We start from the raw sequence: 269,786 nt of genomic DNA, 5'->3' as shown, positions 1-269,786 counted from the left end.
CTTTAATCCATAAATAGAAGCAGTGTATTGTGCTGTGCTCTGATTCAATGTCAATATTTATTTATTGCTTTGCAATTTAATAGACATTTTTAGAAATAGCTTGTACTCTGAATTACTTTTTGCTCTCTTTCTCATCTTTGTAAACATTGGTCTGTGGAGTAAACTTGCTACTTGATCTTAACTGACACCATTCCTGGCTGTCCTACCAGTCCTTCCTTATTACATGAATTGGCATGTTGGATTTTTTGTTTCAAGGAGGCAAGGCAGCCTCTGCAGAAGCATGTGAGCGGGTAACTGGGTGACATTTTATCTTCAAGGACACAAAAGCAGCTCTCACTTAGTCAATGGATGCTGAGGGCAGAATCTATTTCTTCTCTCTTGGCATAGTCATCCAGATTTTTTGGAGTCCTTCCTCTAGTTTGTCTTCATAATCTGTATTGTGTTTAATTACTTGGAAAACCAAGGAGAATGTATATTTCTGGATTCCATGAGTGTGTTAGAATTGCTCTTCATAATGTGTTGGTTTCATTACAAATTGGTCAGCTACATGATAGCACCAACTACTTTAAAAACATGTTTGAAAGATCCCAAATAAAGAAATGCTTGCCTGTTTAAAAATAAAGTTGCTATTTAAGTTACTTTCCTCATAGGGTGACAAATAGGAGCAATTGGTCAGTTATCTTTTTGTTGAGTAACTCTACATTTCCCATAAACAAAACTTGATTAATTTTGAAGCTGAGTTATCACTTGCTCTGGCAGAGTAACATAAAAAATGGGTTACACATTGCCTTAGGTGATAGGCATTACCTCACATTTCAGTAACATGCAGAGATAGTTTATCACTATTCCTGTTTCTCCTTTCATGAAATCTTAAAGGTTTGACTTTTGCAGCTCTGCATAAGAACTGGAAAGAATCTGAATAGTTTCTTAAAGTGTTCTATTGAGTTACTAAAATGGAAAGTTTTAACTTAAGACACAAGTCTCAGGGCTACTCCTGTTAGTCTGTAACTTTTAAAAATGAATAGTTAGCACTTTAGAGACTAACAAACACCGTGGCTACGTCTACACTGGCATGATCTTGTGCAAAAACTCTTTAGCGCAAGACTTCTTGCGTTAAAGTAGTTGTGCAAGCGAGCATCTACACTGGCATGTGCTTTTGCGCAAGAGCATCCATGCCAGTGTGGAAGCTTTCTTGTGCACGACAGCGCTGATGGCCATTTTAACCATAGGGCTTTCTTGTGCAAGAAATTCATGTTGCCTGTCAACACTGGCCTCTTGCGCAAGAACAGTTGCGCAAAAGAGCTTACTCCTGAGTGGGAGCATCATAGTTCTTGCACAAGAAGCCCTGACTTCATACAGTAGAACGTCAGTTTACTTGCGCAAGAACTCGTGGCCAGTGTAGATGTGCAAAAACTTGCTGCCTAAGAGCGGCTGCTTTGTTGCAAGATCGCGCCAGTGTAGACACAACCATATAGTATGAGCTTTCATGGGTAAAAGCTTTCGGATGAGCTGGAAGAAGTGGATTTTGCCTATGAAATATGTATAGGTGTGGCAGGACTGCTTGTTTTTAAAGACCCTAGAAACACAAGACTTAGCCCTGATTTACATCCAGAACATCTGTCAATCTAGCTACACCATTCAAGGTGTGAAAATTCATGCCCCTAATATGTGGTTAAGCCAACATAAGCCTGGTAGAGAGATCAGTAGGTCAACAGAAGAATTCTTCCTTCAATCTAGCTACCACCAAGAGTGGATTTACTACAGCAGTGGAAAATCTCTTCTGTCGCTAGAGTAAATGTTTTCACTATAGTGATGCAAGTGCAGTGCTGTACCAGTCATGACTGTAGAGTAGACATTCCAGGACTTGTACAGTGCTTCACAGACAGCCTCATATTCTATCACTGCATTGCCTTTTCTCTGTTACTAATTGTGTAGTAGTAGCAGCATTCTTGTTGCATTAACACATATGAAGAGAATATTTAGAGCGCAACATACTGTTACAAGCTGCGTGAAACCTTGTTATAGGTAAAATTAAAACCTTATTGAGACTGATAGTGTGAACTTACTCTTAAATTAACAATTGTTAAATACATTAATCATTTTTTTTCATAGTCGGGGCATATCTGAACTGTCAGCTTGCACTGAGTGGGCAGTGGGTTCAAGTGTGTGTGTGTGTGTGTGTGTGTGTAAAAACGTGAGGACACTCAACAGAACTGGCAGCAAGAAAGCCTGTAATCAGTGTGACCATTGGAAAAGCTGGAGAGCTTTCGAGTCTTGCTAAAGAAATTTGGGACTTACTGTTGATTTTGCAGAAGGAGCTAAGGACATTGGGAGAAGTAGAATTTTGTACAGTCCTTTGTATATAGACAATATCTCAAAGAAAATACCAGACTCCTACCTAGGGGTGTGAAAGGTTACTGGCAACTGGGAGTGGCCCAAATCCCAATTAGTTTGTTCAATATTAGGTTAACTGCTTAACTTAACATTTAATCAGTTAACTGACCAGGATTTTGCATCCCTGGAATATCCCCACTGCTGAAATTTTTGGCTAGTCATGTAGTCAAGAGGGCAACCCTGAGAGAAATAGGTTTGAATTTCCAAGCAGAGAGATGTAGTATTCCTGTTGAATCAAGATGAAACGAATAAATAGAGGTGTTGGCAGAAACCAAAAACAGGCAGCAGAGGTTTAAAATAGGAGCTGGAGACTTTGCAAAAAGAATTAAGATGACCTAAAGCAAGCCCAGAGATTTCCCAGAAAGAGCTCAGATGACTTGCAGGCTGACATGATATTCCTGTTGAAGTAGCAGCTAACAAAGTGACTTGGGAATGCAGCTGCATGACAACCAGGCTGGAATAGTAAAACATCTAGAAGTACCAACACTGATTTCCATAGACCAGAATATTTTCCACAACTAGTAGAGATGAAGTAACCTTTTGACAACTTAGGACTTGCCTATACCTGAGCTGCATCAAGGAGCTGAAAATTCAATTTCAGAAGGAAACCAAAGTATCACCATGGAAGGCAACCCCTTGGATGAGACAGTAAGCCAGTCAGAAGACTTGGGTAAGAGAAGACATTTACAACAGTTTTTTGTACCCTGTTTGTAGTCGAGAAGAGAGATTAAGCTAGTCCAGCCCAAATGGTATGACAACCACTAACTTTGGGAAGGAAACACTTAGGAAGCTTATTCAGCTCAATTCAACACTAGAGATCAAATGCAGCAAGGAGCTGAGGATTCTAGTCCTCCCTTTTTGCTATAACGAACTGGGTATAGTGAACAAATCGCTTGGATCCCCTGAGGCTTATTACAGTGAGGGTGTATTGTATTTAATTTGTACATTCAGACTTGAATAGACTCATCCAATCTCATGATACTTATAGGTTGCTAGGAGACATGATTGTTTACACAAACTTCCAAAGTTTAATCAAATAGCAAATCTGCAAAAGACTCAAAATGCAAAAATTAAATAAAATCAGTGTTTTAGATTGTACAAAACAGTATCCCAAGTAATTGCATGCTGATGGTGGAAAGTTGCAGTGTCATATTAGACGACGTGTCAAATATAGATGCACTTAAATTCTGATTCTCACCATAATGATAAATGCAAAGTGGAGACAGATCGGACATCAAAAGCAAAACATCAGACAATTGTCATGTTTGTTTAATGTCAGTACTGAGAGTTGTGATGCCCAAAATGTGCTGTATATTGAATTTGTCAAAACATTCTCAAAGTGCAAATAAACCAATGTAGAAACTGGATACCTATATAAACTGGATAAGGGAGAACATTCAGAAACTTAATTCCAAACATAGGTGCTCACTCTTTGCTAACATGCTTCACCAAAGATTACTTACCCAAATTGACATACAGAGAAAGGAGTTGAAAGAGCATATGAAAAAGCTAATTCTGTATGCGCACTGTTCAGTCAACAGTGGCTCAGAAAAGCTACAATCATTTCTTTTGGACAGTCCTTAAACTGGAAAATTATTAAACTTTGTCACAGACACCAAACTGCATAAGGAATTTGGATATGGACTTTGGTAAGGAGTCAGTATCAGACAATATGTTATAATGTACTTAAACATTTACTCAAGTTCAACAGAGACTACTTCTGAATTTGGTGTATACCATGTGCAATTGGACTAGCAGTCATCAGTGTGTTCATTTTTCCCCCCTGAAACCTATACATTCAGGCTACATCTACACTACATGCTGCTTGCGCAAGAAGCCTTTGTGTAAGAGTTTTTGCGCAAAAACTTCTTGCACAAGAGCATGCCCACACCTCAAAGCGATGTGCTTTTGCGCAAGAGAGCATCCACACTGCATGAATGCTCTTGCATGAGAAATCTCTGATGGCCATTCACAGAATGGCCATCAGAGCACCTGTGCTTTTTCCCATGGGGGTGTCTTGTGCAATAAACCTCTCTGGAGAGTCCACACTTGCCTTTTTGCGCAAGGACTCTTGCACAAAAGGGAGTATGCCTTATTTAAAAAAGGAGGTTTACCTATGGGGGAAAACCCTCTGTTCTGCCATGTTACTCTTGATTTCCTTGCGCAAAACTGCATTTGAGATGTAGATGCTCCATGGCTTTTTGCGTAAAAACAGCTGGTTTTATGCAAAAACCTTGCAGTGTAGATGTAGCCTCATTCCTGCAATCAAGGAAATGTTTAAACAGCACAGCATTTTAAGGTTTCTTTGCAGGAAAAAACCCTTAATCCTGATCAAACGCCTCTGTCTAGAACCAGTAGCGCCACGATGGAATTCATTCTTTACCACGCTGAAGATGTGACTACTGTGAGTTCACTAAAAGTGAAATGGAGATTTCACCTGATGCTGAAGGAATGGATAGACTGTGCCTTTAAATTACATGCCTTTAACACTTGACATAGATTTCATTGTTTGGAATGCCAGAACATTGAGGGAAAACCATTGAATCTTTTTTAAATGTTCTGTTTCTATCCATCAATCATACTATGCTATCAATCATACTAATGGATTTGAGATACTAGGAAGATTCCAAGGAAAAAGAATAGTACAGTGAAGATGCAATGCAGAATGCATTTTTACAGGGTGTATTCAAGACAATGGGGCTACGTCTACACTGGCGCGATCTTGCGCCAGAAGTATGCAAATGAGGCTAAGCGTGGCATATCGCCGAGCCTCATTTGCATATCTAATGAGCCACCATTTTTGCAGAAGAGGCTCTTGCACCAGAAGGAACTGTCTACACTGCCCCTTCTTGGGCAAGAAAAACCCTCTTGCGCAATGCCACTACCCTGATTATTTTCAGGAATAACAGCATTGCGCAAGAATGGGCAGTGTAGACAGCTCCTTCTGGTGTAAGAGCCTCTTCTGCAAAAATATTGGCTCATTAGATATGCAAATGAGGCTCAGTGATATTCCACACTTAGCCTCATTTGCATATTTCTGGCGCAAGATCGTGCCAGTGTAGACATAGCCTGGCAGAGGAGCTGAAAGAGTGTTGCCAGACCATCTTGACTGGAGCTGAGGTTCATACATCCTGGACAGTCACTATCAAAGCAGTTCATGTATTTTTGATGTGAAACAAGTGCATGTATTATCAGAGCAGGCACTCCCTCTGGAGGTAAACCCTATATTTGACCATCAAACTAAAGCACATCTTTTTTTTTTCAAGTTACAGTAAATTCATTTATCTTGGGAGGATTTTTTGGATGATTCTGCAGCGTTTTCCAGAGTTAGTGATCATCTGACTGTCTCTATCAGTCTTGCCTAATTTGGTGGGTGCCAAGCATTCACTGTGTTGGTATGGACAAGTCTTCACAAAGCAAGGACAGGGCGCTGGTACTGCACTAACATTCAGTGTCAGTGTAAAAAACTAAAGTGACTGAACTCTATTTCCACAGTGGTTAAGGCTTTTAGCCTTAATTTTGCATTGTACTGGTCACTTTGACAATAATATTGTTACAGCAAAATGTCTTGTCGTCTTCCCCTTCAAACCTCCCCCAACAGGCATAACCTAATACTTGAATGTGGTTTTGCAACAATATTGTTCTTAAAGAGGTCTACGCAGATTTCTGCAATTAAGGTCCATGATTACTTTTGCATTATTTTCTATGTCTCGTCTGCTACTTGGCCACAATTACTTGACAATCATTCTACAATTCAAGCAGAGCCTGAGGCCTATATTATCTTACACTTTGGCTACGTCTAGACCGGCATGATTTTCCGGAAATGCTTTTAACGGAAAAGTTTTCTGTTAAAAGCATTTTCGGAAAAGTGGGTCTAGACTGGCAGGACGCTTTTCCGCAAAAGCACTTTTTGTGGAAAAGTGTCCGTGGCCAATCTAGACATGCTTTTCCGCAAAAAAGCCCCGATTGCCATTTTCGCGATGGAGGCTTTTTTGTGGAAAACAAATCTCTGCTGTTTACACTGGCCCTTTTGCGCAAAAGTTTTTCGGAAAAAGACTTTTGCCCGAACGGGAGCAGCATAGTATTTCCGCAAAAACACTGACAATCTTATATGAGATCGTCAGTGCTTTTGCGGAAATTCAAGCGGCCAGTGTAGACAGCTGGCAAGTTTTTCCGGAAAAGCGGCCAGTCTAGACACAGCCTTTAATTATATCAAGTTGTCTTAATGCTAATTGATTGCTGGAGTGTTTCTACAGCTGGGAAAGCTCTTCTGGTGGATTGGACTGAACTGAAGGACATAGCTTAGTCCTAACCTCCAGTAAAGCACTGAATCATCTCTGAATTTCACTGGTGCGCAGGGTATTAATCCATTAGTAATGTATTAGAAAATTATCCACTTCTCACCTGTAACCAGGAAAGAAATTAAATTACACTGAAGCTGTTCAGGCTGCTTTTGTCTGAACACATGTCTGAAGTTTCACTGAATTAGCATTAAATTGGAGGCATATTCTCTTGCCAACAATTAAATCTTACCAGAATCAGTTCCTTGCTGGAACCAAAGGCGTGCAGGTGGCGCTTCTGTCTGGCTAAAGGGAACTGCAGCACTATGGACAGCTCAATGCTCACAGGAATAGGGGAGCCAGGAAGAGCTCCTGGCTGGCTGCTGGGCCTGAACATAGCCCTGAAGTATGGGCGAAGTTTGGGTGAAGACTGGGACCACGGGGAAGTAGCTGATGGAACTCACAGCAGTTTCATTAAAGGGATGTGGTGGTGTATGGCTGTTATTCTTATGATCCCTGGGTTGGGACCCAAAGTTGTGGATGAGTCTAAGATTTCCCTGGGCAAAGTGGCCTACAATTGGACAGTGATAAACCCCCAGAAAGAGATTGGAACTTTGTAGTGGCTGGAGAGCTTGGGCCAGAAAGGGCAAAACCATTGCCTCTAGGGAGGAAATCCTTGTGTGATGGCCCAATATCAGCACTGGGACTGCTTAAAGATTGCAGCTATACAACCAGAAGGGGCATTCATGAGAGATAAGGGCCACACCATTACATTTAGTACCTGAAGTAAAAGTTCTTTTGGACCAACCTCTGATCAACAAGGGACATGATGCCCCTACAAGAGGCAATTCACTTTTTGGTGGCAGGCCAGCAGCTGATGCAGCAGCCATAGACACAAGCCCTCCTGATACTATTAACTGAGAACATACAGAAACGGAGGTCCAGTTTATGGTGCAACAGTGGTAGGAGATCCACTCCAACCAGCAGTAGTGGATACACAAGTGGTTGGGTCACACCACACCTGGGAACCCAGTTTGTGATGGAATGTCAGATTGGCTCCAGGCCTGGCAAAGTTCAGACTGGATTATGACCAGAGGCCTTCCTCTGGACCTTTGAGTGGGCAGCTGAGGCCAAAGGAGAAGAATGGCTCCAGCAGTGGGGATTCACCAGAGGGGAAAAGAAACTGGGGGTTCTAGACTCAGAGAATGCCCTGCAACAGCAAGAGGGTGGGGGAACTCTGTAGCCTATGGGAAGTACCAGTGGGGAGGAGGGTTTACTATACGTGTGGCCAGCCCAGGCATATTTAAAAGGAACTTCCCAGTAATGGAGTGTGACCACTTAAACTGTTAGGGTGCGTCTAGACTGGCAAGATTTTGCACAAAAGTGGCTGCTTTTGCACAAAAACTTGCCAGCTGTCTACATTGGCCACTTGAATTTGCACAAGAGCACTGTCTCTGTAATGTACAAAATCAGTGCTTCTTGCGCAAATACTTTCATGCTCCCGCTCGGGAAAAAGCCCTCTTGCGCAAGAATACTTGCTCAAGAGGGCCAATGTAGACAGGGAAGAACTGTTTTGCGCAAAAAAGCCCCGATGGTTAAAATGGCGATCGGAGCTTTCTTGCACAAAATCACATCTAGACTGGCCACGGATTCTTTTGCGCAAAAGCATCCGTGCCAATCTAGACGCGCTTTTGCGGAAATACTTTTAATGGAAAAACTTTTCAGTTAAAAGTATTTCCAGAAAATCATGCCAGTCTAGACGCAGCCTTATAATAGAACAAATTGTGGGGGCTAGTCCAAAGATCAGGGTGGCCCCACTGTGGGTAGCGATAAATTGGGAGGAATTATTATTATGGGTATGATCAGGACTCGACAAACTATAGAATCTATTCTCCCACAGTGAGTAGATTTCAGCCGCGCACCTCATTTACCGGTGGCACGCACATGCACAATGCGGCTCTTGCGCATGTGCAGTGTGGGGCTGGCGAGCGGCTTTCGCCGCCGTTTGTCAAGTCCTGCGTATGATAATCTCAGGGGGTGTAGTACACGTTAGTGTGGGAAGACGAAGAGAGGGCAACTTCATAACATCTGTGTATCGGTGGAGGCCTATGCCTATCTGATGGCAGAAGCTGGTGTGGAGGTAAAAGGCTGGAGAACTTGGCTCTGTGCTGATGTGGTCAAGGACCTGCTCTGGCCCATAATTTTGGGAAGAAGCTGCCTGGATTACTCAGCCTTCATATGGGAAAGACCAGGGCTGCAACCCAGGAACAAGAGGATCTGGGCTCAGCTGGGGAAGAAAGCAGAGGATATAGGAACCACAATAAGAAGACTCCAGAAAAGGCCCCAGAGGTGAGACAAGAATGCCCCAGACATGGACCCACTGGGGAGGTGCCAGCCAATTGGATGAGGCCCACATCTCCCAAAAGGATGTCATTAGCAAGCTGGTCTAGATACAGCAGGAGTTGGCCCAAGTGGAGGTGAAGGGGCAGAGGGAATAAGCTTTGGTTTTGCAGGAAGCAATGGCCTAAGCCTAGAGTGAGAGAACTGTGAGGGGCTACAGCAGGGACCCACAGAGTCTTGCTCAAAGCAGGATACCATAGAAACCCAGACGGATTTCAGAGTTCAGCAGACTACTTAAGATCAGTAGCTAACACACTGTACTAACTAGCACAAGAGGTCCAAACAGAATTGCCCCAGCAGCGAGAGGCGAAAGACTAGAGGTAGGATAGGAACAGGACCCAAGAATAGGGAAAGGAGCGGCACAGAGAGGATGACCTGGATTCAGCAGAAAAGTACCTGGAAGATCTCCAGTTCAAGTAAAAAATAGCTGTCCAAACATTTCCGAGATGGAAAAACAAGGCACTTTCTCCACATGGGATATGATTAGAAGATGCAGCTAGAGGCTTGATGTACAAATACCCTGAAATCCAGGGAAAGAAAACGAGTCAAAAGACCATGGAGTTAAGGAAGACCCAGGAGAACAGACTGTGAGGAAACCAGGGCAAGACCAGGCTCTCCAGTCAGAGAGGTTTTGGAAGGAGAAGAGTTGCCAAAGTAGGGCAAAAGCTGGGGGTAATAAGAGATTACCTTCTATAGAGCTACCATCCCTATCTGTGGGGTTGGAGAGGGGGATGACAGGATGGACAAACCTGGAGGCCTCTGTGTACTACCACACTCATCACAAAAAAAGAGCAGTGCAGCTAAGTCCTCCAAGTGGTCTAGACTGTGCACAGAAAGCAACCAGTCAGGAAAGGAGGCTGCCAAGGGCTAGCCAATCAGAGGGTTGTAGGCTAGTATAAAAGGAGTTGCCGTGCTTCTCCATAGAGACAAGATGGAGCTTTTAAATGGACAGTTAAGTGGTAGGGATGTGAAGCAGTCCTTCCATCTCTGCAATATCATTCCTGCTACTCATGGGTAGCTGTGGAGGTGGAGTCCGGAACTCATGTCCTCTATGTGTTTCATATTGCACTACTTGTAGGCTCCAGGTGAAATTTTCAGAGGGCTTACCTAAGGAAATTTTCCTAAGGAAGTTTAGTTGCCCAAGTCTTAATGCATTTCCCTCCATTCTCCCATCACAAAATACTGTGTGCCCTTTTTTAAGACATTTGGCAGTAGAAATGTCAAGTTTTGAATCTTTGAATGTGATATTAATGTTCTCAACTGGTTTGATTTAACAAAGAGGTGATGATTTGAAAGCTGTATACTGAACATGGACAGATAAATATTTGTGTTTGGTTGGTAGCTACACACTTGACACGAATTAGGATAAGCACCTGAAGGCTTCAATTTATCTTCTGAAAATATTTTAAAAATGTATTTTGTTGGTATAATTAGTTTTTATAATTTCCACTGGTAGATTTTAAAGCAGTTTACAGAAAGGTGGATAAAGTATCACTTTTCCCATTTTAGGGAAATTGAAGCTCAGCTGTTATACCCAAGGCAATATATTGAATCCGTGGCAGAGAGCTTGTCTACACTTAAAATGCATAGCTGTGCCACTGCAGCTGAGCCACTGTAGGATTTTAAGTGTAGACACATTCTATGCCAATGGGAAAGGTTCTCCACCTTCCAGAGAGGCAGTACCTGGATCAGTGGAAGAATTCTGTCTACACTGGTTGGGGGTTCGTTTATCTTAACTAAGTCGCTGACCAACATAATTAATCCAACCTAATTTTCTAGCATAGACCAGGCCAGAGACAAGAATAAACTCCAGTTCTCTGTCTGCTAGGCAGCACTACCCATTCTTAACCATTATACTACACACAGGGCAAACACATATTAATCCTTACAACACCTCAGTAAAACAGGAATTATTATTGACTTATCCAAGCTCACAAAGCAAATCCAATGAAAAAGCCAAGAATAGACCCTCCAAGAGCCCTGTTTCCAGTTGAGTCCCCTGCTCTAATTACAGAAGAGCAACTCATCCCTATGCGGAGAGTCCACATAAGGCCCCATGAAAGCTCATCACCTAATAAACTATCTTGTTAGTCTTTAAGGTGCTACATGACTGCTTTTTTTGTTTTACCTAGATCAGACTAAAACAGCTACCTCTCTGTTACTATTCAAGTCCTATTCTGAGGCTTTAAGTGGTGCATCACTTCCTTCTTTGCACAAAAGTGAATTTAATCTAGTGGCAATTAATTATTGTTTGCTGCTGTGGACTTTGATGCAAAAGCTATATTCCGTTTTAACCTATAGGTCCAGCTACACTACTAATAAGAGACGATGGGTGTCATGGGGCTCCCATGCTTTATGAAAATTGGCTTTTGATATGAATATGTATAACTTGAAGATGCTTTATGCATAGGGTTGCCAGATGGTTTCAACAAAAATACAGGACACACTTGACAATACATCACAATCTACATTACATCTTATTTAGAAAATACTTGACATTTATATTTTCTCATTTATATTTTCTAGATTTGTTTCCCGAACAGAAAGCTCAAATGCTGGACTGTCCGGTTCAAAACTGGACACCTGGCAACCCTATTTATGAAAAACAGTTTGTGTAATCTATCATTCAAGATCCTGTGATCTTCTGAATTTGTATATCCTATTTGTGTGCATATATCTTGTATGTGAAGTTAGAAATATTAAGTGGAAATCTGTTTTTATTAGTCCATGTAGTCTAGTGATACTGTAATCCATTAGTGATTCTTTAGGAACTTCATGTCTCAGTGATCATGTTAAGGGCCTGTGAATGGTTTTATTTTTCCTGTAAGCCCAAACTTTGGTTAGTCATACAAAGACATGTATCTAGGCCACCTGATGCTGGACCCTATTTTGGTTCTGGTACTTTTCCTTTCAAGGTGAGAAAAATTTCAACTGAGCACAAAGAATTTCTGCCTTGGACAAAGAGATATAAGGGGGAAACCAAACAATTGGGAAGTTGCCAGATGTTAGATCTACTTACCACCTAGAAGCCTAATGGAAACAGCTAAGACTGAACAGGAAGAAGGAGAGTGCCCAAGTTAGGACACTGCTTAGCATGTGAAAGAGATGATTAGAACAGCTGTTTGGGGTAAGAATTTGTATGTAACATGTTTTATAGTGGATCAGAATTAGCTGATGTGTTCTGTTTATTTTGGCTTGGTAACTTACTTTGATTTGACTTGCAATCACTTCAATCCTGCTTTAATACTTAATAAAACCACTTTTGTTTATTATCAAGCCAAGTGTAAATAATTATCATCAGTGGGCGAGAGGGAAAAGAATCCACAGCTGTGCATATCTCTTTCATTGACAAAGAGGAAGAATTTGTAAGCTTTCTCTGTGTAAAACTTTTACTGAGTAAGACTAATTTATTTGGAGTTTTGGTCCCTTTTTGGGGGGTTGCATTCCTGAGTGCTAACAGCCTAATAGCTGAGCTGGTTCAGCGTCTGTGTTGCTATAGTGGGGAGTGTTTGTCCCGCCTCTGTGCCTTGGCTGGGGGAGACCAGAGCTTCTGGCCTAGCAGGAGTTGGGCTCAGTGGCTTAATCAGAACATTGGGTGACAATAGCAAGGGGACTTCTGTGATCCAACATGTCAAAATGGGTAAATAGGTAAAGGCACGTAAACTTCTTGCACTTAGTTCATTTATGAACACTCTGAAGAGCAAGAACACACAACTGTGGAGTGGGGGAAAGGAGGCAGGAGAATGGGGCAGGTTTTTTAGTATAGTTGGAACACTGAATAACTTTGTCAGTCTCCTTCCTTCCAATCACCTGGATAATTAGAAACTACCTTTTCTGACCCTGATTCCCTGGGCTGAATTCTATTTAGATGTTGGAGAAGGCAGTAGCTTATAAAGCAAGTTTCTGAACCCAGCTAAACTTTTTTCCTGGAACCTGTCTATTACTGGTTGCAAATATGTTTTATTCTTCAGACACCTTTTCTTGTGTTTGTCACTGAAGTAAACAAGCAATTTTTAGACTGGAATATGATTATTTAAACTTATGCAGTGTAACAGCTTTCCCCCATTTTGTGTAAATCTCTTCCTGAGTCTTTTTGTAAATTCCCTCTAATGCTCTCAAATGTATTGTAGTTGCTGCCTCCTGTTCTAGTCACTTAGCATTAGACACAGCACCCAAATGTGGATTCTGCTTAATAACATTATCTCAACCTTGTAACCTAATAGGTTAAACAGTCCTGTGGAATTCCCATAGATACAGGAGCATAATGAAGTGAAAGGTATAAGCTCAAATGCCATCTGAGGTTAACTCAGGCTGTCTAGACTGCAGGCTTCTTTCGGAAGAACCTTTTCTCGGAAGAGATCTTCCCAAAAAACTTCTTCCAAAAGACAGCGACCACACACAAAAGTGCATTGAAAAAGCGATCTGCTTTTTCAAAAGATAGCGTTCACACTGAATGGACGCTATCTCGCATTTAAGCTCTGATTACTATGGACGGAGTGGCCACCAGGGCACCTGTGCTTTTTCCTCTTTCCTCTTCTTTTGAAAGAACTCCTTCTTCCCTGTCCACACACACCTTTTTCTGAAAGAGCTCTTTTGTAGAAAAAGGATTACCAACACCAGAAAAATCCCTCTGTTCTTTCAATTTACTTTTGGAAAAATGCAATTGCAGTGTGGACATAACTCAGGTTTTGTCAGAAAAACAGCCATTTTTCCGACAAAGATCTGTAGTGTAGTTTTGTTTAGTGATAATTTTTGAATGTCTACTGATGGTAGGACAAGCGGTAAGTGGCTTAATCTGCAGCAAAGGAGGTTGAGGTTATTTGTTAGGGAAAACTCTGTCAAGCACTGGAATAAGTTTCCAAGGAGGCCGTCTCACCTGTTCTTAACCTCTAGTGAGGGAATTCCACAAACATCTGTCAGAGGCAATCTAGGTGTACTTTGTCCTGCTTCAGCATTGAGAGGTAGACTAGAGCTCTCAAGGTGCTTTCCAGCCCTACATTCAGGGTTGTAACTATGGTTGGGTGCGCCGGGCCCCTGTCCAGAGTGCTTGGGGCTGGGGCAGGGTAGGAGGGATCCCCACAGTTTGAAATCCTCTGTACGCAATAGAAGGCAGAAATGGGGTTTAAGATGGGGGGGATTGTGACCCTGCCTGCCTCTCCAAATGTTGCCTGTAGGGGGCACAAATATGCTTGCTTGCCTTGGGCACTAAAATGATTAGTTACATTTCTGACAGAACAGGGCAGAGCTTTGGGAAGACAGAACAGCTGCTAGGTTGAAGAAAAAAGGATGGGTGTGTGCGTGTACTGGGGTGAGCAGTGCACAACAGAGGGACCGCATATGTCGAATGGTTGGCTCCCCTTGAGGATTGCAGCTCTGACTTAACCCTCTCTTCAGATTTCCTTTTACAGCAATGTGGAATGCCCCTGGCAAACAGGCCTGGGTTCACCTAATTCTGAGTCTGGCACCATCTGCTGGATAAATTAAATAACATTCATCCTCAGCTGTTTACCTACTGTAGTGCTGTCGTTCACTTAAAGAGAAACATTTTTAAAGAAAGCACTGGGTTGCGCCCATTGTCTCTGTGGCCAAAAATAGCTTGAAAGGGTTTCAGCTCCCCCTACCCCCGCCCACTTAGGAAAGGAAGCCGATTCACACATACTCTTTTATTCCTCTAAACTTGAAAGCAGCTATTGCAGTAAGCCAGAGGATCCTTAAAGCTACTCTAAATTGCACTAGCTGGGTTTAGAGATTTGGGGATAAGTCCATATTACTCTCTGTGGAAGGTAGACATCTACCAGGAGACATCATTAGCAATTCCACGGCAAAAGGTTTTTTTTCACTTGATTCCATATTTTAGGTATTGATGTGGTCCTCACATGTGCATTATCTGAGCTTGAGCAGCTCTTTGATTTTCAGTGGAATGCAAGTTTTGTCACCAGTCTTGTATCATTTTCTCATGGATTACAGTAAAAATTCTGTAATCTATGCATGGGTGTATGCACAGAGATCTGTTGGTAAAAATGCTGAAATACTGTGGTATAAATACCAACTGAGGGGGATGAATGGGTCAGGCAACACCCATTATAGAAGCATTGAAGTTACAGATTTTGTTTTAATTTTCCTTTTTAAACAGTCCAGTAAAATCATTTTGAATTTCCAAAGCATTATTCCATCTTTAGTTAATCTTCACAGAACTGTAAGAGATAATAGTATGAACCTTAATCTACAACCAGGGAAACTGAAAATAAATGGAAAGTGACTTGCCTAAAACTTTTCATAAAGTTAGTGGCAGACCTGAGATTAGAAGTGTGGGGTTCTTAGCTTCCAATCCCATGTTCAGCCCTCTAAACTGAATTGCTTTATTTTTTTTTCTAGACTTGTTAGTATATATGCTTTGTATGCCTAGAATGGTTACATTTATACTGAAGATATTTGAACCTGCCATACATCTAAAATGGTGGGACAAACTGCATCAGCTATTTAACTGCTGGCCCACATCTATAGGAGGAACGTGATGCTCGTCCTCTTATTCACAATGTGGCTACTCTCAGACAGTGGTTTTTGAAGAAATTGAAAATACTGGTAGTACGGTGATTGTGGAAGAGCATTTTTCTTTTCTCCTCAAAGCTTTTTAAAACTATGGAATAGTCTGTATACAAATATAAATAAGGCTCCATGGTGGCTATAGAATGGTTCAAAGGGTTGTTTGAACAAATAAAGGTCGACGTCTGTTACTATATCAGCTCAGTAAGTCTGACCATTGAGTAATTCAGAGTGTATTTGATTTTCACTGGCACTGAGCCAGTGCCTGTTTGAAAGACAGTATCCCTTCCTCTCCATCTTTGACCATGACTGTTCTCTGCAACCCATCCGACTGCAACCTCTAATCTGCCTTCTGATACGCCTCATACAATGAAAAATGAATGGAGAGTATCTGCTACTCCTCCGAGTCCCTGTGTCCTGGTTGAGCCCCCAAACTATGGGAAGGCAACCATTTTGCTTGTGGGAATGGCTTCAATCTCTTTGGAAACAGTGAGCGGTGTGGCAGCCAGCTTTATTATAGATAGCCTCATTCCCACATGCAGAGAGGCTGTAGGGAAATGGTGACCATATTGATAGTTTCACCCCCATTGACTGTAACAAGAGATGGTGACCATTTTGAAATTGAATAAGGCAACGTTTGTGTTGGCAGCCCACCTTTCATCATGTTTTTATGAGACAGGTTAAAAAAAAAGCCCAGAACACAAACACCCCAAATGCTCTAGACATGAGCGAAAATCGTGAGTTGGCAACACTTATACAAATTCTGAGAGGGGTAATAATGCCTCTGCTCCCTGTTGATCTGATGAGAGCATCAGTTCTAAAGCGCAGTGATGATATTTTGATAATATTAACTATTTCAAGGCTGATTAGTTGCTGGAAAGGGGGAATTTGGTAAGTGAAACTCGAGCTCATGTAGACAAGCAAATGGAGAAGGAAGTGAAAACTCACAAAGGCATAGAGATAGGAGGATGTGGGAGGATGAAACATAAAAAGTAGAAGTTCACTCTGTTACCATCCATCACACATCACACATTTGGGCCCATTTGTATCTTCTTTCTGAGTAACGGATGCAATGACAGAGCCTAGCACAAATAATAGTCACTAAGGGTATGTCTACACTACAAAGTTAATTCGAACTAACAGACGTTAGTTCGAATTAACTTTGATAGGCGCTACACAGGCAAATTGCTAGTTCGAACTTAATTCAAACTAACGGAGCGCTTAATTCGAACGAGGTAAACCTCATTCTACGAGGACTAACGCCTAGTTCGAATTAAGGGCTGTGTAGCCACTTAATTCGAACTAGTGGGAGGCTAGCCCTCCCCAGCTTTCCCTGGTGGCCACTCTGGCCAACACCAGGAAAACTCGTCTGCCCCCCTCCCGGCTCCGGAGCCCTTAAAGGGGCACGGTCTGGCTACGGTGCCTGTGCCAGGTGCAAGCCTGCCAGTACCCAGCCAGCAGACCCTGCACCTGGCACGGCATGAACCAGCCACCCGTTGCCACCCAGCCCTCCGCCTCTTCCTGGGACCAGGCTGGCAGCTCCCGGGAGCCTGCCCAGGTCCGCAAGAGGCGGGCACCCACCTGGTCTAGTGCGGAGATCGTGACCTCATCCACGACCTCCGCACTAGGCACAGGAAAGTGGCCGCCTAGGACAGAATAGCTGCCAGTCTGTCCACCCAGGAGCAGGTTTGCATGAAAATCAGGGTGGTCCAGTGAGACCCTCGACCCTGAGCCTAGAATGGCCGTACTGGGTCAGACCAAAGGTCCATCTAGCCCAGTAGCCTGTCTGCCGACAGCGGCCAACACTAGGGACTCTGGAGGGGATGGACCGAAGACAATGACCAAGCCATTTGTCTCGTGCCATCCATCTCCAGCCTTCTACAAACAGAGGCCAGGGACACCATTTCTACCCCCTGGCTAATATCACTCCATGGACCCAACCTCCATGACTTGATCTAACTTCTCTTTAAACTCTGTTCTAGTTGTAGCCTGCACAGCCTCCTGCAGCAAGGAGTTCCACAGGTTGACTATTTGCTTTGTGAAGAACTTTCTGTTATTAGTTTGAAGCCTGCTACCCATTCATTTCATTTGGTGTCCTCTAGTCCTTCTATTATTGGAACTAATGAAGAACTTTTCTTTATGCACCCTCTCCACACCACTCGTGCTTTTATAGACCTCTATCATATCCCCTCTCAGTCTCCTCTTTTCTAAGCTGAAAAGTCCCAGTCTCTTTAGCCTCTCTTCATATGGGTCCTGATCCAAACCCCTGATCATTTTAGTTGCCCTCCCCTCTTCCACCCTCTCTCTTCCCCTCTCCCACCTCCTTTTCCCAGTCTCCCCCAGTTTTGTTCAATAAAGAGAGTTTCCATTTTTGAACACACATGTCCTTTATTTTGTACATCAGGAAGGGGGGGGGTTAGGGAGGGGTAAGTGGAAGGAGGTGAGGGAGGAATGGGGTACAAGCCCCCAATGGGGAGGACTGGGGTGGCTCTGCGGGCTTCTCGGGGTGGAAGCTCTCCTGCAGCCCCCCCAATTGACCGCCCCGCCCGGATGGCAGCCTGTGGCAAGTGCAGCCGAGCTGATGGCCGAGTGCTGTGATGTGCCGAGTGTGGGCACTCAGGGCACTCCAAGCCAGGACTGCTTTGCAAGCGGGGCACCCCTGAGAACTGTCTGTCCGGGGTGGGGGTCGGGTCCCTTTAAGCACAGCCCTCAGTTAGCCTGAGACAGCAGCTCCACGCTCTAAGTCCTAATCTGATGCCCTGCCAGCACTGCTTCCGGCCATCCTTAACCTCGGTTCAGGGTCCACTCAATGTGGACATGCTAGTTTGAATTAGCAAAATGCTAATTCGAACTAGTTTTTAGGTCTAGATGCACTAGTTCGAATTAGCTTAGTTCGAATTAACTAATTCGAATTAAGTTAGTTCGAATTAGTGCTGTAGTGTAGACATACCCTAAATGCTTAGTTCTTCTTTGAGTGGTTGCTCATGTCCATTCCACGTCGGTGTGCATGTGCCATGTGCACAGATTGTCGGAGCGTTTTCCCTTAGCAGTACCCATAGGGCCAGCAGGGCAGCCCCCTCAAGTGGCGCCGCTATAACGGCACATATATACCCCTGCTGGTCCCCCACCCCCTCAGTTCGTTGATGGTGCTCTTACCTTGCTTGCTTGCAAGCTTGATCCCAGAAGTATTTGCAGTTAGTTCGCACCAAGTTGAGTCCCGTTATTCTCCAACTTGCTTCCCCCAGTTAGTCTAAGTTGTTTTATCTTTATAGCTAGTTAGTGTGAGTGTTGCGTGGGGGGTTACATGTTGAGCCCCGTCCTGCCTCTGGGGTATGACAGGGCCTCATGGCTTTAAGCCTTGTGTGGACTGTGCTAAGCCTACGCCCTGTAGGGACCCGCACAATTCGTGCCTGAAGTGTCTGGGTGAAGCTCACGTTCTCGCAAACTGCAAGATTTGCCGTACTTTTAAGCCCTGGATCCAGCACAAGAGAGACTTGTGCCTGAAAATACTCCTGTTGGAGTTGGCGATCCGACTGGTCCTGGTTGCTGAAGCAGCATCGGAGTCCCGCAGTGCACCGGCCTCAGTGTGGGAGGCACCAAGTTCCTCCAGGGCCTCAACAGCATCAAGGCACCCTTCTACCTGGTATCGCTGGTGCCCCTTAAGAAGAAGAGGATGGAGAGGAGCAGATCGCCACCTCAGCACGCGCCCTCGGTGCACCCCCAGTCAGGGCATCCTGATGTGCCGGTGCCAGCCTCGAGGCCTGCTGCTCCTGGGCCTGCGTGTGGCCAGTTGAGTGCAGCCAGGGAGCGTAGCCCAGAGGAGAAGCTGGTGCTCATTGATCGGCCCTCCAAGCTGGAGAGGCAGTGCGAGAGCTGACAGACTTGACCTTGAGGCCTTCACTACCCTCAGTGCACTGTATTCAGTCCCATGCCTGCACTGAGATGTCGGCACCGGTCCTGGGCAGATGACCATTGAGATTGGCATCAGCTGCTTCTTCACCAAAGACCTCAGGCCCAGCAGCATGTGTGGTGTTTCTCTTGCTACTGCACACATTGGCGCCAGTACCAGCACCGGCTGTGGTGATGCTCACAGAGAGTGGTGACGCTCTCCCAGGAGTTGATGAAGCCCTTATCCCAGCAGGATAACCTGCAGCTCTGGAGCACCTGATGCCACTGCCACATATCCGGCACTAGGGCAAGCTGGTGGCAATGGTCTGTCACTCCTTCCGGCACCACTCTTCAGACTCTGACATGGAGTTGGTGCACTCCCAGGCTTCGGCCTCACACTCCCGGTGCTGGCACCAATCCTGGTCCAGATACCGGCACTATTCCAGGTCACAGCACTGTTCCAGCTTCCAGCAGTATTCATGCTACCGCAGTGGTTGGGCCAATCGGTGCGTCAGACCTGGCTGTCTCAGTGTCAACTCCTGGACCCGTGGCCCTTCTAGACCCCATGGGCCTATCATCAGGCACAGGGGAGTGCCCCATCCATTGTAGGTTCCTTGCACTCAGGGCCTCGGATGCCACCCTCAACCATGCTGCTCCACCAATCGCTGGCACCAGGCCAGGTGATGTCAACCCGGAAGGATTCTCTTAGGCCCTCATTGGAAGGGACTAGGTATCAGGGCCCTCCAAGTCACCCAGCACCATCCCAGGCCTTGGAGCAACCTCAGGAACATAATGACACAACGGTATGCGAATACTCGTCATCCTCCCCAGACGAGGCTCTGGAGTTGATTTCTCCATCGATGCCAATGATGGATTTTTGGGCTCACCAGGACCTTCTTAAGAGGTGGGCACAGAGTCTAGGGGTGCAGCTCGAGCGGGCATCGGAGGATTCCAACCCGACAGTGGACATCCTCAACTTGGAGGCCCTGTCTCGAGTGGCCCTACCCTTAAAAAAGATGGTGGGCAAAATTACAACGGCCCTGTGGCAAACATCTGTGTGATGTGCCCCACCCCTCCATGCTTTATGAAATGGACTTATGGACATGAATTTACGTAACTCAAAGGTGCTTTGAGCAATTATTTTTGTGTAACTCATCAATCTTCATGTCATGATCCGCTGGTTCTGTTTAGCTTACTTTGATGTATGTATCATTTGTGTAAAATTTGACATTTGGAGTGAGGAATACTTTGTGGGTTTCACATGTGTGAATGAGAGACATGGAGGGTTTTACTCCTCAAATTCTTGAGCAACTGTTAAACAATCTCTTTTGTCTTTAAGTCTGAGCAGTGGTTGGTAGGGAGTGGCCTCAATTCCTTAACAAAAAGAATAGGAAAGCAGAGGCCTTGGTCTTTCGGCTCAGCTGCACCTGAAAGAAGAAGCTGAAGGATGGGGTGGGGAGACAGCCCTGGCTTGGAGGGGCAGCTGGAAAAGAGATTTTAGGGTGAGTTTGAAAAGTTTGTACTGAGGTTTCAGTGTAGAATTAGCCAAGAGTTTTTGTTTCTTTTGATTTGTAACCTGCTTTGTTCTGCCTATTCTCACTTGTTATCACTTAAATCCTACTGCTTCTACTTAATAAAATCACTTTTATTTTCTATCAAACTCTGTGTAAATAATTATTATCTAGGGGAGCAATCAGTGTGTATATTCCCCCTTTCATTGTTAAAGGTGGCTTACCTAATTCTTTGCGGTTTGATCCCATTTGGGGGAGTGGTATTCCAGGAAGTTGGGCCCTAAACTGCATTCTCCTTGGCCCTGAAGTGGTTCAGTGTCCGTCGGGTGGTTGGGGGGGGGAGGGTTATCTCAGCTCGGTGCCTTGGCTGGGGGAGACTAGCAGAGCTGGCCCAGCAGGACTGGGAAGTGAGAAGCCTCAGGGAGCGGGAAGGCGAGTGGCAGCATCCTGGGAGGCACCCCAAGGGATCTTCTGTGATCATACCTGTCACAGCCTGCCTCCATACCCCCCATGAATAAGAGGGCCAAGCGGTGGTACTTTGTCCTGCAGGCAGGGCATGAACACCTGTTTTCTCACCGTAGCCAGGTTCGATTGTGGTGCAGGCCGCCAACCAGTACAAGCACCAGGGTCAATCCATGCCTAGCCTCAAGAATAGGGAGGCCAAGGGATTGGACCTCTTGGGTCGAAAGACCTATGCTTCTGGGGAGCTCCTACTCAGGATTGCCAACCAACAGGTGCCGTCAGCTCTTGGGCAGTGATGGACAAATTTTGGGAGCTACTGCTCCAGGACTCCAGGCAGGAGTACAAGGTCCTGTCGGAAGAGGGCAAGGTCGTGTCCCAAGCAGCACTCCAAGGCTGCCTTGGATGCTGCTGACGCAGCGGCCCATACTATGGCAACCAGCCTTGCCGTGTGAAGGGGTGCCTGGCTTCAAGTGTCTGGCATCCCACCAGAGGTCCAGAACACTATTCAGGACCTGCCATTTGAGGGGGCAGGCCTGTTTTCTGAGCACACTGACACCAGCCTCTACAGACTGAAAGACACTAGGGAAACTCTCAAGTCCCTTTGCATCCACACTCCAACCCCGTAGAGTGGCTCCCTCCCTAGATCCCCCTCCCATCCATTCCAACGGGGGAAAAGTTCAGACTTCTTCAGGCACAGGGGCCATAACAATAACAGAAATGGCAGGTGGCCATCCCGCTCCTTGTCTGATGGGAGAGAGGGTCCCTCAAACAAACCCCAGGGCCCCATGCTGAACCTATAAAGGTGCAAGCAGGGACAGAATACCAGCCACAGGTCAGCAGCCCTTTACCAACTACTTATCCCCTTTCCACCATGCCTGGTCTCGTATCATGACTGAGTGCTGAGGAAGTTGTGGACTTTCTATCACTGGAGATATTTAAGAGCAGATTAGACAGACATCTATCAGGGATGATCTAGATGGTGCTTGGTCCTGCCATGAGGGCAGGGGACTGGATTTGATGATCTCTCAAGGTCCCTTCCAGTTCTAGTATTCTGTGATTCTATATTTCTGCCGTTCTTCTTCGAGTAGTGTTCCCGTGGGTGCTCCACTATTGGTGTCGGGCTTATCCCAGTGCCGCAGATCAGAGATCTTTTAGCAGTCATCTGCTGGACTGCAAATGCACGTCGGCCATCTCGCGTTTTTTCGCACCGTTTATGGTCGTACGGTCCAGCTCCTGCCAGTTCCTCTTAACCGTCTTCGGGCACAGATGGAGAGAGCTCCCTCTCATGTTAATCCTATCAGGAATCGAGAGACAGAAAAATTGTATATAGTTAGCAGTTATCACCTAGTTTCTTAGTTAGTTGTTATATACACAGTTCAGCGCGTTCGCTTAAAAAACAAACAAACCCCCACCCCAAAAAACAAAGACTTTCTTCACAACGCCATCCTGGGATCACCAGGCTTCAAGAAGTGCGGCACATGCCGCAAGCCGATGCCCATGTCTGACGGGCACGCTTTGTGTATAAGGTGCTCGAGCGAGGTGCTCTTTGATAAAGCACTCCAGTCACAAATGGACTCCCCCGGCCCTTCACAATCACTCCCAACAGCCAAGCATCGACCTTCTCTGAAGGTGACTCATTCTAAAAGGAGAATCTCTCTCACTCCCTGCCAGCAATTTGCATGAGCACAGGAGACAAGCCAGGCACTTTGGACACAACTACAGCCTGCCAACCAGACAAACAGAAACAGGTCCACAGTGTGTCGGCACCAAGCCAGGCACAGACAGTACAGGTAGCACCAGCAATGGTCACACAGACCAGACCAGCACCGAGTCTGGCACTGGCACCCACACCAGCACCAGACCCTCACACGGCGCTGATGGCACCAAACATACCTGCACCGACTCATGCGGCACCGACTGCCTTGGCACCGACAAACCAGCTGGCACCGGAGCACCGCCCAACCGTGGGATCGGTCGACAAGGAAAGCCGTTGTTGACCGATCCTGTAAACCTTGTTTCACGAGACATAAGGGATCAGTCGACAATGGCTTTCCTTGTCGACTGATCCCCGTCTTGATTGCCGTTTTGTGCCGACAAACGGCTGAGCCGGCACAATGCGGTGGCCATTTTTATTCTAATGAAGCAGGGGATATTTAAATCCCTGCTTCATTGACTATGTCAGTATGTCTAATTTACATGACTCTGTCAGCAGATGCATGTAGTCTAGACATCCCTCTACATGGAATGGACATGAGCAAACACTAAAAGAAGAAAAAACGGTTACTTCCCTTTCGTAGCTGTTCTTCGTGATGTGTTGCTCACGTCCATTCTAAATCCCACCCTCCTCCCCTGCATCAGAGGATTCCAATAAGAAGGAACTGAGGGGGTGGAGGGCCAGCAAGGGTATATATATGCCACTATAGTGGAGCCACTCCAGGGGGCTCCCCTTCTGGCCCAACAGGTACCGCTAAAGGAAAACTCTCTGACAATCTTTGCACACGCACACCTATGTGGAATGGACATGAACAACACATCTCGAAGAACAAGAGTTATGAAAGGTAAGTAACTGTTTTTTACCCCCATAAAGCCTGTACAGGCAGTTCCTGACTTACGAATGGGTTACGTTCCGAACACCTGGTCATAACTCAATTTGGTCGTAAGTCGGAAATACCCTTAAACACGCTGCCCGCGCTGTTCAAAAAACTTGACGTACATGGTTCTCAACTCGAAAATATTATAATGGGGTTAATGGGAGGTTGGTCGTAAGTATGGATGGTCATAAGTCGGTGTGTTCGTAAGTCGGGGAGTGGCTGTATTCTCCCTTTGATATCTGTGCAAACCTTTCTTAATATCATTAGATGAACTGCTGTCTGGTTTGATTTGTATGGGGGAGAGACTATATGCTGAATTTATACAAACTCTGCCATGAACCATAATTAAGCATGGATGTAGGAACTGCAGTATGTTGCATCAAGAACAAATATCTCCCAATAAGTCTAACCTCCTTGTTTAGAGGGAGAGCTTACAGTCTCTCTTCTGGCAGATGCCCTCATTTTTTTGTGTCAGTGGATTAGGTTTACTGTACTTTCAGAGATGTAATGCAGCAATATGAAAAATAGACCAGCTGCTACAGTTGTCGGATCCTCTGAAACATGGTTTGTTTGTTTAATATAAAATGAATTACAATGAAAAAAGAGGAAATGGATGCAGGTTGACGTTTTGTTTTTAACACAATGTAGGCAAAATTACACCTCTCAGAAAGAAAAACTAGCGTGTACAATCCAGGTCTGGACTTAGGCAATGAGAACACTGTTCACACGCCATTGGAGCAGTGAGTAGTAAGAGTTGCTCTGTCACCTCTCTCAGCTAGGTACAGGCAGTAATATGTCCTCACACCCCAGAAATGACAGCAGGGATCTCCTCTCCTCTTTTAGAGGCAAGATGTGAGGTAGCCTCTGATACTTACTTACTCCCAGCAGATGGGGTGGATGGGTCTTTGCTATTGCATTCTTCTTGTCCAACTCACAGGCCTAATCTTTACTATAGAAAAAAAGTGTTTTTAGAATGTTTTATAGCCCTAGTTTAAACAGAGATATTTGTATTTTAATATGTGTTAGCTGGTCAGGGTTAACAGATGTTAAACACACAGCTTTCCCCCTTCCTCCATCCCACCCTGTAGAATAGCCATAGCCAGAGAATTCTCTGCTTATGATGGTGGGATGTGGGGCCTTGGAGCAGAGGGTCTGAGAGTTAATACCCCAGTGAGATCTATGGGGCAACCCTCATTTCTCAGAGCTGTTGTTTCAAGCTCTCTGCAGATTTTGGCAGACATGAATGCATTAGTCCCACATCAGTTTCATGCTTTTGTTTGTACCCAGGTGAACAACAAACTTACATTAGATTATCACCTTTTATTTAAAAAAAAAGAAAAAAAAAGAGATAATCCCATGACTTCAAGATGTGACTCTATGTCTGGGCCTATATTGTGTATTCCTCAGTAATCTGGCCAGGGAAATACTTTTCCCAGCTTCAGAAAATTATGTGCAAATTCTCTTTTGAAGACTGGTGAATATACAAAAAGATTCATCCTCTTGGTATAATTTTTGAACAGACATTTCAGTTGTCCTACAGTATTTTGTGATTAAATCCTCCCACCCCAACTTGCTTACTGGGGAGTAGTTCAACAATAACATACTTGTAACAGGGACAAAATTCATTACATGCAGAATCTTTTCTGCAGCTGGGTTATCAGGCATCTTTATTGTTAATATTTTCTCCCCTCTATCTTGTTTGATTTGTTTATGCTATAGTCTGAGTCCCCAGGAGTCTGTCCTCTCTCCATGATAACACTTTCCTGCTACATGGGACTAGTTCCATTAGTTCTGGGCAAACAAGTCTCTTAAAAGCCAGTGATTTCCTTTACATCTTGGAGTGTGACAGGATTTTCCCAGCTTTGGTGTACTGCATTGTACTTGGGCCTACGCAAAGCAGATCAACAATTCTAATAATACACAAGTGCACAGAGATGGGCATATTATAAACCATGTATTATTACAGTATCACCCAATCAGGGTCAGGAATTCCTTGTACTGGATGCTATACCAACAGCAAATAAAACCTAGTCCCTTCCCAAGGAGCTTACTTTGAAGGGAGTAGTTATGGAGCAACATAGCAACAAGATCAATAGAGAGTTGAACACCGTGAAGGTGATTGGGGAGGAAGAAGACAAAAGTGATAGTACTGGGACAATAACATTAAAAGGAAAAAAGCCTCTAAACTGCAGTTAAAGTGGACAGAAACTATCAGGCCCACTATGGGGGAAAGGGTGGGGGAGAAGAGGGCAGCTGTCCCTGGGCCAGGGGCTCTGGCTACTGCAGTGGAGGCGGCTGGAGCCCTGGACCTTTTAAATTGCCGCCGGAGTGCTATGCCGCATGCTCAGAGCTGCTCTGAGGACTTTTTTTTGGCAGGGAGGCGGGAAGGGAGGAGAGGGAAGATATGCCACGATCGGGGCAGCATTGAGGACTGACTACCTCAACCTCCTCCTGCCTGAGGCCCTGTCACTCCCAACAGCAAAGGGCTGCCCCACCCCCCCGCACTTTGCCCAGCGGCCCATGGAGACTGTTGCCCCCCCAGGCCCTCTTAATGAATCAAGCCCAGGTCCTTAAAGTTATTTAGATGGCATCTGTGTCTCCTTAGGTTCCTAAGTCTGACATTTAGGCACTACTCGCCTTTTCAAAACTCTTGCCTCACCCTTTAGGCACCTATGTTTCTTGTGGTTGGTATTTGTAGAGTCACCTACATGTTGATGCCACCCCATAGCTTTTAAGGCCTATCTCAAGCTGTAGCCCTGGAGAGACTGGAGCAGGATTCTCATGGGAAGTGTGGGAATGCCTGTCTTGCCAGTAGGGCATGATCCTGACCTGATGCCTGTCAAGCTACAGAAGAAGGGCTGTGTCGCGAGAATCACAGGTCCGATGATGAATACCCAAGGGGGGAAGGACAGAACCAGGTGGACAGTTTGATCAAATAAAAATTATTTATTTATGACAGTGGTGAATTTATAGTATTTGTTCTAAGATTTTTAATAGACCGTGTTAATAATGAATGTACAGTATTTATTATATTTATTCTATGGCTTTTAGTAAAACGTGTCAGAGATATAAGGATGGGAATGGCAAGGGGAATAGTCTCTAATCTTAAAATATCCAGCTACAGTAATTAAATAACAGTGATAACTACAAACTCTTATGGACTACCCAAAAACAACTACAACACTAAGCTTATACAACAGGAAAAAATCAAATCATACATACCAACTTACACAGCACACGGAACATTTCACAGATATCGGTTCGGTTGCGAAGGCCTTGGTTACGCCCAAGAGTCGGGGGAGGTGGCTGGTCGGTTGATCAGGCCGGCAGCGCTTTGAAGTATGCGAAAAGGCACACGTACGGTGGTACGTGTGTTGCGAAGACCTCCTAGAGCGAACTGTGCCGTGGGTATTTATCCCCAAATCTGCACATCGCTTTCCTGCGCTTGCATATTACCATATACGGCCCAATGGTCACCAAGTGGGGGGGGGTCAGTGTCCCAGGGGTTGGGCCGAAAGTGTGCAGGTTTCATGCGACCAGGTAAGCCCCGCAGTTCTCAAGCCAAGGTGACTGGGTGGGAGAGTCAGGCTATTTTCCCCTTTTCACACCTTCCCCTTTTCTAAAGGCAATGGTATGCAGGAAGGGTGCGGCCGGTTTCTCTCAAGGACTCAAGAGCGGCCTGGCCAAACTTTTTTACTGGGGGGCAGTTTCTTTTCTCTAACAGGCTGGACACCCTGGGTTAGGGACAGCATAACATGTGCAAAGAAGCTGGTACGATGGGGAAAATAGGGTTGCTAACTAAGATTGCTACCTCTCTAATGGCACAAAATGGAACACACTTGCCCTTTTCCTTCTGTGAGGCCCTGCCCCCAGTGGCTTCATCTCCCCTCCCCTCATTGTGCTGTCTCCTCCACCTTTTCTCCCCAGACCTGCTAATCTTTCCTATGGGGGCTCCAGCCTATAGCAGCCACAGAGTTGGTGCCTAGGGTGGGGTGAGAGATACAGGCTCTGGGAGGGAGTTTGGGTGCAGAAGGAGACTCTGGGCAGGGGCACAGGGTTGAAGTGTGGAAGCTATGGTGTTCCCTTGGTGCTTACTGTGGCTTCCAGGAAGCAACTGCCAGCTCCCTGCAGCCCCTAGGTGCAAGGAGGCTCTGTCCCCATGCCTATGTCCTGGAGTCTCCAGGAATTAAAGATTAAGCTTTAATCACTTAAAATGTGGTGACATTTCCAGGAATGTATCAGAGTGAGCATATGAGGCAAAGCATGCGAGAGAAGGAGACAAAGACTGTGTTTTTGGCTGTTAGGCCCTGAGCTACTGAAGCAGGTGATCTGGTTTAGATGCTTAACTCTAGGAAAGGGTTTCTAGTTGAAGCTTCCAAGCAGAGGGAGTTGCATCTCTTACTCACCAGTCAGGTGCACTGGCAGCTTGCTGGCTTTTGAGGAGCCCTTTCTTAGGCACCGAACAAGTTGCCAGCTTTCCCAACTGGAAAGATTGGATGCTATTGCCATGAATGCTGTCTGGTTAGGAATGTTGGAAACCCTAATAACTTGTCTCCTGCATTGTATATGGAGCAGAGGCGCCTAGCTTGGGGATGAGGCTTCTACTAGGCAGCAGACTGCATCAGAGGTAGGTGGTGTAATGCTGAGTAGAGCCACGCCTAAGTACTTTGAGGTTCTGGGCCTAATACTGCTATGAGCTCCATGCTGGCAGACTCCAACATTGACATCAGTGGGACTACACTCAGAGGCAGCATTTCACTCAGCTGTATGGAGCTCATTGGAGGTTTGGATTTTAAATTATTAATGATTTCCAGTTTAAGCCCAAATTTAAGTGTGTGCCCCATCAACTTGTGTGCAGCTGCTATCCAGCTATTTGGGTTTTACATTTCCAGTTTGATTAATCAAACTGTTGTCTTAAACAATAACTTTACATTATCCTCAAAATCTCAATTACAATTTTGTTTAGTTAAGGACCAAAGTTTTGCTAATCTGTTGGATGGTTGCGTGACGTAAGGTTTTATTGGGTTTACATCTGAAATGGTGACTCAGGAAACTGAAGTAATAGGGAATGAATTCATTATTTTAAGTTTCTCTTGTATCCCTTGTTTTGAAATTTTACCTCACACTGGGGGTTTGAGAGGAAGACAGGTACCATACAACAAAGCCCTTAAAGTGAAGCAGGATTATTCTGAATAGTGTTTTGTTTTATTCTAGTACTAATGTTGTGAACGATGCCTAATGGCTCTTGGCCATTTGTTTGTAAAAGATGGCACTGAGCCAACTTTCTTGAGAAATCAAGTGCTGCAGTAGACACATGACATTTCCCTTCTGGAGGTAGGATTTAATGTAATGATGAACAGCATTAACACATTCATGTAAGAGGATTTTAGCTGTCAGTACAGCTTTTAGATTAAATTGCTGCTTAGCAAATATATCCTCAGCCCTCAACATTAAGTTTTTAATAGCCTTATTTCTCTCAAGTGCCCTTCATCAAGTAATAATGGTATCCCTAGCTTGCTTGGAGAAATTGACAACTGCGAGTTTCATTGTGTTATGCGCCTAGTGCATATAGGTAAGTACAGTACCTTGAAAGCAGAGATGTGAATATTTGCAGAGTTGACTCAGCCTTCTGAGGCATATAGGAAAATGTGTAGTTATACAATCAAAATCTTTTGAGTAACCCTGTCCTTTGCAGAATGGAATTAGAACCTCTCAACTGTGTTATATGATGGGCTCTATACCGCTAACAGTTAATGAAAATCACATCTCTCCGGCTACGTCTAGGAAAAAGTTTTTCCGTTAAAAGCATTTGTGGAAAAGAGCGTCTAGATCGGCATGGTCGCTTTTGCGCAAAAGCACTTTTTGCGGAAAAGTTTCCGTGCCAATCTAGATGCGGTTTTGTGCAAGAAAGCCCCGATCGCCATTTTCGCCATCGGGGCTTTTTTGCGCAAAACGGTTATCAGCCGGTTAAAAGCATTTGCACAAGAGGGCTTTTTCCTGAATGGGAGAGTCATTGTATTTGCTGAAGAACACTGACAATCTTACATTAGATTGTCAGTGTTCTTGTGCAAATTCAAAGTGGCCAGTGTAGACAGCTGGCAAGTTTTTCCGCAAAAGCAACGCAGCCTCCCAGTTTAAGATACATAAATGTGTGTTTCAGAATCAAAATGAATGACACAAAAATTATTCATGCAGGAATATTAAAAAGTTGCATGTTTTGTTCTTTTATGCTGCAAGTAACTTTGCTATAACACCAATTTTATTATTTCTCCTGTAACTAAAAAGGGGGGGGGGACAACTTGTGGGGAAGGTAGGGAAATTTAGGACTAAATCTCTGAAAATGAAGTTCACAGAGCTGATAAGATTTCCCTTTAGCACAACTGGTAGGGGTCTTTTTGAAGCAGGAGGTTCTGTTCCTCTGAAAGGTACTGGGGCTGAAGTGTTGTACCACAATAACACCAATCAAGTCCAAGCTGGCCTGAGATTTTTTACGATGCTCCTTCAGCAAACATAATTTTCAGAATATATCAGGATTAGCTGTAATGCTTGGTAGGGATGTTAAATTTCAATTAATTAATTAATTAATCAAATAGTCAATGGGATTTCCATTGACTATTCGATTAGTTAAGGACTACTGCATTCCACCTTTAAAATGTACAAGAGCCCCAGCAGACATTCTTGTACATTTCAAATATTTAAATGCTGTGTGAAGCCTGGACTCCCCCAGGCTCCATGCAGTGCTTCTGCTTTGAAATATACAAGAGTCCCAATGGTGACTCTTGTACATTTCAAAATTGGCTGCTGCTGCTGCATCTCTGCCCCCTCCCACAGAGCTGCAGCGAACTGGCTTCCCCTGCACTCCACCTTCTTACCCCCCTTGCTCTCTCTTTGTGATAGAGGCAACGGGGCGGGGGAGGGGGGAAACGGGGACGGGATGGGACTGACTAGTCAAACAAAAGCTTATCGAAGAGTGGACATGCTAGTTATCTGATAGTTGACTAGTCGCTTACATCCCTAGTGCTTGCATGTAGAGATGAGGATCAAGGCACAAACTCAGAGGAAGACTTCGTCCCTGCCTGACAGGCAGGAGTTTTGGAAGGGCAACTGTGTTAGTCTGTTGTAGCAAAAACTAATAACAAAAAACAGTGCTATAGCACCTTAAAGACTAACACATTTATTTGGGCACAAGCTTTTGTTGGGCTGGAACTCATTTGACAAAGTAGGGTCCTGCTTATGGAAGCTTATGCCCAAATAAACTTGTCAGGGTTCAGTTGCCACAGCACTCCTTTTTGTTTTCCCAGGTACAAACGAATCCCACCAAAGCCAGCTCATCACTCCCATTTTGCTAATGTGGAAAGAGAGTTGGCTATGGCTGTAGAAGGAGCTAGTGCTAGAGCTGGGAGCTTTGCCCCAGGGGAGTCTGTGCCACGCCCTCTCCTGGTAGATGAGGAAAGGACTGTTGAAAAGCTGCAGGCTGGGCATGGGGCCTAGCCCTGAAAGCTGCCAACATCACTGGGGGGGGCTAGCAGCGCACACGTGCTGGGATAAGCCCCCTCCACCCATTATGAGCCTGTTGCCGTTGCCATGTGAGGCGGCTTTTCTGGTTAGACACCCTCTGCCTGAGAGACGCCGTGGCTCTTGCTTAATCTCCCCCGCCCGGCTGTTTACATGCTGGGCATCCCTTCACCCCTCGCCTCCCTGCATCGAAGTGGCGGTGGGCAGGGCGGTTGTGTCCTGCGGGCGGGCTCCCTGTGCCATTTCCTCGTGCCCGTTCAGGCGATCTGCGCGGACGCCTCCGGGTTGTGTCTGTGAGGCAGCGGCGGGGTCCTTCGCCTTCCACCTCCCGCAGTCCCGCCCCGCCCCGCGGTATAAAAGGCGTCGCCGCAGTCGGGCCCTAGCTGCTGTCGCTGGGGGGTCGGTCCGCGCCGAGGGACGCAGAGCCGGGCGCTGTGCCGCGGTGAGGGCCAGGGCTGAGGGCTCTTCCCCGAGCGGGGGCGCGGCGGGGCTGGCGGTCCCGGGAGCGGGGCTGGGGGGCCAGTGGCGGTGAAGGCCGCAGCGTCCGCCCTGGGGAAGCTAGGCCCGGCCCCGCGCGGAGGGAAGCGGGGAGGTGACAGCAGGTGGTTGCTAGGCGCTGCGGCCTGGGGATCCTCCCCTTACCTCAAGGCGGGCGGGTGGGGGAGCGCCTTACGGGCGGGGTCTCCGTACCGCTTGCGGGGCGGCGGCCCGCGGGTTTCCCCGGACGCAGGGCCGGCCTGGGCTGGGTGCAGTGCCTCGAGGGGGTGCTGCCCCGGTGGAAGGACCCCTCTGAGACCCTCGCAGGCGGACAAGCCCCGCTCTGCTCTCGGCTGCGTTGTGCGTTGCCCTGGGCCCCACCGGGCACTTCTTTAAGGTGGGTGGCGGCCTGTCAGACCCTGCGCCTGACCCCCTCCAAACAAGGGGCTGACACGCGACGTTTCACAATGGAGACTAACGCAGCTGCCAAAGTGGGCTCCAGCCCACGGAAGCTGGTGTCCAAATAAACGTGTTAGGGTTCAGGGTGCCACAGGGCCTCCTCGTTCTTCTTAATGGCGATCCCAGGGGTTCTGAGAAATGCAGAAGAGCCCCGGCTCTCTCCGCTTTGCAGGGCACAGAGTTGGCTAAAGATACCATAAGTGGTTGAGCTGAGCAGCGAGGGCCAATAAAAATGTGAGCGCAGTGCTGTAATTGAAGTACATCCCTTAATAAATAATAATAATAGTATAATGACTCTTTACCAGATTCAGCACTGTCACATTTGGGCTCTGCACCATTCTGCTTAGTCACTGTGTTGGCACCGGTTATCTGAGGCGAACTTGTTTTTTTTTTTTTCTAAGTTCTACACTGCAAGTACATCTATCTTTTTTTACTAACGAAGTACACTGATCTCCATTATTGTTTAAGTCTCCTCTCCATAATATGTGCTTTTTTTTTTAAAGTAAGACTTCTGACAATAAAGTCCTGTTTTTGAAATTGATACAATCATGTATTTGAAAGATGGACTGAAATTAATGTGAAACTGACCTTAATGCAAATAGCTGTGCATAAAGTGAATAAGCTAGAATCTATGCATCTATCCTATCATGCAGCATCATGATTTTAAGCTTCTACAACCTGTGTATCTAGACCATTAATTTTTATTTCATTTGTTGCACCTTAAAATGACTAAATTTTGGCTGACTAGATCCAAATAAGTATCATGTCAAGATGCCAGGATTAATTTTAAACAGTTGATTGTGTGATAATGTCTTGTGATGCTTAAAGTTGTGTAGCTAAATAGATCATACAAATAACTACTCAGTGTCATTGTAGTTGTGCATGTAGACTGAATAGACAAGAAAACTTGATACTGTCACCTTAACAAGCATAAACCTGATAATGTTCCTTTCCAGAAAACATTCTCATGTAGGGAAAAAGTGTAAATCTCAAATATGAAGCTAAAATCTAAAGAAAGTCTTGCATTTCCAGATTGCAATAAACAGTAACTTCTGTATGACACAATACAGTTAAAATTCTTAGCGGTAGCTGTGTTAGTCTGTAACTTTAAAAACAAGTAGTCCTATGGCACCTTAGACCTGGCTGTCCAACATGCTTGTTGCTAGCTATATGTGGCTATTTGGTTGGTTGAGTGTGGCTTGTGGCTATTTGGTTGGTTGAGTGTGGCTTGTTTGCTATAGCAAATAGCCACTATAGTGCCTACTGCTTCAGAACTGTTTGGATGCCACGGCCTTATGTAAGCTCATGAGCTTTCATGGTCTTTCATCAGATGAATAGTAGTTAAAATACTTAGATAGTAAAAATTGTCCCTACAGTGAATATTTCAGTATAGTTAGATTGAAAATCGGATATTTAAATTACTGCTGATTCAGTCTGCTTATGCAACAAGCAGTGCTGTGATGTAAATCCAAATTATAACACTTAGTAGAAATATGCCATATTGAGGCTAAACAATGTGCAACCGGTAACATAATTTCAAGGAAACTAATAAAATGCATTGCATGGTGTCAAGTATCAGAGGGGTAGCCGTGTTAGTCTGAATCTGCAAAAGCGATGAGGAGTCCTGTGGCACCTTATAGACTAACTGAAGTGTAGGAGCATAAGCTTTCGTGGGCCAAGACCCACTTCGTCAGATGCATGTAGTGGCCACTACATGCATCTGACGAAGTGGGTCTTGGCCCACGAAAGCTTATGCTCCTACACTTCAGTTAGTCTATAAGGTGCCACAGGACTCCTCATCGCTTTAATAAAATGCAGAAAACCTGAATAGTTGAATGTAGGCTTTTCCTATCTCATCATTGCTTTTTTTTTGGGTTCAGTAAAAGGGATTGCAGAGGTGACTGTTTTTAGATGAAGTAATTTTTATCTAGCAAGTAAGAGCCTTATTTGTATTGAAGCAGTTTTAACTTCTCATTATAAGACTGGTCTGCTTAATGCTACTGAGTAATGTAACTTTAATCAATATTCAGCACTCTAAAAAGAGAAACCATAGTTGTAACGTTGCAGCAACAAATTTCATATCCTACTTAAGTGAGAAATGCAGTGCTTGTTTGTCTGAGCCCATCCAAAAAAATCCCTACCACTTAAATTTTCACGTAGGATTGATTGTAACTCTGCCAAACATGAACTGATGAGATTGCACTCATCCTCTCAGATGAGGTTCTGTATTCAGCTTGCATTCTGCTTAATAACCTGCACTGGCTGAGCTCCATTGGCCTGGGTTTGTTGCAGTAGTCCGGATCAGCAGTATTGACATGCTAGAGTCTGCATTATGAAACAGATAAAACAATATAGCTGAAAGGGATGCAGCCAGTCAGCTGCTTTAATTGCAGTAGATCTTGGGTTTGTGAAGTATTAAGTCCCTCAAGGAAGTGTTATGCACAAATGTTAAGCTAGCATCAATTGGATAAATCAGTGAGAAGGGCTCTTCTTGTATCTTTTTTCCCCAGAAGCTTTTTTTCCAACTGGTTCTGAACTGGATTGTCTGGCTGTATCTAATGGTCCATGGATTAGCTCTCCTTTTCTCCACTAAAGGAACTCTAAACTAGGGATGTAAGTGACTAGCTGACTTCGGGTACTCAAGTCACTACTTGACTAGTCACTCTTTTCTCCCACCTCCCTAGGTGCCTTTGTATCAGCACCATATCTGTGTGTGTGGGGGGGGTGGGGGGGGGGGGAGGGGAGGCAGAGGTGCAGCAGAACTAGCTGTGACTCTGCTTTTTAAATGTTTAAAAAAAAAAAAATTCCGGCGGCTCTTACTACAAAGCTACTGTGGGGTTAGCTCCTGGAGATGGTGCAAGATGGGACTGCTTAGTCCCAGCTCATGCCGCCCTAGTGGGCTACCCCCACTGTGGCTCCCCTTTATTGACTAATTTAGAAGTTGATGGACATTTCACCGACTTCTCGATTAGTTGATGATCTGCGATTAACATCCCTATTCTAAACTATAATATCCTTCCGCAAAGTAAAATAAATAAGTAATAAATGACCAAAAAAGGCCTTGAGACATCACACATGAAAACTAATGACTTTACACAGGTTTTTCTCCAGATGTAACTTTTTTCCAAGACCTTTCCTGTTAAACTAAATCACTTTTACAGTTAGTAAATATAGAGCCAGTTAATCTAGACTAATTCTTTAACACTTCAGTAGAGAGGCAAGGTGGGAAATTTATGAACACAGTTTACATATTGTAATAAATTCAAGCTATTTTCTAAAATTTGAAGTGGCTTTATTTCAAAAGCACTCTTGAAGGCCTTGTATGGATGTGTGTGTGTATGCATATGTAAATATAGATGATAAAGCTGCCTCGCTACCTTAAAATATAATCTAATCATCTGCATAGCATTATAACCTCACTCATAACTTGCACAGTATTAGAGGTGTAGGAAGGTATTAGGAAGATAGGTTTTGTGAGTCTTGATAATCAGACTCTTAACAAAACATTTCAAATAAATTCTCACATGTGCTGCAAGAATTTGTCTTATTGTTTCTGAACTTGTTAAAGCACTTGCTGATTATGCTCTAAAAATCCATTTTTTTCTTCTAGCACTACTAAATGTGGTAGCAGGTGCAAAAAACATGATCAGTCTGTTTGGAAAGTTCTCCAGTATAGGGATGTTAAGTAGCGATTCATTTGCTACTCGAGTAGTTAATGGAATTTCCCTTGGCTAGTCAATAAGCACCTCCCTGTTCTGCTTTTGAAATGTACAAGAGCCCTGGTGGGAGCTCTTGGCATTTCAAAGTTGGACTGCCGCATGGAGCCCAGGGCCAGTGGGAAGTCCGGCTGGCTCTGGGCTCCTGGTGGGCACTTCTGCTTTGAAATACACAAGAGCCTCTGCTGGGGACTCCTGTACTTTTCAAAGTGGCAGTGCTGCAGAGCCCAGGGTAAGCAGGGGAGTCCCCAGCTGATCCTGGGCTCCACCTTGGCATTTCAAAGCAGCAGGAGTGCTGCTTTGAAATGCTGCGAGGAGCCTGATGCCGGGTTCCCCACAGCATTCAGTTGCAGTGCTGCACAGAGCAGCTGACCCTGGGGTTCTGTGTGGTGCTGCTGCCTTTAATTATCTCTTCCTCCCCCCCCCCCTCCCCCGTTGCCTCTGAAAGACAGCAAGGGGCGGGGAGAGTGACTAGTTGACTATTTGATAAGCATTTGCTTATCGCATAGTTGACTGGTCCTTTACATCCCTACTTCAATATGAATAATACATCAAACTTGTTTTATTTGAGAGAGACTTGTCCAGGAAACCAGAATTTTGAAAATGCTGTTAGATCAGACTTCACATTTTCCACTCATACTCTTGCTGCTTTATTCTAGAAGTAGTAAATTAAGACTCTTATCCAAGCAGACACTTTGTAAAGATATGTCTGTGGGAACAATATTTGCTCTTTCATATATACTGTTGTGTGTCCCAGCTTGATGTCATTTGTCTTGAAGAGGCAATATGAATGGTAAAGATGGCTTTTTATAACATTGTATTACACTAACTTTCTGCAAACTATTGTATGAAAATGACTGACTTTTTTCATGTTATAGATGCCGTCAATTAAACTGCAGAGTTCTGATGGAGAAATTTTTGAAGTTGATGTTGAAATTGCAAAGCAATCCGTAACTATCAAGACTATGTTGGAAGGTAAGAGAACAGGTTTGAGAGAAAAGCTTATCACAAACTAGTGTCCCATTGTTCAGATGAGACATTTTAAAAGCTGAGGTGCTTTATCAAAACTCGAATTTGGTGTTTCTTTGTAGCCCTGTCCTAGGTACATATCTAGCAGGAAGAGAAGGGATTAGAACAACCACAAATCAAAACTCATCTCAGTCTTACAACTACAGAATAACAACCCACAAAAACTTAGAAACTTTTTTTAATGTGCAACCTATTTGGATATTTAGGCCTCCATTACAGATACTGGTTTTGTAGTGGTAGGTAAGTAACGCAAACTGATCCTAGGCATGTGATCATGCTGAATAGCTGATCTGAACAAAACACTTCTATTATGGGTTGAATTTACTGGCTTTGAGTTATGTCTGCTAAGATACAACACATATAACTTAAACTAGGGATGTGAACGACTAGTTGACTATCCAATAAGCAAATGCTTATCGGATAGTCAACACACTAGGCGACTAGTTGCTGCCTCTGATGGGGGGGTGGGGGTGGAGGAGAGGAGAGGAAGCAAGGGGGCGGTGGGGAGAGAGGAGGGTATTCTTCAAAGTGGCAGTGTTGTGTGGAGCTGGGTTTTGACACTTTGAAATGCCATGTGCAGCCCAGGGCCAGCTGGGAGTTCCATCGACTATTGGATTAGCCAGTTAATCTAAATGTAACATCCCTAATTTAAAGATGGGAAAAACTAAGAGATGAAAGTAAAAAAAACAAACACAAAACATTGATAAGGATAGATATATTAGACTGGCCCTATTGTCTGAATATTTAACTGTTAACAGTTGTTACTTCTTAAAAACTGAAACAACCCAGAACGTCTCAAGGTCTCATTTACATTAACCTCCCATGGCTTGCAGTTTAGAACCAAGGACAGACTGTCAGTTCAAGTCTATTAGCAAAACGTCTGTGGACTAGTTTTCACATTAATTGGGAGATGCCTTTCTTTTGTTTGACTATTTATTGTAGAACTAGTAGCATCAGCATAGCCTCTGGAAAAAGCACTTGTCTGTGGTATGAACTTTTCTCTTAAACCTTCTCTATTGCTCTTGGGGGAGTTTTGCACCACTATGTACACATAGAATTCATATTCCCCTCCGATTCCTTTGTTTCTCAGTCAAAGCCATTTTTCTTTAGAAAAGCAAAGCAAAGAAAAGCTGCAGAGGTGCCAGAGTCTGTCCGTCCTCCCCCTGTTCTGCCGGGTCACTTCATAGGCACTTTCTCTGAAGTAGCACAGGTTGTACCTCCCTTACCTGGGATGCCCTAGTCTGGCAACATCTGTGGTCCGGTATGGACCATGGATGTTTATGGACCACAGAGCCCAGGAAGGAGGAGGTCTGGTGGTGGGGAAGGAGTGCTGTAAGGGGCACTGGCAACTCAGCTGAGAGGGGGGTGTGGGTGGGTGGGTGTGTGTGGACAGACAGACATGGCGGGAGCTCTGGCCCCAGCGATGGCCGGTAGAAGAGTTCCGGCTGTAGAGCCAGGCAGTGGGGAAGAGCCCGGGGGCCGAGGCCGCAGCAGGGGCAGGATGGAGCCCTACCCCAGCGGCAGCATGGCCATGAGGGGAGGGACCTTCTCTGGGAAGGGAAATCCCCTCATTCGGGACTAGTCAGGTCATGAGGGCGCTGGACCAGTGAGGACCAACCTGTAGTGCCAGTTTCAGTTTGTTTTCATGCCATCTTATCTTTTTCCTAATGTCAGAAAATATTTGTTTCTAAATGCAGCTATTTCCACATATTTGTCAATGTGAGAGTCATATTAAATACAGTCAAAAGTAAGAAATATAAACTCTTTATAGGCAACTGTTTTCATAGTTGAGCTGTTTTGGTCAGGGATAGTCTTGGCAAACTTACGTTCTTCAGCCTCATGCTGACTGTTTAGAATTCCTTTTAAGTTGCTAATTTGGACTTCTGCACAACTAATTTGTGGATATGCCTTGAAAAAGCCTCTTACTAAAATAAGTACAGCTTGGGGAATCATTTACTTGAGCAGTGATTACAGTATTGAGTGAATTAATTTTGATTTTACATTTATTCTTGGGCATGAGGTCTCTACTTCTGGTTCAAATGCCTGGGTTTATGAACACAGGCTGCTACTTGAACATTGAGGATCAGACAGTATTACTGTGGGGGTGTAGCATAAATGAGAGACGGGGCCCCGCTCTGACTTCTCTGTGCCCTCAGTGTTAGTGGGGAGATAGGATACATATTTAAAACTTAAGATGCTGCTTTCTCTAATGTACATACTAAACCTTAGATTATGCAAACCATTTTTGTTTCAGTTGAATTTTTCACGTTAATGTTGGCTTTTATTTTGGCAGCTTGTTTCATAGATTGCTTTCCTGCTTTCGTTCTTGAGGCCTGACACCTGACTTCCCTTTTTATGAGGTAGTTGGGGAGAGAACAGTAATACCTTTTGAGCAGCTGGCTGAGGCAGTCACTTGGACGTGCCATCCAGATATTGTCTGCAGCCAGTAGGAATGTAAGGAAAATTGGCATTCCCATAAAGAGTGGAAAGAACAGAATCAAAAGTTACAAATGTATTGATGTTATACTGACCCTTAACCATTTTAAAGGGTTTTTGTATTCCCTGAATATTTTAGTCTTGTGTAATATTTTAGTCTTGTGTAGTTCAATGCTTTCCTGGAAAGGAGCTTTATAAAAATGCAAACCATCTATTTTCATTTGCATGCAACTTAGTTCACTTTTAATGTGTTAAACCATAAGCAAATACTGCAAAAATGGACAGGTCAGGTGGCTTTGTCAGGACTCAGTACCAAATACAGTGGATAGGTGTCTCCTTTGTAGGTTGTAGCATTGTATGAGACTTCAAAAAAATCTCCAAGCATGAGAATTAAAGCAAAGACAATGTCACATGTTTGTGAAAGGATTTAAATTATTGAGGATAATGCTTAGCTCTGATCTCCCAGTGATGCAATTTGTAAATAAAAACATCTGTGGGGGGCCACCAGATGGTCTGGATGTACAGCAAACTCTGCCTAATCCTTCTCAATAGGGACTGTGTTCTTACCCCAAAAATCACAACTATTAGTGTCTTCTCTTCTGAAAATGACCCAGGTCTAGCTGAACAGATTGGATATGCTAAAGGAGAAATAGTTTTTAGCCATGAGACACAAAGTTAAAATACTCTAGACATTTACAGTTGTATCTTTTTACTCTATGTCCTTCATTCCTACCTTGTAACACCACCAAAGTCCCCTTAGTATGATGCTGCATGTCATGATCAGTACACAAAATTTGGAAAGCATGAGATGGAAGTTATAAAAGCTCTCTCAGCAGATGGCACAGAATGCAATTCCTTAGTGTGCCCATCCATAGAAATCAAATGCAGAGGATATGTGGGATCTGGGACAGAGGTTGGGTGCAGAAGGGAGCTTAGGGTAGGGAATCAGGATGGAGAGGTTGTGGGATCTGAGTTTGGATGAATGAAGGGGTTGTGATATGGGGCAGGAATTAGGTTGTGGGTTCCAAAAGGGGGTATAGGCGCAGGATAAAATTCTGACCTGGGGAAGGGTGCAGATGGTTTGGGGTGTGACCCAGGGCAGGGAATTGGGTGCAGCAGGGGATGCAAGGTCCAGGATAGGGTATGAGAGCAGGAGAGGATTCCTACCTGGGGGAGGAACCAAATCCCCAGCATCTCTATGGCTATAGTATTAACTGCTCCTGCAGAAAGAACTAAATATGGCTTGTAGTTCATCCAGTAACTCTTTTAGATTATACTTAATAGTAGATACAAATGGTATTTCTTTTTGGAACACTTACAACAAAAATGGGATCTGAATACTGGTGGTGGCTAAAGAGACCTCCTCCTAATTATCCAACACTAGTAATAGTAGGATTATGGTGAAATAGGGAGGAACAGAACAATTTAATGGCAATTTAATACAGTCTTGTGAATAAGCAAATATAAATGCATTGGCGCATATATAGATTTAATAGTTACTTGGATATGATGAGCATTTTGTTACATAGCATGTCAAAGTAACGCAGCTGTAAGATTGAGGCCGTGTCTAAGAATGCTTAACTTCTTTCTTTAGCAGTAGGAGAACCTTAATTTGAATACAAATTGAGTGGATTTGCAACATTCAGCATCAGAACTGTATATTGTACTTGGGTTTATCAATCCACTGAATTTCAGAAAAAATGACATGAATGGCAAGTTAAAACATCTATCTTCTTTCCATTCTTAGATCTGGGAATGGATGATGAAGGAGATGATGACCCAGTCCCTCTTCCAAATGTTAATGCAGCTATATTAAAAAAGGTAAGATGCAACCCAGGTGCAGTTATTGGTAGCTTTGAACTACAAAAATGTATAGACTGAGCCATTGTCTAATGAGAACTGGAAATACTCCATTTAAACACAAACTTTCTTGTGTGCTAGTTAACATGTTCTAAAAATGTAACTGTATAGTGATCAAAAGTAGGATTTGTTGAACTGCAGTTCTAATTTCCCGAGGCTTTCCTGTAAATCATAGAGATAAAACACATCTTTTCATATTAGTGCTTAGAGGGCCAGTAGCAGTGGTAATGTATAGCATGCCTGGCTGCTAAGTGCTGTGCACCAAACTCACCATCTATGCCCTCATTATTCTTGTCCTGGGGTTCTACAATTGTAGACTTCTTGTGACATTATCTGAGGACTCACTTGAGTACATCAAATTGAAATGAAAGATCTGGAGGCTTATGTTCAGCTATTAAAAGCCAGTGTATTTAATGGTCTGGAATCTATTGTTACTAGGTCAAATGGAAGAAGGAACAAATTTGCATGCCCCATCTCTTCAAGGGCCCTGTCTGCATTGTGTTGGAAAAGTTTGACTCAATTTAAATGTTTTTGAAATGAATTGATAGTTCTGTAATAAACTTTACCCAACCAGTGAGGCTACCGCAGTGTGTTTGTTTTTATATATATATATATATATATATATATATATATATATATATATATATATATATATATATATATATTATTTATTTCTAGCCAGAGTGCAACAGGAGACTGAGTTACGCAACCCTCTATTTATATATTGCTTAGTAATGCTACACTAGTCAAAATTCAGACTAAATACAAAAAACTTAATCATATTTGTAACTGTTTTTTCTCCCTGATATGCTGCACAAAGTTATGCTTTACCACGTAATTCCTGACACTGCTGTCTGTCTGGCAATAGGTGGCAAAAATAGAACTGACACAGCACACTGTACCCAAGTTCCGGGAGAAACTGTTCCTATAATCTGAAGTCTAAACAACTGATGAGAAAATTTAAGAAATTTTATATTGATTTGTCATGTCTTAATATTAGGTGATTCAGTGGTGCACCCACCATAAGGATGATCCACCGCCCCCTGAAGACGATGAAAACAAGGAAAAACGAACAGATGACATCCCTGTGTGGGATCAAGAATTCCTGAAAGTAGACCAAGGAACACTCTTTGAACTAATCCTGGTAGGGAGTCCATGTTCTGTTAGATGCTCTCTTTAGCACACAGCCACATTGTCTAGACTGCTGAACTTTATCTTGGTGGTGTAGATCAAAAAGGTGCTATTTGTTTGACTTCCTCACTTTATAGTAAAATGATTCAAGATAATGCGTGTTGTGGAGACCCTTCACATACTTACCTAATACTTACGCTGCTCAATCTACACTTGAGGACCAAAGTACAAATTTGATGTTTACTGAACTGTAGTGCAAAGCTAATCGGGCCTTCCACCTACTTGACACATTTATTGTAGATGTGATACCTTCCTTCATTTGAAATAGGGTTGTGTGCTAGCTGCAGTTCAGAAGGGTGAATCCTTTTCTATCTTCAGCTCATTCTTGATGTTTTAAGGCCCAGTTCCCTTACCCTAATGGCATGTAAGTTGGTGCTCACTTGTATGCAGGCAGTGTGTTGTATTTCTTGGATAGCCAACTGGCTGCACGCAACTTTATTGTTCATGGGCTTCTGTAAGCTTTTTCTAACAGGAATGTCTCAAATTTTCAGTTTGCTTAGAATTATTCTAAACTTTTCCATTAGGACTGTGCTAACTGATGTATTCAAATGCTTGCTCTTAATGAGCTACCTAAACACATTACTCTATCATAAAGTGAAGGTAGCCTATATTTGGTTTAAGTTGTACATCCATAGAGGCAGGGCATTGACTCTAAATCTGGCTAATCTTTTTTTGCAGGCTGCAAATTACTTAGACATTAAAGGTTTGCTCGATGTCACATGCAAGACTGTTGCAAATATGATTAAGGGGAAAACTCCAGAAGAAATTCGCAAGACCTTCAATATCAAGAATGACTTCACCGAAGAGGAAGAAGCACAGGTACTTCATAGTCTGGATCTGGATTGTTTAATATGCTGAAGCAGCCACATTAGTGTTATAGCTAATGTGTTTCAGCATGCAGTGTTCCAAGAGATTTTCAGTCTAAATGTTATAAAGTGTAAAACAACAATTGGTGCCTCAGCTAATTTACCACTTAGGGCCATGGTCACCAACCCGTCGATCGCGATTGACTGGCCGATCGCGAGGCCTCGACCAGTTGATCGCGAGGTGTTCGGGCAACTCCACCCCCCCCATTTTTCCCCCCACCCCCAAGAAGCCCCACTACCTACCTCTAGTGTAGTGCCAGCTTCCCGCGGGGTGGATGGAAGTCCTGTCTGAAGCCCGTGTCCCTGTTGGGGGTTCCGGAAGTGCGTAGGCTGCTCCCCTCCCACAGCTCTGTTGTGTGCTGGGGGAGGGGGCGTCGGCCCTGGAGGAGGAGGTAGCCCCACTACCAGAGTCCCTGTAAGCCTGTGTTAGCTGACTTGGGCCAGCTGTGGTGGTGGTCTCCTCTTATCCCTGTGTAAACATAGACTTACAGGTTAATGTTCTGTGTTCACTATTTCACAATGAATTAATACCACCATGTCAGACTTATTAAACATTTTTGGCTAAGATGGTATTTGTGCTTAATGTAGAATGACCAATATCACTTAGGAGTGAGGGGGTAAAAAAATAATTCCCTTCCCTAACCCTCCTGATGTAAAGTAGCTGTGATGACCTAATCCATGATATTAGCTGCAGCTAGGTCAGGGAAAGAATGTTTCCTTCATGATTATGGAGTTGGTAGGGTGATAGGAACCAACCCTTCCGATCACTGTAGTGAGTCTGCATTGTGGCAGTGGCACAGCTATGGTGCTGTAGTCTCCATACAGTGGACAAACCCTAAGTAAATCAATAATAGGACAATATTTCTCTTTCTGTAGGGCTGCCATAAATAGCCTTTTATTGCTGAGGCTTTGGAGAGGGCAACAAAGCTGTAAGTGCATTGAGGCATCCAGCTACAAAGATTAAAGTTGCGCAGAATTTCCCTCAAAGGCTTTTCAAAGAGTAAACATTAAAACAAATTGTGCATTATGGTGTATCTTAAATGATTAACCAGTTTAAGCAGAGTACAGGCAGTCCCCGACTTACGCGGATCTGACTTATGTCGGATCCGCAGTTATGAACGGGGCTTTTCTCGCCCCGGAGGACACGGACTGCGGGAGCTCATGGTCCCGCCGCCCGTGTACTCCGGGACGAGAAAAGCTGCTTCGCGTCTCCCCGGTCTGCAGACCAGGAAGACGCGGAGCAAAGCCGCGGAGCGGCTCGGGAGGCGCGCCTGGGCTGCCCGGCTGCCCGAGCCCCTCCGCGGCTTTGCTCCTCGTCTTCCTGGAGACCCCCCCCAGCAGACCAGGGAGACAAGGAGCAAAGCTGGGGAGGATGGGGGCGGGACCGTGGCGCATCTCCGCGGTCCCGCCGTCCGGGTTTCCCTGGTCTGCTGGGGGGGCGCAGCTACTGCGCCCCCCAGCAGACCAGGCTTTTCTCACCTGGGGTAGAGCAGCTGGGGCTGCTGGGTTGGTCCTGCAGCGCTGCTCCTTGGCGCTACAGGACCAACCGGGCAGCACCCCAGCTGCTCTTCCCCAGGTGTCCCCAAGTCAGCCGCTGCTTAAACTGATCAGCGGCTGACTACAGGAAGCCCGAGGCAGAGTTTGCTCTGCCCCGGGCTTCCTGGAATCAGCCGCTGATCAGTTTCAGCAGCGGCTGACTTGGGGACACCTGGGGCAGAGCAGCTGCGGTGCTGCCCGGTTGGTCCCCGCAGCGCCACCCCTGCGGGGACCTACCCGGCAGTGCCCCAGCTGCTCTGTCCTAGGCGTCCAGATTCAGCTGCTGTTGAAACTGATCAGCAGCTGATTCCAGGCAGCCCAGGGCAGAGCAACTCTGCCTCGGGCTTCCTGTAGTCAGCCGCTGGTCAGTTTCAGCAGCGGCTGAATCTGGAAGCCAGTTCCGACTTACATACAAATTCAGCTTAAGAACAAACCTACAGTCCCTATCTTGTACATAACCCGGGGACTGCTTGTATTCTAAAAGTTTCAAACATCATTGAACAAATTATAGCATTTCAGCTCTTCCTGAATCATGTATAGAAAGATGAGCAAGTAATTAGCTATTCATGAGTAGAACCTGTGGGTTATATTAGGAAGTGGTTGAAAGATACATGTGTTATCTTCAGTAACTTCTCAATCTGCACTGGTAAATATTTTACAAAAACTAGTTTCAACCGTGTTAAGTAGAGAGATGGAATGGCCCACATCTAACATTATTTTCCAGCATTTGATATGTGGTCAAGGACTGTACCTTTCTTTGGGGAGGGGTGTGTAGTCTGGGACAGATTGGGTGCAGAATGGGAGGCTCTGAGAGGGAGTTTGGTTGAAAGGGGGGGGTTATAACCTGATGCAGGGTGGGGAGGGAGGTATGGCTGCAAGAGAGGATTCTTGCTTGGGGGAGTGTTGTAGGAGGGGGCACAGTCTGGGAGGGGATTATGACTGGAGGCAGAGTTTGGTTGTGGTGCCACCAAATGCAGGCTAAGGTGGGAGGTGCATATCAAGGTGACTTCTAGCTGGTCTCCAGTGGGACCCTGCTTTAGCAAAGTAGTCTGACTGTTGGGGCCATGTCCCTCTAACCAGCCAATGGGCGCTGCAAGGACTGTTGGGGGTGGGGGCAATGAGCAAAGTTGATCCTTCCCTTCCCCCTCCCCCCACGGGGTACACAGTGCACAGAGGTATATGATCCTAGCAGCTGGGCTGCTTTGAGCGGCCTGAGGTTGCAGAGTCAGGGAGCCTGCCAGAGGGTCCTGGTGGGTCATGGGTTCTATCCAAATGCTTGGTGGGTTAGATTTGGCCCATGGACCATATTTTACCTGTCCCTGATCTAAGTGAAAATCCAGCATTTCTTTCAAGGTGTGTCTGTTTTTACAGGAAAGGAATGTAATCCAAGATGCCACTGGGGATGTTTCTATGTAACTAGTTTTTAAATGTTCATAGCATGTGTATAGCACTACATCTAATTAGAGTTTTATCTCAATGCAGGTACGCAAGGAGAACCAGTGGTGTGAAGAGAAGTGAAGTTTTGTGCCTGACACTCTTAACACTGTAAGGATCGTTCCAAATACTAGTTGCACTGCTCTGTTTATAATTGTTAATATTAGACAAATGCAGCAGCAAATGAAGTTGTATTAGCAGGATATTGTTCCCTTTGCATGTGTAGTGTTTTTTGAGTACAGATTTAAATCTTATGGTTGAGTTTTTACCAGTGTAATCAGATGTCTTTTTACTTTAATCTGCAATGAATAAAACTGAAGTAAGCGTGGATTCTGTATGGAAAGTAGCACTTCAGGCTAACCTTCTCATTACTCTAACTGTCCATGTCCAGTTAGTGTTAGTTTGAGATGTCAGAATTTAGATAAGCATTTAAAACTCTATCAGTATAAATTAAATCTCTTGCAAAAAATTTTCTGAAATAGAATTAACAAAGTATATTTTTAGTCAAAGAACTAAAGGGTTTCTTAAGAAACCAGTCTGAGTGGAGAATTGCTGAGTTGCCTCTAAGCATGAAGAATAATGACCCTTGGAGTGAGTTAGTGCTTGACACAGTTCATTGATCACAGGCAAATACTTTAGAAGCCACTCATGAGATTTTGTATTGCTACTTTCCAAACCTGTAACAGTTTTCCCCTTACAAGATTATCACTGGCACAAATGTGGGTTTGGTGAAAACTGGGCAAGCTAATGACAGTTAACCTGGAACTCTTCAATCATGTATGTTAAGGCCTGCCTCTTGCTGGTGCAATGCAAGATGCGCACTGTGGTAGGCACAGGAGTGCTGATCCTTGGACTTAAGTAGGAAAAATTAAATCCCAATTTGACCCAAATCATTACTGAGTTTACCAAAGTTAAACTTATTGATCCACCACATCCTTTAATAGCTGGCTTTAGGCAATCCTAAATCTGCTTGTGATGTAGCTTTTTAAAACATGGTTTCATGTATCTGCAAGAAATATTTCAGTGATGTACTGTACATGAAATCGCAGCTTGAAGACTCTTCATTTCATACACAACACAAATCTAATGCTGTATCTAGTGTGACTTCTCTTGGACAAAGCCACTTGCAACTAGTTAAACAATAACTGGTTATCTGACATTTACAATTCCCTTATAGGGAGTAGAGGGTGGTTTGTGTAGTAAACATTTGAGGTGTGATCTTAGCTTACTGCATTCCATTTTCTGTATAAACCTTAGACTAGAATTAACCCTAATAAATACGCTTCTCTTCATTTTAAAGATTATGGTGTTGCACTGAGTGGTGTTAACAGATTAATGAACTTTTTTTTTAGAAAAACCTAATTTAACAAAAGCAACTTGACCATCTCCAGTACACTCAGTGAATAGCATGTCTTGCAAAAGAACTAAAACTTGAAATTGCTGGTAAGCTTCTGTAGGGGCTGCTGCCTAAACAAAATCGACATCTGAGAAAATTTTGACATCTGACAGTTTGCAGTTAAGAGTCCTTCCAGCTACAGTCCATGGAACTGAGACACACATAATGGGGAGTTGGTCAACAATGTGAGAAGTTGAAGAGCCACTGCTCTAGGACCAAAAGACCCTTTCTCCCTCTCCCCACCTTAACTGGCTTCCTCTAGCACAGGGCTTTGCAACCTGTGGCTTATGAGCTAAATAAGACGCTTTAGGCAGCCAGATAGGGCTCTTGTAGAGCTCCAGCTTTCCCCTTCCCTTCCCCTCCCCTGCAGCAGGGCGCCAGTGCTCATGCTACAGCTCCCTGCAAGATTGGAACACCAGCATGGGGGTGTCCTGTCGTGGGGGGGGGGGGGGGAGAAAGCCCTGAGCCTCCCTGCTGGATCCAGCACATGGGGAATAAGCTCAGTCATTTTTGGCTCCATGTGCTGCCCTTTTCCTTTCCCTGGAGTGTGGGGAAACAAGCAAAACCAAGAATGGCTCTGGGTGCTGCCCTTTAACTTTCCCTGCACACACTTCCTGGAGCCTCCCTACTGCTGAATAGGAGCAGTGGGAAGCCATGTTACATGGTGCCTGGGCTGCAGCATGAAAACAAAGTGCTCTCTCTTCCTCTGCCTCCAACCTCTCATGCCCAGATCTTGCACCCCCATCCCCTCACATACTCACCACAGCCTCTCACACTGTCCCTTGATCTGACAGTTTGCCTCCCCCTTGCTCTTGCCCCTGGCTAGGCCTTGCATCCTGCCCAAATGCTTGGGAGATCCTGCACTCCCTTCACTAGCAGCCCTGTGTTGCACACTTAACCCCTCATTTTTGCCCCACCCCAGAGCCTGGGAAGGGACACAAAATCCACCAACTCTGAAACTGCAGAAGAGTAAATCTCACCTGAGGCCTTGAACCTCAGTCCTCCCTCCCCCATTCCCCCCAACCATAGGGTTGAAGCACCAAGGGAGTGAGAGGTTTCAGTTGGGGACAGCATCAATGAGGGTCTGGGGTTTTTTGGAACCCCCCCGACTTATGTCCTTAGGCCGCATTTACCACGGCACCTATCATAAATGTGGTTTCCCTAGGAACTGATTGTGTCACAAGTTAGGGGGCTGCCTGTAGTCTGGCTCTTTGGTGTGAAAAGGTTGCCGACCTTGCTCTAGCAAGCCAAAGCATCTCCAGAGGGACTACTGGAGAATGGGTCCTGCCTTGTTGGAACATCGTAATGCTATCAAAAGTAAATGCTCTTGGTGACACATGGGGCTACTTCTGTGCAAGTAGTCTTACAAATGTTAACACTAAAAAGCTTCTGTAGGAAACAGTACAATTCTTAGGAAAGAAAATGAGATCACTATGGTTAGTCTGGATTATGAAGATGAATATTGAGGTGATGGGTCCTCTTATGTTTAACTCCTTCCTTAACACACATCTCCAGATGAATTTGTTTTCAGTCGGCCACCCCTTAGTGATGGGATTATACCGTACTTCAAAAATATTTTTTTTTGGTGGGTGGAAGGGAAACCTTGGTCTTACACAAGAAGGGCAGTTCATCTTGCCTCTCATTAAATGTTCCTTCCCCTTATCTTCTAACACAGCCTTTTGACAAGAGGCAAACCTACATGCAACTCAGCTGTGCATAAGGTGAGGAATGTGGCAGGATTTAGGATGGGGAGGAGGCAGAAGTGTAATGTCATATGGTAGAATGGGAAAGTGAGTGGGGAAGGATAGATTAATAATATATATTTGTCCTAACTCTGTGTAATGCACCTGAGTAAAGATCTCTGATTTGAGAATTGCTGATCTTACTGGATGGTTTGAACATTCAAAATTTTCCTTCATTGTCCTGTCTCAATTTTAATGCTAATTTAGGTTTGCTTACAGATGCAGGATTCTTATCACTTCAGCATAACAAATGGTCTCAAATGCCACTTAGATATGCAAATAAGGCACAGTAATGAATATTGGTGCTCCTCATTTGCATAGCTAATGAGCTGCCACTTCTGTGCAAGGGGCTTTTGCGCAAGAAGCAGTGGTCTACACTGCTCCTTGCACAAAACCCCCTCTTGCCCAAGAGCCTTTCTACTGTTTATTTTCAGGCAGAACAGCTCTTGAGCAAGGAGCAGTGTAGACTGCTGCTTCTTCCGCAAAAGCCTCTTGTGCAAAATGGCGGCTCATTTGGTATGCAAATGAGGCATGGTGATATTCATCGCCATGCCTCATTTGCATATCTTCCTGTGCAAAAGTGCACAAAGTAGACATACCCTTAGAGTTGTGCTGTTCTCATGGTCAAACTAGTCTCAATTGTGTGTGGTTTAAAAAAAAAATCATAGCATAGTGCTCCAAGGCTGTGATAACGTCAGTACCTGCTGAGACAAGTGCATCATTATTTCTAATCCAAATAATGGTATTACCCAAGCTGTTCCACGCATTCAAGACTGCTTTTGTTGCTATTACCAAAGAATCTCCCAAGTTATAAGTAGATGTGGATCACCCCTGCTGACTACTACCAATGCCAAACTTTGAGAAAAGTGGTGTTTTCTCTAAGGCAGATCATACCCTCTTAAAATACCACTTGCTGCTTAAAGAGATTTCAAGCTGCCCTTGATTTTTTTTTGGTGGGGGGGGGAGATGACAGTCACTAGACACTGCTGTGCTAAGGACTACCCTGCTGGGGAGAAGATTAGACGAGGCAAAAATTTGTCCTTATGGCTCTGGGGTGTGTACAAAGGGAGAAGAAATGTGAGAACTGCTGTTTGTAGAACAGTCCAAGTTAGAGACTAAAGTATGAAGCATGCTTAATAGTGCTGCTTCCACTCACCCTGAAAACTACAGGTGTATGGGAGTGCCCCATTAAAATAGCTCATTATGCCAGATTGAGGAGCAACTCAGTATGATTTAGTTGGGGCCATAATCTACTGCTTAACTGACACTTGCGATGTATCTTAGTGAGTTCTTTGGATGAGCTGGAGAAAAGATCCCTTTCTTTCCACTGGGAGCACAAGTTGAGATAGGGCTCTGTATTTACTGGGAGATGTGTGTGGGCGGGGGGGGGGGGGGGGGGAGGAGAGAATGCATGAAGACCTTCCCCTGCCCCCCAACCCCTACCAGAGGGGAGTGCCTACTGGCCCAGTAGGAGGATGTGAGAGCATTGACCCCAAGATAAATTGAGTTTGAGGAACCCCCCCACATTCTAGGTTGAAATATTTTAATAGGCAGGTTTAAAACAAACAAAAGGAAATAATTTCTTCATGCAACTGTCAGCTTGTGGAACTACAGGATAGAGGATGTTGTGAAGATCAGGATTTTAGCAGGGTCAAAAAAGAATGGGATACATTCATGGAGGATAGATCTATCAATGATTATTAGCCGTGATGTGTAGGAACAGTGAGCCTAGCCTCTGTTTGTCAGAGGCTGGGAATGGGTGACAGAGGTGGGATCACTTGATAACATGTTCTGTTCATTCACTCTGGGGCACCTGGCATTAGCTGCTGGCAGAAGACAGGTTGGTGTGTTGGTTGGACCTTTAGTCCAACCTAGTATGGTCATTCTTATGGTCTAATTTGTATATTAGCCTGGGCTACTGTCCTCTGTATTCTACAAGTGATGTGCATTAAGAGGGCATCTTTTACCAGCACTACGTTCATTTCAAAATAGTTAAAAAGAAATGAAGCTGCATCTCTCCCTCCCCTCTCATTCTTTAAAGGCAACCTGTGCCCGTGACCATTTGTTTTGTTCTTTCCCACACCACTTGACATGTTTAATTACAGATACAGCCCTTATTGGTGGAGCCAGAGGAAAGGGTGACTGAATGAGGCCCTCATTCATGGAAAAGAGTGACTGTTTCAGCTGCTAGCATTCATCTCATTCATATAGTGACTGTTGGTTACAGTTAGTGCAAAAGCCCTTCTACGAGTAGAGAAGAAACAGGAATTTTCTTTTAAAATAGTAAGGGAGTTTGAGAGAAGTTTAGAGGATTATAACCTGCAGTGGCCCCTTTTGTGTATGGCCAGGCTGGCACAGTTCTTTATTTATAAAGCTATAAACATATTTTGAACATAAAAGCCAAAAAATACAAACCCAGTGAAGTAAAAAAAAATTACAGTATATGATGGACAGCTATTGGACAAATGAAAGTACAGTTGCGAAACACTTATCTGTGCTACATACATACAGTGGTTTTACTTGACTTAATGAAGTGGTATTTCTGTGACTTCTACATTCAAACAAATCAAATGGGCAACAAACTGAAATTGCTACATGAAAATTAAAACTTGCTGCAGTAAAAATTCATGGGCAAATATTCCTTTTTTTTTTAAAAAAGAGTAAAACTTCCTATACTTCTAAAGACTTTTTGGTATTTTATAAAATTAGGTTCTCTGTTTTGGCTTCTGTTACAACACTTCTATCAATCACATGTTTATAAAAGGTGATAACATTTACTCAACATTTTCCCTTTGAACGGGCAGCTTAAAGGTCTCTTTTTTTGCATGTTTCAAAAAAAAAATCAAATTTTCCTGTGTTATGCACACTGGTATAAACTGGAGTTACAGCCCTATAGCCAGAGGACTTACTGAATTTATACTGATATCTGAGAGCAGAGGATGGGGTCCTATAGCTAAACTTGTACAACTCCAGTAAGGCTTTTTTTTTGGTGCATAAAGTTAGAACAAGGCTAGAGGTTAATGGTCACATTTAGTGATAGTGGACATCAATCAGTCAGAACCTAGGTGTAGATTGCAAAGGGATGTAATCATCCTGGTTCTGTTGGTATGCAAATATCACTTGTCCATTTTGGATGGAAAAGCGGTAGCACAGAAAGGGCACATGGCTATAGTGTACCAGTGAGCAGCTCCTGCAGTAGTGGGCCATGAACAGCAACTAAGAGTAGAATGTGATATTAGATAGCCCTTCCCAATTCAGTGCAGCCCTAGACCATGTCAGACACTACTGTGCACATTTGGGATCCCAGTTAGTTTAATGCTAAGTGGGTGCAACTCCTACTGAATGCTGAAATCAATGGTAGTGGTGCCTGTTTACTTCAGAATTGTGTTTGGCATTTGATCAAGAGGTGCTGTTGACATACTGCAGGATTTCCCCCCTAGCATCCTGTGGCTTTGGCTAGCCCAATCTGTCCATGCATTTGCACCCTCCTGTGAGGTCTACTGAGGGAGCAGGTTACATTTGTTTTGCACAACCATAACCTATCAGGTAGGTGCAAGTTTCATTTGTCACACCCAGTTTTTTGACTAACATACCCAACCACTAACCCACACTACAGCTGAACACGAGCGTGTGGTTTTAATAGTATTAGTCACATCTACAGCACCTTACAGCTGAGAATCTACTTGGAAAAAAAGATGAGCATTCTCATTTTATAAATGGGGAAATGGAGGCACAGAGTGAAGACACTTTTCTAGGCTCACAGAGTCCTTGGCAAAACTGCAGCTATAATCACCTGCTTCAACTTTATCCACTTGTCTATGCTGTCTTCCAAGTTTGAAATCATTCAACTATTGATCCAGTGCTACATAACTAACCCTGTGGTGACTGTCAGCACATGCTTTTACATAGACATGTGGGTCAGGTCAGACAATGCCAGTGGTCTAAGGGTTGAATAGGCTCTTTTGGATTTATGCTTGTAACTTCCATTAGTGCTAGTGCAGGTTACATTGCATAGACAGGTGAGACTAATAAAGCAGTAGCTTTAGATTTTCTTGCAATTTTTTTTTCAGAAAAAATCTAAGGAACTTGAAGCAAAAGGAACTAAATGGAGTAGGGGAGACCCAATAACTATGGTGCTTTATTGTATAAGCAGCTTTCTAATCTTCAATCTCTGATATAGAAACCTATTAAAAAGTATGTTTATTCTAATGTAAAAAATTGCCTTAAGAAAAAAAATACAAAAATATTTTGTACATTATAGAGGTCCTTTTACATTTCTTGCAAGCCTATATAATACTTTGTTAGTTTAATAGGACTCTGCGCCCCCCCAATGGTTGATGGTAATTTACTTTTCAGTCCAGAATGTTTTTGTAAAGCAGGAAAACACCCACAAGTTTCTGGCGTCTGATCTTAGTTACAGTAGTGTAAAGCTAGAGTAAGGCTAAATGGTAGAGCCCTGTACGGATACAAAATTTTTATCTGTATCCGCATCCACATCTGCAAAAATGAGCCACAGATATCCACAGATTTGCAGGGCTCTATAGATTGGTGGAGTAACTCTGGATTTACATCAGTGGAATTGAGATCAGAATCTGGCCCCTAAAGTTTTTGTTTACCTGTCTTAAAATATAAATAAAATATCAGAACTTGGTAGATAAGTTTGAAGATGGAGAAACTGTATTAACATTTGACACTATTAGATAAAAATGGGAGTGGAGAGGAAATAATTTGCAGGATGCTTGTGCAAGAACTGTTTTGTGCAAGAGTTCTTGTGCAAAAACTCTTGCGCAAGAACGCATCCACGTTGCCATGTGCTTTTGTGCAAGAGATGCGCTTTTGCACAAGAGCGCCCATGGCAGTGTGGACATGCTCTTGTGCAAGAAAGCTGTGATGGCCATTTTAGCCATAGGGCTTTCTTGCACAAGAAACCCCTGTTGCCTGTCCACACTGCCTTCTTGTAGAAGAGCTCTTGCGCAAGAGGGCTTATTCCCCATTATTCCTGAAAATAATCAGCATAACGGCATTGTGCAAGAGGGTTTTTCTTGCGTAAGAAGGGGCAGTGTAGACAGCTCCTTCTGGTGCAAGAGCCTCTTCTGCAAAATGGTGGCTCATTAGGTATGCAAATGACACTTGGCACTATTCCACGCTTAGCTTCAGTTGCATATTTCTCGCGCAGGAAGCCGCAAGTGTAGACATAGCCCAGGTGTGTGAGTAAGGGAGGGAGTGCACTGGGGCTTGCAAGTTACATCAGCTCCATGCAGCAGGCCATGCTTTGCCCTTACATACAGCCTCTACTTAACAAGTGGGCTGATTAAGCTCACAGACTCTTTGCACAGATTGTGCAAAGACTTGTAAAAGTACTGGCTTAATAGCACAGGAGGTCTAATTTTGAGCCTTTGCAAGGTCCTTTCGTGAAGGAGTCAGACACTCCAGTGTTTACAGTGAGCAACCTGAGCAGCAAGGAGGACTCCGCACCTGATTTGATGTTACTATATTATTTTGGCTCTATAACAATGAAACATTGACTAGATAGACCTTCAAGCAGCCAGTCCAAACTTCCTTTTCTGTCTTGTGAGCACTCTCATCTTTTGTCTGACATTCTGTACACCAAGGAAACTTGACAGGTCTGGAAAGACCTGTTACTTGTAAACAGTATTTTCCTGTCCTTGAAGTTTAATAATATTCACTACCTTTGCCTATATTTCATTTTTCTTCTAAGCCAGCAGTGTGAAATCTAGCTGCCTGAGATTTAGCTCTCAGACAGATGGGCTTTTTAAAAAAAATGATCCTGTACCAGCTTTCCTAATTCCATAGTGAAATAGCTACAAGAGAGCTGTGACTAACTACAATTCAAAGCTGTTTGGGATGCAAGAAACAGAAACCAATGCTTAAGATTTATAGCATCTACCATCTACTGCAACAAGCCAGGGAGTTATCTTTCACTTTCAGCTACTTGCACAGGTGATGCAATAAAAGGAAGCTCAGGATGGGGATGAAAGATTCATTTACTGAGTGGCATTTTTAGTTTTGGTGAGTTCTCCTTTCAGCATTTCTATGGAGGGAGACACCGGTTTTCTATCTTTGCTCCAGATAAAAAAGTTGACAATTCCAGCATCTTCGAATCATTTTGGGGATCAGGACACAGCTGCCCCATGACTTTGAATATAGTTTTACAGCAGGGTGGGTAGTTTGGATGGGCCTCCAGTCTATTTCAATGGGCAGCAAAACCACTTGGTAAAAGCAAAGTGTCCAATGCATTGGTAAGTGTTGACTTGTACAGTGTGGCATTATGTTCCTGTTGATGGCACACTGTACTCTGAGGAGTTGCTGGATGCTACGGATACATGTGGCATGGATGAGCACCGAGTGGTCAGTCCAGAGGAGCATGGAGCACTTTTAGCATGAATAGAGGTGGGAAAAGGATTGCTTTGTTCTTTGTGTGTGAAATCAGCAGATGTAGCAAGCTTGTCTGAAGTAAAAGCAGAAGATATACTTTGGAGTGAATCCAGAGGAGAGGGAGGGGAGTCTATAGCACTTCCATCGGAAGAAATTGGGCTGGAACAGCGTCCTTCTCCTTGTAAGTACCGAATGCACTTCTTTTTCCTCCTAAGAACAGTGAAGAGAGTTATCTGTAAATAAAGGGTGAATTTACAGTGTCATATATTTAAAATGAAAACTAATATTACAGTATTCACTGTAAACAGAGGGCATACAGCAGAAATGAATGCCAAAGACAGAACATCAAATTACAAAATCAAATTTATTTCAATGCTCGGCCAACAGCTCCTGTCTTCCTGGACCTGTAACTATTGCTTTTTGCTACTCTTTGTCAGCAAAAGGCTCTCTCAACATACATTACAGAGTTGAACATCTCAGTTATCTAACAGTGTGCAGAACAGAAGTGGAGGGCCAAATTCAGCTGCAGCGTAACTTCAAGAGATCAATAGAAACCAGCCTAACTCAATAAAATTGAGTGTGTGCTTTAATTACATTCGATCTCCAACCCTTCTCACTAGGTGGCAGCATAACAGCAGCATTCAACCTTACTTTAAGATGATGGATAAAGCAGCAAAAGCCCTATCCAATGAGGTTTGTTCTTTTTTAGCAACAATATGATAGTTTGTTTTATAGGTCTTGTATGCAGCTCACCAAATAACCTGAAAGAGTCTAACCATTTCGATTTCTAATAAGAATGGACAATTAGACTAATCCAGAATGAACCAAGAAATAAGTCTTCAGCTGACCATTATTTTCAATGTCTCTAATGACCATTTATAGCTCCAAAAACAACTTTATGCGCATTTTCAGAAGTTGCCTTTGAGTTGCGGATCTATTGGGAGCCAGGCCAAATCCAGACCTGATGTAAATGGGTTGAAATCCCAAGAGGTCCAGTTTACCTGCACCCATTTTAGATGTAGGAGAGCTTGTGCCCCCCTCTTCTGGTGATTTAATAGGTGCACTCACTTACATCAAATCAGAATCTGACCCAAGTCTAGGGCCATGACTATACTTTCAACTAGTTCCAATACAGAAGTCCGACCCGAACTACAAGTATGGCAGCAACAGCTCAAAGCCCTGCAGACCCAGGGACTGCTGCAGATAGCACTCATCTAACTTATCCCTGCTTGACCTGTGGGGCAAACTGAGTTGGTGCAAATTGTGCCTTTCCTCGTCTAAAAATGGCATTTGGCACTCTTGCTGACTTCCTACAAATGAGACCCCAAACAAAGCCTGGATTTGTGGAATTTGTGCCATGACTTAGGCATGAATTGCTATGCTAAGTACAACTGTGAGGCTAGGTCCCCTCCCTCACGTCTAACCAAGGGAGTGTGTGAGGATTGCGATGGAAGTGTTGCCTTATGTATTAACTTGGAGAAAAGGGCTGATTCTCAAATCTATCCTCCATGTCTAGCCCAGGATTCCAGGAGGAATAAAGATGCTGGCCAATATTGTACTGAAAATAGTAAGTCTAAGGAGGGCTTTTGTTCCTATTGGGCCTGTGATGGGGTGTCTGCTCCACGCTGGCCCTTTAAGAGTAAAACCCAGCCCTGATAGTGCCCATTAGGACCCAGCTGTGGGCTGTATAAATAAGGGCTCTGGAAGGCAAGGGGAATGACTCTTTCTGGGGAACAGGAGGGACCTAGCTGCTAGGGAAGCTGGGGACTTTCTAGGACAGAGCAGTGCTGGAGAAGCTCTGGCTTGGCCTCAATCCCAGGCTGAGGGCCTGAAGTAAGGCCTCAGAGTGCTAGGGCTGCAGAGAGGTGGCCAGGATAGGCAAAGGCAGCAGGTCCATCCCCTTGCCAATCAGTGGCCATTTCAGACTGTGGTTTGCCCTTGTGGCAGTGGTAGATGAAGACTAGCAGTGGGTCACTAAGGCAAGGTGGATATAGGGAAACTGGGGGTTTCCTGACAGGAAAGGACCCCAGAGTATAAAGACTGATAAACAGCCGCCCCCGCCCCCCCCCCCTTCCCGGAGGGCAGTGTCCTGAAGAGGACGCCGCAGTCTGGGAGCGATGTGAGTCCAGAACAGACCCAGGGAGACACCAGCCAGAAGGAGGTGTTTGGTGAGCAGATATGAGCTATTTCCCAGTGCTACTAGCAGGAGGTGCCGTGGTGGTGAGTGACCGTCCTGTGACAGGGCCCAAAATCACTTCTGCGGAGATGGGCAGTGAAATGATAGCCATCATACAACAACCCAGGTAGGTGTACTTGGTGTCCAACAGTGCTGCATTTGTCCGAGAGAGCTGGCACTGGCTATGGCTGGGAAAGTCTCACACCCCCCCCCCCCCCAGAAGTAAGTCAATCTACGAGCGGGGGACAACAGGAAGCAGCAGCAGGGGTAAATCCCTTCAGTTAAGAGGGAGCTCAGCCTTGGTAACATAGTGATGAACAGAGGCACAGAAAGGGTTGCTATTATCTGGCTCAAACAGCAGGTCCTTGAGTCAGGGCCCTTGAGAGTGTGTAAGGCACACACTGGTACTGAGAGGGTTAGCAGGAGTCTGAAAGCTCAATTAGTGCAGCTGCTGGCACTAGAGAGGTGTCAAGTAGTTGAATTAGTAGGTTCACCTTCACCTGGAAATGAGTCATGTTTCCTCAAAAGGCTAGAGAAGACTCAGCTGGAGGAGACACTGCTGTCAGAAAATGGGCTGACCAGTGTCAGAAAGGAGAATAAGGAAAAGCAGGGGATAGTTCTTGTGATGGGTCTCAAACTAGGGACAAAGCTCCAGGGAGTCAGCCCTGATGTGCTGCTGAAGTCTTGTGGAAAAAACTCCAATTCAAAGCCACAAATGACAAAAGTTGTTGGTCTGAACTTTTCTTTGGGGATTTGGAAAATTCCAGGGGGAATCCTGCAAGCCAGGCACTACAGGAAGGGTGAAACCTGAGACCTCTGGCACTTTGGAAGGAAATTTAGGTCTTTGATGAGCCTAGGAAGGTGCTCTGGGGGAAGGGGTAGCGTACTGGCTGAGGTAGGAAGACATTTGAGGGAGCAGCAGGGAGGTTATTAAACAGACTTAGTTCTGCTTATTACAGGGTTCTTTGGCAGGAAGCCGCAAGTGCTATACCACAACCAGCCACCAGGGAGTGTGCCCAGTGGTGAGTCCTGCTCTACAGCACCCTTATTCCCACCCTTTCCAATTCTGTCAGTATAGTGAAGGCTTTGTTCTTGGGCACTCATGGAGAATGGGGGTTGCCGGTTAATTGAATGTGCCAGATATTTGCTCTGCTCCCACCTCCTACCCAGAGGAAACCACGATGACCAACTTTCCCCACCCTCACTTTGGAAACCCTTTCTCAGCAATGCTCCCATATGAATTTGGGGAGAGAGGAAAGGAGATTTACATCCCTCACACCAAAGGGTGCCTAGAAAGGTACAGAACTGAGGAAGTTTCAGATAGGAGTGCCCTCAGACAGCCCCTTTCATTTGCCTGGTGAGTCTGTCTTTTCTGTTTGGTTTTATGAGAGGCAAGCCCATTCTAGGCAAACCCATTTTCCTGGCACAGCCAAAGGGAGGGAGGTGGTAGGAGTCCTTGAGTGGACATGGGGATATGGCATTTGCCTGGGGAGCACAGGGTTGGGGGCTTGAGTCCTGGACAGCCAACAAAGGCTGCCCCAAGGATGGCACTGGCTACCGCATTAGGAAGGCAGGCTAAGAGGTGATTCAGATTTCTCTACCAGATCCTTCTTCCTGGTTCTGTCTCTTAGGCTGGGATAGCCTCAAGGACAGCAGATGACCACCAATGGCTCCCCAAAGAATCAGTCTATCCCTAGTGCCTTGCTAAACTGCTTCCAACACTTGCCCACCTAGATTCTTTCTGAAAGAGGTCCTTGATCCGACCTGGGCCTCCACAGGATCTCTAGATCCCCAAGTCTTTGCACTGGCTGTACAATACCTCCACTGAAGCACCAAGCACCAACCAGAGCCACAGCTAAGAGTGAAATGATGCCCATGGTTGAGCAGGAAGAGGGGCAAGCTTTTGGAGAAGAAAAACTGCAGGGTTAGGGAATTGGGTGGGTTGGCCAGAGGAGGAACGTGGTCAGAGGGTGCCAAATCCCTTCAATTTGAGACACTAATAAATCTAGGACCAGCAGAGGTACCTGGGCAAAGAGGAAAGTCACCAGTCAGGAATACATAGAATTGTCTGGGCTGTCAGCTCTTCCTTGAGTGCTTGTTCACATCTCTTCCAATCAGGTGTGCGCAGACGCTGCGTGCACGAACATCTGAAACTTTTTCCCAACAGCTCCCTTTGGGTTGGCTGTGGAGCCCCCTGGAATGGTGCCAAGCTGCTCTTGTAAACCACTGCTGACCTGAGCCTCCCCACCCTTCAATTCCTTCTTACTGTCCAAAGTGGCGCTGGAATTTGTCCTTCTGTCTTGTGTCAGCAAGCCTGTAGGCCCTAGCTAATTCTTCATTTGCTTATCTTCCACTCTTTGTTCTTTCAGCTGTAAAGCAGTAGTTGGAGTGGGCAGGCCCGCCCACATCTGTTGCTCTTCCCCAAATGCTGGGGCATGCTGAAAGCCCCGGGGTTTAAATCCTGCACTGTTTGCAAGAAATCCATGCCAAACCGTGACCTGTATGACTTGTGCCTGAGGTGCCTTTAGAAGAAAACCTGCAAGATTGGCAGGTGATTCAAGCCACATACAGATTGTACCTCCAGAATCCGGCACTCTCTGGTCCAGCAACATCCCTGGTCCAACAGGACCATGGATGCTCCTGGATCAGAGATTCTACCTTTAGGCTCCGGGCTATCAAGGTCAGTAGCCTGGCTGGGGGCAGCACGGGATGTGGCCGGAGCCCTGTAGCAGCCTTCAATAGCCCCTGGGAGTGTGGGGCTGAGGCAGGAGCCCTGCGGCAGTGTAGGGTCAGAGTCCCTGTGGCAACCCCCAGGAATGTGGGGCCAGAGCCCCACGGCTTCCCCAGGCTGCATGGGGCCAGGGCTGGAGCTATGTACGGCTGGGTTTGGAGCCCTGTGGTTCAAGCCCTGCAGCTGCTCCCAGTTGAATGGGACTAGAGCCCCGTGGCAGGAGCTGGAGTCTGTGCTGCCCAGGGAGCTAGCAGTAGCTGGGCAGGCAGTCCAGCCACATTGTGGAAAGGGTGAGGCAGGGTTGCCTGCTAGGGCAGCCAGTGATGGACTTGAGGGCTGGTGGCAGTAGACCTCCCTGATCCAGCAAATTCTCTCATTTGGGACCAATCTAGTCCCAACAATGTTGGCCCAAGGGAGGTCTAACCTGTACAGAAAGGAGCATGACTTCCTGGAGGGCAGAACTCATGTTTATGTTGGTGCCTGGGCTACTTATTGGTTTAATTAGCCCAGGAAAAGACAAGCTGCTGCCATGACAACTCCATTGCTCAAAAATTCAACCTTTTGGGTCAGGAAAGCTTACTAGGAATTTTTCCTATAAAGAAGTGGGTGAAGAGGGTGTGATTTAGAGAGAATTATTTGAATGAACTAACAAAACAATCAGGTCTACATCTTTTCTCAATGGACTGAGATTAAACAGAGCTGGTTAGAGGTTAAGGGGAAATATTCATTTTCAAATACAGACAATGGAAAAATGGACATTCACTAAAATATTCCACTAGCTTCACATCGTCCCAGTCTCATGCAGCAGATCCCTTTGTAGGACAAACGCTAACCACTCTGAACAGCAGACTTTCACATGGCTCCAGGCAGAAGAGAAGGCCCTGCTTAAGTCATGCACTCCACCCCATACATCATTGTAGAAGAGCATCTTCAGCGCCCCTTCATTCATATATAATGAGGATGGATGCTTCAAAAGTGCACTTATTAGTAATCATCCTCTCCATAATCTTACTTGGCGGTGAGTCACTGAGTGTTTATTCCATTGTCCAATTATTTGAAAATGCTAAGATTTAACTTAGGCTTGGTTAACTGTAAGCACGCAGGAGTCAAGACAGTCTCAACGTTACAGCAAGAAGGCTGTGACTAAAGTTATCACATTTCTGCTCTCCTCCCTCCGTTTACGTGGTCTCGAGGCTTTCTCTATTCCAATCTCTAATTTCTCTTCCAACAGTAAGACCTATTGTATAAGCCTTTTACACCACCTAACATTGGATACTCTCCACTTTCTCCCTAGTCATTGTTTAAAACGGTGCTCTTCCCCAGCCTGAGGGGGAACAACGTTCCCTGGAAGATACTGATTTTCAGTTTAGAATCCCAGCTAAGGGTCGAAAAGAACTATCTCCTACCTACTGTAGTCAGTCTAGTTCAACCCCCTGTTTAGATGTCCCACTTGAGCAGAGACTGAATAGAGTACTCTAGTTCAGGCACACACCTGTCTCTGAGCTTGCTAATGAAAAATTGCATTGTTAAAACATGTATTCTCTGTGTAGATAAGCACCACTGTACTTAAGAGTCAGTGTTGGGGTTAACTTTAAGGTGAACCAGCTGGCATGATATTAAACATGTCAGTCCTTGTGTAAACTGAATGTTCACTCTTGCTGTACGTTCACAAGAGTTCTAACAGGATAACTTTCCACTGTAGACAAGTCCACGGTGAAGTTGTTTCCCCTGGTCATGTCAGGCATTTTTGATGCTGTGCTACAGAGGTGGATGCAGGCAGGAAACACATTGCCATGTTTATACTCAATCAAAGATCTGTTGGGGGAGGGGAGGAAAAGTTTAATAAATGGAATGAATCTTTAAACACTAAAATTACAAACACTAAGGATGCCTGCCACGTCAGGTTAGATACATTAGCCTTTGTGGTGTAAAGTTTACATGCGTGCTATGCAACTTAAAGATAAACTGCTGCAATAAAATACACTTGATAACCCAAGTTGTAGAGTCTTTAATGATTGTTTAGACTAGGTTCACCAACTATTTAGACTCCATTATCTTTCCTCTAAATGTTGGGGATGGAGGAGGAGTCCATAAAAGAACCAAGCTTATCCCAGCAGAACCAGAGGAAGACACAACCTCTGAGGGGCCAACCTGTTTTTAATCTGTTAAAGATCTCCCATTTTGGAATGAATATTCGCTGGAGGTTTGTCAGAGGTGGATGTCAGAAATGAGGAAACATGCACAAGCACCCACTTCTGCAGCCTCCAGATTGGCTGTTGTGTATTAGTAGAAGGAATTTCAGAATAGCTGCTATTATACAATACATGAGATGTCAGGGTAAAACATAAGCAAGCATGCTAAGGTCTTAGGAGCACTCCAGCAATGTGTGTTAGTTGGTAAGCAACATCAGGCAAAGCAAAGTGTTAGCACTGTATGCTAATTAAAAGCACTCAGAAAAATGTGAAGATACAAAGATTGCCCCAACACTTAGTAATTATGCTCTTCATTGGTTGCATGGGAGACTGGGATTCAATACCTTGTCTTGGGCCATCAATTCCCTGACTGATACAGCTGCTAGGAAAGGCCTCTGTCACACAAATGGCTCTTGGATTGATTTTTAAGGTGCAGGATTCAGGGCTGCCAAGGGAATCCCACTCTTCCAAAGCCAGAAAAATGGTGATGGTGGTGGCATCATGAGTGTGTGTTATATTAAAAACTTAAGTGAGGAACTTTCAGGGCTATATGAAGAATTCCCCAGAGGAAAGATAAAATATAGTAGGGAGCAAGCTTGTGTAGGAAGAGAATACATGGGATTAACTAAGGGTACGTCTCGACTACATGCCTCTGGCGACAGAGGCATGTAGATTAGGCTACCAGACATAGTAAAATGAAGCGGCGATTTAAATAATCGCCGCTTCATTTAAATTTACATGACTGCCGCGCTGAGCCGACAAACAGCTAATCAGCTGTTTGTCGGCTCAGCGCGATAGTCTGGACGCGCGGGTGTCGACATCAAAGGTATTTGTCGACCACCCAGGTAAGCCTCCTGGGATGAGGTTTACCTGGGTGGTCGACAAATACCTTTGATGTCGCCACCCGCGCGGCCAGACTATCGCGCTGAACCGACAAACAGCTGATCAGCTGTTTGTCGGCTCAGCGCAGCAGCCATGTAAATTTAAATGAAGCGGCGATTATTTAAATCGCCGCTTCATTTTACTATGTCTGGTAGCCTAATCTACATGCCTCTGGCGACAGAGGCATGTAGTCTAGACGTACCCTATGATTCTTTTTGACCAGTGATAGACTAGTCCAATTGGTAGTATAAACTACAAGACTTGTATCAGGACACCACCAGTTACGTACACTGGGCTCTGAAGGATAGCCAGCATGCAACACTCTGGCTCAATCACAAGTGATTTTTTTTAAAGACCCAATTTGCAGTCAAGAATGTACCAGCATCGCAGGCTGTGATCAGCCAACATTTAGCCACTCATAACCCGAATCCCTGAAGGAATAGGCAGCTATTTATTTTTTAGCGTAAAGCAAAACATTTTCAGATTTTGCTAGACAGAAACCAAAAGATGGTACTAGAATGACCTTTGGCTCAGCAGATTGTACTGAGAACCGTACACACCTCTCCCGTGCTCAGGCTGCATTTACTCCTTACGTAGTTGTCCAGAAGCAGGTCATGGGCATTTCATACCTGGGCTTGTTTAATGATACTCTGACCTAGGTAATTCTCATTCTGTTCACTTGCCAAGTTATTTCCTCATTCTACTCCCACATTGACTCCTTGGATGCCTGAGTTGGTGCATTCCTTGCAGAATGTCTCATTGCTTGAGGCACTATCAGTTCTAATGGCAGCAGGGTTGCCAGATGGTTTAACAAAAAAATACTGAACACCACCCCCCCTGCCAAAAAAAAAAAAAAAAAAAAAAAAAAGCGCACCGGGAAAAAATTCTGTCAAGGGAAAAAAAGGGGGAGACAAAAAAAAAGGGGGGGGAGAGGGAGCCAAAGTTGTTAAGCAAAAGTTGCACCACTCCCTCCAGTTTGGGAGCACACACTAACCACCAATGCACTCACCCCTGCCTCAGACCCAGGCTCGCCTAGTATTCCCCCATCCCAATGCACTCACCCCTGCCTCAGAGCCAGGCTCCCCTAGTGCCCCCCATCCCAGTGCACTTCCCCCTCCCCCAGAGGCATGCACCCCCAGCATCGGGAACCCCCACTCCAATCAAATCTCCCTCCTTCTCCCCCCGCAGAGTCAGGCACAGAGGAACAATCTGACTTTTAAAGTGGCTGCTCCGGCTGCCTCGGCTCACATTGTAGAGAGAGGGAGACATCATGTGGCCAGCTCCCGGTTTCTGCTGGTCACGTGCGCCAGAGCAGTGTGCGCTCCACTCCCATCCCATCCCGGCACCCCCCTAGCGTGGCGGCCGGCAACTGCTCCCTCCTGCCTCCCCTTTGCTAGACTCTGCCGCGCTCCTCACTCCCCCGCCCCTGCCAGATTCGGCAGGGTAGAATAGTCCCCGCCGGGCATCCGTCCCAGGGAAACAGGAAATACCGGTCATTGCACATGTCCAGTATTTCCTGCTTTTTTAAACCAGACGGAGCCTGCAAATACCGGACTGTCCGGGTGAAAACCAGACACCTGGTAACCCTAAATGGCAGCGGGCTACTGCAATGTTCTTTCAGTCCTAAATGTAAAGGGAGAAAAGGAGCACTTTGAGTATGCTTGAGTGGTCCTCAAAGTGATGGTCATTGTGTGTGTGTGGTGGGGGGGCGGGAGGAGGGAAGACCCTGTATCAATCAAGTCTCTCCCTGGAAATAGGAAGACGAGGGAAAACAAGCATTTGTCTTCTCCATTCCCTGTGTGCACCAGTGCAGAGGTCTCGTGCCCTGTAGATCAGCCTCTTAATAACTGTGAAATAGGCATCTTAATAAAACATGTAAAATATTACTTGCCCTTTACCAACCTGCTATAAGAAAACATAGACCTAAATTTTGAGGTTTAACAACTGTGACAATGTACATCCCTTTACCTCTCTCTTTTCTTGGAAATTAAAAATTTGTGTGGAACCTTCAGAAATACCAGCCCACAGCAATGATAGCCAGGGAAAACCTTCCCTCTTTGGAAGCAATGCCAATAGTTTGTGTGTTAGGAGCCAAGGACGCTTTAGAAACATGCATGAAAAATACAAATCACACAAGGGGAAAAACAATGCGCTCAGGAAAAGGCACTAAAAGCAGAGTAGAGTTTCTCTGATACACACCTGCATGGGCCGCACCAGTCCGTTTGTTGGTTGAGGCCAAAGCGAGCTCTGCATTTCTTAGGAGAGGCGGGATCTGAACACAGAAGCATGCGTGGCGGAGAGTGGGCAAGACAGAGGCACAAAGAGAAGGAGCAGGAGGAAGAAAAGATGCAACATCATTTCAGCCACTTAAGATAAAACTAATAGACTAAAATCCAATTCTTCAGCAATGGAACTATTCAGACATCACTTTCCTGTAAAAAAGGGATCATTAGGCAAGTACCAGAGAGCTTATACCCAGTGTGTGTGTGGGATATTTGGGAAAGGGCCTCAAATTACAGATGTAGAAATTGTTCTCCCCCACCTGTGGCAGTCCCCTAGCTCAACCACTTTTCTGCAAAGCCAAGTTCAGGCAGTCAAAATTCAGTTACAGGAAACCTAAGAATTCACCTAGAAGTTTGTTGCTTCATATGCTGCAGTCAAATCAGACCGCCGCCTGTGTTGAAATCTGTACCTGCTGCCTAGTTAAATGGCTGGCCGTATATATTAAAACAGAAGAGAAAAATATTGCAGAAACAGACTGAAAACAAATCACACCAATGAGACCCTTATGGGGCAATTCCATTCTGCTTCCCCAAATTCTTGTGCTAACGGACAAACTACACCTTGCATGTACTGCCCTAAAGTCCTGTGAAGTGTTGCTGTGTGACCATAGCGGCTCATTGTGATAGGGCCCTATTTTCAGTTAGATGCATGTGAATATTTGCAGTGGTGTAAAATGAGACCTGAGCAGCACTTGTGTACCCCTGTATTACTCACTTTCACAATCATCAACTTCTCCTCCAATGCATTCTGTTAATCAGCAGCTGCCTTCCAGTCCAAAGAGGGCTGCATTTCAGTGGTGGGTGGAATTATTATTTTTACACCACTTTATAGTCTTACACTTGTTATTAGGGATGTGAACGACTAGTCGACTATCCGATAAACAAATGCTTATTGGATAGTCAACAGGCTAGTTGACTAGTCACTCCCGCCTTCCCCCCCTTGCTGCCTCTATCAAAGAGGCAGCAAGGGGAGGGGGGATAAGGAGGAAGGGATACTTCAAAGTGGTAGTGCTGTGTGGAGTTTGGGGCCAGACCCTGGGCTCTATGTGACATTGCCGCTTTGAAACACTGCATGCAGCCCAGGGCCAGCTGGGGTGTCCCCAGACTGCACGCGGCATTTCAAAGCGGCAGTGCCGTGTGGAGCCCAGGGTCAGCACCTAGTTGATTCCAGGCTCCATATAGTGCTGCCACTTTGAAATGCCACAAAGAGTCCGTCGCTGGGCTCCCCATGATGTTTCAAAATGGCAGCGCTGCATGGAGCCCAGGGTCAGCAAGGGAGTCCCTAGCTGACCCCGGGGCTCCAGGGCTGTTGCTACACTTCAAAGGCGGAGGTGTCCTATCGACGAATTGAATAAAATCGATGAAAAATGCATTGACTATTCGATTAGTCAGTTACTCAATATTTAACATCCCTACCTGTTATCCATCTAGGCACTAATTGAGATGAGAAGTTGACATGCTAGAAGAAATATGCTGTTGAAGCTTCAGGAGACATGCAAAGATGATGCTGTGACATGATCTTTTGATGTTATAAAGCAAAGGTCCATTAGTACAGATAAGTTAGAAGTGCTTCTAAATTTAGGGTGTGATTAACTTTGGATGGTGTGGGTGTGCACAGACATCTCTATATACACACAGTGAAATCTGCACTAGGGTCCACCTCCAATAAAGAGAACTCCGTAGCAAACAACCACATTAAAGTACCCCTATCATTTTCAGTGCAATTGTGTTTGACTTTTAGGCTACTTCTGCTACAAAAAGATTTGTGATGTGGTCCCTGGAGTCTGGGAAAAGAGAAAAGTTTTTGAGCTACACAGAGCTCTTCTTCAGGGCTGGAATCCCTCTTGCTTAGTTTTCATGAACCTCCCTCCCGTGTTCTAATCCACCTGTGTTTTTAAGAACAAGACACTTCTAGAAATAATTTCCCATGTCTTTAAAATATTCTAATTTTTAGCTTTAGAAAGCTGAGTGAATGAGCTAAATCATGGACAGCAAAATACAATACTCAGTGAAATGCTACAGAGTACCATGATAAATTCAGTACCAATTAGTTTACCTGAACTGGAGTCTTGCTGCTTTTCTCTAGCTCGTCTTTTCTTTTTCCCCTGGGATGTAAAAGGAAAATAATATTAGTTTCTCCCCTCAGAGGGCTAATGGAGGTTGTTTGGTATGATGAATACAAAAATTACAATGGACAGTCGGAGGGGGATAAGTAAAATTCATGAAGTTATAACAGCATCTGCAGTTGTCCACGAGGACTGAACCAAGCACCTTTGGAACTAAAAGCATGAGCCTCTCCTGCTTACGCTGAAAAAACAGGTCTTTTAGTTCAGAGGCAGCAGCAAACTCAGACCTCCCAATGTGACCGCACCAGGCTAATGTGTACATCTCCCTTTCATTGATCACAACTGATGCAATGAGTAGCCTTGTATAAAACCAGGCCTCTATCTCTTTCATTTGATTGGCCACTTGCCCATCAGTAATCCACACATTAGGAATGAAAGGGGCGTGTGGATGCACTTTTAAAACTATGGTTGATAACTTCAGCAAAAGGTTGCTGTTTAAGACTCTTAAGGAAAGGCTGGTTTTGAGATACATGTACAGCACTTCCCCTCTGTCATGGTTAAAGTACAGTTTATCAAGGAGTAGAGAACACCAGCCTGTGTGGTGTAAAAGGCATAAGGAGAAACCACTGCTTCATTTTCTGTCTGATTTAGCGCCACCTGGCTTCACAGATGCCACAGATTATCTGGTCTTTGACGTTCATTTTGAAGAACCTTGTTGAGAGTCAGGGACAGCAGACTTGACAAGGAAGTAACACCATGTTTTTAAATAAAAAGGAAGCAAGACCGAGAGTTAAGAATGACTGTTAGCACTTCTCTCACTGAATGGGAGAAAAAGTCTAAGGCAGCACAGCGTGGGCTTTCCTTGGCCAGCCATATTTCCAAATGCAAGCTCATGCCAAACCCAAATCATTTAGCCCACAAATCAGACTGAGCAACTTAAGGGTCTTTCAGAAGATAGCCCTCAGCTGGACCAATGGACTAGCTGAATGAAATGCTGCTTCTTTTATGCGTATAAATAAATGCCACCTCAACACAGATGGAGAGACAACGTGAACCCTCATGGAAAGAGAACATCCTGGTAACCCTTTCGGAGAAGTATTTCAGTGTATACAGGAAGTTACGGGATGCAACACCCCATTTTTCAGAATTCACCAAACAGCAAATCAGCATATTCCTCCGCACACGCAGTCATCTATACTGTGTGTAGACAGACAGGTTGGGGCCTATGGGGCCCCGAGGTGCCTTGATGGTTTCTGAAAGTGAGAAGGGAAGTGAAGGAAGCTGTAAGAAGACTCCTGCTTTTGGGCCCCCATGCAGCAGAGTCCCCATCATGGCTTGACCCTTTGACAGGGACGGGTCTGAAAAACCATAAAAGCCAGGGGCTCCTCTTGCACAGCAGGAAACTTGGAGATTAAATTTCTTCTTCCTGAAGCTCCTCTTAGAGGCATGTGCTTAAAAGCATGAGTAAACCAAAAGGGAAGGCCAGGCCCCCGGGCAAGCTGTGGGGGGTGACTGATCTGTACTCCCAAAAGGGGCAGGACTTCGGGTGCAAGGAGTGAAGCCAGGGCAGCTGGTTCTCCCTGATGCTCAGACCGCAATGCCCCCCACCTGCACCATCTGGCGCATGCTGTCTGGGGCTCTGCAGTGCACCACATGGAACTCTGAGAAGTCCTGTGCAGATTCAGACTAACAAGGCTGCTCCTCTGATACGTGTCCACATGGAATTGCAGTTGCTGCTGCGGCAGCCATGTCCAGGAGTTCTGGGCCCCTTTGAATTGCCAGGCCCCAGGGCAGTTGTCCTCTTTACCCCTCTCCCCCCCATCAGCAGGCCTGGGGAAGGCTATAACTAAATAGGTAACATTCTAAGAAGAGGCCAGAACTTCCTCAACTGGCATGAGGGAGCGACTAAAAATGAGACAGGATGAGCAGTTATGTCAGTGCTGAGGACGCTATTGACAGATAAGTAACTAGCTGTAACACTCTGAGCACCTGTCCCGGACCTGAGGAACAGCTCTGTGTAACCTCAGACGCTTGCCTCTCTCACCTCCAGACGCTGGTCCAATACAAGGTATCCCCTCACCGACCTTGTGTCTCTAGGTATTTCATAATCAAGTTCTTACAGAAGGAAAAGCCCCAGTGTGGTAGGTCACAGACTCTAGTCACAGGAGAATGCAATCCTCAGTCAGACTAGCAAAACACTTAAACAAAAAACAGAGAGGTGATGGTGGAATTTCTTCCATTCCAAGGCTTAGTGCTCAGTACATGGAATGGAAAATGACATGGCCAAATTATGTATTTATACAAATACTCCCTTTTTCCATCTGAACATTCCAGTCCCCTCGAGTAAAGCCACAGCACGTGTTTTTAAAATAACTAGGAAAAAATTTGCTCAGCTATCTATGGCCTGTCTTTTATGTTCCCCAAATCTACTATTTTCCAGAATATATTTTCCTGATTTTGCAATGTCCTGGAATGCAAGATCGTAAGCACTTTGATTATTCCATAACAGGCAGCCAAGATGGTGCATAAGATTTGCATCTCATTTAAGTTTAATAAAAGTGACTGAGTTTAGAGTCTGCACAATAGCTTTTACTGTGCTCAAACACCTTTATTATTAGCAAGGTGCTCACACTGCTTCCCTGATCATCAGGGCTCGAGAAACTATAGAATCTACTCGCCCATGGCGAGTAGATTTCAGCCACGCACCCCGTTTACCGGCAGCGCGCACATGCGCAATGTGGCTCTTGCGCATGCACAGTGCGGGGCTGGCGAGTGGCTTTCGCCATCATTTGTCAAGCCCAGCTGATCATTACAATACAAGTACAGTCAAACTACGTTATGTAATGCTAGCTTATGATCACATCTACATTACAAATTCAGCTGCACTGAAGGATCTGGTTCGAACACAGCGATAACGTCTCCTTTGGACTAAACTCCATCTGAGCAAAAAGGAATGCTGGCATTTTAAATCTGAGCCACTCCCTTCAGTGTCCGATGCCAGCTGCCATGGTGGCGCAGGCTTGACTTGTAGGTATAAATTGCTGGATTGTTCTGATTGCTCACCTTCAAGAACACTAGCTGGGAGCATTAGGAGTAAAGACACCAGCACTACTGGGCTGGTCCTAGACTTGACTTTTTCAATACCTCAATGGAAAAAACAAATTGTCCATTTGCTGCAATTTCTCCATGTCTGTTTGTTCTGTTACAGCATATCAGGTATGTCCAAATGACCTAATGGGCATTGACTTAAAAGCTACATTTAGTCCACACTGTATTCTGAAGCATGGTGAAAGGATTAAATAAATTCCACAGCCAGTGAGCGATTCCATGGCCATGGAAGTGTGAAAAGCTCAGGGCTCCTGGAATTCTGCAGCTAACCCTGGAGTGGGTGGGTACAGAGTGGCAGACAGCTATACGTTCTCACTGCTGCAGAGCCAAGTAACATTCGCTGCAGAATTCTCTTACCCTTGCCGCAGAAACTGGCCCTGAAGTGCCGCAGAATTCCAGGGGCCCTGAATATACCTGAGTGTGTTCACGGGCTGAAGAGCCTGAAGACTGAAGGAGCAGAGTATTAAAATAGTAACTGGCCTCTTTAAATACATCCAATACATACATAGAAGGTATACAGTGCTGTCAATGCCCCGGGCTTTACTGCAAGTCTCACCATAGTTGTTTTAAAAAGTCCCAGCTCACAGAATCATGGTGTTGTGAGAGAGTGTCTCAGCAGACAAAAATAACCCTCGTGGTTGCAAAGAGAAGCTTGAGATCATGAACCTTAAAAGTTCAAACCCTAAAAGGCAAATAAAAAGAATCCCAAGTGCATTATTTCCAAAATATCAAGAGTGGTGTATGGGTATGGGTGTGTATGTGGGGGCGGAGGGGATTACTCTGTTTAAGGCCTGACTCTTGAATGGTTGGGGCTGGCAAAGCTGGGTATAGGGGAGATCCGAAAAGGAAATTAAATCACTTTAAAAGACTGACAATTCAGTACGACAGGTTGAACTTCTCTCTAGTCCAGAACACTCTGGTCCAGAAACATCCATCATCTGGAATGATTTTAGTTAGCCAGATGTCCACTTTTCATGGGTGTGCCGTTTCCCACGGTCCCATAAAGTTTGTTTACAGCTACCAGTCCTGTGTCTCAGGCTACGTCTACAGTGCCCTCTGTTGCGCAAAAAATATGGAAATGAGGTAAAGCGTGGAATATTGCCACACCTCATTTGCATAATTAATGAGGCTCTGTTTTCGCGCAAGAGGCTTTTGCACAAAAAGGAGCAGTCTATATGGCTCCTTTTTTTGCAACCCCCCCCCCTCTTGCACAAGAGCCGTTCTTCCTGAAAAAAGTGGAAGAATGGCTCCTGTACAATAAGGGGTATTTGTGCAGAAAGGAGCTGTGTAGATGGCTCCTTTTTGCACAAAAATGGAGTCTAATTAATTATGCAAATGAGATGTGGTGATATTTATGCTTCGCCTCATTTGCAGTTTTTTGTGCAAGAGAGGGTAGATTTAGCCAATGGCTGCGTCTAGACTGGCATGATTTTGCAGAAACACTTTTAAAGGAAAAGTTTTTCCATTAAAAGTATTTCCACAAAAGAGCGTCTAGATTGGCACGGATATTTTTGCGCAAAAGCATCCATGCCCAGTATAGATGTGCTTTTGCGCAAGAAAGCTCCGATGGCCATTTTAGCCATCGGGATTTCTTGCGCAAAAAATTAAGGTGCCTGTCTACACTGGCCCTCTCGCGCAAGTATTCTTGCGCAAGAGGGCTTATCCCTGAGCAGGAGCGTCAAAGTATTTACGCAAGAAGCACTGAATTCTTACATTAGAACGTCAGTGCTCTTGTGCAAATTCAAGTGGCCAGTGTAGACAGCTGGCAAGTTTGTGTGTAAAAGCACCTGCTTTTGCGCAAAATCTTGCCCGTCTAGACACACCCTTAGTGTTTTATGCTGCTATTTAGCTCTAATTCACCCTTAAATGTCCTCAAACAGCCCAGTAATCAGTGGAAGTGTTGGTAATGCTGCTAGACAATATTGGCCCCCCATGATCCAGAAAATTCTCTGGTTTGGCACAGGGTGCCGGACTAGAGAGGTTTAACCTGTAGTCCCATCCTTATGAGTCACTAACGCTGAATCAGCAAATCCCTTCTGGTTGCGTGCCAAAACAGATTCTGCAAAATGGCAACCCTAAACTACCCTAAGAGGTATCTTCTTTCCTACAGTATGTAGACATTAGAGAACATGGTTAAGATAAATTCACATGCTGCCTGTGTCTCTAAACACAATAGACCATTACGGCATTATTTTAACTGAATCCTGACCTTCTCTTTTCCCCAAATTTTCAATGGAATTATTGTACATATGTATAGTTCTACTCACATTAGCATTGGATCTAAACTGCTGAACAATGTATTCCTTAGCGCCTTAGTGATTTACACCAGCAGCAGGTTTGGCTCATTATTTTTTAGTGAACACAGCAAAATGCGCCCATGCCCAGCTGAGGCGCTGTGCGATTTTATTAGCACAACTGGCCATTCCTCATAACTTCCCTTCCTATGGCTTGTCCCCTTACTGCATCACACAGAAAAGGAGACACAAATCTTTTGCCAAAGGGATTGTGCTTTTTTATATTTCTGTGCAGTGCTAAGCTCATTTTGGAAACCTAAGAAAAGTAGTGCATGCCAAAGGAAGTCTAGGTTAAGCTGAACAGAAGAGCTTCTGTCTGATTGGCAAAATTCTGTGCTGCTGATGTATCACTGCAGAGAAGAGGTTCTTACTATACAAGATTTGGTAACAACAGCAATGACCACAAATGGGGAAAGGATGAAGTATTGTTAAGGACATCTTGCTTTATTGACTCAAAATGCCTAACTCCCTTTGTGTCCCAAGGCGTTCTATTAACAAGCGCACCAAGAACAGCTGGAACAAATCTGTCTTGTGTGAAAGAGCTGCCAGCAGTGCTGGCTTTGACCTGTGACTTCTTATATGACTTCTTGTGGTTTGAGTGAAGGTGGAAAACTCCTAATCGCGGTGAGTTTTTCTTCAGCGTGGGAGTAACTGTATTTCCTATCTTGTATCAAGTCACGTGCCAGGGCGTTGACCTAGATTTCTCCTCCTCATTTGTGTTACAGAGCTTGGGAGACAGAAAAGCATTTGTTGAAGGTACAGTGTAGGAGGGGAAAAAACCCACCACAAAGTGTCCGTTTCCTGGCTTTGGACACATTATCCCAAAACAACCTTGGATGTGCCAATGAGCAGACTGCTTGGGTCTGGTTGGCTAGAAGAAGATATGAGGGTTACTGAAGATATGCAGGTAGGGTAAGAGAATGCTTCCAGAGCGCACACAGCAGCTTTCCTTTTGAGGAGAAAGGATTTCAGTGAGAGAAATGCAGAATGAGGTGGCTTTGTTAAAGGAAGCATTCCATCTTGGGGTGGAAAGAAAAGCAGCTTGCTGTATCTGAGGCTGCTGGTATTGCTCTGGCTCTCATAACGCTGCTGACTGCTGCTTCGGATACTGGTTTAGCTACTGTCCCCGAGAAATACATGCCACTGAGAATCCTGAAGAGCTATGAGCAAAATTCCCCCCCATCGTATGTTCCGTCAGGAGAGCCTTGGGCTGAGTTACTGCAGCACCACAGGAAACAGGTGCAGGCTTATGGAATGAGGAGCGAACAGCCTTTGTGGGGAGCAATAAACGGTGGTGTGATGATTTATCATCATCACTAGGAGAAGGCAGCAACTTTTTTTTTTTAAAAAGCAAGGTTTCTATTGACAGCAATGGGCTTTGGCTCAGGTCCCAAGCTAACTAGTGAGGCATTTCTATCTGGGATCAAGACAAAGACTAGAAAACAAAGTTGAATGTGGATGTTTATGTAGAATTCTTGTCCCTATAAAACTGCACTTCACGGGTTGCCTCTTAACTGATCATATACCTTACAGAAAATGGAGAGATTATTTATTTTTAGAATGGCTCTTCTCAAATGCACCATAGATTAGAAAGTAAAGGGGTAGGGGGGGGACAATGTTTCAGACAGATAAGCTCTACACCAGAGCTTGGCTACTGGAAGCTTGTATTCACCTGAATGTTAGTAGTCACAGAAACATTCCTGAATCATCAGGAGAAAAAAAAAATCAAATTGCGAACACTAAGAAAATGGTGCTAAAGGGAAATCAGGATTCATGTGTCTGTTTTAAAATACTTTAACATTACAACAAGCCTTTGTGTTTCAAAATTCTCCCTTACTTGATTCCAACAGCTTCAGCTTCTCCATATCTGCATGGCCTAGCTCTGCTCCCACTGAAGTTGATGGTGAAAGTTCCCTTGATTTCAATGAGAGCAGAGTTTAGGCCGATAGGGAGCATTTCTGAGAATCCCATCCTCTATAAATAAAACAACCTATTCAGATTTCTAGACAGAACAAAACAAGTAATATCATGGATGTCTAGTGAATTAATTCCGAATCACTAGTGAGGCTGGATCTTAGTATTCTAGATATCTAATCAAGTGGAGAGCAAACATGCAGCTTCTAACTGCTTATCAGTTCTAGCTTATCAGGTAGCAGAGCTATCCAGAGGTAGGTTAACATAAGAACAGCCATACTGGGCCTGACCGAAGGTTCATCTAGCCCAGTATCTTGTCTTCCAACAGTGGCCAATGCCAGATGCCCCTGAGGGAGTGAACAGAACAGGGAAGCCAAATGTGATCTCTCCCCCATCACCCATTCCCAGCTTCTGGCAAACAGAGCCTAGGGACACCATTTCTACCCATCCTGGCTAATAGCCATTGATGGGCCTAACCACCATGCATTTATCTAGTTCTTTTTTGAACCCTGTTAAAGTTGTGGTCTTCACAACATCCTCTGGCAAGGAGTTCCACCAGTTGACTTTACAGGTTGATAGGTTCTGAGACTCTGGCTTTGTCTACACTGATAGTAATAGCATGTAGGGTATGCATAGCTACAGGCTATATCCATATTGCATAGTGTAGCTACACCCATTGGGGAAAGGCTCCACTGGGCAGCAGATCTACCGACAGGAGAGGGGCAGGAGGAGAGGGAGCAAGGAGGGCATTTGCCCCAGGGCCCGGTGATTCAAAAGGGTCTGGGGCTCCCAGCTGCCACTTCCACTACCATGGCAGCTGGAACCCTGGCGCCTTTAAATCGCTGCAAGAGCTTTTTGGGCTGGGGATGAAAGGGTGCACTCCAGGTAATACTGAGGGTTGGCTGCTCCTTCCAGGAGCACAGAGCCACCCCAACCACACCTTGCCAAGGGCCTGGGAAGGCTGCTGGTCCCTCGGATGGGGAAGCAACAGGACAAGGCTCCAGCATCTGGGAGGCAGCAGGATGCTGTATTGCTATGGGAGCATGGCTTGGGTGTGTAGAAAGTCACGTGTGGTACATACAACAGAACCATGGGGTATTTTGACTCTCCTAAGCAATGCTTTTCTAGCTGTACTGCTATTTATACCCGCGCTAGGCAGCCATGTCGTGTATGTACTCTACATGTCACCCCATGTGTAGACACAGCCTATTCAGTGTGCTTCACGCCCCTCCCCACTGGTTACGGCAGAATATGCTTCACTTTCCCAACAAGCAATGGGAAAAGCTGCTCTGTGTGGAATCCAGCAGTCACAGCGGAGATGTTCACAGCGTATTTCTAGCTGTTCTATTCAGCAACCTTATTCTGGACACTCGTTTGAAATGGTCATTTAAAATAAAAACACCTGCCTGTGGTATCCCTGTCCTGACAGGAGCATCACAGCAGAGTTAGGCTTAGTCCACAGACTGTCCTTCCAGAGATCACATCTGGATGCTCCTGTTTTAGTTGAACACTTTGAAGATAACATGTTTGGGACCCCTTTAGAATCCTAGGACAGGGTAAAGGTCTAACAGACCAGTAAATCTATCACCTTGCAAGTGCAGCGTACAATCTCTCATTAGACATTGTCCATATGTTGCTGTAGTTCATACCTTTACTTATGACAGCAGCCTCATGAATGGATTGAAAGTTAACCCAGACAAGCTGCTATAAGGCCAGGACTATAATCTGTACAATGACTATCATTATCTCCACTGTTGTGGAATTCTCTCCTAATGAATGGCAATCCAAACCATGTTGGAACAAGTCTAAAGGTCACCAGCTCAGCTGGGAATGAAGGTGCCATAAGAAAATCCAGGAGAGGATAACATCATGGTAAACGGAATAAGAGTGAAGAAACAATAAGGATCCTATTTGAAATTCCCCAAAGCTCATTAAAGTTAAAAAACTTTCACTTGTTACAGTATCTTTATAGCTAATTAACCATACTGGTTAATAGTTATATATGTGTGGGAAATACAACAATCAGCTTGTGAATTCTATTTTGCGGTCTGTATAAATTTAGGAAATAAAAATATTTTGTGTTTCTGACATTATACAGAGACCGATATTTCCAGTAACCTCAGAGCAGGGACTGATGCTCACTCAGCACTAGACCTGCGTCTGTACATTAGACCAGTGTGAACTTATAAAAGGACTTTGTCTTGTTTCAAAATGGCATGAATCAGGACTAACTCTTGTGACATCAGTGGAGTTACTCAGGAGTAAGACAGGCTTAAATGAGAGAAGAATCCAACCCCAGAGCAAAACTATACTGATGTTACATGTCACGTCATTCAGTAGGAATATGTCTAATTTGGTTAAATAAACAGTATAAGGACAGAGGAGAGAATGCTTATTAGCCAGTACGGGAGTTCATCTACAAAGCCTGAATGCTCTCCACAGTTAAGGCACTCTTGAAGACCTACTGCCACCTACAGTAAATCTCCTGACAAGCACAATAAAACGGAAAGTAAAAAAACGTTACCCCTAACGTCTCCCTACTTGTCTGCTGGTCTGTAAACTCCTGAGAGCAAAGACTATTCCATCTTACCAGCAAGTACGTGCTACTATAAAAAATAAAAATAAAAAAAGGAAGTATTTAAATCATAACATCCTCACATGGGAGGCAGCCCATATTAAGGGAGAAGGGGATAACCAAGTGAAAATCCAAGTCATAAAGCTGATCCCTAAGGAATTTGGGAAAAGGGCCCAACAAGCACTACAGGAGACCTTCACCATTCGCAGTGGATGTGTTCCTGGCACCACCATGCATGGTGACATTTGCAAATATTGGTAAGCGCCCCATGGCTCCCAAACTCGTCACAGGGCTCGGGAGCTAGAGGGTCCTCACCATGGGGAATAGGAGCCAAGGGGGTTCTCCCAGCCACCACAATCCCCCCCCTTCCCGCAGGGACAGGAGACATCGGCAAATATATGGAACTCTGAATAGCGATGTTGCGAATCGGGAGGGTTCCCTGTATAGTGAGTATTGTGAAGGTCATTGCAATTCTCTCTCTATGAATTTCTTAGGCTAAAACAAGGGTTCCCAAAGTGGGGGGAATACCCCCCTGGGGGGGGGCATGAAGAAATTCCAGGGGGGTGCGAGGCAACCCAGCCACACACGCACCAGTCAATCCCACTCTAACTTTTGCTGCTATTTTTTTGGGAGTGGGGGCGTGAGGGTTTCTCAAAAATCAAAAAGGGGGCGTGATGCCAAAAAGTTTGGGAACCACTGGGCTAGAAGTTCTCTAGAACTTTCATTCAGAGGCTGAGATTCCCTCCTTTCCTAACCTTCACCCCAGCTTAGTAAATGGATCTCAAAATGTTCCATTCTGCAGACCACCAGGAAATGCTCCTCGCTTGGCCATGGACCATAGATGGAAAACCACTGCATAAGGCCACCAGTGGAGCATATTCCCACAGGACAAATATTGCCAAAGACCACTCACGTCATTTAATGATAATTTTGATTTCTGCTTAGTTGTAATATGAACCAGGTTATTTTTATAAGAGCTTCTACCTAAGACTGTAAGTTGGCAAACCACCTAACTTGTTAAAAACCCATCATTTAGCTGTTGGGAAACATGACATTCTTGCCAAAAATACCCATTAATCCAAAGCCAAAAACGTTAGGTACATATTCCAATGCCTATGGGAATATAAACGTCCTCCTCTTTATTACCTATCTGCACCAGAGCCATGGGGCACACCAGCATTATCAGGACACATGCTCTCAGGGACAGGAGCTAAGCAACGCAGGCAACATTCAAGCTCAGCTGCAGGTTTTGAAACATGCGGTCAGGTTGGGGCTTTTACTCTATAGCTGCATTAAGCACTCACATAGTTGTCTCTAGCAGACCAGCCTGGGTAGAGCTGCATGTGAAGCTGCCGTTCCTTTCGGGCTAGTTCATAGTACTTGGCCTGCTCCTCCCGTGATAGTGCGTGCCACTGCAATAACAACAACAAAAACAATCAATCAGTTGTGAGATCCCTCAGTGTATTTCATCACTATCACTCTGCTAATCCGAATGAGAGGAGGGCTAGATGGGGTCTCCTTCCAATATCCCTTGTGTAACACCCTTCCTGTCAGATGTATGTTGAAGGCTGGGTATTCACAGTGGCATAAAGATAATGTACACACCTTAAAATGTGAGTAGCATGCTACCTGCTTAAGCAAAACACTGCTGTGGGATGCAAGGTAGGGATGTTAAAAATCAGTTAATTAAATAGTTTAGTAACCTCATGAATTCTTATCAGTTAGTCGACTAGTCTATAGTTCTCAGGGGCGGGGCTGGCAGCCAGTGCACTCCGGCTTCATTCCTGAGGAGCCCTCTGCCACTCCGCGCTGCTGCCTCCAACACAGAGGCAGCAGTGTGGGGTGCCAGGCAGAAGCTGGTCCACGAGGGGAGACCGTTTAAAAACCAACTCCCCTCGCGGACTGGCTGCCTGTCACCCTGTGTTGCTGCCTCTGATAAAGAGGCAGCAGTGCAGGGTGGCAGCAGCCCCTGTCTAAGGGCGTCTTAACTCCTGGACCCATTGCAAGCCAGGACTGAGGTGGGCTGCTGGCCAGCCTGCTAAAAAAATTATTGGGGGAGGGGTGGAAGGGAGAGAAAGAGGGAAATACATGTAGTCTATAGCATTAACTTATAAGCTTTTGCTTATCAGTTAAGCATCTACACTATTACATCCCTTATGCGAGGCTGACCCTTAGTGTGACTAACTGGCTTCCCCAGATTCCGAAGGGTGTGAAGATTCTCTATGTAGTAGTGGCGCATGCAGCGCACACTACCCTAGCCTTTTCCCCCCGTTGTATTTTATAGTACCCGAATGGACCCATAGGAGGTCACTCCTCCCCCCACTGGGGACCAATAATCATAATACCCCTTCAGTTAGGGCCTTGTGTCAGAGTGGTTCATTACCACTAGATCCCTGATGTGCTTCCACTCCTCTGCCCTCATATAGCAAAAGGGCGTTTGTAACCATTCATTTCAGTCACAGTACTTAAAGGCACCTACCCAGGTAGTTTTTAAATGTTATTTAAAGAGCACTTAATAAGAGAGAGACCTTCCCATGGTTTTCATCTCTCTAACGAACACCCCAATCACTCCCACTGTTTGCTCATCTAAACATTTTATTCTGTGGAGTGGCTAGTACCCAGACCACGTTTTAAAAACACTGATTTGCCCAAAGCTCCATTGATAGTAGCTTTGTTAAGTAGCACTTTAGTTGTCTCTTTCTATGGGATTATGAAGAAGCTCTGCTTAGGACAGTGGTGGGTAACCTGTGGCCCCCATGTGGCCCATCGGGGTTCCATGTGTGGCCATGAGACATTTTGTTTACCATTCCCCACACATAGGCGTGGCAGATCACGCTCATCTCCATCAGTGTAATTTTTCCCCAACCAGTAGTGACAGACATGTAAAGCAAGGGCATGTGCAGTGAGGTGCACGCTGATTGCACACATCACTGACTCAGAGCTGTGCGTTCCCCCTATATCCAAAGTGCCGCTGCGGTTCACTCGGCACACCCTGTAAATTCTAGGTGCACAAGCACAGTTAGCAAAACTGCCCTATCCTGGGAGATCATCTTCGTTATGACAATCTTGCAACCCACTGAGATGAGACTCCTGTGGCCCACTCACTAGCCTAGGGTGCGTCTACACAGCAGCATTATTTTGGAGTAACGGCCGTTATTCTGCAATAACAGTGTAAGTGTCTACACAGCAATTCCATTATTTTGAAATAAATTCAAAATAACGGACGGCTTATTCCGACGTCTGTAAACCTCATTCCACGAGGAATAACGCCAATTCCAAAATAGCTATTTCGAAATAGCTGTAGTGTGGATGCTCCACTGCTGCTATTTTGAAATAGCTCCTCCCCAGGGCCATTCAAACTAATTACTCCTCAGTGCCTCCTGGGGCACTAACTAAATTTTGAGACTTCCCTGTAGTGTAGACGTGTGTGACGGGGCGCGCCGCCCCCGCACTCCACCCGGCGGCCCGCCCCGCACTCAGCCCGCAATCGCGCTGTCCCTCCTGGGCGCCACCCAGGGAGCGCGGCGGCACTGCGGGGCCTGCTCCCTTGCTGCGGCCCGGATAACGGGCGGCGCGGCGGAGGCGGGGCTACGCCCGGACAGTGACGCGCGGCGGGGGCGGAGCCTCGGCGGCGTGGCGTCTGACGTCACCGGGCACAGGCGCACGGCGGGGGCGGAGCCTGGTGACGTGGCGCACTGCGTCACCCGGGCCGGACGCCGGCGGGGAATTCAAAAGGGGGAGGGAGCGGAAGAAGAGGGGGAGAGCACGGAGGAGCAAGGAGGGGAGGAGGGAGACGGAGAGCAAGCGGAGGAGGAAGGAGCGGAGAAGGAGGAGAGAGCGGAGGCGGAAGAAAGAGCGGAGGAGGAGAGGAGAGGAGAACAGAGGAGGAAGGAGGCACAGGGCACTGGAGGAGAGGCACGCAGCACGAGGAGGAGGGAAGCGGAGGAGCACAAGTGGTGAGGGGGACGGTAAAAAGGGGGCAAGCAGACGCACGGCGGGGAGCAGGACGGGCTCCCGCGTTACAACGTGTTATTTTGAAATAAGCTATTTCTGAGTATTTCTTCTGGAATAGCTTATTTCAAAATAAGCATGCGGTGTAGACATACCCGTACGTTGCCCATTGCTGACTTAGAAGCATGCAATATATTCTGTGCTCTTACCCTCCTTCCTAAAATCTGATTGATAGCGGCACTTTCTTTCAGGGTGCACTCGGCAATCACTTTTGCCCGCATTTCTTTCATATACAACATGAAAGCATTCAGGGGCTTCTTGATAGTTGGCTTCTTGGCTTCCTTCTCTCTCTTTGGTTCTGGTTGGGGTTTCCTTGCAAGAAACAAAACAACAGTCAGTAACAATCATGATCTTCCATCTCAGCCATTGTAACCGAACAGTAACCAGAAGAAATTGATTCCCCATGAATATATTAAATACTAAAACACTTGACCTCAAACCTCGATTAATGTGTATTTTATGCAATTAGGGCATGGATTCTTTAACAATCATGCCCATCATTTCTCTGGCACCTTTCGGTTGCTAGGGCAACTGCATAGCACCACCAGGCTACTTATCAAATCGACAGAGTTACCAATGTTCCATGCCTGGCTTCCACAGAGTTGTACCACCCAAAGTGTCAGATAAACAGAGGAATAATTGAGACTAGGACTAAATAGTTAAGGAGACCATTTTGACGGCCCCACCTTTGTCTCAAGATGTGTTGACTTACATGCTCCGGTCGTAATGATCCATGTCTTGTTTCCCAGAGTGGGGTACGATGGCCGGATGAGGGATTCCAGTAGTATGCATTCCAGAGCTCAGCATCAGGGGATGTGTAAACCTGCAAGAGTGGGGGCGTGTCAGTGATCACTGGAACTTCCCATTTAGTACAACCCTCCCACGACAGATGGATTCAGCTCTTAAAGGAGAATTCAGATGTGAGATTCAGCTGGCTACTACCCTTTCTATCCGTACTCCTGCCAGGCAGATGGAGAACACACCTTGGTTCACTAGATGGCGATCTTTGAGTGGTTTTTAAGTCACAGGAACATGCTACGCAGAAGTAAACAAAGCAAATCACTGAGATATCAGATCTCAAATGTCATAAGGAAATCATTTGTCTCGAAATAACAGTAAGGGACCATGTAGGGTTGCAAAGGTGCTGTAGCTCTGCAAAGCCTAATCCAGAACTTTGCCATCACTGCTGCTGCCCTAAAGTTTCTGAATCAATGAAAACGAAGGGGAAGCGTGCACACTTTGCTTTGGGTCTTTGATGCTTTTCCATGGCTTCCTCCATCAGCGCATCCTTGCTGAGTAATCCTCTGTCATGATGACAGTGGATGAGCGGATAACAGAGTAGCCAAATTGATTGTAGAAAAGATTTGGAACGGCAATCAGAATCCAGGAGGTTTTTATAAAAATTAATCTGCAATGTAATCTAGCTTTACAGAGATCAACAGCTTTTTTTTTTTTTTTTTTTTAAAGGGGCATTTTCAGATCTCAGTTGTCACAGTATTTTTGTTAGTTTAAAATAAATGGGCGGTCCTGGGATACCTTAGAGACTAACCAAAATATATGGTATCATGAGTTTTCGTGGGCAAAAGCCGCTTCATCAGATCAATTGGAGTCTTAGGGTTGGTTTTGCCCATGAAAACTCACGATTCCATATATTTTGTTAGTCTGTAAGGTGCCACAGGACCACTTGTTTTTAATGGTACAGACGACTCTAAACAACTACCCTGCTGACATTTTTATTAGTGTTACAATAAAAACCTAAGCCACACCAACATTTGGATTTCAGTTAGGATACCCATATATGAGAACAATTTTTTTTAATAGAAAAAGCATGAGAACAATTAAATCTGAAACCTTTGGAGGTGCACCCAAGACCCAGCCCTAGCAACCTTATCCACCAACAATGAGAAATGAGATCATAAGCGGTCTTACTAGCTTACAAGCTTCATTAGCTCAGTGTACATTCTTGAGGTTATAACCAGCACAGCTTTGCCAAGCTTGCCATTTTATGGCTGGAGATTGAGACAGCAAGTATCGCCCCAGGAAATAAACAGTTCATGAGATACATTGTCACAAAACAAAAGAAGATGTGTGATTTGATCCACTGGCCAAAGTGTGAAGTTTGATCCTTATCCAACAAGGTGTTCTTTCTTGTCTGCAGTATTGCAAAACTTTTCCCACTCTAGAGCATAAGTGGAAATGCCAACACCAAGCAAGAAGAGGCTTTTGGGCAACTAAGGAGGCCTGTAAACTCATCTTTATTATTTTATATTCAGATGCTCAGAGAGGAGAAGAGGCCTCTGGCAGCATGGTGGAAAACTAAAGTAATGTGGTTGACTATTTTCCTGCCACAGTTCCAGGGATAAATCCCCGGGGAATGCCTTCCACAACCCTTTTGAATATTATCCCCTACATATCATGACAACACAAAGCAGAAGCAAAAGCTGGAGATGCGAACAAATGTTGCTTCAACATAAACTTCCATGGGGCTTAACCTATTCTAGCTGAAGCGATCTACAAGAGCATAGGGGCTTGCTGTTGGCCAAAGGAAGAATGCAAGCGCTTATAACAAACTCTTCACTATTCTGTCCAAACATGTTTGTGAGTGCGCTAGTGCTATGTAATTGGGCCAAATCCACACTTCAGGGGCAAACTGTGTACATAGGCATGTTTGTGCAATGTAGTGCACTCAATGGGAACTGTACACATGTATAGGAAGGGGAGTTAGGCCCAGCATGCTCATAAATCTGCCAAGGACACTGCAGTACTCAAATGTCCTAGGCTTGTGTCACAGAACGCAACTTGCTCTGTATATAAGATTGATTATGTTCTAGCGGCTAGAACTTCAGCTACTCTAAGCTGGCAGAGGTGAACTGAGGTCAATGGAACTACACTGTTCTATATGCACTGAGTATCTGACCCTAGATTTTTAAGTTTTGTGGGGAGGCTCTAAAGGTGAGCAAGGAGATAGTCTGGCAACTCCTCCTCCTCATCCTACGGGAATGCAAGGAAGTGCAGCAGGAGATAAATGGAACTTAAAAGGCTCAAGATGTTTAACCTTTGTAGTCATGGGGACAAATAAAAATCACTGGTTGTGATCATGCTCCCCACCCGCTTTACAACAGTACTGAGAACCAGTAAAATATGTCAGTCTCTGCATAACCCCGTCCATTACACTGAGGAAAGGAACATTTCCATCGCTAGGAAAGGTTACAGTTAAAAGTATATAAAAACTGGCTCTCATTCAATCTGTATAATATCAACAGGGGGGATTTTTTTTATATTTAATTTTTTTACCTACCAAATCTTTCTGTGGCTTTTCTTTGGAGAAAAGTGTTTTTATGATTTTTAGAGACACTCGACTAAAAGCAAAATTCTTTCCCTGCTCCTGCCACTTGGAAGCTTGATAGCCCCTCCCTGGCTGTTGGCAGTCTGCTGTAAGCTTGCATGGCACAAACTGCAAGCTGCGAGACCAGCAGAGCTGCTGTCTTGCCTCACACAGCTCATACTTACCTGGAGAAAGTAGCCCCAGCAGAGAGCGCTGACGAATACGGCTGTCTAAATCCACATGACGGGAGCGGATAGACAGACTGGCTCTGCCTGGGATCAGGAAGAAAGAGTCTATAAAGTATCTACATCTGTGTGGTTTTTCCTAAAAATATCCTCTATAGTTGGACTCATTGCTACTCATGGAGGTGAAAAGCCTTTAGTTGCTCCGGCTGCAAGTAAATGCTCGTGACATACATTCTTTTCCAACCTAAGGGCAGATGGACCGGACTGCAATGTAATGCAGATGGACAGGACTGCAAAGTTCTGATCTGAATGTGGATCCCAGCTTCCCCAAATGTTGAAAACTACTAAAGCATTATGTGAGCGATGCAAGTATCAAGGTGACAAGTATCAAGATTATTACTGTAGGGACAAACTGTTTAGCAATGCATACCTTGACTGAAAAGGTGTTTACAAGGCATAGAAAGTTGCTGTGCAATACCAATGAACTGCCAAGTTCAAAAATCAGCCTCAAACCCATGCTGGTGATTAGGGGAATGGTCTACCAATCATAGACTCGGAGGCTACGTCTACACTGGCATGAATTTCCGGAACTGCTTAAAACGGAATACTATTCCGTTTTCAGTTTTTCTGGAAAAGGAGCGTCTACATTGGCAGGCTGCTTTTCCGGAAAAGCCCTTTTTCCGGAAAAGCATCTGTGGCCAATGTAGACACGCTTTTCCGGAAAAGAGCCCCGATCGCCATTTTCGCGATCGGGGCTTTTTTCCGGAAAAGACTACTGGGCTGTCTACACTGGCCCTTTTCCGGAACAGTGTTCCGGAATAAGGACTTATGCCCGAGCGGGAGCAGAATAGTTTTTCCGGAATACCAGCTGATTTTGTACAGTAGAGCATCGTTGCTTTTCCGGAAATTCAAGGGCCAGTGCAGACAGCTCGCAGCTTATTCCGGAAAAGCGGCTGATTTTCCGGAATAAGTGGCCCAGTGTAGACACAGCCATAGACTTTAAGGTCAGAAGGGACCATTATGATCATCTAGTCTGACCCCCTGCACAGTGCAGGCCACAAAATCAAATATCTGCACCTGGGATCACTAGAGTAGCATGCTTTGGTAGACTTTTTAACTGGGCAAGGAAAACAACACACTGTGCATTATATATTGTTCTAAAATTATCTGATTTCAAAAGTAGGCAACAAATGCTCAAGTAGTGTAAATTGGTGTCACTTCCCAGAACTGAACTGAAAATTCTTACTTCAACAAAGCTATGCTGATTTGCACAAGCTTCGGGTTGGGCTATAGATTCCTTCAAATAAAGTAATGCTTAAATCCCAGGCGTAGGACTGCATATGTGCCAGGTTTGGCATCTGTAGCTATTGGTGTTACTAAAATGCAAGTATCAGAGTAGTCTTCTCCATAAAATGAAAAACTGTTTTCCCCCATGCTCAGACAGATTAAAATGCACCCTTCAGAATGGATTTTCTACACACTTCCTAAAAAACTATTTCACCTCTGGCTTAAAGCTGGGTATGAAGTTTCAAACCCAAGAAACTGAAAATCAGAGGTTTTTAAGCACAAGAAAACTGAGACATCTGTTCTAAATTTCAGTTATCATTATTAGTATCACTGAAGATGATTTACAGAGGTGCTCTGCATTAACAGCTTCAATTGTTTTCCCAACCTTCTGAAAACATGGACCATTAATTACAATCATCATCATCATCATCATCACCACCACCACCACCACCACCACCACCGAAGCATCCAGAAGTCCCAAAAAGGACTTGAATTGCCTTGTGCCTGGAGTTATTCAGAGCCCCTGCCCTGAAGAGCTGTAACTGGAGAATCACAGAACTTAGCTCCTAAACCTGATAGAACAAGGTTTCTGTTTATGCCACTCAGTGAATTACTATGTCTGAACTTGATGAAACCTAAAAAGCTCTGTATTAAAGTTAGTGCACGTGGTTGAAAACTGGCCTGCTCTGTTTACAATTTGCCAGACAGAAATCCTTCTCAGCACTGCTTAGAAGTTGATAGAGTATAAACATTGTCAACAAATAGTCAAGCGCTACAATGTATCAGGAAACGTAAACAATGTTTGAAGTTTAACATTTCCCCTCTTGCCCCAGTGAGAAAACATTCAAAGTTAATCCAGAAGTGACATTCATTACTCCAGAGGCCAAGATATCCGAATACAGAAGGATCATGGCACTCAAGCCTTTATCCAAAGTGATTTTGACATGCAAATTAATTCAATTGCAAAACCAATCCATGATCGCTGGGAATGTACAATTAAAGATTGTATCACCCCATGATGAGAGGACAGCTCTTTGTCTTTAAAGAGGGTGAGGGGGAAAGGAGACACCAGCAAGCTTCCTTCATAGTTCAGTGGGCGAGCTGTACAAATGACACAGTTTACAAGGAAGGTGTGTTGTCAGGCTCCAGCGATCAAACTCACTGGACTGGACTATAATTCATTTTTATTCGAAGTTCCTGACTGTCATCCCAGCTAATTAAAGAGAGAGTTATTGCAGCTCCTCTTCTCAACATGCTCGGCAGGAACAAAGACCATTTCTGCTGAACTCTTGTTACACTGCTTGCTAAGGAAAAGCTGCTTCCTGTAGTAAGACCGCTTTGCGTTTGAAGTCAGCTTCATTCCAGAACAGTGAACCTTCAGAACTGTCCACATACCACAGCGCTAGTTATTGGCACAAGGAGTCTCTGCAGCATTTCTTTTCCTACACAATTAGCTTCCACACTGTTTAAGCACCAAACCTCTGTAAAAGCCTAAACAGGTGACCTATCTCTTTGATGAAGCATTTGTCATCTGAAGAAGTGGGTTGTACCCACGAAAGTACATGATACCATCTATATATTTTGTTAGTCTGTAACAGGAAAAATTTAAACAACACGTAGTCTGGTAGCACTTTAAAGACTAACTCGGCTACCCCTCTGAAGCTTCTGAAAATATCAGTCACGCTTCCCTGAAGTGCCTGGAGAGTGCTGATAACGTGTGGGCGGCTCTGGAGATGTAAAACATTTGGATTGTAAACACATGATGAAGGTCTTAGTGGACATAGCTGAGAACCATCGTTGCTTCTAAGCACTTCTCTAATACAGAGTATAATTTACATAATTCAGAGGAAGTTCTGATTGGAAACTCCCTTTGGGGGATCCATCATTCCTCTGGGGGAAGCCAAGCTTGACACTTGCTGCAGCTTTATCATGTTTCTGTTCACAAGAGATTTTGAAAAATAAGCATCAAACTAAAATTTAGGACTAGGAACCTTGAAACAGTTTGATGGAATTTTGTAAATTTCAGCAGACAGCTATTTTAAGAAAGAAAAGAGTCATATTTTGCTATTTGAAAGGTTTGCTGTCTGATCCACGGGGCCATTTTTCTATTTGTCATTTTACCATCTCGGTTTCATTAGTCATTAATGAACTTGTCTGACTCGCTTGGTTAAAAAGTGCCAAATCCTGCCAGATGCTGTAGTGTCTGTCAGCAGAATGAAACTTCCTGTCTTACCAACAAACAAACAAACAAACTCTTTGAGAAATAGATTTTTTCCCATGTAACTAGGCTGCCTTTAATAGCTTCCCATTCTCTGGCCAGGCTGTGCATTTGGCATCATAGCTGCTTTTTCTCCAGCATTTTTTTCTCCTAAAGTCTCTATTCGTCTGTCCTGATAAGCAATAACCTTGTTTGAGGAGTGAAACCTATTTGTTTTTGCCTGATGGTTTAGGATAAAAAGCAAAATTTAAATCTCCTCATAACCAAACATGAGTCTAAGGTTGGCCTCAGTCTCTGTTTCCTTGTGGTTAAATATTTAAATCACTAAATAAGAAAAATCCAGTTAACACTTTATATTGTCCTTTAATTGTTTCACCTCTCTCGTTTTAAGATATTTATTTGTCTACAGTAACATGAGGGTTCTGCAAAAGCAACAGGTAGATAATTGTTATTTGCATACTGTTGTTCATTGATTGTTTCATCTTAAAATTTCTCAAAGCCAATAGTCCGTGACATATGTTCCCAAGCTCACCCTACAGCTGAAAATCTTGCCTCAAGCCTCTACAATTCCAGTACATTATCAGGAACTGGTGATAGAATTAACTGAAAAGGCTGATCTAATCTGAAGAGAGATCATGCAAAAATGTTATCTCCCGACTCACCAGATCTGGTTCCTATGTGTATTCAAAGACACTCAGTTTTAATGACAAAAATAAGATTAATTAAAAACTAAGGAATTTAAATGTAATACTAAGCATGCCTCAGGGCTGCCCAGAAGGCAAGATTCCAAGAGATCATGGGTGTGAATAATATCAGGATGCACAGAAGAAAAGCCATATTGGGCCAGACCAAAGGTCCTTCTAGTCCTGTATCCTGTCTTCAGACAGTGACCAAAGCCAGGTGCCCCAGAGGGAATGAACAGAACAGGAAATCATCAAGTGATCCCTCCCCTGTCACCCATTCCCAGCTTCTGACAAACAGAGACTAGGAACACCATTCTTGCCCATCCTGGCTAATATCCACGGATGGACCTATCCTCCAGGAATTTTACTAGTTCTTTTTTGAACCCTTGTTATAGTTTTCGACTTCTCAACATCACACATCCTGCTGTTGGGTGAGTAATCATTGTTTGTACTCTGTCGAGCCAGTTCTCTGCCATACTATTCCCCACCCACCCCGTCGCCTTACACTGTCTGAAAGGCAGCTTCTGGTGGACTGAACACAGAAATGGATCACAAAACTCTGGCAGGGTCAAAAATAGCAGTCCATGGGTACATTCAGAGTAGAACTGAACTAGTAGCCCATGCAAAATGAGAGGCCATGGTTACATCTAATGGACGGGCAATGGACTGCTGACCCAAGTAGCTCTGTGTATTTTTTTAAAATCCCTCTATAATGTCAAATACTGTGGGGAAAGGCATCTGAGAAGATAGAGAGATTGCTAGCTAGTGGTCCCAAATCCTAATTCCAGCTCTAACACTGAGTCACCTGGGGCAAATCCCTTAGTTTCTCTGTGTCTCAGGGCTTGTCTCCACTATGCCAGGGATCGACGCTGCAACGATTGATCCACTGGCTATTGTCTAAGCAGACACGATATATTGATCTCCAAACGCTATCCCGTCAGTGCCAGTACTTCAACAGCCCTCACCGACCTTACCATATTCAAGACACGGGGGTAAATACATCAACTTCAGCTATGCTATATGCACAGCTGAAGTGAAGATTAGATTGATGATGGGGTGGGATGGGGGGGGGGGGTTAGCATAGACAAGGCCTATGCGTTCCATTTGCAAAATGGAGACAATTCTGCTTCTCAGCCTCAAAGGGAACAGGAAAAATTAGGTATTGTGAAGCAGGGGTGTGACCATTGTGAAGATTAAAGGCCTCTACTTAGAATGCGGCTTAGAATGCAGGAGTAACAGCAAACAGAGGCCCGGGATAAACTATCAACACTTACCATCCCATAGAAGGTGTTATCTGTCCAACCCCACCAGGAGGCAGGGAGTAGAAACTAGAGATATCCGATGTTTGGGAAGGACGGTGGACACCTAAGAAGAGGATCAAGACTTTAGTAAGAGAAGGAAATTTGGGAAGAGCAGGCACTAGCATTTCCATGTTTATGGTAGTCAATAGGTTTTCAATTCCTTTATTTACTTCCATTTAGTTGAAGGACAGCATTGGTGACTTGTGAGAAACATGTGTAACAACCATTTTCTTCTATGCACAAGAGTTCCTTTTTAGTGGTTTGGTTGTACCATTAAGGACGTGTTTACACGGCATCGGGGAGTGAGTGTCTCAAGTTGGGACCACAGTTTGTGTTGGCTGGGCTCACTAAATAGACACTATGGCTCGCTCTACAGGTTGGGTGTAAGGGGACTCTTGAGAGTCCAAGCTACAGGCTGACTGCTGCTTTGACCTTGGCGTTTAGCCAGTTATTTTCAGAGGGCTAGGATGAGCCCTGCTACTAACACCATGGACCCAGGCAGGGGAGCGGGGCCTCATTCCCAGACAATGCCCTTCAGGGTAGCCTTTTGCTGGCAGCAGGGCAGAGCGAGGTCCTTCAAATATCACTGCAGAAAAAGGATGATGCTTCTGCTCATGCTTGGGAAATGCACAAGTCACACCACTCACCTGCCCATCAATGCTTTGCACTTCTGTTCCATCCCAGAAGTTTTAAATCCCCATCTCTCTCACCCTCCCTCTCTCCCATCACAGATAAGCTCTTCCAATTGCATCATTTAGGAGTAAGAATCCCTTCTCTGTGGATTCTTGTCATTTTGTTGTGTACTCTTGGCTTTTGCCATTAGCTTTCTTCAGGGATGTTCCAGCACGGCTGTTTCCCCAGCAGTACCTTGCTTGTGTACTCCATTTCAGAGAGGTCTGGATTTTAAGGGTCTGATTTTCTGTTTCCCCACAGCCTGTGTGTGCTGCTCCATTGCTGTCAAGGGGCCATAAACTTGTTTCAGCTGGGAATTCCGCTTTGGTAATCGGATTTCCTGAGTGCTCTCACTGCTGGCATGGTGAGAGGAAAGGGTGCGTGGCCCGTGTCTTTATACACTGGTTATTTTCCTTGCTTTCACACCAGCCTCTCTTGGAGCCTTGGGTAGCTGGGAAAAAGATAGAGCCATCTTCAAGCTGCTCATACACTGAGGGCAAAATGGGAATTGAGCTGTTCTCAAAATGAGGGCACTGAAAAACACACACCCTATTCTGTCACACTGCACTTGGACAGGACTGAAACACAGAACCAGGCTCCAGGTATCTAGACACCTATCTTCAAAAGGGAGGGAAGATTAAGGTCTCCCAGGTGGAAAGAAAGAGAGCGAGTGTGTGTGCGTGCATGTGTGCGTGTATATGGGTGCACACATTTATCTGTGTGATGAAGCGAAGTGTGGCCAGGGTGGTGAAGGATGTGAAATGATTGATGCCTTGAACACAGCACTGACTTTCGTATAGTTACCCGGTGACGGCAGAACATCTAATACCCTTCCAGTTATATACCAGCCATTAAAACCTTGAGCTGAAGGACGCTGAAGAGTCATTTGGCCTACCTCCAGGAGGACAGCACTCTAGATTCATGGGCCCTCAATAGAGATTTATGCTGTGGGATCATTAGCAGCTCCAGTGCCAATCTTAATTTTCATGAAAGGACATAGGGCAGCTGCCAGTCCCTGGGGTAGGCTGGTGCTATAGTGTTTAAAGCTTTACATACTAATAGGAACTCTCTGAAGTACGTTTACACACAGCCACTTTTTCAAAAGCCCTTGAGCAGTCATGGAGCTCTGTTCTGCAAGTCATTTTCAAGGGTAGCCTGAAGTAAAGTGGATTGTTTTATATTCTCTGAGGGGCCAAGCAAGATTATTTAAAAAAAGAAGAAAAAAAACCCCAACCTTCCTTCACCACTTTGGTGAGACTTGGAACTTTGCCAATAGCCAAGTTTCTAATAGGTTTTAATGTATTAACTTCCTATTTTTCTGTTGACTTTATAATATGCTAGTGGTTGGCAAGTGATTTGCTGTCTGGAAGAAACATCAGACTTATTCTGGTATCTGTTCCATCCTCAGCAGTCTGTGGCTTTATACTGGTGAGACCAGAATGTGGCCCTTCCGGTTCAAACTGCTGACAAATCAGCATCACCTCTGTACCCACTCCCCTTCCTTGATGGCACATCGTTAGGCAGCTCTCTCAACTCAGCAAGGCTATCATTTTGCAACACGCTCAGAAGCTTTAGAAATGGAGACTATGCAGACTGGTGGCTGTTGCATGAAATTACAGAACATCCCCCTCCCTGCAAAAGGTGAGGAACAATACTGTGTGGGTAGACCACTTCATTTCTTTACCTTTCAATGGGGATGTTTGCAGGATAGCATCACAGAAAGCTTAGAATGGTAGGTAAACTATGTGGCTTTGATATGTGGGGCTTTGCATGAAACAGCATCTTGTATTTGCACCTGGAGTTTTCTACTAACTTCCAGGTTCAAATGAACTCAAGATCCCGGCAAGAATTTAGGTTGACCCAAATATGTAAATTTTATCTAGATTTATCTGAAACTATGCTTATGGTCTGCCCATAGTTTGTGAACTTCAGCAAAGCTTTGGATGAACTTGGAGGATTTTTGAGTCTGATGCACCAAAGCAGCTTCTTTCCATCAGCCAACCAAAAATGATTTATGATCAATTCATACATACATATTCACTTTCCACAGTACCACATCTAACCTCTCCTTACTGAGCTTTTGTCTGTGCCCTTCCGGAGATGACTGACCGTTGTGTATTATATTAACAAATAAGAGAAACACAAGTGGTTGTCACACAGGTTGACTACATACACATGGCCGCAGACTGCAAAGAAATCCAGCTACACACCAGACGCAGATCCTAGTTAGTCAAAATATTTCCTGTTTCAAGCATTTATTTTCTCAAAATGACAACCTGACAACTGTTCTGGTATTTGTCAAAGGAAAGGTTACTTTCCATTTTCTGATTGACTTTTGTGAATCATCCCCAAACCCTGGTCTGTTCTGAGGCTATAAAAAGCATTATATTACATGGGGAATTAAGCAAAATGGAGGATTCAGGCAAACACTTTTTGACGTTCAAGTCTCTCTTGATCATGATTGCGGAGCATCCCCAATAAGTTAAATCCCAAGCAAATTTCCCTGCTAGTCCATGCCCACACCTACCCACGGCTCATGGCACTAAATGTTTGCATTGCTAGTCATTTTTTTAAACTGGACATAGGTTACAGAATCTTGCTCTGCTGGAGAAACACTGGCTAGGTAGCAACTCTAATTTCAACAGCTTCTGGCCTCAGCTCTCTTCTGAACCATCATGAGAGCCCCTCCCCCCAATAAGCTTATGTAGGATAAGTGTTACCTTGTTTCTGGCTGATGTCGGCTGGCAGGTGTGGTGAGTGGGAGCCATGGCTGAAATGTTCGTTGCTGTATGGAATGAGGGGGGTGAGTGGATGGACTCCGTGGGACGGCTGCACTACAGGAACCTTGTTAGACTGTAAAAGACAAGGGGATGGGAAAGGCTTCAGAAATTTACGCCTTTGTGCTTCATGATCCAGATGTACTGAATATCTGGAATTAAGAGTCTAAGCCAACACAATTAGAAATGCTATTCCTAGCACCAGCAAAGGCCCAGCTCAGAGACTGCACAGGGTAAATATATATGGAAGCAGCTATTCCTGCCTGCCTAAGGCTCCAAGTGCCCTCCATAGGCCTGGCTTTCAAAATGAGATGCTGAGAATGATAATAAATCCTCTCCAAGACTGAGCAGAACAATGCCTTTACCTAAATAAACAAACCCTGCAGTTCCTTACAGGAAAGATCCACAAAAACAGCAACACTGCTGTGAGCTGTTGTATTTTGGACTATCACTGTCAAATAAAAACACAGTTTCTGATCATATATATATTATTCCCCTGAACAGGCACAACCACCTTGAAGTTTTTGTATTGTGCAGTGGTGATGCCTCTTCTGCATCTCAAATACCTTCTTTATCTCAGGAATGAAATGGAACATGTTAGCAAATGTACGGCTGTGGTAGCACCTTCTATTTGCCCTATCAGTTCCCTCTGCTGAGGCAAAAGGGTCCCTGCATGCTCCTTCCTACCTTCTCTCTTTTCTAAATCCAAATTTGAACATAAGTATTCCAGACTAAAGTAAGTGACAGGCCCGGTGTGTGTATTTTGGATGCTCGGTGATCTTTTGGAAGATGTGCACTAATACAAAGACTCTCTCTCCAGGGGCTCTTCAGTTTAGCAGACTTGAAGTCTATTATTCGCACACTCAGACGTTGGACAGAATGAGTCAGAGATGATGCGTGGGGAGTGAGGGGACGCTTGCGGTCATGCCCCCACCAGACTTGCTGTTTGGTTTGGACCGAGCATGCTCAGTAAGTTCTGGTGAAGCCACTGCCCTCACTCTGCCCCTGTCTTTGGAATAAGTTTAGTCCTCTCTGTTAAAGCATAAAGTGCTATACTTTACATCGATCCACTTCAACTACCAAATGCTTTCATATCAGCAGAAATAAACACAGTCCCTCGGGAGAAAACTTAAAGAACACATGGCAAAATGGCTTTAAGGAAAGTGATAAACTGGCCCCTCTTGGTTGCCCTTTATGACATGAGGAAAATAATGGCACAGAAAAGTGTGAGACTGAAAGTAAAGAATAAACAGCACAGCTCTGACCTTCAGTGCTAATTTGTAGTTAGCAAAGACACTCCCTGGCTTCAGATTCTGCTAAACCATAGGCAGTTGTCTTTTTGAAGTAGGGACAGGTGGCAAATGTAGTGATTCTGGAAAGAGCACAAGCCCTTCAGCTGCTAGTGAAGAAAGAAAGGAGCAAAAAAGGAAAGGAGACCAATAGGAAAGCAAAAGGAGAATATGTTCTAACAGTCTCTCCAGATTCCTGAGCTATACTTTCGAATATCCAAAGGAAAGACTGTCCTTGAAGAGTCCTAATAGGTTTTACACTAAGTCTAGACTAGAGAATTTAGGCGCTTACAGAACTCTCTGGGTCTAGTTTACACACATACTAGTCACAGATTCTAGTCGTTTTAGGTTCTCAGCACCTCTGAAAAATCAGTCCCAGGATGTTTCTCAAAAACAGAGAAACCCATATTTAGCAGGCACTTTGAAAACATTGGCTTTGAGTGCTAGTGTTGATCCAGAGAAAATTTCAACAAAACCTATAGCTTTTGCAGCACCAAATGGGGATTTAAATGGGTAACCTTACTGGGTGATGCTTATCGGTAACCAATTAACTGATGTCCGCCCAGCCGGAGTAGCTCCCCCGTGCCACGGGCTGATCCACAGCCTAACCAGGCACACAACACCATGCCCCACGGGCTAGCTGCCCTGACTTAACCATGTAACAGAATTTTGATCGGTTACCCGGTTAATATTTGTACACATTTTTTACATCCCTACCACAAAACCTGAGTAACTTCATGGTAGTCATGGACAAATCTGAAGACTGCAGCAAACAAAACTAATTTCAAAAAAGAAAAATTTCAGTCTCTCTCTGTTACATCCTCAGAACAATCAAGGCCTGAAATCTTTGTGAAATCAGGTTGCTGTTTTAAGCACAATGTAGAATATTTCTGCATGTTGGTGCAAAGAAAAGGGAACTTGTTTAAAACAGTTGCAGTGCTGTAAGAAAAACACACATACAACATTGCTGTTTGCCTAAAGCATGTCTGCTGTTTCATACTTGCCCAGTTTCGCCCACAATTGCCTTTTAACCCAGACTGACTTCTTCATGATTGGGGAAAAATAGTCAGGATTTATCCCAGGGAAAATACATAGACAACATTAGGACAGACAACAGTACAACATTAGGAGGAATAGGAGTGGGTTATGTACAAATGTTGGTCAGTGATTAAAGCAGGGGTTTCCATATCAGATCATCTGGGTTCTATTGCAGAACCTACACATGATTTGTTTTATAGCTGCAGGCAAGTCACTTATCTCTAGGCTTGATTTGCCGCTGCCTTTCATATGGCTTAGCATTTACACCTGTGCAAGTTGAGTATAAAACACTAGACTTTTCTGATTTCATAGCAGTTTCACACTCCGGCTACGTCTATGCTGTAGCCTTCTTGTGGAAAAGCATATGCAAATGAAGTGCAGCGTGGAATATTGCTGAGCTCCATTTGCATAAGTAATGAGCAGCCGTTTTTGCGGAAAAGGCTTTTGCACCAAACCCCCCTCTTGCGCGAGAGCCATTCTTCCTCATTTTTTGAGAAAGAATGGCTCTTGCACAAGAGGGGGATTTTGCGCAAAAAGTCTACATGGCTCGTTTTTGCACAAAAGCCTCTTGCTGCTCATTATTTATGCAAATGAAGCATGGCCATATTCCACGCCGCGATTCATTTGCGTATGCTTTTCCGCAAGGCTACAGTATAGACGTAGCTTCAGTTTGCACAGGTAGAAGAAAATGGATAATCAGGCATCTGTGTCTTGGTTTTTCCCCATTTATAAAAAAGAGGAATAATAATACATAGTCTACAGAAGTCTCGCAAAGCTAAACTTGTACAAAGTATTTTTAAATTCTTGGGTAAAATGCTATGCAACATATATTTATTTCTCTGTATTAAGTGGAAAATAATCTGTGCTAGGAGAAACTGTTACTTCACATTTGTATTTGCTACCAAATGTTTGTTCAAGTAAATAAGAGTGAAAGCAAAGCAACACTTCAAACCTGGAAAGTGATCAGTCAAACATGGGATCTTTAGGTTCTACCATGAAGTACTGAATTTTGATAACTTTGGAACAAGAGATGAGGTCTGGAATAGTTTTTCAGGGATACTTCTGATATTGGGTATAACTGAAGCCTAATTAAGTGCCAGATTTTCAAAGTTAAGGATATGCAAGTGTATATTTACAGCTCCACATTTTTAACTCAGTATGAGTGTGTTTACACTGCACCCTTATTTTGAGATAATTAGCATTATTTTGAAATAATGCGAGTGTCAACACAGCCATTCTGTTATTTCAAAATAATTTTGAAATAACGGACACCTTATTCCAAAATCTATAAACCTCATTCTGCAAGGAACAATGCCTATTCCTAAATAGCTATTTCGAAATAAGGTGTGTGTACAGACTCCACTGCTGCTACTTCAAATAGCCCCTTCAGAAGGGCCATTCTAAGTTACTCCTCCCCTGTCCTTCCAGGGCTCTTAATTGAGATAACACGTCTACATTAGGGAAATCTGCCTCAGACTAATTTTGAAGCTTCCCTGAAGTATAGACAGGCAATTTCGAAATACAGGCAGTCCCCAGGTTACGTACAAGATAGGGACTGTAGGTTTGTTCTTAAGTTGAATCTGTATGTAAGTCAGAACTGGTGTCAGCCGCTGCTGAAACTGATCAGTTTCAACCGCGGCTGAATCTGGATGCCAGTTCTGACTTACATACAGATTCAACTTAAGAAACCCAGGCGTCCCCAAGTCAGCTGCTGCTGAAACTGATCAGCGGCTGATTCCAGGAAGCCTGGGGCTTCCTGTAGTCAGCCGCTGGTCAGTTTCAGCAGCGGCTGTCTTGGGGATGCCTGGGGCAGAGTAGCTGGGGTGCTGCTGGATTGCTCCAGTAGCGCGGCTCCTCGGCGCTACTGGAGCAACCCAGCAGCACCCCAGCTGCTCTGCCCCAGGCGTCCTGATTCAGCCGCTGCTGAAACTGACCAGCAGCGGCTGAATCACGACACCTGGGGCAGAGCAGCTCGGGTGCTGCCGGGTTGGTCCGGAGCGGCGCTGCGGGACGAACCCGGCAGCCCCCAGCTGCTCTACCCCAGGGGTAGGCAAGAAAAGCCTGGTCTGCTGGGGGAGAGGGACACTAGCTGCACCCCCCCACAGCAGACCAGGGACACCAGAGCAAAGCCGCCGCCTGGGCGGCTTTGCTCTTTTGTCTGGGAGCAAAGCCGCCCAGGCGGCGGCTTTGCTCGGATGTCCCTGATCTGCTGGGGGGGTCCAGTGGCTTTGCTGGACACCCCCCCAGCACACCAGGGGGACAGGAGCAAAGCCGCCCAGGCGGGGGGAGTCCCGCCGCCTGGGTGGCTTTGCTCCGGGGCAAACGAGCAAAGCCGCCCAGGCAGCGGGATTCCCTGCACCTGGGCGGCTTTGCTCGGGTGTCCCTGGTCTGCTGGCGGGGTCCAGCGGCTTTGCTGGACCCCCCCCCAGCAGACCAGGGGGACAGGAGCAAAGCCGCCCAGGCGGGGGGAGTCCCGCCGCCTGGGTGGCTTTGCTCCGGGGCAAACGAGCAAAGCCGCCCAGGCAGCGGGACTCCCCCCGCCTGGGCGGCTTTGCTCCGGTGTCCCTGGTCTGCTGGGGGGGTCCAGCGGCTTTGCTGGACCCCCCCCAGCAGACCAGGGAGACCGGGAGAAGCTTTTCTCGCCCCGTAGGACACGGGTGGCGATCCGCCGCCTGTGAGCTCCGGGGCGAGAAAAGCCCCATTCGTAAGTGCGGATCCGACATAAGTCGGATCCGCGCAAGTCGGGGACTGCCTGTAAGCTATTTTGGAATAACTATTCTGGAATAGCTTATTTAGAAATAAGTGTGCACTGTAGACGTACCCTATGTTAATACCCAGCAGACACACACAAATCAGTTATCACTACACACTAAAAACCATCACTATACTCAGGTGCTTGTACAAATATCTGATCTATGCACTAAGTGTTTTATGCACAGACCTTAGGCACAAGCAAAGTATATGTACAATTTCACTTGCCTAACTGACAAGCCAGCCCTTGGTATATTTAAGAATAGGATTTTTTTTTAAAAAAGTTCTTTTAGATGAATTCTGCCTTCAACGAAGTCAGTGGTAAAACTTCCATTGACTTAAATGGGAACAGAATTAGGCTAATGCCGAATGATTTTGAAAATCTAAATTTTCGCATTTCATTTGTCCACAAAGGAGCAGATTCTTCACTCTCCTTCATGTCCAACAGAGTTTCATCCTAGAGTTTGAACCTTTGTGTCCCAGTACTCTCTGGTCCACAAGGCTAAGCAGCCAGCACTTCCCACAATGCCCTGGTGCTGCTGATACCGCCTGCCTGGGAACTAGAAATGTCGACACCCTGTACCCGTCTGTTCCAGCCAGCCCGTCAGCTTGTGTCTTTCAATGCTCACCCCGCCTAGGAGATACCTCACCACTGTGGACCGTGTTCCCAGTGGAGGCCATGTTGAAAGGATCTGCATGTTGAGCCCTGTGTAAACCCAAACCGCACTGCAGGCCGCAAAAATACGGGCCGCGTGTTGAGTAGCCCTGCTCTAAACTTTTAGATAAAAGTCACCGATTTAAATCGATTTTAGGTCAGAGGTGACAAACTTTTTAGTTATCGACTGATGTGCTGCTTAGATGCCTATCTAAAATAACCAGGCTGGTTTCAATCCAGCTGTCTATGCACAGATGTCTACATCAGAACCCACCAAACTGTGAGTCCTTGTTCACAGTCTCAGTAGAGACCAAGGAATGAGTAAGCCATAGAGATTAACCCATCGTCTCGCCCTTAAAATGGGACCATTGCTAAGCGCTACCGGCCAGCTTGCACTGCTCTGCTACCCACACAGGTTTTACGCTCACAAAGATGAACACATACAATAATGTAAGAACTGTTTTCCCCAAATAAAACATGGTAACTGAATATTCTTGCATCCTGGGCCATCATTTTCCCTGACAAAGTTTGACATCTCAGAGTTGTCTCCAAACACCTACTTTCTTAAGTGCGCAACTGTGTTTTCTCTTTTTGTTCACCGTGGTAACCAAATAACACGGTGTCTGGTGCAGATTTCCTGTCACTGTCATGTATAATCTTATACTGCTCTTACTTTTAAGTAGCCACACTCCTGAGATTACTCAGACCTACTAACCTGTGTGAAATTGTGTGTGGGGAGGAAAAAAAAAAAAAAAAGGGGGCCAGAGAGAAGTAGCTTTCACTTTGAAGCAAAAAAAGCCGCTTTCCTAACTAATGTAATTGGATGGGCAGTGCAGAAATGCAGATAAGCCATTGATTATTAAGGAAGATGAACTGCTGTCAAGGGACAATTAGGAGACTTCCTCCCTTACATACAAATGTGCCCAACTGCAAGAGAAGATAGGCTAACTATCAAGTTCTTATTCTTGCTGAATGGACATAAAACCGGAAGATTCCTACTCCTCCCCACCTCCACCACAGTATCTTTCCCTTCACTGCAGGATCAAGTATTAGGCAACCCCACCTTTGGCCAAATGCATTCAAGATGCATGTGCAAACAGCACCATTTATTCCTGGCTAAGCATGGTTACTGGAGCCACCTCCAGTTTCACCACTGCATCATCCAAAACTGACACACTGCTAAAAAGGTCAACAGCCCCAGGACCTTACCTATACTTGGGATCAGTGTTCCCTGTAAGCTCTGTGCTTCTGCGGCTGCTCAGGAGAGATTCCATCCTGCTGATGAGCAGACACCCACAGCTAATTTTTGTTTCTGCTGATTGTGCACATTCGCACGTCTTGCACACAAAAATTATTCCGCACGTATATGGAAAAGATTAGAGGGAACGTTGCTTGGGATTCCAGCATTACTGCCATTGGTGGAGCTGCATCCAAATTAGCTGCTAGAGGAAATGTTTTGGAAAATCCCCTTGTATAGATAAGTCATAACTGAAAGGAAGACACTTAATTCTAGTGGCCCATAGCTCACTAGGGAACGATCAATGAAAGTCATTTTTATTAACTTCACTGGGAGTTGGATCAAGCACTCTGGGTCAGAGCCCTCAGCTGGTCTGCAGACATGAGCTGTGGATGTATCACTCAGCTAGATAATAAACTTTCTTATGGTCCCTCACATGGTATTCCATGTCTGTGCTTTGTTCATCACACATTGAAAATAAGAGAAATGCAGGTAACCCCAGAATTAACACATTAAAGCAGAAGAACCAACACATCCAACCACAATTTGAATTAAACAACAGACAAAGACGGCAGAGGAGCTTAGCTTTTGTGATAAACATGGATCTTTCTATCAGGGACTGTGCATGGGGCACCATTCCCTGAACAAGTATTTACACATTTGATACAGGAGATAACAGTTCAAGGAGATTTGTTCAAAATGGGGATGAGGGAACAAGTACATAGATGTATAAAACAAAACTATGTACGTTAAAGTTATAAGTTATTTCTCAGATTTCCTTTATCTTTTAGAAGAAACTAGCTGGAGGATTTTGTTGACACTTTATAACAGTTAGGCCAACCCTAGCAGCAGGTTACGGACATTCGCAGAGGATATTAGCAAAATTCAGAACCTGCAGTATCACCATCACCTAAAAATGAAGTGCACTAACTAAACTAACTGACCATGCGCTTTCGTATCCTGATTCCTCAATAGGAGGGTGGGGATTTATAATCAAAGTCTTTTTCCATTACACTTTTGATAATTTTAAATATTCTGCAACTATTTGGCTTTGCCTTCTGGGTGTTGTCCTTTAAAAAAAAAAAAAAACCTCAAGTGTTCCTGAGGCTTGGGAAAATTGCAGTTAAATGGCAGATTATGCAGTTACAGAGCAGTCTGTTAGTGCTTCATCCAAGCAAGCCACTACAAAAATATACCAATAATATAAAATAAGTAAAACAACAAGAAAGTATGTGCGCTCCAAATTTTGTGTTTGAGACATCATAGGAAATACCCTAACCTCTGGGTCTCAATTCCTACTCATTACTCAAATCTTCTCTGAATAGCAGGTTTTTTACTTGCTTTTCTATACTCTTTCACTTATTGTCCTATTGTAAAAGGCATATTTTATACTACCCGAGGCTCCCTAGGGCGGCTGTGGATTTGTTTGCATTCCTGGCACAAATGAGAGTAGCCTCAGGGCTGCTCTAACTTTGCATCTGCTTTCAGCAGCCCCCAAGAGACTGTTGCAGCAGCTGGAGATCACTGGAGCATAGCACGCTCTAGCCATGCCCCTTATTAACCCCTGTGCCAAGGGCTGGGAGCAGGGCCAGCTCTAGGCACCAGCACACCAAGCATGTGCTTGGGGTGGCACATCTCCAGGGGCGGCATTCCGGCCAGCCTTACTGCCTGACGTGGGCCTGCCAGCAGGGGGAGCACACGCTCTTGCTGCTCTACTATTGTGGCCTTGGTAACTATGTGTTCTAGAATGTTTGTACAGCTTGCTTTTTATTTTATTTTATTTTTTTTAAAGGGGCTCATTCCTCCTCAGTGCTTGTCCTGCAGCGACGGGCCAAAGTGTGTGTGTGTAGCGGGGGTGGGAGGGGGAGGCGGGGCGTGTAAAACATATTTTTGCTTGGGATGGCAAATATCCTAGAGCCGGCCCTGGCTGAAAGGGACAGTGGCATCGAGTTGGGTGAATCAACTCTGTACCGCCCGAGGATATCCCTACACTAGGGAAGACTGGTTTGCACCTGCAACGTGGCACACAACAGGTCCTCTGAGCCCTCAGCTTCAAAATGCTGGAAACCTTGTAATGTGAAAACTTTCAGACTATTCTCTAAACTACATGTAGTTTCCTTGTGACTTTCCCTTCTCTTCGCTGAGTACTTACTTGAAACTGGAATAATGCAAGGAATGATTGCAGGACACTTCTGCTCTGACCCTTAATTAAATCTGCCTGTCATAGAAGGTCTGGCTCCTGGAACTTCAGTGTCACACACTGTTTCTTCATCCTCCAAATGGTAAAACATAATAGCTCTTCTTTGGCAAAAGCAGGTTATTTGCCAAATAGAAGAACACATTCACTTGTATAATGCTTTACACACATAGGGTGTGTCTAGACTACATGGCTCCGTCGACAAAGCCATAATCAAATAGTTTACCCAACGTAGTCAATGAAGCAGGGATTTAAATAATCCCCGCTTCATTAAAATAAACATGGCCACCGCGCTGTGCCGACAATCAGCTGATCCGGCACAGCGCGGCAGTTTAGACGTTTCACAAAGCATAAGGGAGCAGTCGACAAAGGCTTCCCTTGTCAACCAATCCACCTCTAGACTGCCACGCTGTGCCGGATCAGCTGATTGTCGGCACAGCGCAGCGGCCATTTTTATTTTAATGTCGGGTACACTAGTTTACATGGCTCCAACGATGGAGCCATGTACTCTAGACACACCCATAGCTCTCACAGCAATTTACAAATAAGGGTAAGACCATGCCCCATACCACAGAGAGGTAGGCACAGTGATTCAGTTATGACCACAGAGCAAGTCAGTGGCAGATTCGTGAATACAACCAAGATTCTAGAGCCCTACCCCGTCCTTTAGACACCACAGAGAATGCCAGGCTTCCAATTCGTTAATAAGCACAGACAACTCAGCATCGTTCTAGGAAGAGTGTAGTTTTTCCTAATTTTTTTTAATTTAGGGAAACAAAAAGGTAAAATTTCTATTTTTGCTACATAATTGCTTCCCTGGTGACGTGGCTGCTGCCTCAGGAGTGTATCACACACCATCCTCAAGGATCATCCTGTCTCCATATCACAGGAATATGCCACATTCCAGGGTGCATCTATACTGCACCCGTAGGTTGAAATAAGGTACATAATTTGAGCTACGCAAATTGTGTGTCTTATTTCGGTCTAATTTTGAAATAAATTGCTATTCTGAAACGACTCTTAACCTTCACGGAATGAGGATTACAGGGACATCAGTACAGCGAGTCCCTTATTTCAAAATCTATTTCGAAATAAGCTGGTTCAAAATAGGGATGTGAACGACTAGTTGAGTATCTGAGAAGAAAATGCTTATAGGATAGTCGACAGCCTAGTCAACTAGTCACTTCCACTCTGCTTGCTACCTCCATCAGAAAGAGGCAGCAAGGAGGTGGGGAAGAAGAGGGGGTGCTTCAAAGTGGCAGTGCCGCGTGGAGCCTTGGGCCAGACCCCAGGCTCCATGTGACACTACCGCTTTGAAATGCTGTGTGCAGCCCAGGGTCCCCAGCTGGCCCCGGGCTTCACATGGCATTTCAAAGCGGCAGTGCCACGTGGAGCCTGGGTGAGCTGGGGACTCCCCCTCTGACCCCAGGCTACATGTGGCACTGCTGCTTTGAAATGCTTCAGGGAGCATGAGGCCAGCGGGACTGCTTGAGTCCCCCACTGGCTCCATGCTCCCCATAGCGCTTTTGCCTTTGAAGTGTAGCAAAAGCCCTGGGGCCGTTGCTACACTTCAAAGGTGGAAGCGCCGTTATCAACTAATCAAATAGTCGATGCAAATTGCATCGAGTATTCGACTATCGAAATAAAAAGACACGGCTATTTCAAGATACCTCTGATGTCCCGAAATAGTGCTGCAGTCTAGACATATCCAAAGAGATTGGTAGGAAAAAAAGATTTTATCAGCAAGGATATATTTACCTGTGGTAGCTGCATAGTATTTAATGTATAATACTTTGCCTTTTTAGAGCTCATTTCATCTCAAAGTTTTAAGATGTGCCCTTTTTTTTTTTTACAGATGGGGAACAGGAAGATTAAGTATCTTGCCTGCTGTCATACAGTAAAGCAACAACTGAGTTGGGACTTGAATCCAATGAAATCAGTTCCTAGCTCTGTCTTCGAACTAGCAGACATCACTCCTGATGTTATCTGTATCACTACAAAAGCTTGCTGAACAGAACTTCGGCGTTTCCCATCTCCTGTTGTCACTGCCCATCTTCCTGAAATCTCTTTGGCTATGTCTACACTGGCAGCTTCTTGCGCAAGAACTCTTTTGCGGAAGAGTTCTTGTGCAAAAACTCTTCCACAAGAGAGCGTCTACACTGCCATGTGCTTTTGCGCAAGAGCATCCATGGCAGTGTAGATGCTGTCTTCTGCAAGCAAGCTCTGATGGCCATTTTAACCATAGGGGCTTCTTGCGCAAGAAATTAATGTTGCCTGTCTACACTGCCCTCTTCTGGAAGAGCTCTTGCACAAGAGGGCTTATTCCTCATGGGGAGAGTAATAAGTCTTCCGGAAGAAGCCCTGTTTTACAACGCTATACTGTAAATTTACTTCTGGAAGAACACTCATGCAGTGTAGACAGCCAGCAAGTTTTTGCGGAAGAACAGCTGTTCTTCCGAAAGAAACTGCCAGTGTAGACGTAGCCTTTGTGTTCTGATGACACATGCACATACCCGCGAGCTCCTATTGGTGAGCTCTGGTCACAAGAGGTGCAAATCTTGAAACATCCCCCTAAGTTTGTGTATGACTAGTCCCTCACTGTCACTAACCAAATACTGTACACAAATTTGCCGCCGCTGCTGCATTGAGTGATCACTGTGGTTTCTAGCACTCGGCAAGGTAACCTAAGCAGCGGTAAGTACAGATTAGTCATATCACTTTCAAACTTTCCCACATTGCTGGCCCCAGAAATAACTCATTGAAAAAGCAGCAGGCAAGTCTGTCAGCTCCCTTAGCCTTTGTGGGAGAGTCTTCGTGACTCCATGACAAATTCTTGTGAAAAGAACAAGTCAAAATTCTGAGTAGCTCACTCCACTTGTGCTTTACTAGAGTAGCTTTGCTTGGCATAGATGGTCAAGAAAATTATTCAGGCAACTGAAGGAAGCATTTGACTTTCCATCTGATGGAGAGGAAGCTGTGGTTTAGGGGACTGAGTCAATGCCTGGGAAAATAAAGATATTGAATGGAGTAAGCGGCCCAGAATTTTGAACCAAGATCTCTTTCCAGCTCCAGTGGTGACTGGCTGCTATATTGCACTGCCCTTTTGCCTCACTGTATTTATGCTGTATGTAACCAATGCTTACCAAATGGCCTAATTGATTTAGGAGCATAATCCCCTTTTCCCCCAAGTGACTTTGGCACTTCAGCACACGCATTCCATGCTATTCCATGAGATGTGTCTAAAGCACTTAAGCCCTTTCGCAATTTTTACCCTTAGTCACTAACCACAGGATCCAAAACGAAGTTGAGGGAATTCTGCAGCTCCTCATCACTGGTTCAGACATGGGATTTGTGTAGCTGTCTCAGGGCACATCCACACCGGGGGGAAAAAACCCCACACAAATACACCAAACCTGGTCTCAAAGAGCAAGTCTACAGATTTGAGCTCACACAACAACGTAAAAAAATAGCAGGGTAGATGTTCCCTCTTGGGCTGGAGCTTGGGTCCCAAAAGCCGGCAGTGGGGATGTCCACATGGCTATGTTTAGTGCTATAACAGGAGCCTCACACTGAGTTTGAAGACCTGGGCTCTGAGTTTGCTGCCATAGATTTTCCCTCCCTCCCATCCCTCAGATCACTACATGCCATTCCCTAGCCTGCTTATAACTACGGTTAATTCTACACTCGCGGCTTCTTGTGCACGAAGTCTTGCGCAAGAAAATGTTCACACTGCCATGTGCGTGCAGTGCTTTTGCGCAAGAGCTTCCATGGCAGTGTGGACGCTCTCTTGCTCAAGAAAGCTCCGATGGCCATTTTAGCCATAGGGCTTTCTTGTGCAAGAAATCCCTGCCAAGCGTCCACACTGCCCTCTCGCGCAAGAGCTCCTGAGCAAGAGGGCTTACACCTGTTAAAAAAGCGTGTAGCTCTTGTGCAAGAAGCCCTCTCTTACCACACCATACTGTAAATTTCCTTGCGCAAAAGCGGGCGGGCAGTGTAGATGCTCTGCGGATTCTTGTGCAAGAACGACCATACTTGCGCAAGAAGCCGCGAGTGTAGACATAGCCTACATATACTACCTGGATTCCCTACTCCAAAAAGCTGAACATACAGCAGCTGCAGAACTGTCCTGCCATGGGAGGTGTCAGGGGTTTCCATCAGAATGAAGCTGGAGTAGGTGATGTTGCCTCCATCTTCACCAGCTTGGTTACTGAGTTCTGTGGCTGCCTGTGCTGGAACATGGGTGTGACAAGAGGCAAGGGGAGTGCTGGAAAAGGCTTAGGGATGTGTCAGGGCATGGAATGGAAGATCTGTTACACCCCATCTTCCACTCATGTTAAGGACCTTACATGTGAGTTAAAGCTGTTCTGCTATGGAGCAAAGCACGCAAGTAGGGCATTGGAGCTGGACTCGAACTTCCTGAGGTCTCTTCCAGCCCTCGGATTCTATGTAGCTATGATTGTAGTGGAGAATCAAACTCAACATATTTTGAAATGGATTAACTTTTCCTAATTAGAAAATCCAAATATACACCCCAGTTAGTGTAGGTCCTACACATAAACACAGCAGTATATGTTCAAATAGGGATGGGAGAATGACACGAATCAAAACTTGTGACTATTCACCTGGCTCTCCCCTAGGAGACACATTAACAAGAATAACTGTAAGCTGTACTCACTGAATAACTTTTTCATTGTCCATCGGGGTCTGCTGGCAAACAGCAGTCTTCAGCAGAAGAGCCTTGACTCTTTCAAAAGTCCTATTATCTGAAGGGAAACTTTGTCCCCTGGACTATTCACATAAGAAAAGTTGGGATAACCAACAAGATAGTGACTCTGAGCAGGCTGGCCTCAGGGAAGCTAAAATCTTGCTTCCTTTGTTTGCCCAGCTATGAAGAGGAACTCCATTTCTGAAGAACTCTGAGTATGTGCAGAGCTTAGTCCGCAGAACTGAAGAGCTCTGTGTACCAGTTCACTACACTTGAGGTGGCTTAAGAGGAAGAATCTCTGAAGCCTGCATATTGGAAGCCATAATCTGAAGTAAGTGGATGTCTTGCAGTCCTACCTTGGACTGACTGTGGTTGTGGCATCCATACTGCAAACTATGCAGTCAAGTCAAGAGAAGTCAACCTACATGTGTTTGTGGACTCATCTCTCCCTGAGAAGTGGTGTGTGACATTTAGGCCATGAAAAACAAAACACATGAAATTTACTGTTGCTGATTCAATGGGGAATTATCTTTTTTCCTGTAAAAATTAGTCATCTGAGCCAAGCTTCTGTGTTTTGAGAAAAAGAAAAAAAAAAGCTATAAGGTTAGGCTGTACTAAACATAAAGCATACTTTGTTTTTGGAGAAATTCCCAAGCTCAGATGTTCCCCTGCCTTTGCCGATTTCATTTCCATCATCTGGCACTGTAAACAACTTAAATTAATGCATAAGTATTAGGAACATGGTCAATCCGGGTCTGCACTTCATTATAAACACACAGGGATGAGTAGATAGGCGTTTGCATGCAATGTTCTGATTTACATCCACCTGAACCACCCATCTGAGAACCAGATATGAACAGCCCTGTGTGGTATGTCTAGTGTCAGAATGGCTTGCCAGTTTGAGCCACTGTGTAATAAAAATGAAACAAACAGAATTGTTTTGGTGCTTCTAGAGGTCTTCAGCATTTGTCTCTTCGTGCTACTGCACCACAAATTATACTGGGGGAGGGGGGGAAAATCACACCCAAACTAATAAGTCAATATCCTTTTTTGTTGTTGTTTGAAAGCGTGAGAGCACATACCATTTGATTATAGCAGAAGCAGCTGCAACCACCTCAACTCCCGCAGCAACTGGGCTACCTCCTGTCAACTCATTTCACATTTCTGTGCACTTTTTCTCTTTTCTCACTTTTGCTACACTGTCTCATCTCTCCAGCCCACTGCTGTAGCAGAAAGGAAATAAGGAAAGTTAATGCCACTCACACTTGGGTGCTGCTTTCAATGGCCATGATCCATGCTGCTCCTTTCACCAAATTTAGAGGGATTTAGCATCTGCTGCTCTGTGTCTCCGAGGTAACTGGCTATGAGATGTGGCTTTCAGGGTTCACGTGAGTATGGACCTCTCACCGAAGAGAATAAATGGAGGCCTGCCTTTCAGTGAGCGAATGAGAAGTGCTGAGAAGAGCTACTACAAAAAAGTGGAGAAGGAGCTAAAAGAACTTCGTATATGCGATGAGTGACAAGGAGGGTGGCAGAAACAGTGGCAAGCTGCTGATGCATTTTGAAATCAGGTCCCTGATTCTGAAGTTCCTGACTCATTTGCCACACACCTGGTGGTAGCTCTAAACTAGGATACATTGGCTGCATCTTTCAAAGGGCAATTGCCAGCTCAGTGTTTCCTTGGGAAGGGCCACCTTTTTACACTATCACTGCCCTTCTCCACCAGAATGTACCCCCAAACCAAAGGGAGGCCAGCAGGACCTTCACATGGCAAGTTGTGTTTTTCGAGGATAAACAAGATAAACTTTGCCTTTGAGATGTGTAAGATGACAAGCATGGAGCCCTATGAGAAGCAGATGGAACATGTCTCAGAATTATCATAGAATCATAGAATAATAGGACTGGAAGGGACCTCAAGAGGTCATCGAGTCCAGCCCCCCGCCCTCAAGGCAGGACCAAGCTCCACCTACACCATCCCTGACAGATGTCTATCTAACCTGTTCTTAAATATCTCCAGAGAGGGAGATTCCACCACCTCCCTTGGCAATTTATTCCAATATTTGACCACCCTGACAGTTAGGAATTTTTTCCTAATGTCCAATCTAAACCTCCCCTGCTGCACTTTAAGCCCATTACTCCTTGTCCTGTCCTCAGAAACCAAGAGGAACAAATTTTCTCCTTCCTTCTTGTGACACCCTTTTAGATATTTGAAAACCGCTATCATGTCCCCCCTTAATCTTCTTTTTTCCAAACTAAACAAGCCCAGTTCATGAAGCCTGGCTTCATAGGTCATGTTCTCTAGACCTTTAATCATTCTTGTCGCTCTTCTCTGTACCCTTTCCAATTTCTCCACATCTTTCTTGAAATGTGGCGCCCAGAACTGGACACAGTACTCCAGCTGAGGCCTAACTAGTGCAGAGTAGAGCGGCAGAATGACTTCATGAGTTTTGCTTACAACACACCTGTTGATACAACCTAGAATCATATTTGCTTTTTTGGCAACAGCATCACACTGTTGACTCATATTCAACTTGTGGTCCACTATGACCCCTAGATCCCTTTCTGCCATGCTCCTTCCTAGACAGTCGCTTCCCATCTTGTATGTATGGAACTGATTGTTCCTTCCTAAGTGGAGCACTTTGCATTATATTGGTTTTTCATGAGCCAGAATAAGATTCAGCTTACTTTCCATCTGCTGGCTTGTCCCAGGCTGAAAGAACTTCTTCAGGGCTGGAATGGTCCTCTGACTCTACATATTTTCAGCACCTGACATGTTGGAAGGGTGGGGGGTTGGGCAGAATTCTGAGTGGGGTCCCCAGGTGTGATGATAATACAAATAGTAAAGAAAGAAAAAGAATAAGAGCAGCAGCAAGAGTAAAACAACATAAAAAATACTTCACTTTGTCATTAACGTGAGCAGTGAGAGGTTACTGCGAGAAAGGAAAATTTTATTCTGGGATGTATTAACTAACAAGAGTGTTGTATGTAAGGTGGGGAAGGTAGCTGTTCTACTCTGCTCAGCACTGGGGATACCTTAGCTGGGGCACTGCATCCAGTTCTGGATGCCACACTTAAGGAAGTCATGGACAAACTAGAGAAAGTTCAGAGGGGAGCAACAAAAACGTTAAAAAAAATGATCTGTGAGGAAAGGTTGAAAGCATTGCACATGTCTAGGATAGAGAAGGCTGAAGAGGGGAGGGGAGAAACATGATATGTAATCAATTGTTGTGAAGAGGAGGTGATCAATTGTTCTCAATTGCCCCGAAGGTAGGACAAGCAGTAATGAGCTTAGTTAGCATCAAAGGAGATTTAGCTCGGATAATTAAAAAAACCTAAGTATATGTATTATTAACCACTGGCACATACTATTTAGGGAGTTTGTTGAATCCTCATCCTTGAAGTTTTAGGTTAGCCAGCGATTCCCAACTTTTTCCAGATGGGGACCCATGTTAACAATTCAGGAAGACTTGGTGACCCAGGGCAATTCAAAAAATGTGTGACTGGCTCCTTAAGAGCCACCTGGTGACCCTTTTGAAATGTAATAGTAACCCATACTTGGGTCCCAACCCATAGGTTGGGAAACCCTTAGACTAAACACATATTAGGGTTTGTCTAGGTACTTTAAGCCTGCCTCAGTTCAGGGGATACATTAGATGACTTCTCAACGTCCCTTTCAGCTCTACATTTCTATAGACAGTTAGAGGACTTTCAAGATATAAAGAAAGAACATAAGAACATAAAGAATGGCCATACTGGGTCAGACCAAAGGTCCATCCTGCCTAGTACCCTAGAGAGGATAATAGGGTTGTAAGTAATAGCCAACATGGATTTGCCAAGAACAAATCATAGCACATCAATCTGATTTCCAATTTTAACAGGTTTATTGGTCAAGAATGGGGGAATGCTGTAGATACATCTTGATTTTAGTAAGGCTTTTGATACAATCCTAAATGACATTCCTCTTACACAAACTAGGGAAATGTGGTCTAGATTACATTGTAATGAAGTGGGCACAAAACTGGTTGAAAGACTATAACTAAATAGCAGTTACCAATGGTTCACTGTCAAACTGGGGAAGATGTAGCTAGTGGGTCTTCACAGTGGGTGTGGAACTACTCAAGAGTTTCATTAATTACTTGGATAACCATAGTGGAGAGTATGTTTATAAAACTTACAGATTACCTCAGGATGGAAGCAATAGCTAACACATTGAAGGACAGGATTAGAATTCATAATTACCTTGACAAATTGGAGGACTGGTCTGAAATCAACAATATGCAATAATGACAAATGAAAAATACGATACTGAGGAAAAATCAAATGCACAAACACAAAATGGGGAACAAGTGGCTAAGTGGTAGTACTACAGAAAAGGATCTGGAGGTTACAGTGCAACACAAATTGAATATTGATAGAATAGTGTCATGCGGTTGTAAAAAAGCTAATATTATTCTAGGGTGTATTACAGAATGTTGTATGTAAGACATCGGAGGTAATTATCATGATTTATTCAGCATGGTGAGGCCTCAGCTGGAGCACTATGTCCAGTACGGGGCATCACACTTGAAGAAACATCTGGACAAACTGGAGCAAGTCCAGAGGAGAGCAACAAAGGTAAAAAAGCGTTTAGAAAACATGTTCTAGGAGGAAATGTGAAGAAACCTGGGCATGCTTAGTTTTGAGAAAAGAAGCCAGAGAGGGGAGCTTGGTAGCAGTCTTCAAATATGTTTAAGGATTGTTATAAAGAGGACAGTGATCAATGGTTTTCTATTTCCACTGAAGATAGGACAAGTAGTAAAGGAATAAGTTAGACAAACTGCTGAGAGTTGGTCTAGATGTACTCGGTCCTTCCTCAGCGCTGGGGATGGACAGATGACCTCTCAAGGACCCTTTCTGCCCTACATTTCTATGAAAATTATTTCAGGTGTTCTAAAAAATAAAAGTTATTCAATATTAAAGGAACAACAACTCTGCTATGCATAAATAGCTCCATGCGTGATTAGAGAAAAAACTGAGCATCCTTCTCAGTTGTCTACATGTTTCTGGTCAGAGCCCCACACCTGTCCCATCACTAGCAAAGTTGAAGTTAAAGAGAACTTTAACTTTTCTTAAAAGGACAAAGGGATAAAATGCCATGAGCTTGTCGTTGGCATGCAGTTCTGTTGTCTCAGAAAAGGGAGTAGTTGACCAGTGAAGTTCATTCTGCTGCTATGGGGTTCTATTTTTAAATGAGGATAGTTATTATTTAAGTTACGCTCTGTAGGGGAAAACTGAGTTTCTTGCTATTTACGGGCACAGGAAAAGACATTTCACTTCTTGAGTTTTATCTGTTGAGAGAAAGATGTAGGTGGTTCTTTGCACACTCACATGAGAGAGAGATATCAGAAAGGTCTCTTCGTAGTTGCTTCTCTCCTAGGTGGCAGGGATGAGTATTGAGTTGATTACATCCGTATCAGAGAAAAGAAAAACCCTGCAAAATGAACTTTTGACATCACTGTCCAATATTGACAGTCACATTTAGAAGAAGAGCTGCCTCACTTCAAGAAGCCTTCTGAATGGTGCAGAAAGTCCCACAGCTCTCCACTCAAATTTTGCTTATGAAACACCCTGCGGCTGTGATACTATTCAACTTAATTCAATTCACACAAATGCACATGCTCAACCTGTGCATTGTACCAAAATTCCCCACAAGTGTAGTGACATGCCGAAGTATAAGGGTCACTTGGGGTAATAGAACAAATATCACAGGTGGTTGTACTACTAACTAACTGTACTGTAACAGAACTCAGCATTTAACCCAACACTTATTTTTAACTTCAGTACTGTAGCATCCATCTCCACTGGAGTCCTGGGCTCCTTCTCCAATGTCATGCATGCCATCCTCTGAGCTACACAGAGAAATCTGTCGTGTTTTAGAGCACTGAGCCCAAACAGAGGCATAAGAGTGCCAACTTTATGGGCCATTACGCAGTTTTGTGATGTTTGAAAGAAAAAAGTTTTAAACCCTCTGAGTTAAAAACAAAAACTTTTGCAAAAATAAAAATAAAAAGGCACTTCATTGACTCAAAGGCTGGAAAGATCTGGCCTTCATTTTATGCTAAGAGTCTAATAGAAATATGAGCTCTTACTCACAAATAATCAGGAAAATATTCAAGAGAGAAGGGGAGGAAATCAAAAACAAGAAGGTCAGAATCTTAATGTGGTAAATAGTTATGTTATAAGGAGCCTTGAGATTTCTATTTCATAAGACATCGAAGGAACCATTTTGACTTGCCTTATATAATGTAGGTAACAGATAAGAGAACTAGAAATGGGCTCCAGCTGAGAGATCTGGATCTCAAACAATCTGGGGTTCAGATCCAGGGACTTAGTCTATGACATCTGAAGACGACATTTATAAAACATGGATCCATATTTGGGTTTGAATCTGGAACAAAGCTAAAGGGGTTATCAGATTGAGGATCTGTGTTTGGGTCCATCTTTATTCAGGATATGCTCTAGCAGTGGGATGGCAAATTTTTATGAGGTTTCTTAGCATATATCTGTTGGGAAATACTGATAACGGACAAGGAAGTCATGAGGTAAAACACATTTTCTGATATTCATTATTTGCTAAAATATTGTCTCTCCACTTGTGCTATGGCTTGTAACGGCTTAGGTTTTCCTCCCTCCCCATTTAAAACAAACAAAAACAAAAAACAGCTACTTCACTTGAAAGATCTGAAGGGAAACCAAATTAAAAAAAAAACCCATGTGATTCATGGTGTTTCGATTTTCCATGTGATGAAACTTGGCCGCCTCTCACAAGTGACATGGGCTGCACAGATCTGACTCACACGAGTGCTTGTTGGTGAAGCACCCATTGCTGACACAAACACAAGCTGAGTAAAATTGAGTGCGTTAAGTGGACCAGCTGAAAGTTCACTGGTCTTGTATATAAATACCAGGGCAGGAATGGCTGCAATCTGTTGAGTTATGCAACAGTTAACTGAAGCACAACTACAGCCAAACGGCAATGATCCAGACAAGAATCTCTCAAATACACTTAGGACAGATCTACACTATGGGGCAAAGTCGACTTAATTTTTGCAACTCCAGCTATGTGAATACCACTTGACGTACCTTAGATCATGTTACCATGGTGTGTGTGTGTGTGTGTGTGTCATCATCAGACATCCTGACCATAACATTTCCCTTCTTAAATCTCTTCACCCATTTCCCTTCCTTATTCACGTAAATTTTAAAACTTCCTCATCCTCACCTATACCTCATTTTCACTTTCATTCTTACCTATATCAGTCCCACCCATGCTCCATTTATTCTAGTTTTACCTCCTCTCTCCCTTTGACCTATGTCTGCTCACATCTGTAGAATTCAGTTGGCTTCACCAGAGTTACCCCCTAACCCTGTCTCACTCCAGGGAAAGCAAGAGGCCTTGTGTGTCTTTCTTGAAATAACTGATGGTTTTCTTAGTCCCAGCTCCCAAAATCATGCTATTATGTGAGAATCTCAGCTGTCATTCAAACAGAACAAAAAAGTGTCTAGTCATGACAGGAGAAGAGAAAAAAAAACTTGAACCTGGGATACTATAAGTGCTCAAAAGCCCAAAGACAAATAACAAAACCCCCACATTTATTATATTTTTAAGGCCCGATTCATGATTTTTTAATATTGGTGGGGGGGGAGGCAATGGCTGCCTATTGGAAATCATTAGGAACCGAATGATATTGTATTGCTTCTATATAAATCCATAGTATGATCACATCTTGACGACTGCATGCAAATTTGATTGCCCCAGCTCAACTCCTCCCTCCCCCACCAAAAAACGTTGGAATTGGAAAAGGTACAGAAAAGGACAACAAAAGTTATTAGGGTTGGAACTGCTTCCATATGGGGAGAGATTAGGAAAATGGACTTTTCAGATTGCAAAAGAGTCAACTAACGATATGATAGAGGTCTCTAAAATCATGACTAGTGTTGAAAGTAAATAAGGAAATGTTATTTACTTATTCTCTTAAAACAAGACCTAGAGGTCACCAAATGAAATTAATAGGGAGCAGGTTTCAAACAAACAAAAGGAAAAACTATTTCATCACACAAGACACAGTCAACCTGTGGAAAACTTTGCCAGAGGATGTTGTGAAGTACAAAACTATAACAGAGTGCAAAAAAAGAACTAGATAAATTCATGGCGGGTATGTCCATTAATGGTTATTAAGCCAGGATGAGGAGAGATGGTGTCCCTAGCCTCTGTTTGTCAGAGGCTGGGAACGGGTGACAGAGATGGGATCGCTTGATGATTACCTGTTCTGTTCATTTCCTCTGAAGCACATGGCATTAGCCACTGTCAGAAAACAAGATAATAGGCTCAACAGACCATTGGTCTGGCCCAGTATGGCCATTCTAATTTTTTTACATCCAATCTCTCCTCTCTAAAATCCCTTTTCCAAAACATGCTTCTCAAAGTCTATCATTGTTAACTCCACACCCCAAGAAGTGTAGTGGGCAGTAACTACTTATAAAACAGAGAAACAAAATCCCCTCCTACACCATTCTATGATGACATCATTTCCTCCTCTGCTGATGCTTTCCATGCATTGTCTGCTGTGTTTCTTTGTGAGCTTCACGGCACGTTTCCTCCATGTTCTGCAGAGTGTTAAGCATGCGGATAGTGCTCAGCAAAAATAGTACAAATAAAAATAATAAACTAATCCTGCTGTCCCCTGTTATCTCTAGCATCTCCCTATTTCACACAATTCTTAAGGCTACCTACTTAAATGGTGTCACATGACATTAGGGTCAGGGCATTTTAACATGAGATGCTTTGCATCACACTTCTATTCTGTGCTGTGGGCTACTGTCTAATTGAATGATAATAAGGTACAAACAATATGGCATAGTAATTTATAATCATTATGACATTTCCTAGGTATTCATTTTATTGCTACAGTGACCTCATTTGATATTTATGTGGATGCCAAAAGCACCTCCACTGATCCAAACTCCACTAATGTCTCACAGAGTCATTAAAATGGACAGGGTGGGTAACATCCTGGCCCCAGTGAAGTCAATGGGATCTGAAAGTCCTACAGTAAATACAAGAAAGAAATTGACAGCATGGTCCTCATTCACCACAGACATAAATTAATGGGTGGACCATATATGCCAATCGTGAATGTGGACCTCTCTCTCCAAGATGGGGAACGTCTTGTGCACACCTTGATTTTACTGCCATAAGACTTTAACAACTCTGCTCCCTTGCCACAAAACTATGCTCCAAAATCTAACATGTGACATACGGAAAACTTTAAAATTACAAGGCAGAATGAAATTTGTTTAAATAACTTGGTGAACACCCCTACGAACTGCATGACCCGTTCCTATGCTTCATTCCATGAAACCTTCCTTTTTAAAATGTATCTGAAGCTGCTGCAGAATTTCCACTCTGTTGCACTGAAGTGCCCCAGAATCTAGACCCATCTCTGAAGGATTCAGGGCAACACAATTGCAAGCTTTGCTGGTGGAATGATGATTGCTAAAGGTCTAAAATACATTCATGAAGCAATTAAACTGAAATTCAGAAACACACCACCAAATTCATGAGCGTGGCAGACATGAGAAGCCCTGGCACATACAATATGTCCCTATGCAAAGTGGTGAAGAGCTGCGCTGTGACAGAAATAGTCAACCCAGAACAGTCTCTCTGCTTACAACAGTCATATTATACTAATCTGCACTAATGCTTTTTCTCTCAGTTTCTTGCTTAAATTCCTCTCTTGAGGAGGCAGGGGAGAGATAATCCTCTCTGGAGTCAAATGAATCTTTTATTGACACCCTGCAGCAGGAAAGTGATAGGAGCTTTCCTTGTTATTCACTTTCAAGGATGACATGTTTACAAAGAATGCTACTGTCACTAATCTGGGATGATACTAAAGGTCTGCCTGGGAGAAATCTTAATTTTCTTGATGTATGGAATTAGTTTCTTTAATGCCTAACGCCATTTTTTCAGTTGAAAGCAAGCATGCTTTATTGTGCCGAATGAAATAAACACTTTAATTAAAATGTAAAAAATTTTACAGCTGAATTCTTGAAAGCCCCCATTGATATGTCAAACCCTAATTTCCCATTTTGATTCTCTCTCTGATCTCTTGATGAGAACAGCTGAATTAAAACTCGTGCTTGGTGGATTTACATAAAATTAGACAGCCAGAGAAACGGAACAGCTTCCTCTCTGCCACATCCAATGCTTTTACTAGACTAAAGACAAAAAAAGTTTTATTTTGTTTTTAACCACTTTAAAACGTATTAAATGTTACTTAAACTTTTTGTCAAGAGGGGAGCAGAAAGATGTAAAAACCCAAACATACACATATAAATACTAAATACTTCCTGTAATGAGAAGCAAATGCCCCCTTTGTTAGGATTAGAAAAGAATCCTAAGTAATCTTATTTTGCTACTTGACTTCTGGAAATTCCTGCAACGTTACCTACAATTTAATTTTAAAACAAGGAGTCGTTTGAAGACTGGCTAGCTAATCTCCTCTGCAGGCACTATTCAGTGATCCTTACTAACTCATTATGGGCCAGACTATCAAAGGCTAAAATGAAAACCTCGGGCAGAGATAAAGGGCAAACCCTACATAAGGTCCAGGAAAAGGTGCAGTTCTTGTGCTTGGATTGCATAGGCAATAGTCCCTCTGTATGTCTCTAGTAGGGGTGTAAAAGGGTAGAAATTGCCCTAAAATGAAGACTGGGGAGAAAAAAACGGGGCATAGAATCTTAGAATGATAAATGTGTACTATGGAGTCAGAACTAAGTATTATACAGACCATCCCTGACAGGTGTTTGTAACCTGTTCTTAAAAACCTTTGATGATAGAGGTTCCCAAACTTCCCTAAGTAATTTGCTCCAGTGCTTAACTACCCTAACAGGAAGCTTTTCCAAATGTCCAACCTAAATCTCTCTGGTTGCAATTTAAGCCCATTGCTTCTTGTCCTGTCTTCAGTGGACAAGGAAAATAATTTATCATCCTCTTCCTCATAATAATCTCTTATATCCATGATGTCCAGCACCCTAGCCACTAGTCACCTGTGGCTATTTGGTCGATTGAGTGTGGCTAGTTCGCTACAGCAGTAGCCACTATTCTGTCAGAACTGGTGGGACACTACGCTCTTATATATTTAAAAACCTATCAAGTGCCAATCTTGGTTTTCTCCAGACTAAACAAACACAATTTTGTCAATTTTTGATTGTGTTTTCTTGACCATTGATAATTTTTGTTGCCTTCCTCTGGACTTTCTCCAGTCTGTCCACATCTTTCCTGAATTGAGTTGCCCAGAACTGGGCACAGAATTCCAGTGGAGGTCTTGGAGCTGACAGAGGCAACAGGAGGGGAGCACAGATCACTTCCCAAAGGGACTCAGAAATCATCCCTCCTTACCTCTCCCAGACCCATCTCGCTCCCATTTCTTGCACAATTTGGCCCTATGTGAGTAAAATGCCTCGTGGACCAAATTTTTCACACAGCTGTGCAACCCTCAGTGACTTGAATGGGGTTTCGCTGGTGTAATGAAGTCAAATCAAACCCATTGATTTCAATAGGATTTCAATTTCTTTTAATGAGAGCTTTGCCTCTGTTGGGAGTGTTGAATATGCATTAAGGCTAACTCACTGTGCTCTAGATCAGTGTTTCTCAACCTTTTTAAAAAATAAAGTACTCCTTTAAAAAAAAACTAAGTACCCCTCAATACCTACAGTTTTCAGACACACAATTTTTTTTCTACCATTGCAACACACTTGTTTAAACAACTTAATTTTAGCCAGGTGGGTGATGAAATTTTTGGGTGTAAAAAGTACAAAAACAATAAAGTGCTGTAAAACTTAAAACAAAAATTCAGTTTTCTCCAAATTTCAGTTGTGTTGACGTACCTCCCAGACTCTGAGTACTAAGGGTACTTGTACCACTGGTTGAGAAACACTGCTCTAGATCATCCATATCTAAACAAAACTATTTGACCCTTTTGCTTTTCACCTTTCTGACAATCATTTTTACAGTTGATGTCAATTAAGGATGTTGAAAAGGGGTTATTTGGCTAATCATGTAGTTGATACAAACTGTATCAACTACACAATCAGTTGATAAGGGTGCTACTCTGCAGAGCTGCAGCAGGGGTAACTCCCAAAGCTGGTGTGAGCCAGCATTGAACTGTCCCAGCTGGTGCTGGCTCCGGGAGCCACCTGAGCTCTTACTACATTTAGAATGCAGAGCCTCAGTGCAACACAGCTCCAGGACCACTGTGCCTCTGCATTTTAAATGTGGCAGCTCTTACTACATTTAAGATGCAGAGGCGCAGTGGTCCTGGACTGGCGCAAGCTGGGACTGCTTGGCCCTGGCTCTCACCGGGTCCAGCAGCCACTGTTCATGGCAGCCCGAGCTGTCGGTGGCAGGGGTCCAGGAGCAGTCTTTGCCCATGGCCAGCCTGGGCTGCTGAGAACGGGTTGCTTGGCCACCGCTACCTCCCATCCTCCGCTGCTGCCTCTGATAGAGGCAGTGGTGGGGGACAGGCAGTACCGTGGAATGGTGCTGGGGGGAAAAAAACCAGCTCCCCCTCAGCACCGACTCCTGTTTCCCCACTTCCCCTTGCTGCCTCTCATACCGAGGCAGCAACGGGAGAAGGAGGTGGAGGGGGGGAGTGAGTAGTTGAGTATGCCACTCGACTACCCAATAAGCTTGTCTACTCTCTTACATCCCAAATGTCAATCAAGCCTGAACAGTTTTCAGAGAGCAGTTCTTACCTGTGAGAGCAACCCATATAGCCATGATACTGGTTGTAATTAAACTGAAAATATAATAATCTGAACAGGCAGCCTCTGCATTCCTGGGCAATACGTAGCTGTGGTCCAGCTGGGCCAATTATTCTACCCACAATTGCATGTAATCTTGCATAAACGTTGATTTCTCGCTCCCCCCGTACGTAAATTAATACTCGGCATGCAATAAGTGGGGAAAACAGTTTCTAATGGTTATGGAGGAAGGGAGAAAATCAGGATTGTATTTTTAAATTAGTTTACTTCATTAAGAAAGAAAAAATGACAAAAATGAGCAATTAGGTTTATAGATGACAGTCCCTCAGCTATTCAGGATAAATCTATTGTCAATTACATCTGGTGTAAACCCAAGTAACTCTATTGCCAATCAGCAGCACAGATCGGGCTCAATCCAACTCCCCCTGAAATCAGTGAAAATACTGTCACTGACTTGAAAAGTAGCTAGACTGAGCCCTTAATCTGGATTTACACCAGATGGTGTTTTGATTAAAAATTCTGAATTTTGAGAAATTTCAGTCCGCTCTGCTAGATACACAGTCAATGAAATAAATATCTTTTATTGGACCAAGTTCTGTTGGTAAGAGAAACAAGCTCTTCAGCTTACTCAGAATTCTTATTTCAGGTCTAGGAAATGTACTCAGAGTATCACAGCTAAATGCATGGTTGAACAGATTGTTTATCACAAGTAGCAAACACATTTCAAAGGATCAGATGCACTGTTGATAACACTACTATGTTACATTTCACATCAAATACTAATAGACACTTAGGCTATGTCTCGACTAAGTGTTATTTTCGAAAGATTATATGCAAATTCTGTGGGAATTTGAATATCTTCTTCCGATCTCACTTTCAAATGTGGATCTTTCGAAAGTGAAAGTAGTCTGGCCATGTTTTTTTTTCAGAACCCCCCCTTTTCTGAAAAACCGCTCTTCCTTAAAAAAATTAGGTTTACATGGTTTTTCGAAAAAGGGTTTTTTTTCCCCCGGGGGAAAAAAAAAAGTGTCCAGACTACTTTCACTTTCAAAAATAATTTTTTTTTTTAAAATAATTTTTTTTTTAAAAAATAAAGTGTAGTTTAGATGTACCCATAGTTAAACAACATATTAAACTACCAGAGTAATGTCTGTACCTACTAGGGATGTAACAATGTAGCCATTTAAATGGGTAACGAATAAATGTGCTTAACAGTTACATGTGGCTCCCACTCCATCTCCCAGAAGCTGGCTGAGGCTCCATGCCATGAGCCAGCTTAAAAGCCAGCTCCCCATTGGCACTGGCTCCTGGGTAGCTGGCTGCTGAAATTAATCAGCAGTTAAACAGTTAGCTAATTATGGACATTTTAACATCCCTAGTACCTTCATTTTACATTTGGGATACCAAGTCCCTTTTTCAGGCATTAATCAGTGTTGTCAATACATTCTATTTAGAAAAATGTATTTGGATATAGTTTGGGGATGGGTGGAAGTGGTCATAAAATGGTACTGTAGTCAAGGAATAGCATGAAGTCAAGAAATCTTAATTCTATTCCTTATTACATGCCTCAGTTTCTCCATCTATAAAATTGATGTAAGGATTACTTGACTCTTATAATATAAAATTAGATCTCATCATGTATCATCAAATCCTGGGACTAAGAATCCTCAGGCCTTTTAACAATATAAGCCAAGACCTTAAATATGAGAGAGTCAAAAATAAACCAACAGCTTACGGATCTGGAAATGATATGGCGGTGGAGGTGGTAATAAGTATGCCACATGGGTACAATTGATGGTTCTATATAATCTTTAGAAATTGGTTTTGAGATTCATCAGCTGAACTGCGTAATGTTTGGTACAAAAGTGCCAAGTGGTAGGAACATTTCAGTTTAATGGTCTTTGGTATGAAACAAGATTTTAAGACGCTGCTTGCTTCTGCTGGTAAAACCTCAGCTGAAGTTTATAATCTCCTGTTGGTGATCCCACTGAGTTGCTGATGGCAAGGTGATACTATAAATGGAGGATTATGACTGACTAGGAGGGGAATAAGCAGCAGATTAATTAATTCTCCTTGCTTTATACCAATTATTAAATAATGGGTGAACAGAGAGTTAGCATTGCTTCAAAGCAGAATTTTTTCAAAGGTTCCAGCTACTGCTTGAAAAGGCAGACCATGAACTACACTCAGCAGATAACATGGTTCCTAGAGCCATGAAAAACTTTCACTACAAGATCTGAGACCACACAAAGTGTGGCTGGCCTTGGGTTTCATTACAAAACACGAAACTCAGCCTAGGCTCATCAAAAGGTTCACAAACTAGGGTTGATCAAAAGGTTTCATGTTGAAACAATGTGAAACTTGCAATTTCATATGGTTTTGATGAGGAAAAAAATTCTGTGCAATTTCACTCTTTCAACTTGATTTTGCTTTGAGTGTGGAGTTCAATTTGAACATGAAACATAAAGGGTGCAAACCCACAGGAAACGAAGCCACGGAATGCACTACAGTCCTAGTGATCACATCCACACTGGGAGAACCTGTCACCTGACTTAAGGAACCACGGATGCAACAAAGTCAGCCGTGTCCTGGAACTTGGTTAGAAAATGTTAGTCATAGCGCCAGCTTGCAGCACGACTAAGGACACATAACCCATTCCTAAAGAGTAAACTGTAATGGTGGTCCTCCAGTGCCCATACAGACCTCCTCCCCCACAAAGCCATCACTTGTAAGGATCGCTATACTTCGATTCTGTTTATGCAGCACAACTGAACTAGATTATAACCAAGTCAGAAGACAACTGTTACAATTATAAGTTCGCTCTACATCAGGGCTACTCAACTTTGGAAGCTCCGGGGGCCACAAAGATACTCATAGCACATGCCAAGAGCTGCAACTTAAGTGTGGTTGCATATATAAGGAAATATATATGCAAATATATGCAACTAGCTTCTTTCACACTGACCGGCATGAATACAAAGATTAAGGCAAGACTACACAACATGCAGGCCCCATTTAAGTCAGTTCTGCTGATATTAATAAAACGCAATCTTTACCCAACTTCCACCCATAAGACAGCACTTTTAATGAGCAATCACAGTCCAGGAATTTAATTACTAAAACACCTATCAACAGAAGACCATTTTATTGACTACTTTTTTGTTTTGGCTCCCATCCACGGGCAGCATGTTGAGTAGCCCTGCTCTACATGGTTGATTCTGCAGTGTAGACTAGGTATGGGCTAGATATGTTAAAACATGTTTAACTAAAATAAACTTGTAACAGCTGAAAATTTCAGTCATTACATGTTTACACATGGTGTGTGTGTGTGTGGGGGGGCATTTAAACCAGCTCTCAGAGCACCAGCTGCTGCCTCCCCGTGAGCACTGCTTGCCCTCCGCGCTGCTGCCTATTATATAGAGGTAGCACTGCGGGACGGGGAGGAAGAGCAGCAGCATGTGAGTAACCATGAAGGTTAATTGCTGAGCCCAGGTTCATCAGTTAACTGAGTATACATTTATACTCTCACATCCCTGGCTTAGGATAGGCTCTTACTGTAACAGTTGTTTGAAGGGGGTTAATTAGTTATTAGCTTTTCTTCATTGCTACATCTACGGCTTCGATTCTAACCTCCCTGGGACACTTTTTCTCACCTTGTAGGTGTGGCCCACTGAATGCCTCATGACAAACAAATGACGTGCCCTGCCCATTGGTAAAGGCTGGTCTAAGACACGAAGAGCTGAAGTGACCTGTGCAAGGTACTGGGACCTAGTAGCTCAAATGAAATAGGACCCAGGCTTAGCCAGATTGTAGACCACACTGCCCTGAAAGCATATTTGAGTCTAGATACTCTCATACCCAGAGTTACGTGTACAGATATGCAGATCTGAATATGCAAACAGTCTGATTAAAAAAAAAGTACAATTTTTAGTGTGTGTGTGTGTAGGAATCTGAATCCTTTTAATAGCAGAACTCAGAGAGCTAGCTAGAGCTTTTCCGCTGCTGTAGTCTTCTGTACTAAAGTACTTAGGTATTATTTTATGGCTGTTCTTGCCCTGAAATGCAAACTCCCATCCACTGTAACTATTTTAGCAGTCAGATTTGATCCAAATGGTGGATTTAAACACAAAGACAAGATGACAAATTACATTTCTGGTTTTTTAGTCAACACAAGATTGTCAGTATTTTGGACTTTCTCTGACAAAATTATACATGCTTCTTTCCAGACAATTAATTAATTTACACAAGTGCTCTAATAAAATGGCAGCAACCTACTGCTCATCTGTAGGTCATCTAGCAGCATGGAACTCATTTTTAAATTTCCTTTGGATTATCCTCTCTTATCACTGTAATTGACAGAGGCAATGCTGAAGCTGATGGTTGAATAGAACAGTGTTTCTCAACCTTCTTTTACGAAGTACCCCTTTAAAAAAAAGTCATAAGTACCCCCAGCACCTACAGTTTTCAGATGCACAAATTTTTTTCCCTACCATTGCAATACATTTGTTTAAACCACTTAATGGTAGCCGGGTGGGCGATGAAATTTTTGGGTGTAAAAGGTACAAAAATAATAAAGCACTGTAAAACAAACAAAAATTCAGCTTTCTCCAAATTTCAGTTGGGTTAATATACCCCTCAGACTTCTCTTGAGTACCCCTAAGGGTACTCATACTACTGGTTGAGAAACACTGGAATTGTACCTAAGTGACACATCTGCCATTGCCACCTGCACCTCATTTCCTGATCTGTAAGATGCTATTTTTTCTTAAAAAAAAAAAAAAAATGTTGATTCTCTCGTTTAGGGTATTTGCCATACACTTTTTAAAAGGCCTGTACGTTCTATGCCTGGAGCACTGAAAGTGTGAGAATCAAAATCTATAATGGGTGCATGCTCAAAGGGCAAAGGAAACATACTATAAAAGAGACATGCCCTGGATTTGAGGCCTTAACTAAAGTTTTTAAAAAAGTGAAACAAAAAAAAATGTTCTGCTCAATAAATGTTTTCAGGATTTGTTTAAAAAAATCCACATTAAACAAAGTTTTATTTGGTTGGGATTTAAATATTCCCTAGCAGTGTTTGCAGCCGAAACAAGAGTATTTTGTGCTAAAACAATTTCCAAACATGAAATGGACTATTCTATGTCCACTGTCCAAGACAATTTAAAAGCAAAAAAGGAAACTAACAGATAAATGATGACTGGCTAGACAGTTTCTACTACGGTCAGGTGTCCCACAGAGAAAGATTTATTCTGAATATACCTTGCTAAGCCTAACTGTATCCCCTGAATTTGTTGTCTACCTTTTTGGTACTGTTTCAGACTATAAAGGAGACGACGCGGACTTTTTGAAGACATGAATCCTCATATTTCTAGTTGATAGGATTTAGGAAGAAACATCTCAAGTATGGGTTATTCCATAATTGTCCACTATGGTACTGATCATTGTCATAAAGGGGTGTGCTAGACTACATGCACCTCTCAACCATTTACACTTCTGTGTTGCTCTTATTATTAAAACTAGAACTTGATGGGTACTGCCCGCCCCAAACTCAATTTTTTTTCCATTTATCAGCTTTGTGGCAAAATTTAAAAAAAAAAACAAAAACAAAAAAAAAAAAACCTGTTCACCATTTCAAGACACATTTTCACAAGTGACCCAACTCTGCTCCCATTGAAGTCAATGGGAATTTTATGTTCAACTTCGAGGCGCACAAGGGCAGATTTTCAAATATACAGAGGTGTCTAAAGATAGTTATGTGCCTAATGGGACTTTTAAAAAACAGATTAGGTGCTCCATTCCCATTGAAATCAATGAGCTTTAGATGCCCAATTTGCTTAGACACTTAAAAAAAAATCTCATTAGGCACCTATCTGCATCTTTAAAAGCCTACATACCCTTTGAAAATCTGACCCCGAAAGCCCTTTCTGAAAATCTTACTCAGAATGTGTGAGAGGATAACAATGCATAACAATAATAATGTTCTGAGTGCTGGAGAGCTCAAATATATTTTCTTTTTTCCTACACTCATGAAAGATGCAGAAGCGCTCTAAATTAGTAAAACACTCAGATACCATGGTGATATGCATGACATATCTAAATAGATAACAAGGATAACAAAAAAAATTATTCTGAAGGATGCTGTCTTAAAAAATAAAATTGCATATTCCTGTTATCTGGGACTACAGTGCCCTATTTAAGCAGTGTACTCCTTTTAATCATTCACTTCTAGGTATAACTACTTCAAACCAACTGCACCGCTGAAAAGCCACCTGCTTTACCAGGATAAAGAGAAAAACGAAGCACCTTTGAGGCCTAAGGCATGAAGATAGCAGATACACCTCTGCAATTTCTTCAGAACATCTGCAAAGCTACTTTATTATCTCTACTTTTTAACATGCAGTATTTTATCCTGGTTCCCAAGAGAACCACACAAAAGGAGTATGGTTTCAAGCATGTGTACAGAAGCGATGGTACACATCCAATCTTTTTGCAATGTAACCAACTGCCTTTTGTGAACAAAGTTCTTGTATAAAACTTTGAAGTCACCCTGAAGCTTCTCATAAGATAAATCCCTGTATAAAGTATTGTCAAGATACCAGTAACACAGATAAATATGGTAATACATTGGATTGAACCGGGATTAACTCATCTTCATGGCTCCCCCGCTCACTTTTTTGGGGGGGGTGGTGGAACGGTCTTGTTTCATACAATAACAGCTCAATCAGGGGCACCTGGCATTGGCCACTGCTAGAACATAGGATATTGGGCTAGATGGACCTTTGGCCCGACCCAGTAAATCTGTTCTTAAATAAATACACCACGTACATTGGTATTACAGATGGAACAGACATTGGTACATACGTACAGCACCACATTCAATATGCTAAGAATAAATATTTTCTGCATCTTATCCTAGTTCCAGTGAAGCTAATGGGACTTTTGCCACTGACTTCAGTGGGAGTAGACCTATTCTATGTATTGTGAAGGAAGACCACCTCCCCAAGTACTAGAATAAGCTGGAATGACTCCAAAATACACACACAAGGATGTGCTATCTGTCAAGCCTATTGTGTTTTGCTAAAGTAATCCTCTCAGCTATTGAGACTTCCTGCAGGATCTTAAGCCATCATGCTACTCCAATAGGAGTCCTTAATTGCAATGTGTGTTGGGCAAAGAAATAATTATTAAATACCAGAAGATTAAAAAGTCTGTTATCAGGTCTGTTACACTATGCTCACACTAACTGTATTTTGGCCACTGTCAGCAGACAGAATACTGGGCTAGATGGACCTCTGGTCTGACCCAGTATGGCCATTCTTATGTAGGTTGTTTAAGGTATGCACCATTGTGAGCTGTTTCTAAAATTGTCATATCCTAATGATCGTGTCCATAGAAGTCATATTTTTATGCTTTCAATATTTTGAGTCTGGTGCTAAGCACACAAAGGGAGCTTGGAAGAGGCTTAGTCTCAGCTCTGAAGCATATTCAGATGAATCATGGAGCATATAGAGAGGTCATTTTGGAGGACAACACTCTCTCGTTCTGATTAATGGGAAGGAATGATCACTACATGTGCATTCATGAATTGTTGAAAACCCCAGGTCTCCTGCATGGAAGCAAAAACGTAGTCTTTGAAGGATAAGGTGCAATCTGCAAGATATTTTGTTACTATGAGAGAGGTAAATCAATTTAGAATTGGCTATAATTAGCACTCTCCCAAGTTGTTAATTTTTGTGTTTACTTTTAGACAAGCTGCATCCAAAAGAGTTGTGAAATTCTCACGCTTGTGCAAGTACCATAGAAAACCACATCTCTATCTGATCCTTACAGATAAAAAATGTCCAATCATTGATTAGTAGCAGAAAGGAGTAAACACCAGGGCTACGTCTAGACTGGCATGATTTTCCACAAATGCTTTTAATGGAAAACTTTTCCGTTAAAAGCATTTGCGGAAAAGAGCATCTAGATCGGCACGGATGCTTTTCCGCAAAAGCACTTTTGGCGGAAAAGCGTCCGTGCCAATCTAAACACGCTTTTCCACAAAAAAGCCCCGATCGCCATTTTCGCCATCGGGGCTTTTTTGCGCAAAACAAATCTGAGCTGTCTATACTGGCCCTTTTGCGCAAAAGCTTTGCTCAAAAGGACTTTTGCCCGAACGGGAACAGCATAGCATTTCCGCAAGAAGTACTGATTTCAGACAGTAGAAAGTCAGTGTTCTTGCAGAAATTCAAGCAGCCAGCGTAGACAGCTGGGAAGTTTTTCCGCAAAAGCAGCTGCTTTTGCGGAAAAACTTGCCAGTCTAGACATAGCCCAGGACCAGAAACCAGGGGATGGGAATGGCATTCTGGAAGCTAGTAAGTCCCATTGAGGGAAGGCAAAGAGAGAAGTTCTGTCTGTACTAGACAATCACACCACTGAAACGTTCATTGATGTGACAAACACTGCTAGCTGACACTATACTCACACTAACTGTATTTTGTTGTTGTGGTGGTGGTGGTGATGCAGAATTCTCTGCAAAGTCAGCAATGGCAGTACATTGTGGATTCCTATCCCACATTTCCCACCATAACTCGTTGAAGTATGTGCACTGCAGGTGAACAGCTGATGGCAGTAGAGTGAACACATTTATAACAAATGCTGGGATAATAATAATATTACACTCCATGTCTGACAATAGTGAATGGCAAATAACAGCACAACAGTTATGTACTGTATTATCTATGCATTTATTGTAACTGGGGTGGATTATATATTTTTTGATTCCTAATTCTTTGGTGGTTACAGCTGACAACACCCCCACACTTTCATATGGTCAGATGGACAGGATACTCCTCCTCTACTCAGACTTTGAGCCTGGCAGTCTGGAATCAAATTGGACAAGCACCTCTACAGGTAAGCAACATTGCTAGAGGATGTACAGTCACTAGTCTATATTCTTCTCTGCAGATTTTCAGAAACATTTCCTCTTAAAGTTGTATTTTTCATGTCTTGCTATTTTCAAAATTCACTACAATTCCTTTTTAAGTTTGCTCCTTATGAACCAATAGATAGAACATTCTGGGCGCTGGAATCTCCACATGGGCTTCAGGCAAGTCTACACTACTCCTTAAGTTGATCCGATGTTTGTCGATCACAGGTGCAAAAAGGACACCTCCCTGAGCGACACAAATAACAGCAACCAAAGTGCTGCCCATGCCAGCGCAATGTTGGTGGAAGATACTGTCCTGTCACCAGCCGTGCTGCAATGCTGCATTTGCACCACTGTAGAAGCAGGGGTGGGGGGAAGCAACTAGTCGACTAGTGTGTCGATTATCCAATAAGCACTTCCACTGGTCATCTGATCCCCCGGCAGCAACAAGACCCAGTGCCTGACATTCCATGACTCAGTACTAGGTTCACACCCATAGTGTGAAAACCTCTGTTCTAGATGACTAGTAGTTTTCTTACAATCATCTTATGTTGTACAAATGCTTGGAGAGTACCATTGGTGATTGCAATGTAGGGACTGGCCTAGGGATGCGAACGACTAGTCGACTATCCAATAAGCAAATGCTTATTGGATAGTTGACACACTAGTCGACTTGTTGCTTCCCCTCGCCCCTGCTGCCAATATCAGGAGGAGGCAGCGGGGTGGGGAGGGGGTTGGTTCAAAGCGGCAGCGCAGCGTGGAGCCTGTGGTCAGCTGGGGACTCACCCTGGGGCGCTACTGCTTCGAAACACCGCAAGGAGCCCGACGCCATGCTCCCTGCAGTGTTTCAAAGCAGCAGCGCCGCATGGAGTCCAGCCACTTTGAAACACAGCGTGGAGTACGAGGCCACATCCTCCTCCACAGCGCTTTCGCCTTTGAAGTTGTGGTGTTTTAGATGCTGCTTGTAATTATTAGAACTGGGAGCACTGGCTGTTGGGAGTCTGGACGAACAGGAAACAGGAAGTACTGAGGAGAAGATTGGCAGGGGCTGAATGAGAGCTACTGAGGGATGCAGCAGCTTTGTAAAGAGGCTCCACTTTTGGTAAATAAAGTTCTGTTAAGTTTGTTAGTATCTTACTTGCATGATACAACAGAAGTGTAGGAACAGCCCTGGGGCTGTTGCTTCACTTCAAAGGCAGAGGCACCCTTCTCGACTAATCAGATAGTCAATGCAAATTGCATCGACTATTCGATTAGCCAATTATTGCAACTTTAACATCCCTGAACTGGCCATCATTCTAGAACAGTCAAATAATATTACAGATTGGGGCCATGACACAAATATCACGTCACAACACATTTAGCCACCTCCAAAGTCTGCTGGCACAAGTGCCCTAGAAAGGCTGGATTAGGCCACCAGAAGCTACCATCTTGTCTCTCTTCAGATAAAATTAATTTAACTGCTATCTCTTTTTATGACAGTTGTCTGTCCTCCATTCTTACACACTAGTGACATCTAACAGATGATGGTAACAACAAATTTTATAAAATGTATAAAGCTTTTTGCCTTCACACCTATACAATGAAGGTGAATTAATTGATGGGTTTATAAAAAATACCCTTCAATATGCAGTATAGGCACAAACTAATGATGATGATAAGATCTGAGAATTACAAATCTTGTCCTTATGCACTAACCCATCATCCAGCAGCTGTGCAGTGTCTAAAATTAGCCTGTAAGCTTTCAAGACAGGTCCCTTGTCAAGCTAGTACAAAAAGGCATCTGAGCTCTTTTTCTGAAGAAGGTTTTAGTACTAGTACCACTATTACAAAGTTCATCTATTTTAAAATTTCAGGTAAGGTTTATTTCTATAGCCCCTGTCACCATACATACAACACGGACAGCATGATTGCATCTTTAACATGATTTCTGGCTTTATTATGGTATGGTTTTGTACGTCTTCCTTCCTCATTAGTAAAAATAATGCTCAGCATTTATATAGGGCCAAACCCCAATGTGCTTATTCAGTCTGTCTTTCTGAAATTAATACTGTAGATGCTTACCATAAATAAGGATATCTGAATTTAGCCCATAGTGTTTTTCCTGTGAAAAAGCCCTGTACAAACATTAACTTATTAATCCTGACAATAGCTTTGTGATGTAGGTGAATATTATTCTCCCATTTTGTAGACATGGAAGCAGACACACAGAGAAATTAGATGACTCTCTCAAGGCCTCACTGGATGTTTGGGGCAGAGATAGAAATAGAATTAATATCTGCCAATGCTCCAATCTGCGCTTTAGCTACTAAATAATGCTTCCTCCTTGTAAAAAGCAAGAGAGATTACTCTCCTCCGGCCCCTCAGAATAAAAACCCTTCACATAACCATGACCCCTTCTGAAGATGTATTAGTTAAAATGTATTAACCCATTATTAAACATGTCCTATTCTTTGCATTTAGACAAATCCTAGAGCAGTGGTTCTCACCCAGGAGTCAGGGCTCCCCTTCAGGCAGTGTTTCTTAAACTATGTTCCAGGCAGTTGGAGGTGTGCCGTGGAGAACAACAGAATGCAAAATGGCCACCCTTAAAGGGGCAGGTGACTTTTTTCCCCTCTCAATAACTTTTCCCCAACCCTTTTTTACGCCCCCCCGACCCTTCCCCTCTCCCCAACCTTTTTTTTGATGTTCCTCATAAAAAAATTCTTTGGTGTTTCTTGGTCTTAAAAAGTTTAAGACACACTGCCTTAGAGGCTCCAAGCATGGCCGGCCTTAGACTTGCTGGGGCCCAGGGCTAAAAGTCTAAACTCCACTACATGGGACTGAATCCAGGGGCCCTGCGGCCTATCACCTGGGGCTGAAGCAAAAGCATGAGCAACTTAACTTTGTAGAGGGCCCCGTGGCAGTTGCCTTGGCTTTTATATGCAGAAAACCAGTTGTTGGAGCACTAAGGGACCATGATGTTTTCATAGCATGTTGGGGATTGGGGAGGGGTTAAGAAAAAGGTTAAAACCCCATGTCCTAAGCCTAAGGGACAATGGAAGTAGCCTGCTTTGCAGTGCATTTATGCTGAGTCATGTTTTCCAACCTATGCTTATGTCATTTCTGATCTAGACCAGAGGTGAGCAACCTGCGGCCCATTATGGTTCTATGTGTGGGCTGCGAGACATTTTGTTTACCATTGCCAACACGCAAGCTTGCCATATTCTGCTGGTTTCCATCCACTTGGTTTTTTTTCCTATGGGTATTACAAAAGTGACACACACGTAAAACGAGGGCAGGCGAAGTGAGGTGGGTGCTGATTGCACACAGCACTGAGAGAGCCGTATAGTCCCTCTGCATCCAATCAAAATGAAGCGACGGTTCAATTGGCACACCCTGCAAATTCTAGGTATACAGGCGCAGTTGGCAAAACTACCCTATCCCAGGAGAATGTCTTGATTACAACAATCTTGCGGCCCACTGGATGGTGGAGGGCCACTCACGCAGCCCACTCTCTAACCTTAGGTTACCCCTCATTGATCTAAGCTCTAAACTCTACTTCAGGTTTAAGGTCCTGCCTCTACTGAAGTCAATGGGAACTCAGCCATTGACTTCAGTGGGGCCAGTATTTCACTCCAAATGTTTAACAAACTGTAATATATGCAGAATTATCTTCCCTTAAGATGTGTCCACTTGATCTGATTCACCAACACATCTCTAAACACATTTTCAACTGAATGTCAGTTAAAGTGCATTGGATATACTGTAGTAGGTTTTTAGGTCCAATGATTTTTTTCAGCAGGTGGTAATGGGCGGGATAGGTGCAAAAGAAGTTACCAGTGCTTTCTTTTGCAGTTAAGTCTGGTGGTACTTACAGAGTTATGAAAAGGAACACACTGTTGGAAAAATGAATTCAGATTAGGCATGTTTGGTATGTGGTTCAGATTAGCATCATTATGTGCATTTCTGCTTACATATTAAAATTTAATATTAAATTTGATACAAAATTACTATAATCTAACTTGTGACATATGAGTTATAAGTATTCCATGGGAAACAACTTTACTGTGTGGTATGTTACACCCCCCCTCCCACCTCTCTTTAAACTTGCTATCCCTTATTTCCTTAACTTGGATTTCCCAAGTACATCAATGAGCTCCAATGATCATTTGATTTTTTTCTGGTTGTTGACTGAACTTGTGTAGATTTTTCTTCAAGTTCTACATCCTAATCTGCATTGGCTACAATGACTTCTGCTGGGGAATATAAAGCTACGCTGCTCTACCAACTATTTCTATCCATTAATCTTTTACCCTGGAGAATTGGATAGGGATTCTTAGGCCAGGTCTACACTAGACCTGGAAGGCTGGGTTAAGGTACGCAATTCCAGCTATGTGAAATACATAGCTGGAGTCAGCTTACCTTAAGCCAAGGTTGGTGCCATCTTCACAGACAGAGACCAACAGGAGCAAATGCTCCCAAGGCTTCCCTTCCTTCTTGTGACTGCGGGGAGTACTGCACCAACCAGCACTACCTTCAGCATTTGATTTAGCGGGTCTAGTTAAGACCTGCTAAATCAAATGCCAGAAGATCAATTGCCAGTGCAGCAAGTAAAGACAGGGCCTCATACTTCTGTTTCAAAACAGCACAGTGCAGATCCATAGGCTAGTTCTCAAAACCAAAAAAGTAGTTCTAATATTAAAGACCCAAAGTTCAGAGGGACCTACTCCCACTTCAAGTATTCTGCAGAACACAGTGATGCACTGTAACCCTTTGACAGTTTTTAAAAAAAATCTATTTTTTTTAAAAGTGTGTATGTATCACATTAATAGAGGAGTCATATCAACACATTTATAATTTACTAGACCTCTGCAAACTTCATTATAGATAGGAACATTTCCAATGGCAGATAACATCATCGGTATCTCTGACTGCCTAAGGGGCAAATCCTTTGGCAGACAACTAGAGAAATGTAACTGTGTCACTTTTGTAATACTGGTAGGGAAAAAAAAAAAAAACTATGCAGATGAAAACCAACAGAATGTGGGAACCCTGTGCTGGGGCAACGGTAAACAAAATGTCTCGTGGGCCACAGGTTGCCCACCACCTTCCCCGAAACAATAGAGTTGTACTGAAATCTCCGTTACATATATTTCCCTCCCCCCCCAATGCTTTATGAAAATTGGCTTATGAATATAAATAACTCAAAGACGCTTTAGGCAAAATGCATCATGTAACATCATTTTTCTAGTTACAATCTACTCAATGTGTATATTCTATTTTTGTGCTTGCATCACTCTTGTATGTGAAGTTAGAAATATGATGTGTGCATCTGTTTATGGTGCTAAATGTGCTAATGAGGGCCATTAGTAATACTCTGAAGACATAATGGCCTGATGCTCAAGACAATGACCAATGAACGGTTTGGTTTTTCCTGTAAGCCCAAACTGTGGTTGGTCCTACAAAGGGGCATGTGGTCAGGCCACTTAATGCTGGAACCCATTCTACAGCTAGTACTTGTTTCACTCAAGGGGAGAAAAGTTTGTATGGAACACAAAGAATTCCTACCTTGGACAATAGGGATATAAAGGTGGGAAATCAAAACAATCAGTCATTGCTAGATGCCATGAGACCCAACCACTTACCACCCAAGATGCCTGCTGGACACATCTAAGATTGAACAGGAGGGAAGGACTGGGCCCCAAGCTAGGAGGCTGCCTAGCTTGTGAAAGATGATTAGAACTAGGAGGGTAAGAATTTGCATTTAACAAGTTTCTTAGTGTATTAGGATTAGCTGGCGTGTTTTGTTTATTTTGGCTTAGTTTTGATCCTACTTTTTATACTCGATAAAAATACTTGTTTATTGTCAAGCCCAGTGTAAATAACTGTTATGGGGAAGGAGAGCAATCACTGTGCATCTCTCTCTTTCATTGATAAAGAGGGTGAACTTATGAGCTTTACTCTGTGTAAAAAACTTTTACAGAGAGTAAATGGATTTATTTGGGGTTTTGCTCCCTTTTGAGGGTTGTGTTCCTGGATGCCGTCAATGGCTTTACAGCTGAGCCTTCATAGAGCAGAGCAGAGCTGGTTCAATGTTTCTGTTGCTCTGGTTGTTACTCCAACTCTGTGTCTTGGCTGGGAGAGACCAAAGCCTCTGGCTCTGCAGGACGGGGGTGGTGTGGGGCACCCCAGAAGGCAGGTAGGCAGGCACAGTGACACGATCAGCAAGCACACTGGGTGACAGTCTCAAAGGGACCTGTGATAGAATGTGTCACAGCAGGAACTTTGGATAAAATTTTCAAAAGCGCCAGTGACATAGGAGACTCATGGCCTAGCTACACGAATATTCAGCTTGCAGCAAGCTGTGAAGTGAAACCCATTCAAATTCATTAACAAACTGTCAATACATGTCAGCAGGGTGCACAAGGATAGTCAGTGCATAGCAGGCTAATATGAGGGAGATTCATAACCCAGCTTGCAGCAAACTAAATTTTGTGTTTAGAGAAGCTCTAAGCCCCGTTCTCAAAAGTGAATGAGACACTTAGGGACAGAGTTTTGATGGGATTTAGGATTTTCAAAAGTGCCTTGCCTTACTGAAATTAGTGGGAGTTAGGCACCTATTCACTTGGGAGAATCTCACTAGGTGCCTAAAAGCTGTCTTAGAGGATTCTAAATCCTATTAAAAGTTGTTTTTCTTCTAGTGCTAAAAGTAGTGGCTAAAAATTCACTTTCCTCCAGCATTCATGCTAGCAAAACTTAATTGCACTAATGTTTAAAGAAAACCAAAAGGCTGAGGATAGCAGAAGTGAATTCATTAAAAAAAACCCTGAATGAATGCTGCAGTTGCCAACTCGCAAATAAATTTGTCAGGGACAATTCTCTAAACAATTCTCAATAGTTTGGGATCCACAGAAGGGTCACGTTTGCATACTGGCCTCTTGCTGTGAGCAGCTGCTGCAGCATGGCCCTGGGACATAGACGGTGACATCAGTTATCTGTGATGAGTTTTTTTACAAGCCCAGGATTGTCCATGCCAAATGTAAATTATTTGCACCTGTGGATTATACGTGGAAAATAATTTTTTTGCAGCATTCAGAGTCGCTCTTTATTTTTCTTGCTGAAGGCAAAAGGCAAGATTTTCTAAAGCAAGATACTTCTACAAAATTGTTTAAAAAAATAATCCAGACTTGATGTGAGGGGAATTCAGTCTGATATATCATAACAACCTTACATACTTCTCTATTGTACCCCAGTGAGACTATTTCCCATTGTCATCTATTGTCTCTGAAACATCTTAAATATGGACATCTCTCATCTCCTTTTGTGATACTGCAGAAAGTTAGATCACCAACTTCTTGAGCTAGCAGCCCCCAGATTGTAATGTAATGGGGCTGCAAGGAGAGGTGTCTCAGAAAAGGTTCCTCAAATATGGAATTCATGCCACCCACTGGGATGACAAAAATGTCAATTTTCAGGGCCTGCTGGGGCAGTCAACTGTGTCAGCGAGTGCAATCAGGACTGATTTTACATTAATGGGTATGATTAAGGGTTGCTCATTTTGTGATGTATTTAAAAACTGTGTCTGTGCAAGTCTAGAGCTTTGAAGAAGTCCATTTTCAAAATCTAAATAAACACAAAGTAATTATTTAAAATGGCAGTCAACAGATTGCAGAGTTAACATTTTCACACCTAGGTTGGAGCTTGGATTAGTTAACTCCTTTTCAAAATGGATTCTGATGCTTCATCACTTTCTACTTTAGGAAGTAGGACGCATCCAGAAGAAATGTACTGATAAGTTTCCATGGATATATGGAATATACACTTATATATACACTTATGTACACTTAAGTGTATGACTTCGGCATGCAAAAAGAATAACCACAAGCTTGTTAATGAAACCAGCATTTGTCAACCTACATCTTCCAGCAGTTATAAAAAAAAGTGAATGTCCAGACAAATCTATGATGAGGGAGACAAGTTTATCTGCCTCATCAGTGCTATGCAATCTTAAGAGCACAAAAGGCTTCATAGGTAACTTCCAGGAACCAGTGGCTGCAACAAATTTGCATATAAATTTAAAGAAGATTTTAATAGTATTAAATGCAACTTTTTATTTCTAGAAGACAGTAGGTATATACAGGATTGCACAAAGCACATTGAAAATAAAAATACAGTTAAAAACCTGAAAGGGAAAGAGCATCAGTGAGAAAAAAAATCATTGTTGTTAAGAACTAACTTCTTGATTTAGGACTTTATCACGGAGGTGTCCACAGGCATAATGGGATGAAGATTTCAATCTTTGAGATGATTTGAATCTTTTGATATGCTTAATATCAAATCTGAAAAGATGTACCCCCAAATGTAAGTACTTATCTGCCATTCAACAACTATTTTTAGAAATAAGATATGTTTTCTCCATGAAACTTAGAATCATAGGGCTGGAAGAGACTTCCGGAGGTTGAGTCTAGCCCCCCTGCCCAAAGCAGGACCAACCCAAACTAAATCATCCCAGCTAGGGCTTTGTCAAGCCGGGACTTAAAAACCTCTAGGGATGGCGATTCCATCACCTCCCCGATTCGAGTGCTTCACCACTCTCCTAGTGAAATAGTTCTAATATCCAACCTAGACCTCCCCCACTGCAACTTGAGACCATTGCTCCTCATTCTGCCATCCCTCATTACTGAGAACAGTCTCGCTCCATCCTCTTTGGAACCTCCCTTCAGGAGTTAAAGGCTGCTATCAGCTTCACTCTTCTCTCAGATTAAACATGCCCAAATCCCTCAGCCTCTCCTCATAGGTCATATGCTCCAGTCCCCTAATCATTTTCGTTGCCCTCCTCTAGACCCTCTCCAATGCATCCACATCATTTCTTTAGTGGAGGGCCCAGAACTGGACACAATAGTCCAGATGTGGCCTCACTAGTGCCACATAAAGGAGAATAATCACTTCTCTAGATCTGCTGGAAATGCTCCTCCTACTATACCCTAATATGCCATTAGTCTTCTTGGCTACAGGGCACACTGACTCATATCCAGCTTCTCATCCACTGCAATCCCCATCCTTTTCTGCCAAACTGCTGCTTAACCAGTCAGTCCCCAGCCTGTAATAGTGCTTGGGATTCATCTGTCCCAGGCGCAGGACTGTGCACTTGTCCTGTTGAACCTCATCAGATTTCTTTTGGCCCAATCCTCCAATTTGTCTAGATCACTCTAGACCTTATACCTCCCCTCCAATGGGTACCTCTCCCCCTAGCTTAGGGTCACCAGCAAACTTGCTGATGATGCAATCCATTCAAAGATGTTGAACAAAACTGGCCCCAGAACTGACCCTTGGGACACTGCTTGAAACCGACTTTAATCACAGTGGCTCAGAGCACAGCAAGATACTCAATTCTACATGAACTTTGACCTCAAATCTCTTCAGGGTCATTCGAAAGTGAGACTGCAAATACCTTAATCTTTTTTTACCCTTCTGAAAGTATTTGAACTGAAGATCAAATGAATCCTGAAAACTATTTTATTCATGCAGAACAGAGGCAACTAACAGTCACATATTTTGAATGTTTGTTGACAAGCTGCAAAGTGGAAAGGTCATTCCGTTGCGTCTGTATACCTCCACGTAGAAAAGCATTAGCTTTATTTGCAAGCAAAATCAGAAAACAGTGGATTCTTGTCCTGGATTTGGAGGCTGAATTACTTTTAAGGTGCAACGCATTATCCAGACCCAAAGAGCAAAGTGCTATCTTTAGGGCTATGAATAGATCCTGCACCCTCCCTATTAAAATGACTTCCAAGAGATCAAGGGCAGTAAAACTTCCCTCTGTTGTACTGCTGAACCTCAGAGAGGTACCTCAGTTCATCACGTTAACTTTTGGGAAAGATTCTGGTCAAGTGGTTTAATGAAGTTCACGGTCATGATGACGATATTTGTTAATAAAACCTAGATTTTTTTCCAAGAAAGGCTTTTTTAATAGATGCTGAATGGCATCAAAGTTTCCTTCATAAATCCCAAAGCAAATTCAGACAGTGAAAAGGCCGTGCTGCTTTGTATTCCGACCAATGAAAGAAAATGCTCTTTTGTGATGCCAACAAGTGTAGCCAGATCCATGTTCCGGAAAATGCACCATCCAGCAGAGCAGATCCTGGGGAAGGCCAGATACTCTTGTTTGAGCTTGATTTGAAGCTAGACCCACTTTAAGAAGCGCTGAAGGTAAAGGAATCCAAATACAGACATATATTCAGCTAGTAACTGTCTGCAACTGCTGTGGTATCCTAACAGTGAAAAGGCTTTTCTTGGGATCCGGATCATTTATGCCTTTTTACCATAGGTCAAAACCAACAACCTAAATTTCACCCCAAAATCAATTGTGTTTCCTGCATTAAATACTTTTCAACAAGCAGGCTGTCCTATTCTGCTCTATGTGCAATTGCCCAAATGGTCTCACAAAGGATTGGATCACGGTGGTAAATTCCACCTCAGAGAACAAGTAACATGACTGCTGCCATCTGAAAACTCATGCTCGGTTTCCACCGATGGTAACTGAACATCCAGAAACAACTGAAGTAGGCAGGTAATGGTTAACTAGTCAGCTCTTACTGGCATGTTTACTGGGGTAACTGGCTAGTGAGCATCCTCAGCCTCCCACCCACAGTGCACTAGGATTGGCCTGGGGCAGCACATGGCAGGATGGCCTCTGCCAGCCCAAGCAGCCTGTGGCGCGACCCACCGCTCCGTGCTAGGGGGCTGATCCAGCCCACCTGGGCCTCCTGTCCCACAGGGCCACTCCAGTGGCTCTCTGCCCTGCGAGACACCATGTGGCAGGCCAGTTAACATTTTAAACTGGATTTTACATCTCTAGACTGAAGTGAAACTTTCCATGTTTTACTGGCAATATCCAGAGCTCCTGAAAAGCATGTCCATAGGTGAGACAAGGAGAATGAGCATAGGAATACATTTCACTTAAGGTTTTATCCATTAATAGGTGAAACCCACAGCCCATTTTTAACATTATAGGCTGTATGTCTCCAACACTAACGTTAGCTCTGAAAGAGTCAGAAATGAATGCAGCTCTGAATAGTAGGGGAAGTTATCTTACCCATACATCTCAGACAGTCATAAAATGAATCCAGAAGATCTCATCATTTGCACGGTGCCTGTTGAGTTCCCTCTCTTCTGATGCAGAATTGAATCTCTAATATCAAACCAGAAACTTACAATCTCAAATGTTTCTTCTTAGACATGGTCAGTCATAATTTTAATCCTTGACACTTCAAATAACATATTTCAGAATGAATAATATTTGTTGAGAATTTGCATTCTGTACATCCCTGCACTGCCAATGGGAACTGCAGAGCTGGCAATCAGGGCGGGGCTAGTACATGGAGACTCGCAGTTCCTCGCCATGCCAGCACTTAGGCTTCGTCTCACACTGCGTGTTTTTTTGGGTAGAAGATATGCAAAGGGAGTGCTCATTTGCATATCTCACTCTCATTTGCATACCCTTATAGGGCTCTTGTGCAAAAGGGTTTTTTTCCCCCCCAACAAATGGCCCCGTCTACACATGACCTTTTATCGCAAAAACCTCTTCCTCAAAAAGGATCGGAAGAGGATATGCAAATGAGTGCTCCATTTGCATATCTTCTGCCAAAAAAAAAAAGCCATACAGTGTAGACGTAGCCTTAGGGATCACAAGGACCTGGTGGCCACTTCAGGAAACACTTCAGCCAAAACAGGTAGGCCTGGGACCCCATTGTACTGCTGACTGGACTTTCAGTGGCCTGGTCACCAGCATCAATTAGAGCTGCCAGGGTCACTTTTCAACCAGAAAACCAGATGTCTGGCAACCCTTTGTTTTGAGGTACTGCAGGTGTTGGTTACAAGGTATATGGTTTGGCCTATGTACTCCTCCTAGCTGGTGTAGGAGAGCCACACATATGCCTTTCCCATGCTAGGAAATGTAGTGCCATGGGATATTACACTCAAATATATAAACCTTGCACATGGGCAGAGGCAGGACTGAATTTATGCTGCATCTCTGAGCAAGAGCCTGTGGCATACAATAGCTTAGTCTCCTGAGGGCTATAATGCTTTGGTTACCTTTGGTTATCAGGCTTCGTATGGACGTCTCTGGGTGGCATTTAATGGCCTGTGATATACAGGAGATCAGATTGGATGATATGGTTTTCCTTTCTGGCCTTGAACTCTATGGCTCCAAAGTTTAAACAGAAGATGTAAGCCTTGTCTACACACAGATTTTGTACCAATACAATTATTTTAGGCGTGGGTTTTTTTTTTTTTTTACTGGTATAGTGGGCACAACCCGTACTGTGGACACAGTTATAAGAGTGCTTTTAATAGGTAGAATTTACTCCTCTTATACAGATATCACCATGGCAGTACAGTAATTCCTCATTTAACACGTGCCTGCTTAACACGTTTTCGCGATAGCACGATTTTTTTTTAGGGAATGTTTTTTGAATTACACGACCTTTCCCCTTGAATAACATGATTTCTTCAGCCGGCCCGTCGCCGGCGGCTGCATGGGGCTTCTCCTGCCTCCCTGCAAAGCGGTGGAGGGTTCCTGCTGACTCCCCCTCGCTGGACGCCTTGTCCCCTCTCTTCCGCCCCCACTTGCAGGCTGGAGCCTGGGTGTCTCCAGCCGGCTCGTCGCCGGCGGCTGTGCGGGGCTTCCCCCACTTCCCTGCAAAGCAGCAGAGGGTTCGCCGCTCACCACACCGTTCCCCGCTGAACCCCCATCACCGGACACAGCGCGGGTCCCGGCAGACCCATTACAGGGGCATACTCCCAACCCAATCCCCCTCTCTTCTACTCCCGTTTCCTTCCCCAGAGCCAAATGCCTCTCCTCCCTGCTGTAACCCAGTCCCATTTCTCTCCCAACCTTATGTCCCGGTCTCAAAAGACACCGCCGCTTGAAACACAATCCCCACCTTTTCCATTATTTTCAATGGGAAAACTGTCCCCGCATAACACGTTTTCACTTAACACGATCATTTTCTGAAACATATCTATAGTGTTAATCACCTATATAAGCACTTTTATACTGGTGTTGCTCCAGTTATACTAGAGAGGTTATATCATTTGACTAATACTTTTGTATACAGACAAGGCCCTTATTTGGTCTAATGTACTTAATTCCTCAGGTGATAGAAGACAGATTTTCCTTACAAATTCTGTCAAGCTACCACCAATTCCTATTCACTAGTGACAGTAATTGCACCACAAGCAAAAGTAGTATTAGGAAATTACCTGAGTGCATGTTTGGGGGGGGGGTTAATTTTAGTTTTACACCTAAAGTTACTTGCTTTTTGATAGTGGTCTCCTTTTACTGCAATTTATTTGTAGTGCAGCTCAGGTGAAAAAACAGTATCTCTCTATTTTCCATGGTGAACCACAATGAGTTGAAATTCACATCACTGTATTTGCAAACAAGCAGCTCCTGCATGCAGAGAAATCCTAGTTTCATTTCAAACCCTAACCCCCAAACTATCTTATGTCAAAGTACTTTCAAAAACACGAAAGTTAAATTCTCAACCACAAGCAGAAAACCTCAGAGCTGGCCCCAGTGTGTCCTGTGTAGCACTCGCAAAATTGGAGCTTGTATTTTGGTTTCCATGCCATGGTGTTTATCTGGGCCAAACACCTAGTCGGTGTAGGTTGGCTAAGACTGAATTCGGAGTACAACTAGCCCCGCAGTCTCTGACTCCTCCCCCCCCCCCCCCCCCAGTGCCTCCATCCGAGATGACATTCAGTAGGTACTGCACCAGGGGTTGGCAACCTACTGCACACATGTCACAAGTGGCACGTGAGCTGATTTTCATTGGCATGCAAGGCAGAAGCCCAGCCCCGCCCCTCCTCCCCCGTGCAGCCAGGAGCCTGCGCCAGTGTTCCCTTAACATACGTGCCTACATGGCACAAAAAATTCTAATCTAAGCCTGCCCACCTCTGCAGCAGGACTCAGTTTCCTCCTGCTCCTGGAAGGTGAGGGTCATGGCTGCTCACACTGGCAGGGACGGGGACAGCCCGGGGCCACATTGGAGGGGGAAGGGGGGGTTGCTGGCTCAGGCAGTCAGGGCCACATTGGGGGCCAGCTGTCACTGAGGCCACATTGTGGGGCAACTGCCGCTGGCATTTCAGGTTTAGAACATGTGGCGGGCAGGAGGGTTGCTGCCACAGCATGTTGAAGCCACGTCCGGACAGGTTGCTGCCAAGAGGTAGGGTTGAAGCTGCATCTGGGCAGGTTGCAGCGGGGCATGAGAGGGGTCGTTGAAGCCACGGGCAGGTGGTTTGCTGCCTTCAGGGGTTGGAGCCACGGGTGGACAGGCCAGTTGGAGATGAGGATGGGCCTGCAGCCACACTGGGGGGTGGCTGCTCAGGCGGCCGCTCTGGCATGCCCTAGGATGCCCAACCATGACTCAGAGGTTTTTGTGCTGCTTAGTATCCAAATATGAGCCCGAGATCGAAGAACTCAGCAAGGCAAAGCAAGGCCAAGGATCACGCTAAACGGTAAATCTCCATCTTTAGTAATGAAGCTGCTGTAAGCAGGACTATTATTGACTTTAAAAAGTATCACCAGAACGCCAGGGCCGGCTCGAGCCTTTCCTGCGCCCTGCGCGCGCGGGACGCATGTGCGGCCCCTCTCCCGGGCACGTGGTGCATACACAGCCCCGCCCCCTGGCGTGCTGTGCACCTTACAACTGCAATCGGGCGCATGGCACCTGATGGCAGCTCTAAGAGGCGCCGCGCGGCCGGGCGTGCAGCGCCCCTTACAACTGCCATCAGGTGTCCCCTATAGGTTGGCGCCCGCCCGCCCCCCTCCCTTAAATCCGGCCCTGCAGCACGCTGACCCCTTAATAGTAGTGAGTAAATGAAATCTCGGAACACCACTTCTGAGAGGTTGCTGACCCCTATACTGGTCTAAGGAATACCAATCTTACCCCCATCCCATGGCCTGCACCTAAACATTGCTGCCTTAGTGTTTAAATGATTCACAACCATTCATCACCCAACATGCAGCAAAAATTTGGCAGACTGGCTCTTTTAGATTTTAGGGATCAGATCCCTAAACAGAGGATGGGAGCCCCGTCTACACGCAGATTTTGTAGCGGTACAAAACAGGTTACATTCTCAACCACAAGCAAAAAACCTCAGAGCTGGCCTCAGTATGACCATCAGTTCCTTTTACTTTGGGTGCAAAAGCAGTTCTTAAGTCCTAGGGCTCCTCATCAGACTTTTCATGTCTCTCCTATATTAGGAAAGTTGGAAATGGGATGGGAAGCAGCAGAACGGTTCAAAGGGCTCCACTGATCGGTTTATCAGAGAAAACAGATGCAAATGGAGTGGGAGAAAGAAAATCCGGCCATTGTGAGAGTGGCCAGATAGTCTTATTTGCAGTTGTTGCTAATCTCGCCATAAGAAAGTTTAATCTGGCTCACCAACATTCTTCATAGGCACAATAATCCTCCTTTAAGAAGGAGTCCATGGCTGTCTCAGAACCATCATTACCTCCCCACTACAAATGATAAATGACTGCCACAAGCAGAGTGATAGACGAGACTTCAAAAGGAGACTTTGCAACTGATCTCGACCACAAGAGATTTTTTTTTGTTTGTTACTTTGATTTCCCCAGGTGGAAATTAATAAAAATGGGGCCAACTGGAGTATCTGAAAGTCCCAAGCCCATCTCAGGATCACTTCCCCCCCCCCCCCCCCCCACAGCACTCCAGAGGCAGTATCCAGTGATCTGGAGGTACAGTGGGATTGTCAAAATACCAGTCCTTATCATTAGCCTCCAAACACTTGCTCTGTGGCATCCCAATATGCATCGTGCAGGGTTTACTCATGCATTGTTCACAAGAAAAAGAATAAGAAAATAGGAAACAAATGGTTTCTGTTCATACAGAACGGATTGCTGAGATTAGCTAGACCGAAGAGGAAAATGACTATTTTAGGTTACCTTGTATAGTAGACACGTGTATTAGGAGCAGCAAATAACGGCCTTCGTTTAAATCAAAGTTCTCCCACGTTTTTTCAAAGTTGACAGATTGTCTCCAGGATACTGCCACTCTTACTCGTGATTGTACAGAACACTGGCCAAACCACCTGTTCGGCTCTCCTCTTGAGAGACCGCTGAGCTCTCTTCTCTCCTGGAGATTCCTTTCCCCACTGGTGGCTGTCAGCTCCCACCCCATTGGTGGCCCCTGTCCTTAAGGAGAGGTTGTCCCTTTCCTTTCCTCTTCCTAGATAGAAGACAAGCCTAGTAGAAGCAGCAAGGCTGGCTTCTCCTTGTTTCCAGCTGCTTTTATATGCTTCCCTAGTCTTTTTTGCAATGAACATCCTAGAGACCCACAGAAGCTACTATCAGAGAGCAGGAGCGTAAAGATCATGTGATTTGACAGCTCTTGGACCATCCGTCAGTATTGTGGATATTACAATAATCCACAGACCAATGTCTGGAAACCACCGGTTTAAACAGTAAACACAGAAGCAGCTGAAGTTGATGTTTATTCTCAAAGCTCTCCCTACTGGTTGTTCACAGAAAGGAACACACCTCAGTTGAAGATTGCAATCAATAAATAGTTTGCAATTCCAAGAACATTACATGTAACATGGTATTGTGCAATGAACATTCTCAACATGAATCCTAGAGACATTTTTGCTGCATGCAGCTGTTATAATCTTTCATGTAATCTGCTCAAAGGCAGAACTTGCTTGGCTTATCAAAGCCCTTTCCACACGGCAGTTCACGAACACAGGTACTGACTCTGTGCTGCAATACAAGGAGCATCAAACAGAGTGCAGTAGTTTTTACTAGATGAAATTTCTAGAAAGATAACTTTATAGTTTAATTTCTGAAATAGTGTGATATAATTTTTCAAAATTTTCCTTTTAGTTCAGATTGATGTTATGAATTTCACATTAAATATGGGTTCATCTCCCAGTAGCACATTTCACATTTGAAGTGTGGCTTTGTTAAGTGGCTTTACAAAAATAGTCAATTGAGGTTCCCTGTTTATTGACTCTCAGTGAATTCAACTTTACAAATAAAATTACAGTTTTTCTACGTACCAGTCCTGCAAACTCACTCTGGGATCTGATAGCCATGCTGAGTTCTTTCCTTGCACATCATCACCAATTCTAAAGATTATATAGATCAAATTTTACTCTGCCATACTGTTCAGCCCTATCGTTTTCAAATGATGCCCCCGTTGGCCTGTTCAACCCAGCAGTTTTCCATTTTAAATACAACCTTACTTGTCTAGGAAGGAGCATGGCAGAAAGGGATCTAGGGGTCATTGTGGACCACAAGTTGAATATGAGTCAACAGTGTGATGCTGTTGCAAAAAAAGCAAATATGATTCTAGGTTGTATCAACAGGTGTGTTGTAAGCAAAACTCGTGAAGTCATTCTGCCGCTCTACTCTGCACTAGTTAGGCCTCAGTTGGAGTACTGTGTCCAGTTCTGGGCGCCACATTTCAAGAAAGATGTGGAGAAATTGGAAAGGGTACAGAGAAGAGTGACAAGAATGATTAAAGGTCTAGAGAACATGACCTATGAAGCCAGGCTTCATGAACTGGGCTTGTTTAGTTTGGAAAAAAGAAGATTAAGGGGGGGACATGATAGCGGTTTTCAAATATCTAAAAGGGTGTCACAAGGAGGAAGGAGAAAATTTGTTCCTCTTGGTTTCTGAGGACAGGACAAGGAGTAATGGGCTTAAAGTGCAGCAGGGGAGGTTTAGATTGGACATTAGGAAAAAATTCCTAACTGTCAGGGTGGTCAAATATTGGAATAAATTGCCAAGGGAGGTGGTGGAATCTCCCTCTCTGGAGATATTTAAGAACAGGTTAGATAGACATCTGTCAGGGATGGTGTAGGTGGAGCTTGGTCCTGCCTTGAGGGCGGGGGGCTGGACTTGATGACCTCTTGAGGTCCCTTCCAGTCCTATTATTCTATGATTCTATGAGGGCTGGAAAACTCATAGGATTTGCATTGGCCCATTCAGTCATTTGCTTCTAGGTTGTTTGTTTGAATGCATATGAGTTTTCAACTGAGAGCTGTTTGGTGGCCTTGAGAAATAAATCCATTTTCCAAAACTCACTCCACAAAACCACAACACCAAAGTTGTCTCCACAGATAGGCAAATGAGTTAATTTCATGCCTATTCCCACACCTCTGCAGGAAATAAAAAGGCTTCAGTCTACAGGGCTCATAATCTAGCACTTTTTTATACCTTTATCAACACTGCACAGAAAACTCTACAGTTTGGGACAATTAGTAGAGGAGCCCTGCGTGGATACAAAATTTGTATCTGCAGCTGCAAAAATGAGCCCATGGATATCCACAGCCAAACTAGCGGATATAAAAGCGGATAGCCACAAATTTGTAGAGTTCTAACCATTAGCAAAGACTAGGATACATACATGAAATGCAGGGAAGGTTTACAGAGAATGAATATAATCAAAGAATCAGGACATTCAAATTTACACTCAATTTTCTACAAAAAGCAGTATGAATACCAAAATGTTCTATAGAATACGGTCTTTGAATACCACTACAAGCCATTAGAAGGAGACTACAAATCTATGCTCTGAAAACCAAACTGCAGATTAAATAAGTAAGTGCAAAAGACTATAGTAATCATCACCATCCCTAAATATACCACCACATCTTGGGCTATAAACGGCTTTCTCATTTGGGACATCTGTTTTCACTCACCCTGCCACCAATATACATTACACATACAGAATGCCTACAAAAATACTGACCACAAAATACATTACCAGAGACAAGGATGCTTTGTAAAACATATGCAAAGGGCAAGGGGAAATTATGGAACCATAAGTTAATGTTACTCCTCTTGTTCCCCCCCTCCACCCAAATTGGTCATCATCAACAAATAGATTTTGATAAAATTACATGCAGGTGCATGATAAAAAGTATTGAAAATTTGGATACACTGGGCTACACAAAAAGGCTCTGATCTTTCCTTCCATTCTTTCAATGGGTTTCAGCTCCTGCCTCTACTGGATTTTCTTGTTGTGGGAGAGGAACTTAGATAGCAAGAAGTATCCAGTGTCTTGCATTAGATAATATGGCCCAAACTCTGGGGAGAAGGCTGCCATTCCATCCAACAGATGTCAGCCTATCTCCGCTATAAGCATAATTTGTCAATGTCTCTTACTATATTGGGCTGCCCATTCACTTTGTAACTTGACTGAAAAACAACTAAGTCTTCTGCTGTCTTTTCTTCTTTCTGATACCTCTACACCAGTTCAATGTTTTGCTCTAATTTTAGCACTAGGCAAGTCACTTGTAAGAAAGTGCAAAACTTCCACTCTACCTCGTCAGATGCACATTTTAAAGCAGAAGGGAAACTAGAAAAAATTTAGATGGTGATACGGAATTTTTAACTATTGCTTTTGGGTTTGGTTCGTTGGTATTTTTAGTCGTACAGTGCATTAGGCATTGGTTAGTGCTGAAAGCAGAATACCAGACTTTTTCAAAGCAAATTCTATATTTTTTTCATAAACTAAAGATTATAGTTTTCATAGCATGTGTTGACTTCATTTTCCACATTTATTTATTCCAGCAGCCATAGTGCATTCCTGACAATGTTACAGATTTCAATGACTAAGGAAGGAAAAAGCATTTTAAATGTTTATGTGGGGAGGAGGGCAAGGGAACCTCTGTCCTTCCAAAGAAAGGTTTAGTTTGTTGATGTAATTGGCCTACATTTTGCGCTCCAGCAGATTGCAGGCTCCTGATGAATCTGGAGAACTCAGTTTAAGCACTGCCAGTTTCTAGGCCACATGAATCAGGAGTTAGGATTTTCAAAATCAAAGCATTTAGGGAGAAATTATCCCCTTCAATACCACAGAAGGCCTAAAAATGTCTTCAAAACTGAAATTTAGCTTCCACTCTGGGTACTAGATGGCTATTCAGACTATTGGTGAAAACTCTTCCCAGTGTGCTATTTTGCAAAACATTGGCAATAGAACTGGAAGATAGTTGCAGTGAAATTTATCAGGATGGTCACCTGGATATCTTTCAGACCCCAAAATGACAAGTCAGTTTTGTCCCATATTACTCAATGTATCTTTGTCTAAAACAGTGGTAAAATGCTACACAATTGATCAGAGCCAATGAAAGTTAATTATCTCATATATATATTATGATTATGTGATGGGTATTAAGGGTGCGAACACCCCCTCCCGCCCAGAAGTGGGGTTCAGTGGACCCACCACCGGACTTGGGTCTGATTTTTAGGTCCTCTGCCCTGTGGGATAGGTCCTTGGGTGCGATCTCCCTCTCCCGGATCGGGGGTGGGGGGGTCAGCGAACTCGTGAGTCCCCCTATGATAGGGTTGAGTAGGATCCACCGCCCTGAAGTCTAGCCCGGACCCTGGGCAGGGTCCAGAAAAGGTATGTAGTAGCTGGGTTGGGTTTCCAGCTTACTGGTGTGGCCGTGAGCCCTAGGGATAGGAGCGGGTGGGGGAAGGGGGACCCGGGCCTGCCCTCTCCACCAGGTCCCAGCCCAGGGCCCTAAGTGCAGGGGTGACGTTCCCCTTGCACGATGGACGGGGGTTAATCCCGAAACTCGTCCGTCCACGGGCGCCAGAGGTGCGCCGCCCCGGGCTGCTTCCTATCCCCCTCCCAGGAGGCCTAGCCCGGAAACCCGCCACGGGGCCTTACCCCTGCTTGGTCTGCCTTCAGTCCTCCTTGGTGCTCCGGTGGCCCGCAGGTCCTGCCTCCATTCCTCCAGTGCGGGTGCAGGTCTTCCTTCCTTCGGCCAGGACAGGGCCACCTCCTCCGTGCATCCCCTTGCTGCCTCTGGCCTGGCCGCTTTTCAAACATTCGGGGGCGGACGCCGTGCGCCGGCGCCCTGCCTCCACCGCGCTGTCCTGTTCCGGGACATCAGGCGGGGCGTGGGAACCCTACCCCCTGAACCTCCTGGTGCTCGCTTGCCTGTGTGCTCTCCCGGCGTCCTGCCGGGGAGTGTTGACTTGACTTGGCCGCGCCGCTTCCCCGCTCGGCCCTGGCCTCACTGTGCCAGAGGCCAAGACTGCCCTGACCAGCCGCAGTGGTGGCTCAATTTCCCCGCCAATGCGGGGTCCCACGCGGGTCCATCACAATTAGCAGCAAAATCTACAGGTTTCAAGATACAGTCAAAACAATATTGTAACAAAGTAGTAAAAAATCATCTTGATGATCAGTCAGCGTAATTGTAATCTTTGGTTTAATTGAGCACATTGAAACTGGCCATGGGTGAAAATGTACTCCTTAGTTTTACGCAAAATGCTTTCTTTGGCTATTCAGCCGGTCCCTGAGTTGCGAATGGTTGACTTATGACCGTTCACAATTACGACCAAAGCTGTTGTAAATGGCGGACCCCGAGTTACGAATGTGATCCGCGCTGTCACTTTTAACTCAATGAGGTCGGACTTACGAACGAACCGAGTTATGACCAATTTCTTGGTCCGTAACCGGTTCATAAGTCAGGAAGAGGCTGTATGAAACAAATTGTATCTACCACATCTTCTGTGAGTGTTGCCTGGATTGAAAATCAACAATTTTTCACTTTGTCATAAATTTTAAAACAACACTAAGAACTAAGATTTTCAAAGGAGTTCCAGGTACTCAGGTGCTTGAATCTCATTGAAATTCAGTGGAAGCAGAGTATTTAACCACACCAGGCTCCTTTGAACATCCTAGTCAATAACACTGTTAACACCAGATTCTGCAAACATTTATAAATGTGTACAGCGGATTGCAAGAGTGTGTGCTGGGTAGGAGCCCACATATACAGAATACACAGAATTTTTATGTCAATTGTGGAGTGGAAAGTAGCAACCACTTAAAGTAGCAACTTTAAGGGAGGTTAGAACTAGTGACTGTTTCTGGTAAAGGACAGTGTTTCAAAACTCTACTGTTACTCACAACTCAGATCTACATGCTTAAATCCCATTGAAATGGAAGTTAAACATCTACAGACCCTGGAAGATGTGGGCCTTAGTGTCTATAAAAATGGACAGGACCTTGAATTTTAATAACTGTTCTGAAACACTGACCTGCATAGACCTCTGGCCTGCTAAACATCGGGATTTTAGCCATTGGCGATTTAGCTGCTCTGGTGCAAATTTCTCATGCAGACATGCTCTCCTCTGTCCCTGCTCCCGAGGTAAACCATGATTTGTACCATTGCAGCTTTGATCAGAAAGCTTATATTCATCATCCAACAGGGATGAAACCAGTGTACTATAAATGTTAAATAGAATTCTATAGAATTTTATCTAACCTGCAGTGTTTCACAGAGATCTCCATTCTCTAAAGCAGCGTTTCTCAAAGTGGACCGCAGCCATCAATATCAGGGAGGCTCTGAGAAGCCACTTTGATAATGAGGGGCGCTGACATTTGTGAGTTTTGGGGTTGCTTCCCTGCTTCATCCCACTGTCACCCTGAGTGAGGCAGAGAGGAATTCACATGAAACCCAGGGATATTACAGGCTTCTACAGGGGCCAGAGCAAATGGTGTGGGTTGTATCACACAAACTCATGGCAACTTGTGTCAGATTTATCTTTATTGAGATCTTTCAAGCAGGATGTTTGGTTGTAAGGGTTATTGAAAAACCTCACAATGGTGTTAACATCCAGCTGTCAAAGTCACAGCTGCTTTCATGAGGCGTGGAGTGCACTGGGCAAAAACATGATCTTATTGTGAAAATAAGTGTGTGGGCATAAAGGGAGGGTGGCTATGAAAAGAGCACTGCATGTGCTCACGAGGAGTTCTGTGCACTTTGCATCTTGTTTCATTTTGGTCTTCAATGAGCTTTAGCATTCGCTCCGAGGCTTCTGTTCTGGCGTGCATCTCCCTAGATCTTCTTTGCTCCCATTTCTGTTTGAAACATTATATGCTGCAAAATATCCTTGACCAGGTCCTCCTCCTCCTTTGAGGTTTTGTTCTTAGTTGACAGAGTCTGTCGATGGGGGAAATGTGCTTACCTTCTCAAAGTCTCATCTAGAAAAGTAACCATTGACAGAGTGACTGCGCTTTTCCTGTGAAGCAAGTGTACATGGAAACAATTTGTAATAACCTTCAACAGGGATATGGCAACCTGTGGACAAGTATAGGATTAACAAGCAAACCCGGACTCTGCTTCTGAATGCAAGCAGGGGACACCCTGCTTCTTCTGCAGCCAAACTCTGCGGTGCCTTCTTCCCTTACTTCATGCTCCATAAACAGCTGCTGAGAGTCCTCAAAAACCTTGGGACTTGGGAACAATTCCTCGCTGCCTTGTGCACTGGCTGTCACCAGATTGAGCCCCACTTCTTTGTGTACTTCCATCTCTTCAGCTACAGCTTTTGTCTCTGGGCTGACTCCTGTTTCTGATGCTGGGCTAGGGAAAGTATCCGCACTCTCCTTGGGTATGGACGTGGGATCCTCACTGAGGACTGCGTCCAGTTCTTTATAAAAACAGCATGTTGTGGGTCCAGTCCCTGAGTAGCCTTTTGCTTCCTTCACCTTCTAGTACAGCTACCGAAGTTCCTTTATCTTGGCTCTGCATTGTAGGGTAGTGGTTTTCAAACGTAGGGTCATGACCCAATACTGGCTCATGTAATTCCAGGCATTGGGTCTCATTGCGGCAGGGTGGTCAGGCGATCAGTGGCAGTGCTAAGGCAGGTACCTGCCTGTCCTGACACTGCAGACTGTGCTGCACTTAAAAAGCAGCCAGCAGCAGGCGAAGCTGGGGAGGAGGAGATCACACAGGGAGAAGGAGGGGGAGTAGAAGATCACTCAGGGCTCCAGGCACTGCTCCTGTCCCAAGCACTAGTTCCACTCTCCCATTGGATGGGATCCTGCTGCAGGCTGCTTCTGGGATGCAGCATGATCTGCAATGCAAGAAAGGCAGGAAGCCTGCCTTAGGACCCCTGCTGCACTGCTGACTAGGGATGTAAGCAGTAGTCACGTATCCGATAGGCCTGGGCTTATCCAGTAGCCAAGTCGACTACTCGCATTTCTCCTCCCTCTCAGCCTTGCTGCCTCTGTATCAGGAAGCAGGAGCTGGTGCTAGGAGGGACCCGGCTTAAAAGTCCGTTTCCTTCCACACCATCTCTGTGGTGCTGCCTGCCACTCACCCCCTGCGCAGCTGCCTCCATCAGAGGCAGCAGCATGGAGGTGAGGGAAGGAGAGGCTTCCATGAAACAGCCTCTGCCTGCGGTGGGCCTGGGCCCACTACGAATACAGGCTGTTCCACATCCCACGGAGCATCCCAGCTACCTATGCACGGGATGTCCCTGCGTGCCTGGCTCTTACTACATTTAAACTGCAGAGCCGCAGCAGAGTAGCTCCTGAAGCCGGTGAGAGCCAGGACAGAGAGCCTTCCCTTATCGCCTAATTGTGTAGTCAATACAATTGATATGGTTGTGTAGGGTTCGAGAAATGTGATCATATGTAGCCCAGTTCCTACAGGTCACTCTCAGCTGTGATTGCACTGACTCTTTGCCCAACACACTCATAAGATCCAAAAGGTCTGCACTGCTCCAATGAGGAGAGCGGTTTGAGCACCCTGATTCCCTGAGAAGAATCCATGAGGCCCACTGCATATTGAGCCAGGAGAAACACTACACAATGGGCCAGACACCAGAAAACAGATTCTGGGGTTTGCAGGTGGGAGGGGCGCATCTTTTTACCTGTTTACATGGCTGCAGGGCAGCAGAGTTCAAAGCATTGGCCAGAGTGGCTAATTGGGAATTGTGACAAACATGCTCGAGATAAATAAACATGACAAAAACCCTACTGGAATACACACTGCATGATTGTCGACAGTAAAGGAGGGGAAGAAACACAAGTCCCCCTAAGAGCTGGAACTTTTTTTGTTGCTTTTTTTTGTAGGTACTTGTCGTGACTTTTGAAATATGATTGCTCTCTGGGTTCTGGTGACAAAACTTGCCAGTGTAGACAAGGCCTGAGCATGGATGGTTAGAGTGATTAGAGAAGGGAAAAATTCCTTGGGAAGGAGTCAAAAGACTTTGTATTTTGCTTTGAACTTGGACTACAGAATTCCATTTCCCTATGAGGGATGGACTTTTGCTAAGGACTTAGCTGAAGGGCCAAGTTATGGCAGCAGCCAGTCAAGGTTTTACAATTTAGCTGAGGAGTCCTGAAGCGAAAGTACAGGGGAGGGAAGAAAATTGTGGTAGGGCTGTTGTAGAGCCACCCATGTGATGAAATGCTCTGTAGGTAGTGACCATGTTATACCCTTCTGTAGAAATCTATAGATAGATCTATAGTTTAGAGCTATCATTTAACTCCAAAAAGTTATCAATATCTATTAAATTCCTAGGGCTTTTTCATAACAGTCCTCCAAAAATAAAAAGTACTAATCCTTTGAGACTTCTGCCAAGGTTTCCTTTAATCTTGTCCAATCGTGTGCAGATTTTTTCCATCCATGTGCAGAATAAATTTTGTTATGTGCACCAAAGCATGTGTGAATATGCACCATCAGTAGAAAGAAAACATAGCTCTGGGCACTCTGCTAACAGCTTAGGGGCAGCTGGACAAGCACACAGCTTATACAGCGGACAATGCTAGAAGCCTAACTTATTCCATATTGTGTACAAATCAAAGAGGAGGTGCTACTGCTTTAGAGAAACAGCAAACCACTGCCACAAAAATAAAAAAGTAAAATATGAAGCTGAGGACGGTATATTAGTTGCAGTCCCTGGATGCTGTCAGTATAAAGTCCATATTCTTAGCTTGTATAAGTTAGTGTTGCTTCATTAATTGACTTACAACCACTGAGGATTCAGCCCTGAATCTGCAAAGGCATATACCTGGGGATGTTACAGAGCAATTATAAAACTAAAGAAAATATATTATCCACCATGACCACCACCACAGATGTGTTCTGCACTGTACAAAATGCTCTTTACAGTACTTTCGGCCTTTTGCCCTTATTTTTAATTACTTATGTTGTATGAGCTTTTGCTCTTGATTAGATTCAGTGTCTCTGGGAAGACACTGTAATGTTGAAGGCAAATTGTAATAGAAGGATTATTTATTCATATACACATCAGAACCTTGCTAATTTGCATTAGTTGATTGGTGACTTCAGGGCATGTTACCCTGTTTCCTGAATTAGCAACATGCCAACACCTCAGACTGAAAAAAAAAAAAAATCCAAAAAAAAAACCCACCAACAACAACCACCCCCTAAAACCATGTACCAGAATATGTAAAAGCAATACAACTTTGGCAATAATCCCTCATACTATGAAGTCTCTGCTGAGGAGTATTTTATAATTATGGGAAGAGCGGGGGGGAGTGTAAGTGAAGGAGACGAAGAGTGAGGTACTTCTCAACGTGTTTATATTTTGTGAACCAAATAGCAGTATGTTTGGGTGACAGAAATAGGTAGAGAGAGGAGAACATTTGTCTGAGACCAGTTGATGAATGGAGAAGATAGATGACCCCCTGCTCTGGAACTAGTATTGTTTATGATGTGCACACATGGAATAAATACGAAACCCTCATCTGCAAGACACGAATCTAGCTCTGCTAGATCGGTCCAATGAAGGAATCTCCTAATAATCAGGGAAATGTGACCTGCTCCATTTGTAACAGGAAGTGGGGCACATTTACACAAAACAGTACATTATATGTTCTCCCCAGGTAAGGCACTTTTCCTTCCGGTCCGGTTCAGTTCTGAATATATGAGCTTTACAAGAAATCAGTCCAATAGGTGCCAATCTGCAGTGACACTTGGTTGCGCTGGCAGGACTATTGCTAGCTAAGGGTTTGATCACGTGAAGGAGCACAGGAATAGCAAAGCTCCCACCGACTTCAATGGCGCAGCACTTGGCACTCACTACATGCACCCAGCACAGATCCCATTGCCTTTGGCTCTCAAAATATTCTACCCAGCAAGCCAGGAGTGGCGGGCAGTAGTATCAGCCGTAACAGCACTCATAGGTGTAGTTTGACTCTGCCTTTTGGGGGCAGCTCCAATCAGGCTAATGGGGGAAGTAAATTCCACCCATGCCAGAGGCACCTATCCCAGAGATAGGTGAGCTTTGCTGTCATGATTTAATGTTGAGCCTTAAGGTGTGTTCATTCCTTAGGCATACAAAGATGACATGGCTTGCAAAAGGTCACACCACAAGTCGGTGGCATAGCCGAGAAATCACAGAATACCAGAAATGGAAGGGACCTCGAGAGATCACCAAGTCCAGTCCGCTGTCCTCATGGCAGGACCAAGCACCATCTAGACCATCCCTGATAGATGTCTCTCCAAACTGCTCTTAAATGTCTCCTGAGATGGAGATTCCACAACCTCCCTAGGCAACTTATTCTAGTGTTTAACCACCCTGACAGGAAGTTTTTCCTAATGTCCAACCTAAACCTCCCTTGCTGCAGTTTAAGCCCATTGCTTCTTGCCCTATCATTAGAGGGAAACAATTTCCCCCCCTCCTCCCTGTGGCACTCTTTTAGATACTTGAAAACTGCTATCATGTACCCCCTCAGTCTTCTCTTTTCCAAACTAAACAAGCCCAATTCCTTCAGCCTTGCCTCATAGCTCATGTTTTCTAGACCTTTAATCATTTTTGTTACTTTTCTCTGGACCTTCTCCAATTTCTCCACATCTTGCTTGAAATGTGGTGTCCAGAACTGTACAGAATACTCCAACTGAGGCCTAATCAGCGCAGAATAGAGCGGAAGAATGACTTCTTGTGTCTTGCTTACAACACTCCTGTTAATGCATCCCAGAATCAAGTTTGGTTTTTTTGCAACAGTGTCACGCACAAACTCTATGTCTCAAGACCTGCACTCAATGCTAGCTGCCCAGCTGTTAATTTTATATCCTAGCTCCATCTGAATAAACACTTCCAAGATATGGTCCTTCCAGTTCATCCTCATGTCTTAAAAAAAACAAACAAAAATACCACCACACCTCACTTCATATCTTGATATACTGCAGCATCCTTTTCTCTGACCTTGACTAATGCAATCTTGACCTGCTCATCTCCAGAATGGTGCTGCAAAGATCATTTTCCTAGCCCGTCACATTCACAAAGTCACCCTTCTCTTTGCATCTCTACACTGGCTCTGCCTTCTCTTCATCAAACGTACGACACTTGTCTTCACTCTCAAAGCCATTCTCAATCTCTCTCTACCCAATCTATCTTCTCCCATTCCCTATCAAAATGCCCACTTGTACCTCTGATCAGCCACTGATGCCAGCTTCCATCACCCACTTGTTAAATTTTTCCACAAGCACCTTCGTGCTTTCTCCTATGAGGTCCCTTCACACTTGGGAGAAACTTCCCATGATCATCAGCAAGTTACCTCATTATCCTTCAACTCCCGCCTTAAAACTCTTTGTCATGATGGCTAAAATGAAACTTGATTATAGTTAGGCTGTGAGTGTTCCAAAAATCTCTGATTATTGGCTGAACAATCCTGTTCACCCTTTTCCTTTTATTCCCCTATCGGTCATCTCTTGTCTTCTACTTATGAGTGCAAGCTCATATGGACAGGGACCATCATTTTGTTCAGTATTTGTACAGAACCTAGCATAAGGAGTTCCTGGTCTATGAATAAGGCTCCTAGACACTATGGAAATATAAATATATTGCCATGTGACCTGCTTGCAACACCACAGCTGAACTGTTGAAAATAGAGAACAGGTATAATTCAATCCTCCATCTAGGACTCTGTTATAACATTCTCCTTGAGATAAGACTCCATTTTGCATTAAATAACCCTATATTTTATTTTTTTTACGGCAACACCACCTCATTAACTGTTCACTGGGATGTTAGGCTGTAGAATCTGTGTGCGCGCGCGCGCAGTAGTACTTTAAAAGGGGCCAATTAATAGTGGAACCAATCTGTGCTGCTGTTTGCACTAATATATTATAAAAGAATTCCTGACGAAGTGCTTGCAATCTTAAAAAAAACAAGACTTATTTATGCCGGGTACATTGTAGAAGCTAAAAAGGAGCAGAGAAATGGGAAGCACACCTCCAACAGCTTTTCTGTCTCTAATTCCTCCCCGTGTCCCCCCCCCTTTTTTTAAATGTAAGGGGACTGTTAGCCCCTTACTAAAACTCAGTGGGAGTTTTTGGTTGGCCAGCTCCCAGTGTTAAAAGTGGAAGGGTCCGTGAGAAATCAGGACCCTGAGACTGACAGACCCCAGGGACAATGAGAAGAGGCCAACAGTCCAGCTCAGCCTGATTGACAGGTTGGTCAGATCAATGAGAGAATTAGAAGGCCAGGTCCCGTCCTTCGTGTGAGCTGGGATTTTCTGGGTCTCTGTGAGAAAAGGAGAGAGAGCTGAGAAGAGCAGCAGGAAAAGCAAGCTGTGTGGAGAGACAGACCTGCAGTGTCAGAGCCAGGCACACACAGCCCAAGGAGCACAGACCCTGTGCTGAGCAGCAGACCTGCAGTGACCAGAAAGCCAAAGGGGTCAGAGAAGCAACACAAGGAGCTGGAGTCTGGCAAAGCAGCACAGTCTACAGCTGGGTGTGGTGAGCAGCTGGGACCAGCAAAAGGGGGGAAATAGAGGCTCTGGGCAGGGACACGCCACCAGCCAAGAGGCCCTGCAGGCCAGACTTGGAGAGGGATTGTAACTCCAACTGGGAGAGGGATCCTGCCACCTAGAGCCTGAGGCCTTGTGGTCACTGCCAGAGCAAGTGCGTCCAACCTGCAGCTCCCTTGCATCACAGCCACGGCCTAAGAGCCCTAGCACCTATAAGGAACAGCCTGTGAACTGTCCTTACACTCTGCAGACTGCTGTTTGGGATGTCCCCATGCTACAGAGCAGGACTGTGTTCTCATTTAACCTGTCTCGTTTTTCCTTATTCTTTTCTTTTTCATCAGTTTTTGTTTAATAAATTGTATTCGCTTTGAACTGTATGTAATGACCAGTAGGTCTAGAAAGCATGCAGTGTGCAGAGAGCACCCCAAAGTGGAAACACCCTAGCCCCTGCCCCAAGTGACTAAAAGATTGGGGATTAAGCCCCAGAAAACCTGGGCCCAGCCTTGTTGGGATTTTGAGGACTCTGATACTCAGGAGAGTGGAAGGGGAGCCCTCAGGGTCAGGGAGGTCTTTCGGTAAAAGAAGTGGGAGCGGGTCCATTTCACAGGGGTAGTACAGAAGCCAGGAAAGTTCCCCACAATAACGGGACCATTCCCCCCACTTACATTAAGGAACAAAGCTATCCCTATTTGCCTTTCTAGCTACTCCACAGTTGTCAGCTAGCCCATCCTTAGTAACTAACCTGGATTAGTTCACCATCTCTCACCCCTTTCCTGCTCCCCAAATGACCCCTCTCTCTCTCCTTAGACTAGATAACTGCAAAATGTTGACATTCACTTCACTTCTCAAGTGCTGTGTGAAATGTGAAGGAAAAAGTAGCTATTTCTAGGAACTAGCATTCATTCCATCTTGGCCCGTCCTTTCAGCACACCACCATAAGTTAACTCATCTTGAGCAAAATGGCTCTTTTTTATGCCTAGTTCAAATGTCACCTCTCTCCCACAATATCCCTTTCAGTTAATTAACACCCCCAAGGCCTTTGTGACTGACTGCTGGACGGCTCATTACAGGTTGGTACCTACACAACAAAACAAACAACATCATGTAGGTCTGTGCCCTAGATTACAAAAACTGATAGGTAACGGTTACAGTACTTAACAGTGATAGTTTCCTGTGTCTTAGCTTCATTGTGTCCAGTTTTGAAGACCGATCACCTCATCTTAAGTAGGTCATGCAAGTCTGGACTATAGGTCACTGTTGATTTGACATTTAGGTTAGTGTTGAACACACTTTATCCTGAAATATTTCATGTGATGTGATTATCTGGATCTCATTCCAGTGATCACACATTTTCTATTCTGTTGATTTAAAAGCCTGGTAAGTTTGCATGCTGTCGTAAAAGGGACAGATTCTGATCTGAATTACCTTGTGTAAATCCAGAGCAACTCCATTGAAAACAAAAATACCAGTATATTTTAAAAAAGGGTGGGTGGGTAGGTGTTTATTTTCCTGAGTTTGCCTGGGTTGCTAGAAACCGTTACATATCTTCACCCATGTTTAGCCTAGCTGTAACCTCACTCTTTACACAAACTGTTTACAGACGTTTTTCCGAGGTGCACCAGGTGTGGATGCGGTTACCAGCTTTGTGACTGTTTACCTCAGCTTTCTTTCTGCATCACATTGTCACAGGCTGTATATATATTTAAAAGAAAAATCAGATAACAATGGTACTTCGGTCACAGTAAGCTCAGCTTTTGCATTCTAGAGTCTCACATGCACTGGAAGACGTGGTTCATGTACAGTTCTTAGAACAAACCACATATGCACTGGTGCAATCAAATATCTGCCTTATCTCTCTCTTCACTGGAGTAAAGTAAACTGAATGTTTTTTACCCTCTTCAAAACTAATATAGAAATGACAGGATGTTGTTGACGGCAAATGAGCTTTCATAAGTTATTATTATTAGCACATGCGCCCCTCTCTGGTGCTTTGATCTTACTGTAGATGCAGTGTTTAATTCTCCTGACTCCATGCTGGCTAAACTCAAACCCGATGTCTGCAGTGATAGAGATGATGAACAATTAAAGTCAGATTTGCTAGCCACAATATCATTGAGCCAGAACGCGCAAGTATTTAACGCACTGTACACACTTTTTACAAACCCTCTCAGAAGCAAGCAGGTGCCGGCTGCAAAACGGAAGGGCGGTAGTGCATATTGAATACACGCGCTTTGACACTCAGAGCATAGGTTAAAAAACGCTCAGTTTTGTTCACAGCTGAACAGGGCTTGTTTTTTATTTTCTGAACAGAAAACAATGGAAGAATGTTTAAATTCTACACTAAGTAAAAATTGTGCACCTCACTCAAGTCAGAACCACAACAGCTGGCTTTAGTGACCAGAATAAGTTAAAAAAACCACTGTGGTAAAAAATGCAGAGGCAACTCAGAGTAAGATGAATTCTGTTCAATGGAGTTGTTGAAGTTTCAATCCCTTACATACAGGCAAACCCAGCAAAGGCAATAGAGTTTTTACAGGTGACACTGAAGTCATAATTTATTCTGTAGTATTTCTGTTAACTCAGGATAATGCACAAGAAGGAAAGGACTTAACTTGACTCTCAGATCTGAGCCTAAGGATGCGGTGCTGGCAGTCAGAAAAACAAAAACAAAAACCAACAACCCCCAAAACCCACAAACAAAAAAAATCATTTGCACATAAATCATAAATATTCCTATGCTCAGTTCAGATGTGCCAAGTGTTACATGATGCTTCACATTATACAAGCACACAGCAACAGACAGCCTCAGTCTGAAGAGAATACCAACTGACCAAGCAAAACAGAGCAAGGGTATTAAACAACTGAAGGAAACAGAGAAAAAGGATAGGAACGAGCAATTATATAGACTAGCTTCCTGCACAGTTAGACAATTTTAGAGTCCATGTTCAGAGAAGAATCACACTAACACATCACAGGATGAGAGGAGGAGATTGAGCTTTGGCCTATTATTCAGGAGACCGAAGTGCAGGAAAAGACAAAAATCATGGCTTGTCAAAGCCGCTCTACCAGCTACACTGCATTTGCTCAACTCATTGGAGTCACTCTGAGTTTAGGGCACTGGACATCACCTAGTATCAGAAACTTAAATATATTACATGTTTACGGTACTGGCGCGACTTTGTCAGAGATGGATATCAAACACATTTTGGGGAGGCAAGGTCTAATAACATGCATCACTGGGCCATCCCATCATAGCTCTGCTGGGGTAGCGTCAGCCAGGGTTAGGACTCCTCTATGCAGGCAGGGCAAGGGCTGAGTTTTCCTTGCACTGAAACAGACCCTGATGGTCCAGAACTGAAAACAGAACTGATGGTCCAAGGAAGTGGGTAACCCTTACCTGCCAAAAGAGGAGGGAAGGGGGCTGGGACAGGCAGCTCTTACATGAGCTCAAGGCCTCCCTGAAGTCGTTTGGAATTGATACAACCACCTGGGAATCGCTGGCACACAACCGCCCTGCCTGGCGCAGTCTCATTCACAAGGGATGCCAAGCTCTCGAAACAAGGCGCATCTCTGAAGCACAACACAAGCGCGTGCTGCGCAAGTCCAAAGCTACCAGTGCAACGACTGCAATGCCTACACATGTCGGGCAGACATGTTCCAGGACATTTGGTGCCCGAATTGGCCTGATAAGTCATCTTCGGACACACTGTATCCAATCTCAAAGCACTTAGTGGTGTTGAGGTCTTCATCGACTACGATGGACAAACAACAACACAGACGTGAGCACTCCCTGCCAATACCAGGTGGGAACATGGTGAAGACAGATGGGTGTGCCCAGGGCTCTGGACAATCTTAATCCATCAGTGGGTGAAGAGGGCCACAATTCCATTTTTAATTATGATCCTGGATATAAAATTAAAGATTCCACATTCACTTCTATCCACAGCAGATCTCCCTGGATGTCCCTAAAAATGTAGCTTTGATGTCGTAACTAAACTTCAGTTATCCTCATGATTCATTTTATGCACTGCTATTACATTTTGCATCACTCACTAGGAAAATATGCTCTCTAGTAGGAGCAATACTATTTCTTCCTTTTGGGTCTCTTTCCTTCCTACCCTCCTTGCTCTATTTCTTCTCAATGTGTTCTCCCTCTGTATTTCCTTCCCTGCAACAATGACCAATTCCTACCCTCCCTGGTTGTGACTTTTTTTGTCCTGAGACGGTCCCCCCCACCACTTTAGTTTGTTTACAAATAGCCACAGTATCATACCAGTGTGAGGGCATAATCCTATCAGTTCTTTAGTTTCCCCTGGTTTTGCTGGAGGACTCAGCTACAGTTTCAGAGAAACTATGACCACTCTCAGCCCTTTGTGGAAGTGGTAGGATTGCAGAATGCCTTGTTCTCTCAATACTTCTCCAATAGATCTTTCCAGAGAAACAAAGTTTTAAACAGCCTGAATAAAAAAAAAAGTCACTCTCTACTCCTATACTCTCTGTCAATCAGATTTCCAGTAGCATGATGTGTGTGAGGGCATAATCCTATCAGTTCTTTAGTTACCCTTACAATTTTCCAGGCCAAACCAGGGGTAGATAAGACCTGAATTTCTAAAGAAAACAAGTATCTTTTTAAAAAATTTAAACACATGACCCTGCCTGCACCATCCTCTCTGCTTCTTTGTACAATCCCAAAAGGCAAATCAAAACAATTAACCATGGGCACTCACATTTTGCCTATTTAAGAGAACAAACACCTCTCTGCACAGTTTCAGTCCTCCTAGCCTTTCTTCCCCTGCAGGCCTCAAAGTTACACCAATTTTAACTAGTGCGTAGACCAGGTCTTTGTCTACAAATTAATGGCACAAAAATCTAGAGTACTAGGAGAGGGGTGATATCCTGTCATGGTTAAAAAAGTTAAGTTGCGCTTGACACTTTTATTCTCCATTCCTCATCATCCTACCTGGAATTCTCTGCTGTAAAGTAAACTACAATGGGTCCCATTTGCAAAACGTGTATTACATCTACTTTTATTTTCTCCCATGAAACAACATTACTGTGGGCTGGATCCTCAGCTGGTATGAACTGGTGAAGCAATTGGTGCCACCTTTTACACCAGATGAGAATCTGGTCCAGTATTCCCTGTAAGGTGATCACTTGGGCAGCCACTCAGGAGAGATTCAGATGCCACCCAGCTGATTAGCAGAGCACCCACAACCAGCAGTATGTGTTTCTAACAGTGGTGCACGTCTAGATATACCTTGGTGCACATCAAATTTATTCTGCGTATGGATGAAAACATTAGAGAGAACACTGATCTGGTCCACTAGATTTTGTGTGACAGAGCTACACTTCTAGACTATGAATCAAAAGAAAGAGGAATCTGCTGGAGAAAATTGGTAGTTTCTTAACATGGCAGTACAGACAGCAGTTTGGAAGATGGGGAGGGGGGAAGGTCCTTGAGTTTTATTTATAAGTCACCAATGCCAACCACACATTAAAAACACACTGCTTGGCAGCAGCAATTAATTTCTTAACTGAAAACTGCCCAACCCAACTGAGCCCAAATGTTTTAATTTGCCTACCTCTACAATATGCAAGGGAACTGGCAGTAATGTATTTGCAATTAAAACCAAAACTGGCAATGAAATTGCAAAGCTGGCAGAAGAACTAATCTGCCTGCCATGATCACACGATTAAGTGTTTGTGCGTTTGCTAATTGCCAATGTACTTCGTTCAGAAGGAATTGTACAATAAAATAGCTAGTGTGAACCACATACCCGCATCCTTGAAACTCGCCCAAGTAGAGTCAATGCATGCCACTTACATCTCCAGTTTGACTGAGGGGATGGAGAACGCAAGTGGAGTGGCTGTGAAAGGAGATCGCCATTTCATCTGCGTGCCAGGATGGGGAGGGGAGGTAATGATTAGACTCAGTGCCAGTTCTAACTAGGCTAGAAGGGATGGAATGATGGGGGAGGGGGAAGGAAATCAATGCAATTATATGACTCCAACACCTTGAGCATACTAGGTAAGTAGCATGGGAAGGGTGACTGAAAACACCCCACAAGCATATAAAATTACAGCAACATCCATGGATGAGGCCCATAGCCTTGCCCTGGGCTTGGGGTGTGGATTATATAGGCTTTTATGGGTGTATTTATTGGTGATAATCATAACATTAGTACCTATTCATAATCCATCCATTCCTCACATACTCAGGAGCCAAACAGAAATTGAATTAGGTTCAGGAGGACAACCAAGTTAACATACTTGCATACTGTAGCTGACAAGGAAAGATCTCACATTGCCCATGAAAAAGGAATCTTATAAGTTATCTAAAAAAGGGGGGGGATGTATTATGCTGGATTCTGGGACACCACTGAGAGGGTCAAATCATGGCAAATTGCTTAGAAACAGGGCCACTTAGACTATGTCTAGAGTTCATTCCTGTCTTGAAAGAGGAATACAAATGAAGCAGATCGAAAATTCAAATGAAGCATGGATTTGCAAGTCTCACGCTTCATTTGCATAATCACGTGAGCGCGCTTTTTCGGAAAAAAAACCCAGTCTAGACAGGGTTCTTTTGAAAAAGGGTTTTCCTCCCCCCCCCCCCCCCCCCCAAAGAATCCCATCTAGAGTGTGGGATTTTTTTTAAAAAAAACCTTTTTTGAAAAAGCGTGCTCATGCAATTATGCAAACAAAGCACGAGATGCAAATCCGCACTTCATCTGAATTTTCGATCTGCTTCATTTGCATTCCTCTTTTAAGAGAGGAATGCAGTCTAGACGAGCCCTTACAGTCCAAGACTGGGATTCCTCCACCATAAGACACACCAAACCAGTCCCAAAGAGCACTTCTGTTTGCCACACTGATCTGCAAGAAATCCCCTCAGATACTCCAGCTCTTCCTGTGCCACAACAGTACCACATCTTACCCAGATCAGAAGTCATGAAAACCAAGCCAATCTCAAATCCCAGGTACTTCCGATCCCAAAGGACCAGCCACATTCCCAATTCAATTTATACCTCAGATCTTACCAAAAAAGCATGTCATGCCAATCCTTTAGAATCTAAAGGCTTGTTTATAAAATAAAGAAAAAATTGATAGCACAATTGTTGAAGAATCACATTACATAAACCAATTACAAGGTTCCTGATGCAGGCTTGTAGCAGGAGTGGAAAAGTCTACTCTTATAAGTGTCTGTAATACATCCTTTGTTAGGATGGGCCATCAGTCCTTCTGGGCCCCATTTCATAGCAAAGCTGATCCTGAAGTAATGAGCTGGAGTGAAGGCAAAATTGGGGAACCCCCTAGCGCCCTTTTTATTACTTTGCCCAATGTGGAGGGAATTCCATTTTCCCACTGTGTGAAAATAATTTCCAAAATGGAGTTGACCACATGAAGCATGCACGGGCAGGTGACTTGCTCATTAAGGAGTGGCCATCTGTGCTAATCTGCAGGTTTACTGCAAAATTTCTTAGATGTGGATTGCACCTCTTATGGTCCATTAGTCAAGTACTTCAATTCACTTAGCTGTCCACCCTTCCACGATAGGTTCTGGTTCTCTCTCAGAAGCAAATATTTGGAATACCAGTACAGAACCAATACTTTAAAATTATAAACATAAAATCAGCAAAGCAAAGCTTTCAACAGACACCCCACTTGGCCCACTTCGTACAGCATTCAGGGCAAACATTCTATACTGAGTGCAACAATGTTCTGCCTGTTCACATCAAAAAATCAATGACGTCACAGGGGGCGTTATGAAGAGACATTAAGGGAAAAAAAAAAATCACACATCAGTAGTGCTAAAACTATAATAGCCTTATCCTCTGCAGCAATGGCATGGGGCACCATGAAGAGAGCAGCTTTCAATTAAGGCACACGGATTAAGGAGACTATTGAATAACATGGTGGTTCCGGAACAAAGCTAGGGATCTCTGGTCTGCTTGATGGATCGACAACCACCTCTGTGAAGAAGTGCACAAGGAGTTTAGACAAGGATTCCATAAGAAGTTAGGAACGACTGGAAAGTTGTCAAGTGAGAGCAACACTGAGGGTATGTCTAGACTGCACTCTAAAATCGAAATAAGATATGCAACTTAAGATACGCAATTTGCGTGGTGTATTTTGAAGTTTGGCGCATCTGCACGGCGCCAAATTTCAAAATAAATCACTATTTCGAGACATCCCTTATTCCTCATGGAACGAGATTTACAGGGATGCTGAAATAGCGCATCCATTATTTTGAAATAGCGGGTGCATTCCTTTGTCAGAGGGTAGCTATTTCAGGATACCAGAGATATCCTGAAATAGCCTTGCAGTCTAGACGTACATTTTACACATCAGATGAAGAGAGTGAAAGCCCCGGATATGTGGTATTAGGATTTTAAACCCTTGGAACCGAAAGACAGAACTGGAGAGGAGGAGAAGACTTACACTGTGCTATCTACAGATCTCAGAACAATGCTGATTAGAAACTGGATGAGAAAACAGTAACACATAGCATAGGGAGGACAAAATAATAAGACTGAAAAGACATTCATTACAGCTTACTTAACACTCGGAATAACGAGTGTGTAAGGAACAGATGAAAGAAAGGTTGCTCCATTTGTGGATCTAACCTTGGGTACAGAATATATGGAAGAGATTTCTCTGTGTGTTTTGTGTTTATAAGACTTTGCAGTAATCGCTGTGAATAAAGCAACAAAGCTCAAGAGCTCATGGAAGTCCAGGGAGACTACTGAAACATATGGAGCCAGCCAAAAGACTATGATGGGTGGACCATGGCTGTTCTGTGCATAAAATCATGACAGAATGGACCCAAAAGAGTAGATGTGGCAAAAGGCTGAATTATTGTTCTTCTTCATGTGCTATTGCTGGAGCTGGCAAAGGGGCGAGCTCTGATGAAATTCTGGGGTAGCAGTGGCTTTGCTTGGCTCTGTTGATGCGGTAGGAAAGACAACTTTTATGTGAACCATTCAAATGCCACCCAGGTACTGACACAAGACAATTACAGAACTAGTTTAACTCATTGTTACTGGGATCATGGAATGTCACATTTCAGGAAATGGGAGCCAACGTATTGCTCAGAGAAGTTAAGTGTAATGGAAATAATTAGAGCAACATGATGCATGAGTCAAACTGTTGAGCAGAGCAGTGCTTCAAAACTTGGTTTGAAGCGGAGTTTATGCACTTCCACCAGCAAAACGAGGGTGTCTTAAACAAGATTTAAGAGCTTTGTAATCTGTGCTCATCTCTTATTGCAGGGATTCACCACATGGGGCGCAACACAGGAATAAATAGGATGTACAGGCAATCACATTAGGGATGAAAGTGACTAGATGACTATCCGATAAGCATAAGCTCATCAGATAGTCGAGTAGTGATTTCACTAGTCGCTTCCCCTTTCCCTTGCTGTCTCTATCAGAGATAGGCAGCAAAGGGGTGGAGGGAGTGGGAGCAGGAGCCGGTGCTGGGGGGGAGCCAGTTTAAAAGTGTGTGTTGGGGGGCGGGGGGAGTCAGGGGCGCAGTGGGGAAATGGAGCGAGCAGGGACTAATGATCCGGTTCTTACTGCAGCACCTCAGCCTTTGAAACGTACAAGAGCTCCCCCGGGGATCTTGTACATTTCAAAAGCAGAAGTGCCACAGGGAGTGCATGGACCCAAGCAGTCACTGCTGGCCCCATGTTCCCACTGCGGCGCTTCAGCCAAGCAGTCCTGGCTCATGCTGATCGCTGCACTTCTGCATTTTAAGTGTAGAAAGAACCCAGTGGCTCTTACTACATTTAAAATGCAGAGCCACAGTGTGGGTGGCTCCTGGAGCCGTCATGAGCCGGGACTGCTCAGTCTCAGCTTGAAGCGGTTCCTGGAGCTACCCGCACTGCAGCTCTGCACAACGGTCCTATCAACTAATTGCATAGTTGATACAAATTGTATCGACTATACGATTAGCCTGATAACTGCTTTTTAACATTCTTAGGTCAGATTAGATGATCTCATGGTCCCTTTTGACCTTAAACTCTGACTTTAAAGCTGTGTTCCATATCAGACTTTAAAGCTAGTTCCACATGAGATAGAAGGAGTACAAAAACGTGTAAAGCAATAACACAACCACATTCTTCTTGAACATGCAGGGCCAAATTCCTTTCTTATAGCCACATGAAATGGGATTTCTGAACCTGCATGCAAACCCAGATATCAGAGTCAAGCTCTACTGCATAGATCTGAAAGGAGAGTCTTGCCTTTAAAAAAAAAAAAATACAACATGTGCGCTTTGTAAAAGTAATCTACAAACTAGTTTAGTAAAAGCTGACGGCACTTGTTTCTACACAGTTAGTTCTGTCCCAAAACTCAGACCTGGCAACACAATGTTCCACAATAATAAGCCAAGTCTTCCCTCCCATGGCTGTGCTCCTCAACCTCCGCAGGATTCAATGAGTTACCTCCCTGTTTTCCCCCTCAGGGGAGGGAAGGACTGCAGCTGCTGGAGAGGGGTGGTTTCTTCAAATCGTGTGAAGGCCAAAAATTTGGCCTCTGACACACATCTTGGAAGCACCGAGAACCAGCCTATCTGTACTCCTGTCTGGGTCACATAGCTTTTGGCCACAGAGCTTGCCTGTGCTGCTACTGATCTCTTGGCAGCACACGTACCTTACAGCTTTCTGAGCAAAGACAGGATGGAATAGAAGCAACATTAATTTCTGCTGGCTTTTGTAGGTTACCAGGAGAACTCTCCTACCCCCCGCAGAGACAGTGCTGGGGGGAACCTTTGCATGGAGAAGTTTATAGTAGGCCAAGTAGACTTCTCTGCTCTCCTTTCGATGAGTTCTGGCCATATCTGCTGCTTTGCTTCCTTCTGCATGGCATCTGCCTGAATATGCACAGCAATTTGAGGATAACGCTGCATAGGATGTTCTTTAGAAAGAGCAGCAGATAACTCTTTTTACCTAAAAGCATGGCTGTTATTTTCATTTACTTAGAAACGATGCATCTGTACCTCCCACTTTCACGAAACCCACATGGGGTTTAGGACAGTTTTGCCACAGAAATTCTGAAGAGTGTCACTGAAACTGGCTTTGGTTGATTCCTCCAGCAGTCTGAACTGTGGCAAACTATGGGAGCACACTGGGCCCAAAAGTAAGGCAACACAGTAAGGGAGGAGGTAGGCAGCCCTCGGTGGAGAAAGAACAGGTTAGGAACTATTTAGAAAAGCTGGACATACACAAATCCATGGGTCCGGATTTAATGCATCTGAGGCCACTGAGGGAGTTGGCAGATGTCATTGCAGAACCTTTGGCCATTATCTTTGAAAACTCGTGGAGATTGGGAGAGATCCCAGATGATTGGAAAAAGGCAAATATAGTGCCAATCTTTAAAGAAAAGGAAGAAGAACAATCCAGGGAACTATACACCGGTCGGCCTCACCTCAGTCCCTGGAAAAATCATGGAGGGGATCTTTAAAGAATCCATTTTGAAGCATTTGGAAGAGGGGAAAGTGATCAGGAATAGTCAACATGGATTCACCAAGGGAAAGTCATGCCTGACCAACATGTTTAGCTTCTATGATGAAGTAACTCACTCTGTGGACATGGGGAAAGTCAGTGGATGTGATATACCTTGACTTTAGCAAAGCGTTTAATATGGCCTCTCACAATATTCTTGCCAGCAAGTAAAGGAAATATGGATTGGATACATGGACTGTAAGGTGTCTGGAAAGCTGGCTGGATTGTTGGGCCCAACGGGTAGTGATCAATGTCTTGACAGCTGGTTGGTGGTCGGTTTCAAGTGGAATGCTCCAAGGATCGGTTCTAGGGCTGGTTTTGTTCAACATCTTTTAATGACCTGGACGATGGGATGGATTGCACCCTCAGCAAGTTTGCGGGTGACACTAAGCTAAGGGGAGAGGTAGATACATTGGAGGGTAGGAATAGCATTCAGAGTGACCTAGACAAATTGGAGGACTGGGCCAAAAGAAATCTGATGAGGTTCAACAAGGACAAGTACAGAGTCCTGCACTTGGAACAGAAGAATCCCAAGCATTGTTACAGGCTGGGGACCAACTGACTAAGCAGCAGCTCAGCAGAAAAGGACCTGGGGATTACAGTGGATGAGAAGCTGGATACGAGTCAACAGTATGCCCTTATAGCCAAGAAGGTTAATTGCATATTAGGGTGTATTAGGAGGAGCATTGCCAGCAGATCTAGAGACGTTATTATTCCCCTTTATTCAGCACTGGTGATGCCACATCTGGAACAGTGTCCAGTTCTGGGCCCCTTCCACTACAGAAAGGATGTTGACACATTGGAGAGGGTCCAGAGGAGGGCAACCAAAATGATGAGGGGGCTGGAGCACATGACCTACGAGGAGAGGCTGAGGGATTTGGGCTTATTTAGTCTTCAGAAGAGAAGGGGGGAGGGGGAATTTGATAGCAGCCTTCAACTTCCCGAAAGGAGGTTCCAGTGGATGGAGAGAGGGTGTTCCTAGTAGTAACGGATGGTAGAACAAGGAACAATGGTTTCAAGTTGCAGTGGGACAGATCTAGGTTGGATATTAGGAAAACTATTTCACTAAGGGTGGTGAAATACTGGAAGAGTTACCCAGGGAGGTGGAGGAATCTAGCGATTTTTAAGTCCAGGCTTAACAAAGCCCTGTCTGGGATGATTTCGTTTGAGTTGGTCCTGCTTTGGGCAGGAGGCTGGACTCTATGACCTCCAAAGGTCTCTTCAAGCCCTAGGAGTCTATGAAAAGAGGACCAACGTGCTGTGATGCAAGAGGCATCAAGCAACGTGCAGACAGCCTGCGTGAACACGTGTGTGCCTGCATGCTCTCACCTGCCGCGCTTGGTCTGAAGAGTGGAGAATTGAATGCCAAACACATAAGCATGATTGACGGCTATAATATTTTACAAATGGATGTGCTAGCAAGACTCATTTATGCAGCCAAAATATTCCTAGCTCCTTCATGTCTACAAAATTTGGTTTTTATCCAGTTGACAAAGTCCTCTAATATTTTGTAATAAACTTTTCTGTGCCATATGCAACAACTTCCCCTTGAAAGGACCTATTTGCTTCTGACTTTGCCTCAAGCTATTAACTGACAGACTGGCTGCTAACTACAGTTAACAAATGATTTCCCAGAGATTACTGTTTAAGTAAAAAATGTTCCAAGATAAACAGGCTTCTTGACAACAAGGAATTTGAATTATGCGTCCAGAGATTTGGTACATGTTTCCAAAAAGTACGTAGTACAACTCTTGAGGTTTTTCTCATCAGCACGTTACAAGTTGGTAAATAAGCAACAGTGCTTTGTCCACAGATTAACATGGATTTGTATAGCGCATGTATCTTTTAAAACATTTTGGGATCTCACACGCCAGCAACTTTATCCAGCAACCACCACCCTATGGAATTTATGGAATCACTTATGTTGAAAAAGCTATTTGTTATTTCAAGTGAAACAAAATGCCAAATGCTGGGGGAAGGGTTAAGTGGTTTGGAGCCACCTGCAACTTGCTCAAAGATTATGAAGCTGCAATTTGTTAAATACAGTATTCAGAAATACATGCCATAGAAAGCAACAGTTGGGATTTTTAACCATTCTCTCTCTGAAATTTCTAAATTGCCCATCATCTTAATAGGCTGACAGACAGTTCTGGACAAGATATTTGTTTTTGAATTTGACATGACTTTCCTTTCAGTGCTTCCTAACCCCCTCATATACACTTGAAATTAAACCTAAAAGGAAAAAAGTGAAGCACAGAGAAGCTAAAGCAAATGTTACAGAGGGAGTTAACATGAAGCTGGAATAGGTTATAGATTCCCTGACTCTGCCCTTTGCTTTGTCCACGAGGCCATGCAGTTTCTCTTCCACAAATCTTGGTAACATACCTTACTACTTACATTACAGGCAGTCCCCGATTTACGCGGATCCGACTTACGAACGGGGCCCTCTCCCTGGTCTCCAGCAGACCAGGGAGAGGAAGCAAAGCGGCAGAGCACGCGGGCAGTGGACAGCCCAGATGCATCTGGGCTGCCCGCGTGTCCCGCCGCTTTGCTCCCCGTCCCCCTGGTCTGCAGACCAGGGAGACAGGGAGCAAAGCAGAGCAAAGCCGCGGAGCCCAAGGGCAGGAGGACAGCCACGGTGCGTCTGGGCTGTCCCGCTGCCCCCGTGCTCCGCGGCTTTGCTCCGGACGCCTGTGGTACAGCAGCTGGGGTGCTGCCGGTTGGTCCCGTAGCGCCGCTCTGGGCGCTACTGGACCAACCCGGCAGCAACCCAGCTGCTCTGCCCCAGGCGTCCTGATTTAGCCACTGCTGGTCAGTTTCAGCAGTGGCTGAATCAGGACGCCTGGGGCAGAGCAGCTTGGGTGCTGCTGGGTTGGTCCAGTAGCGCTGAGGAGCGGCAGCGCTACTGGACCAACCCAGCAGCACCCCAGCTGCTCTAGCCCAGGCGTCCCCAAGTCAGCCGCTGCTGAAACTGACCAGTGGCTGACTACAGGAAGCCCCTGCCCCGGGCTTCCTGGAATCAGCTGCTGATCAGTTTCAGCAGCGGCTGAATCTGGACGCCAGTTCCGACTTACATACAGATTCAACTTAAGAACAAACCTACAGTCCCTATCTTGTATGTAACCCGGGGACTGACTGTACTTGAATATTCTCCATTATCCTATTAATGCACATTCATTAGACATTTCCATGTTGTGCCTATCAAGCAAAGCGCCTGGTGTCAGATATCAGTAAGATCGCTCAATTACAAATAAATATCAACAACACCGTACTAGAAGCCTATGCCATACACAGAGGGCCAAATCTACCTCCAGTGGAAGCAGGAATAACTTCATTGAGTATGTTTTGTGACTGGGATTCATGGTTCATGTATTGCTTTTGCAGGTTTTTTCCCCCTCTCAACATGTGCTAGAATGACACTCTTAGCAACAATTTTGAACATCATTGTATGAATGACACCAGCCTCTGTACTGGACATTTCTGCCTGCACACTTACTAAAGACAAATCTACATGTGTTAGTCTATAAGGTGCTACCAGACCATTTGTTGTTTTTTTAGTTTATCCTGTACAGACTAACTTGGCTACCCCCTGAAGCTTCCGGTCTCGTTGTTTACCCTAATTTTCTGCCTTCATCCCTTAGAAGGGATGTTTTTATTTACATGCACTTCTGTTCTTTCCCCGCCACTTAATGCAGTCTGGGAAACAGTTTCACTAGTCCTGCAAATATCCACAGCTCTTTGCAAGAAACGGACGTGTCTTGGCAATAACCATGGTTTTGACGGAGTTAAGATGCACACAATTTGGTTTCTAATGAGTCCATTTGTTCAAATACATGTGACTTAACTTCATTATACAGGCCTATAATATAATCATCATTGGTCTCACCTGGCAGTCTGTTTTCTGTGAACAACATGTGCCTTTTCCGGTGACACTTCTGAATGTTTTGCCATCCTTTCCATGCACCCAGTAGCTAGTAAATCTTCACTTCTTCCAGGTCTGCCCACCACAAAAGTGAGCAGGATTTTACCCTCTCCAACTTTGCTGCAATACCAAATTTCTCCACTTCCATAAAAATTTGGAAATGGTGCAAGCCCTGTCCCCTGTTGTGAGAAGTTCCCTTCCAGCTGAGGAGATTGGGGAGCCTCAATCATCTCCCTTATACTAGAGATTTCATTTTCTTCTAACACCATGTAACAGTGTGACACGCAAGCGTTGATAAAAGACTAATCTTTATTTCCTGCCTCCAATCACATGACAGAAGTTAGTTGAACAAAGAGCTGAGAACCAGCTCAGGAGACTATCACTTGTATACCAGATGTGCATCCACCCACCTCCCCATCTCCACTGTTTACTTCAAGTTTTTCTTTTTTTTTTAAGCCAGGGTGTGAGGCGGGTAGTGATGTGGCAGGTTGCCCAATCAATCTACTCTGCTATTTGTCTTCTGCATAGGAGCCAAAAAGAGGAATGATCCCAAAAGTGAAGATCAGAGTTTTATCTGGGTGACAATTGGCATTGGGGGTGTAATGCAAACCCTTATGTTTGGCAGAATGTGCATTTAAAACTGCTCAAGCATTGATGAGTTTGCAGTGGTCTCAAGCTAGTGGCATGAGTTCTAAAAGAGAAAAAATGCAGCGGCACTGGTCCCAGGATATTTGAGAGACAAGGGGGGTGAAGCACTATTTATAAGGTGCTTCACCAACTTTGATGCTTCAAAAAGGAAAGTCACTATAAGTCAGTAGAATAGTAGAGGCCAACATTGTTTAGGTTTGTTTTTTAAACCAGAAAGTCATCAGTTAAATTCCCACTATGCAACACAGATTAGGTTTACCAAGACCTACCGCGTTCATTCAAATATGTGGGCTTAGAACCTTACAAAAACAATGACGGTCTCTTAATTTTTTGTATAGTTCTATAGAGACCTAACTCTCTAGGCGTTATGCTAATACAAGAAAGTAATTTTAAATATATTACACTTCTACTTTTTCAAGCAGATTTACAATGTTTCTAGTTATACAATAATTTAAATCAACACCAACACTGAGATGTGTAATTGGATGTAATGAGCAACTCGGTCTCTCTTTTGAGCTTGAGAGAGAAATTCTCTGTGTTAGCTCTTACATTCAAGGGTCACTTAGAACTTCTAAGATTCAGTTGTAGCACCAATCTACCATATATTCTTTAGTGGGTTCTGCTCATAAGTACACCACAAAGTTTCTCTGTACCAGCCCAGGGGAATGGCAGGAAACCCAAACATTTATATTGCCAAATGTGATCTTGGCAAGAAAAAAAGAATAGGGCATACAGTTAATTTCAAACCACAACTGGACAAACCCTTTTTAAAAAGTTATATCTAAATATAAGTACCAGATACTTTATACAGCGTATTTTCTACGGTGCAGCCTGGATTGCCTATTACTGAGATAGAAATATACCCTTAAAACACTGCTTTTGTATTTACTTGTGTACACATTTACTTTGAGGTTTGCATAGGTCAAAATTCTTAGGACTATTTAATCAGGGTCTCCCCCCCCACACACACACACAATTCTTTTAAAGAACTACATTAGCTACAGCTGACAGTTATATGATGTCATTTGATTCTCCAAAGTTACTGAAGGCCTGTAAAAATTTAACAGCTTGATTAAAAAGTTGAGAATGTTACTATTGGAAAGGAACTCCAAAGCTGGACATGAGGAGTTAAAAACACAATTTAAATGCTAATAAAACTCCTACTGCGAATCACTTAATTTATATTTCCTAAACTTTTTAAAAGAAATACTCTTACTTACAGGGGACTGGACTCAATGACCCCTTGAGGTCCCTTCCAGTTCTGTGATTAGAACCACAGCTAGATCTGATTTAAATGAAACTTCAGGCTTTCATTATATGAGAGGCAATGTCTTTTTCTTGAGCACCCTTTTGTTTGATATTTCCAAAGCTTTTCTTTGAATCCCAGGCTAGGTCTACACGACAGAGTTTTTGTGCAAAACCAACCGTTTTTGCTCAAAACTCATGGAGTGTCCACACCTCAAGTGCATTTTTGTGCTAGTAAAATGAAAGAACAGAGGGGTTTTCTGGTGTAGGTATTCCTTCTTCTACAACGAATAACTCATTTTTGCGCAAGAGCTCTTGCACAAAAAGGTGTGTGGATGGGGAACAGGGTTTTTTTGCACAAAAAGAGGTAATCGAAAAAAGCATAGGTGCCCTGGTGGCCATTTTGTAAATAGCAATCTGAATTTCCTTTCGAGGGAGTGTCCATGCAGTCTGGATGCTTTCTTGCGCAAAAGCACGTCGCTTTTTCGATGCACTTTTGCAGTGTGGACACACTCTTGCGCAAGAAGTTTTTGCAGAAGCCTGCAGTGTAGTCATAGCCTCATAAGCAATCTTTTAGGGAAATAAGTTTTCAATGGGTTTAGAGGAGAGTAAATTAAAACTAGGGATGGGCTTATACCACAAAACATTCAAATACACTCATATTTGAAGGTTCTTGAATCCATGGCCCAGATTTCTGTTACAAAAGAGAAATGCAAGTACAGATCAACACTTGTACTGCAAACTTTTTCTTTTAAAAGAAATGCCCTTAAAATTAGTAAGGATTTTTTTAAAAAAGGTAGGTTATGTAAATTGACTTAACATATTGTCTTCTATGGCAGTATGACAATTTACACTAAGGATTTGCCCCCCAAATTCCAAACTTTGGAAATTATAAACTCACAGGCCTCAAGGCAAACAGATGAGGTTAGGAAGAAGCTTTCATTTTGGAAAACATTTATTCCATAACTGCCTACTGGTAACTTTCTTGCTCATTCCTCTGGATACTGAGCAAAATGGTCTGATAAGGTACGACTGTTTTAAATTCAGAGCACTAGATAAGAATATAAACATCTGACGAAGTGGGTCTTTGCCCACGAAAGCTTATGCTCCAAGACTTTAGTTAGTCAATAAGGTGCCACAGGACTCCTCGCCGCTTTTGCAGACTCAGACTAACACTGCTACCCCTCTGATACTTGAATATAAACTTTGACAGCCACACTTCCAAACATCAGGGAAATATATGCTTTCCTTCTATGACAAACTGAAAACTTATATGAAAAAAATATATAAAGCTCAAGAAAAAAATATTACCATTTAAGGAAATGATATTGACAAATGCCTATGAGAAGAACTTCCCTATCGGGGGGAGAAGGAGAGAGAGAAATGCCGTAAGAATGGTTAAGGGAGAACACTGCTGAGGTTTTCAAGCATAGAGACTATCAAACTGATGACAGAGAAAGGAGTGTTTCTGTGAGAAAGCAAGTTTCTATGATTATCCATTTTCTCAATGAAACTACTCAGAGTAGCTGGAATAGGAGCAGAAAGACAAGGCAGTGGGTGGACAAAGATTTACAGGACAACGATGTCCCGTTCCTAAGTATCTTCAAGTTAGAGCACTCTGTGAGCATGCGTGCGAGTGGATGTCCATGCAACTATATCACAATTGCCACAATTACAGCTAGCCTGCATCTTCTGTGAATGGTTATTTTTAGGACCCAGTCTTTCATGTGGTACAATGATGTGGAGTTTACAAGAGTATTTACCATGTGTTTCATATGGTGTAGAGTCCTGCTCAAATTGCACTGTATCAGAGAAAGTTTAACAATTTTGTTCCCATTTCTAATTTTATATTATTGCTTCTGCTTTAGATTTAGTGTTACTATTGGTTTGTCCTAAGCAACAAAATTAGTTGTCACAGCATTTAATCAAATCAACTCATGAGCCCAGAAAATGTTAAGAGGGACCTGGAAATCTGATTGCCATTTAAGATTTTCTGATTTCAAAGCCCCTGTTGCCACCTGCTGTAAGTTAGGGCATGAAACCACACTCTAAAGGCCAGATTTTGATTTCCTTTATACTAGTGTCAATGAGGTTGTGCCAGCGTAACAAACAGCAAAGTCCTATTAACCTTAAAAAGAGGTTGGATGTGGCAGATTTTTCAGTTGAAAATGACCCTACTTTTCTTTTTCAACTTAAAAAAAAAAAAAAAGCACACAAGCGTGTGCTAGTGATTTTAAAAAGCACTAAATTAGGAGACCCAGATCATGCCAAACAAAGTTGGTTCCACATTCACTTGATAGATCTTAAGAGAGTTTCTCTCCCAAACATGAGAACAATAGGTAAAGGGTCACTTTTCTGTTAGAACGTAGGTCACTTACAGAGAGAATAATGAGTTTGCCCTACAAGCTGAGCTGAGTGCCAACTGGCTTTTGGTCAAGTAGTAGATACTCATGAACTAAGCTCCAGAAGCCCCAAGTTTGGTTCTGCCTGTCGGCATTACACTTGCATGAAGAACATCAACTAACAAATTATTTTAAAAGCATGCTCATGATTTTGTGGCCCTTTTGCTGAATCAATAATGCTTTATGATTCCAGCCTCTGACATTTTCCTTTTGTGTATGTTATACCCCCAGAAGAATCTGTTTTCACTAACATATGCCATTCTGAAGAACAAACCACAGAAGAAAATAAATTCAGCATATAGCATAGGGTTTGAATCACTTTTTTAAAAATACACTTATTTGGTCAGTCCTTGATTACTGTGTAGCTCTTTTACCCAGATGTGTATTTTGTGAATACAGTTCAAACGACTCAGCATGTCTCTTGTTCCACTCAGTGTTTTTTGCCTAACATTTGATCAAACCCCAAACTGTTCTAAGTGTATGCGGAAAATGCTCTAGATTCTAAATATATAGTTTTAGTTGTAGTAAAAACTAATATGGGAGGCTTAAAAGAAAATACTAATTTGGGGACTAAGTACAACACAATGGGACAGACCGGAGCTGTGCTTATTAGCACAGGATCATAGGCCAGGGTATCAGCCACCTTACTGACTCCTTAATCCTGAGCTTCTGGCCAGTTTGACAGTCTCACAAAGCCATTTTGTCAGCTGGGGTTTGACAAAGTATAAATGTAACCCCCAGCCATGACCCTTGTCCTATGCCACTGAAAGACGAGGAAAAACTCTGTTCCTGATCTTCTGTCTTCTTCCAAGTCAACCACAAGATATTTAGATATGTAGAAACATAGCCGAGTGACCATTTACATACACTAATGTCATACTAACAATTCTACTAGATCACCACAATGGCTTAAATAAGCCTTTTAGTCAATTACAGTGAATCTTCAGGTACAGATCTTTTAGATAATTTTTTAATACTCACCAATATACATGAAATGACTCATCACAATAACTTGGCTTTGGCGGATTAGATTTGTATCTGTAAATGTCGGTAAAAACATCAATTTTACCACACACACAAACCGATGAAAAAGTATTTCCACTGAAGAGGATTGAAATTTAGTTATAGGCAAAGAAAACATAACTTCAGAAAACTGCTTCAGAACATAAAGTTTAAGAACATTTACATGTATAGTTTGACATGCGATGTTAATTTTTGTTTTAACGGTTATAAAACTAACTTCTTGAATCTCAACATCTATTGACATTAACTGTTTGCTCCCCCCATGTTCTGACACTTGTCTATTTCCACAACTGATTTTAAATTGATAAAAATAACAAATGCTTAAACATTGATATTAGCTATTGAAATGATTAAAAATTAGTTCTGCAAAGCCTAACAATGCAGTAGCTATCTTATATATATATTGTGATGAATAGGTGGGGTAATGCCCTTTTCTGGACATTCTCACCATTCAGTTAACCAAAGTCTTTTCACAACGGTTAACTCTTGAAACCTAACCCTAATTGTCTTAAGCTTCAGAGGGGTAGCCGAGTTAGTCTATAACAAGAAAAACTTAAACACTTTAAAGACTTTAAAGACTAATAAGACATGTAGATGGTATCATGAGCTTTCATGGGCATAGCCCACTTCTTCAGATAATCAGAATGTTGGATTAAAATCATAGACATGGGTCCTAGAGAGTCTCCAGGAATGTAGGGAACCAGGAATTCAGTTGGCAGGAGGCCACGAAAGCCAATGATAACAGTGTGTGGGCTTTTGAATTCGAAGCGGTGACCTTCCTGTTCCTATGTGACCAGAGCAAAACTGAACAAACATGGATTAAGCCAGGTAGCAAGGCATGGAGAATCTAGCGACATCCATGCCTAGGAAAGGACTAAACCTTGAAATTACAGATATGTAAGTAGAACAGCGAATGTTTAGTTACACGCAATCAGGTAATTTTATTTGGGAGGGGGAGGGTCTGTTGGACTTCTCTGTGCTGAGCACATGTAACCTCCGTGTGCGCGCGCGCGTACACACACACACACACACACACACACACACACACTTTCCAAACTGAATTCCAGGGAAACAATTCTGTGTTTTAATTTTTTTTTAGTTGTTCTGTAACACCTACCAACCAAGTAATGTTTCACCAAGTATCTTTTGTTAATAAAAATCACCTTTTTTTAAGACCATGATCTGATTCCTGAGCCCTAGACAGCACGAGGTTCTGCGTGCACATGCCTAAGACTACAAACCGTACTACTAGGAGAAATTAGTTTCCCAAGCTCTCTGCAGCAGGAGAGTTAAAGAGCGTGATGGTACCGCACAGGAAGGAATTCCCAAATGTATCTTTCTAGTTTCTCAAAGGCTCCCTGTGACCGTGCCCACAGTCCACTATGAAAATTTGGCCCTTAGAAGCTTGGGGTATGCAGTTAATTGATCAACATCTAAATGTAAACAGATAAGTCACTACCAGGCAAGGAGAGACCAATGCACAGTGAGCTATTTGGCCAATTTGGTTGAGAGGTGATTAAGAAAAGGCCTGTGTGTGTGTTTGGATCCTCAAGGCTCAAAAGTACATGATGCTGTGATTGCCTTTACAAAAATTAATTAGGCAGATGAGGTGCTCAGAAAATGTGCTGGACTGGTTGCCCTAGAGAATGAAACCCTCTGTTTATGTACAAAGCAATAGTTTACAAAGCAATAGTTTATGCACAAACACGCCTCACTGCTAACTTAGCAGCGTGAGAGGACATTCCATTTTCCAGACCAGATCATTCAGAACTTGCTGTCTGTTGGGCCTGCTAACCAGTCAGCTCAATTGCAACAGAAGCTCTTAATAATGCAGACACAAATCTACCAACAACTGAACTGAAATGACCAACTGAGAGGAGTTAGATACTCTGTTATCAGATAGTAATGGGATTTAGGTCTCTATCATCCAGCTAGATTAGAATTACCACAAAATGAACAGGACTCAAGCCCATTGCCAGCCTTCCGAGTCATCTCCTATCGAGCCTTTGTTCCATCTTTCGGATCCATTAATGAGCAAATATCGTGGTATAGTTTTTTGCCTCTCCTCTTGAGGAATTATTTAAAAGATGACAGCATGAAAGAGCCCACGAGATGGGGATACTCATGAGAGCCTGGAGAACTTTCCTCCAAGATGGTGCTTCCTTTAAGGCTGACAAGGACAGTGTCTACCCGTTATTGCCTTTGCGACTTCCACCCATCACAGATAAATTGAGGCAATAGGGTAGAGCACTTTTTGAAAGATGCTGCCAGTACCAAGAAAAAGCATCAAGATAAAGAAATAAGCTGCAGTGATACAGGAATATAAGAGCTAAAGAATAGCAAAAGAGAATAAAGGAAAGAGTACTGTCTGTGGAGTTGCTCTAAGCAGGATTATGCATCATTGCTTCAAGGTAGTAAGTGAGAGGGAAGTTGCAGTTCTGGTAGGGGCAATTAACTATCCCAAGAGCCACTACAGCAAATAATTCGCAGGTGGTCAGCACTACAGCTGAAGTGGCCTACTCCAGAATCAAAGCAACTATAAATGGAGGTGGGGGACAGGGGATAATCAGAACTCATACCCAAGACAGTCTTTTGGCTGAATGGCAATTGTACAGACTATTACAACTCACACAAACCCACTTTGTTCAAGATGATGTCATTCACCTCCCTACAAAAATACTCACATTCATTTAAAGTAAATTCTGTATGAACAGAGGCAGGGGAGCGTTGGATCATGCATTTCCTTTATTTTCTCTAAGGCCACAAGTGAATCACTGAAAGTGAAATGCTAAGTTACACTAAAAGAACTCTAGATGTGGTGTCCCGGTAATACTGTACTTGCAGCATGTAAGTAGCCAGACGGAACTGCATAGGTGAAATAAGCATAAGTACTTCCTTAAAAACAGTAGGTACGTGTCAGGGTACAACTGAAATCTACCATCTTGAAACACAGACAGTAAGAATCAAACTTAAATCTTAGGTATGTCTTGCACATAACCACACCTTGAACAATCTGCTATTCCACCAGATTTTTAAGATACACAGGGATACAAACTGCCCATATATCTATGGTTAAAATCTCGCCCATCATAGACTACGAGAATAGTAAAGAGAGTCAGCCATACAGACATGTTAATGAGTTTGAATGTTTAGTCACATAAATGGCTACTATATACAGATAAACAAGAGGCATTCAGTCAACAACTCTGCACTGAGTTTCGGCAGAATTTCCATATGAACACAGGTATTTGATAGTGTCTGTAAATTGACTGTAAAAAAAATTGACTGCAGACAAAAATGTATTCAGTCTTGAGCTTAGAGTAATATCATTTTCAACATTTTATTCTCCATTTTGCAAAGAGCTAAATGATGAGTATTAGGTGGAAGAAGTATGCTGCCTTGTTTCAGACACATTGTATCCTTGATTCACTTAAAAAAAATCACTTTGTTCTTCAAAGTGCAAGTTTCCAGGACATTAATCATTAACTTGGGTGGGTTTAGGTGTGTCCTTGTATTTAAAATATTCACACAGCTCATTTTGTAACACTTCAGCAAACAGCAACAACTATAATTCAGCCTGCATGGGTGGAGAATTTAACACATGTCAAAATTAACATAATTACCACAACATACCGGTAATCTATTCTCATGATTGATGCAACAAGGGACAAGTTATCCTCTTAAGGAACTGCGGTGGGAAGATACATGTACTACACACTTTAAAACTATCTAAATACATGCATATAGCTATTCACAAGCAAAGACCATACAAAAACTTCCATTTGTTTCCATGTGAAATTCTTCTTCCAAATTTTTCAGTCAGAATTTTTTGAAAGTTTATATGTGGGGAGGGAGGGGGGAAAAAGGGCCATATCTTGTCATTATTTCTTATACATAACTCAAATTTATTTCATTTAGTTCAATTATTTCGAATACTGCTTCAAAATTGATGGTAGAATACGAAACTCCAAAAACTAAATATATAATTTTTTCCTCAGGAACCACAGCTGAACCCAACATAGACAGACTACTTTGGAATCTTTGTCTCTTGATAGATTTGACCAGCCGGCATATCGCTTCTTTATTTCCACCCTCATCCTATGCCAAGCAAGGTGAAGAGCTGGAGGATGAAGATGTGGTTTGGTCAGGGGAGAGCAAATTAGTAATCTCCCATCCTTCTGATGGAATGTCCTCTTGGCCAGGCAGTCCCTCATCTATCTCCTTTCCCTTCAAGTGGCAGAGACAGGATAACCTGTGCTGGCAGCTTCAGGGGGAAGAGCACTGTCTTCTAGTGCCCATCAGTGTGGCACCTACTGTCTAGAGAGAAACTGAGTGAAATCATGATGGTGCCATCAATTTCACTCGGAAGCAGACAGTCTCTCTAAACACATCTTTGTATGACCCTGAGCATCTAAGGAGACAAACAGTGACCAGAGTTCCTTCTAATTTTTTCCATCCATGTGAGGAATAAATTTTGTTTGGCTGCCCAAACAATCTACTTACAGGAAATACGGAAAGTGACATCATATGATCATGCTGAGTTTTACTATTGAGTTGCACCTGGATCAGGATCTGCCCCTAACATTTTTTAGCCCCAAACCATTACAATATTTGCACCAGTGGGAACATGAATCACCTAAGTTCCAGGCTTAAAAGTATATTTGAGTAGCTCACTGAACTACAGGTTACATATTAATTTGTTGCCCACTTCTTTCCTGTTCATATTCTGGAAAGTTAGGAATTAATAAGTGGTGGGAACATTCCAAGAAGAGAATTAGATTTTCAGACACTGAGAAGGTAACTCTGTGCATCTCTGGGGGAAAAAGACATTAAAACAGAATTTAGCCCTGTCTTGTAGTAGGAATGGAACAGAACTGACGGGCTTGTCTAGAAAACTCTGGGCTCCTCCCAGGAGAAATGGGCTGTAGAAGATTATTCTCAGGGAGGTTCTTAGTATGACTTATTTGGTTTAAAGAGGATAGATTTCTTTTTTAACTAATGCATTGTAAGGAAGCGATTAGATTTGTGTAGCACTTCTTCAACTGAATGGAAACTGAACTGGCTTTCTGTGTGCCAGAGATGTCATAGTGCTAACAGAGATGCACTTTTAGCTCAAACAGAGTCTAATATCACAAAAATCCTGAGAACTGGGGTCACAGACATATATATGCCTTTTGTCTGCCTCAATGTAGCCTTGCCCAACGGTGAATCCAAACCTCAGAGAGAGAGAAAGAGACAGAGCCAAATCTGAGGAGCACAGCAGAATTACAGGATATCAGATTTGGAAAATACAGAATCTTCTGTGAATGGCATCTCACTGTGGCACATGAAGTGGGTGAGGCTAAGGATAGTACTTCTACTTTTCCCCTTCCAATCTGAGTTTTGATTTGAGGAGCTGTTCTTACACACTTTTACAGAGACCCTGTAGGGATTATGTTTTCAAACAACAGGTGGCATAAAGCTGGATTTAAGGGTGGGAAAGCCACTCCAGAGTCTCAGACTTGCATATGAAAAGCATTAATTATTCCCTCAGTTACCTTACAAGCCCACCAAATCCAACTGAGAATAGTGATAGAGATGCAGCCGTGTTAGTCTGGTGTAGCTAAAACAAAAGACAGAACTATGTAGCACTTTAAAGACTAACAAGATGGTTTATTAGGTGATGAGCTTTCGTGGGCCAGACACACTTCCTTAGATAATGCCATCCCATGATTTCAAATAGGTCCTTAGATAATGCTGGCAAAAATTGACCCCAGGAGTAGATGACCTAATACTGGCCATATGAAGTCACCAGGAATTCTGTCACTGATTTTAGAAGTGCAAAGTTGGCCCTATGCACTTCCACTACTACAGTTAATTTCCTTATTTTATATCCTCATATACAAAATACAGGAACTTACCAGTGCTTCTTAAAACCTTTTGAGTACCACGTGCTACAAGATGTAACAATGTTCAGAAAACTCCCTCAGGCCTAAATTTAATTATACAACCAGAGCAAGAAGATTTTAATCTGATCAAAGTTTTAACATGTTTGTCCTCTGCTGTTTATAAATGCCTAAAAGACAGACATAACTACTAAGGAGATGCCTTAATGTCCTTTAAAGTCATTTGTACTTTAATAAAAAGGATATCCCTTTATTATTTGGTGTTGCATTTGGAAAAATAGCTTCTGAATACATTGATACGCATTCATTGGATGTTCCATACAGATTTGTAACTGACAAAAGTCTACACACTCTGAGAAAGCTCGAACTTTCCTCAGAGTAGGAGTGGAGGATTAGTCCCTCGATACACATGTGCAGCACCAATATTGAGGATGCTAGTCCAGAACACTTTATGACCTAATACATCCACCATCTGTGCACAGCATGCTGAAGCAGGCATCAATACAACAGATCATAATCACTTTAAAAGGACCTCATCAGTCTATTGCACGTGCAGCCTAAATTTGGCCAGAGTGCCAAATAGCTGACCACAGGGTGCTAAAATAAGGCCTTTAGCAGGGGTGCTGAAACAAGTTGTACAGAGGAGATGCTGAAAGCCATTAAACCAAACTGTATGATGAAAACGATTTCAAGCCAAGGGGTGCGACAGCAACCCCAGCATGCCCTAATTCCAGCACCTAAAGCCTTTCGCCACCATCTTAATGTAAGGTAAGAGCAAAACTAATCAACTGGAGCATTGAACTGCTGATGAACTCAAGCAGCGAGTCACTTAATTCATGGCTCAAGAAAGGCACATGTACACATAAAAATCAGAGTTGCATGCATTAGGATAAAATGTAATGCATATATATGAAACCTACTATTACACGAGGTGGACAAGATATCAGTTCACGCACTGCTAGTCCATTACTTCAGTTATCAAACTATGACCGAGCCCTTAAGAAACTGAAACACAATTGGAGCTATCGTGAAAATAATTTTTAACAACATTAAGGTTAGCACAGTAATACTAATGTTGTGACTTGTTCACAAAAGCAGAGACACCCAGAACTGATTCCAGCCTTAATTCATTGTAATACTGTGTCTAACAAAAACAGGAGTCTGTCTGCAGACCGGACATGATTTTATAACAACAGTGCGGGGGTTCAATTCCAGCCTTATTTCTGAATCCCTTGGATTTTTTGCTATTCCTGAGTTTTCAAAGCACTGCCTGGGCTCCTTCTCTCTTATGGGGTGGAGAGAGAGAAGAAGGGGCAGGGAGGAGGATTACAAAATTCATCCCAGCTGCCTACAAATGTTCACAGGAAGTCCCAGTTAGAGTAAGGCTTCACTACCAAGTAGATATACAACAGTGATGTACAATCTTATTTTTCACACAATCCCCTTAAGCTGCCAGAATTTTAATTAAAAACGCAATATTTTTCTTGGAGGATAAGTATCCCAAATCTTCAATCATAATAATGATCACACAGTGGGAATAACTATTGGATCAAAATCTATTTCTTATAAAACATGAACAGTATTATATGATCACAAATGATAGCAGTAAAAATACTTACTACCTTAACTTTTGTATAAATTACTGTAATCAATCAATACTAAATACAGACCAAATCGGCCAGAAGAAAATAGTTAGTTATATATATTGTACCTTCTTTAGAGTTAAGAAGGAAGATTTGCAACTTCTCCTTGATTTTAGGGAAGAACTCTTTCCACATTTTTAAAATAAGTAACAGATTTTTAGATAGAAAAATTAAATCACCATTTCAGTCCACCGAACCTGAGGCATTGCATAATCTGTATGGCTTGATTAAAAGATTTCCATTGAATTTAAATGGACTTTGGATCCTTCCCGCTCTGCTTGCCATTTTTCATTCTCTTGATTTCTGTACTGTTTGTTTTACTCTACCTTCCTCCAACTGTAAACCCATACTCTTTTTACATTAGCAGTGGTGGGAGGTTCCTTAACTGGTTCACTAACCAAAAGCCTGTTTCTTAACCACACTGCTAATAAACAGGCTGCCACAGTTTTAACCAACAGAATAAGATCCTCAAAGGGTTAAGATGTATATAAATATTCACAGAATTCTTAAGCATCTGAATAGCTACTGTGCCAACACAAGTGACAGCTCATCCAAATTCTGTACCAGGGAGCACAAATTAATGGCATTATTAAAAAAAAACCAGCTTTAGTAGCACACTTCAAAATGTAACAGCAAAAGAAGAGCATTATCGGGGAGAGAAATGAGAGGATTAACAGGAACCTGGAGTAACAGGTAGGAGGATGGAAACAAGTGACCAGATGTATATATAGTGTTCCACATTGGCATGGCCTTGCAAATGTATCATTTCTTTTTGTATAATGAAGAAAATTACAACAAATGTAAAGACAGGTCCCTCAGTTACTGTAAAACGACTTAAGTGGAATGAACGACTACACCAGCTAAAGGTCTTACACTTTACCGGGCAACTGTACTATAAACACAACAAGATTTCAAAAATAGCCAAAGCTACCACTACCCTACTTTAAAACTTGTAATATTGCAACCGTTTAGATGGGTCACACAAACGTTTTATTATGCCTTGACTCAAAAAGTGTTTCATAGTACCCCACCATAGCATTTTTCATAGCAGCAGTTTTTGCATTCTTACTTTTCAAGTTCTGAAAGGACTAAAATTCTTAAAGTTAGTAGAATTTCAGAGACCTGCAGGTTTACATTAAAGGAGGTCAAAATATATTGTTCTAAATCTTGTAGCAGTAAGACCAAAACTAAAAATGAAATAAGATGGACCATATTCTGCTCTCATTTACACAACTCCAAATCTAGAATAATGGTTGACATCCATACAATTACTCAAGATTTGCAGCCGAATATGCCCCTTTGTGTTGGTTATTTGCAATTTCTGTTAAAAACTCTGCTAGAGATGTCTATGGATAAGGATTTTCTGGTGAACCCCCCCCCCATATCAAAGAATTCATCTAATAAATTAATACATACAGTAAATTGTATACTTATTACTAAAATTTACTTAATATTTATTTGCAAAACTTCTGTAAAAAAAAAAAAAAAAAAAAAGAGTGGAACAATCATTGCCTTTTAGGAACATTAGACCTTTGTGTAGCCCCAACTGCAACTAATTAAACATGGTAAAATGTACATCCCTATGAAGATTATCCACAACTGAACCCTTTCATGCTGGGGTTGGAGGGATGGACAACAAAGCAAGCCATTTTACAAGGGGATACCAAGACAGCTGAGCTGGGTGCTAGTTTCATAAACACATATATCACAAATCATCATCTCATACTTAAGGAGAAACAAAGGCGGCATTCTGCAAGTAGCTCTTACAGGTAGTTCTTAATCTATTTGTTGAAGACGGAGGATGAAACTAGAAGCTGAGGCGATCTGAAAACAAACCCCTCTTGAGAATTCAGAACCACACCACTGTCTTGGGGTTGAACCTTATTCACCCGCTCATCCTTTTCCTTTAATTTCTTTAGGCCACCATCCAGGCCTTTTAGAAATAATGCTACATCAGGACTGCAAAAGCATTGGCATCAAGTGATTGCATAGCTGTCAGCAACATACGTCAGTTGTGAAAGGTTAGAAAACTTGTCAAAAACATGATGAACTCACCAAAGGTGACATAGATCCATTTGGAAGATAAGGGTCTGAGAGCATTAGGAAAGGGTAGCCAGAATACGCAGATCCTTTGTACATCCCTGTGTCCTGATGCTTTATACCTGTTAAAATTAAAGTATTTTCATTAGGACGTGCCCTAAACAGGTCATTCCTCTGCCTGGGCCAGGTGCTTATAGTTTGCAAACAGAATATTAGGAGCAACCTATATATTTTTGGTGCCCTCTGTTCTAGAATAATTATTTTATGTGCATAGTTTACCCTTAAGACTTATAACACATTTGTATTTTCTGTGCCACTAGCCTGCCTCCATCAACAGCTCTGATTTGTTTTAGTGCTAAAGCCCAATAAAAACTTGCGCTCAATGGTTTTCCCTTTAGGGTGAAGCACACTCAACAGAGCAGTACTATTCCTGGACCATTCCCCCGCATCACCACAGATTCCTAAAGCTTGTCTCCAGAGACCCACCAAGAGACCAGCACATCAATAATATTTCAGACACTGAGAGAAAGGGGAGGATTGTTTACACATTGAATGTCAAGGGAGTGACTAAACCCCCTTGTGTTGTGGCAATACAATGTATCCAGCACTCAAGGGCTTCTTCAACTGGCGAATCAAAGTTCCTCCCTGATTTTTTTTTGACTGCTCTGATTTATAGAAAGAAACTCAAGTTTCTCTTCTCCCCCGCCCCAAATCCCTCCCCAGGACTCAGCACATCACCCAAAGGGTTGCCGGTGGAGGGGGAGGGGGTTACAGAGAGAGGAAGGGCCGGATAAATGAATGGTTTCAAACTAACCATCTTCCATGTGATCCTGGAGTTTCTCCTGATAAGCCCGTTGAGGATCCTGCACACGCCTGATCGCCTGTTGGGGGGGGGGGGGGGGAGAAAAACACATCAGGGGATGGGGGGGTGGGAGAAACAAAGTTTTATTCATTGCAATAAACCAAAGACAGGAACTAGCAGGAGGCAAAGCCCTTTGTGCGGGCGGGGAGGGGGCTCTCTCACCTCCGGATCGGCCGCCGCGGCTGCGGGGCTATTGCTACTCTCCGACTCGTGCACCAGCGAGGACTTGAGGTCGGCCAGGTCGCGCTCGGTGAAGGCGCTTTCCTGGATCTTCTCCTCTTGCTCCCCTTCGTCCTTAAAGGCGATCATCTCGTCATTGGCCCCCAGGTCATCCCCTCCGCCGCTGCTGAGCTGGGGCATGGTCCCCCCCCACCCCGCCGCCGCTCCTCTTCCAAGCCACGCGGGGACTTCGACGGCTCCCTCCACCCCCCCCTTAGGATCCAACCCTTCTGGGGGGAAGGGGCGGGAGTCGGGGTGCACTGCTGCAGCCTGGGGGGCTTGGTGGAGAAAAAGCAGCAGGATCCGGGGACCTGCAATCCCCCTGCTCTGCCCCGGGAAAAGTTCAGCCAAGTAGCAGCCTGGGGGAGCGCAAGCCCGAGGCTCCGGCCGGGAGACGCACGGCACTGGAGCGCCCGGCGCGGAGCGGTGTCTGCGAGCCAGGCGGAGCAGCCCCAGCCAGGGGCTGGAGACATCAAAGCAGCCGCCGGCTGATTGACAGCTCCGGGGCGGGGTTCTGTGACACACACACACACAGACAGACACTCCGGCGCGCCTGTCTTAAAGGGGCCGCGCCGATGCCTGCACACCCGGCGAGGGGGGAGCCCGGGGCCTTAAGGGACTCACCGCTGTATACCTTCCCCCTCTCTCCAGCAATCTGTGCAGGACCATGGGCACCAGGGGCAGGGTCTCCCGTGGGGCGGGGTGTCTAAGGCGGCTTTGGGGGTTCCGGAGCGTGATTCCAGTTTTATTTTTGGACTCGCCAGTGGCTGAAATGTTAACCCCTCCACCCCGGCTCCCAGCCAGCCCTAGCGCTGCACCCCTCCCTCGCTCAGGCGTGCTGCTGGCCGCGGGGCCCGATCCTGCAGTGAGTGGGGGACGCCAGTGACTTACCCGGGGGAAGCAGGATCGGGCCCGTTCCATTGCACGGGCTTCGGAAGTTTGGATGGGGAATTCATTCATTCATGTATTGCCTGCTTTGATCGACCCCGGTTTTCCTTGCCTCTCTGCCAGGGCCGAGCCAACGTGCAACCCTGCAAGGTTCGAGGCAGCGTGGTAATGGATTGAGTTTGTAACTGGCAGGATACATCTCATTAGCCACCTTCCCTCTGCCCAGCCCGGGTCCTGGGCTTTCTCGTTGGCAAGTATTGCTTGGCCCCCTCGCCCCGATCTCATGAGACACACAGACGTGACGTCCGATTTCAGAAAATTATTAGTTTTCCTAACTTGCCCGGAGGGCCCGGAAACATGAAATTAACATCTTCGCGGCCAATTTCCAAGACAGGTCTGTTTTTGGCGTCAGTTTAGAGGAGAGATAAAAAAAATCCCACAGTTCCCATGGAAAGGAAACTCCCCATCTCGGCTGATCCCATACAACAAGTCCTGTGCATGTCTCTGGTAGCTTAAAAACACACACCCGCTGTTTGTTTTCCTTAATTAAGATTGCATAAGATAGCCTGGGGGTTTGGGAGAGTTTTTCTTCAGGCTGTAGTGACGCCATGTAAATTGGTCTTTATGGCCTAATATAGCACATATTTGTGGCATTCAACACTTGAAATAAGGAGCTGAGAATCTGGGTCCCTATTTTGCCTGTTAATTAAGGGACTTATTGTTGTGCGTGTCTTTTTATTGCTTTTTTGGGGGTGAGAATTATTTGGTACCACTTTAAAAAGTAATCAATATATTTAATTTTTACAATGACCTGATACTTGATTTTTTTTATATCACATAATGCTTACAACTTATTTGGGGAGGGGGGGGTGGAAACAGATGTGTGAAATAGATAGGGATACTATAAATAATTCTGCTTATAAGCTTCCTTACTCAGCCAGTCAAATCAAATTTGATTTTAGGGGAGTTCCTTTGTAAATTTTCTTTCTTTTTCAGATTATTTTTTCAAATCAAAGCTGTAATCAATGTGAGGAATAATTTGAATGGAATATTTGTTATTTTAAATTTTCATTTCTTTCAGATTCTCCTCTTGTTTTGTATCTGAAAAAAATCGTCAGAGGTTTACAGGCCTCCCAAATGGAGATAAAACCTTGGCAATGAGTTGGAAACCTGTTGTAATCTGTGATCCAGGAAACAAAGAGCCTCATTAATGCAGAGATTTTGGTGAGCCTTTGATGTTAGCTAGCATAGCATTCACTCTCAGTTCCATTTGCATTTAAACATTCATAAAAACATCATCTCTGCTTCCTTTGCCTTAAGCAATTTAGGAGTAAAGTATAGCTTCTATTTAAAGAAACCCACTGTGGTGAGGCTTAGAATACAAATATCACAATCTTCAAGGAGAGCAAATATTTTATCCAACATTTCTGGTAGACACATCATTTTATGTTTAAGACCCAAAATAAAAGATCTGTCTTATTTTCATTAACCTTGACCCACACATACAAAAAAGAAAGGGGGGCAGAGAAAAGAGCCTTTCTAATATTAAATATTACCAGTTAGTAATTGATGGAAGCTAAAAAATCCACAAGATTTTGAAAAGAGATTTAAAAAGAGATTTTTGAAGAGAGATTAAAAAGACTGGGACTTTTCATTTAGAAAAGTAGAGACTAAAGGGGAATGTGATAGAAGTCTATAAAATCATGACTGGTGTGGAAAAAGTGAATAAGAAAAAGTTATTTGTTCTCATAACGTAAGAACTAGGGGTCACCAAATAAAATTAACAGCAGGTTTAAAACAAACAAAAAAGTTTTTCTTCATGCAGTGCACAGTCAACCTGTGGAACTCATTGACACAAAATATTGTGAAGACTAGGACTTTAACAGGGTTCAAAAAAGAGCTAGATAAATTAATGGAGGTTACATCCATCAATGATTATTAGCCAGGATGGGTTGGAATGGTGTCCCTAGACTCTATTTGTGAGAGTCTGGAAATGGATGACAGGAGAGGGATCACCTGATGATTGCCTGGTCTGTTCACTTCCTCTGGGGCATCTGGCATTGGCCACTGTTGGAAGACAGAATACTGGGCTAGATGGACCGGTGGTCTGACCCAGTATGCCCATTCTTAGGTTCTTATTACTAAGAAGAATCAATTTTAAAAAAATCTGGATGCCTAAATCCATATTTAGGTACCTAATTCTGAAAGCATTGGCCAAGATTTTCTTCTTTATTTCTGCAGATTTTGAATTGCTGCATCTTCACTCTATTATTAAAATAGGTTCTACAGAAAGAGATTTATTGTTTTTTACAATCAAAGATAAAAATAAAATTAACACTTAAGCTTGAGTTATAATAACAAAATAACCAAAGCAGTCTGCAAATCAAAATAAAGTGAATACATACAGAGTTTTTCTTCTAAGGGCAATTCATGACAGTTTGCAGAGTATTTTCTGACTATTTGTGGAACGGAAGAATGTGGTAAAGTTGGGAAGTCATTTAGAAAACAAAAGCCTATCCACTTTACTGTCTTCAGAATTATAGCTTCAAACATTTAAATAGAAGAAAAAGGGAACAGTGCTAGAAATACTTGAAGATTCTGAGTCAGGGTGTACAAATCCAGAATACACCATTTAAAAACAATTAGGTAATGCTGAATCTCATCAGGTGGCATATTGTAAATTGTTTTTCAGTCTCAATATCAAATATACAAAGATTGATATGTTTAAGGCTATGAGTCAGTTTAATCAGACTTGTCTTTTAAGCACTATAGGCAAGTTTCCCATATGATAAATGTCTAAAATTTAAAACTGAAATGGAAAATGGTTAAACACAACCAATTTTACCTTGAGTATGTTTTTGGAGCTGGATCAAAGTACAGTGAAAATCTTGGCTCACTTGTCAGATCATATCGGCACTGAACCTCCAGGTTTGATTTGTATTATTTACATGGAAAAGATCCCAAAAGACCAATTTGGCACTAAGTATCATTTGCTTGTATGGATGATTAAATCAATCCAGCTTTTCCATGTTAACGTTTTTGGAAAGGTGCAGTCATCTGTGAATTAAGGAACTTTTCCTGATGTCATCTTTGAGCCTCTGACATACTTGTTCTTTTTTATAAGCAGACATCTAAAGCAAAGAAGCACATCTGCTGTCAGCATTGTTACATTTTCTAATGACCAGCCAGTATTTGTTTTTTTACAAGTAAACATGTACAATAACTTTTCAGGACATTCTATCTTCTGGGTGATAACTATGCATTTTTAAGAATAAAGAGATCTATTTTATCTAATCTAATCATTCCACCCTTGTCAATAGGATGTATTCTGAATGCTGTGCAAATATGTTAAACGAACCAAACAGATAAAATATTCTGTGGGTATCACAGTGTGAGTGACTTCACTGGGTGAAAATCTGAAGTCTCTGGGAGTGTTCAAAAGCTTCAGGGGGTAGTTGAGATAGTCTGTACAGGATAAACTTAAAAAACAACAAATAGTCTCGTAGAACTAACAAAACATGTAGATGGTATTGTGAGCTTTCATGGGCACAGCCCACTTCTTCAGATGTCCAGAACTAAAATAAATAGGGGAGGGGGAACAAGAAGAGGTAGTGGGTATAAAAATATCAAGGGGAAAGCCGCTAGAATGTAACAGGAAAAACAAAGTCATAAGCACCTAAAGACTGGATAGTCAAAAGAGGCAGATAAGAACCATTAGTAGGCAATAGAGAAGAAAAGTACTAACACCAGTGGGTTCAGGATTCCATGCGTTCTGGATTCCACTCATTATTCTGTGAACAGAAGTTTCAGATTGGCATGGCTGGCTCTATTTGGTGATCAGTGTACCAGCTGTGGGGACTTCTTTGTGAGTCTTAGGAGTGTGGGCTGGTATTCCTCTGCCTGAGTGAGAGCCCCACTACTATGCCTGCTGGGAAAGATCAGCCAGCCAAAGCTGCTGCAGGAAGAAAGCAAAGCTCTCTCCCTCCCCTGCTCCTGACACCATTCTTAGAGGAGGGGATGGGGGTAGCTGCCCCGCCCCTCCTGTGAGTGAGGGGACAGCTCCTCTGTTTTTTCTTCCTCTCCTCTTTATTCCTGCAGCTCCTGACCTGGGAAGGGGACCCTGGAGCTGCCAAAGAGGTAGGATTATCCTCTTTGCTGAGGTTTCTGTCCCTGGGCAATCCAGAGGGGTGCTCAGCACATGCTGCCAGTTATGCAGCTCCAGGGGCTCCGGAATCAGGATTGTCCTTGTTGACCTGTTTTTGATATCTCTGTGGAGGCAATCCTAGAGCTATCCTCCCCCATCCTGTAAGGTGAAGAAAGAACCCTGCTGCAGCCCGCTAGACCAGGGGAAGGAGGGTGAATTGCCCCAGGAGGAACAGAGGTGAGGCTGGGGGAAAAGGCCTGAACTGAGGGGAGAAGCTACATGGGGGATGGAATTGGTCAGCTGGGGAGCTGAGCTAATGAGGGGGTGATTAGAGTGGGACTATACTAATAGGTGCTGAGCAGCAAGGTAAGAGCTGGGATGGAAGAGAATTGGTGGGACTGGGTTGTGCAGCACAGAATTATAAATAAATTTGGGAGTGCTGGCCACACTAAGTGTCGCACACACATTGAGGATGGGCAGAGCAAGTTTAAAAAAAAAAGCAGATCAAAAGCAATATTTTAAAAAAACCTCATGGTTTTTTTTGGGGAGGGTCTGACTCATGATTTTAGAACTTGGGGTTTGTCAGCACTAATTTTTTTTTAGCTGTTTTAAAAAATACTTCTTCATATATTATATCAGTTCTGATTATCTGATGTAATTAACAGGCAATTAAGTGACAAATTGAAAAGAAAGGGGGAGGCTGCATGTTCTTGTCCCTACCTATGCTCTGGTTTGGGAATAGTGGATCTTATGGAGATATAGAAGATAGATAGAAATAATTGAAAGTAATATAATGAGGAGATTGGTATACTAGTAGAGGGCGCACAGAATGTACCTGGAAGAAGTACAAGAAACATGAAGCTGGAACTCTTAGGGTATGTCTATGCTGTGATTAAAAAACTTGTTACACCATGTTTTGGAAACCAGGTCAACAAACTTGGGCTCACAGGGTTAAAAATAGTAAAACAGCTTTGCGCATGGACTGGCACCCTGGCTCTGAGATCTTCTTCCCACGCATGGTCTCAGACTCTGGGCTCCATTCTGAGCCTAAACATTTACACTGCAATTATATATCCCCAAGGCCTGAGCCTTGTGAACCTCATGCAGCCTGACCCAAGCCATCTGTGGTCATGCCACAGGTGTTTTATTGTGGTGTAAACATACTCTTCTAGTGCTAACTGAGAATACTCTGAGGTGGATTGGACACGTGATAAGAACAGCAGAAGAATGACCAACAAAGAGAGCCTCGGAGGAAGAAAACAGTGAGAAAGACCAAGGATATAATGGAAAGACTGTAAAGAAAAAGTTTGAAGGAAAGAGGACTGGAACTCCAAGATCTCTGTGTCCTGGACCAAAAGGAGTGGCTAGGAATCATGGGCAACTCTGACCCAGGGCAAATAGGAAAAGAAGTTGAGAAGTTCAGTGAAGTTCTGATTAGCTGTCACTTGCTTTGGACACAATTTTATCCTGCACTACACCAATGTAATGCCATTCTAGCCAGTGGGTGTAAGTCAGGGCTAACTTTAGCCAACATTGGTTTAAATCTGTGTTTATTCATTTCTCTCTTTTCAATAAAGTATATGTGCCTTATTGTTTTACCTTCTTTTTGGACATACGTGTGTCTGCTGCTTGCATACAAAATTACCCTGAAGATTTATTTGTAAAAGAGACTTGTTTTATAATGGTTTTCCCAGAGCATTGTTTAATTCTGCCATTAGCATACGTATTCCACATGCTTGAAGAGTCTGCAAAAATATATGGAATGTTTTGGAGAAACATTTGCACAAATTGTTTGTATTAGTCCTGGAAGTGCAGGTTTAAGACTCTGTCCATATTGGGGTATCATACAGTGCCCCATGTAGATGCACAGTAGTGGTGTAAAGCGGGGCTAATATCAGTGCAAAGTATCCTGGTAAGTTATCAGAGTCAATCAGAGCACAGCAAGCCCTCTTTGCACAGTAGAGGGTCTATACTGCTGTAACTGTCTAATGTAGTCACATCAGTGAATATTTCCCTGATCTAGACAGGCTCTAAGAAGGAGGATGGATTCATCAGTGGTAAATTGCAACTTCCCCTCATAGAATATTAGAAGTGGAAGGGACCTTGAGAGGACATCAAATCCAGTCCCCTGCCCTCATGGCAGGATTTAACACCATTGAGACCAGCCCTGACATGTGTTTGTCTAACCTGCTCTTAAATATCTCTAGTGATGGAGATTCCACCACCTCCCTAGGCAATTTATTCCAGTGTATAACCACCCTGATATTTAGGAAGTTTTTCCTAATGCCTAACCTCAACCTCCCTTGCTGCAGTTTAAGCCCATTGCTTCTTGGACTATTCTCAGAAGTTAAAGAGAATAATTTTTCTCCTTCCTCCTTGTAACACCCTTTTAGTTACTTGAAAACTGTTATCATGTCCCCTCTCTGTCTTCTCTTTTCCAAACTAAACAACCCCAGTTCTTTCAGTCTTCCCTCACAGGTCATGTTCTCTTGACCTTTAGCTGTGATAAATGTTGCACCTCATTCCTAAGCAGTGGCACCCCACTTGCTTATCTCCTATTGGACTCTTCTTTTGAACATAACTGAGTTTTGTTGAGGTTTAGGCACCCAGTACCTGTTCCAGGATTTGAACCATTGCTAAAAAAGATAGTTAATTTATCGGTCTGTTGCCTTCCTTTCCCCACTCACACTCTCTCCATCCATACTAATTTCTGTCTCTTTTAAAAAATTAATTTGAATGACAGCTTTTCAGGACAGACAGTTATCTGGCAGTTTTTATAAGTAACCACAGAAATTGATTTTCCCAATATTACATATTTAGGTTGCCTTATAATGAGTAAACACTTTTCTGGATCTATCAGAAATGTTCCCAGATACCAAAAGTGAGGACTCCTCTTTCTCTTATCAGGCAAGCCATCGAAGACACTGTAATCCATTAATTGGGACAAGGGTCCTGCCTTTTCTAGGAATTCAAGGAGAAAGAACAAAGGGATGAGAATAGTCTTTAAAAGGTCACTTTCAGAGTGAAAAACCATACAGTGAAACTGGTTCCGGTAACCATCATCAGGGCTCTACAAATCCATGTATCTACTCACCTATGGTGAGTAGATGTCAGCTGGTCACCCCATTTACCAGCGGCGCGCGCATACGCAGTGCGGGTCTGGCACATGCGCCATGCAGGGCTGGCGAGTGGATTTTGCTGTAGTTTGTTGAGCCCTGACCATCATTATTAGCTAACCTCCTGTGTTAGAAACAGCTCATACTGTTGATAAATATACTGAGTACAATTTTACTTTACCTTTTGTTAGAAGGCTACTCCCCTCGAGCCATGGAGATTTGTTGATCCCTTGAGCCGTGTTATCTGATAGTTTTCACTTAAAAATATCCTTGATCCCAGTAAAAACAACGCCTGGAATTATTAAAATTGAAATGATTTTATAATTCTTTCATTTTTCATTCTTTCTGTTTTAGTCACTATTTGCCTTGGACCTTGACAACTTAGTTGCCATTGTGTTTATTGTCAATTTCTAAACAACTGTAAGATCAGGATCTCATGTGTTAGTCCACTGTGGCCAGATTTGAGTTCATTTACTTGCAAAAAAGTTCACTTACCTACAAAAATCACAGGATTCAGCCCTGCTTCCTTTAGTCACACAGTCATAAAAGCTATTTTTCCTCACATGCATTAAAAGGGCACAGAGCTAGCAGAAGGAAGCTCCTTGTTTCCACTGAACCTTTTTCTTAAATCATTATTTTTACAAAACCAAAGTTTTGGATCAAGATTAACCTCACACCATCCCTTTTAAATAATTACAAAATCGACATATGGTCGTAGAGCTGTCCCTTTGAGATACATTACTGTGTTATAAGCAGCATAAAGGACAAATCATACTGGGGTTCCTATTTGCACACTGATTATAACACAGCACAAAGGAATCCAGATGTGGTTCAGCTCATCTGTGCCACGCAAGAGCTGGGCTCTCTGTATGGGGAGTAGTTGCTTCTGAAGCAAAAGAGAGAGGCAGAAGTGGTCAGAGACAGGCTGTAGCTTGCCCTGCTTAAAGAGACCTAGGGGGACTTGTGTTGTTGGGGAAGAGAGATAAGGGGTTGGGATGACCCTGACAGCTATGGCTGCAGAACTTTCTAAGATGCCCATGTTAACCTGTCAAACACGTGCAGAGCAAAGATGAGCCAAAAAAAGGCCGGGGGAAGAAGAGGGGAAAAGAACTGACAGCAGGGTAAAATTAACAGGGAGTAATCAAAGTGATAGAGGTTGGGACAGAAGGGCAAGTTGTGAGAACTTGGAGAAAATTTCTTTTTTAAAGAGGAATAAGGGATCTTTCAGAAAAGGCTTTATTTTCCGAAAGATCCCCGTCTAGACTGGTGCTTTTTTCCGGCAAAGCTCTGAGCTGGAAAAAAGCGGCAGCCATGTGTATGCAAATGAAGTGAGGGGGATTTAAATCCCCGTTTCATTTGCAATTGCGATGTGTCTAATTTGCATCCCTTTTATGGAAAAGGGATGCAGTCTAGACACAGCCAAAGTCTCTCTGAGTCCCATGCAATTCAATAGTGATAACTCTATTTATGACTCTCTGAGGGGTAGCTGTGTCAGCCTGTAATTTAAAAATGAGTAGTCCTGTTTAGAGACTAACCAAAATATATAGAAACATGAGCTTTCTTGGGTAAAATCCACTTCATCAGATGAATTGGAGTGGAAATAACAGAAACCAAGATGTATATACACCAGAAGAAATACTTGCCAATTGTAGGGCCTGTGTTAATGAGGCTAATTAAGTGGTCTGGAAGTGTCCTATATATAGTTTTTGATATGGAAATATAGATTAGTGCAGTGAGGAGACAGGAAAAGAAGGGATGGAGAAAAGACGAAAGATTGGAGATGAAGACTAGGATAAGGAAGACTTTTTAAAAGGGGAAATAATTTCTCTGAAAACTTGGGCTCAGAAGAATCGTATGCCAAGACATCTCTTTCACTAGTTTCTCTGAACAGAAAATGCTCAGCTGAAGTGGAGGAAAGAACCAAAAAAGTGTTTGCAAGTCTGAACTACCCAGTAAGGCAGAGTTTTCTGCAGAAAGGTGCATTTTGGTTTCAGGATACTTAAGTTTACTTTGTAGTCATCTAAACTCCCACAACTTCATTGCTGACTTGAGGAAGATACTTACAAACCAGGTCCAGGGTAAAGCAAGCAGATTGTGCATTTGTTATCCTCGCACTCTCCTCACTGCAGATTGCAAAATGGAAGCAGAGTGAGGAAAGGTAAGTGCAAGAAAGAGAACAGTAGCCCTTCATTTCACACACCAACCCCCTATTCTCACATCCCTGTTACCCACAATTCCGGCACTTCTCCCAATTCAACTATTAGAGTGGGATTTTGCAGAAAATGCAATAGGGCTGCGTTCATAAACTCTTCCTCTTCTATTGCGTGGTGTTTAAGAACCAGATTAAAGATGCAGTAAAGCCTTCCTTACATACAGACCCTAAGACTATCATATTAAGCATGGCAATTAAATGTGTTGTTTTGGGCTAGCTACAGAAAGAGTGCCTTGTAGTTACATTACATGTTTCAACAATATGCCGCTCTGAAAAGTGTTATGAGTGTGCCGACATCCGCTGCTGGCATGTGTGCAGACCTGAGGCTTGCCAGCTTCTCCGAATGTGGAAGGAGGAGACTTGCTGAGTTAAATACATGTCATCACTAGCCCTTTCCCCCATAATTTAATCAGTCAGTGGAGCAGTATATTTGAAGCAAGTCCTGTCCATTTAGTTTAGATGAACTGTGGCCAAATAACTGTACTGAAGCTGACTTTGGAGTCTGTTAGGTGGATTTATTTGACAGAAATTGCTTGACTAGCTCTTCCATAACTACATGCAAACAGCCATTCACCCTCCTGTTGGCAGTTCTTTTACAAAACGCCTTAGAGTAGGGATGCTCGACCCGCAAGAGAGAGCCCTTTTGTTAAAAACATGCTGTTCACTGCAGCAACTCCACCTCCGACTGTGGGCTTGTCAGCTTTCATAAGCTCAATAGGGTTGTGCCTGATTAGTACTTAGAGGGGAGACCTCCAAGGAAAACGAAATGCTGCAGGGAGTGGTTTTGGTGATTCAGTAGGTGGCACACTTCCCTCTGAGTCAGTGCTGACGTCCCAGCAGGAGGTTAGGAGCACTGGGGCTGCTGATTTTTTGCAAACTGACGTGTTGGCCACTTGTCATTAAAAATCTCCTGACACTTTTTGCATAAGGAGAGGTGTTAGCTCCTGCGTCAGGGCCAGCTTCCAGCTGGTGTCATTGCATTCTCCCTCCTGGAGTCTCAAATGTGTAGCTTGTTCCTCCCTTCCTATGTAGTATTGCTGTGCACTGTTAAACAGCAGAGGGTTACTCCTCCTGGAGAGCTCATTTCTCCTGGGGTCGAGTGTATATAGAAAGGGAGGGTCATTACTTTTCAGAAATGATTCAAAATAGAGTTTTATTTTTTTTAAGTAAATCTAGTGCTCATTAGCTGGTCACACAGATAAACCAGGCATCTGTAGCTCTGAATGCATTGAGAGCAGAGACAGCACTTGTACAAGCAAGCCACCCACGAGCATGCTCCTGTGCGTTTGTCCTGATCTGCAGAGTTTTTGTCCGGTGATGGTAGGGGATTCAGACTCCAGACCTGGGTCAATCTTTGTCTTCTCCGCCGAGACCACCAGTTTTGGTGGCGGTGATTTGGTGATCTGCTATTTGAAACTTGATTCTGCAAAATTCTGGGCATCTTCAGTTCCAGTGGAAGTACATGGAAACATTTTCTTCATGGTGTGTGAGAGGGACTAGGCAATTCCCACTGACTTGAGGGTGCTCAGCATTTACAGTTCAGGATTTTTCCAGTAGGCACTAGAATGAAACCACCAGTTCCTTTCACACAGGAAGTAACTGTCAGACTGGTTTAGATTCAAGCCACGACCCTACAGCTGAAAAGCTCTGTATTCCAAGCCCCATGAAGCAATGAGTCTCCTCTTCTGGGGCAAAAGTCATGTGATTTCATCACTGTACATATGTAAAAAAACCAACCCTATATAATAATAAGAGTTGGATGTTAACAATAATAAAGAACTCAGTAACAGACAAGTAAGAGAAGGGAAAGAGAAGAAAATCTAGAAGCAGGGATTTTTAGCAGGACAAGAAGAAAAAGTAAGTAAAATTCATGCCAGTATTTAAGGACAATAAAAGTAAAACATAAATTACATTATGAGATGCATGTATCTTGATGTAGGCTGGCATTTCTCAGCTTTTTATATTTATTTTGAAATATTTTTCTTGAAGCAGTCACCTTTATTGGCTGTAAGGCAGTGAGAGGCAACATAGGCTTGTGAGGGGCAATCCATCTCAGTGGATTGCAAGATTGTCATTCCTAAAATGGTCTCCTGCATATCACTTTGACTACATCTAGACTACAGGCTTCTTTTGGAAGAAGCTATTTTTGGAAGAGATCTTCTGAAAAAAACTTCTTCTGAAAGAGAGCGTCCACGCTGCCAATGTGAAATGGACGCTGTCTCGCATGTAAGCTGTGACTGCAATGGACAGAATGGACACCAGGGCACCTGTGCTTTTTTCTCTCTCCTCTTCTTCTGAAAGAACTCGCTCTTCCATGTCCACACATGCCTTTTTGCGAAATAGCTCTTTTGCAAAAAAGCTTCTTCCTCGCAGAATGAGGATTACCAATGCTGGAAAACCCCCTCTGTTCTTTCAATTTTGTTGTGAAAGAATGCAATTCCAGTGTGGATGTGCCTCAAGTTTTGTCAGAAAAATGGCCGTTTTTCCGATAAAACTCTGTAGTGTAGACATACCCTATAGTAATACCTAGGGGAAAAAAATACAAAGATGAAAACCAGCAGAATCTGGCAACCCTGCGTGTGGGCAGTGGTAAGCAAAATGTCTCATGGGCCACACACAGAACCCCAATGACAGGCATGCAGCCCCGAGGCTGTAGATTGCCCACCACTGATGTATGGGCTATTCCACGTCATTTATTTTAATGCTCTAATATATTTCCCCTCGTTAGTCATTGCTATATTTCTAAATATAAATTTCCTTTCAAGTTGTTTTTAAATGAATGGGCCTGCTTCACTCTTTGACCTTCTGTAACAAGCAGACCTTTGAAATGAAGCATTTCCAGAAAGCAAGCTGAGGGAGCAACCCATGGGGATAGTAAATTACAGCCTGCAGAGGAATTGTCCAAGGGTTGGGAGAGGCTTAAAATACCCAACAAGATTTTCCATACTGAGCCCTGTTTCTTGCAGTTGAGCATTGATTATTAGATGCACAACTTATGTTACGTTAACTTTCTGCAGAGTCTGATTTGTAGGAATCATTCCACCCCCAAACTACTGGCTTCTTGGGTCTCAGCATTTATACATTTCTCAGGGGCATGCATCTTTTAGCTATGTTTCAGTTGTTTTGCATTTTATTTGCTAAAGATGTTTGGTGAGTTGATTTACAAGGGCTTACAAACAAATTCCAGATTTATGTGTGGTATCCTAGGAATTTCATAGCTAAATCAGTACCTGTCCAGCTGGATATTAGTGGTTTAGAATCAAAGTCCATTTCCCATAACAATAATCCTAAACTGTATCTGTGATTTTTTTCTTTCAAAGTGTCCATTCTCTTTAGGATTGTAAATTCAGTTTTCAAAAGCTTGGGCCTGAATCCTGCAACCCTTATTCCTGCTAGTAAGTCTAACTGATGGGATTGCTGAAATGTGTAAGAACAGAGGAGTGGGCATTAAGTGGTATTTATTTCCACGTTGTGGTTGCTCTAAGGTTTGCAACTCCAGAGCATTAGTATTTGATATAGAATAGCAGTAGGTTGTCACTGTGATCAAACAGAAACCTTCTGCAGGGAAGGATACATTCTTTGCATAGAATTGAAGAGTATTTGGTAAAATGTATTTAGGACACTGGAAAGTTTCCTGAAAATCTTCACTGTCATACGTTAATTTTCTCATATTGAAATTCCAAAGCTAAAAAGGACTTTCTTTAGCTGCACTTTAAGTAGACTGAAGTTATTGTTGCATGATCAGTCATAAATCCTCCAACATTCATATTGTCTAAAGTACCAGTAATAATCAAACTTCAGCCCTGCATGACATGAATAAGGATTACTTGTGAAATAACAGTTTAGAGGCTCTGCCAGTTGCTATATCCAAGAGAAGCTCAACGCATTTTGTAAACCTTACATGTGTTGGGTGTGAACATGCAAACCCTAGGGTCATAGAATCATAGGGCTGGAAAGGATCTTAACAGGTCATCTAGTGAAGTCCATCTCCCCATGCCAAGGTAGGAGTATGTGAGTATAATTCATGGTTACATGAATGAGGTCAGTGAGCAATGTTCCCTCTAATTTTTTCCACCCAAGTGTGGAATAAAGTTTATGTGCACTGAGGCTTGTGTGGATGTGCACCACCAGTAGAAACACGTGTCTGGTTTGTGTCCAATGTGGCTGCTCTGCTAATCAGCTGGGCAGTATTTTAATCTTTCCTGGGCAGCTGCCCGCCCAAGTGCTCACCTTACAGGGAACACTGTCAGTGAGCCTCCTTGTATGAATCAGGATTACTCATGCGACCAAAAGTTTGCACAATGGGGCTCACAGAAATCTCTTCTGCTGCCACTGAAATGAACTCTCTTCCAGAGAGAAAAGTTGCAGCTATTTAGAGTAGTGTTTCTCAACCTTTTTTTTTTATAAAGTACCCCTTTTTAAAAAAATTATAAAAAAACAGTACCTACAGTTTTCCGACGCACACAATTTTTTTCTACCATTGCAACACATTTGTTTAAGCAACTGAATTGTAGTCTGGCAGGTAATGAAATTTTTGGGTGTAAAAAGTACAAAAATAATAAAGCACTGTAAAACTTAAAACAAAAATTCAGTTTTCTCCAAATTGATGTACCCCCCAAACTTCTCTCAAGTACCTCTGAGGTACCACTGGTTGAGAAACACTGATTTAGAGCATGACCCTGCAACCTTAACTTATAGATGTAATCCTCACTCACCCAAGTGCTCCCATTGGTCCTGTCAATACCAGGGACATCCCAACATTGCTATCACTAATTCCACTGTACCTCTGGTAACAGAATTGGGGATGCTAATTTAGATGGGCTCCTGGCATTCTGAACACTGTGTAATCATAGTACTTAAAATGCTGCTGGCCAATCTATACTAGGTCCTACTCTTGTTAACTTTGCTGCAAAATTTGTTTAGTGTAGACAGGTTGTTGCCAGGAATATGAATGGGGCTATTTCAATGATTAAAGATGGCAGAATTACACATAATACTGCTCATAGCAAGACTATGGCCACATCTCCACTTGCTGGAGGATCGATGCTCTGGCAATTGATCTTCTGGGGTTTGATTTAGCAGGTCTAGTAAAGACCTGCTAAATTGAATGCTGAGGGTGCCCCCTGTCAGCTCCGGTACTCCTCGCTGTCGCAAGGAATAAGGGAAGTGGATGGGATCATTCCTCCTGTGAAACTCCAGCTTTGGGGCTGCCCCAGACATTTGGTGCAAGGTACATAGACTCCAGCTACACAATTCACGTAGCTGGACTTGTGTATCTTGCATTGATTTTCTCCACCAGTGTAGACCTGGCCTATATAATAGAGGAAGGCCAAAAATTCCCAAGTGAAACTCTGCAGTGAATTGTTTACGTGGGGAGGCAGAATGTGATTACACACTTTCAAACAGCTGGACAGGACTTCAAGGTTAACACCTTTCATCTTGAGGTAAGATCCTTAATGACCACGTGGTCAAGGCCTTGGTGTAGCATTGGAAAGAGAGCACCTCCAGCCTCGCTGTGTCCTTTAGCATCATGCTGGAGTACTGGTTCAATACTACAGGTTGGACCTTCCTGGTCCGGCACCTTTGGGACCTGAGCTGTTCCGAACGAGGGACAGACCAGGGGAAGTTAGTGCTCCTCTGCTGGCTGCCCCACTCCTGGGCTTCTCTCCCTGAGGCTCCCTGCCCTGCCCTGGCCCCTCTAATGCTGGGCCGGCAGGGGCTCCTTACGCTGCTGCCCACAGACTGCCTCAGCGTCCCCTGGGGATCCCAGCTGGGACTGCCAGGATGGGGGTTTCCCGGAAGGGGCTGCCTGGCTACCCCACTCCTCTGCTAGGACTGGCCCTACTGCAGCCAGTGATTCCCTGTGGTTCCTTGGTGAGGCCACCTGCCTCCACCAGCCGTCCTTCAGCCAGGGTATTCTTGGCCGGTGCAGCCCAGTCACCCTGGCCCCACTGCCATTGGTTTCTCAGGGTTCCGGCAGGGGCTGCCTGGCTGCCGCCAGCTCTGCTGCTGCTGGAGGTTCCCTGGCTGGGCCTCCCACTGCCAGCAGCCCCTCTGTAGCCAAGGGCTCCTCAGCTGGGGCCAGGACTACCCAGCGACCTGGCCCAGCTGATGCCAAGATTCCCCTGCTGGGGTAGGGCCTCCCCAACCTCGCCTGACCCTGTTGATGTTGGGGGTTCCCTGGCCAGGTCAGGGGCTCCTCAGCTGCTGTCTGGTGCAGCCACTGCTGGTCCAGCCTGAGCTCCCCAGCTCCCACGTTGTCAAGACCACGGACCACGTGGTCCTCTGAGAATTCTCATCCAATTACTACTGACCTTACCAGAATGATAGACTGTTTGTATTACTGATGTAATTTCTGTTTCCTGTATCTACCCTTCTTACAAACTGTACAAAATGCAGCACAGTGGGGATTCATGGTTTCCGCTTGCTTGCTGAAATGATGATGAGTAGTCTGAAGCAGCAATGTGATTTCAGACATCAGCAAAGATAGGTAGCAGTGCCAGCAAACACTTATGGTTTCGGTGGAAACACTGAACAGATCCAGAGTTACTTTATGACAAGCAAACTAGATAAAAGAGCAACTCACCAGGTGCTGCCTCCATTCAGCATTAGATCTTTAGATTCATTTCAATGGGATTACTTGGAGAAGTAAGGATTACTTGTGTGAGTGAAAGTCACAGGATTATGTCTCAGTGTGCAGCACTTAATGCAATCAGGGAAATAAACTATAAGATGACTTCCGTGTTCAGTGGAAATAATTTGGAAAGCATATGGAGCAATTTAAATTGTCTTTTGTTTAAGGAAGACATTTGTTGTAGCATCTGTGGCAGTCTGCTTAAAGGAAAGAGCTGTTTCCTATTGTTTTATATGCCCATTAATTCCCTCTCGTTTAGAATCTGAGTGTGGGTAAGTGCAATAGATTTCTCTTTTTTGAACATCTAATAACTTCAATTTTCTAGCTCATTATATATACTTAATTGTAACCCTCAATTATGAAACCTAGATCACAAAGGGCCTAAAATGTGTCTTATAGAAGCGCAAAAGGTTTTAAATATGTCTTCTAGCCTCCACATGAGCACAGTAAGAAGACAAAAAGAAAAGAAATGAGGAAAACTGATTGGGAAGAAAATATAAGATTCCTGAAATCAAACTGTAATCAGGTTATATGGGCATGAACCAGCACTTCTCCTTCAGGAAAGGACTCAGTGTTTGATAAGGGAATGTTGTTTGAAGAAGGAACACAGAATGAGGCCCAAATGTATTGCTCCCATAAGAGGCACTCCCCTCTGAAAGGTGATGTATGAAGCCTCAGTCCAAGTGTCAAGTTGTTTTGCCAGGCAGAACAGCAGCAGTGTGTAGCTCTCATTCAGCCATTTCTACCCTTAGATCTCAAAGTGCTTTTACAGCCAAGGGTAAGTACCATTATCTTCATTTTACAGATGGGAAACATGAAGCAGGGAGAGCTGAAGTGATTTTTACAAGGTCAGTTGCTAAGCTGGGAATAAATTCTGGGTCTGCTAGTCCCACTCCTGTACTGTAGCTATTTTGGACCACACTACTGAAAATGAGGGGGGAATTAGTTTGTGTGACTATTTTTAAAAAAAAAACCCAATCACAGTGCAGCCTCGCTTAGCTCAGTATGAAAGTTCATGAGTTTTGAACGATATCTTTTAGTTCCTATATAATTCACAGCACAAGCTAAACTACACAGATATAAATTCAAACAAAGCAGCTCCTTTGAAAAATACATAATCAGTCTTTTTGGCTAAATTCTGCCCCATTCTCCGCTGTGAGCATGGAAAACCCAGAGGGGTTGAAATCTTCTGGAACCACGTGCCAATTCACTGACAGTTTTCTGATGTGGAACTGTGCTGATCCATGAGGGGCAGAGACGTAGCAAATGTCTGTGTGACTATACATATCCTCTGGACAAATTAGGGGATATCTTGTATGGCACTCCCAGCTCAGATTGGCAAAGAGTAACTGCTAGAACCACTCTTGTGTCTTGCAGATTATATATATCCATGAATGTAGGGCTGGATCCTCATCCCATTCAGGTCAATGGCAAATCTCCCCCTGAGTTAATTGGAAGTAAAATTTGGGTTTTAAGAGCTGTCTGGCATCTAATACTTTTCCTTGATAAATCAGAAAATAATTTTTGAGAAGATTTTTGTGCATGTGAATTCAGTGCTTGTAAAAGATGTTGGTAGATTTCACTGGAGGTCGATGTCTTCTGTTTAGTCTCCAGGGTGCAGCACAGGCAGCAGCTTCCATAGTCCCTCTTCCCCTTTCCTAGCATGCTGTGTCCTGGGTACAGTTGGCTAAGAAGGGAATTCAGTCTATATGCTCTTGGTTTCTGCCAACAAGTGACCAACTATTGGGGTGCTTCCTGTACCGTGGAGATATGCCAGGGCTCACATCACAAGCATTTCACATCTTAATGAGGAGGTGAAGTCAAATAGCTTAGCTGGGAATAAAGTTGGGTAGAGTTTATTTACTTCTAATGTAAGGAATGTGGAGGTTACCTATTTTTTTTAACATTACACCACAGTGTAAATCCACCTTTGATGCTGGACTACACCAGGATGGGGAATCTTTTTTGGGTTGGGAGCTGCTGACCCACAGAAAAATCAGCCAGGGGCTGCAGGGAAGTGGTGAGGTGGGGGCTGGAGTGCCAGCACAGGCTCTCCAATGCTGGTGGGGCCCTAAGATTTGGGGGCTAGATCCAGGCCATCCCAGGCCACTTTGAAACCCCAAGGCGACCGCTGCACAGCTGGTCCATGGATCAGCTGTGCCGTGAGCTGCCCCTTTAAAACGCCACCTCTGTGCATTTCAAAGGGCAACTGCCATGGAGCCTGGGGTCAGCTGGGGCTTCCTGTGGCATTTCCCCAGAACCCGGGTCAGCTGGGTTCCCCGCTGAACCCGGGTTCCATGGCTTTGAAATGCACAAGAGCCCCTGCTGGGGACTCTTATGCATTTCAAAGCAGGCACGTCACATGCAGCCCGGAATCAGCGGGACTTCCTGCTGCCCCTGGGCTGCATGTGGAGTTGCGCATTCCTCCTTGGAAATGTACAAGAGCTGGGTCGGGTCGGGTCGGGTTAGGACGGAACAGGGGAAAGCCGACTGGCCCAGGGGCAGGCGGGATAAGAGGCCTCCCTGCGATAAGGTGATGGCGTGGTTTCCAGGGTGGCCTAGGGGCTAGGTCACTTGCCTGGGGAGGACAGGGTTGTGGGTTCAGGACAGCCAAATGGGATAAGTGTCTACCCTCCTGTAAGGTGGTGGGGCAAGTTCCTGCATGGCCTAGGGGCTAGGGCATTCACCCTTGTGGGTTCAAGTCCTGCCTCCCCAGGTTCAAGTCAGCTCAGGTCAGGACCCTTGTACCTTTCAAAGGAGGAATGCAGAAGTGCCTATCAACTAGTCCACTACTAGATGGAAATTCCATCAACTAGTCAATTAACATTTTAACATCCTTAACTTAGACCACTTATAACAAGAGATAAGAACAAGGGAGCTCTATAGCTTTATAGTTCAAACTGTAGTGGCTCCTACACTAAGCTCCTGAGGTCCCAGGTTCAAATCTGCCCAGTGGTAATTGCATATGAAATTCACCCACAGGTTCTTCACTGAGTGGCATTTAAGCAGTGCTTGACTGACCAGCTACTAAACAGTAAACTTCAAAGCTAGGGAAAGGGCATCTTCTCTTTATACCCTGGGACAAATGATGATTTGTCTTGTGTAATGGTGTTTGCACACCTCTATCCTATGCTGGTTACTTGCATCATAGATAGCAGCAGGTCAATGGAAGCAAGCTCTGCAGGGATGCTACATCCCCAGGCCCTCACAGAGGTGGATAGGAGGGTACAGAATGGAGGGAAATAGTTACTGCCACCTTTACCCACCCTCCAAGGGCTCTGGTGGAGTAACTGCTGGCACATCCAGCATAGATCCAGTTTAGTTTAAGCCTTTTTTGAAGCAACAGAGGAACTGGGAGGTGACTGCAGTTTTCCATTGACACTTTGCTCATTCGTCAGGGAAGTGGAAGCAAGGGGCTGGAACAATATTAAGCCTTCTGCTGTTTTCCAGGCTAGCAATGCGAACACCCTCAGTGCATGTTCTCCTATTGTGTACAACAGAGCAAAATGTGGCTCCGATAAGCTCTCCTGTCTATGTCTACACTACACGCTTATTTCGAAATAACAGCGTGCATTACACAAAAAACTCATTGTTCCAAATTAATTTTGAAATAATGGGTTTCTTACTCTGACTTCTATAACTCTCATTTCATGAGGAGTAAGGGAAGTCGAAGGAAGAGTGCTCTTCCTCAACTTCCTGCTGTGCAGACAGAGCCAAAAGTCGAGTTCAGATACTTAGACTTCAGCTCCACAATTAATGTGGCTGAAGTTGCATATCTTAACTCGACTTTGTGCAGACGTACCCCTAGGGAGCAGGATGTTGGACGCTGCATAATGGTGCGGGGATTTTTGTTGTATCATCCTGTTGTCAGGTACTGAAACCTGGCAAACAGCTGCAGACTTTGGAGGGGCAGGCAGTTTTAATTAACTCCAATCAGAATATAATAAGAGCTGGATGGGCTTCTGTGGAGAGGTCTCTGGGACAGGGATGGGGTGCAGGGAGCACCTCTGAGACCTATCCTGGCTCAGGGGGAGGTAGTGTAGCTTTAGTTCTTATGCTGGTCTTGCACCTTCGGGATGTGAGTGGTGCCATACTAGACAATTTGCCGAACTATGGGAGTTCGCTATTGTCTATCAGCATTACCAACACTTCCCCTACTTACTGGGCCCTTAGAAGACATTTAGGATAAATTGGAGCTAAACATCAGCACAGAGCACTGAGAGCCAGGACTGGTGGCTGTAAACAAACTTTACGGGACTGCAGGAAACTTGGCCGCACCCATGATAAGTGACACCCAGCTAACTAATATCATGCTGGACTATGGATGCTGACAGACCAGAGAGTACTGGATTAGAGAGGTTCAACCTGTACTTAAATTAACAATAAAGGAAACCTCAGGAAAAGGGCAGATGCGTGTGAGATAGGGACACTGTCCACACTGCATGTAAGAGCGAAATGTAAGTAGAACTAATGTGGTAGCTGCTGCCTCTTATGATGCAGAAAGTATCATGATCAATTCTAAATGTGGATCTGTGCTTTTCTTTTCACTTGAAATAACTGTACAATATCCCTGGACCCAAGCACTGTTCAAAATTATCCATGGCTATATTCTCACTGTTTTTGGCCAGAGCGGGATCTGCCCCATGTTTAAGCTCCCATCTTTCTGTGAGTGTTAGTTCAGTAATTCCATATGCCTGGGCTTGGCAGATCTTAACAGCTTCTTTAGAAGTAATAGTAAAATGAAGTCCAGGTTCTTCTTTAACTGTTTTTATGCCGTAGCTCTGCGCTTGTTCATGAGGTGCTGTTAGGCCCTTACGATGCTATCTGCTATTTCAGGGCAAACCTGGGGTCCTAGACTGACAAGTCGTAAGGACATGGCCTGTCAAATATTTTGCTTTAAAATGTACGAACACTTTAATGTTCATGCATGTTTTTCCTTTGCCGTGGTGCCTACCAAATATTTGGCAGTGTTTAGGTCACTGGTATGCTGAGGCCTTGTGCTGTGGATTAGTGTTGCCTCATTATTCCCCCGGTGCTCACCCTATCCATATGCTGTCTCTTGACTTGTACTTTGAGCTTTTTGGGGCAGAGACTGTGTTTTTGTTCTGTGTTTGTACAGAGCCTACCACAATGGTGTCCTAATCCACAACTGGGCTTCCTAGTCCTTGCCAATCACATCATCATTAAAGTCAATAGGGCTATGTCTACACTGGCACCCTTTTCCGGAAATGCTTAAAACAGAACAGTTTTCCGTTATAAGTATTTCTGGAAAAAGAGCATCTACATTGGCAGGATGCTTTTCCGGAAAAGCCCTTTTTCCAGAAAAGTGTCCATGGCCAATGTAGACGCGCTTTTCCGGAAAAAAGCCCCGATCGTCATTTTCGCGATCGGGGCTTTTTTCTGGAAAAGACTACTGTGCTGTCTACACTGGCCCTTTTCCGGAACAGTTTTCCGGAAAAAGGACTTTTGCCCGAGCGGGAGCAGCATAGTTTTTCCGGAAAAGCAGCTGATTTCTTACAGTAGATCGTCAGTGCTTTTCCGGAAATTCAAGGGGCCAGTGTAGACAGCTCGCAGCTTATTCCGGAAAAGCTGCTGCTTTTCCAGAATAAGTATCCCAGTGTAGACACAGCCTAGGAGTTTTCTATGTTCAGGAAATACAGGATCAGGCCCATATCCTGTTAGGGTGAAATTCAGCCTAGTGCAGAAGGCCTACTTGGCTCCATGCAGCATTTAAGCCAGAGGTGGGCACTAAGCGGCCTGCGGGCTGGATGTGGTTCGCTAGGGTTAGCCCCTGGCGGGTTGCCAGACACTTTATTTACCTGCATTCACAGGTAAATTACCAGCCCCCCGCCCCCCAGAGACTAACCTTGGTGAACTGCATCTGGGCCTTTGTGGATAGGGATGTCCTTCTGCATTAGGACCTGAGTGAGTCTCCCTAGGTGTGGGGAAGGGTGGCTTGATTTGATGTGTGCAGGAGTGCACACCCAGTGTGGAGCTCTACCCTGCAGACTCCCTCCCTGTAGGCAAGCTGGGTGGGCATAACAGGGATGATCTGAGGGTGGAACCAGAAGTCACCATTGGGCAGTTGCCCTACCTCACTAGACCGGATGTGGTGGGGGCAGTGGTTGGCACTGGTTGAAGAATCTCCAAGGGTACATCTATGGATGTCCTACCGCCCTGGGGAATATTCTGGGCTACGTGGGCTGGGCTCAGAGTCCCTAGCCCACTGCTTAAGTGGGGCTTGTGTGGTAGAGCTCGTGCCTGTGGTGAGTTATGTGGCCAGTTGACAGCTTGGACTAGCAGGGCTACCAAGGCTCCAGCAACACCTCCTGAAGGCCCTCCTGGGCCCTCACTCACCCAGCTGAGCTGTGGGCAGGCTGAAGGTATTTGCTTGCTATTGAGCCTTGTGCCACACGGGGATGCTGTAGTGCTGGCTGAGCTGGCAGCCAGGTGTTTTCTCTTGCTGCTCTACCTCTCTGTTGGGTCACAGCCAGGAACGAACAACGAGGGAAGGGAGAGGTGGTGGTGGTGGCCTCGGTGGCGGCAGCAGCGGTGGAAGAGGTGAAGGGTTCCCACCCACAGACAGCTGCACTAGGCTCCTCCATCACACACCTCAGCAGCTCCCACAAACAATCCCCGTGTGCTCACAGGCAGCCACCACTCCCTCCTTCCCCCAGTAACTCCAGGCATTTCATCACTGTCAGCTGCCCTTTAGCCACCAGCATCTCCCACCTGCCCTGTTTTGTGCACTCCTGCGTTCCACCCTCCCCGCCCACAGGGCAGGGTTCATTGGCCTTAAGCTGAAACTGATGGCTAGGAGCAAACTGGTATGTTGATTTGCATGACCTGTGTCACATGTGGCCCCGCACAAGCCTTGGCCTCTACGGCCAAGCTCTTGTGGATTAGGGACCTTGAGAGGGGTTGGGTTTGTTTTCCTGCTTTGCTGTTCATCTCAAGCTGTTAGGGGTACACCCCCAGTCCCAGGTCACTGTTTGGAAACAGTATTTTTGCTTTCTGTTGTTGGTTGTATCCTGGATGAAGCCTGAAATATTTTATCCTCTCTCCCCACCTGCAGTCTGTCATGGAGTTGTTGGTTTTTCTCCTTTTGTATCGTCGGACTAACCTTCCTATAGTTTGAATGGAACTAAAATGAACATGTGTGGTTTTACTTACAATGTTACAGAAAATGGCTTGTTATCAGGTTGAAAGGACCTAGAGCCGGGGTGGGGAAACTTTGTTGGGTTGGGGGCCACTGACCCACAGAAAAATCAGGTGGGGGCCACACACAAATGAGAAGCTCCTGACTGAGGGTCAGAAAGACACTACCCACGTTCCCCCTGCACACCAGAGCCGAATGGGGCCCAGGCTAGTAGCTTTTGTGTACTCCAGCCCTGCGGGTGGGTGGCAGGGAGACCAAAGCGCCAGTGCAGGCTTCCCAATGCTGAGCCTCGGGGGCTGGATCCAGGCAAGCTGGGGGCCGCATCTGGCCACCAGACCTGAGGTTCCCCATCCCTGACCTAGGGTATGTCTACACTACAATGTTAGTCCGAACTAACGGATGTTAGTTCGAACTAACATTCATAGCTGCTACACTAGCGCTCCGCTAGTTCGAATTTGAATCGAACTAGCGGAGCGCTTAGTTCGAACTAGGAAAACCTCATTTTACGAGGATTAAGCCTAGTTCGAATTTACTAGTTTGAATTAAGGGGTGTGTAGCCCCTTAATTCGAACTAGTGGGAGGCTAGCCCTCCCCAGGTTTCCCTGGTGGCCACTCTGGCCAACACCAGGGAAACTCTATGTCCCCCTCCCGGCCCCGGACCCCTTAAAGGGACACGGGCTGGCTACGGTGCCCGTGCCAGGTGCAAGCCTGCCAGCACCCAGCCAGCAGACCCTGCACCTGGCACGGCACAGAGCCACCCACCCGATGTCCCCCAGCCCACCCCTTCTTCCCGGGACCAGGCTGGCGGCTCCCGGGAGCTTGCCCTGGACCGCAAGAGGTGAGCACCTTCCTGGGCTAGTGTGGACATCGTGGACCTCGTCCACGATCTCCACACTAGGCACAAGAAAGTGGCCGTCTAGGGCAGGAGAGCTGCCAGCCTGGCCACCCAGGAGCAGGTGTGCATGAAAATCAAGGGGGTCCACTGAGACCCCTGACCCTGAGCCCTGAGCGTATAATGGCCGTCTTGGGTCAGACCAAAGGTCCATCTAGCCCAGTAGTCTGTCTGCCGACAGCGGCCAACCCTAGGGACCCTGAAGGGGATGGACCGAAGACAGTGACCAAGCCATTTGTCTCGTGCCATCCCTCTCCAGCCTGCCACAAACTTTGGGCAGGGACACCACTCCTACCCCCTGGCTAAGACTACTCCATGGACCCAACCTCCATGACTTGATCTCACTTCCCTTTAAACTCTGTTCTAGTTGTAGCCTTCACAGCCTCCTGCAGCAAGGAGTTCCACAGGTTAACTCTTTGCTTTGTCAAGAACAACTTTCTCTTACTAGTTTGAAGCCTGCTACCCATTCCTTTCCTTTGGTGTCCTCTAGTCCTTCTTTATGGGAACTCATGAAGAACTTTTCTGAATGCACCCTCTCCACCCAACCCCTGCTTTTAGAGACCTCTATCCTGTCCCCCCTCCGTCTCCTCTTTTCTAAGCTGAGAAGTCCCAGTCTCTGTAGCCTCTCTTCATCTGGGACCTGTTCCCAACCCCTGATCATATTAGTTGCCCTCCCCTCTCCCGGCCTTTCTCTTCCCCTCTCCCACCTCCTTTTCCCAGTCTCCCCCAGTTTTGTTCAATAAAGACAGAGTCAATGTTGGAAGAAACGGTATCTTTATTTTGTACATCAATAAGAAGGGGGGCTAGGGAAGGGTAAGTGGAAGGAGGTGAGGGAGGAATGGGGCACGAGCCCCCGATGGGGAGGACTGGGCTGGCTCTGCGGGCTTCTGGGGGTGGAAGCTCTCCTGCAGCCCCCCGATTGTCCCCTCTCCCCAGATGGCAGCCTGCGGCAAGTGCAGCCGGGCTGATGGCCGAGTGGTGTGATGTGCCCAGTGTGGGTACTCCGGGCAATCCAAGCCAGGACTGCTTTGCAAGCGGGGCACCCTTTAGAACTGTCTGTCCGGGGTGGGGGTCGGGACCCTTTAAGCGTAGCCCTCGGCTAGCCTGAGACAGCATCTCCACGCTCTAAGTCCTCCTCTGATGCCCTGCCGGCACTGCTTCCGGCCATCCTTAAGCCTGGTTCAGAGTCCACTCAATGTGGACTTGCTAGTTCGAATTAGCAAAACGCTAATTCGAACTAGTTTTTAGTTCTAGACGCGTTAGTTCGAATTAGCTTAGTTAGTTCGAATTAGCTAAGTTAGTTCGAATTAGCGCTGTAGTGTAGACGTACCCCTAGTGATTCCAAGGTGGTGGAATTGATGCTTTTCCAAATGAAAACAGACAAAGCCATAAGGAAAGAAAAACTGCTTTGTAGAGATCTGCTGCTGGACTTTACACTCTGGGGCTACGTCTAGACTGGCATGATTTTCCACAAATGCTTTTAACGGAAAAGTTTTCCGTTAAAAGCATTTTCGGAAAAGAGCGTCTAGATTCGCATGGATGCTTTTCTGCAAAAGCCCTTTTTGCGGAAAAGCGTCCGTGCCAATCTAGACGCGCTTTTCTGCAAAAAAGCCCCGATCGCCATTTTTGCGATTGGGGCTTTTTTGCGCAAAACAAATCTGAGCTGTCTACAGTGGCCCTTTTGCACAAAAGCTTTTGCACAAAAGGACTTTTGCCTGAACGGGAGCAGCATAGTATTTCTGCAAGAAGCACTGATTTCTTACATGAGATCGTCCGTGTTCTTGCGGAAATTCAAGCGGCCAGTGTAGACAGCTGGCAAGTTTTTCCGCAAAAGCAAAAGCTTGCCAGCTAGACACAGCCTGGGGGTACGTCTACACAGCATTAGACGTGCGTTATTCTGAAATAACATAGTCCGTGTCTACACCACAGGCAGTTATTTCAACATAATGTCAAGCTGGAGAACTTCTTACTTCAACTCCTGTAACCCTCACTTTATGAAGAGTAAGGAAAGTCGGAGGAAGAGTGCTCTTTCTTGGACTTCCTGCTGTGTAGACAGCACCAAAAGCTGATATAAGCTATTCTGACTTAAGCTACGCAATTGACGTAGCCCATGTTTCGAAGCTTATTTCGGCCTTAGCCCTGCTGTGTAGATGTGCCCTGAGTCTGTTGCCCCTCATTTTCAGGAGGCTGGAGGGATTCTTTGTGGCCCAAACTTATATCTTTATCTTGTGACTGGCCCATCTCTGAATCCAAGCATTTCTGAGCTTTGCAGGATACTAAATCTTAGCCTGGGTCCATATTTTGCAGCAATGCTATTTTTAAATTTCTGAGGAGCAAGCATGGAAAACAGAGAATACAAAACAGTAATTTGTGCATAGATCATAAGTGTGTATCTCGTTAGATCAAAAAATGCTCGTCTATAACTCTGTACCCATAACTGTGTATTTCTTCCTTGAGGTGGCACATACTGTTACCAACTCTCACGATTTTTTCTTGAGTCTAGTGCAGTGGTGACCAACCCATTCTGGACAAACAACCAAAATAGCAGTAGATACAGCGCGAAGAGCCAGGGCAAAGTTGCTGAGCAAAAAAAAAAAAGACCAGAGAGCACAGGGAGACAGGAGACGGGGACTTTAAGGGGCACAGGAGCAACTTTACAAGATGTGGGGGCTACTTCACGAGCCCCACTTTTGTGGGGAAAGAGCCCCATGGCACCCCAGTCTAGTGATACGTTTTAAAAAACGAAGGCTCACATGCTCATGTAATCTCATGATTTTAAGAAAATCAAATTTTAGCCCTCAGGGCTGCAGAGAAGAGCTGGAAAAGGTGGACTCCAAGGCTACGTCTATACTGCAGTCTTCTTGTGCCAGAACTGTTTTGCGCAAGAGCGCATCCACGCTGCCATGTGCTTTTGTGCAAGAGCGTCCATGGTAGTGTGGACGCTCTCTTGTGCAAGAAAGCTCTGATGGCCATAGGGGTTTCTTGTGCAAGAAACCCCTGTTGCCCGTCCACACTGCCTTCTTGCACAAGAGCTCTTGCACAAGAGGGCTTATTCCTCGTGGGGAGAGGAATAACTCTTTCATTAGAAGCCCTCTCTTCTGATGCTTTACTGTAAATTTACTTGTGCAAGAACACGTGTGCAGTGTAGACGCTCTACAAGTTTTTGCTCAAGAACGACTGTTCTTGTGCAAAAAGCCTGCAGTGTAGACGTAGCCTAATAGTGTGAACTAGCAGGAGAACAGAGACTCCCAAATGTTATTGTTATTCTTTATTTTAAATCTCATGATTGGGCATGGCCTGTCTCATTTTGAATGCTGCGGGTAGGCAACCACTGGTATCACTTTGTTTAAAGTGGCTAATTGGTTTCATTCACCCTGTTCTCTGTTGGAAGAGCAATCATTACAACCCCCTTCCCACCCACCAAGGGCCAGATGCTGCAATCCCATCTTATTTCCTGTATTATATACATTTCAGTAGCACCTGTAGGCCCCTCAGTAGGACCAAAGGCCCCTTCATTTTAAATCTGAAAACTTCAGACCTGATAGTCAGAGATTATGATCACCTGTTACTGTCAAGTGAGAGCTGAAATGGAATGCACTCTTCTTGGCATTTCGCTTGCCACCTACATCATGAACAGTTGCAAGAAGCGCACTGCCCTTCAGTTTTCTGGTAAACTGAAACTGAGCACCCGGAGCGGGTTTCTGTGATATCCACAAGTTACCAAGTCTGTGTTCAAGTTTTGTGAAATGTACTAAATATTTCCAGCCCGTTTGTTAGTCATTTCCTAGTCTCCCATACCACGGGTCAACAAAGAAAAGTGGAAAAAACTGCAAACCTCAGCACTGCCCTTGCCAAATTTCCTCAGCATTTAAGAGAAGCATCATGTAGCTACCTTTTTTTTTTTTCATAAAACTGTAATATTGTTTTGCTCTTTTCATCTCCAGATATCAGAGGCCATTTTTATGTTGTGTAAGTGTATTAAAGTACAAAGGAAGGTGAATGCAATTAGCTCCCTTTTCCAGATAAGAAAACTGAGGCACAAAAAGAGACGGGCAAGGTGCACAGAGCCTGGTAGATAGGGCACTTATCTGGGAGTGGGGACAGGCAGGTATCAGTCCCTGCTCCAATGGGTATTGAAATATATATCGATCTATAGACACACACGTATAATGGGAGAGACTGAGAGATCTGTCTGAACTCAGTGTTGCAGGCTCCAGAGGGGAGGTGGCAGCATGCTCCTGATTCATGGCCATGCTCTAATTTAACGAGAGGAGAGAGGCTTGGTACCTTGGTCCCCCACACATCAGAGGAATGCCCTGACCACAGCATTAGTGGAAACTAGAAGTCATTGCTCGGGTCCTTAACTCAATTCATTTATTAATTTGTGTTTTTTCTTCATTTAAATCATTGTTCCGGAGTGGAGCTGGGGATGAGGGGTTCAGTATGCAGGCTGGCCTGGGTAGGACATGGAGGTGCAGGAGTCAGGGCGGGGTGTGTATGGGGGGTGCAGAAATCAGGGGAAGGGGTTGAGAAATATGGGGGGCTTGTTCAGGCAGAGGTTGGGGGTGCTGGAGTCAGGGTAAGAGTCTAGGAACTGTGGAAGGACCCAGGGCAGAGGGTGCAGGCTGAGGGCAGAAATGTGGGGGGTGCCAGAATCAGGGCAGGTGACTGGGTGTGTGGGGAGCCTCAAGGCAGGGATTGAGATGGGGGGGTCAGGACTGGGAGTGTGGCCACCATGCTGTCCACGTGGCAGCTCCCCAGGGCTGGCCAGGGAGGTGGGGGCTGTGCCTAGCATCTCCCCAGGGCTGGCTGGGGTGGCTGCTGTGGCCACCCCTGGGCTGTGGTGTCTGGCTCGGGCTCACCAGGGCTGGGGCTTTGCTTCCCCATTTCCAGCTGTCCAGCCCTGGAGCTGAGTGAAGGAGAGGAATGATTTGGGCTCATGTTGTGGGGAATGGGGGCCAGAATGGGAGGGATGGGCCAACCATGCCCAGCACCAGCACAGGAACTTTGCCTCCACCCTTGACGTCTGTTCCCCCGGTGGGGTTATAGCTGTACCGGTCACCATCTTACTGCTCCTCTGTGGTCTTTTTATTATATAACTGTCCCTGCTAGCAGCCCCCTACCTATGCATGTAATGAAAAACAATCACATTCCAGGTACATCCCACTGTCCTGGCACAATCACACCCTGACTTTGTTTTAAGTTATGATAAGAGAAAGCTGCATAACAAATATGGTGGTTCTAGCTCTTACTCTTTAGGAAGAGTTCTTGAACAAAGGATAGATGGAGACAGACAGACTCACTCACAGACAGACAAACTGTCTGGAATATATAGTAGGTAACAGAGGCAGTACCCTCAGCTTTGTTTTGGGATGGAGCTCTGCAGGTGGGAGTACGCCCACGGGGGCTGAGGTCTGAGTAGGCAGCATCAAGACAGGTGGTTTTGCACATGTGCATTGCAGACATTTTGCCCACGGAGAACTTTACAGGTGGAAACTTAGGCACCAGCTGAGCAAGAGGTTTTGAGGCTCTCAGTGGCATTGAAATACCTCCATCCCTTAGTGGATCTAGTCTTCAGAGACTTGCTCAGGGTTAGACAGCAGTAGCTCTGTGAATAGAACTGAGTCTAGTGGCCTGCCACTGAACCATGCCAATTCACAGAAGATGTACGACTTTTCTCTTGGGGTCATGATCTTCTGAGATTTTATGGCTGTTCTTGCATTATAAATGAGTTCTAGCTACAGTTCCCTGTATAAAACTCTCATGCTTTTCAGCCTAATGGTGAAATGGCAGTTGTGTACAATGTTGTCAGGTGAAAACAAACACATTTTTCACAGTCGCATTGAACACTAAGTCAGGCATAAACTGAATATTATTGTTATAGGAAATCCCCATCAGTGAGTCCTTATCTGTGCCCTCTCCCAAAGCTCCCCCACTACACCTACAATAAAGCATGGAGGATGAATAGAAAGGTATTTGCTTTAGTTACTTAAGTGGTGATTGCAGTGCTCCATACTAGAGATGGAACCAAACTAAATACCCAGTTACAAACACCTCTGCCGGACTGTGACGAATTTTGGATTTGGAGCCAAACTTGGTATGCCCCACTCCTTCCAGACTATCCATTGGGCTGAAGCTGAATTTAGGATCTGAAAAATCCAGAGGCTTTTGGGGGAATTTCTGATTTGAATCCAAACTGTGTGGTTTGGATACATTTCCTCTACTTCAAACTACATCTGTTCTGTAATATCTTGAAAGGTATGGTTTTCATTCCTACTCTGTTTCCAATATGAAATAGAATCTGTTGTTGACGGTAAGTAGTAGTTCATGCTGAAAATAAAAAAATATGGCGAGTTATAATATTTTACATTGATTTATGCCTTTCATCTACAGATCTCAAAGCAGAAAATAGATAATTGTCACAGTAACCATCTATAGTGGGCTGTTCAAGGTTATCCAGTAAGTCAGTGTGGATCCAGGAATAAAATTCATATTGTCTGGAACACAGCCCCTTGGACTGAAATATTGACCAATGCTCTCTCTTTCCATGTTGCCATTTTTGAAAAAAAGAGAGAGTTTCAAATTACATTGTAGTGTGACAATAACAAAATCCTCAACAGTGCTGGAATACCTTCCATCCAAGTATCTTGAAGTCCCTTATATAGAAAAGTTAAATTGCTTGGTTCTCAGTGAGGTAAGTAGATACAGAAAGGAGAAACAGTTTTGAATAAGAGGAATATGAAATGTATGGCTGATCTACTATATATCTGAGAGAGTTTGTTTGTCCGTCCATCTGTCTGTCTGTTCAAGAACTGCTTCTAAACGGTAAGAGCTAGGACCACCATATTTGGTATACAGCTTTCTCTGATCATAACTTAAAGCGAGGTCAGGGTTTGTTTGTACCAGGAAAATGGGATGTGCCTAGAATGAGATTGCTTCTCATAAAACCATACAGAAAAGAGACAGAATCCCCAGGCAGGTAAAAGGGGTTGGCTGAGTGCACCCTCCCTCCTTTCTGGGACTGTTCCAGCCCCGAGCCTCATGCCCCCACGTGCCCTTTAGGAGGATGTGGGGGGGGAAATCAAGCTTTCCTCCCCACCTCAGATTCATATGGGGACATTGCTGGCTCTTCCCCTTTATCAGCGAGGGAAAGTGCACAGTTTTCTGCATTCCTCACTCTGGCTGGGGAGTGCAGGGGGCAGACAAGTGCATCCAGGGACAAGAAGGGGCAGAGCAAGCAGCCCTGGTATGAATCTGAGTTTAGGACAGGAGCAATGGTGGGTAAAGGTGCCAGTATTATGTAAGATTAAGCTTTACTTATCAAGGCTGACTAATTAGGCTAATTCCATGCCTGGAACCTCTGGAGTTAATGCAGAATTCCCTTTACCTCAATGAGAACAGGGCTGGGACAACAAGATATTGATGCTCCAGCACAGAATCACTAGACCTCTTTTCCCAGTGACTGGCATTACACAGATATTATAATGGTTAATGAGCCTTCACAATACTGGAAATAATTCTTGATATTAATAGGTAACAAGGTATTAGAAGAAATATGAATCTCCTAACAATGTACTTTTGAACCATATCTCATTAAAACAATATAATGTAGTTTGAAAATCAATAAAATACTTTGCATATATGTATCCTTTTCCCCAAGATCTCAGAATAATTTATGAGCATTAACTAAGCCTTTTACTGCCCAGGTGAAATCAGTGTTACTATGCCCCTTTGACATTGGGGCAAGCTATAGCAAGGAGCGGTTACAATGATTTATGTCCTTTTAGGCAAGTTATGTAGAGCCAGGATTTGAACCCAGGAATCTTGCATCTTAATTCTGTGCTCTATCAGATAGATCTTACATCCCCTCTAGCAGTAAGCAGGTGGGGAGAGAAGAAGATGGAAAAAATAATCACAGCAACCCAAAATTGTTACAAAACCTGGCAGGTGTTAGAAATTTACAAGCTCTGCTAAATGAAGAGGGGTTGTGTTTATTAGATGCGGAGTGGTATAGGGTATTTTAACTGAAGCACAATAAAACCACAAGGAAGTGCAAACCAATATCAATCAAATTAAGAAGGAAGATGAAACCTTTCTCGAATTGACTTTTCTTCTCATAGAGCAGCGATAGTGTTTCTAGTCTGCATCTCAGGGTGGGACATGACAGCTGTTTAAGAGATGTAATGGCCTCACCCTCTGGCCTGAGGCATGGAGCTGTGTAGTAGCAGAGCAGGGATGTCTTTGGCACTGTTGGCAGGGAGGGCTCTCAATTGTGTTGAAAATTACAGCTTTCAAGGCAAGGTGACAAGTATCAGAGGGGTAGCCGTGTTAGTCTGAATCTGCAAAAGCGACAAGGAGTCCTGTGGTACCTTATAGACTAACTGAAGTGTAGGAGCATAAGCTTTCGTGGGCAAAGACCCACTTCGTCAGATGCTCCTACACTTCAGTTAGTCTATAAGGTGCCACAGGACTCCTCGTCGCTAAGGCAAGGTGAAGAGACTCGCTTTTGCACCCACTGGTGGTAGCTGCTGGAATGCTCTGACAATCTTTATTTCAGCTGAGTAAGGGCTTGATCTTCCAAAGCCTTATCACAAGAGTAGCCCTTATACAATTTTGGGCTGCTGAAGACTCTAGAGTGACTAAAATAGATTGTAGAGGTGCCTAAATTATGGCAACCTGTTCCCATTCACGTCCTTTGGGATTCCTAGTCCTAGATATTATGGCCCTGCCCTTTGCTATTGCTGATGTATCCTTTCTAGCCCCACCAGTGTGTCAGGCACTTGAGGGCAGTGTAAGCATCTGACAGGGGAATTCTCTTCTGACTGCATCTAAGTCTCTGGTGTCCACTTGATGCTGCCATAGCTGCATAAGAAGGTTGAAGTAGAAGGAAAAGGCCTTCCCTCAGGGTGAAATTCACCTCTGTGCAGTGGGTTCACATGAGATTTAAGTCATGCACAATCCTTGTGCTGTTCTTCCACACACAGGTGAATATCACCCTTGAGTAGTGTCATATTGAGGTAGGACTGACAGGAAGTCGGACTAGAAGATCTGGTGGTTCCTTCTGGCCTTAAATCCTGACTCTAACCATTCCAGCTGAGTAAGGACTGTGCTGGTGAGCACATGTTCACAGATGCAATCCCAAAGGGTCTACTCCTGTCTGTGAATCTCTAAAGGGGTGCTCAGTGCCTCTGCTGCCATTTCTGTGTGTGTCAGATCAGACCCTACATGTGGCACATTGGTGTGATAGGAAAAAGAGAATGGAAGTATCAACAGAGGGGGAAAGAGCAGTGCAAAATGAAACCTGAGCTTCACTGCAACAGCACAAACCAAACAAAGATTTCTAATTGTTTCTTACCTGCAACTGTTGTCCAACTTCTATTAGTAAAACTGTAAGACTTCCAGGAGGTTCTCCTTGCCAAAAACAGGAGATTAGAGCAACATGTAAAAGTGCAGCAGTCGTGGCATGGGGACTCGCCCGGGTGTTCACATCTTGGAGAAGTGAATTGCTGTATTAATGGAGGACTTTACCTGCTGTATGCAGCAGTGGAAGTAGTATTACTTTGCTACAAGGAGCTTTCTGCCTCATGGTAGATAATTTAATCAGGGGATTTTTTTTTATGAAAATGAAAAAGTAAAATAGAGACAAATAGGTAATTTAACTATAGGCTCTTGTATTTTTGGTTTTAGTGTAAATGTACTCTTAGTTGACCTCCTGAGTCATTTGTAAAGAGACGCATTTTAAAAAGTTATGCACATGAAATTGTTCATATTCCTTATGTGTTTGTGTGGGAGCAATGCATCATCAAAGGGTGTCACAGTAGTCTACAGCAATGGTGCAAACAACCTCATCCCCTAGTTTGGAGCACTTGCTTTGGTTCTTTTTACTTAGACATATTTTCCAGACTCTTATTCATCTGGGCTATGTCTAGACTGCAGGCTTCTTTCGAAAGAGGCTCTTTCGAAAGCATCTTTCGAAAGAGCCTCTTTCGAAAGATCGCGTCTAGACTGCAGGCGGATCTTTCAAAAGAGCAATCCGCTTTTTCGAAAGAGAGCACCCAGCGAGTCTGGATGCTCTCTTTCGAGGAAGCCCTATTTATATTGAAGAACGCCTTCTTTCGAAAGAGGAACTTTCGAAAGAAGGCGTTCTTCCTCGTGAAACGAGGTTTACCGCCATCGAAAGAAAGGCCGCGTTCTTTCGAAATTATTTCGAAAGAACGCGGCTTGAGTCTGGACGCAGGTGAAGTTTTTTCGGGAAAAGGCTACTTTTCCCGAAAAAAACCCTGAGTCTGGACACAGCCCCGGAGATAACACGGCTAACACGGTAGATATTGAATTGAGAATATACCTGTCTGCCAGAACCCAGTCCAAAGCATAGGTTAGCAGTGGCTTTGCATGGTTGGCTCTGTGGTCTAACACAAGCTTTGCAACCCACCAAACTGAACATTTCTGGCTTAGGAGCCTTATGCTGCTCTGGGCAGCTCGAGCCCGAATGTGCTCCAGGTCCTGCAAACTATAAGTCATCTCTGCCCTTTGTTTGTTATCTTGACTTAAACTATACAAGAAAATATATTTTTAGATCTTGCTCCTGTTAAGTCAATGGGAATTTTGCCATGTCCTTCAATGGGAGCATGATCAGGCTGCTAGTGTTTTTATCTAAAGCATTTAGCCCCAGGAAGAAAGACAGAATCTTTGAAAATGACAAATTGTAGGTTTTGGAGAGGTCATTAACACACTTGTCATAGGGAGAGAGGATAAATAAGCAACTTGAAAAGGAAGACAGTTATTAATTATGCTTTAGATAACTTTGCTGTTTACTGATGACATACTGTAGCTCTGCAGACAACTATAATTTGCAGCCTGAACCCAACCAGCATACAAGCTAGGCAATTAGTTCTTTGTGAATTGCAAGAGTGACATCATGTGTGCAAAACATGCCTCAGTCTTTAGCTAACACACATACTCATTTATCCTTCCTGTGGAATCCCTCTGTACTGCAAAGACACTTAAGCATACATATAACGGACTTTTTATCACTCATTATTCTGTAAGTTAGGAACCTAAAGTATAGATGAAGAAAATTTTCACCCCAATGCACTCGTTTTAACATGGACAGATAGAAACAAACTAATTCAAAGTCAGCTATCTGACTTAGCACCATATTACTGGGACACAGAATCCTTATGCTTTTTAAAGACCTAAATGTGTTCTTAAGATCTTAAGACGGAAGGAGCCTTACTCTTTGTATCAGCTGAGCAACTGGCCCTGTAAAATCAAAATATTATTATTCTGGTGCAATTGTTGAGAAAGCCTAGCTGTTGCTTTTATGAGACCTTATTTAGGCCTTAATACACAGATAGGAAATATAAATGAGTGTGAAATAATCAGACAATGAGATTTATTAAAGATTTGGGAATAGTTTCCCAGGGGAAACGGTGGCAGCCTCATGGAGTGTTTTGTGCTGTCTAATTTTTAATGATCCACTGAAGACTAGACTGTAAGGAACCATTTGATACACACACAGGCTATGTCTAGACTACAGGCTTTTTTTGGAAGAAGCTTTTTTCAGAAGAGATCTTCCAAAAAATCTTCTTCCAAAAGGGAGCGTCCACACTGCGAAAGTGCATCGAAAAAGCGATCTGAAAGAGAGCGTCCAGACTGAATGGACGCTCTCTCGCATGTAAGCAGTGATTGCTATGGATGGAATGGTCAGCAGGACACCTATGCTTTTTCTTCTTTCCGCTTCTTCTGAAAGAACTCCCTCTTCCCCGTTCATACACGGCTTTTTCCGAAATGAGCTCTTTCACAAAAAGTCTTCTTCCTTGTAGAATGAGGATTACCAATGCCAGAAAAACCCCTCTGTTCTTTCGATTTTCTTGCAGAAGAACGCAATTGTAGTGTGTACGTTCCTCAAGTTTTGTCAGAAAAATGGCCATTTTTCTGACAAAACTCTGTAGTGTTCCACACGCAGGGCCAGATGGGTGAACTAGAGTACCTCGTATTAAAGGAGGAGATTGACATAATAGGCATCACTGAAACCTGGTGGAATGAGGAAAATCTGTGGGACACAATCATACCAGGATATAAAATATATAGAAAGGATAGAGCAGGCCGGGTGGGTGGCGGAGTGGCACTGTATGTGAAAGATAATGTAGAATCAAATGAAATAAAAATATTAAGTGAATTAACATGTTCCATAGAATCACTATGGATTGTAATTCCATGCTCCAATAATAAGAAATTAGCAGTAGGGATATATTACCGACCACCTGACCAGGACAGCGATACTGACATTGAAATGCTGAGGGAGATTAGAGAGGCTACCAAAATAAAGAACTCTATAATAATGGGGGATTTTAATTACCCCCATATTGACTGGATACATGTCACCTCAGGAAGAGAAGCGGAGATAAAATTTCTCAATGGCTTAAATGACTGCTTCTTGGAGCAGCTGATGCAGGAACCCACAAGGGGAGAGGCAATTCTCGATTTAGTCCTGAGTGGAGTGCAGGATCAGGTCCAGGAAATAACCATTACAGGACCGCTTGGGAATAGTGACCATAATATAATAACATTCAATATTCCTGTGGTGGGAAGAACACTTCAGCAGTCCATCACCCTGGCATTTAATTTCAAAAAGGGGAATTACACAAAAATGAGGAGGTTAGTTAAACAGAAATTAAAAGGCACAGTGACTAGAGCCAAATCCCTGCAAGCCGCATGGAAACTTTTTAAAGACACCATAATAGAGGCCCAAATTAAATGTATACCCCGATTAAAAAACATAGCAAGAGACCTAAAAAAGAGTCACCATGGCTTAACCACCATGTAACAGAAGCAATGCGAGTCAAAAAAAGCATCTTTTAAGAAGTGGAAGTCCAATCCTAGTGAGATAAATAGAAAGGAACATAAACACTGTCAAATCAAGTATAAAAATGTAATAAGAAAAGCAAAAAAAGATTTTGAGTAACAGCTAGCCAAAAACTCAAAAAGAAATAGCAAAATGTTTTTTAAGTACATTAGAAGCAGGAAGCCTGCTAAAAAACCTGTGGGTCCTCTAGACGATTGAGGTATAAAAGGAGCAATTAAGGACGATAAAGCTATTGTGGAGAAACTACAGGCAGTCCCCGGGTTACGTACAAGATAGGGACTGTAGGTTTGTTCTTAAGTTGAATTTGTATGCAAGTCGGAACTGGTACATATTGTAGGGGAAACTCTAGCCAAACATTTCTCCAGAGCTCAGTTTTATTCTCCCACACCTCACTTCCCTCAGTCCTTTATTCTCAAGCTGAGGGGTCTGCTGAGAGAAGCCGCTCCACGTCTCCCTGATCTGCTCGGGGGGAGGGCGGGGAACGCTAGCTTCGCGTCTCCCTGGTCTGCTGAGGGGAAACAGCTAGTGCGGGGTTGCCTCACCCCATTTGTAAGTAGGGATCCGATGTAAGTCGGATCCATGTAACCCGGGGACTGCCTGTAAATGATTTCTTTGCTTCAGTCTTCACGACTGAGGACATTAGGGAGATTCTCAAATCTGCACCGTCCTTTATGGGTGATGAATCTGAGGAACTGTCCCAGATTGAAGTGTCATTAGAGGAGGTTTTGGAACAAATAGAAAAACTTAATGTTAACAAATCTCCGGGACCAGATGGCATGCATCCAAGGGTTCTAAAAGAACTCAAATGGGAAATTGCTGAACTATTATCTGTGGCTTGTAACCTATCCTTTAAATCGGCTTCCGTACCTAATGACTGGAAGGTAGCTAACGTGACACCAATATTTAAAAAGGGCTCTAGAGGCGATACTGGCAATTACAGACTGGTAAGTCTAACTTCAGTACCAGGCAAATTAGTCGAAACAATAGTAAAGAATAAAATTGTGAGGTACATAGACTAACATAATTTGTTGGACAAAACTCAACATGGTTTCTGTAAAGGGAAATCCTGTCTTACTAATCTATTAGAGTTCTTTGAAGGGCTTAACAAACATGCAGACAAGGGGGATCCAGTAGATATAGTATATTTAGAGTTTCAGAAAGCCTTTGACAAGGTCCCTCACCAAAGGCTCTTGTGTAAATTACATGGCCATGGGATAAGAGGGAAGGTCCTTTCATGGATTGAAAACTGGTTAAAAGACAGGAAACAAAGGGTAGGAATAAATGGTAAATTTTCAGAATGCAGAGGGGTAACTAGTGGTGTCCTCCAAGGATCAGTCCTGGGACCAATCCTGTTCAACTTATTCATAAATGATCTGTAGAAAGGGGTAAGCAGTGAGGTGGTAAAGTTTGCGGATGATACCAAATTGTTTAGGATAATCAAGACAGAAGCAGACTGTGAGGGACTCCAAAAAGATCTCACCAAACTGAGTGATTGGGCAACAAAATGGCAAATGAAATTTAATGTGGATAAGTGTAAAGTAATGCACAATGGGAAAAATAACCCCAACTATACGTACAGTATGATGGGGGCTAATTTGGCTAAAACAAACTAGGAAAGAGATCTTGGCGTTATCATGGACAGTTTTCTGAAAACTTTCACACAGTGTGCAGCAGCGGTCAAAAAGTCAAATAGGATGCTAGGAATTATTAAGAAAGGGATAGAAAATAAGACACAGAATATCTTACTGCCCCTGTATAAAACTATGGTATGCCCACATCTTGAACACTGTGTACAGATGTGGTCTCCTCACCTCAAAAAAGATATTTTGGCCTTGGAAAGGGTTCAGAAAAGGGCAACTAAAATGATTAGGTGTTTGGAACTGGTCCCATATGAAGAGAGGTTAAAACAACTGGGACTTTTCAATTTAGAAAAGAGGAGACTGAGGGGGGATATGATAGAGGTATATAAAATCATGAGTGTTGTGGAGAGTGCGAAAAAAGAAAAGTTATTTATTAGTTCCCATAATAGAAGAACTAGAGGACACCAAATGAAGTTAATGGGTAGCAGGTTTAAAACTAATAAAAGAAAGTTCTTCTTCACACAGTGTGCAGTCAACCTGTGGAACTCCTTGCCACAGGAGGCTGTGAAGGCTAGGACTATAACAGAGTTTAAAGAGAAGCTAGATAATTTCATGGAGGTTAGGTTCATAAAAGGCCAGGGGATAGAAATGGTGTCCCTGGCCTCTGTTTGTCAGAGGCTGGAGAAGGATTGCAGGAGACAAATCGCTTGATCATTGTCTTCAGTCTACCCTCTTTGGGGCACCTGGTGTTGGCCACTGTCGGCAGACAGGCTACTGGGCTAGATGGACCTTTGGTCTGACCCAGTACAGCCAGTCTTATGTTCTTATGTTCTTATGTGTAGATATACCCACAGAGAGATGAACTAAAACCTTGATTCATTAAGGCATTTCAGAGCACTCTTAATCTGAAGCATGTATATAGTCCCATTGAATTCAACTGCTACTCATCTGCTTAAAGCTGTGCATGTGATTAAGTGGTTTGTAGGATCAGGGTTTGACTTCAAGGGGACTTTTCACTTCTATTGTCTATGTTATTTAAGGTCCAATATAAAATTGTTTTATTATGGATAATGATATTTTTATTTGGTTTAAAAAAAGGTGGTGGTGGGATGAGCATTGGTAGGCTTGATTTTGTAAGTGTGTGTTCAGCATTGAAAAAAATTGCTCATCCATTCTTTCATATCACACTTATGTATGTGTGAAGTTAATCTGGTATCATTGCTGTTTGTATTTCTGATCCCTCAGTGGCGCAGAATGAAATAGGAATGGGTATATTGAATTTTGAGTTCATAAAGGAATGAAGAATTAGGACCTAACAAACTAGCACAATTGTTGTGAATTAGGGAGACCTGGATCACATCTAAGTAGGCATCAACAACTTCCACAAAATATGTTTTCTGTGTTGCATTATAGGTTTTCATGGGAAAGTGTAAATATATAGCTAATTTCCTTTTCTTTTGGCTGTTCTAATCTGGTGAGGTCTTCAGGGCTTTTAACTTTCAGTGTGCATGGATCATGTGCAGTACCTTGTTAGACTGGATGCTGTATTAAGATCTCATGGATGTTAGCAGAAGACTCTCATTAATATAAGATCTCCTGGAACTGGAGGGGACCTTGAAGGGTCATTGAGTCCAGTCCCCTGACTTCTCAGCAGGACCAAGTGCCATTCCTGATGAATTTTTGTCCCAAATCCCTAGGTGGCCTCTGCAAGGATTGAACTCACAACCTTGGGTTTAGCAGGCTAATGTGCAAACCCCTGAGCTATTCCTCTCCCCCTGGTTCCAGTGGGAGTTGGATCACAACCATAAAGATTTTCTTGTTGCGATTGTATCTTTGCATTTCAGTATGAATTTCTCCCTATAGCAGGATACTTTGAACCCATCATCAACATCACATACTTTTTAAAAATAATTCAGTTATAACTTTGGTTCATATCTTTTTTTAGCTGGAAGCCACATTTACACTGCTCCTAAAGAATTTAAAATTAGAATCTTTTGAAAAAGCATAAACCATTCTCTGAAGACAGCAATGCAAAACAGCCAAGTAAAGGTTCAGGTCCAATCTTAGGAAACAATGAGCAGATATAATAAGAACATAAGAATGGCCATACTGGGTCAGACCAAAAGTCCATCTAGCCTACTGTCCTGTCTTTCAACAGTGGCCAATGTCAGGTACTTCAGAAGGAATGAAAGGACCGGCAATCATGGAGTGATCCATCCCTTGTCATCTACTCTCAGCTTCTGGCTAGCAGATGCTTGAGACAGCCAGACCATGGGGTGCATCCCTGACCATCTTGGTTAAGAGCCATTGATGGATCTATCTTCCATGCACTTTTCTAAATCTTTTTTGAGCCCAGTAATAGATGGTCTTCTCAACACCCCCTGGCAACAAGCTCCATAGGTTGACTGTATGTTGGGTGAAGTATTTAGAATCATAGAAGATCAGGGTTGAAAGAGACCCCAGGAGGCCATCGAGTCCAACCCCCTGTTAAAGGCAGGACCATCCCCAACTAAATTATTCCAGTCAGGGCTTTCTCAAGCCTGGTATTAAAAATCTCTAAGGATGGAGATTCCACCAACTCCCTACATAACCCATTCCAGTGCATCACTACCCTCCTAGTGAAATAGTTTTTTCTAATATCCAGACTAGACGTACCCCCAACTGCAACTTAAGACCATTGCTTCTTGTTCTATCATCCGCCACTCCTGAGAGAAGCCTCTCTCCATCCTTTTTTGAACCACTCCCCCATCAAGTAAGTTGAAGGATGCTATAAAAACACTCATTCACTCTTCTCTTCTGAAGACTAAATAACCTTAGTTCCCTCAGCCTCTCCTCATAAGTCATGTGCCTCTACCATCTAATAATAATCCCTTGCCCTTTTCTGGACACTCTTTGATTTGTCCACATCCTTTCTGTAGTGGGGAGGTCCAAAACTGAACTCAGTGGTCTCACCAGTGCTGAATAGAGAGGAATAATCACTCCCTTTGATCTGCTGGCAATGCTTCTACTAACGCAACTAAAAATGCCGTTAGCCTTCTTGGCAACAAGGACACACTACTGACTTGTATCTAGCTTCTCATCTACTGTAATCCTTAGATCCTTTTCTGCAAAACTGCTACTTAGCCAGTCGGTCTCCAGCCTAAGCAGTGCATAAGATTCTTCTGTCCTAAGTGCAGGACTTTCCACTTGTCCTTGTTGAACCTCATCAGATTTCTTTAGGCCCGATCCTCCAATTTGTCTAGGTCACTCTGGCCCTATCCCTATCCTCCAACATATGTACCTCTCCCCTCAGCTTCGTGTCATCTGTGAACTTGTAGAGGGTGCAACCCATCCCCTCATCCAGGTTATTAATGTAGATTTTGAACAAAACAGGCCCCCTGGACTGATGCCTGGGGCACTACACTTGATACTGACTGCCAACTAGACACCAACCCATTGATCGCTATCCATTGAGCCCAATAATCTATCCATCTTATAGTTCATTCATCCAATCCATACTTCCTTAACTTGCTGGCAAGAATATCATGGGCTACCCTATCAAAGATTTGCTTAAGTCAAGGTATAGCACATCCACAGCTTTCCCCATATCCACAGAGCCAGTTATCTCATCATAGAAGGCAATTAGATTGGTCAGAAAGGCCTTCTCTTGGTGAATCCATGTTGACTACTCCTGATCACATTCTTTTCCTTCATGTGTTTCGAAATGGATTCCTTGAGGTTCCCCTCTATGATTTTTCTGGGGAATGAGGTAAGGTTGTTCCTCAACCAGTCTGTAGTTCCCTGGATTTTCCTTCTTTCCTTTTTAAAAGATGGATACTATATTTGCCTTTTTCTAGTCTTCTGGACCTTCCTTGTTTGCCACGAGTTTTCAGAGATAATGGCCAATAGCTCTGCAATCACATCAGTCAACTCTCTCAACACCCTTGGATGCATTAGATCTGACCCTGTGGACCTGTGCATATCCAGCTTTTCTGAATAGCCCTTAACTTGTTCTTTTCATCACTGAGGGTTGCTTACCTTCTCCCCATACTGTGCTGCCTGGTGCAGCAGTCTGGGAGCTGACTTTGTATGTGAAGACAGAGGCAAAAAAAGCATTGAGTGCTTCACCTTTTTCCACATCATCTGTCACTTTGTTGCCTTCCCCATTAAGTAAGCATTCCAATTGTGCTTTGGCTTGCTTGATTACACCTCTAAATGCTTGAGCATTATATTATATTCCTCCCTAGTCATCTGTCCAAATTTCCACTTCCTGTAAGCTTCCTTTTTGTGTTTAAAGTCACCAGAGATTTCTCTGTTAAGCCAAGCTGGTTGCCTACCATATTTGCTATTCTTTCTGCACATGCGACGAGGAGTCCTGTGGCACCTTATAGACTAACTGAAGTGTAGGAGCATAAGCTTTCGTGGGCAAAGACCCACTTCGTCAGTGCCACAGGACTCCTCGTCGCTTTTGCAGATTCAGACTAACACGGCTACCCCTCTGATACTTTTCTGCACATGGTTTGTCCCTGTGCCTGCAATAATAAAATACAGCCAGCACTCCTGGACTCCTTTTTCCCTCATATTTCCTCTCCCAGGGGATCCTGCCCATCAGTTCCCTGAGGGAGTCAAAGTTTACTTTTCTCAAGTCTAAGGCTCATATTCTGCTGGTCTCCTTTCTTTCTTTTTTTTTTGCGGGGCGTGAAGGGGGTGGAGGGGATCCTGAACTTGATCAGGGAGTCCCAGCTACAGAGACTGTAGGCTAGGAGTGAAGCCAATCTAGAGTGCAACTCCTCCAGCTTTTCTCCTCCACCTGTCCTTTCTGAACAGTTTATACCCATCCATGACAGTGCTCTAGTCATGTGAGCTACTCCACCAAGTCTCTGTTATTCCAATAACAACCAATTTCCTTGACTGTGCCAGGACTTTCAGTTCTTCCTGTTTGTTTCCCAGGCTTCTTGCATGTGTGTACAGGCACCAAAGATAACTAGCTGACTGCCTGCCCCACTTTCTCAGTGTGAATCAGGAGGCCTCCCCTACTGCACCTCATGTTTCCTCCTGGTATTCCACTTCCTCACTTAAGGCTTAGGTCACCATCTTCTGGTGAACCTAGTTTAAAGCCCTCCTCACTAGGCTAGCAAGTTGGCCTGCAAATATGTTCTTCTTTCTCTTCATTAGGTGGATCCCATCTCTCCCTAGCAACCCTTCTCTTTGACCTCTCATGGTTAAAGAATCCAAAGCCCCCTCTCTCCGATACCATTTGTGCAACCACGCATTTACCTCCACAGTTCCATGGTTCCAACCTGGGCCTTTTCCTTCTATAGAGAGGGTAGACAAGAACATGACTTGCTCCTAAACGCCGCTATTCTTCTTCTCAGAGCTATATAGTCTGCAGTGACCTGCTCAACATCAGTCTTGGCAGTGTCATTGGTGCCCATTTGGTGAAGTAGGAAGGGGTAGTGGGCAGTGGCAACTTGTACCTGCAGGGAAGGTGCTGCAGAGGGGCATATAGGGGTGGTGCATCTCTTGTGTACTACTACAAATCATTCATGGGTAGCAGTTCCATAGCTTGACCAACTTCAGCAGACATTGTCACATCCTGAATTCTAGCTCCAGGAGAGCAGCTCTCTTCTTGAGTTTCCTGGTCTGGATGGCAGATGGATGATTCTGTCCCCTTTTGGAGGGAGTCCCTGACCACTACCTCCTTTTGGGTTGGTTGTGGAAACCCCATCCCTGAGACAACACATCCCATGCCTTCCGGTGGATAGGGTCTTCTGATCCCTTCCTTTAGATAATGCTTCCAAACCAATCTTTCCCACTGTACCTGTACAGAGAGCATGAAAATTGTTTTTTATCTCTGTCTGCATTGGGGTACATGAGTTCTCCTCTTTCTTCTTCTGGAGGTCGCATGCTGCCAATTTTCTTCCCCACTCCGGGCTCCCCTCTCTGATTCTTCAGTGTGCTGTGCCTGCAGTACCAAATGCTGATTTCTAACCAGAAAGTCTTCCATTTTTTCAGATGCAATGCAGGAAAGATACATGGACCTCTAGTGTTTTGACCTTCTCTTCAATATGGAGACCAACCTGCACTTCTGTAGCCAGACACAAAACCCCATCTTGTTTTTCCACGAGCCCCATCTTGTTTCTCCCCCCTCCCCCCAGAGAGCAAGAGAAAGGCAGTCAGCCTTTGATGCCCTGGGAACACAGGTTTGCTGCCTGTCCCTGACTCTACCATAAACAGAAACCAGACAGTAAATGGGCTAGCTGACGACCCGGGGCCTCCCGTCGCCCTGATGGCTAGTACCAGTAATTGACACGCCTGCACTGTCCCAGGAGAGGAATCTTCGCCCATCACATACCAGAGGTGCCCATTGTCTGCATTTTCCCAGGTGTAAATTATGCTTTGCACCCTTCGTGGGAAACTTGGTGTTCAAAGCCATTTTTCCTAATTGGCCACTTAAAACCAGGAAGAAGCCTACATGACCCAAGGGGTATAAAAAGAGGTTCAGCAGCCCACCCCATTTGAGCTCCAATCATCTATACCTGCTGGCAGGTATTGATTGTCTCCCGAGGTCTGTGGGACGCCCAACCTCGCCCTACTTCTTCCCGAGGGATTGAGAGAAAGACGCTGGCCACGCCAAGTCTGGAACGCAGGGGTGAGAATATATACCTGCTATGTGTCTATTTTGCATGCATTTAATAAGAGCTCAGAGAACCAAAGGGTTTCATGGTACCTGTAAGTAACTTATTAGTGTAATTTCTGTCCTGTCCTTTGTAGTGTCTGTGTTATCTGTAACACAGTAGTAGCATTTAACAGCTAAATTTACCCTGTAACAATAAAATAGTAACTGTTTAAGCTTTAACCTGACTCCTTCAGTTGCTGTAACAGAACCAAGCACAATTTAAAAGAACTTCAGCCGGTCATAAGGGACTCACTGCCCTGACCGTCGGCTGACAACTTCATACAGACAAAGTCGCTTTTATCACCTGAGAGAAAGACAAACATGGCATTATCCATATTGCCTTTGTTCTAATAGCCTCTCCCCGGCTGTGTCTACACTGCACCCCTTTTCCGGAAAAGGGATGCAGATAAGACACTTTGGAATAGCAAAATCCGCGGGGGATTTAAATATCCCCCATGGTATTTGCATTAACATGGCTGCCGCTTTTTTCCGGCTTGGGGATAAGCCGGAGAAAAGTGCCAGTCTAGACGTGATTCTCCGGAAAATAAGCCCTTTTCCGGAGGATCTCTTATTCCTACTTTCAAGTAGGAATCCCCCGCGGATTTTGCTATTCCAACGTGTCTAATCTGCATCCCTTTTCCGGAAAAGGGGTGCAGTGTAGACACAGCCCACGTGTTGTATTTACTGCTCACAGAAGCCTGAAAGGCTAACAAATCTCTGTGGGAGCTCCCCCCAGGCAAACTCACTCTGTTTGCCTGTCTTCTCTTTGCTGCTCACTTGGTTAACATCTGGTTGCTAGCTCAAAGAATTTGGCTGGGCTCAAAGCCTTCCCTCCAATCAAGCACTCAAAGCCCACCCTCGTGTATTCACCCCACCAGCTCACAAAACAGCCCCCATAATGCAGCCCCTCCACTGTAGCTCCTCTCAGATGGTTTCCAGACAAAATCCCTCAGTTTGCTTGTCCTCTGTTAGCTGCTCTGATCTTTCTGTTTGTTTTAAACCTGATGCCTATTCATTTAATTGGAGGACCTTTGGGTTCCTATGTTATTTACTCTTTCATGTAACATGTTACTTATTCACTTTCTCCATATGATTCACTATTTTATAGACCTCTATCAGATCCCCTCTGTCATCTCTTTTCAGTGCTAAAAATGTCTTTTTAATCTTTCGTCATATGGAAGCTGTTCCATAGCCTTAATAATTTTAGTTGTGCTTCTCTGTAGCTTTTCCAGTTCTAAAATATATTTTCTGGGATGGGCTGACCAGAACTGCATGCATTTGTATACAGTCGGTCCCCGGGTTACGAACACATCGATTTACTACCATTTGTATTTACAACCAACCTCCTATACAGCCGGAACTTGAGCAATGAACGAAATCCACACTTATGAACAGCGTAGCCGTATGTCAGTGAATGTAATCCAACTTACGAACACATCGAATTACGACCAAGTGCTTGGAGCGTAACTCGTTCGTAAGTTGGGGTCCAGCTGTAGTGGCATTATGATATTTTCTATCTAGATACATTATTCATCCATTTCATATTGGTTTCTAATATTCTGCTAGTGTTCAAAGTACAGCAGCAATAAAAATACATGTTTTCAGTGAACTATCCACAATAACCCCAAGATCAGCTAATTTAGATCCTATATATACTTGGGTTTATGTTTTCCAGTGTGCATTAATTTGCATTTGCCACCATTGAATTTCATCTGCCATTTTGTTGCCCAGTCACTCAGTTTAGTGAGATCCTTCTGTAACTCTTCGGTCTGCTTTGGATTAACTATCTCAAGTAATTTTGTATCATCCGCAAATGTTGCCACCTCACTTTTTACCAGTTTTCAGAGTATTTATGGATATGTTGAACTGCACCGGTCCCAGTCAATGTTCCCTCTAATATTTTCCACCCACATGTGGGTTTTTTCCATCTATGTGCAGAATTTGATTTGCACCGAAGCATGTGTGAATGTGCACCACCAATAGAAATACCAAACTAGCTGTGGGTGCTCTGGGCAGCATTTGTATTTATCTTGAGTGGCTGCACAACTTACAGGGAGCACTGGTCCCAGTACAGATCCTTGAGGAATGCCACTACAAGTTGGACCTTTCTGGTTCCATACCCTCAGGATTTGAGTGGTCTCGAACAAGGCTGTTTGCCAGACCAAGCAAGGTCAGGCCTCTAGGCGCTCTAGGACTTGCCTCCTGACCCCCAGCCCTGGCGAACTTGTTGCCCCAGCCTGCTTGATGGGGTCTGCTGCCCCCAGTACTGGCAAGGTTCTGCTGCTGGCTTGGGGCTCCCATCCCCTGGCTGGTTGTTGCGCTCGGGACTTGGCTGCTGACCTGCTCAATGAGCTCTATTCCCAGACTCTGGCCCCGCAGGCTGTTCTTCCACCAGACTGGCTCTGCTCCCAGCATGCAACCTCTGTGGTTGGGGCTCTCTAGTCCAACAACATCCATGGTCCTGCCAGACCACGGATATTGCTGCACCAGAGAGTCCTGGACCAGAGAGGTTTAACCCGTATTCATGTCTCTCCATTCTGAAAAACGACCATTTATTCCTACCCCATTTCTTGCCTTTTAACCAGTTACTGATCCATGCGAGGACCTTCCCTCTTTTGCCTTGTCTGCTTGCTTTGTTTAAGAGTCTTTGAGGAGGGAGCTTGTCAAAGGCTTTGAAAAGTCCAAATACACTCTGTCTACTGGGTCGCCTTTATCCACATGTTTACTGAAGTGGTTGCTCTTGCTCTGCATGTTGTGGCCTGTCTTGTTCCCATTGTGAGCTGTCTTGTGCTCTTAAAAAAATAGGGTGGCACCATAACTATACCTAAGAGGTGAAAGTCAACATGGAAGAACTTTAAGTTGTTCTAGGAAGACCCCTAGAGTGTCTGTTCTTGAGAATGTTTGATGCTGGCTAGCCAGACATGAAACCATGTGGCCTTCTAATGGGTGGCCAGAGAACAGAGGTTGGCTACCTTTTTGAAGTGGCATGCCAAGACTTAACCCTCCTGCCCTGGGCTGCGCCACTCTTCCAGAAGGGGCTCTCTCCACTGTGTACCGCTCTTGGTCTTCTGCCCTGGGCTCCATGCTGGCTTTTCCTGTGGGGAGGGGAGGAGCAGAACATGCATGCTTCCAAGGAAGCCAGATACAGCGCGGCGCCTCGAGGCTTCCCTGCCCCCGACCACCAGAAGCCAATATTGGCTCCAATCTTGTGGGGCACATGATGGTGGATCACCAGCATGACCTGGGGTCAGGTTGGCTGGGAGGGTCTTCAAGGAAACGAGAGAGGGTGGGGTGGCTGGGTGGGTGATCCCAGGGTGGTGTTCGTGGCATTCTCGCCCTCCTGCCAGTAACCCAGTGTGATGACGAGTCGGGGTTCCTCCAATTCTGCAGCCCCGAAGCAGCAAGAACAGACGCCACCATCCAGTAGAATAGAGGGGGTTTATTGCTTCTCCAGGATACAGCACAGCATAGACGTGATGTTTCTACAGGAGTCTGGACCAGGATACCTCAGCCCCCTTGAGATGGAGTCCCTGGGCCCCTAGATTTTAGCCCCCTCCTTAGGCTGTTTCCTTCATGGTTCCAGCCCAAGACTGCCTCGCTCCCAGACCCTGCCCTAAACCAGGACTGTTCATCTCCACCTCCCTTCCTTTGCCTCTCCCCTGGGGAAAGAGCCTTGTTATCAGGTGTCTGGGCTAATACACATGTGGGTGAGTCAGTGGGAATCATACATCACAGTGCAGGGGGGCACTGGGTTACAGAGCAGACAGCACCCCCACTATGTCACACCCAGGCACCCAGGGGCCAACGTTGCTTCAGGGAAGTGGGACCCACCCCACATTTTCCTCTCCCCTCAGCCGCCCCTACTGCTGCCCAGCCCTGGAGCTGCAGCCCCGGCAGCACTTACCCTCACTCATGCCCCAGAGCAAGCTCCCCTCCTCCCTGCAGCCGCTGCACCCCAGCCGGCTCCAGCCTCCCCCAGCAATTGGCTTAGGGGTAATCTACTCCCCTACATGGCCTCGCTGACCCTGGAGCAGCCCCAGGACCCAGAACAGCCCCGCTCTGCCACATGGCCCGGCCACTCCGGAGTAGCTCCAGCCCCTGAAGCAGCCTCCAGCCATTCAGCCCCTCCAGCTGGGCTGCGTGGCTGCCGCGGAGCAGGAACCAGGACTGTAATGAGGCTGCCCCAGCAGAGGCAGCCTCACCATGGCCCAGCTCCTGCTGGATCATGTGCCACTCAAAACCGGCTCATGTGCCATTTACAGCACACATACTGTATGTTGCCCACCCTTGCCATGGAATATGTTAGAGAGGTGTGTTCTGAGCATAGAAATTCCCGAGGTGGATTTTTGCTTGTGACCAAGTCTTTGTGGCCATTATAAAGTCATGTGAGGATTGACAGAAAGAAAGTGACAAATGGCATCTAGTTTCAGAGGGGTAGCCGTGTCCGTCTGTAACTGGAAAAACTTAAAAAACAACAAATAGTTTTGCAGCAGCTTACAGAGTAACAAAACATGTAGATGGTATCATGAGCTTTCGTGGGCACCGCCCACTTCTTCAGATGACTGGCCTCTAGCTTTGTCTATAGCACGCCTCCTGGCTGATTGCAGGAGTGGAAGAGCCTAAGTCAGCCATACTATAGCTCTAAAGGATCCATGCACGGTTCAAAGCTTTGGTGCAAGAAAAAAAAATGCTGACCCCCTTTAAAGATGTTACAGTCTTCTTCCCCATGCTCAATGCAGGCAATTTCCTTTTAACTGAAAAACTGGGGTCTTTTCATATAAAGCTGGCAAGTCAATTCTCTTATCTGTAGCTGCCAGTATGGCCACAGATGTGATGTGGGAAACCATCGGCTGTGGTGTTGTGGTCTAGGGGAAGAGAAGAGCGCATTTGCATGAGCACCCCATAGCTAACGAGCTCTGTGGTGCTTACATAGCAAAGCTGAAGGAGTCAGCCTCCCACAGAGCCACAATCTGCCTGCTTCACAGACCATTCTGGTTGAAATACGCCTCAGGCAACGTACCCCTTAAGTTAAAGCATAACAATGTACAGCAGGCAGAGGGCTGGTTCAAGTCAATTAAAGCATGGGTTTGATTAGTTTCCTACCTGTTTAAGGGCAAGAATGTGTGAAACACAGTGTTTGCTGGACCTTACACCCTGTTGCACATGCTTGCCACTGCTTTCCTGTGTGTGCCTCTTTCTGACCTGCCTGGCATGCTGCTCCATAGTTTGGAAGAGAGAGTTTGGACATTGCATACTTGAAATCATGGCACCCGTCCGATATATTTATTGAAAATCATCCCAAACCAGATGAGCTACGTGGACTTAAGTGTCAACCCAAAAGAGCTTTTAATCTACACCAGAGTCATCAGGTAAGCTGAAAGCAAAAGTGTCCTCCTCAACCCAGCAGACATCATGCACACATCCATGGGCTCTTCACAGACATACAGCATGTGGAAGACCTAAAATAAATTTGTCTCTGTTTCTCACACATGTGCATGTACACACACATGCACAAACACCCCTCCCCCAAAGCACATAAGAAAGAATCCCTTTGGTGGTTTTTAATGAAAATGCAGTTTCATAGCTCTAATGGCCAACAGCTGGAAATATGCATGCCTTCCTTCTTCATCATCTCTAGATTTATTTGAAAGATTGGTGTTTTGTGGCTTTACTGGGTGACTTTCCCGATGATTTGATTTAAAAAGTCATTTAATTTCTTCTAAGACCACTGTGGTTGCCATAGAAATACATTAGCTGCAAGACATGGAATAATTAGCTTACCTTTGTTCCTTTGTTTCTCCTAATTTCTTCCATTCAGGATTTTATACATGTAATTAAAGAGATTATTCATCTTTCTGATTTCCCCCCTCCTATAAATTCATTTAAAGATCAAACTCTGATGTCTGCAAAGCATAAATAATAACAATTATATTTGGTAATTAGTCCAACCTGTTTGCCCACAGAGTAGAAAATAGTTTTTTTTTTATGGAGACTTGGGAATTTAAACTAGTGGGTAGTATCCAGAGATGGCAGCACTGTGAGTTATTGCTTTATTATTGTAACTAATTAGTCTCAGTTAGACATCATTTGATAGCTACGTATTATCAATGTGAAGTGAAATGGTTAGTGATTGCTGTGACTATGTTCCATGGTTATGAATACAAAGCTAGTTAGATTGCTAATTGTGTCCATGGTAATATTGCCAGAACTGTTTATCTATACAGGCACTCTCTGAGTTACAAGCATCCAACTCACAAACTTCTGCACATACACACACAAGCTCATTGGCAGCCTCAGGGGAGCACTACCAGTGCTGGTTGGAGGCATCTAGAGAAACAGGGTGTGGTCAAGCAGTCAGTGGCTGAGAGAAATGGTGCTTTGAAGGTGAAATGGCTGCTTCTCTCCAGGTGTTTGTTTCATAGCCATCCCCTGCTCTTCCGGAGTCCTCCGGCCCCTGCTCACCACCTCTTGGTGAATAGGGGCTGGGCTGTTTGCAGAACTCTGGGGGAGGTAGGGGTGGCAGCAGCCAGGGGATACCCAGAAATCCTCTTCAGAATCTCCACCTATCTCCTCATCCTCCTCTAATTAAATCTGCCTTTCCTCAAGCACCAGCATTCAAGGTTAAATAAAAAGCTATTGTTACTTTTTTATTGCAGATATATAGTATTTCAGCTACATTATGGGTTAAATAGACTTTTGTGGTCTAGCCTGGGAACCTAACTACCATTTATAACACTGTTTCTATGGGAAAATGCGTTCCGAGTTCCAACAAACTTAACATATAAACTTCTGGAACACAACATGTTCATAAGCTGGGGACTTTCTGTATAGGGCAAGATTTCCAAAAGCATTAAGGGCCTGCTTCCATTCCCATTGAAGCCAGTGGTTTTACTTGAACCCTATTGACTTTCTGACAGACTTGTGCTCTGTGTCACTCAGGAACATTTGAAAATCCCTCTTATATGGCATGTATGTAAACAATAGGCCTATACAAGAAATGTTACAGCTTATAAAATGCCTTTGCTACATTCAATTGGTGGTTAGCATGGAAATGTTTTGTAAATGAAGCAATGTATTTTAGGTGAAAAATTTATTTGTATGAATGTCATTGCAACTGGATATGAATATAAGGTAGAATTCAGCTCTAGTTACACAAGAAAAACTTTCAGGGAAATAAGTGGGATTTTGGTGTATGTAACCAATTGGAGAATTTGGGCCAGTATTTCTTTGAATTTGTCTCAACTCCTTTATAAAAAGAAGTTCAAGTGACAGGCTCCACTAAACTTTAATTGTTGTGCCTATTAAATTCTATGATTACTTCCAAAAGTGATCTAGCAGATAATATGTATATAATTAACTTACAGGTCACCTACAAAGAAATTTCAACTGACCAGTTTTTAGCTCATAGTTTTGAGCAGAGAATTAACTTAAAATGGGTATTAATAAGAATCCCTAATGGTTATACAGGATGGTCGGACACAGGAGAATAGTGCATAAAGATTTTGGCTGGGATTTTCAAAGGGGCTTTAGTTTGAAAAGCCTTACTGCTGGGAGTTGTGCATGTTTGAAATCTCATCTTACAAGACCAACTTTTCAACATGGGCACCTAAGTTAAGGTTATCTAGGCTGTAATCTGTATGACTATGCTTAGGTATTAAGGCTGCAGATTTTTAACATTATTTAGGCATTGCTGTGCTCAATGTTGTAAGGCTTGACTGATTTAGGAGCTTCAGTCTCCTTTTCAAAAGGGTTTGAGGCAATTCGTAGCCTAAACCCCTGGGCTGACTAAATTTCATTGCCTTGAATGTAGGTAGCCAAGTTTGAAAAAGTTGGCTGTAAGTGCCTAAAATAGATCCCTGCCATATGAATCTCCGCATGGGGGAATAGGAATGGGCCTCCATGAACCTGGAACCCCTAGTATTATATAGTTGGTTGCTCAATCAGTTTTTCCACCCTCTATTTTCCCATTAACTGCTTTCCCACTTCTTGTACACAGATCTGTGGTAGCTTTAGGTCATGAAGATTATGTTAATTCCATCTGGCAGATTTCAGAGCAGAACCGTCTTCGCATTCATGATCTCACAACAAATTCACGCTATCACATTTAAGATGTTTGACAACTCTCCTATAAACCATCACTGCGCACTAGAGTAGGCAAAGTTCAGGTCAGACTTCACCTCTGAAGCCCTTAAAGGCCATTCTAGTTTTGTGATGATCACTCACTGGTGATTAAAGACTCATCTGCCATCGCAGGTGCAGTACATGGCTTTATTTAACCAAGGCTCTCTCTAGTGGTTGACTCCTGGAATTATAAAATCCTGCTAAAAATTAACAACTAGGGGTACGTCTAGACTACATCTGTTTGTCGGAAGAGGCTTTTCTGATATTTGACCAGTCTAGACCCTCTTTCGAAAGCCCCCTTCTTCCTCGTAGAACGAGGAATACAGGGGCTTCCGAAAGAGCACATTTGCTCTTCTGCTTTTTTTTTCGTGGAAGAGCAAATGCGTTACTTGGATGCGATGGAGCTTTTTCTGGCTACCCGAGGTATCCCGAACCCCCCCCCCCCCCCCCCCACAGTCTAGCTGTACCCTAATGGACTTGCTTCTTAGGCTCAAGTGGTAGGGGCTGGTGCTTAATATACTGGATTTTATCTGCTCTGATGATCATGGTATTCACATAGATCTAGCATCTGTAACAGCCTGATTTTAATATCTTGTAATAACTGTTTTAGCTTAATGATAGGGGTGCATTCATTTGGTATGGAAGATCTTGGGTTCAAATTCTGGATGACCATGGAGTGATTGTATGTATGCAGCAATGGTTCACTGCATATAGACCTCTAATTGACTGTCACAGGAGCTGTGAACAGAAATCATTGGCACTACAGAGCTATGCATTTGCGAATTCCAAACCTCTAGCTCTCCCTGACTACTGTTTCGTAGGGCTCTGGCCTCATACAGATTTCATCTGCATAACAACTTCCAATCAGACTTATTGGGTCATATTTTCAAGTTGTTTGATTGTTGTCCTAGTGCCCACTTTTGCACATGCTCATAGACTGTTGCCCATGCACACAGGGAAATGAAACCCTTAATGACACAGGTTATGCTTCCCCATGATGGACATTAATGGAGGCTGTTTGAAAATATGCCTCCCTCTGTCTCTCTACCTCTTACAGCAGGGGAGGGCAAAAGGGCCTCTGCGGGCCAGATCCAGCCCGCAAAGTGGGTTGATCTGGCCTGTGGAGGCCCTGCCACTCCCCTGCTCCCAAGTCAATTAAGGCCTGGGGGAAGGGAAAGCACACGAAGTTTCCTCTGACCTGCCAGGAGCACATGATGCTTTGGAGCACCACACGCTCCTGGCAGGGCGGGAAGAAACTTTGCGCACTCCCCCACCCTCATGCCCTGATTGGCCTGGGGGTGGGAGGAACACATGAAATTTCCTCCGCCCTATTGCCACCCTGCGAGGAGCGCCCGGCGCTTAGAAGTGCCGTGTGCTTCTGGCAGCGTCGGAGGAGGTTTCATGTGCTCCCCCAACCCCAGGCTCCTGGGTGTTTAGTGGGAAGAGGGGGCAAAGAGGCTCCCCCCGAGACCAATCATAGTCTGTGGGCGGGGAAGCCTGGAAGCATCCTGACTCCACCCCTTTCATTTGAGGCCCCGCCCCTTCTGGTGCAGCCCGAGACCACTTCAAAAAATTATTGTCGACCCCTGTCTTATGGAATGACAGGTAAATAAAACACTGTTCTCTACATCAGCATGATTTTTCTTATTGATCATTTGCAATAGGGTGCAATATCATTTTACAGAAATTTCTAAGACTGGGCCTTGAGGTCTACTCTAGAGCACCCTGCATAATGCTGTTCTGTACAGTTATGGCATTAACTATTATCATGAGACGTACTAAGAAAGTGCAGAAAATGGTGGCTCTGTATTACATTAGAGATACAAAAAACAAGGTTTACATAACAGAAGTGTTTAGTTCTGATACAATTCCTGTCTAATTTCTGTGAGCCTTTTAAGGCTCGCTCAAGGCTTTACCAGTTCTAAGTGCCTGCCATGCATTTGAGTGGAAACAGAGTGAAGATGAGCATCTGAGACGTGAAGATGAGAGGTCTTTAGTGTCTTGCTGTTGTTCCGTAGTAACTAGGCCATGGAAGAACAAGGGCGTTATTGTCCAGTGGATTCAGTTTTCAACACTATCTGTTGTTGGTTTAGGGAAGTCCTAAGAACTCTTTATCAGAGTGTAGGTTAAGTCAAGACCATTCTATTGTTTATCTCACAGAGGTGCCACTATAGTTTAACCAAGGCTAACGCAGTAGCACATCAATATGAAAGAAATGTACAAGTCTTGAACTTCATCGGGTCTGCATAGGTCGAGATAAAGGAAAATCATTTTCAACATCCAATCATTCTCCTGTGGTAAGGGACACTTCGCCCACGGTCCCTAGTTATCCTTGCCGAAATTCCACCGGAGTCAATGGAGTCTCAGCAAACACCCCTTTTTGCCATATTGCAATGGAGTTCTGAAAAGAAGTCTCCCAAAAGTTTCACATTGAGCGTGTGACCCTATGTCATGTTGTGTCCCAGACTAGTCTACTAGGGTATGTCTACACTACCCCGCTAGTTCGAACTAGGGTGGTAATGTAGGCATACCGCACTTGCAAATGAAGCCCGGGATTTGAATTTCCCGGGCTTCATTTGCATAAGCCGGCCGGCGCCACTTTTAAATGCCGGCTTGTTCGAACCCCGTGCCGCGCGGCTACACGCGGCATGGGCTAGATAGTTCGAACTAGCAAGCCATTCCGCACTATCTAGCCCGTTCCGCGTGTAGCCGCGCGGCACGGGGTTCGAACAAGCCGGCATTTAAAAGTGGCGCCGGCCGGCTTATGCAAATGAAGCCCGGGAAATTCAAATCCCGGGCTTCATTTGCAAGTGCGGTATGCCTACATTACCACCCTAGTTCGAACTAGGGTGGTAGTGTAGACATACCCCTATAGATTTGAGAGTGTTTGTCTGTCTGTGCATCCATCTGTTTGTACAAGGTCTCCATCTAAATGGTAAGAACTAGGCCCACCAAATCTGGTTTACAGCATCCTCTTATCATAAATTAAAGAAATCTAAGGGTTTGGTCATGCTAGCAAAATGAGATGTGCCTGGAATTGGATTGCTTCTCAGAAAACCAAACAGAAAAGAGACAGAAAGACTAGACTGGTGAATGGGGCAGGCTGGGGATGCATCCCTCTGTCAGGGACTGCCCCAGCCCCAAGCCTCACACCCCCGGTGCCATTTAGGAAGTGGGGAGGCTGAAGTCCCCCCCCCCAATTCATATGGGAAAATTGCTGGCTGTTCCCCTTCAGCAGGCAGCCAGGGGAAAGTGAACAGTTTGCTGCATTCCTCACTCTGCCTGGGGAGTGCAGCGGCAGGTGAACCTGGACCTGCCCCAGCTGAGGGACATGCACCCTTCCCCTGTCTGTGTCCTCTGGAGCTGCAGCAGCCATGAAGAGGCGCTTCTCACCTTCCCCCAACCTGTTGTGGGGAGAGAGGGTTGGGATAGTCCTCTCTCCCCAGGGCAGCCTGTATAGTGAACCCCTCATCCCAGCCCCACCCCAGAGCAATGATTTACGTGAAGCATCTACATTTTCATTTTATTTCCCAAAAAAACAAAAATTAATTAAGGACCCAAGCAACATCTTGGGTAAATCTTCTAGTAAGATATAAATAGAATTAGAGATATTGGAACTGGAAAAGATTTAGGTCACCTAGACTATCCACCAAAGCCACAAAAGATCTTCCTACCAAATATTTATTAGTGCTTTATCTTGCTTTCTTTTAAACTAGGGATGTAAAAGGTTAAATGGTTATCTGGTAAGCATTAGCCTTACCGGCATGCTTACCTGGAAACCATTTAACTGGAGAGGTGGGCTGGCAAGAGAGGCCCCTTCACTCTCAGCGGGCTGGCCGGCAGGACCCTTTGCTGCTGAGGCCCACCAACCCTGCATGGATAACTGGTTAAACGATTACAATTATTTTGTTTAACCAGTTAACTTTTTTACTATTTACACTCCTATTTTAAACATCTCCATTGATGGCGTCTCCACAAATGTCCTTCTCGCCCCTAGTTTAGTCTTTCTTCTAATGTTCTGTTGTGATTCTCTTTTTCTCATGTTAAGTCTCAAATTCTCTTTGTGGAAATTCATATAATTGCTCCTGCTTATCACTCGATCCCACCCTGAGCAGTTCCTTCCCCTCTGGGGATGTTCATATCTTTCAGATATTCATGGATTGTTTCCTTTTGTCAAAGACACACAGATTCGGTTCTTCTAATCTTTCCTCTTCCATCTATTCCCCCCGAAGCTCTTCGTTATTGAAATAGCCCTGCTTGAACTGCTTTTCATTTATCAATAGCATTTTTAATAAGCTCTTTCTAACAGTATGTTATTCTCTGGGCCTTATTTTATCCTGACTACGCATGTATAAGTCCCGTTCTGTTGCTAGGAGGCATGCAAGTGGATCAAGCTGCCTTATCTGTTGGTATATGAATGGACACACCAGAGATGAACTAAAAGAGCATTATTACCTCCTCTCACTTGTAATGGCATTTTGTACCACAGATTGGTAGTAGAGTTTGCCCCATGGTTACTGGACATAATTAAATGTTTGTTGAAGAGAAATACTAGAGGAAGGAATGCAGGCAGGATTGATACAGGAAAAGAGGCTACATTTGCCTGCCATCGTAGAGATTTTATTTAAAGAAGCTTCCAATACCAGTGAGATCTCTAGCCAACAACAAGAGTTACAGCTGCCTAGTCACACCTCCAGGGGTACGTCCACACTGCATGCTTATTTTGGAATAAGCTATTTCAGAAGATATATTCCTAAATAGCTTATTTCAAAATAGAGCGCCACACCACAGGGAAGCCTCAAAATTAATCCAAGGCAGGCTCCCCTAATGTGGATGTGCTATCTCGATTTAGAGCCCCAGGAGGCACTGGTGAGGAATAACTTAAAATGGCCCTGGTGAGAAGATATTTCAAAATAGCAGCAGTGGAGCATCCACACTGCAGCTATTTTGAAATAGCTATTTCGGAAGAGAAGTTATTCCTCATGGAATGAGGTTTATAGAAGTCGGAATAAGCCACCTGTTATTTCTGTCGCTTCAAGGGGCAGCCAAGTTAGTCTGTACAGAATAAACTTAAAAAACAACAAATGGTTTGGTAGCATTGTATAGACTAACAAAACATGTAGATGGTATCATGAGCTTTCGTGGGCACAGCCCACTTCTTCAAATGACCAGACTCATTCTATATTATTTCAAAATAATGGAATTGCTGTGTAGACGTTCACATTGTTATTTCAGAATAGCGCTAGTGTAGATGCACCCTAGTTGATGTAGGTGACATTTTAAAATCACTCTATAATTTGGCTTCCAGAGTTGGTATTGTTGGCTTCTTTAAGCATAGTTCCTCCCATTTCAGAATGTTCATTCTGTCCAGTTTGAGGCTTCTGCCTTTATGACAGGTGAGTCTCTGTGTTTCTTAGGTCAAATTGTGAATTTGATGTGCTCCTTTTGTATGTGTGTGTACACACACCTTGCATTGTTGTGTGGAAAAATAAGTACTTAGGGAGAACCTACAAGCAAAATGTTTTTAGAAGAAGTAAATTTTTTGCTCTAAAACTTTGACCAGTGTCTGTTAAATAGAACTTTTAGGTTTCATGTTTGATGGGCTAAGAAGATTGCAGAAATATATGTTTAGGAGACTTTTTATAGCAAACAAATTATGCTAATACATAGAACAGAAAACAACTTGTAAAACCACTAAGTACTAGCAATAAAATATAGTGACCACCGGGTATTTCATTTCTGAAAATAAACCACCATAGAATTACAAATGATTTGCAGGCTGAACATGCTTCTAAATGTTTGCAGGCTTTGAAAGAAAAAAGAAAGAGTTGAACAATAAATCCTTATGAAAAATTATCTATAAGTAAACAACATATAGTTAAGAGAGGAAAACTGCTCGCTCCCAATGCACACAGCAAGATTTCAACAATAAGAGTGAAACGAGGAGTAACGGTAGTTCGGACTAGGAAGCCTAGTCTGAACTACCTAGTCCATGCCGCGTGTAGCCGCGCGGCACGTAGTCTGCACTAGCGGACATTTAAAAATGGCAGCGCCCAGCAAGATGCAAATGAAGCCGGGGAAATTCAAATCCCGGGCTTCATTTGCAACTCCGGTTGCCTACATTACCACCCTAGTTCGAACTAGGGTGGTATTGTAGACATACCCTAATAGATATGTGTTGATTGCTTGTTTCAATAGAAAGAAGTGTAAGTGACTTAGAACACCACAACATGTTCAGTTCCATTTTCCATTATTGTCATCAAAGGCTACAGGACAGTCTGTATTCCTAGAAGCTGTTACAAAATTCACACACATCCATGTACAACATTGCTTGGGAAAGTATGTATTGTAATACACCAATTAGCACATTGCCCTATACTGGATGGATTTAGAACTGCTCAATTGTGTGTTACTAGTGCTAAAAGCCAACAGAAATTTTCTGTGGTAGATGCCTGTGCATTTATAGCAGGAGAATCATAGACCTATTCCTGACGTCTCTGTGAAATTTCACGAGGCCACTGGGTGCAACAGAATGACAATGGTGAAGTCCCAAGGAGACTGGAGATTTATAGACATGAAACCTAGTCAGACAGCAGGGTTTAGCTAATAGCATTAAGTACATGTGGGTCTCAGTAACAGGGAGTCTTTTGCGTGCGTTGGTTGAAAGACATTGATTTTTTCAAACCCAGAGGCATGAGTGTGCCAAAAACACACGTGGAAAAGGCAAGTAAAGTGACCGACTAGCCCCTGTGTGTACATGACCCCTAGTTTATACATATAATTGGGTTCTACCATTAACAGGTACTGTACTTCTTTTGCTGTTATAGATATCTTGGATCCTGTTATTTCCACTCCAGCACATCCGATGAAGTGTGTTTTGCCCATGAATGCTCATGATCCTATGTCTTTTTGTTAGTCTTTAAGATGTCAGTTATTGTTTTTCAAGTTACAGCCTAACATGGCTATGCCGCTGAGACTTTTTGTATGAAAAAGTGTGAGTGCACTTTTGTGTTTACACTTTCTCTGTGCATAATTCTTTTGTCTCTATTTTAGAAAATGTGATCATGAGACAACCTCGAGAACCAAATACACTCCTGACATCGGTGGAGAGAGGTGTTGTACTTGATTACCAGATGGTGAAATTTTTTATATCCATTGAATGCCATGATGGTGCAATATACATCACTTTCCAATGCTCTTGAGCAATTTAGATCCCACGTGTCCCGTATACCACGTACCTTACCCATTTGGTCGGGCTTTGACGCTTCCAGGGAATTTGCACCCTTTACTCCAGTCTGAATTTGACTCTAACAGAACTGGAAGCATTCTGGCAATGCAGAATGTGAGCAGTAGGTCAGTAAATAAGTGCACTTAGACTAGAAGCACAGGCAGAGCTGTAGCAATTCACACTTTGTGATGTGACTCTTCTGTTTAAATTTTCATTAATCTCTGCCTTTATTGAATTGTCCATGAAGAAGATCAAAGGTTCGGAAAGTCGAAGGTTTGTATGGGACAAAAATAGCCTTTATTTAGAAACACTCTAATGGTTGTGATGGTTCTGGGGAACCTGATAACATTACGGCTTTTGTGCTGGACTTCTAGCTATTAAAGTGTTAGCGTTGGGAATGTGCATATGAAATTCAGGGTTGCCAACTTCCTAACTGCACAAAACCAAACATCCAAGCCCTGCCCCTCCCCTTCCCTGAGAACCTGCCCCCACTCACTATACTCTCCCGCCCTCAGGGGCTCTCTTACTTGCCACCTCCCTCCCTCCTTTTCATTGCGCTGGGGTAAGGTATTGGGATGTGTGAGGGGGTGAAGACTTCAGCTGGGGATGAGGGCTCCGAGGTGGGAGCTGAGGTGAGAGATTCAGAGTGTGGGAGGGGACTGTGGGCTGAGGCAAGGGGTGGGGTCTCAGCTGTGGGGTGGGGCTGGAAATTAAGGATTTGGAGTGCGGGGTGGGGGGCCTCAGGAGTGAGGCAATGGGTTGGGACTCAGGGTTGGGACATGGTCTTACTTTGGGCAGCTCCCAGTCAGTGGTGCAGTGGAGCTAAGGCAGGCTCTACAATGTGCCCCAGAAGCGTTTAGCAGCTCTGGCTCCTAGGCTGGATGATCAGGAGGCCTCCTGCACAGTATTGCCTGCAGGAACTGCCCCAGCAGCTCCCATTGGCTGTGTTTCCCAGCCAATGGGAACGCACAGCCAGTGCTCAGGGTGGGGGCAATATGTACCCCTGCCTCATAGCCAAACCTGCTGGCTGCTTCTTGGGTACAGTGCAAAGCCTCGCCAGGTAGAGACTAGTCCACCTTAGCTCTGCCACACCGATCAGACTTTCAGCATCTGATCTGTCCTGAGCCACCAGAATTGCTTTTTGACCAGGTATTCCAGTTGAAAACCAGTCCCCTGGCAATCCTAGTGAAATAGCCTGGATGATTTGACACATAATTTGTGATTTTCTGACATTTAGCAGATGTATGATAGGTTGTATTAAAAAAAATAATGTCATCATTAAAAATGGAAAGAAACATACTTCCATAGAGACCCCTAGGGATATGAAAGACAGCGCAGACTTTATAACTGAAGTGAACAGAGACACTTCACCCTAGGAGAAGCCCCTGGCTTAGAAGAGGAAAGAATACTTATTCATCCATTTTATTTCATATCACAAATTTGAGTTTAACAATAAAGCAAAGCAAGGGGCCATCACAAGACAAGTACATCACTTCAAGGCCACACAAAAGCTTCACTGGGATTTAAGTGGAAGGTCATAGGCTGATTGCTTCTTGGAGTAAATTTCACACCCAATTAATTTTACCAAGTTTTGCAACAGGTGAACCATCGTGTTATAAAATACAGTAAGTGCTTTATGCGCAAACAAAGGATTGGATTCACTATTCCTTGCACTCGCACCTCTTCCATTGAGGCAGGAGACATTGGAGGGATGCCAGGAATATAGGATTTGGCCCTCAATCAGGAAGCTATCTTAAATGCTCAAGGAATACGACAGCTTCAAAATAGACTTTCAAAATCATCACAGAAATGTGGGTAGTCCCAGCTCAGTCTCCCCTCTCCTCCACCATGAAGATGATAATGGTAAGCAAACCCCCCTACTGCCAAATGCTATTTTATTTCCACCCCAAAACCCCCACAAACAAACAGGGAAACCCAAAATTCAACCCTAGTGTGCAAACAGAATTTTTGCAAGGCTTTTTTAAAGAGCCAATGTGCAGCTCTAGAGCTTTTGAAATCTGTATTAAATTATAGGAGTAGTTCTGGTCTTAATGCATTGAGTGCTGAATAAGCAGAACCCCTTTAAAACATTCAGTCGCTCAGCTCCCATGAGGAGTTTGTATTGCACTTGGCATAAATAGTATTTTCCTTATGCTATTATATCATTGTCATTTGAGTACTTCAGTTGGAAGAATCTGTGTGATTGGGTACTTACCTAAATCAATACATTTTAATCCCATTTAATTTTTCTACAAAATTATAATGATAGGATCTGGGATATCTTGCTTTTCTTTTACTGGCATCAGTACATTTAACAAGAGCCTGGATGAGGAAATTGGAAGATGGGATTTCAGGATTTGGTTCACATGGCATTCACTTGTTTGCTATGGAAAGGGACAAACTTCAACGAAAGGCCATTAATGTTAATGGCATACACGTGTAAAACAATAACTATACCCATGTGTTTCATCTGAGGATCAGAAAGCACTTTACAATGTCATTAATTAGGCTTCACCACACCCATGAGGGACTGTCGGGAAACAATGTTTCCCTGCTCTACTGATTGTGAAACTAAAACTCTGGGCAGAAGAAGGGTTGGATCCAGTGGCAAAAGTAAAATTAATTTCTTTCTGGTATGTATGGGGGTCATGTGACTTCTCCATGTGACCCTCCACAAGATTCCATGGGACCCCATGCTCTGCCACTCCTCTCTCCATACCATATTAGTTCCAGGGGCAGGGTGTTAGGGGCAGTACAACAACCAGAAGAACTGCTGGGAGTCTGCTCTTTTCCTAGCTGTCCCTCCCTGCCCTCTATGCTTCCCAGGAGCTGCATTTCCTTTGGCTCCATACAACAGCAGTCCTGCTGGAGGATAGGCCTGGGGGTTATGCTCCTTTTCCTGCTGGGAAAGGCAGCAGCTGATGGGGAAAGGAGCAAAAGACTGGCAGCTCCTCTGGCTGTTGTACTGTCTCCATCCCTCTCCTCCAGCCCTGTTCTTCTGAGAGTCAGCTTTGTGGAGAAGTGAGGTGTCTTTCTGGCGCACTGTACCAGCTAAAAATAGCTTACTGGTATGGTGTACCGCATTGCCTTACTTGCATGGCTTCAGTCACTTCTTACCAGTATGCCATATCCGCCCATGGTGGCTTACTGTCACCTCTGGTAGGATCCGAAGATGCTATGGAAGAGAAATCCACCATCCACCTCAGCCTGTATGCCTCAAAGCTGCTGCTGCTGCTGCTACTGCTGCTACCTCTCTGGATTTTCTGGAGTAGTCCCTCCATGATTCTGAAATGCATTCACGGGAGTGTTGTGAGCAAGACACGGGAAGTCATTCTTCTACTCTGCTCTTCGCTGATTAGGCTTCAGTTGGAGTATTGTGTCCAGTTCTGGGCACTACATTTCAAGAAAGATGTGGAGGAATTGGAGAGGGTTCAGAGAAGAGCAACAAAAATGATTAAACATCTGGAAGACGTGGTATGAGGGAAGTCTGAAAGAACTGGATTTGTTTAATTTGGAAAGGAGAAGACTGAGCGGGGACATAATAGCGGTTTTCAAGTACATAAAAGGGAGTTACAAGGAGGAGGGAGAACAATTGTTCTCCTCGGCTTCTGATGATAGGACAAGAAGAAATGGGCTTAGCATCAAGGGAGATTTAGGTTGTACATTGGGAAAAAGCTTCCTAACTGTTAGGGTGGTTAAACACTGGAATAAATTGCCTAGGGAGGTTGTGGAATCTCCATTATTGGAGATATTTAAGAGCAGGTTAGGTAGACTTCCATCAGGGATGATCTCCAGTGGTTCCCAAACTTTTCGGCATCACGTCCCCCTTCTTGATTTTTGAAAAAACCCTCACGCCCCCCCCCCCCCCGCCAAAAAAAAGCAGCAAAACTTGATGAGAAAAAAAAAAAGGAACTGAGCGGGGCAGCAAAACTTGATGGAAGGGGGAAGATGGGTTGCCTCGTGCCCCCCTCCCCAGAATTTCTTCATGCCCCCCTACGGGGGCATGCCCTCAAGTTTGGGAACCCATGATCTAGACAGTGCTTGGTTCTGCTGTGAGGGCAGGGGTCTGGACTTGATGACCTCTCAAGGACCCTTCCCGTTCTTGGCTTCTAGGATCCTATTAATCGAATGGTGGTGTGATGCCACAGGATATGCACGTTGCAAGCTACTTTTGGACTATCCTCATCACAAACTCTTTTGCACCAGCCAATAGATAGATTGCACAGGTTTGCAATATTTGGGGCTCCATTTATTTGCACAATGGTTTCCAACATACTAGGAATCTTATTTTTTCTTCTTCCTTTCTAACGGATCCAGTGACATGCTGGCACAAGGAGGGCTTGTGTGGGACTGCTTGTCTGCCAAAAGTTTACTAGAGAGTGGAGTAGTCGGTTATCATTCAGTCCACTTGTATGTGGGGAGCAGTCACGGAGGTTCTAGTCAATGCCATGTTGACTTTGTGTTTATATAGACACCTTTGCTGTCGGAGCTTTGTTTTATGTAAATATTTATACTCAAAAAGTGATGTACAGTCAAAACAGAAACCACTGTGCGGGGTGAAAAAAAGATTTGGCACTGCCAGACCCCTTTAAAAAGGTGCTACCTTTGGCATTAGTCAGAGTCATCATCTGGATTTTATTGTATTTATTTATTTTTCATTATTTTTTAAGTTTATTTGCAAAGAAATTTCCTCTTTGGCATTACATAACCATTGGAACGAACATTTAACACTTGTGATTCTCAGAAAGAGCCTGAATTTTGAAACATCCAGTGTTGTAGCTATTACAAATTAATGAATATTCTCTTAAATATTTCTGTTTTATATCTTTCCTGTCAGAAAGTTCTGCAAGAGTAGGAAAAAAAGATTAATATAAAATAAACAGGTTGCTTTCAGTTTGTGGGGAAAAAAATGACTGATTACTGGAGAAATTTGGTTGGCTCTTTATTTTTAACTAGTAGTTTTACCTGGTGTTGCTTGGGTGTGTAATTCAGGAATTCCATCAAGAATTCTGTATTCTGTTTCTTCATCCCTATAAACTCCTATCATTTACTGTCTTTTAATAGAAAAGAGCTATAGTCAGTTTGGTTTCCAATAATCTTTTCTTTTCATTTTCAAACCTTAAACATTGATTTAGTGCTAAAACAGAGCACTACTCCAAATTTCTCAGTGTTATCTCTTTTCTGTAAGGTTTATTGAGAAGCAATTCTATTCCAGGATCATCCAATTTTTCTGGCTCATCTTGGTTCAGTCTCTTTTAACATTCACTCAGGTATGTCAATTGTGAGGACTGTATATCCTTTGGTGATTCTGTCTCATTTCTGTTTGATTTTAATAGAAGCAATCCCATTCCTGGAACATCTCATTTTCCTGGCACAACCAAACCCTTACATTGCTTTAAGTTATGATAAAAGGAAACTGCATATCAAATTTGGTCTTAACTCTTACCGTTTAGGAGGAGTCCTTGTTTAAAGAAACATACTCTCTAAAATATATAGACCAGAAGATTTACCTAGTGTTGCTTGGGTCCTTAACTCAATTAATTTTTGTTTTTTTTAAAACAAAATGAAAATGTACATGCTTCATTTTAATCATTGCTCTGGGGTGGGACTGGGGATGAAGCGTTCAGTATGTAGGCTGCCCCATGGAAAGAGGACTATTTCACCCCTCTTACCACAGCACTTCGGGGACAGGTCAGAAGCACCTCTCCATGACTACGTTAGCTCCAGTGGGCACAGCCGGGGGAGGGATGAATGTCCCCCATCGGGGGTAGGCCCAGGTTTGTATGCTCCCTGTGCTTCCCAGCCAGAGTGAGGAATACAGTATATTGTGCACTTTCCCCTTGATCCCTGGGGAACGGGAACAGCCAGCAATGTTCCTGTATGAATCGGTAGGGGGAGCTTCAGCCTCCCCCAGCCCTTAAGCACACCTGGGGGGTGGGAGGCTCCGGGTTGAGGTAATCCCAGATGGGGGGTGGGAGGAAACACCCCTTGCCAGCCTCTTTCATCTGCCTTGTGATTCTGTCTCTTTTCTGTTTGGTTTAATGAGAAGCAACCCCATTCCAGGCACTTCCCATTTTCCTCGCACAACCAAACCCTGACCTTTCTTTATGTTATGATAAGAGGAAGCTGCATACCAAAATTAGTGGTCCTAACTCTTACCATTTAGGAGTTCTTGGACAAACAGACTCACAGACAGATAGTACAGGGACCTGATATAAACCTCTTTGGAGTTAGTGGAAGGTCTCTCAGGGTATGTCTACACTACAGCGCTAATTCGAACTAACTTAGTTCGAATTAGTTAATTCGAACTAAGCTAATTCGAACTAGAGCATCTTGACTTAAAAACTAGTTCGAATTAGCATTTTGCTAATTCGAACTAGCATGTCCACACAGAGTGGACCCTGAACAGAGGTTAAGGATGGCCGGAAACAGTGCCGGCAGGGCATCAGATTAAGACTTAGAGCGTGGAGCTGCTGTCTCAGGCTAGCTGAGGGCTGTGCTTAAAGGGACCCGACCCCCACCCCGGACAGACAGTTCTCAGGGTTCCCCGCTTGCAAGCAGTCCTGGCTTGGAGTGCCCTGAGTGCCCACACGCGGAACATCACAGCACTCAGTCATCACCCCAGCTGCACTTGCCACAGGCTGCCATCTGGGGGAAAGGGGGCAATTGGGGGGCTGCAGGAGAACTTCCACCCCGAGAAGCCCGCAGAGCCAGCCCAGTCCTCCCCATCGGGGGCTCATACCCCATTCCTCCCTCACCTCCTTCCACTTACCCTTTCCTAACCCCCCTTCCTGATGTACAAAATAAAGAAAACATGTGTTCAAAAATAGAATCTCTCTTTATTGAACAAAACTGGGGGAGATTGGGAAAAAGAGGTGGGGGAGGGGAAGAGAGAGGCTGGGAGAGGGGAGGGCAACTAAAATGATCAGGGGTTTGGAACAGGTCCCATATGAAGAGAGGCTAAAGAGACTGGGACTTTTCAGCTTAGAGAAGAGGAGACAGAGGGGGGATATGATAGAGGTCTATAAAAGCAAGAGTGGTATGGAGAGGGTGCATAAAGAAAAGTTCTCCATTAGTTCCCATAATAGAAGGACTAGAGGACACCAAAGGAAAGGAATGGGTAGCAGGCTTCAAACTAGTAACAGAAAGTTGTTCTTCACAAAACAAATAGTCAACCTGTGGAACTCCTTGCTGCAGGAGGCTGTGAAGGCTAGAACTAGAACAGAGTTTAAAGAGAAGTGAGATAAAGTCATGGAGGTTGGGTCCATGGAGTGGTATTAGCCAGGGGGTAGGAGTGGTGTCCCTGCCCAAAGTTTGTGGAAGGCTGGAGAGGGATGGTACGAGACAAATGGCTTGGTCACTGTCGTCGGTCCATGCCCTCCAGGGTACCTATGGATGGCTGCTGTTGGCAGACAGGCTACTGGGTGAGATGGACCTTTGGTCTGACCCAGTACGGCCATTCTACGCTCAGGGTCGGGGGTCTCAGTGGACCACTTTGTTTTTCATGCAAACCTGCTCCTGGGTGGCCAGGCTGGCCGCTCTCCTGTCCTAGATGGCCACTTTCCTGTGCCTAGTGCGGAGTTCGTGGATGAGGTCCACGATGTCTGCACTAGACCAGGCGGGTGCCCGCCTCTTGCGGTCCTGGCCAGGCTCCCGAGAGCCGCCAGCCTGGTCCCGGGAAGAGGCGGAGGGCTGGGGGGCATCGGGTGGCTGGCTCATGGCGTGCCAGGTGCAGGGTCTGCTGGCTGGGTGCTGGCAGGCTTGCACCTGGCACCGGCACAGTAGCCAGCCCGTGCCCCTTTAAGGGCTCCGGGGCCGGGAGGGGGGGCATACGAGTTTCCCTGGTGGTGCCCAGAGTGGCCACCAGGGAAAGCAGGGGAGGGCTAGCCTCCCACTAGTTCGAATTAAGGGGCTACACAGCCCTTAATTCGAACTAGTAAGTTCGAACTAGGCTTAGTCCTCGTGCAATGAGTTTTACCTAGTTCGAACTAAGCGCTCCGCTAGTTCAAATTAAGTTCGAACTAGTGGAGCGCTAGTGTAGCGCCTATGAAAGTTAATTCGAACTAACGTCCGTTAGTTCGAATTAACTTTGTAGTGTAGACATACCCTTATTGATTTTATTGCTCTTTGGCTCACACTGTCTGAGTCAGATCTTCAACGTTTGTGTATTTTCATAGCTCAGTTGAAGACAGTGGAGCTGAAACAATTTATAATAGCTGAGAATCTGCCTCTCCAGGGTCTTAATAATTTTTCTGGCTTTACATCAGTGGTGGGCAAATATCGGCCTGCAGGCTGGATGTGGTTTGCCAGGGTTATCCTCAGCGGGCTGCCACCACTGTATTTACCTGAACCTCCACTGATTCGAGCTCTTGCAGCTTCTGTTAGTGCGGATTACTGTTCCTGGCCAATAGGAGCTGCGGGAAGTAGTGTCCCAGTCCGTGCCATTTCCTGCAACTTCCATTGGCTTGGAACAGCGATCTGCGACCAACGTGAGTTATAAGCACCTGTACCCATGGAGGGGCAGGGAAATAAAGTGGCAGCAACTTGCCAGAGGCTAATCCTGATGAACCACCTCCATTTTATTGCTCACCGCTGCTTTACATTACATTAACATAGGGGAGTCAGTAGTAGCAATTGGTCAGGCTCTTGACAAACCTAAGTATCCTGAGAATGATCTACAGCAGTAAGTTAATAAAAAATAGAGGGAGATAAAAAACTAAATAAACAATTGTGTGTGTTTTGTGTCATCTATTAGATCTTCATTTTCCCTGATTTGAAAGAGTTTGGATTCTGCTCTCCTTTGTGTTGACCTAGATAAATTGTCCACAAGAGCATTTTCCATTGTTTAATAAATCGGTGGTCTTGATTTTATTAATGAAAAATAACGGAGTATGGGATGCAGGCGTGCTTCAGGAATATCCCATTTGGTAACATAGGGTTTAATGCTTAGTGTGAACAAAATGTAATGATCAATTACGAAAAAAAAAAAATCCCCAAACAAACACATTTTAAAGGATTGGCTACTTTAAAAAAAAAGAGACTTAAGTGACATTTTTCAAGGTTTCATACTTTTCAAAGATCTTTCTTTTTTCTTTTTTTTTCTTTTTATACTTTCTTACAATCATTTCATTTGCTAATTCAGAAATGACTAATCTGTTAAACAATCCAGCTCTTGATGCAAAGAAAAGTTTTAATTTAAAATATTTATTTCACCTCTGTTTTTATAAATTCAGTTGTACTGCAAGTAATGAATCCAACAAAACAAACCTCAAAGAAATATAACCTGATATATGCAATGAAGAATTTGCAGTAGCAGTAATTAGATGCATTTTAGTTAATAAATTTATGTCTATTTCTATTGCGGCGTGAGAATTTCTCACTCAAGATAAAGGTGCTACATATATATTTGATGCACACCAAAGCTACAAATTTAAAAGTTTCCATTGTCTACTTATCTAATTATGAATCTATCTCCATGCAAACACATCTACTGCAGGTAAAAATACAGCTAGATGTCTATCTTTGTTCCACTGTACGCTTGCCAGTAGATAGCTATACATAGCAACATAAAACAGCTTGTATATCCTGCTATCTTTTGAAACTTACAGAAACTTACCAACAGTTCTTTTTTGTAGTTTGCTTACATGTTTGTGAATAGAGATTCTCAATATATAGAACTGAAAAAAATTAAATACTTTGAGAATCATCTCCTTTGTTAAAAAACAGGTTTCATTAAATAAGCAACCACATTATAATGATTCTCAATCTGTTGTTTGATAATATATTGACCTTGAAATCAGGCAATATTGCTGTTTAAAAATTAAATTTATGTCAAGTTTATTGGTAGGACTGAAGTTGCATCGTGGTGGGCTTTGTAAAAGTAGATCTGCAAAATTATGTATATTATGAAAAATACTATGGATATAATACATTCAAGATTTTCTTGGGAGAACATGGTTTTCTTGCCTCTTCTGAACTTTCTCCATACCAAAATGCGATGCAAGTTAAAATGAAAAGTCTTATTTAAATATTTTTTGCAAAACTTCTGACAGAAATATTCCTTTACATTTTTTAAATTTAAGCAAGCATGGAAATATTTTCTAGCAATACTTTAAAAGTTTAGATAATCAAAAATACTGACACATGTTTCTTCATTAATGAAAGCATGACTGTTTTAAATTGTGATTTGTGAAAATAAGTCAATAGAAACAACTGAGTGCTAGTAGTGATAATGTTTAAAGTGGATGAGTGTCAGTGTTAATCAGACTTGTTCACATCTCCTGGTTGTTTGATCCTCAGTCTGATTGTCCCTGAGTATTCAAAATCTACAAAGAGTGAATACACCTGGCCCTATTTTATGTTAACACATTCTGGCAAAAAACAAAACAAAACAAAATCAATATAGTTGTAATAGCAAAGCAGTGTAGGCTACTTTAAATTTAATGGACAGTTACACATGAATAATTAAGGAATCAAAGGAGTACTAAACATTAATGAGTTATTTTCAACTGTTTTGCTAGGGATGGCATTTTTTTTTAAATAAAAAAGATTTACTTTTAAAAAGTGTCTTTTTGCAGGACCCAAAGATTTTGTGATGATTTATCGCTGTAGATAAACTGAGCATGAGTTATTCCTCACTGTAGTATCATTTAGTATTCATTATTTCTAGTCATAATCCTACTGGGTTTACCTGATGTCTGTACTGAGAATTTTTATTATTTTTATTAGAATCCAGTTGTAAAAATCTAATCTGTTTAAGGGTAATTAATATTTTTTCACTTAATTTACAAGAGCAAATCATGAAAATCACTAATTTGCTTTTTTGTAAAATAGGTCACATCAGAACAACTCTTCCTTTTTTCTTTTCCATTTCATATTTTGAAAGGTTATGATTTTTTAATGTGCTTTTGATTCAATCTCGTTGTGTTATAATTAGAAGGGAGCGACTAATTCACAATGCATAATTCATAATCTAATGATTTGCAGTTTTTTCTTCTGTTTAAAACTCTCAGATTGTGATTATTTTTAGATTTATCGGTTGCTTGAAATCACTGTAAAGTCTCAAATTTAATTTAACCTTGCGGTTTGCTAAAATCAGGTAGTCTTGTTTCTCTTCTGTGTTTGAGGGGTCTGCGTGCTTTCCACGTCTGTTCTAGCATGTGAGATTAAATTCAGCTTTCTGTTATCATTCATGCTGGTAGAACTGTCACACACTAATGTTCATGGAAAACAAACATAAAAGGGGCATGTGAACAGCCAAAGCAAAATATTTACAAATTTAAACAGACTATGTTATTATTGTCATTTTATTATTATTTTATTATTATTTGTTTTACACTTTCTCTCTAACTGTAAAACAGCTGAGGTGCTCCCGTGTTTCAGGCTGCATCTTGAAATTCAGCACATTGTTAGTGCGGAAGGGGCCACAGTTCCAGATTAGCAAAGGATTTTAAAAAATCAGTTAACCTCTGCCATCTCGTCAGTCCAGTATGTTTCAGGGGACTACCATGTACAGTCACTTACATAATCACATCCAGGTGCATTGATGCTGGCCAGAGAATTCACCTACGACCTGACTCTCTGAAATGCCGAGCACTTTCAATTTCAGTGAAATTGACGGCACCTGCATACTCATTCATTAACAGGTAGGACCCATAAAAGAGTAAGAACATTCACAAAATACCCTGAGGTCTATTTTGCATAAATGTATTCACAGAGATGATTGTTTATGAATCTAGTCCAAGGGAGAATTCTCCTTGATGGGTAAATGCTGCTTCTGCATTGATTCTTGGTGCAGCACAGACATCGTAATTTCTGTGTGTGGAATAAGCACAGGATACGACAGAGTCCAGCGTGTGGTTAAGAGATCTGCAGGACTGCAGTGCAGAGCTTTGCCTCAATTAATGCCACCTTACAATAAGAAACATTTCATACTAAAATATTCAAAGATTAAGTTGTAATAAGAAAACACTAACTAAACACGTCCCACAGTAGGACTGAGATTTAGAAGAGCTCTGGGAGGCCTTTTCCTTAGTCGAATATTTGAAAACATGGTTTGCATTAGAGTGTGTAGAAAATTGAAGCTTGGGACTCTTGTATATACGAAAATGCTATAATGCTGCATGAGGGGTGGGCAAATAGAATAAGAGTTCAAAGTATGTAAAAGCTGAAGTAAGTGATGGCAATTAGGAGATTCTACTGTGAGGTCTCGGGGGCATCTTAGATTAACAGTTTTGCCTTTTACTTTTGGGCCTGGTCTACAGTAAAGGGGAAGGTCGACTTAAGATATCCAACTCCAGCTACTTTAATTACGTAGCTGGAGTCGACTTACTGTAAATTGTGTTTTTGCTCCAACCACACAGTGGGAGGTTGATGGGAGCAAACACTCCCTTCAACTTCCCTTACTCCTCATGAGGAGCAGGACTACCAGAGCCGACAAAGGCATCCTCTTAGACTCACTAATTTGATCTTTCGTGTAGAGTGAACAAGCCTTGGAGACTTGTTCAACAAGGGACTGCTCCTCAGACTCTCCCTTTGACTTCAGTGATGTTTGCATCACGTCCTAAGTGACCGTGAGCTTGTAGGTATCCTCTTACAGAGAAGCAGATGAACAATGTCAGAACTTGACAGGATTGGCATCCTCTGCTCGTGGGAAGCCAAGACTTGGACAGAAGGCTGTGTTGTAGGGCTTGATTAACTGGCATTGGCAGTGTTGTCTGGGGGAACTTATATGTTCCTAGATTTGCCATCTGCCAGTCTTAGTCCAACCCCTCATTTTCAGGAGTTCTGGAATGCTTCACTTTCAGCTCCAACCAAAGAGAGAATTCATATTAAATCGTCTTCAGGCTTCAGTTTACTTCACAGGGGCATGACTACATCGCAGGGCTAAAGTTGAAATAAGCTTAAATTGACTTTTGTCTACACAGCAGGAAGTCGAAGAAAGAACATCCATCCTTTGACTTCCCTTACTCCTTGTGAAATAAGGATGATAAGAGTTGGAATAAGAAGTCCTTCCTGCTCGCCATTATTTCAAAATAATGGCTTCCTGTGTAGACGCTCTCTTTGTTATTTCGGAATAATGTCAGTTATTCTGAAATAACACTGCTGTGTAGACCTAGCCCAAGTCACCTGCTGGGGTGCTTTGTTGGCAAGAGATAAATTTTTTATTCAAACTCTGACAAAAATAAACCAACTGGCCTGGAAAAGTACAAAGGTCCTTTTGCTGCCATGCAATGTGAGATGGAAAGAAAGGTAGCCAGTGTGTGCACTTGACAACACTGTGACATGTGATGTTTTCAGAGGTATCTCGGGAGCATCTACCACATTTTACAGCATGAGAGGCATGTCATCTGGAGCCGTTTTGATCTCTTCAAGCCTGTTCACAAACGCACATATTTCATAACAAGCCCTACATCTTGATAAGAATCTCTGAGTTTCTTCTACGAGGTACCTGCAAACAATTCAAAGCTCTTCTACACAACAAATGTGAGAACCCCCTGACCACAGACTGCCTTTAGAGCAGACCAAGATTTGACGTTACTCATATCTTCCAGTACCTGTCAAAGTTCAAACAGGAAACCTGGTTTTTCCTCTAATGTCAACAACTTTTTTTTTTTTTAAAGCAAGTCTTCAGAAGCAAGCTCAGAATCGCAAGCAGTGGAAGTCCTGTATTTCTTCAGGACAAAATACACTTTCTCTGGTACGTCATTTGTGACATTAACAAGAGCTGAATATGTGGTTTTAAGTGAACCTCTGGGTGCTTCAGCAGAAACGGACACACTGGCTTTGAACCACCACACACAAAAAAGACCCATTCATTCATACAGGAAATAGATAATATATAGCAGAGGGCTCACTTTAAATAGTACTTGGCTTGGGAAAGGTCAGAAAAAAACCTGGTATCTTTCCTTTCATGCCGCTACATTAAGCACACCCAAATTTGTATGTATGACACCACTTCCCATTACTTCAAACATCTATATAGTTTGTATGATAGACTGAAAATTTAAATATAATAAGTAATAGTATTTACTAGTGATAAAATATCTTTGTTCTGAGTTATATCTCAACCATTAATTTATTCTCAGGGCATCTCAGAAAGCTAGAGAAATAATCTGACAAACACTTTAAAGAAGGGCTAAGGGACTTACCTAGTGTCACACAGTGAGTTATTGTCACAACAGGACACACAGTGTCCTAGCTAACAGCCACCTGCTCTAACTGCTATCTAACATTCCTAGTCTTTAATAAAAACAATGAAGTATCTAGTGAATGTTGCAGCTCTAAGCATTTTACAGCCCAAGATTCAATGTGGTATATGGACATCAAATGAATTAAGTCTCTCAGCACCTGTGGGAATGGAGACTTAATCATTCCCGATATCCATCAATGTTCATGATGGAAAACATTCACTGTATTAGGATATTCTACTACGTTGGCGGATCATTTTTCCTGTATGAGGTATGCTTGGCAGATGAGAAAAACATCACAAATGCAGCTGCATTGTGAAAAGAACACACAGGCATTTCCATTACTTTCATCTTGCTTTGTATTTATGTCATTATAACATATGCTTTTGTGGCATGCATAATTAAGGGGCAGAACATATGGTAAAGACTTGTTACAGTAAAATGGCCATAAAGTTAAATTCTGTAGCTGAATTTTAGAAACAGCTGGATAATATTATAACTAGCAATGATACTTCTAGTGAATGATACATGGTAAAATAGTGGTAATGAACTGACGTGGTCCATGGCATGAGCTGAGCCTTGCAGAGGTCAGGAAGAATTTTGTTTCTCTCTGAACAGAAATGCACAAAAGACTGAGTATATCAGGATTTTTAAAATAACCCAATGGACCAATAGGAACATTCTGCCTTAGAAAGTCATGATTTAGTCTAGTAACATAGAGTCTGCCACTCTTCACTTCCAACCTTGCCAAAGGGTCACTGCACTTGTAGAAGGAATGTAATTACTGATTTCAGTTGACCTAGGATCCAAACATTTCTCAGAGCACCCAAACTATTAATGTACAGGAATCTTCAGTTCTCAATTGGTTAAGCCACTTCTTCCCTAAATGCTCATAAAAAAGATGAAAAGAAGAAAGTGATCAGTTACATATCAAACAATTATAATCTGTGCTACTATGCCTTGCAATTTAGTAAAGAAAACACTTAAGAACATAAGAACATAAAAACGGCCGTACTGGGTCAGACCAAAGGTCCTTCTAACCCAGTATCCTGTCTGCTGACAGTGGCCAGCACCAGGTGCCCCAGAGAGGGTGAACCGAAGACAATGATCAAGCGATTTGTCTCCTGCCATCCCTCTCCAGCCTCTGACAAACAGAGGCCAAGGACACCATTTCTAAGACACATTTTCTTTCTAACTCCTAATAGTCAATGAAATAACAATGGCAGATAATTCCAGCAACATGTTTAGGTCTCACTTATAAAGTGAGTGCATGCTTAGGTGCTTTATTAAATCAGATCCTACATGAAGGGTGGGCAATAAGCAGCCTGTAGGTCAGACACAGTTCACTAGGGTTAGCCCCTGGCGGGCCACTAGATGCTTTAGTTTCCTGCATGTCCACAGGTACAGCCACTTGCAGCTCCTGTTGGCCACAGTTCCCAGCCATAGGATCTGTGGGAAGCAGTGGCCCTGCCTGTGCCACTACTTAGAGCTCCCATTAGCCAGGAATGGTAAACCATGCCCAACAGGGGCTGGAGGGACTGTACCTGTGGAGGCATAGGTCAATAAAGCATCTGTTAGCCTGCCAAGGGCTAATCCTGGTGAACTGCTTCTGGCCCAAGGGCTGCTCATTGCCCACCCCTACAGGGTGGACCACTTTTAAGTTCTGTTTCATAGCAACTCAGGCCTAGACTATATTATCACGGCCATCTATCTAAATTATATGACCTCAGCTATGTGAATAATGCAGCTGAAGTTGATGTACTTATATCTACTTATTGCATTGAAAATGACGTGATAAGTTGAGAGCTGATGCTCTCCCGTCTACTCCACCTACACTTCTCGTTCTGGTGGAGTACTAGAGTCGATGGGAGAACACTCAGCGGTCGATTTATCACATCTATTCTAGACATGATAAATCAACGCCCGTTGGCCATCAATCCGGCGGGTAGTAAAGACATTCCCTTAGATTAACAATGAATATTAAAGTACTGGAAGCTGCATCTGCCTATTTGTCAGAGTTTGCTATCTGTACCATGCCTTAAATATCGATATGCATTCACTGACTTGAAATGCACTTTATCATTGGAAGCTCAGTCTGCAGAGTGCATGCAGGAAAAATTCTGGAGTTAGCCAATATCAATTTTTGGTACTCTGATACACGTCCTGAAAATCTGTCTGCCTGGATTTCCTTCGCTATGGAGTGACATTACAGTGTGTGGTCAGAGACATAGCATTGACTCCAGACAGCATTAACCTTTGTGCAATGGGAAGTAAGTGATGTGTTGTAGTGTGATCATGTATATATACGCTTCTACTCAGAGGCATCCAGCAGATTGATGGATACACCTGTTTTGAGAGAGATCTTTGTGTAAGTGCTACAGCCTCACTGTCATTACATAATGCTCATTTGGAGCATTTATTTAATTATATATAGCTATATTAAATTACTACTTCAAGGTATATGGTTAATAAACTGTCTTCTCATAGTACAGGTTGAACCTCTCTGGTGTAATAAAATCTCTACTCCGGCATGATTTTAGTTAGTTGGTTGTCTGCTTATCGTGAGTGTGGCCAAGTTTCCCGTAGTCTCATAAAGTTTGCTTACAGCCATCAGTCCTGGCTCTCAGTGTTCTGTGCTGTTATTTAGCTCTAATTTACCCCTAAATGTCTTCTAAAAGTCCCATGAGTAATGGAAGTGCTGGTAATGCTGCTAAGTGTAAGCATGGGTTTTATGCCTTTCCTACTTATTTCCTTTTGCCAATTCAGTAAAATGGCGTAACAACATT

The 269,786-nt window shown here is 43.8% G+C and overlaps 2 protein-coding genes and 1 long non-coding RNA gene across 19 annotated transcripts; 2 read left to right on the top strand and 1 right to left on the bottom strand.

Moving 5' to 3' along the window:
- Window positions 1-31,866: 31,866 nt before the first annotated feature.
- Window positions 31,867-46,916, top strand: SKP1 (S-phase kinase associated protein 1). Of its 3 annotated transcripts, none has more exons than XM_075900391.1 (6): window positions 31,867-32,026; window positions 37,115-37,211; window positions 41,449-41,522; window positions 42,562-42,705; window positions 43,431-43,571; window positions 46,637-46,916. In XM_075900391.1, exons 2-6 carry the CDS (start codon window positions 37,115-37,117, stop codon window positions 46,670-46,672), a joined length of 492 nt encoding a protein of 163 aa, XP_075756506.1. In that variant the 5' UTR covers window positions 31,867-32,026; the 3' UTR covers window positions 46,673-46,916. The 3 variants fall into 3 exon arrangements, with proteins under 3 accessions (XP_075756506.1, XP_075756507.1, XP_006116123.1); XM_075900392.1 differs by lacking the exon at window positions 31,867-32,026 and adding an exon at window positions 32,315-32,458; XM_006116061.4 differs by lacking the exon at window positions 31,867-32,026 and adding an exon at window positions 35,110-35,133.
- A 5,113-nt stretch (window positions 46,917-52,029) lies between these two features.
- TCF7 (transcription factor 7) lies at window positions 52,030-191,791 on the bottom strand. 15 transcript variants are annotated; one of them, XM_075900374.1, is made up of 13 exons: window positions 191,255-191,788; window positions 191,045-191,111; window positions 190,246-190,352; window positions 94,745-94,877; window positions 91,326-91,416; window positions 85,864-85,950; window positions 83,066-83,176; window positions 82,503-82,665; window positions 79,647-79,754; window positions 71,917-72,006; window positions 68,442-68,490; window positions 66,303-66,375; window positions 52,030-56,332 (listed from the first exon to the last, which is right to left on the bottom strand). In XM_075900374.1, the coding sequence occupies exons 1-13, from the start codon at window positions 191,450-191,452 to the stop codon at window positions 56,014-56,016; spliced, it is 1,596 nt and encodes a 531-aa protein (XP_075756489.1). In that variant the 5' UTR covers window positions 191,453-191,788; the 3' UTR covers window positions 52,030-56,013. The 15 variants fall into 15 exon arrangements, with proteins under 15 accessions (XP_075756489.1, XP_075756490.1, XP_075756492.1 ...); XM_075900383.1 differs by having other exon boundaries at window positions 56,226-56,355; XM_075900378.1 differs by lacking the exon at window positions 52,030-56,332 and adding an exon at window positions 56,362-62,844 and having other exon boundaries at window positions 191,255-191,791.
- Window positions 191,792-192,816: 1,025 nt separating this feature from the next.
- Window positions 192,817-197,979, top strand: LOC142818733 (uncharacterized). The gene is made up of 5 exons (XR_012896361.1): window positions 192,817-192,951; window positions 193,281-193,423; window positions 196,298-196,336; window positions 196,476-196,580; window positions 197,516-197,979. It is a non-coding gene; the product is annotated as an uncharacterized LOC142818733 (long non-coding RNA).
- Window positions 197,980-269,786: the final 71,807 nt, after the last annotated feature.

This window comes from Pelodiscus sinensis, chromosome 17 (genome assembly GCF_049634645.1).
Source record: "Pelodiscus sinensis isolate JC-2024 chromosome 17, ASM4963464v1, whole genome shotgun sequence".
Taxonomy (NCBI): domain Eukaryota; kingdom Metazoa; phylum Chordata; order Testudines; family Trionychidae; genus Pelodiscus; species Pelodiscus sinensis.
Note: the sequence above shows the minus strand (reverse complement) of the source record. Positions and strands in the feature narration are given on the sequence as shown.

Excerpts from the sequence above, each read along its gene's own strand:
- SKP1 (XM_075900391.1), top strand. The coding sequence starts at position 37,115 with ATGCCGTCAATTAAACTGCAGAGTTCTGATGGAGAAATTTTTGAAGTT. Across the intron at positions 41,523-42,561 it reads ATGCAGCTATATTAAAAAAG|GTGATTCAGTGGTGCACCCA; the intron begins GTAAGATGCAAC and ends TCTTAATATTAG. Across the intron at positions 43,572-46,636 it reads CCGAAGAGGAAGAAGCACAG|GTACGCAAGGAGAACCAGTG; the intron begins GTACTTCATAGT and ends ATCTCAATGCAG.
- TCF7 (XM_075900374.1), bottom strand. The coding sequence starts at position 191,452 with ATGCCCCAGCTCAGCAGCGGCGGAGGGGATGACCTGGGGGCCAATGAC. Across the intron at positions 91,417-94,744 it reads CGACATCAGCCAGAAACAAG|GTGTCCACCGTCCTTCCCAA; the intron begins GTAACACTTATC and ends TCCTCTTCTTAG. Across the intron at positions 56,333-66,302 it reads GACTGGTGCGGCCCATGCAG|GAGGAAAAAGAAGTGCATTC; the intron begins GTGTGTATCAGA and ends CACTGTTCTTAG.